The sequence below is a fragment of the Pholcus phalangioides genome, unplaced genomic scaffold (genome assembly GCF_987345545.1).
Source record: "Pholcus phalangioides strain wild (caught in Gottingen) unplaced genomic scaffold, Ppha-v1.0 ptg000008l_1, whole genome shotgun sequence".
NCBI classification, from domain to species: Eukaryota; Metazoa; Arthropoda; class Arachnida; order Araneae; family Pholcidae; genus Pholcus; species Pholcus phalangioides.
In genome coordinates this window covers 16,391,142-16,679,499 of record NW_028301601.1, presented here as the reverse complement: position 1 = coordinate 16,679,499, position 288,358 = coordinate 16,391,142, and the positions used below count along the sequence as shown (strand labels likewise).

General features: G+C 37.7%; 4 protein-coding genes across 4 annotated transcripts; all 4 read right to left on the bottom strand.

The window, feature by feature from the left end:
• Positions 1-62,527: 62,527 nt before the first annotated feature.
• LOC149083910 (uncharacterized) lies at positions 62,528-65,271 on the bottom strand. Its single transcript, XM_089234281.1, has one exon. The coding sequence runs from the start codon at positions 65,032-65,034 to the stop codon at positions 64,186-64,188; it is 849 nt and encodes a 282-aa protein (XP_089090407.1). The 5' UTR covers positions 65,035-65,271; the 3' UTR covers positions 62,528-64,185.
• Positions 65,272-150,655: 85,384 nt separating this feature from the next.
• Positions 150,656-186,387, bottom strand: eIF2A (eukaryotic translation initiation factor 2A). The gene is made up of 18 exons (XM_089234280.1): positions 186,277-186,387; positions 181,750-181,819; positions 179,473-179,547; positions 179,026-179,144; positions 176,488-176,584; positions 173,234-173,316; positions 171,813-171,913; positions 170,627-170,744; positions 170,253-170,369; positions 164,525-164,593; positions 161,303-161,404; positions 160,950-161,124; positions 160,563-160,726; positions 160,285-160,380; positions 158,545-158,621; positions 154,658-154,792; positions 152,951-153,016; positions 150,656-150,808 (listed from the first exon to the last, which is right to left on the bottom strand). The coding sequence occupies exons 1-18, from the start codon at positions 186,302-186,304 to the stop codon at positions 150,749-150,751; spliced, it is 1,752 nt and encodes a 583-aa protein (XP_089090406.1). The 5' UTR covers positions 186,305-186,387; the 3' UTR covers positions 150,656-150,748.
• Positions 186,388-194,270: 7,883 nt separating this feature from the next.
• Positions 194,271-255,572, bottom strand: LOC149083907 (monocarboxylate transporter 12-like). The gene is made up of 6 exons (XM_089234279.1): positions 255,269-255,572; positions 218,665-219,322; positions 207,446-207,589; positions 206,093-207,343; positions 204,865-204,990; positions 194,271-198,638 (listed from the first exon to the last, which is right to left on the bottom strand). Exons 2-6 carry the CDS (start codon positions 219,002-219,004, stop codon positions 198,454-198,456), a joined length of 2,046 nt encoding a protein of 681 aa, XP_089090405.1. The 5' UTR covers positions 219,005-219,322; positions 255,269-255,572; the 3' UTR covers positions 194,271-198,453.
• LOC149083908 (uncharacterized) lies at positions 228,667-229,488 on the bottom strand. The gene has a single exon (XM_089235229.1). It carries the CDS (start codon positions 229,486-229,488, stop codon positions 228,667-228,669), a length of 822 nt encoding a protein of 273 aa, XP_089091355.1.
• Positions 255,573-288,358: the final 32,786 nt, after the last annotated feature.

Below are 288,358 nucleotides of genomic sequence, written 5' to 3'. Positions count from 1 at the left end.
CGAATTTATTTAAGTTTTTGATGTATTTGCGCTGTTTCTTTAATGAATCAGTTATTTTCCTACTTTTTATTCTTTTATTAGTCTCTCATTAAATTCTGATGTGTTTGCCACCGATTCCTTGTGTGTACAGTACTTCGCAGAAAATGAGAACGTCTGTTAAGACCACTCGAGACTTGCAATTCATTCTTCTTGCGTTTTGTCTACACCCTTAAAATTTTACTTAATTTAAGCATCATTTAAAACTTCATATTTTGTGTTCATTTCTTTAAGCGATTTTCTAAATCGGCAATTGCTGCTTAAAATTTGAGCTATTATCCTTTATAAGTATTTCGTTAAAAATCTAAATTTTTTTCAGAGTGGAGCACCTTGAGTTTGAAACTAAAAAAAATCTGATGCATGTTTTGATGTTTTCAGTGTTTAAGCTAAAATAATCTGCGGATATCAGAGCATTAATATCTGGCATTTTTAAAGAAATTTTCTCAAATTCAAATCTATTCCGCTTTTGTATAGGCAAGCCTCAGCTATGGCATGTTGAAGAAAAGTCACTGGGGTCAGCGGAGTAGCAGATATTAGCAGCTAATTTCACCTTTTCCATAAACTAAACATGTTAAAGTATACAAGATTCATCGAAAGACTGGTTATTTGTGGAGATGAAGGAAGAAAATTCATCAGTGCCCCCCCCCCCCCCCGGGGACTCGAACTCCGGTCTCTCGCTTGCCGGACGAGTGCTCTACCATCTAAGCTATAGAATGTTTCAACCTTGGAGCGCATATATATGTTGAAAGGCACCGTACATGGACGGCGTCAATCTTCATCTCCACAAATAACCAGTCTTTTTTCCGATGAATCTTGTATTGACAAGTGGAGAGGACGTTTCTATATGTTAAAGTATATTGAGAAATAAATTTCAGGAGGTCACATCAGGTCATTTTTTCTACCGCCACTCACAAAAATGAACTTTTTTAAGAAATGACTTGGTATTAATGATAATTTATTTTTTAATAAAAATACCAAAAACGAAATTCAAAATGTATTTCTAAATTGCTAACACACTTGAAAGAAAAGAAATAGCTGCCTAAAATTCCCTGGAGGGCTACGAAATTTCTGAACGAGAGCGGCTTTGCAAAAGGTTTACATTGATGTGCGGTATACTGCTACTTGAATCACCGCATTGGAGCTCCTTCTGGGCGAAAACTAAGAGGTGATCAACAACAAAAAAAATCAGGGTCGAACGACAAAACTTTTTTTTGGGGGGTTTTGGCCCCCACGATTTTCGCAAAATCCACCACCGTGCGTCGCCGAGATCTCTTCCAGCTCAGCTTCGTGGCGGAGTCTGTCCTGTACTACTACATACAGACGTCCAGAACCTTCGGGATGTTCTCGTAAACCTCTTGGTATCGTCGGAAAAAGAAAAATAAATCCTAGTACAGAGTAATTGTAATGAGTTCCATTCTATCATCGATGGAGTTGATCAATTTTTAAACGTTACTGTTTCCAATAATTCAGGAATTCGGCTTGTATAATGGCAGTACATATTATCGCTGTGCCGGCAAAACTCCAGAATCTCTGGACGTTTTTTTTTCCACGGGACCGATTTCCATTGTGCATCATACCAGAATCAAAAAAGAAACGCACCGGTTCGTTCTGATTTATCTCGCATAATATATGCTCCATTTTTCCCACAATTCACGAGAGGACATACAAAAATATACCATGTGTGATGTTCTTTATCAGAGAGAAGAGAGTCGTATTCTTCTCAGGAGTTCTTTGTTAGTGCGATTCCGTTTTTGGCACAGCTGCCGCAACCTGATATGGATAGGCAGCAACAACAAAAAAAAAGTATATCACTGTAACTGTTACAGCCTTATATAACAAGTCGGCAGGTTTGAATGAGAAAAAATAGCGGGGAATGAGAAGAATAGACCACATCCACATCAAAAACAGCGAATCAACGGTCCACTTCTCTTCTAGTTTTCGACTGCGAGTGGATTATATACAGAGAGGAGCAAATATAATGATAAGTCTATGGGAAGGAGAGGAAGCGGGGGATATGGAAAATAGTATATCTTGACGAAGTTGCTTCCATGGCCGGGCTATTCTACGATATAACCACCTGAGCACGGATCAAGTACAATCACACAATTGGCATCTCCATCAGAATGACCAATTTACGTCACGGTGGAGTCATTCCTTTATTTTTATTTTTTTTTGTACATTGTATATATGCTATTCTCTCTCTTTTATATACAATGTCTTTCCCCCCCCCCCCCAAGTTTGCCTGGAAAGACTGGTCCAATCTGTTACTTGATTTGCGATCGCTGGAATAGGCTGGGGGTTGGATATTAGATGATTGATTACTTACTTCACTCAGGTTGATATGAATCACCGAAAGTACGTTTTTTCGAGGACAAAAGTATATTATAAGGTGCTTTACGCGAGCTTCTTATATCATTAAAAGGTTATGTAGAACGTTCATATAGCAAAGCCTTTTAAACATTATAAAAGGGTTCACGATTATTGTTTGGAAAATCGCTCTTGCCTACCAATGTCTAAAGGCATTGTTGAAATTTGTGTACTCGAGAAGGGGAGAGAGAGGAAAAAAAATTGATAAAATTTGTATAGTCTGCTCGAGAGAGAGACATTGATAAAATTTACGTGTTCGAGAAAGGTATTGTTGGTGTTTTGCGTATTTGAGAAAGAGATTGTTGATGTTTGAAAAGTTATTTGGTGCGCTAAGTGGTATGGCTGATGTTTGCGCGTTTGCAACTTTGGTGTTTGAGAAAATATTGTTGATGTTTGCAAATGTATTTGATCATTTTTGTAGCACCATGGTCCTTTTCTGCACACGAGGGATAATTAGACCGGGACCTACAATTTATTGCCGATTCCGAACGACAGGTTTGGTTTTTATACTCGCCGAGAGGTTGGTGCGCTAACCCCTCGATGGGGGACTGCCTGCGGTAGTAATTTTTTCTGTGGTCACGTCGCCGTTTCTGTTGTACCCCTTTGTCAGGAAAATTTCCTGACAAGGATGAACCGGGTATCGAACTCGCGACACCTCTAAACATCCTTTGGTACTTTAGGCGAGTATCTTATCGACCTGGGCTACCGCGCCCGCTGACGTGTTTGTGTGTTTGTAAAAGTAGTGTTGATGTGTTGTTTGTTTAAAGTACTGTTGATGTGTTTGTTTAAAGTACTGTTGATGTGTTTGAAAAAGTACTGTTGATGTGTTTGAAAAAGTAGTGTTGATGTGTTTGAAAAAGTAGTGTTGATGTGTTTGAAAAAGTACTGTTGATGTGTTTGAAAAAGTAGTGTTGATGTGTTTGAAAAAGTAGTGTTGATGTGTTTGAAAAAGTAGTGTTGATGTGTTTGAAAAAGTAGTGTTGATGTGTTTGAAAAAGTAGTGTTGATGTGTTTGTTTGTTTAAAGTACTGTTGATGTGTTTGTTGGTTTAAAGTACTGTTGTTGTGTTTGTTGGTTTAAAGTACTGTTGATGTGTTTGTTGGTTTAAAGTACTGTTGATGTGTTTGTTTGTTTAAAGTACTGTAGATGTGTTTGAAAAAGTGCGGAGGTCGTTGATGTGTTTGCGTGTTTGAAAAAGTACTGTTGATGTGCGTGTGTGTTTGTGTATTTTAATAAAAACATTATTCAAGTTTGCGTGCATGAAGTAGTTGTATTTTTTTATTTTTGTGTACTTTTGATTTTTGTGCATTTGAAAAACTTATTGTTAATGTCTGCGTTGTCAAAAAAGCTTTTGTTGATGGTAGTGTTTTGATAATATTACATCATATTATATTTGATGATAAATATTAGCTGTATTCAAGACGCACTGTCGACAGTCACTGAAGAAAATGCCCCATGCATTCAACTACAATTTGATAAACCACGTCGACCGGCATGTGATGATACTGAACCCAATTTCAGAAATACATAAAATACAATTTTCTTTGATCCGTAATTGTTAAGATACTACACGATAACCACCACTGCGGTCAATGGGATCGAAGCCTGGCCTTTTGGCGCAAAGAGCCACACGGGCCACAATATGTGTCAATTTAAGTAACATGAGTCATATACAGACAGTCCCGTCAAAAGAATATTTGCTTATTTGGCGAGGAGTTAAAAGAGATAAACGACTTCCTGTGCGTGTGTGTGTATAAGCCCTACCGTAATCTTGTTTTTGAATGAGTTTCGAGATAATATTATCTCTCTCTCTCTCTATACAAGTTCTTTTTTTCTCAGAAGATAATTTGAAGAGCGGGAAATTTAGTTGTAAAAGAGCCTAAGCGATACATCAAAAAGATAAACAAAAAATACGTTAAAAGACACCTCCAAACTTGAGACGATATCTCTATCTTTGAATTGTTCCTTAGTTTTTCCGATACTAGGACTACTATATATGCCCCGTATTTTCGGGGGGTAATTTTATCCATCTGACGGTATTATGAAAATGTCCCGTTTTTCTCATATTTTCAGCGAAGCCAGCGCTGTACAAATACAAAAGCAAAGGCCACAACAGGCAAGCTGCCCAACACAGTGGCTGAAAATGATAACAAACGTCCATAGAAATAATGGTTGCCAAATGTATTTAAAAGTTTAGCAACATAAAATAAGAGAAAGTTTCTTGAAAAAAAACAAACAAAATAATAATATGACTATAAACATATGGATTATATATACAGGGTGATTCAGAAAAGATGGGGGAAAAAACTTTAAGAGGTGATAGTACACACCAATACAAACGATTGTCATCGAAGAATGCATGGTCTAACATCAAACGCGCTAGCGTGTTTCGAAACGGCATTTCTGTTGAAATTTATCGGGAGGAAAAAAGAACGCAACGCATGCAAATGTAACCTGGGGAAGAAAAAGAAGAAACCGTATACAAATCTGCGTCACGGTGAACAAAGTGCGCAGGACGCTAGCCCTTTGAAGTTATACATTTCAAGTGCGCCATTTTCCCGCCCGTTACACCTGTTAGAACGGTTGCACGCAGGAATAACTTCACAGGGCTGGCGTCCGCGCCTCTTATTCACTGTAACGCAGATTTGCATACGGTTCCTTCTTCTTCCCCAGGTTACATTTGCATGCATGTTGTTCTTTTCCTCCCGATAAATTTCAACTGAAATGACGTTTCAAAAACGCGTTGGCACGTTCTCGTTTCATGTTAGACCATGCATTCTTTGATGAAAATTGTTTGTGTTGGTGTGTAGTGTCGCCTCTTAAAGTTTTTCTCATCTTTTCTGAATCACCCTGTATACAGTAGCCTATACTCAACATCATACTATGAATTTGTTACTTTTGATGTTTGGGCATTCCGAAGCTCCTTTTTTTAATGTGAGCGTATTTCGAAGCTATTTTTGATGTTTGCGTATTTTTCGAAGCCATTTTGTTGAAGCTTTTTGTACATCGAAGCTGCATTTGATGTTCGCTTTTTCAATGAAGCTATTTTTTTATGTTTCGTTTTTGAAGCGAGTTTTGCTTTTTTCTCAAAGCTTGTTTTTTGATAATATTGTATTCTAAGTCTATTTTTTTATGTCTGCGTATTCTAATGCTATTTTTTATATTTGCGTATTCTAAAGATGTTTTTTACGTTTGCGTATTCCAAAGCTTTTTTTTATGTTTGCGTATTCCAAAGCTTTTTTATGTCTGCGTATTCTGAAGCTTTTTTTTTTATGTTTGCGTGTTCTAAAGATGTTTTTTATGGCTGCGTATTCCAAAGCTATTTTTCATGTTTGAGTATTCTAAAGCTTTTTATGTTTGCGTATCCTAAAGCTTTTTTATGTTTGTGTATTCCGAAGCTATTTTTTTATGTTTGCGTGTTCTAAAGATGTTTTTTATGGCTGCGTATTCCAAAGCTATTTTTCATGTTTGAGTATTCTAAAGCTTTTTATGTTTGCGTATTCCAAAGCTATTTTTTATGTTTGTGTATTCTAAAGCTTTTTATTGTTTGCGTATCCTAAAGCTTTCTTGTGTTTGCGTATTCTAAAGTTTTTCTATGTTTGTGTATTCCGAAGCTATTTTTTTTATGTTTGCGTGTTCTAAAGATGTTTTTTATGTCTGCGTATTCCAAAACTTTTTTATGTCTGCGTATCCTAAAGCTACTTTGCTTGCTGCTTTATTTATAAGCTTTTTCAATACTTGCTACTTATTTCGAATCTATTTCCGATGTTTGCATATTTCGAAACATCGTTCAAGTTTTTGTACGTACGTCGAATCCATTACTGACGATAGATATTTGAGAACCCAATTTTTGGACATTTGCTTAGGTCAATTTGAAAAAAAAGGGTATTGCTGTGCTTGCGAATGTTTAGAAGCTATCAGTTTTACGTTTCTGCATTCGGGAAAAAAAGGACGTCGTTAATTTTAGCAACTCTCAAAGAATCATCAGTGATACTTGTACTTTAAAAAAAAAAAAGCCATTGTTAAATAGCAAAACAGCGCTCGAAATCTAGGGGTAAAAATACGAACAAAATCACGGTGAATATTTAGGGCACGAGTCAAGTGCCCCGTCAGAACCACCTATGACATTCTAATCATTTAATTTGTATACGCCCCAAACAAATTCCCGAACCGCGGCTCCGAAAATATTATACACGAGGAAAAGCTTTTTAATGAAATAAAATATGTTTCCAAAACCCCCGTAAAGAGAGAGGAGAAGGAAATAATCAGTCAAGTGCAAACAGTTTATACACAAGGCACAAAATCGCTCCGAAAACTAATTGTCGAAAGTCACAATTAACGAAAGAGTGATTCCAAACATGCTGGAGCGAAGGGGGTGGGTGGGTAAATGTTAAGGTGAAATGGTGAGTTGGGAGAGGTGTTTAGTAAGCCGTGAATTTCCAGACATTACCCACCCTACATCACACTATCAATAGCACCACTTTTGACTTTACACTATTTTCTTGAAAAGCCTCCGCAACACCGACGTCGACGATTATAATGAGGCGGAGAGGGGGGAGGGGGCGTTATTGCAAAACTCGATTGTTTGAATAGAGTGTAACAAATATACATGCATACCATATACATACGGGACTTTAATAACAACGACGACGACGACGACTAAGGAAACGTCGTCAAGTCCCATTGTCGAGAATATTCGGGAATTCTGGATGGCTTCGGATTTTGCGACCTCCGACAGGGTGTTGGTAAAGTCGCTGTATACAATACAATAGGATGTCCGGGAAGAGGGTGTCTAAGGGGGGGAGCGGTGTATCCGAGTGAGAGGAACGTGTAATACAACGCAGGATACCCTCTAAAATATCCATGATGTAAACACGCAATTATTTTCGCAAGTGTATTTGCGGTTCTAAATGGACGGCCTTTAGGGTTTTAAAGGCTTCGAATGAATTATTCGGTGGGTATTATATTGTTGTCGGTACATCTTGGACGCGACGCGTCGCATCAGAGCGTTGCACCTAAACGTCTATTTATTGTTGTTATTGTTGTTATTATCGTTATTATGAAACGAGAGCGTGTTTATGGGGGGGGGGGGGGAAAGATGAAAATGTAACGTTTTAGTGTTAAAGGGAAGGCGTATTCTTATTCGGATTTCGGTAGATGAGTTTTGTGTTGCTGATGATGACGATGACGTCCTCTAAGATGGCTGTGGTGAGGAATGCGTAATCTTTTCAAAAATTTACATTTCACAATGATGAATTTCCAGTGGAAGAGTTCTCCCGGAACTTTTCGAGTTTGTACGGATGTGAAAGTATATGGGAGAGGGAGATGGCTCTAGTTGAGTGTTATATAATTTGCACTTGATGAGTTAAAACTTTGGATATTTCCGTTGGTACTAACATATTTGCGGGAGATAATTCCTATTCTCATTACTATCCATGAATGACTTGAAGTTGGTTCAGTTAAAATGTAATTTTTCATCAGAACCTAGAATATACTGTATATTTGTTAGTTTTCTTACTTGAATGCGAGATGATGTCCCGTTCGGTTGAGGTTTAATGATCGTGTCAAAATAAATTGCAGTCGAGTCGATTGTTTTCATATGTTACAGCCAGAGACAGAAATTGGCCACTTCGCGAACTGGCCAGTCCAGTTGACGTGGCCAATATCCGAATTTCGGACGTTCGCCTGGCCACAGCCTTTACCTTTCGATATATATCCTGTATATTTTTATATTTCTGTACATTCCCCCATATATCAATCCCTGAGATATAGTTATTTCGATTGCTTTCACCGTTATGGCTGCCGTAGCTAGCCATAATCATAAATGGCCGTAATTATCACAAAAAATACGCCAACGTGGCGATGACACCGAATCACAGGGATAGATATATAAAGGCCACCAAAGCCCGGCGAAAGTCCGAAATTCAGACATTGGCTTGGTCAACTGAGCCGGCCAATTCGCGGAGTGGCTAATTGCGGGCTTTGACATTACTTGATTTTCAAAAATGTAATCATTATATACGTTGTGTTTGCCCGGATTCCAGTCTGCCTATAACACGCCATGCCATGGATTCCGGTAAATCACGTTGTTGAGACATCCTCAAGTCACCTTGTCTTAAAAAAAAAATACTGCGCAATAGAATTTCACAGTTACGGCAGTAAAACAGACGTTTCTGCAACATCCCGATTTCTGCCCTTATCTCCTTTTTCTGGTTTTTGACGTCATGAACTTTGATTTGCATATGAAGTTTTCTTCTTCCGTTTCCTGCTAGGCTTTAAATTATGGATGATTCATTTTATGTTACTTATCGGTATACATCTTTGCGTAATTTTGTTAAAACCATGTGCTCCCCTAATTGTTTTGAGCAGTGTACATTCCGGCATGTGCCGATTTGTTAGAAATTCCGCAGAGAAATATGTACGATTAGCATATACGGTAGAGGGGTTGTTAAAATATTTTGGCTTTTCCCAGGCTTTCCTATGAGAAAAATTCCCTGCGTTTAAGAAACATTTAAAGGTTTTCTAATCACTTTAGATGCCCAATTTTTTTTCTCACAAATTTCATGTTTATGCAAGTTAACGAGAGTTTTTAGGATTTTAGTTGCTCGTTATATTTTTTCACAAATCACCAAAATTCACCCGTATTTTGCATCATAATTATTTTACACTAATTTTAATGAGAAATTCTCCCTTTAAATCACGTAACACCTCAGTGCTGAGAAATGCACAAAGTTTCAAGACATTTGAACAAGTGGGTTTTTGTAAAAAGAATTCTCATTTGGGGGAAAAAAAAATTTGAAAAAGAGCATTTTTTTATATAATGGAAAACATTAGCCTACATAACGCCTGTCAGCAGTTTGTACAAAAATATTTTGAAAAAAATTCTAATGCGTGTAGAACAAAAACTCTCGAACGCATTTAGACGCACAAAATTTTATAGAACTAAAAAATTGAAAAATCGGAAAATGCGGTTTTTTTTTTGGCAAATTTGCATACAAGTAGTGGTAGTAATCCATTTTTTTCAAAAGTCACATAGAGTGAAATCGTAGGAATAAGCTGGTTGTGAAATTATCGGAATGTAATGTTTTTTGACAATTAATCTGACACCAGAAGGAACCTGTGATTCCTTGAAGTCGGCATGATTCGGTGAGACGTAAGCGATCAGATCTTTGGAAGACCAAATCGTGGGTGCTCCGTCACGATAATGCACCGGCTCACGTGTCCCTCCTGGTGTTAGGTTAGCAGTCAAAAAACATTACATCCCGATACCTCTACAACTAGCTTATTCTCCGATCTTGCCCTATGCGTGACTTTTTCCCATAGGCGGAGATAGATTTGGAAGTCTGGGGGGGGGGGGCACGTTCATTATTGCTGGGGGCACGATGATGATGATGTCAGTTCATATATACATACGTATGTATGTATATGAACCATACATAAATACATTAGATCAGTCGACTCCACCTTTGACACTGGGGGAAGTGGGGGGGGGGAGAAGGCTTTGCACCCCCCCCCCCGTATTTCCGCCCATGCTTTTCCCTCGGATAAATAATTTGCTTGAGGGCAAGGATTCTCAGGTCCCGAAGAGGTGCAGCTAGCAGCGAAGGCACTATTTTACCGCACATCAACTCCGTTCATATATCGCCATACGGAAATTTTCAAAGCAGTGGAGTTGCGGGGAAATTAAGTGCGCCATTTATCGGTGGTCACCCCAGGCTTGGTAGGTAAAACACTTGTTTCTGATGTTCTTGGCCGGATTCGAATCCGTGGATCTCGGCGGTAATCTTCATAGTGGAAGGTGAGCATCATATCACTGCTCTACTCGGGCGCAAACGAAGGCACTGGAGGATGTAAGAAAAAAAAAAAGGTTGCAATCCGCATTTACATCTTTGTATGAACAATTTCAAACATGCATAATTACACAGGGTAGTTAGTTCGAAAGAAACACCAAATAAACACGTCCTATCTGTATTCATTTTTCCGTAATGAAACCGGTCTCGGAACTTACTGAACGTAGTAGAGAATAGACAGAAACACGATAAGTTCAATATTTATTCTATTTTAAGCCCCTTGTGTACGCAGAGTCATCTTAAAAGCTGCATGGGCCCCATGCAGAAATTGTATTTTTTGTGGCCTCTCTCTGGATATAGAGAGGTGCTGCCTAAAAATTCACATACTTACTCTTGGAAATCATAGTTCTAGATCTAATTAGCAAGTCCCACGGGGTGGGTCCGGTTTTACTCCAAGAGTTAAGATGGCCCTGGGTATGTAGAAAAATTCTTCGTATCCATGCCTAACTTTGAAGAGGTAGAAATTATAATAAACTTTCTGTTTTAATCAAAAATATTCCGTGACTCAAAATTTGTCACCTTGTGAGTTTGATGTCCAGGACGCAAAATTGGCAATCCTTTCATTCAAAATATTGGTGAGCTCAAAAATAGATTTTCATGGGTAATTGACATACAACGTTGTATTTCAAAGAATGATGGAATCTTATCGCACTAGTTGATGGCATAGAATTCCACCATTCCTTGAAATACGTCAATTACCCATGAAAATCTATTTATGTGCTTCCCCATAAAAATAGATTTTCATGGGTAATATATACATTTTTTTGTTTCTAAATATATTTTTGTTTCTAGTTGTGGGCTGAAATAATCCAGAGTCCCAAATCAGACAGGATTGGGACCCCATTTTTTTACAGCTTTTGCCGATTCTTAAATTATTTCTTTCATTAATTCCGAATTTTCATGAATACTAGAGTTGGTTTTTTTTTTCTCATTAATTCTGGATTTTCACAATTACGGAATTATTTCTTTTATTAGTTTCGAATTTTAGCATGCGCTGGAATTATTTCTGTCATTGATTTTGGATTTTAATCACTGTGAAATCATTTCTTTCATTAATTCTGAATTTTCAACAATTGTATAATCTTTCTATTCATTAATTCTGAATTTTAATTAATTCTGAAAATTTTTCTTTCATTAATTCTGAAAATTTTTCTTTCATTAATTCTGGAATTATTTCTTTCATTAGGTACTAATTTTAATTTCTTCGGTATTTTTCTTCATTTAATACAAAATTTTATTTGGTTCTGAATTTCCATTAATTTTTGTGTAATAACTTACATTAAATTGTATGCTTATATTTTTGTGATATAACATTCTTTTCAGCATTCCCATTTTTCTGCAATAATTTTGAATTTTGGACTTTCAAACAAAATTATAAAATCCAGGCTAAAGTATTCCATATTTAAATAGCCATATTCCCCCCGATATTATCAAAATGCCACTATAATTTTGCACGAGAAATCATGCCTAGCGAAGGTGTAATTAATTTAATGTAAACGCCACGTACCTTAAACATAGAGCTTATAAAAATCTTAACACACCATGGTGCTTCTTTCAAAAATTACATTACTGTTGAACACAATTGAATAATTTTCATTTAATAAGAATAGAATTTTCAGATCTACCACAGATTGAGGAAACGCTATGTTATTGTAAACTCAATACAAACCGAATTATACTTTTCCCATCGTTTTTATTGAATAAATCCTAAAAAAAAAAAAATCTATATTAATTCCATGTATGTACGATTGCACCCCCCTCCCCTGCTCAATGCAGAATACAAACAATATTTCCAGGCCGGGTAAAAACTGGAATAATGATTGAAAAAAAAAAGAAACTCCCGAGAAATCCAGGCGATGTCTTCGGAGAAATCCGCTCCAGTGTCGCCAAAATCTTTTTATTTGTCTCCTTTGGAAAAGAGAAGTGTCCTTCTCCCGTCCGAAAACTCAATGTCTGTTATACAGTACTGAAGAGATGGGGGGTGGAAGCACTGAAGCCAGGCCAGGGCCGCCACGTTTTCCATTTATAATTCACAACCTCTTAGAAGAATAGATTCTACTGAGAGAAAGAGAAACTCACCAGTATATATAAACGGTATAAAGGCTCCCGTATACAGTATACGTATGTATATACCCTATGGGTAAGGTGTATGGAGGTTGATACCTCCCTCCGACGCCCCTTCCCCCCCCCCAGAAACTCTCGAACTTTTCACCACCACGAAGTAGTAAGGAGAGATGTTACCCCAGTATTGTAATGGAGGCGTAGTACTGAGAAGTATACAGTAAAGCGAGAAGAGGCTCGGGCTATTGAAAAGCTCCAAGAGAGAGAGAGAGAGAGAGAGAGCCAGCCCGGGCGTAATACACGTAGTTTTGGGCACATATGGAAACCATGCAAAGAAGAGAAAAGATTTTCTCCAGGAGATGGGGCGAGGGGCCCCCAGAAGGAGTGTCCAACCCTCCCAACCTTCATTCAACCCCATACGTCTATCTATGAATGGGAATAAACGGGGAGTGTGTACAGCTTTCCCATTGCCCCCCCCCCCCTTTCAGAAACGGGCGCCGAAACGAAAAAGGAATAGGGCTAGAAGGAGCCGGGGGGAGGGCAGAGAAAGGTGCCCCCCTCTTCCATTGTGCCAGACATAATGGAAAGACACGGGACAAATACGAGGCCATTCAGCGGGGAATCGCGGGTTATTATTGCACCGTGTAACGAGATCAATTCAGCAGGCCATTCACTTTGATTTGGCGCTATTGTCTGACGCAAAATTGAAAACCATTCAGCTCCATACTGCCGCTGCTGCTAAGGTGCTCCTTGCTTCAAAAGCATTACAGCACCTCCTATTGAAAAGGGAACCATTCAAAGCTGTGAATAGAAGGTAAATAACCGTCTCAACTTCCCCGCTATCCCCCCACCGAATTTTAAGCTTTACCCCCGCCATCTACCACTCTGGTAGAGATACAGAGTGAGTAAGCAAGCAAGCAAGCTCCGCTTTAGTAGAAATGTGTGTGTATACGCGTATGTGTCTATCTTTCCCACCTTACCCGTCGTCTTACCTGTGAACAGTGCTTTCCAGACATGCATGTACTACTGTAGCATGTGTAGCTCCTTGGAGGAAGAGTGTTGGTAGTGTCGGTTGGGGTCTGTCTCCCTCTGGCGGGAGGATTCGGTAACAATGGGTGAGAAAAGAAACCCCCTTTTACCCGGGTTTTTAAAAGGGTTTGTCGAGGTGGCATGGGTCCTCGCCTCTTGTAATTGAAAGGCTACGTTTCTTTTGCCTGAGACGGGAGCAAATTTCTTGGAAGTAAAAGCGATGTTTCTTATACTTTCTTATACTCACGCGAGATTTTACTTTACTTTTTTGCTTGAATAATAATAATAATAATAATATTATTATTATTCCTTATTCAAAAGTGTCTCGGGATTCTATTTTTTCTCTTCCTATCTTTATTCAAGGCTATTGAATTTTTGTAATTTTTTTTTACTTTTTTGTATTCAATAAGGATATAAAAAAAATTAAATCTGGTTGGAATGTAATCCTATTGTCACGGTTATTTCGGATCATTTGTGATCTTGAGTGAAAGATTTGCGAATAAAAGTAATTTATTATCATTCGATTTCTTTTTGGTTTCGTGAATAATTAATATCGATTGATGAAAAGTGATTTTGCAGATTCGGAGATTTTTCCTAAACGTTCCCCCTCCCCCAACCTTCAAGTCATTTTTCATCTGATGATGGCTGCGAAAACCTCATCAGTTACATGCAATTAATTGATTGTTTATTTGGGACTGACACAATTTTCTTTTTGGGAAAGTATGAGTCTGGAATGTAATCCCAATAGGTCAGGCCCTATTGGGTAGACCTATTGATATAGGTCAATCACGATAGACCAAAATAACGATAAGGCCAGAGTGCAGGCGAGCAAAAATATCGACAGGCTGAAATTTCAGTAGGGTCAGAATCCCGACATGGCCCGAATCCCGATAGACTTAAATACAGAGAAGCCATTAATACGACAGGTCAAAATTCCGATAAGGCCATTATTACGAAAGGTCAAAATTCCGATGATGCCATTATTACGGCAGGTCAAAATTCTGATAAGGCCATTATTACGAAAGGTCAAAATTCCGATGATGCCATTATTACGAAAGGTCAAAATTCCGATGATGCCATTATTACGAAAGGTCAAAATTCCGATAAGGCCATAATTCCGACAGACTGAAATACGGAAATATAAGAAATACGACAGACCAAACTTCCAATAAGGTCAGAATTTCGACAAGCCAAAACCCTGACAGACCGAAATCCCGATAAGCTAGAATAACTATGGACACAAATTCCGGTAATTCCGGTAAGGTGAGAATCCCGACGGAGCCCGAAATCCCAACAAAGCAGAATTCATGCAGACGAAAATTTCGATAGATCAGAATTTCCGTAAATCTCAGATAAAATCCCTGCGGAACAAAATCCCGATAAGACAGAATACTGTCAGATCGAAATTCCAAATGAGGCCAGAATTCAGACAGACCAATATCCAGAGAAACCGTAATTCCGATAAAACCAGAATCACAACGGATTAAAATCCTGTAAGTCATAATATCTACAGGCAAAAATCTGATAAGGTCAGAATCCAGACATGCAAAAATCCCGATAGGCCAAATCCCCGCAGACCAAAATGTCGATTAGCTGAAATCCTTTCAGAGGAAAACCTAGGTCGTGGCAGAACAGAATCCCGACATTAGAGATCATGTATCTCAGAGAAATTTCATTAAAATAAAATATTTCACTAACCGACTGAAACCAATAAACTAATATTAAAATTAAATTACAAATTACTAACTTACAAATTACTAACTAAAACACTAATTTCCAATAGATAGACACCTCTCACTTTTGTCTGGAAAACCTCGGAATATAACTGCATGCAATACATTAATCTTTAATAAATTAAGATAAAAATTAGAGTTATCTGTTGAAAATGCTGTAATTTTTCTAAATCGTAATTTATCAATTTATTCTTCACCGCTACATGTCATTAACAAGTTCGTGAAGCTGAAAACCAGTTGAGTTTATTTATTTTAATTTATGAAATTATTTATATGTTACGTATATACAGTATATATATCGGGATTTTTGCTTATCAAGGTTTTCACTGACGGGATTATATCTGGAATCGGGATACGACACACGCTATATTGGAAGAAATCTGTGTCCGTTTTGGAGTTTAGACTTTTTCTCGGATTTCTAAAAAAATACTGGGCAAATCCTCCTGAAATTTCGGTCACGTATACCCCCTATGGGTGACCTCGAAATCGAAATAACAATTTGCGGAAAATCCCTTATCATCCAGGTACTCTCAGCCAGTAACTTAGATTACAGCTCACGATATCACGCGTATATTTTTCTGAATTTCACTTGGTCATTTTCACTCATACAGTCAATCGCACACTCACACGGTTGCTCATACAGTCACTCAGCCAAACCAGGGCCATAACTAGGATTTTTGCCACCTCCAAACCTTTAAAATTATATAATTTTGTAACGGTGTTCTTCGTTCCCACCTAAAAAACTGCCGCCTCTTAAGTTTTTCCCGCCCGGAGCAGTTGCCCCCTGCCGCCCTCTAGTTACGGCCCTGATCTACACATATGGTCACTCACACAGTCAGTTTACATGACATAAACTGAATTTTTACATTAATTGCACTATAATCTGGCAACCACAAATTATGAAAAGTAAATTAGATATTTCCTGCGCATGCGCAATTAAAAATTATTTAATAAAAATACTCATATTTCACTGAATAAGGGACTATCAAATTCTAAATTTCTACACATGGTATCTCAGTATAGTGCCAAATTTTCTGTGAATTTCATAAAAATTGTTGTAAACTCCGCGTGTTATAAGCAAAAAAGCATGCGACGAAGATTGGAATTTTTATAGAAAACATTTATATCTTCGTGAATGTGCGTGCTATTCTTACGTAAATGTACACAAATATTGCACTCATAATACAATATTTTTTGGAAGTTATGAATCATTTTCTATCATACAAGGGTTGATCACAAAACTTTTACCCATAAATGCACTCTTGAATAAATTTTCATCAGAAATTATGACTACAAGCACAAGGATCTCACGTTGCCCAAAATTTTAGAACGATTTGTTCCCAGTATTTTTCTAGAAATCCGAGAAAATCTAAACTCCAAGGGCACTTTCGGAAATATAGCATATATTGGTAAGGAGAAAGAGAGAGACTCCATGGTTTCAAAAAATGCCGCGGCACACCAGTTGGGAATCACTCTGCTGTAAATCCTACTTTCTCTAAATTTTGTGACCAAAATTTATGCGTTATTACCTGAAGGACCACGCTGCACTTTGCTTAATATAAAATTTTTGTTACAATTAGAATTAATTTTGTGAAGTTGTTTTCGCTGTAGAATGGACTATAGTGCAGTGAAGTCACACTTTTTCGATTCACCGAGCACCTTCCCTTGATCTTTTTTTGCCGCGATCTAAAATCAACGAATTAATTTACTTTGTGACGACTCATGGGGTCGTTCAAAAGGAGAGCACCTTTTTTTAACAACTAAAATTGCTTGCACGAATTGCTCTCAAGTTCCCAAATGATTATACTGGAGCAGGAATTTCCAAACGCGTTCGCGGCACCCTCAGGAGTTCTGAAATATCTCACGGTAGAAGCACCGCGAGATATTTTCAGAAGTCAGGATCAGGAGAGATCTATCAGGATTTTGGTGTGTGCAATTTCTGGCTTGTTGCATTTCGATCTATCGGAAACCTAGCCCAATCGGGATTTTTTCTGTAGGTAATTGGTATTTTGTTTTGGAGGAGTTTTGTCTGTCGGGATTTTTCTGAATAGGAATTCCGGTCTCTATCAGGAATTTTTATCGGGATTTCTTTCTGTGGGGATTTCGGTCTGTCGGGAGCCTGGCTTCATAGTGATTGTGGTCCGTCAGAAATTCGTTCCTTATCGGAATTTCGGTCAGTAAGTATTACAAATACAACGCCACAACAGGCAAATTGCCCAACGAGGTGGCTGACTTAAGAACATCATGGATCCCCGAGTCATTTTTTGAGGCACTACCTACTACTGGTACACCACAAATGCACCACCCCCCCCCCCAACGAATTGGTACATGCGGGAATGTGCGTGTACGTGTAGTGAAACCTGACGTGAAGTTTTTTTTTGTTTCTCTGTAATGCTTGTTATGTGTAGTGCTGCCATCTGCCACCAGTTTTTTTCTAACTATGAGTGAAGTGTTATGATTGAATTATTTATCGTTGTAGGACTGTTGCTCTCTGTGGTGAGACTTTTTAACGGGGAGATCGGCTCGCATTTGCGCCTTGAAGTTGGGAACCACTGAAAACCAACTTCAGCCGACTACCACTGTGGGGTTCGAACCCGGATCCTCGCATCGCGAGTCCGTCACAATAACCACTCGACCACCACAGCGGCAAATACTGATAAGCCATATTGTGGCTTATCAGTATTTTGTTCAGAGGATATTTTGTGGTATTGGAAATCTGGCCATATCAAGTTTTTTTTTTGTCTGTTGGTATTATTACTGACGCAAAATTGATTTTTTCATAAGGATTTTTATGTATCAGGAATTTTTTCGTATGGGAATTCAGGTCTATTAGGATTTTGATTTTATCGGAATTTCATTCTGTGGGGATTTCGGACTGTCAGGAGTCTGGCTAAATCTCGATTCCGATCTGTCAGAATTCTAGCCTCATCGATTTTGGCTTTGTGGGGGGGCTTATCGGTATTTTGTTCGGAGGGAATTTCGGTCTATCGGAAATCTGGAAATCGGAAATATTTAAAAAAATGAAAAAAAAAAAAATATTTTAAAAAATGAAAAAAAAAAATATTTAAAAAAATGAAAAAAAAAATATTTAAAAAAATGAAAAAAAAAATATTTAAAAAAATGAAAAAAAAACTTTAAAAAATGAAAAAAAAAATATTTAAAACAATGGAAAAAAAAATATTTAAAAAAGTGAAAAAAAAATTTTTTTAATGAAAAAAAAAATTTTTAAAATGAAAAAAAAAATATTTTAAAAAATGAAAAAAAAAATATTTAAAAAAATTAAAAAAAATATATTTAAAAAAATTAAAAAAAAATATTTAAAAAAATGAAAAAAAAAATGAAAAAAAATTTTAAAAAAATGGAAAAAATTGTTTCCGAATTATCGTGTCATAACTAATGAAACAATAAGATTTTAAATTAGAAATTACAGAATTAACGATCGAAAGTATTCTAGAATAATAATAAGTGCCCCTAGAATAAATTAGTGCCCTTTCTGATTCAGGGCCTTGGGACCCCATTGAGTACCAATTGAACGAGAGAGTCAACTTTTTATTCTGTAATATATTTGTACAGAATATACTATTTTCTACACAAATCGGCACTTTTCTAGATACCTTAAATGACCCGCGTTGCAGTTCCGCATCACTTGAACGGCCCGTGGAACATTCCCAGATCATTTGAGAGAGTGACCCACATCATATTTACAGTTCACTTGAGTGACCTTCTGCAGAACATGTAAACGAATCGCGGAAAATTCCAGATCACTTAAGCTTCCCGCAGTATATTTACAGATCACCACGACATAGCTTCAGAGCACTTAAGTGACCCGCATGAATGAATGAACGCCAGGGTCTCCGCCACCGGACTTATCCCGTTGTCGAGATCTCTTCCAGCCCAGCTTCATGGCAGAGTCTGGAACAAAGTGAGTGCACCTAACAGTCTGAGTGTGTAGCTAGTGTTGTGTCTGATATTTCAGTGCTGCCATCTATACTTCAAATTGTGAGTGAAGTGTATTGATTGAATATTTATAACGTTGTAGGCCTGTTGCTCTCTGTGGCGAGACTTTCGAACGGGAAGATCGGCTCGCATTCGCTCCTTGAAGTTGGGAACCACCGGAAACCAACTTCAGCCGACCACCACTGTGGAGCCGATGGTGTTCCCGGCGGATCCTCGCGATGCGAGTCCGTCACTATGACCACTCGACCACCACAGCGGCTTAAGTGATCCGCGGAAAATTTATAGATCACTTTAGTAATATGTGGCACTGTTCCAGACCTCTTAATTAAGTGGCCCGTGGCAAATCTTCAAATCAAGGAAATGGCCCGCCCTTTCCTAAAAATTGAACACCCTTGATATAACGGGTCCGCTAAAACTGTTGCATGGGTGCAGAACAGAAAAAAAAAACTCCAGGCCTGGGAGAGTGGTCGGTCAAGAAGGACACACACACGGGCATGTTGAATACTTACATTCTGCCATTCAAAATACTTAAAATTAGGGCTAATCCGTTTAATCGATTAATTTTGACGCTTAATCGATCAATTGTTAATCGCAATCAAAAATGTTAGTTGAGTTAATCGACTCGATCAATCCGATTAGAGTTCGATTAAAATTGATTCATTTGCACCCTCATGTGTAAAAAATCTTTTATGAAACTTTTATAGTGTAATCCCTACATTGAATGTTCAAATTTTCATCATATTTTGGGTTTAACAGCTGGTTGGATCACTTATTTTGCCAATTTTTCCCAGAAACGCGCAAATATGTATCCCCTATTGAAACACATTTTACAAAACACTTTAGAACAACTTCTATAGAGTAACATGGGTAGAGTAAACATTGAAAAGTCATTTTCAACGTTCTAGAAATTTGCACATTCATGTTTCGGGGGGGGGGGGCGATATTAAATAGCTTCGAACGGGTGCGGCCTTCATTTCTTAATCTATTTCTGTATTTTTTTCACATTTATTCTGTGGATAGATACGTGAAATTAATGTATAATATATATTTTTACAGTATCAATTGATATTATATAAACTGAAGAGCAAAAAAAAACTGGTATAGGCATGCGTATGCAAATAAAGAGATATGGAACCAATCAGAGTACGGCGCTGCGGTCGGCAACGCCTATATAACACAACAAGTATCTGGCATAGTTGTTGGATCGGTTACTGCTGCTACAATGGCAGGTTATAGAGATTTAAGTGAGTTTGAACGTGGTGTTATGGTCGGCGCACGAGAGATGGGAACGACATAGCATCTCCGAGGTAGCGATGAAATTTGGATTTTCACGTACGACCATTTCACGAGTGTACCGTGAATATCGGGAATCCGGTAAAAAATTAAATCTACGACATCGGTGCGGCCGGAAAAATATAGAATCATTAAACGTGACAGACGTGCAACCCTTCCGCAAATTGCTGCAGATTTCATTGCTGGGCCATCAGCAAGTGTCAGCGTGCGAACCATTCAACGAAACATCATCGATATGGGCTTTCGGAGCCGAAGACCCACTCGTGTACCCTTGATGACTGCACGACACAAAGCTTTACGCCTCGCCTGGGCCCAACAACATCGACATTGGATTGTTGAGGACTGGAAACACGTTGCCTGGTCTGACGAGTCTCGGTTCCAATTGCTTCGAGCTGTACGGGTATGGAGACAACCTCATGAATCCATGGACCCTACATGTCAACAGGGGACTGTTCAAGCTGGTGGAGGCTCTGTGATGGTACGGGGCGTGTGCAGTTGGCGTGATATGGGACCCCTGATACGTCTAGATACGACTCTGACAGGTGACAGGTACGTAAGCATCCTGTCTGATCACCTGCACCCATTCATGTCCATTGTGTATTCCGACGGACTTGGACAATTTCAGCAGGACAATGCGACACCCCCCACACGTCCAGAATTGCTACAAAGTGGCTCCAGGAACACTCTTCTGACTTTAGACACTTCCGCTGGCCACCTAAATCCCCAGACATGAACATTATTGAACATATCTGGGATGCCTTGCAAAGTGCTGTTCAGAAGAGATCTCCACCCCCTCTTACTCCTACGGATTTATGGACAGCCCTGCAGGATTCATGGTGTCAACTACCTCCAGCACTACTTCAGACATTAGTCTAGTCCATGCCACGTCGTGTTGCGGCACTTCTGCGTGCTCGCGGGGGCCCTACACGATATTAGGCAGGTGACAAGTTTTTTTGGCTCTTCAGTGTAGTTACTAACACTACGTTTGCTATGAATGAAAATATTCGATTAAAATTCGATTAATCGATTAAAATATTTTGATTAACCAGTAAAAAGGTTTAATCGATTCCCAGCGTGTAATTAAAATAAATTATTAATCACTAAAGGCCGGAAGTTGAGGCAAAATGCTATAAATGCCCTTTTTTGCCTATTTTCAAACTTTTTTGGTAAAAATGCCTTTTTCCGCCACAAATGCCTATTTTAAAATTTTTTTTAGTGAATTTCATAGGCCATAATCTACTGGCTCCGCGTCTGGTAATTGTAGCCCTGGAATTGACCTAATAATGAGGGTCTTCTCACATTTCATTTTGAGCTTGAAATTAGCTCAAAATGAAATTATCTGCATTATAACTTGCATTATAATGCAGTTATTTTAGTGCCTATTATGAACCGTAATTAAAGCGGTAGTGGAACTAAATGCAACCAATTTTTCAGTTTTAGTTTTTGGGTCCTTAATGCCTAAGTTTTAGTTGTTTTTTTTCTCCATAAATTACAAATGCCTTTTTTACTGCCTATTTTGGTATTTTTAGTGCCTTTTTGCCTGCCTATTTTGGTATTTTTAGTGCCTTTTTGCCTGCCTATTTCTACTATTTTTAGTGCCTAAACTTCCGGGCTCTATTGATCAATCTCAGATCGACATTTAGTTAACAGTAATAATACAATTTAGTTGGAAATAATAGGGACCTTTTCCCCTATATAAAAATCGGGTAAGAAAATAAATGGCATGCATGCGTTCCGAATCGGAACAAAGAAATGCGAATCGGAACGTTTTCGTTTGGAATTCTTAAAAGAATAATATCCAATATACACAAAAATAATAATAGAAGCGAAAAGTGTACTAACAAATGGATGGATGACACACAGAGATCCCACAGTACAGGAAGTGAGGAAGCGGAAGAGAGCATCCGAGTCCCGGAAAGACGGGAACACAAGGAAGAATAGCCCGGAGTTAAGCGATGGACAAAAGCTGCATTTCCGTTCCATCTTCTCCTTTCCAGGACATTGCAAAGATACAATGTTACCCTCGGAGAGGATCTTACAAATAAACTCTTATGTCTCCTTTTTTTTTCGTTCCCGGACATCCCTCTTTTGCCCAGTTCTCATAAATTCGGAGGCCTTTTCAATTGCAAATGAACTTTTCTTGCCATCATGTCTCTCTCTCTCTCTCTCCCTTTCCGATTTTTTTTTCCTTTTTCTACCCGGACATTTTCCTCAAAAATACGAACATTTTTGGTTACGAATTCATTCATGTATTTCGGTAAGTTCTTGAAATAATTTTGGGTTTCCATGGAATGGTCCGCAGCAGTTCTGGACGAATATCTAAAAATCCAAAAACTTACATTTTCGGCCGGGCATGTAACTTAGGGGGGGGGGGGGGTGTCACGACCCCTGAAATCAATTTCTAAGAAATGATTTTGAAATATATTTCATTCAATTGCAAATCAAATGCCAAAAATTTCGTTTCCATCATTTAATTAGTTTTTTTTTTTGAAAATAAGAGAAAGACTTAATGAGTTACAGTGTAAATGTATATGTTACGGTATATGTGATAAATCCTGTACATAATAACCGGTTATTATGCATACTTAACAATCGTCTTGGTAAGTTTGATAAATGTGTCACTTTTACCGTTAAATATGCATATTACCAACCGTCGTTGGTAAATTTGATAAGCAGCCTACTTGAAATTTATCGCCTTTATCTGTGTTATGCATAATACCCTGAAGAAATTGATGAATTTGGTAAGCATGAAAAAAAAAAGTGATGAACATAGTCGCCTCGATATAATAATAACAAATTTTACGATCGTACCCCGTGTAATGATATAATATACATGTATGAATTATCATGTATCATATATAGTACGATTTATCACGTTTACCAACTACGAGACGATTGGGTATTATGCATAATCACCAGTAAGATTGATAATTTTTTGTGCCCCTTAAAACTTATCATCGACGCTTGGGTACTATGCATAATCACCGGTAAAACTGATTAATTTAGAGAAACATTTATCAAACTTACCAATATTCTTGGTAAGTACGCATAATTGCCAGTCATTGAAGGTGAAATACCCGTATTTATCACATTTACCTTAACATATGCAAGAAAAACACTTTGAACGAGAATTTCCCAGATTGTAGTTTTTAAGCTCATCCGAAAGATTAAAAAAGAAAATTTTACACATGTCGTTATTCGACACGTGTAAAGGAAACTCACACTTGGATATCTGACAATTTATTAGAATTTTAGTAATTTTTACGTTTGAAAAACAGTATTTAAATTTCAAAAATTTAGAACCCTTCCCGAATCGCCTGCTACGGCTCCACTTTTACTAAATTTTCACCTGTGCTCCCCAATAACCTGCTACGTGGCTCCCTCCCCCTTTACTTTATTTTTTCCCTGCGCCACCCTTCCCAAATCACCTGCTACGGCTCCACTCTTTCACTAGATTTTCCACCTGTGCCTCCCCAATCACCCGCTACGGCTCCCTTTTAACTTTATCCCCCTTCCACTGCTCCCCCGTTTACATTATTTTTATATGTGGCCCCATCCCTCTTAACCCAACGCTCCCTTTTTTACTCATTTTTTGCCTGTGCCCTCCCTTAATCACCTGCAACTACTCCTCCTTTACTTGATTTTCACCTGTGCCTTCCTAATTACCTGCTATGCCCACCCCCTCTACTTCATTTTTACCTGCCTCCCCCTACGGCTCCACTTTTACTGTATTTTCACCTGTGCCCCACCCGCTAATTACCCGTTACGGTTTTATTTTCACTTGATTCCAACCACGACCGTTCCTCCTTTAACTTTATTTTTACCTGCGCCCCCCCCCCTAATCACTTGCTACAGCTCCACGTTTTCTTCATTTTAATCTATGGTCCCTTAATCACCTGAAACGGCTCTTGTTTTACTTGATTTCTACTTGCGACTCGCAAATCACCTATTACGGTCATACCCCACATGTTGGAGCACAGGGGCCTCAGGCTGGGATCTTTTGCAGGTCCCCCGTCAGGTTTTTCACGGGCCCTTCCATGCTAAATTTATATCGTGAGAAAAAGCAATAAATTATAAAAATTGCTCTGGGCCGCAAGGCTAGGGCCGTGTCAGCCCAGTCCTTGGAGGGGACATGGTTACGGCTCCCCTATTATTTGATTTCCACCTACTTTCTCTTAATGACTTTTACGGCTCCTGTTTTACGTGATTTTCACCTATAATACCCTCATAATTTCCCAGGACAGCAGGGGGGGGGGGGTATATAGGCCCTGTTGGAAAATCACTGGTCCCCGATGTCGACAAGTTAGAAAGAATTTTCTCTGAAAGCCAGTTTGGCGTTCTCCTAGGGCCTGATGGGGCTTCTTTTTTTTCCTCCTGAATTTCTGAGCCTTCTTTCCCCCCTATGTACCTACACGCGGGACGATTTATAAGCCGCCGACACCTATATTGTACAGACACAATGGAGGTTCATACTTTATGGGTCGTAGTTTCCGAGCACGAGTCAATAAAAACGTGAATGACAACAGCGATAAGCCGAATTCTCTTCTCGAAAAGCTTGTATGTAAGTGACTGGAAACCTGATAAACCCCGAAAAAACTCCACTTGACATACCATAAAGACCAAAATAAAAAAAAAAAAAGAATGCCTTTACAAAACGGTAAGGATAAGAAATATTGCTTTGATGTATTTCGCATGAGCACTTGTGAGTCATCGTCGAGAATTCTTCAATGAAATTCTTACCGGGAATCACGCGCCTTCTTTACGAGATATCACAAGATGGCGGGCGATCCATGCGCCCCTCCTTTCACATTCATTATCTGTCTGTTGATTTTCAAGTTACTAACTGATAGTTTTATGGAGATAATGATGTTCGTTCTTTTCTGAAATGTTAAGTAATGGCGGGAAACACAGGTTGCATAGCAAACAGGGGGTGGGGGGGGGGGAGAAGGCATGACATTTTACTGGTAAACCGTTTATCTTAGAGACATACTTCCTATTAGAAAAAGTTTCAAAATAACGAGTGATACTCGGACATGTCATTCATGTTGCAAGGGGTTGTAAATTTACTAAAATAAAGAAATTAACTTTTTTTACAGTCCCCCCCCCCCCCGAAAACCCAGTTAGAAAGTTGTTGGCCTGTCTCTCCTGATGCCAACAAAAACAAATTCAATGTTTCTAAGTGAAATATTCACTGAGATATTCGAATTTTAAAAGCGAAGGAAATTGGGAAAAAACAACGTTAAATGCGGGAAAAACTGTTTTTTTCTGCCTTTATAGCGGTGCTTTTTCCCCAATATTAGTCTTCCTCGTATTAGTAAAAATGTAGAGAAAAACCAATAAATTACTTAAATTAACCGGACATTTTGCTTAAACTTTGCCAAGGATGATGGGGTTTGATCGGTTACGTTGATTACGTTTAAAAATGGTGATAAATGTGAAGAAAGCTAACATTACATGACTGATAACAAGTTATACGTTTTTAAGCTTATAACACTTATTGTAATTTAATTTTTATGGAAAAATATGTGTAGTGTACCAATCACATACGGGAGAAACTTATAAGTAGTTAAATTTAAGGCAACTGATTACGGGCGGGGCACTTTTTTTCTTTTGAAAACACTGTGATTTTCACAAAACAAGTGAGGTTTAAATCAAAATATTGTATGAAATAAGGAAATCCAGTGAAATTTCTGAAATATCTCTGAAACTTTTTGAGATATTATTCTAAATTATGTCCTCAAAATTGGATCATTTTCGGTACTTACGCCAAACATTGTACACTGAAAACCACGAAATTTATTTGAATAGTTTTAATAACATACTGTATGTTTTTATGACTGTTATCAGTGCAATGAACCAAAATATTTAAGATATATAAAATATATTCTCTGAGATATGGCAGTTTTTGTGAAGTAATACGTGAATTTTCACAAAAAAATTAAAAATTTTTCATTCAAACTGCTGTAAAATATTAAATTTTAAACATATAGCTAAGAGAGAGAGAGAGAGATTCTAGTTCATTGCACAGCTAACGTTATATCTGGAAAGCTGTTCAATAGCTTCATGAGAATATCTTGCATAGTGTAGTAGAGAAATAAGGTTTATAGCGTGAAATAAAGTAACGAAAAAATGAATCTTCAAGAAAACCGCGTTTGAAAATTGTTTGTTGCCTTCGAAACCATTTTTGCAGATGATTTAAATCAGCCACAACTTTGTTGTTACTTATTGCATGTACAAGAACAGAATAGTTTTGGATTCTGTGTAAAGCATTCCTCCAAATGACTATAAAATCACTAGCTATAATACCCGGCGCTGCCCGGGTTTTCTTCAACGGGGCTTTTTGGATCACGTGATATCTCCCTCTTTCGGGCATTTGCCCTGCTCTGACTAACTTTTAAAGTAGCCTATCGTTCAAGTCTGGTCCCATTTGGTATATATGCAAAATTTGGTGACGATCGATCGAAAATTGTAGATTTGTATAGAGAACACGCAGACATACAGAAAATCAATTTTATGTATATATATTTTCGACAAATTTTCGAGAAAATCTTCATTTGAACGTAATATAGTCAGTTGCCTTAAGTGATATTTCCGTCCCATTTCTTCTATACTTATGAATCTTACCAACTACATTCGAGAATTATGCATAATCACCTGTAAAAGTAGAAAATTCAAACTTACCGAGACGATCGGTGATTATGCACAATAACCAGCTATTCTGTATAATCACCGATTTATCACATTTACCGTAACACACTTGTATATACCTTATCACAAACGATTCTGGCTTACCCAGAATGATGACTATGAAAACACTTATATTCGAAAATTTCACTGAGAATTTTTGATAAAAATCAAATTCAAGGAAAATATAGGACATAGAAAATATTTCTTATAACACTAACACATGTGTTACACACTCATTAGACTTTTTATAAAGCCAAATGAAAACCCATGCTCAAAATTACAACCATTAAGTAAAAGATCACGAGTCACAACTTCGACGATGGGATTCGTCATAGAAGTTGTGACTCATGATCTTTGACTTAATGGTCAGTTACACCTACTCTTTTCGGCCATTTGCAGATCGTTCCATTTTTCCAGCTTTCATCGCGCCATCTTCAAGAGAATTATCATAATTATCATACACCCGATCTCCATCTAAAACTGTCCATTGAAAAGCGCAATTTCACAAACATCCATAAACGCAAAGTTTTACAGCGAATAGTCCCGGTCTTTGATCACGTCTCTCCTTCGGAATAATGAACTCTATATGAAACTTTGACATTAACTTTTAGACCTTCATGGATATAATTCCAGAAAGAATCCCTGTTCTTGACGCTTACGGATACCTCGTAACAATGGTCATATTCGGCCGCCATCGGACGACTCTCATTCTTCGTGCTCGGTTGATGATTGCCCAACACGAAAATGGACAGCAGCTGTTGTCCTGAATGTAATTCGTACAAAAGCATTCCCCCCCCCCCCCTCCTCTAATAAATGATTTCTCTCGGCAAAGAGATACGTCGTGAATATTTCGGGATTCACGGGACAAACAACTCTTTTCTATGTTTGCCCAAAACTTTCTCTCGATACCTTTGTGATGATCCAAAAGGGATGGAACAAAGCATTTTGTGAATTTCATGTCCCCATACTCTTGACCGATTCTGTTTTCCCCAGAGAGTGAGAACAAACTTTCTGTCTAGTCGTGAATTTTGAGTATATTGGTATTGTATTTGTGTATTGCGCTGCTGACCACTTCATACCACGGATAGGTCCAAGCGAGTCTTTCCTCCATCTTTTGAACAAAAGCGGGAAGATTAACAAATGAAAACTAGTGTTGCTGAACGAATTTGCGTAGAGGGAGAGAGTTTTAGAATCGTTTTGGAGAAGGGGGGGGGGGGTTTAAGCCTCGTTGTCCAAAGCGGAGACACATTACACTCATTCTCTGGAGAACATTAATCTGAGAATTTTCTGGGGGGGTTCCTCTGGATTTGAGAGATCATTTAGTTTCAGGACTTCAAAGGAAAATCCTTTTGAATGGTTATGCGTTTTGCCGTGGGACAAAAGAACTCTCCCGTGTCATTGCAATGGCCACGCGCGTGTGCATCGGCATCATTGAAGAATGACCTCTGAAACTTTTCAGAATTATTTGCTGTTTTTTACCTCAACAAAATATCGAGCGAAACGGTTGGAGCCACGACAAAAATTCGTAAACTTTCAACAGTCCATGAACTCGTATATTTCCTGGACATTACTGAGGATGACGAAAAATAAATGTCTCTAATATTGCACTCATAGAAACACACAATGCATTTCAAATTATTAAATCAGAAGTTCTAATTTTCTTATGGATGCAGAATGTGGTTCGAACGTTTTTAGAATAACCTTGTTTTTTTTAAATCGTGGTTCGGGTAATATCAATAATATACAAATAGATTTTGCCACTAGTGGTGGGCTAGAGAGATTTAGTCGTCCTCTCTTCTTATTCTAGTTTAATTCTTTTTTAGACACATTCCTCAAATTTTCCGCCAATACGAACTTCACGACGTGCGCAATAGCCTGCTTAACAACACTCCCTTTTTCATTGCCTCTGAAACTTGGGCTACAAGCATCTCTTCCCTAAGCTTAGCTTTGATGACTTTCCTGAACATTCTTTAACTAAGCTTTGCTTTCGCGGATTCCCAAAGCTACTAATGGCCGTGAGCATCCTTCTTTTCCTTCAGTATTGCTTGAGCGCGGTGGTTCTCAATCTTTTGTCACCCGTGGTTCGTTTATACAATTCATTGTTGATTTGCGGCTCCCCCCAGAATAGTTTAGTAAATATTCCAACTTTTTGAAGAACAACTTCAAAGCATAAAAAAGGTTGGCTACGACCCTAGATGCCGCGACGCACACTTTGAGAAATATTACTTTAGAAGCTTCCATGAGCTTTCAAAGTTTTTAGCGGCTTTCCTGAGCTCTGAGTTCATAAGCGGCTTCCCAGAGATTTAAAAGTCTGCAAAAGCCTTCACAGAGTCTTGCTTCAGTGGATTGTGTAAACTTTTGAAGTCTCTGCACGTACCTTATCCTGAGCTTTGCTTTGGAAGCTTCCCTGCGATTCAAAAGTCTACAAGCTTCTTCTCTGAACTTCAAGTGTTTTCTCCATATTGGAATTCTACAAGAGAATTTGTCTGAGCTTTGCCTTAGCAGTTTTCTTTGAAGCTGAGCTTCGAAAATCTACAAGTGGCTTCTTTAAGCTCTAATAGGTCAACAAGAGTTTATTCTGGAAAAGCTATCCTTTCAAAGCCTGCACCTTTGCTTTAGTGGCTTTCCTGAGCTTTTTTTTTTGTTTTTTGGGCGGGGTGGGGGAGGGGAGGGAGGAGCTTCAACTTCTGAAGTCCAGCAGGGACTTTTCCCGTACTAAAACAGCTTCCATGACCTTTCCAAGTCCAAACGCGCCTTCCTAGAACATTGCTTTGTCCTGACTCTCGAAAGCTTCCCACACAACCAGTGGCAATAAGATATGACAAATAATTTACAAATGATATTTTTTTGTTCAATTTATGCTATGATTCGCATAATACGATCCGCATATGCACAGGATGTTTCTCTGCATTTGGCAAGATTGCACTTTATTGCATTTTTTTTTTTTACGCTGCGTTTGAGTTTGCGATCCCTGCTCTCGCAGCTTCCTTGAACTTCCAAAATACGCAACTGCCAAATCATGTTACTATTCCAATCAGAATAGTCCTAAAAGAAATGTTTAATGCCGAATTACTATAAAAAAGACGAAGTTCTTGCGCATGCCCGAGGGAACAATTCTTATGATTTAAATAACGCTATGCGAGAGATTATTGGACAACAACTTTTATACTCACGGTAACACAATATAAATGTGCGTGTAGCTATTACGTACACTCCATGTTGAGGAAAGGAAACCAAATAAAAGTAAAATTCGATGAAAGAAAACAGCATAGCAGAAAACAAGTGCGAAACCGTGGAAAACGTAGGTCTTATAGCATCGCTGCTAATGTTTTTTAAGAGCAAAAATATACATCGAAGTTAAAATACACAAGCACTCGGCCTTCTCTTTCCTTTTGTGCATTTATTCTCCATTCATCTTCTACAGCAGGAGGGGGAAAAAAAAAGATTTCAGTGGCGTATTGTATCCGAGTAGTAGCGAAATCTGCGAAATCTGAACAATAGGCCGGTTGCCATTGTGCGGCAGTCAACCGGAGGAGTGAGTGTCCCGTATTGTGATTCGGCGTTGACGCTAAAAACGCCACCAAACAAAACTCTGGCCTCTGGGAAAAAAAAAAAAAAAGGAATTAAGTAAATAAATAAAATAAACGGTCCTGGAAAGGAGAGGAAAAATTGGAAATAGTGGGAGAACGTCTCTCTCTCTCTTTCCTGGATTTCCTAAGCCTTGCTCCCGTTCCTTTTTTTCCCCCCTGTATATATGTATTCAGACAAAAGGGACTCGACAAATCATCTGCATACAAGCTGTTTCCTTGATACTTCCTTTGCCTTTTTTTTTATGATAATAATATTATTATTCCATGGCCTTTCTTCAGTTTGTTTGTTTCGTTTTGGTATTCACTCGATACCGTGTTTTTCGGCGAGAATTTTTCTATCAGGGGCCTAGCACTGAGCCTTGGGAAAGTCCTTTTGTGAGCGTGTGTTTTACTTCGCGGGAAGAGAGAGAAAACATCACAGAATCTGCTTTTCTCCGCTTCTTTTGAAAAATAAAAATAAATTTTATTTTCCTTCAATGAAATTCGTTGAAATAACTTTCGAATTCCGCCACTTAAACATTGAATACAAATGCAAATGTCACGAGATAAAAAATAGATTTTTTTTCAAAGCGCGCGCGTGCTTTTTGGTCCCGTTCTTTTGAAAAAGAAGGCTTTCTTCGAAGAATAAGAAGAAAAGACTTATTCTTATCCTCGAGAAAAGGAAGAGATGGTATTCAATACTGTGACACGTCCGTCAATGTTAGTACGTGACGTTTATTTTTTTTGCCGCACATTGTACTTGGATGAATTTGTCGGGTCTTATATATGAAGAGCTTTCATATTGGCTGCTAAATGCTAAAATGATGTTGATGGTACATGGAAATGGTATTCACGTAGCCAAATTATAAGTTGGTAGAAAAGCTATCAGCAGGGCCCCCCCCCCCAGGGTTGCTAAGAATCCACTGGGTGTGTTTCAGGTACAATCTTACAATCTGGGTCCACTGGGTGTGTTCCAGGTACAATCTTACAATCTGGGTCCACTGGGTGTGTTCCAGATACAATCTTACAATCTGGGTCCACTGGGTGTGTTCCAGATACAATCTTACAATCTGGGTCCACTGGGTGTGTTCCAGATACAATCTTACAATCTGGGTCCACTGGGTGTGTTCCAGATACAATCTTGCAATCTGGGTCCACTGGGTGTGTTCCAGATACAATCTTACAATCTGGGTCCACTGGGTGTGTTCCAGATACAATCTTACAATCTGGGTCCACTGGGGCACTCCTGTTGGCAAGATAAAAATGTGAAACCATAACAATAGTTTGAATTAAACGTATAAGGGATTGTGCAGGCAACAGTAGATTTTGAAGGGGAAAAAATGAAATAACAATGAATTTGAAAATATATGTACATTGAGTATTTGTTTTAACGACTTTCCTGAGCTTGACAAATTTGTGTAAGCTTTCCCTGAACTTCGAAAGCCCGCGAAATCCTTCCCCGAGTGGTTGCTCTGAACTTTTGGAGTTTTTGCGTTTTCCGAGTTTTCTTTTAGCCGCTTGACCGAGCTCCAAAAATCTACACGAGTCCTTTTCCTGGGTTTTATTTTAGCGGTTTCTATACTTTTAAAATCTCTGCGCATACCTTTCTCTAAGTTTTGTTTCAGTGGCTTCCCTGAGCTTCAAAAGCCTGGACGAGTCCTTTTCCTAACCTTTCTTGTAGCTGCTTTCCTTAGCTTCAGAAGTCTAAAATAAATTTTTCACGTTCCTTGCTCTAGCACACAGTTTCTCTAAACATTTAAAGTCTTCGCATATACCTTTTCTCGAGCTTTCTTTTAGCGTCTTACCTGAGCTTTAAAAGTATGCCCGTACCTTTTCTTAAGCCTTGTCTTACCAGCTTCCCTGAATTGCAAAATCCTACGAAAGCATTCCGTGCTTTCTTTTGCCCCAGCGGTTTCTCTAAAGTTTTGAGGTCAGCTCATACTTTTCTCTGAGCTTTGTTTTAGGTGCTTCTCTGAGCTTCAGAAGTCTACAAAAGGCCTTCCCCGAACATTGCTTTAGCAGTTTCTCTAAACTTTTAGTGTCTGTGCATATATATATATATATATATATATATATATATTTAGCTTTGTTTTAGCAACTTCTTAAGCTTCAAAAGTCCGCCGGTACCTTTTAATAAGCTGCTATGCCGAGCTTCAAAATATCTCACTTTTCCCGAGGTTTGCTTCAGAAGTTTCTTCAAACTTACAAAATTTCTGTACGGATCATTTCTAAACTTTCTTTTATCTGCTTCTCTGAGCTTCAAAAGCCTGAAAAAATTTTCCTTGAACTTCAAGTTAACTTCTCGAGTTTGTCGTAACGGCTTCCATGAGCTCTTCAAGTCTAAAAGAGCCTTCCTTGAGATTTGCTTTTTGGCAGGGAGGTCAGAAACAGGGGGTGGCCCTCATAAGCTTGCTTTCAGCCCGCGCGAGGTAAAATGATTGTACTTATATTTTTAATATATACTTATATATTTATTCATTTCTAAACGTTATATTTTTAAGAAACGTTAATCGAACGTTAATTAAATTTACGAATTACTATTTTAGGCAACGATAAATTAAATAAACACAGTACTTAGTTTAGATAATTGTATTACAAGATATACGGAAGACTGGATGTTGTGAAGATATTTATTATTTCAGATGTTTATTTTTTAAGGAAGGAAAAAACTCATCTCTGCCTCTACCGGGAGTCGAACCCGGGTCCCTCGATATTTTTTTAATTGTATTAAAAAAAAATTCTTATTTCCCTCAACAATAAGATAGATTTGGAAAAAAAATATTTTAGACAACAATGAACTGGGAAGATACAAGTTTTGGCCAGCAATAGACTTGAATAATACATATTTTAGGCTACAGTGAATCTGAATAATACATACGCAGAATTGAATAACACGTATCGTATTTTCCCCCGTATAATCCGCGGATTATCTGTTAAAAAAGTGTTTAAACATTAAAAAATGCGGATAATCTGCAGAAAATCATGTTATCAGCCGATAAAAGATGACTCTCCTAGTTATGGATTCCCTGAAAACTCATAATGAAGAAAACATAAGAGACGCCTGCCAAAATTGTGCGGTGCCTGTCTTTCAGTCATATCTGACGGTTTGACTAAGAAGTTGCAGAATTTAGATTCAGGGAATAAACAAGTAGTTTGAAAGCAAAGTCAGAGCCTATTGGGAAAAGTGAATGACTGAAGGGATCCATTCCTATACAAAGGGCGGAAATTTGCACCGTGTTTCCCATGCCGAAGTATGCTAATGGGTTAGTGACGCCCGGAAAGATTGACTATATAAACTATAAAGAGTTCATTTTTTCCCCCAAAATGTGGACTCCAGTGATTCTGACTCTGAAAATCCTCTTGATGATTACACTGACTCTTCCGAATTAGATGAAGAATGGTTGCGCTTGCATGTGATTTTGATTCCAATGAGTCTCAATTTGAAGGTTTTTGATTGAACTGTAAATTTTGCTGTGTGTGTGTAAATAATGCAATTGTTCTGTAAATAAATTTCATTAAATAGCGTACCAATGGATTGATTATTGAAGCACAAGTAAGTTTGATAATAAGCCGCCGCGGATTATGCGGTTTTTTTTTTTCCTTTCTTCAAATTTCGCATGCGGATTATGCACCACCGCGGATTATACGCAGGAAGGTTCATTAGGCAGCAGTAGATTGGGAAAAAAATACGCATTTTAATCAACAATAAATAAAATAAAATAAATGTTCTAAATATAACTAATAAATGTTCCTATGAATAATAAAAGAATACAGTGCCACATATTAACACTGAGACAGAATTAAATGCACAGAAATTTATAAATTTATCATCAAAAATGAAAAATGGTTAGTAAGAAATGAAAATAGACCATGGAATATATATAGGTATAGAAATATTTATCAAGTGCCTAAAAGTAACAAAACATCATTTCGAAAAAGTTTTTGTCACGCTGCACCAAAAATAATGAACTTCATCTACTCTAGTAGTTACACAAATAGTAATAAAAATGCAGATTACAATATATACATATGTAATCTGCATCTAATGAAGAAAAGAGCTGTTGCTGAAGAAGAAAATCATGTAATAAAACTCATACAGGCCTGCTGGAAGGACCATAAAGGTCCCTTGGGGCTACATAGTGCATGCAATATATGTGTATGTGTTTTGTGTCGTTGTCTTTGTGTAACTTATGTTTGTATTTGTATATTATATATTTATATAGCGTACATTTGTATCTTGTAATTTGTTGTTCGTTCGTTAAAATAATAAAAAAAACACGCTTTAATGCAGAAATAGTCTTGGAAAATACGCACCTAAGGCAACAGTAAATTAGGAAAACATGCACTTCTAAGGTAACGGTAAATTTGGAAAATACGCAGATTTGAATGATACGTATTTTAGGCTATAATAGGTCAGGACAACAATAGACTTGGAATATGCATTTTAGGCAACAGTAAATTTAGACAACAATGAATTTGGAAAATACCTATTTGGGCAACGGTAGGTTTCGAAAATACGCATTTAAGGTCACAATAGGTTTGGAAAATACGTATTTTAGGCAACAATTGATGCAGAAGACGCATATTTTAAGCAATAGTAGGTCTAAAAACGATGCATTTTAGATAGCGAAATGCATCTTTTGGCGAAAAATGCGTATTTTTTGAACAACCATAAAATCAGCCAGTTCCAGCCAACGACAAAACCAATCAATTGTCTTTTACGATAAATATTTGAAAATCACGTGACTCTCAAAAGTGTCAGATTCCAATTTCCGGCGGGAATCTTAGAGAGGCTCTAATGTACAAAAACATGATAAGATATTTCTTGTGACACCTCCTCTTAGTATCTGTATATTCGGTAAACGACAATAGATAAAACTTGGAATCGGCATCTATTTGACTTGATGGCGGCATATCCTTCATCACTACCAATAACAATGACGAAAGATACAAAAAAAGGCATTTTTTCCGGCTGACTACAAAATGCTATCCTGTGCCGAAAAGACAAAAAAACAAACACAATCTTTTTTTTCCATTTCTTATAAGAAACACTTTGAAAAAGTAATTTTTTTCTCTCTCTCTTTCTTGTCACCGATAGTCTTGTCAGAGCTGTCTTATAAGATATGAATGTGCCACAAAAGAGAGCCCCGAAGAATCGTCTTTTATCTGGCGGAAACAACATCATCGATTGTCGAGTGATTTTTCTTTGCCTTTCAAGATGTCGGTGTTGTGTGAAGATGCATATTGTTGTGACGTCATCATTATCCCGATTATAATGGAACTTGGAGTTTTTCAGTCACCACTTCCTTGACACGTTTGCCGGGGAGATCGGTGTTTCTCAACCTGGAGTCATATGGCTCTCCTTGTGGTACTCGTATATTCTAAGAAAAAAAAATCAAGTGGAAGGAGAGCCATGACATGCAGTTAAAGAGCCATAGAGGGCTGAAAAAAAATACAGATGTGAGGGTAAAGAGGCTCAAGTACGGAGGCCCAAGAACGTAAACCTAGTCCAGGGCTAGCACCGTCTTAGCGAATGGGTTCCACCCGGGTACGGCCGGAGGCTTCATGGCTATGAGAATGGTTAAAATTGCCTACATGAAGCATCTAAATTGGTAGGCAAGCACGTTCAGCACTAAGGCCTCAGAAAAATCACTTTGCCGCAGGGGCATGACGTTCTTAAGACCTCCTGCCCTATGATTTTTAAACACCCTGCATAGAACTCATACCAAGAGCAACTCACTGGATTCTAGGTTAGGGGCTCTGGAGATCGAACTTATTTATAAAAATGTTCACAAGAATTTACTCAAAAATTTGATTAACCAAGTGGAGAGAATCTCGTTCCTGGGGGGAGGGGGCACGAGAAGAAAATATGGTCCAAAAGGGGCCATAAAACTTTAAGAAATACCGGATTAGATCATCATACAAACTCAACTGAAGTGACCCACGGCATACTTACACAGCACTTGGGTGACCTGCGGCCCAGTCCCAGGTCACTCAAACCATCCCCGGCTCATTTAAACCTCCTCAGAAAGGACTCTGCGACCTTGTCAGCCTGTACGGTCACAAACTTCATAAGGGTGGCTCTATGGGAATTCTCAACTTTCATCGTACCGGACAGCATTGGAAATAAGACTAGAATGTTGAATGCATCTCCCGGCATATCCCCCCCCCCCGTTTAATCTTGAAGGACTTCTTTGCGGCACTTCTTTGAAATGCCGTGATACATTGTTTTAGAGAATCATGACAGCTACCATGGCGTTCAATATAGTTTACAATCCTGCATATCTCGAGCAAATCGGGCCGGTCTCACGACTACCTAAAACAACGTCTTTTATTAGCAGTTGGTCACTTGGACTGATCACCCGAGGATCCTTCTGGTCAAACAGTAAAGGAAGCAAGGAGCGAGCACTATGCTATAATAGTTGCTGCTCATTCTTGTCGCCAAGTGGTTCCTAACTTTGCGGCAAGTACCACCCTGAAAGCACAGAAGCGTTATGAGTACTCCTGAAAATTCGTAAAAGAACTATGTAACACTAGAAATGGGCGAAAAAGACGAACGTACATATAAATATTCGTGAAAGGTGCGTGGTTTTATAAAAATTTTTGGAGGCATTCGTATATTTAGATATGCGTAAGAAAAGCACACGCCTTAGAAATGCATGGGAAAAATGTATATCCCTAGATATGCGTGGGAGACATGCGTACTTTTAATTATGCGTAGGAATCATGTGTACTCCTAGAAATGCGTAGAAAAATTGCTTTCCCGTTTCTTGTATTAATGCTTTGCGCATTTATATTACGCCAAGCAACCTGAACAGCAATTTGCAATTGCTATTCATGTTTGCGTACTTCTTAAATGGCCTATCAGGTACCCCCGGCGGGGTAGTTAGACAATGTGCGGTTGTTGCTTTCAAGAATTAATCATATTCATTGTTGGAAATAAGTCAAATGAATCCGATTATTGCTAGTAATTTGATCAAATTCTACTAATACTACTCAAATTCATTATGTGAACGATGGAGTTCAAATACATTGTTGACTCAAGTTTAATAAAATTGTCAAATTCACTGCTTGCTTGACGGGCATTCGAATACATTTTGCATAATAAATAAATAAATAAATAAACTTCTTAAGATATTGTTGCCGACAACCATAATAAATAAATTAATACGCTTTGTTAATATAAAATGTGAAATCTCAATATAAAGATGCTGTTTATCAATGCATTGTTAAGTTTAAAAAAAAATGTGTTTCACAAACAAGTAATTAGTGCTTTTCATACACATTGGATTTTTCTACTGTGTATTTTTGATAATTGCCAATTCCGTATAAAGCAACACTATAGAAAGTGAATAGCATCAGATACATTTCCCAACAGTAATAATAGTTTTTTTACCCCTTAATAAATCCCTTGAACAAACATGGCTCCTTTTGTTAGATCAGCTTTTTCGATAATTAAGATAACAATAAAAATAGTGCGAAGAGTAATATACAAAGATTTCTGAATAAATTTGCATACTCAAAGAATTATCCAACATATAAATATTGCAACAATAAAAATGCTCGAGATAATGTTCTTAACATCCCATCCTTTTCCATTGTTATGAAAAAAGATCGATCCTTCTCCTGTTTTTCCTCCGGGAATCAATCGATTGTAAGGAGGTAGTTTTCATGTCTCCTATGTAAACAATGTTTTTAATGATAATGAATAGATCATTTTAATCAATATCGTAGATTAAAAGTGCGATAAATTTGTTTGAGTTGAGAGAAATACTGTAATATCGTACAGTAGAATCCGGACTATCTTGCCTGATGTGGCGGAAGGTCGGGCTGGGTAACAGAGAAGCCGGAGTTTTTTAATGCTCACTTCCTACCCCCCCCCCCCCCCCCATACCATCAAAAACGTCATTTTAATACCAAAAACCGCTCCTATTCATATTTTGTGACCCCCCTCCCCCCGTCGCAGGTCAGTACATTATACATAAACGTAATATACTTAAAACAAAAATGTATATGTTACACCCAAAGCCCGAAATTGGCCCCTTCGCGAATTGACCTGGCCAAGGTCCGAATTTCGGACTTTGGCCAGCTAGTTCACGAAGTGGCCAGAGATCCCTGGCCAAATGCAATGGTCCGATAACAAAAAGGCATGATTCCGGGTTCAAAAGACATTTTGCCTATTGTAGCCTTGTATATTATCATTTACTGTGTCATTTTTCGCCTGTAAACAGCCATTATGTAAAAATGAAAATTACCGCATTTCGTCTGTGAATATCGCCAATATGAACGAACTTAGAGAAGTTTGGCGACAGCTTCAATGATTTGGTGACGTCACGGCGCCAAGAGACTGGGCCGGATAGTACAGAATCCACGTAGTCAAGATTAAACTGCAAATTTTGTTACAAAAATCTTTTTGCATGTTGAATTATATGATGTATGTTATCTTTAATTATTTTTTATTTATACGGTGCTCCATAAGTTCGCAAATAAATTAAAAATTTATAAAAATTAAAGAAGTTGTTATATTTGCACACAGTTTGCGAAAAAGTTATTCCCACGAAGGAGGATTTGTTTTTCGATACAAAAAAAAAATCAGTTTGAACTTTCGTCGATAGAGAGCACTGTATCAAAGAAATATATGGAAATATGCAAATCAGAGTCCCACATAAAATGCAGGGGGAACGTTTAACAGCTCATTTCTGAATTTAAAGCTGGGTTTTCCTAGGAATAGGTGTTTTGCGAACCGAACAGTATAATTTCGCGTCGGCAGCAACGTGTTACATAATCACGCTACACATTTGTGTTTTCCTGGCGGAGCGCATCAGATCAGAGCGGCTATGGTATAGTACAGTGGTTCTCAACCTGGGGCCATATGGCCCCCTTGTGGTCCTGGGATATTCTGGGGGGGGGGGCCACGGAAGAAAATCAGAAGAAAGGTGATCCATGACAGGTGGTGAAGGGAGTCAGAGAACTGTGAAGAGAAAAAAGCTTTAAAAGTGAAACATGGTTGAAAAATATTACTACTTTCAGAATTCCTCAGATCCGTCCATAGAAATAGGGTCATCTTAACCCTTGGGTCTATGTGGGCATGACCCGGGTCTTCGTGTCTATAATGGAGGGAGGGTACCATGTAGGAGGGTAATCTGATACCATGATTTTCATATGTAAGCTGTTACTTCCAGCTAAGTATTTAGGGCAGCCAGAGCAACAGTTGTTGTGTTATGAGGGGCGATTTATCATGCATGTTCGTTGGATCGTACCGTATTTTACGCAGACCGTTTTTTAACATATAATTTGACTTCTGGGAGAGATGATAATCCGCCATTTGAGTCCGTGCCTAGCCAGGATTCCAGAGATTGATCCGATTTATTAAAATTTCATTCATAATAAAAATATAGAAAGTATCTCAATCTTGGGTGGGGGGGGGGGGCCCTGGATAGGACAGGGGCGCCACGAGAAAAAATGTGATCCATAGGGAGCCATGAGCTGAAAAAGGTTAAGAAACACTGGTATAGTATATGGCCTTGGCATCAACCACTCTGTCGTCTGCATGCTCCGGTTTGAAGAGAAAGAAAACACACAAGACATCGACAAAACACGCGGCGCACAACGCATTCGACTCCTCCAGAAGCAGTCGACCAATCACGCCCGACGTAAAGCGCTGTCGTGAGGCGTATTGCGCTCTGTAGGAAAACAGTCATGCTGCTTTTTTTTATTGGTGAGTGGACGGCGTGTCGCGCTGGGCGAATCACGTTGCACGTGGCACAGGTAACCTGCTCCTAGGAAAATCCGGCTTTACTGTTACTGGCGCTTACATAAGGCTTTCATTGTGATATTGACATTGGTGGATTAAGCACTGTTGGCAAAGTTGTTTTTAACCTCTGCCACGAATAGCCGGCTGAAGCTTCACGAACGTTCCGCACACAAGCAATTGGAAAAAGTTTCATGTCCAATCACCTTTTGTTTTGATTTCGTGCAATGCTCTCTATCGACAAAAGTTTGTGCTATTTTTTTCTTTTTTTACCAAAAAATATCCACCCTTTGTGAGAGTAACGGGAGCGGTAAGGTCGATTATTATACTCGCTTTCTTAAAGTACCAAAGGATTTTTAGAGGTATCGCCAGTTTGATACCCGATTCGCCGTTGTCAGAAACTTTCCTGACGCTGTGTACAACACAAACGGCGACAACATGAGCACAGAAAAAGCTATAGCGGGAGAGTCCCATACCCAGGGGTTAGAGCCTTAAATTCTCCATTCTCTATGAGTACAAGAAAAAAGTCTGCCGTTCAGAATCCGCAATAAATTCCAGGTCACGGTGTAATCGGGTGCAGAAAATGACCGTCGTGCGACAAAAAAACAATCAATCCGAGAATAACTTTTTCGCAAACCGAATTGAGTTTCGAAATCAATATTCCTTCGATTTTACCAATTGAATATTATATATATACTAGCTATAGCACCCGGCGTCGCCGGGTTTTCTTCAATGAGGCTTTTTTTGGATCACGTGATATCTCCCTCTTTCTTTAAGGGACATGCAAACCGCGTCTAAGTTCAACAATATGGCGACTTCCTGCGCGACTCATGAAAGAAACAAATCTAGATTTAAAGAAACGTAAAAATAAATATATATATTTTCTTTTTTTAAAGGGTGCTAGGTATTTCGATCCCCCTCCCCCTGAACTTCAAGTTATCCATCTCCGCCTGCTTCTGCTTCACAAAATGCTTAATTAAAGCTGTGGAATTTATTCGATGTACTTTTTACGGGCCCGTAATTAATTTTGAAACATCCTAAACTATATGAATTTATGCAGTTGAATATCAAAAGACAATATAATTGTCTATATTAGTTTATATAGGGATATTAATTTTCATGCTTGAGAAGATGTACTGTAGAGAGATGCCTGAGAGATGTACTGTAAATAAAAAGTTGAAATCAACGTTATTGCACGAATGTCCAACTCAAAAGAAGGGGTCAGGCTAATTACTGTCAGGCTAAGCGAACTCAATATTTCAAAAATCGAGAATTCTATACAATTTTTAAAATTATTGATGGGACAGAAACTCCCACCAAATTTCTGCATTTCTACATTAAAATCGGCAATTTTAACACTGATTTCTATTAGGATCACCTTTTTCCTGACCCTCAAAGCGATGCTGATGATGATTACGACGTCATTCAAAAAACCTCATTACTGGGAGTATTGAAAATGTGGCAAACCATTATAAAGGCATAAATATTATACATTTACAGCGTTGAAGAAATGACAAATCATTGTAAAGGCATATACACGTGTTTAACGCATTGCTAGGGAACCACGGTAACCAAAGTAAATGTTCCGAAAGTGATTGTTGAGACCCAAAAAACCATTGTTGCCAGATAGTTTTTTTGCCCTGCTCTGACTAACTTTTAAAGTTGCCTATCGTTCAAGTCTGGTCCCATTTGGTATATATGCAAAATTTGACGACGATAGATCTAAAATTGTAGATTTGTTTAAAGAACATACAGACAGACACACACACACAGAGACAGAAAATCAATTTTATATATATAGATTCATGTGTAGGCTATACACCAATTCCATCAATTTTTATGAATTTTCAAACTATTTACGAATTTTTGGGACACCCTGTATACAGATGCCACGAATTTTCAGAACAGAAAATTCGATTTAATGCGATGCAAAACACTGAGACAGATTTGCTGCATGAATTTGAATATATAAAAGCATAAATAAAAGTATATAATATATATATATATATATAGCAGTTTATTTATCACAATTATTTTTCCTCCCCTCAAGAAACATGAATTGTTCCCTATTCTCTACGACAGCGGTTCTCAACCGGTGCTCCGCGGAGCCCTTGGGGCTCCATGTGCACTTCACAGGGACACCGCGGCCACTCGAGGATAATAAAATAAATCAATAAATTTTATAAACAAACAAAAAAAAGAGGCCTAAAGGGTGTACCGCCATATAAATAATATACTAAACAGGGCGCTCCTCGAGTTAAACAGGGCTCCACCATAGAAATTATACACTGAAAAGGGCTCCGCGAGTCAGAAAAGGTTTAGAACCGCTGCTCTACGACATCCATACTCCAGTCAAATTCTGTTTGATGATAGAATACAAATTTGGACACACACACACTGTTGAAATTGGTCAGCATCATGGCCGATAGCAACACACATCGTGCAAGCAAACGCATACAGGGTGAACCAGAGGCACCGACATGAAGAAAAAATTGAGGGGGCTGAAAATCTCCATTCGGCCCGTATATACGGGGCTCAAGCCCATAAGCACTAGGCGGAACAGTGCGTTCCGTTGCATATTCGTGAATTTTTAGGGAGGCTCAGCCCTCTCACAAAATTTAATGGGGGGGGGGGTTCAAATGACCTCAGCCGCCCAGGTTCCGGCACCTATGGGGGGAACATAACCTGGTGAAGTAGCCTTCGAAATAGTTTAGCCTTCTGTTATACATCACTGAAATCGGCTTTTGTCAAAGTAGATGTTCGAAAAAATTCCGGAATTGGCAGTTACAGATTTTGGTGACAATTTGATTTTGCAGAAAAAATTCTATCAGGTGACACCCTGTCTATATCAGGATATCTAGATTAAATAGCCAGCTACAAAGGCTGACATATTGGCTAAGTGCGAAATCGAACTTTCGCCAAAATCTACTAAAATGTCTACTTTGACGAACGCAGATTTCAGTGACGTATTGCAAACAAAAAGATAAATTTCTCTTGAATTTTTATGGTAAAAATTTGACCGATTATAGCTAGAAGAGTGTTTGCAGAATTGGCTGTTTAAAAATTGAGTGTGACAATTCGATTTCGAACTTTGCCAATCTTTCAATCGCGCTTGTAGCTTGCAATTAAATCCATCTATTCTGATAAAAACGACGTCACCTTATAAGATTTTTTTCTGCTCTTTCTAGATAAGTGCTTAGTTTGCGCACAGGTCCTGCAGAAACTTCATAAACTTCGGTTTTTTCAGACAAGACGCATTTTTTTCCCATAATCCATTATCCCACATAACTTGAATGCGGTTCGAGATGACAGGGTTAGTAGGGCATTTGATGTTCTACTCTTGGGCTCGTCCATCACTCCCTTTCGTTTGGTAGAACAGGTCACGTTCACACCCTGTATATGACATAACATGTCTTCTATCTGAAGTGTTTCAACCATGTTCTGGAGAAAAAAGGAGTCAAGTGAGTGTTTGTCACACATGGGCCAACGTGAACTACATAAATTCTGTCTCAACAAGAAACCCAATGCCTATAATCAGATATTAGTCCTTTGGAGGAAACGGATTCAAACTGAAGTCGTTATTTTTGGACACCGACATGAAGGCTAAAATACTTTTTTGAAACAGAAAACGTGTGTGTGTCAAAAAACGGAAGAAGAATGAGGAATAATTTAGCTTTTTTTTTTCAAATACGATATGAATCCGAAAGAAAAGCTTGAATTTGATGTATAAATATCGAATTTCTAGCACGTGAGAAGAAATCGAATTCAGTTCTGAATTTCAAGGATCATATTATACAATGACTGTACACGTGTTTGACGAAGAGACTCCTCTACTCAGTAGAATATATGGAACTCCTCTATTCTACTGAATATATGGAATCTTCCATTCAGTAGAATAGAGGAGACAAGCAATTGAAAATTTAAAAGCTTCAGTTAAAAAAACGCGTATTTTATTATTATTATTCTTGCTGAATACGTTTGTTATGAAATTCATACGTGCGAAAATAAAATTTGGCGAAACATAGGAAAAATTTGAATTCAATTTCAACGATCTTTCATGAAATTGCATGGATTATGATATGTAAATTGTATAACATGTTTTTAATAGCTCCTTGTTAATAAATTTTTTAAACTAAATTGGTAATTGGCAACGACACTGGCAAGATCTTAACAAATTTAAATCGTGCAAAAACATCCTTTGCGCACCAAAAGCTGAAAAAAGTGAAATCACACTTCACTGTTTTACGATTGACGCGCATACAAAAAAATATGCAAATTTAATTAACTTTAAGTCGTTCTGTAGAAACCTGCTCCTAGGAAAACCTGGCTTATTATCCTGGAAGTGTGCTCCATGCCTTTTTCACTTTTTTATCGATAAACTCGATCAGGGTATTGGTGGGATTGTTAGCAAATTCGCAGGTGACGTGAAGCTACTGGGGAGGGTAATCGGGAATCAAAACGATAGGGAGTTGCTCCAGAGGATTGCAGCATGGGCAAATGAATGGAGCATGACGTTTAGCGTTGACAAGTTGCGTGGTCGCTCATTTTGGTTCGAATAACCCACAGTTCTCTTGCGAGTTGCATGGTGTCGCAATCCCGGATGCAAGTAGGGTCACCGATTTGGGAATTCTCATTGACGAGCGGCTTAGTTTTTCTGAAAATTGTTCAGCGGTGGTCAAAAAAGCGAATAGAATGCTTGGTTTCATTTTCAAAAAGGGCTCTTCGCGTTCTCCTAAAGTCATTCTTCCGCTTTTTCGAGGCTTAGTTCGTCCTGGACTGGAGTATGCTGTAAGGTTTTGGAGACCATACCTACAGAGGGACATAGACTTGGTTGAAGGGATGCAGAGAAGAGCTACGCGTGTTCTTATTGGCACACGGGGATTGAGGTATGAAGAGAGACTTCATTTTTTAAATATGTTTACATTGGATGAACGCAGGTGTCGAAGAGATATGATCGAAGTGTTCAAAATTTTCAACAGGATGGATAAGATGGACTATGAACTTTTAGTACACCGCCAATCGACCCCTTTTACAAGGGGACACCAGTATCGATTGGTGAGGGACAATGCAAGGTTATGGTGTCGCAGGGAATTTTTCTCTAATAGGGTTGTTAATAAATGGAATAGCTTACCCCCGGAGGTAGTAAATTGTAACACAATTAACACGTTTAAAAAAATACGATAAACATGTTGTGGTAAATCGAGAAGCTCTATCCATACTTAGAATAATACAACCATAAGTATTCATTATGGGCATTGTATAATATTTCATCATGTATATATATTGTTTGTAATTGCATTTTTAATTGGTTTGCTGAATTTTTGAGATATATGACATCCATATCTGTTATGGAAATCTTTTTCTTAGCTACCTCGTTGGGCATTTTGCTTATTGTGGCGTTGTATTTATTATTTTTCAAACTTTCTTCTCTAATCTACTTCTAATTGACCGACTTCTAACTGATAATTACCGAAATAAAGATAATTAACTCATAATTACCGAAACAGAAATTGTATTGAAATGTACCCTTGTTTCATCTGCATTCATAAAAAAAATGACTGTTGTACTGGTTTCTTGCTTCAGTTGCAATCGTTCTGGTGATATGAAAAACCATCGATAAACGTTTGTGCATTTTCCCTGTGTGTGTGTGGTCGTTTTGAAAAGAACTCTACTCTCAACAACTGAAAGTTATTTTTCACCGGTGGAATAGAGATCTATATCGAATTTTATTACATTGTTTAATGGCTTAAGGTTCATGAAGACGGAAGAAAAAAATCGTATTAACCGACATCTCAGTGCATACTGTTGTATTGTAAGTGGGCTCAGCTTGTTTTTAACATTTTGAAATAATAGGTTTTAGTGTAAATTTTGAAAAAAGAAATTGTTTTTTCAAAAGAAAATGGAAAGGAAAAAAAATTCCTTCAAATACAATATTGAAATCAGAAAGATTACCTATTGGTTACAATAGATGTGCCTAGTGCAGGGGGTCTTCAATCTTTCAAACACGGCGGGCCAAACTGAAACTTCCCACGAAGTCCGCGGGCCACCAGCCCATGCCATTTAGAGACATCTTAACAGAATTGTCCAACGAGGGTCCCGGAATTGAATATGGACAGAAAAATAATTGGATACATCTATTCATTCTAAAATTATTTCTTGTTTAATTATCAATTATGATAATAATTAAACAAGTACTGGAATTCCTTTTTCCACCAATCATGAAAAAGTTTTTGATTGATTACTGATAGAAAAAACTAATTAATTGTAGGATTAATTTGGATCTGAAATCATTTTAAATTATTTTGTAATTATCATTTCGGTAATTCTGAAAAATTATTTTCCTTCTCAATATATATATCTTGAAATTATTTCTTAATATTGATATTTATCGTAAATATGCAGTTACTATTTTATTGATTGTGAAGTAATTTCTATTCGAAATAACAGAATAATTTTTCTAATTGAGTTATAAGTGTTTGTTTGCCTTTTTTTTCATTAATCCCGAAATTCAAAAAATTAAAATTAATTTCTTTCCATGATTCTGAATTTTTTAAAAAAATCTCAATTTTTTCTGGAATTACTGCTTCCAGAACTAATAAATTACTATAGAATTAATAGTGTTTCAATGCCTTTAACCACTTTCTGAAAATCCACCGCGTGCCAGATGTGGCCCGCGGGCTATACATTGAGGTACTAATTCATCTTACTAAAGCTATATATAGTTTTTGCATTATGATTAATATTTATTGAAAAATTATTCCAACCGATATGAGACTGTAACAAATTTCATTATAATGTGGAGCTCAACATCAACGAATTTTACCAAATAAAAACATGACTTAAAGCATGAACTTTTATAAGAAAAGAAAAAAAAAGATAAAATGTTGCTAAAATATCAATTCAGAAATTAGTGTTTCAAATCAACAGCAGATGACGCTAGTGAAAACTTTTATTTTACTTATTTTTTGAGTAGGGAGTCTCACAGTCCTTTGGGTATTTGAAGCCCTTGTTAAGGCAGGGATAGTGATGTTGGAGCCGGGAGTGCTGTGAGCAGGGCCGCAACTAGATACTTCGTCACCAGGAGTAAGTGCGCATTTTGGAGCCCCCTTGTAATGTTGAAGAAGAGGTTTGAGAATAAAATTTGCGCCCCCCCCCCGGTCCAGCGCCCGGGGCACGAGACCCGCATGCTCCCCCCTAGTTGCGGCCCTGGCTGTGAGTGCTCGAACACCTCGCAGTATGTTGTAGCACGGGCCCGAGCAAACCCTAGAACTAATTTTGAAAAATCAAACTTTTCTACATAAAACTCAACTCGAGCACCCACAGGTCTAAAAAGCTTCAGAGGCCGCTCGGCAGGGGTAGGCCACAGTAGAAAAAAAATGTCATTCAAAGGAGAGGACATATCTGAAAAAAGAATACGAAACACTGCTCTGCTCGAAAATTCAGGTCCAAAGAGACTTCCCAATTTTATTGCACAAATCGGTGAATTATTCAATAAATTTTCTATTACAGGCCTATACATCCGTGTTTACTGCGTGTAAATTACAAAAATGTACCGTAAACCATTGTTAGTGAATGAATAACCGTGAGAACATCCGGCTTTATGGAACGAAGACAAACGAAAACCATATTATCTGATGTTTATGAGACATATATCAAGTGAGAACATAGATCCAGTCTAGTCTCTATGCGTTTAAATAATTGTTATTTATTTTAGCGGGGTTTAAGACAATGTACATACAATAAATAATTTTAATGCCATTCACAGATAATCTAACAGGTAAAAACGACTCTGGAAATCTGAATATCCGTGAGAAAATCGTAAAAATTTAAGATGCCGTCGGTATTCGTGAAAAATTCTACTGTGAATTTCTTATGGTATAGCTTCGCTTCAAGATACACTATACAGCAGTGGTTCTCAACATTTTCGAGCCCGCGGCCCGGTTTCATTAATTTTTGTGAGTCGAAGGCTCGGTCAAATACATGACTAATGGAAAATGAATAAGGGAAAATGAAATGCTAATCACACTCGCGGCCTGGTATGAATGTGGTCAGGGCCCGGCGGATGAGAAACACAGCTATGCATGGCGATTCCATAATTCCCTTTGCCGCATTTTTTACTGGTGAAACGTTGATCCTCCTAGAGCAGTGGTTTCTCAACCGCCGGGCCGCGGCCCGGTACTTGGACGTGACATCATTCATACCGGGCCGCGACTGATCTGCCGTTTCCTTTTCCCCATTCATGTTCCGTTAATCATGTGTTTGACCGGGCCTTCCACTTACAAAAATAAATGAAACCGGGCCGCGGGCTTCCAAAGGTTGAGAACCACTGTTATAGAGGCATACTTCCAACTAGAAAAAGTATTATAACGTGTAGAACTTAGTTACGTTATTCATGTTGCAAGAGGGGTTGTATGGTTATCAAAATAAAAAAATTCACTGTTTATACGGACACCCTGTCCTCAAAAACCCAAATATAAAGTTGCCTTCTCTCTTAAGGCCAACAAAGAAACTTCCATGTTTCTAAGTGTAATATTCGCAGGGATATTTGAATTCAAAAAAATTGGAGAAGAGTTGAAAAAGAACGGTATAAATTAACGGACGACGCGTCTTTCCCTCGTCGTTTCCCCTCCCCTGATATTTTTCGATTTTTGAATCCAAGTATCCCAGCGAACTCTTTAGTTAGACACGGGGAGAAAGGCGAAAACTTTCTGATTAGGTTTTGGAGGAATGGGTGTCCGTATATAAAAAGTTGGTTTTTATATTTTAATAACTATACAACCCCTTGCAACATGAATGACGGGTCTGAGTTTTACATGCTATTTGGATACTTTTTCCTAATTGGGAGTAGGCCTCTCACAGATCAACGGTTCACCAGTAAAATGCGGTAGCCGCTGTGGTGGTCGAGTGGCCATAGTGACGAACCCCACCGTCGCCGCGGTGGTGGTCGGCTGAAGTTGGTTTTCCTGTGGTTCCCAAATTCGCGGCACAAATGCGAGCCGATCTCCCCATTAAAATGTCTCGCCACACACACAGGGGACTGTATTAAAAAGTATTTCTTCTATTTTAATAACTAAACAACCCCTTGTAACATAAATGACATATCTGAGTACTGCATGTTATTTGGATACTTTTTCTAACAGGAAGTATGCCTCCAGGATCAACGATTTGCCAGTACAATGCCATCCCCCTCCCCCCCCCCCCCTGTTTGCTATGCACCCTGTATATACTCGGAAGATATCAATTTTATTTTTCAAAATTTGATTTTCAGCTGTATGAAACAACTTTTATAAGAATTACAGTTGAATGTCACGAAAAAACAGAAAGTTATATATGTGATACAGTGAGCTGTATTCAAGTTACTTCCTGAAAGGCTATGGATGATGAGGGATTTTCCACTGCAATTGTTTTCTCTGTCATGCCTGATTATTTCTCTGTAAGTTTCGAAGAATTGGGTTGAAAATCCTACCTGTGTTATAAGCAAAAAATATGCAATGAAAATTAGAATTTTTAGAAGAAACATTTATATTTTCGTGAAAATACGCGAAAGTTTTACAAAAGTGCATACAATGATTGGAAATAGCTGGCAGAATATTTTATAAAAGTCACAAATCATTTGCAACTTTTTTCTGATACACGGTTGATCAAACAAACTTTCTTGTTATTTATATTTCGTTCTCCTGAAGTCATTCTTCCGCTTTTTCGAGGCTTAGTTCGTCCTGGACCGGAGTACGCTGTAAGGTTTTGGAGACCATACCTACAGAGGGACATAGACTTGGTTGAAGGGGTGCAGAGAAGAGCTACGCGTGTCCTTATTGGCACACGGTGCTTGAGTTATGAAGAGAGACTTCATTTTTTGAATGTGTATACATTGGATGAACGCAGGTGTCGAGGAGATATGATCGAAGTGTTCAAAATTTTCAATGGGATGGATAGGATGGACCATGAACTTTTAGTACACCGCCAATCGACTGCTTTTACAATGGGACACCAGTACCGATTGGTGAGGGACAATGCAAGGCTATGGTGTCGCAGGGAATTTTTCTCTAATAGGGTTGTTACACGTGTATATACCGATTATAATTTTTGTTAATTGCATTTTTAATTGGGTTGCTATACTTTTGAAATATATGACATCCATATTTTTATGGGCATCTTTTTCTCAGCCATCTCGTTGGGCATTTTGCCTGTTGCGGCGTTGTATTTGTATTTGTATTTAATTTTCATCTGTCCCCTGACTAAATTTTCACTTGAAAATATGAGTACAAATACAGGGTTAACATAGCCAAAATTTCAGAATAATTCATCAAGTATTTTTCTAGAAATTCAAAAATATCTCTGAACTCCAAAGTGTCAACTGCCATAGTTGCGAAATTTCCGAATCTACGGAAATTTCGCAAGAATGGCAGATTTGTACGGCAAATTTCTCTTATTTCTTTTATTTGAATGGCAAATTTCTACGGAATTCTAACATAAAATGCGGAAATCGTGAAAAAACTACGGAAATTTGTTTATTTCGAAACTTCTTTTCGTTCAAGGATTTCTTTGAATTCCATTACCCTACCGAGTACAAAATGATGTCACGCAAAGGCCATTCCAAAGAACAAATATCAAGCCAAGAATAAATATCAAATTAACAACTAGAGCTGAGAATCGATTAAAGTTTTTAACTGGATGTTCAAAAAACTTGATCGATTAATCGAATTTTAATCGAATATTTTCAAATGCTATTCATTTATAGCAGTGGTTCTCAGCCGGGGGCCATATGGGCCCCCTTGTGGTACTGGGATACTTCAAGGGGGCCACGGAAGAAAATGGAGAAAGGGGCCATGACAGGTGGTTTGGGGAGCTGAGAAGAAAAATTAACGTGTGAAGAAATAAAGATTTTATATTAGTGACTAACACTTACAGTGAGAGAGAGAATCCAACAAAACCAACCATAAAACCAGGGCCTTCTTTAGGGCATGGACCCACCCAGGCCTCACCGCCTACATTTTGCTACAAGTTCCCTAGGATGGGGTTTTTCTCAAGTCCCCGGCTAAATTTTTCTGACCCCCTTCCCTTTATGAAATTTATTGTATGAAAAAAAAAAATGATGAAAAACATATTAGGTCCCGGGCTGTAGCTCTGTCAGTCCCACTCTTGTGAGGGGTTTCATGCCCATAAGTGACCCCACCTTATGATATTTTGTATAGTACAATTAATTTTGAAAATAAATAGAGGAAATATGTAGGCTGTTTATTTCCAACTAAATTATGGGACTACCATAGCATCACTTTGCCTGAAGAGGGGGGGGGGGGCATGATATTGAGGTGGTCCTGATAGAACTCGGACTAGCGGGGAGATCAATAAATTCTAGGCTACTGGTCTGGAGGCCAATTTTCTTTGCAAAATTTTCGTTCAGTATAAATTCCCTGAAAAAAATCATTTCAATACGTATAAAGTGTCTTGCTTCTAGATGAGAGTTGAAAACTCTCTACAGTAAGACAGGGCAAGGGCGTAGCGGGGGGGGGGGGGGACTTAGGGGTCTGGTCCCCCCCCCCCCCCCCCCGAAATGTGAGAAAATGTCCGAAAAAAGGGAAAAAGATGGCCAAATCCATTGCTCTGTCACTTTGGTCCCCCCCCAAAATGAAAGTGGTCCCCCCCCCCGAACGAAATTTCTGGCTACGCCCCTGAGACAGGGTAAAACAGGTAAGACGGGAGCCACGAGAAAAAAATATGGTTCAAAGGGGGCCACGGGCAAAAAAAGGTTAAGAAACACTGATTTATAGTAGCAAACGTAATGTTGGTAACTATGTAATATTAATTGATGCTATAAAAACATATTCTATTCATTTCACGCGTCTACCCACTAAATGGGTGTAAATAAATATAAAAATAGATCAACAAATAAAAGGGCTTTTGAAGCTATTTAATATCGTCCGTCTTTGCCAGAATGTGCACATGAATGTGTAAATTTATAGAACGTGGGAAACGACTTTTGAATGTTTATTCTATAACCATGTATTCTATGGAAGTTGTTCTCCTAAAATGTGTTTCAATAGTAGGTACATATTTGCGCGTTTCTGGCAAAATAAGTGATCCAACCAGCTGATAAGCCCAAAATAATGAAAATTTGCACGTTCGTGTCTCTGGTATGAAAGGGACGATACATGCTGAACATGTTTGGAATCACATATCCTGGAATTTCTTAATTTGGATCTTGTTTTTTTTTAATCAGTAATTTCAGAAGTCATCACTAGTTTTTGTTGAATCGACTTGTGTTTCCTCATGTCAAAATATTTTTAAATGCGATCACTTATCTGGAATGTTTTGTATAGGAACATAGTTTTAGGCTGGGATTACACTATAAAAGTTTTCTTAAAATTCTTTTACAAAATTTGAAAAATTCAACTAGCAAGGTTATGGGTTGCATTTGCTCGAATGAAACATGAGCATTATTGGCTGAATTTTTCAAGTTTTATAAAAAGGATTTTATCAAACTTTTATAATATAATCCCGGCCTAAGACATTTAATCGGTTTGGTCAAATAAATCAAGTTAAATTGTAAACTATTAATAAAAATTTTTTAATCCAATTTTGATCGGATTGATCGACTCGATTAACTAAAATTTTTAACTGCGATTAACAAATCGAATAACTGTGACCCGATTAAACGAGTAATCGAACCAGCCCTATTAACAAATCAACCAATTGACATGAAAAGCTGCAGTCTGCGTTAAAATAACTTATGGTTTACAGCAGTGATTCCCAACGTGGGCGTTAATGCCCCCCTGGGGGGGGCGATGGAATGTTCCAAGGAGTGGTAGAAGCTACGGGTATAACATAGGATCCTATGGGTTAGATTGCGTTGGGGGCGATGGGAGAAAAAATTTCTGAAGAAGGGTGCGCTGGGACAATAAAGATTGGGAAACACTGAAACACTGGTGTAGAGTATGGTTTCCCAACCTTTTTTGTCCCATCGCCCGTTGTTCGAAATATTTTTCTCCCATCGCTCCCCAACGCAACCTAACCTGTAGAATTCAATGTTATACCTGTAGCTTCTACCGTCCCCTGGAACATTCCATCGCACCCCAGGGGGCGTAAACGCCTACGTTGGGAATCACTGGTGTAGAGCATAGGCGTACGCAGAATTTTCTCGAAGGGGTTTCAGATTTTTTTTCTTTCTAAAGGGAGCGGTTGCGTTTTTTCATGCAAAATAACACTATATAATCTTGGCTCAGAACCCCCCCCCCCGTCCCCCATTGAGTACGCCAATGGTGTAGAGTTAATTTTGATGAATAAAAGAAAGTTTAAATTTCACTCACAGATGGCGATTGATTTTCTGTGTGTGTGTGTGTTCTCCACACAAATCTACAATTTAATGCCAATCTTTGCTAAATTTTGTATGTACCAAACAGGCCCCAACTTAAACGATAGGCTGCTTTAAAAGTTTGTCAGTGTTGGGCAAGTGCGGGATAGGCTAAGAAAAGTGTCAAGCAACAATGACTTTTGGAATGTCTACTATGGTTACCGTAGTTCCCAAATAATGATTTGTCGGTTTTTAATGCTCCCATTATATGAAGAAAACCCGGGCAATGCCAGCTATTACCAGGGCCGTCTCTTAAGAGCATTATTTTCTCCCGGACCAAGTGATTTTTCTGAGGCAAATTTTCGAAAATTTCAACCAGATCTCAGTTTTGTGGAACCCCTTCTCCCTACTTTTGAGGCCCCCGGGCCATGCGTTAAGGCGACACTGGATATACAGAAAATGTCAGATTCACAATTTTTTTCGAAAGGTGAAGGAAATTGATTTGAATTAAAAAGAAAACTCACGAGAAAATTTTTTTATGGTGGAACTGCGCCCTCCAAAAAAAAATTTGCGATGAACACACATTGCCACTACGGAGAGGCTATGGTTCCAAGATTGGTATGTATATGGCTTATTACAGTGTATCTCCGAACACTCGATTCATTTCAATCGGGGCAAACAGGGTCTCGATAAGGTCCCAAAACATCAATGGCCACTATTTACGGGAATGCTAAGAACGCAAAAATGTGTTTTCATCGTATATAACAGTGTAAACACTGATAACATTTCTAGAAAAATTTCCTCTCTCCTTTGTGGACACTTGCTTCTGCATACATCTGAATAGACCTCATAAGAATGTCTCGACCCTGGGAATATGTAATAAGTAAACACGAGGAACACTAATTCTTATCTCGGATCGGGACTCGGCCCAGGTGCGTACCTGATAAGGACTTTCGGTCCTCCTTAATAGAACTGAGCGGTAGGAGAACGGGAAAAATATTCAAAAGACAAGTAATAGACCGCCCGCCATCTTTGCATACATGAGTGGAATGGGGGGAGGGGGGACGAAATCGCAATCATTCATGATTACACACACGCACTTATACAAAACAGATTTCTTGACCTTTGTCCTGTGTTATCTCAGAAGAAAAAGAAAACAGGGCGGTCCATGTTTTAATGTCGTTCTTCACCAATGACACTTCAATGACTTCCATTCATCGGATGTTGAAATCTCTTTTAGACATCAATCTGACAGCATGTGCACGAATGCAAATTATAAATGTACGAATGTAATCTGATCGGGGAGGGGTGAGCTCTAATTTTTTTGACGTTCGCTGCACACTTAGACGATCAGAATATTGAATAGCTCGTAGAGCACTTCGGCACGAATTAGGAATCACTTCGCTGCTATAGATAATGTATCGTCAACATGGGCGGATCTAGAACTCGCCGTTGGGAGGGGGTAATTTTACAAATAGCTCACTACGTATTAGTCACTACGTCGGGTGACCATATGTCCCACATGATGTCCCGTATTTTCGATTTTTTTCTCGAAACCCCGTCTTTTTTTTGAAAAAATGTCAAATGCCCCGGTAGAGAGTGAACGATGTTTGGTCGAAATTTTGTGCTTGCAAAAGGTCTTGATTGAATGTAGCGGTTCGACTTCAAAGCTCAATAAAACTACCATACCAAAGTTGCTTTTATGTACGCTATTTAAGAAGATTTGAGTTCAAATATACATTATTATTAGAGGTGGTCTTCTTGTGATGTTTGTGCACAAATTGTGCTCGGTGCTCAAAAATAAATAAATAAACAAAATTAAAGCGTTGAAGACACCTTCTGTAGATGAAGAAACGAGGAACGTTCGGCGCCCAAAGACAATGGGAAACGTTATTGCTGTTTGCTTTTGATCTTTTTCAGAAATAGAAAAAGTATTCAGTAAAATGCTTCATGTAAGTGATCTCCGTGCAGCATTTTTTGCCAACGTGACAGCAGCTACACAATGCCCTAGAGTAGGGGGATCACAATCAGGGGTCCTTGGAGGGATTCCAGGGGATGCCCGAGCTTGGATGAGAATCAGAGCCATCTTAACGCATAGGCCTTCACAGGCATGTCACAGAGTCATCAAATGCATTATTGAACCACCATGATGATGACATCTAGCACTACGATTTTTGAGATAATGCTGGTAACTTTATGTGAAGTACTTTCGACCAGGTAAGGGGACCTAAGTGACATGTGACGCAGTTTTAGAGCACTTAAGTGGCCCCCACAGTGAGGTTCTACATCACTCAAGTTACCCGCGGAATATTCCCAGATAATTAAGTTATCCGTGGCATAATTACGGATCACTTGAGTGACGCGTGGCACAGTTCCAGAGCACTTAAGCGGTCCGGACACATTTCCAGAGCACTTGAAGGATTCGTGAAACATTTTGAGACAATTAAAGTGGCTTTGTGTAGGGGACTTATTAATAGGTAGAATGTTATTTCAGGTGCTCAATAACTATCGAAAGGTTTTCTGTTTTTGGCGCACAGAATAAGATGCCATTGATAATATTTAATCTCTTCATAAAGGGTGGTTGATGACGTAAGCATCATCCAAACCCCCCTCCTCCCTTGTCATAAAAAGTCAGCAAATCGGAAACCCGCCCCCCCTCCATCGATGCGTAATACTTGAATGACCCCTTATGTCCACATCTTTTTTTTTTTTTTTTGAAATTATAATTACGGTTGTTGATTGTGCCTACTTCTGACGATGTTTGTGATGGCAATTGGCAATGTCCCGTTTTTTACGGATTCTTATTTACGATCCCAGTTTACCATATTTACCTTAATGAAATATGGCCATCAGATCATTTAAATATGTTTTCGTGAAATAAATTTCTACTTACCGCGATTTGTGGCGGCCTTTTATTTCCACACCCTTCAGCAATTTTAGCAGTAATTAACAAATTTCATTTAAAATAATAAATTGCAATATTTTTGCAAAATTTAGTGATATTACGCATCTAGGATCGAAATTGCCTGCATTTTCTTCGATGATGTATGGCTGACCTAAGTATTGAAGGTATACTTTTATTAGAACCCATATGGATATTACTAATATCAGTTACAATCGGATGATTAATTTCATCAAGTCTGTCTGCGGACCACCTATGCCACCGGCGCGGACCACAGGTTGAGAAACGCTATACTTCCCTACTTCTGACGACCACGGCAAGGAACTTTATGGTTCATGAGACACAGCCACACCTACTTGATTGTTTGCAGTGGAGGGTACCTGATTGCCCATTGGCGCAGATTGTTCATATTTTAGTTATCTGTTACATGATTCCAGATTTACGATTTCTGATGTTTTAAGATGTTTTCATCTATTTGTATATCTTTATTTTATTATATATATTTTTTTTTGTTTCTGTTGACTTCGTCTGAGGTGTGATCATGTTTCTTTGATTTTGATAAAACTTTCCGAATACACCCATCCTTCGGGAACGCTTCGATATCTCTCCGAGATGGGAAGCAGGTTGTGTCCGGTCTTCAAAGGTCAAAGTGGAGAGTACCGATTTTGTGTGCTATGACCAATACAGTTCAGAGCAGTGGTTCTCAACCGTTTTTGACCCCATGGAGCCCTTTCTGGTATATAATTTCTATGGCGGACCCCCATATTATAGTCCTATTTTTATTTATTCATCAAAAGCTACTGATTTATTTTTATTATTCAAAAAATATTGATTTTTTTTTTTCAACTTTACTGTTTTTTTTTTATTTTTCAGTCATATCTGAGCGACCGCGGAACCCCTGGGAGTTCACACGGAGCCCTCGCGGAGCACCTGTTGAGAACCACTGGTTTAGAGTTAATCAAGATCAGTTGAACGAAACTGGAATTCCAATCCGCACCTGTTGAAGAAGTGATGGCTAAAACTAGGGCCGATCCGATTAATCGATCAATTTATTGTCAATCGCAGTTAAAAATTTCAGCTGAGTCAATCAACTTCGATCAATTCGACTAAAATTTTTAGTGAAAGTTTAAAATTTCATTTTGTTCGACGAAGCAGATTATGTGTCTTAAATCAAATGTTTCTGTGCATAACATTTTAGATAAGTGACTTTCTTTCAACCGCGAGCGCGACTCCGGTCTATCTCCACGGGCAATTAACTACCGAGTGAGTTGTGCCGGAATTGTGAGCGTGTGTACCTAACAGACTGAGTGCGTATCTAGTGTTGCGTCTGATTTCTCAGTGCTGCCATCTATACTTCAGAAGTAGATAAGTGATTATTTAAATGATTATTTAATTGATTATTTAAATTAATTATTTAAATGATTATTTAATTAATTATTTAATTGATTATTTAAATGATCATTTAATTGATTATTTAAAAATATTTGAATCGATATTTTTATCAAATTTTTCGTTATGGGGGATTCAAGTGGATAATGCAAGTGCATGTGGATTCAGCGGATAACAGGTGATGATTGCAGTTTCAAATTTATTTCGAAAGAGTTGCGCGCGGAAGACGTGAAATTTACTGTCTCAAACTATGAACTGTCTCAACAGAATGGCATCAAACAGCATGAAGATCAAAAGTGATTCCAAAACCAGAAGAAATTCCAAGATTCGACAGTGATTTTTTCAACATACGCATTAAACCCCCTCCCCTCCCCCGTCAGCAAAAGTCAGCAAAACACTGGACCCCCCCCCCCTCCCCCTTGTCATCAAAAGTCGGCAAATCCGAAACCCTCTCTCCCCTCCCCTTGATGCCGACGTAACACTTGAATGACCCCCCTAAGTAACAGGGCCTATGACATTTTACTGACAAACCGTTGATCCTAGAGTCATGCTTGCAATTCGAAAAAAGTACCCCAAATAACGTGTAGTACTCAGATATGCCATTTATATTCGAGGGGGTTGTATAGGGCATGTTCCAGTGATTCCCAACGCGGGCGTTAACACCCCCCTGGGAGGCGATGGAATGTTCTCGGGGGGGGGGGCGGTAGAAGTTGCGGGTATAACATGGGATCCTATGGGTTATATTGCGTTGGGGAGCGATGGGAGAAAAAAATTTCTGAAGAAGGGGCGATGGGACGCGAAAAAGGTTTTGGGAAACCAAACACCTATGGGAGCCGGAGCTGGCGGATGATTTGAGGTTGCGGTTTCCTAACCCCAGTGATCGGATCTATGTCGATCGGGCGTCCACGCTAAGCTCGATGTCGATATGGCTGCAACGGGGAGGAGGGGGGGGGGAGCCAGCAGGTCGAATACTAAGGACGAACGAACCGGCCCAGGGCGGCCATGGTGTTGTAGAGACAATATCTCATTATCATTAAGGCTGCCAGGCAGTGCTCGTCGTGTGAGACCTATGTCAGCCCGATGAGATTTTAATTCTGTCACTCGCAGAGCAAGCACGAACTTTTTGCACATCCTCACTGAAATTTCGAACTAGCGTTCAAAGTAAAGCAAACGCGGAAGAAAGGGGGGGAACTCACCCCTTCCCCCCCCCCTTCCGTTGATGCTCGTGAGCACCGCGCTGCTCGCTGGAGCATCCAATGGGGCGTGACGCTTCGGTTTGGATTTATAATCGCGAGGCAAATACATATACAGATCGTAATCACATCAAAGATGCTGATTTGAGTTTGAGCCCACGCCTTATATGCTCAACCCATGATTCGCGGGCCAAATACGGCCCTCGGAGTCGTGTGAGTCTCACCCCATGCACATTTCCAAATCATTTGAGAGACCCGCGGCACACCTCCAGTTCACTCGAGTTTCTCATGGTACCTTTACATAATTGACTCCAGGTCACTCGAGTGGCTCGCAGCACACTTAAAGCTCGCTTAAGCGGTCCGTGGCATTTTTGTACATCAATTAAGTAACTCTTGGCACATTTCCAGATTACTCGAGGCGCGTTTCCAGATCTTACAAGCGGCGCACTGCATACTTTCAGATTACACGAGTGACTCGCGGCGCATTCCGAGATAACTTAAGTGGCCCGTTATACATTCCTAGATATTTTAAGTGGCCCGTTATACATTCCTAGATAACTCAAGTGGCCCACATTCTGTCTAAAAGGTTGAGCACCCTGGGCCTACATCATAATCGACATAAGGGTGCTCTTTCCATAAAACACCCTTAGTGATGGGGCATGGAGGGGGTGACTCGAAAAGGGTAGAAGAACCCCCTCACCCTTGTTATAAGCGATTCAGCTTATAGAATGGCATCGTCCAAACTACACGTGACTCGTGATAACGCTATTTCTCTTAGAATGATTTTAGCGAGGGTGCAACTTTGACTTGTGGTAGTCCCCGGATCAAATTTAGACGAGGGCACGAAGGGTATCGGGGGGGGGGGGACAAGGAATCAGTTTCACAGAAATTTTGATTATCTAACCTCCAAAAAGCATTTTAATATTGGAATTTGATTAAGATACTTTTTATTTCGATATTTTAATTCATGAATATTTTAAATTTTTGATCTTGAGGGGGGCATGGGGCCCCTATGCCCCATATGTAAGATTCTGGGGGATTTGGGTAAAGCTTCGGGGGGGGGGGCTTCCCAAGACTATAAAAAAAATTACAAGTTAGATTGAAAATTAGTCTTAAAATATATAGCTTTGAAATTTGGTGGTCCCTAAATTATTGGGGGCCCCGGGCACTTGACCGGAATTTTTGCCGTCTGTAGTAAATACTTTGAATTACCATTTCAACAGTTCACATGACCGTAAACGTCACGGAAAGGGCACATGGTGCGTTTAGCATCAACACAGCGAAATTTTCAACTATGATTTGAAACAATTGGACTCCCAACACGTTCACTTTAAAATAAATCATATAGCAATAGTTATTGTTGTTTGCTTTACAACAATAGCATTGTTGTCTTCACTGCTCAATATGCACCGTATTGAAAGACCTATATTTTTCATTGTTATTTTGATCATTCCTAGGAAAAAAATATCATTGTTGAATTTGTTATTGATTACGTATATCAATACTTCAAGACTGATATTTTTTTTTATTGTTATATCAATATTATTGGTCACACTCTTGGATAGAAAAATATCTTTGTTGATACCACTACATAGTGATTACGGGAGATTGTTGAAAGATCTAAATATTTTCATTGATATATTGATATTATTGACAAAAAAATGCCATTTTTGACTTGACAATTAATTACGGAACGTTATTAAAAGTCCAATATTATTCACTATTATTGGTCATTCATCAATGGAAAAATTACCATTGCTTTCTTCATTATTGATTACAGAGCATTGTTGCAAGCCAAATATTTTCTGTTGTTTTACTCATTTTGTTACTCATTCTTGGATAAAAAATACTATTGTTGTCTTCATTGTACATTACGGAGCATAGCTACAGAAACATTATTATTTCATTGTTACACTGATATTACTGCTCTTTCCTGAATAGAAAAACTCCATTATTTCCTTCAATAGTGGTTACAGCAGATTATTGAAGGACCACATTTCATTATTATATTTATATTATTACTTACTCCCGGAGAGAAAAATACCATTGTTGACTTAACTAGTGTTTACGGAGCATTGCCAAGAGACCAATATTATTATTCACTGTCTCACTGATATTGTTCATCAATGAATAGAAAAAGTGTCATTGTGTGTGTGTGTTGCTCACTATTGATTACAGAGCACTGCTGCAATACAAATATTTTCAATTGCTTTGCTGATTTTATTGCTTATTCCTGGATAGAAAAATACTATTGTTGTCTTCATTGTTGATTACGGAGCATTACTACAGAACCATTACTACGTGGATAAAACTGCTCTTTCCTGAATAGAAAAAACTACCATTGTTTTCCTCATTAATAATTGCGGCAGATTATTGAAAGATCTGCATATATATTTTCATTATTATATTGATATTATTTCTCACTCCCGGACAGAAAAATGTCATTGTTAACTTAACTATTGATTACAGAACATTAACAAGAGAACAATATTATTCATTGTTGCACTGATATTGTTGTCCATTCCTGAATAGAGAAACTACCATTGTTTATCTCACTATTTTTTACGGAGCACTGTTGCAAGACAAATATTTTTAATTGTTATACCGATTTTATTGCTCATTCCTGGATAGAGAAAGTATGATTGTTGTCTTTACTGTTGATTATGGAACATTATTGAAAAATAAATTGTTGTTTAGTTCGAATAGTAATTAGTGGATAATTTGGAAGATGATTGTTTATTGCTCATTCTTGTCTGGACAGAAAAAAATACCATTTCTCATTATTATATTGGTATTACTGCTCATTCCCGGACAGAAAAGAACCATTGTTGTCTTTGAGATATTTTTGTTATTGCTATATCGATGTAGATGTTCATTCCTGAATAAAGAAAAATATTTTTGTTGTCATTAATTCATTGTTAAGCCTTGCTACAAGACCAATTTCCTTTTTTGACTGTTATGTCGACATTCTTTTTAGTTCCCGGACACAAAAATACCATTGTTGGCTTTACTATTGATTATAGAACATTATTGAAGGACCGATATTTTTCATTGTTATATTAATGTCATCATACATTAAAAAAAATTATTCTTATTACTATTAACCATTAAACATTGTTGCAAGTCCGATATTTTTTGGATTGTTGCGTAAACAATTCTTTTAAAGTCCCTCTCATCTTTACTAATTCAATATCATTGTTGCGAAAATTTCAATAATTAGTAAGTGTTCGTAACTAAACAATAATAATAATTAGTATGACAATAAAATTATTAAAAAATAACTTCTCGTCAACAATCATATCTGAAACCATTATAAATAATCATTATGTATAAGTTTAATTAATTCAACGATTCAAAATAAAGTTGTAACAATTAATAGAATCAACGAAAAAAAAACGAAACTTAAAACCATTGTTAAGGAGAATTTTTGTTTTTCTTTTTAATAATAATAATATAACATTCAATAAAAACTAAAACAATCGGTTCTTCCTGAAATAATTGAAATATAAAATAATTGAATAGGAAAGAATTCTATTGCCTACCATTGCAGGAACACACAACGGAATATAATTATCATTGTTATAATTGTCATTTCGGTAAAAACATTTTTTTTTCACGGGAATGAAGTCAATGTTCTCTGAGTCTTTGTAGCAACAATCGAAACAATTAGAACTGAGTTCCATATAGAGTGAGTCTTTACTGGTATTTTTCCAACAATCATAACGTTCTAGGGAGGAAGAAACACTTGTTGTGAAGAGAAGTTTGATGAAATTTTTGGAACACGGGGATGGTAACACTGTTGAAAAAAAATAAATGCATTGTTGCGAGAGAGAAACAAAAAGAAATGCTAACAATAAACAATACGTCCGTTTGACTAGATCTCTTTTGCCGTTTCGATGAAAGACTGTCACAATAATCTTTGTTCAGAACTCCGTTTAACAGCCAAAATCCATTGTTGATTCCCCCACATTTGTCTTTACCTGTTGATCGCGAAATCTACAGTTTAAGTGGTTTTTTTTTTTTGCCATTGTTTAAGGGACTGCGTGATGCACTCGAGAAAGAAAGGTCATTTCAGCATTGTTGTGACCATCATGGATAATACAATATCCTTTGATTAGATGTCGATTTGATAGCCAAAATCCATTGTTGATCCTGGACATTCATCTTTACCTGTTGATCCTAAAACTGACATTGTTGAAGGGGTTAAGTAGTGCTCTCGGGAAGGAAATGCCATTTAGCATTGTTATGATCACTCATGGATGACACAATATTTGTTCAGAGCTCGAGTTGATAGCCAAAACCCATTGTTAATCCTCAGCATTCGGCTTACCTGTTGACCACGCTATCGCCAGTTGAATTGGTAATTGTTTGCCATTGTTAAAGGGGGTTCCCATGATGCACTCGGAAAAGAGTGCATCATGAGTGCTCATTCTGAAAATTCTGCAAAAGAGTGCTCATTCTCAGCACTGTTGTGATCGTCTATGGATAACAGAATATTCTTTGTTCAGGAATTTGGCCAAAATTCATTGTTGATTCTCCACATTCGTGTTTAGCTGTTGATCTCATAACATAAAGGTTAAGTGATCTTTTTTTTTGTCATTGTTGAAGGGTTGTTCTGTTTTACACTCAGGAAATAAAGGTCATTCAGCATTGTTGTGATCGTCCATGGCTATACCATTGTTGAATTGTGTTACAGTAATGGACTAGATGTCATCGGCGGCGAACTGGGATGTTGATAGAACCTGTCTTCAGACTTGAAGACAGTTTTTTTTTGTTTTGCCATTGTTGATGGAGGTTCCGTGGTACTCTCGGAAAAGAAAGGTCATTCAGCATTATTGTGATCGCCTATGGGAAACACAATATAATTTATTCAGAGCTCCATTTATTAGTTAAAATCCATTGTTGATCCTCCGCGTTCGTCTTAACCTGTTGATCCTAAAATCGACCGGTCAAGTGACAGTTTGTTTGCTTTTTTGGGGTTTTTTGTCATTGTTGAAGGGTGTTCCGTGGTACACTCGGGAAAAGAGAGGTCATTCAGCACTGTTGTCATCGTCCATGGCTATACCATTGTTGAATTCGGTTACATCAACGGACTAGGCGTCAGCGACGGCGAACTGGAATGTCGATGGAACCTATCCTCGGGCTTGACGAAGAAATAAGCGAAAGGAGATCTCAGTTCCTGGTGAGGGGGCGGTAAAGGCGCCGCCGACATACTGGTCGGGAAGTACGTCGGGGGCCCGCAACCACACAGGCTGTACGGCGTGGCGAAGGTGGCCGCCGCGGCCGCAGCGTGGGACTGGGACAGGGACGACAACAAGGAACTAGCTGTACTGTACAGGGACGACGTCGGTGGCACCGGCGGAGGTGGAGGCACCAGGGAAGAAGAACCGGAATCGGACGTTTTCAACAGGCCACCGATTTCGGGCCTGAGCTTCGAGGCCAGACCACTACTGTCCAGCGGGTTGTAGATATACGGCAACGGTGCCAGCGGGAAAGTCCTCGCGGTCACGGCCTTCTCACTCTCCAGCGACGAATGGTGGTGGTGGTGGGCCACGTGCGGGAATCTCGCCAGCGGCTCCAGGGGCGGCGGGTAGTGGTGGTGGTGGTGGTGCCCGACGGGTATGTAAGACGTCTCCTTCTTCATCATGGGCTTCGGTTTCCGTCTCGGCCGGTACTTGTAATCCGGGTGCTCCTTCATGTGCAGGGCCCTCAACCTTTTCGCCTCGTCGATGAACGGTCTCTTCTCGGCCTCCGACAGCAGCTTCCACTCGGCACCGAGCCTCTTGGATATCTCCGAGTTGTGCATCTTGGGGTTCTCCTGGGCTAGTTTTCGTCTCTGACCTCTTGACCACACCATGAAGGCGTTCATGGGACGCTTGACGTGGTCGTTGCCACCAGCACCACTCTTGCAGATGACCAATTCCGACATCGATATCGTCGAATATTACTTGGAATTCGAGAATCAGTTTATATCCATTGTTGACAGGAATTAGACACTTTTTTTTTTCCAAGTCGAGAATCTCACGTGAAGAAATTTACAACAATCACGTAAGTCTAATATGTCTATCGGGAAAAAATTAACTGTTTTTTTTTTCGAGACGACAACAACAATCACGCGGCTGAGATCTAACAGTGCAGACACGAGGACCGTGGTCTAAGTCCTTCTACGGCTGAAACTGTGAGTAAAAATCCTTTTTACAAGTTTTTCCTCCTCCTCTCAATTTTTCTGACGCGGTTCCCCGTCGGCGCAGATCCCAGCGATCTGATTGGTCCTCTGTTCCGTCTCCGCGGATCCTGATTGGCTGCGCGCCATCGATGGGGGCCGGCGACATCTGTGCAGCGTTGGATGTGCCTATTTTGAATGACAAAAGCCCCCCCCCCCGAAAAATAGTTTTTCTCCCCCTATCTTTTAATACGAAAAGTCGCTCCTAATCTGGTGTCTACACACAAAAGACACCCAAAAGAAATTTTTTTTCCTCTTTTTTTTCCCTCCCGTTTTCCTGAAATCGCTATTTTTTTCCCCCATTGTTCGCGGCTCTCTCTCTGGTCGGAGGAAATATTAGCACAAAAAAAATATATCTACAATAGGAGAGGTGGCAATAATAATAATAATAGTGAAAACGTTACGTACATGATAATGGAGGTGAAGAAAGAGCTTGTTGCGAGATTGCGGTCACCTGTGGTTGGGAAATTATTTTGGCCCGCCTTTTTAGTGGAATTTTTCCCCGATGCGAGAGGTGTGGTGACTGTACTTGTACCGCATCCAGCAGCCAATGGCGCATCTACTTTCTTACTAATCGGCTTTTGTTTTAAGTTGCCACCCGGCCACTGGGATAGACCAATCGCTGGCGGTGATTCAACTTTGGGCTCAAGAAAAATAAATGCCCGCTGTTTTCTTTTATTTGTACATGCAAACTTGGTAATGTCGGGATTTACATTGATTGAAGATATTTATAGGAAGATCGGGTAATATGTAAAATTCATTTTTTGCCTTGGGGGAGCGGGGGCGTTCAAGTATTTCGTGAGCAAATTTTTCGCCATTTTTGACCCCTCCCTTGTCATCAAAAGTCAGCAAAACCATGCCCCCCCCCCCCGTCAGAAAAATTCCGTCCTCTGAATCCTAACGCATATTGGTGGGATCAGGGACGTACACGGTGGGCGCATAGGGGGGCTCGTGCCTCCTCTCGCGACCAAAAATTTATTTTTTTTAATTAAAAATTTAAAGCGCCACATTTATACATATTGCTTAAGTGACCCGTGGCACAATTCCAAACCATTTAAGCGGCCCGTGGCAAATTTTCAGATCACTTAAATGACCCGGGACACAGTTCCAGAACACTTAAGAGACTCGGGACACATTTAGAGACTCCCTTGAGTGACATGTGGCATAGTTTTAGAGCACTTAAGTGGCCCGCCAGTGCTGTTCTGCATCACTCAATTACCCGCGGCACATTCTCACATTATTTAAGTGATCCGCGGCGTATACTTACGGATCACTTGAGTGATGCGTGGCACAGTTCCAGATTTCTAGATCACTTGGATCCGCGAAACATTTAGAGATCACTAAAGTGGCTCGATAGGACACTTATCAATAGGGGGGGGGGGGATGTTACTTCAAGTGCCCACAAATTATCTAAAGGTTTTTCTCGTTTTTGGAGCACCGGATAAGATGCCATTAAAAATATTTAATATTTTCATAAAGGGTGATGACGCAAGCATTATCCCACCCCCCCCCCTTGTCACCAAAAGTCAGCGAATCGGAAACCCCTCATCGATGCTGACGTAATACTTGAATGGCCCCTTAGAAGGTATATAAGATCATGTTACTGTAGAAATTTTATTAATATCATTGATAGTATTATTAGAGATACGTAAATTTCGCAAAAAAAAAAAAAATTTTAAATCAGAAATTTCGCATTTATTTGCAAAAAAACATTCAGATCAGAAATTTGGCATTTATTCGCAGTAACGAATTCCAAATGACAAATTTCACATTCGTTCACAAAAAAAAAAAAAAAACCTCTCGAATACATAAAACATAGCTGGAATAAAAAATTTCGCATTTAAAAAAAAAACCCCGTCGTATTACAGTCGAATCCCGTTATAACGAACTCCAAGAAACTGGATAAATCACTTCGACAACAGCCAAATTTCATTATAAAGGAATTCCAGATTATATTATTTCGTTTTTATGTAAACTTATTTGGGGAGATTACAAAAGTTTTCGTTAAAATGAGATTTTCGTTATAACGGTGTCCGTTTAAACGGGAATCGATTGAACTTGAGTTGAAATCTAACACACACATTGCGAGCCACGGGTTGAAGATGCCTGACCTAGGGGGCTATGTTATAACCGAACTCGACTGTATTCACATCTATAACACAATGTCAGAGGGGAAAGAAGTGATGCTTGCGGTTTCCCTTTCAAGCACGCTCACAAGTAGACCAAAATTACGACTTTCCCGCTTGAAAAAGTGTAAATTATATACCTAGATTTCGCTAAAAAGGAATAAAAAAAATCAAATTTTAGCATTTATATTATCAAAATTGGCAAATTTCGTATTTACCGTGATTATTTCGCAAATACGAAATTTACGTATCTTTAAGTGTTATGCAAATTATGGAGTAGGGAAATTATTATTGTAGCGCTTAGAAATTCTGATGATCTTGACATTACCAGCCACTCAGAGTCAAGCAACTGTGACGTCATAGAAACGTCACAGTAGCCCGCGAGGCTACCGTAGCTTTTGATCCATTTGGCGCCACCATATTCCCTAGAGACATTTAATAATGGATATTCTAAATTTAACTACAGTTCGGCAACCAGGGTTGATGCAGTGGGAAGTTCACGGGACGCTCACGACGAAGGTTATGAGTTCGAGTCCCTTCGGATTCATCCAATTTTTTTTTCTAACATCTTCGTTTGAAAAGTTTAATTTCTTATTACATTTAATTTTTTCTTTTAACCGTTGCACGGGATAAATATGATTTATTATATTATAATTCACCACATATTGTCAGATGCACGGGAATGAGTGGGAGGGGGGGGGGTGTTCCCAAACAGCGAACTTATCGATACAATGGGGGGGGCACCCCCGTATAATAAGTTATCGTTTATTGAATCACTAAAAAATGTTTTCATTTTTTTTCTGATTTAATCCAAATGTGGTTCAGTTGCATCAAGTTGACAATAGTAACGGCTCGCGAATCGAGCGCCCAGCGAAGCTGGGCCCTGCTATCATTTATTGATTCATAATGCTGATAGATTCATTAGAAAACCAAACATAGAAATTGTGTTTCGGCAAGCCACTGTATTTATTGCATGTCAATATAATTATTATTATATAATATATATCATTATTATTATGATCGTTATAGTATTAGAGTTAAATTATATTATTGTAATTTATTATCGTGTGAGCAAACGAGACGTAATGACAAAATAAAAGCGAAATCGTTAATAGACGCTGGTGTTTGGCGATACGTTGCCAAACGTAACAGCAGGAGGTACACTTTACACATACGGTGATGTTTCTATAACGTCACATTAGCCTGATTCTGATTGGCTGATAATGTCAAAAATATAAAAACTTAGAATTTCTAAGCGTTAGTAATTATTATCCCACCGCCCGTTTAGTGGAACGTGCTACATCTAGTGAGCGATGGGATAATGTTTTCCCACTTTACATCTGTATAGAATAATCAAGTAAATGAAACAATATTTTATTTAAAATCGAAGTGATACATGAAGTTACCTTATTGTTTGGCATAAAACACGAAAAGAAAATTAATGCACAAAGAATTGATGAATCTCGGACTTAGGAGCTTTAAAAAGAGCAAAACAAACTTCACATAAAACCACATCATATTTCTTACAAATCATATTGCTCTTTTTTTTGTTTGGCATTTGCGCTGCAGAATGCACGGCGTCTGTATTTATTAATATGAATGATCCTGCATCTGAAAGATGCATTATACATATTTCCGATCACAGGCCGCCCATCAAGATTGTTTCTCTCTTCTTACAAATTCCATGTAAGGGTACGTAACCAGGGTGTTTTTAGCTGCAAAAATGTGCTTATCAATTCATTTGCTAAAATTGGAAATGACTGTAACTGTAATGGTGTATGAATGGAACGAATGAATGGAACTTTAAACGGCTTAAGGGTTTCTAATGGTTATGAATGTAATTGTCTTCTGTGTTTGATCTTCTGATCTTAATTTCCCTATTACCAGCAGGCCTCATGCCTAAGGCAGATGTCTATCGAGGAACTGGAATTTATGCATGCAATGATAAAGAAATTAGGTACTGCCTATAGCATCTTTGCCATAACATTTAAACAAAATAGAAAGCGCTATTTGTAAGGGTTACACATTCAATAATTCGAAAACAACACAAAAATTCATAAATTATGACACATTGCTGACAAAAAAAAGCACAATTAAGGAATTTGTAATTAAAACTGTTACTATTATTTTGAAGCTCTCTTGTGAGCGAGATTTTTGACATGATCGAGAAATTTTTAATACCAAATTATACATTGAATTACAATGAAATTAGTTACATGCCTTTCAAATGAGTCACTGCTATTTTAATAAGGAAAATTCGACCGCGACAGAATAATTAGATATCCAGCTTCTTACAGTAACGAGTGATCCAGTGGGGTATATACTTCCCACTTCCATGAAAAAACTTCCATTATAGGCGGGAAATGCATCTGATAAAATGCTTCCATCTATGAACAAAATCTCCCAACTTCATACAACTTCACAAGAAAAAATAATAAATTTCAATAATCACTTCAATTTTTAATTAAGGGGGAAATTATTATCCCAGAGACCCACAAAGGGCTAAAGAGCTTCTTAATGCAGCTTTGGCCGTCCCTCGGTATTTGCGGCGGTTACTTCCCGGGGTAACCGTAAATACGGAAAATCCGCGAATAACACAATGAACTTTTGTTGATTAGAAAATATTTACAAAGTTGGAATATGATTTAATAGTAACTTCCTACACATTCTCGCCCCCACGAATGGGGCAATGACTAAAATCGGCTGAAGTCGACAGAGCCCTGACAGTGTTCAGTTTGAAAGAAAGAGGTAACAAGGCTTCTTCTTCGTACTATTTTTCTACATGTGAAAACGTACCATATATGGGTCCATGTCATGGAAACAATCCATTACCGATTTAAACATACGAAGCCCTAGGGCTGTGTTGCTCATGTTGGCTGTGTTGCTAATGAACTTGGCGACCGCTTCTTGATCTTGATCATCATGCCGTATCCCTCCCCTTGTCGATTTATAAAAATTGCTGTTATAATTAATTCTCCAATTTGTTCTATGTCTACTTCATTGAACTCTCCGCCATCTAGCTGTTTCACTACTTTCATAATCTTTCGGCCGGTTCCGTAGAAATGGACGTGGTGTGTCCTCGGGCACACATTGTGGCCAAAAGTTCTTCAAATACGAGGATTCCCTATTTTTATAGGTTTTTCCCCATTTTTAGCTTCCACAGCTCTAACAATGACGCTAATGGCATCGGAGAAATTCATCCAGGATTTTAAGACGTTTCTTGCACTTGCATCATCATCTTGGAATGCCTGCACAATCATCAATGAGTGGTGTGTATAGCGAGCCGTAAATGTTGGCAAGCCTGAACAAGCCTCTAAAGGCTAGACGTGGAGTTAGAAGGCATACAGGGGACTTGAGCACTAGCAAAAACTTCAGGAGGGTTTTTTTAAAAACGCTTATTTTTAACACGTAGAACCCATATTTTGTTCTGATACGAGAATTAGCGCAGCAACGGTGTTTTCGCAGAAAACTAGGAAGGAGACCGCGAGTGTGAAATCTGTGAATACCGAGGACCCACTGTATTCCAATTTAAAACATGATAGAAACCTGAAACATTTATATAAAATTTGGATTCTTGTCTTTGCATTAACAAGTGTACCGTACGTAAAAATGAATATCTGTCTTAGAGAAAAGGCATTAAAAAAATAATTTTCGTCGGTTAAAATGGAATAGGGCATTCAAAATGAAGAAAACTAATTCGAATTGATCGAAAACAACATTTAATGAGATTATGGCTATGGAGAATGAAAATACCATCGTTCGTTTTTGTAGTTCATGATACGGTGTTGTCATAGACTATTTACAAAGGCCACAAATCAAATCTTTCCACTCTTCCCCAGAACAGTCAAAAGGTGGGACCACAGAGAACAGGTCACACAATATGTCTAGCAGTGTCACCTTTACCAAACCCGGCGTCCTGTGCGAAAATAATAGTGGGGTCCCTTAGCCCCGATTTTATATTTTATATTCTGTGGGAAAGAGGGAATCGGCACATCCGTATGGAAAATTTCCATACAAAAAATACAGGTACGATTATATTTGAATAAACAAAAAAGATTTGAAAATTTCTTACAGGAAAAAAAAATTTGCATTGATGAAAAAAATAATTTCATAAACCAATTGTGTGAAATTGAGACCTAATGAAAGAAATTGTCTGAAAACTAATGTAAATTTAGAATCGATGAAGAAAAATTATTAACAGAGATAATCCCAGAACCCATGAAAGAAATAACTTCAGAATTGGTGAAAATTCTGAATAAATTTAAGAATTATTTCTACAGTTGATGAAAGTTATTATTTCTACAATAAATGAAAAAAAAAAACCTTCTGGAATTGATGAAAATTATCTCTGCATAAATGAGAAATAGTTCCAGACCGCAAGAAAATTCAGAATAAACAGAATAAGTCAAAGAAGTACTTCCACGATTGATAAAATTTCCGAATTCCATAACTGATGAAAACTCGGAATTTAATAATTGACGAAAATTCAGAATTTACGAAAGAAATTATCATTACCGTGAGTGCGGGGCTCCAAAAAACGCGGGCCCCAGTGCGACCGCGCTTGTTGCACACCCCCAAGGGTGGCTCTGGTTTTTAGACCCTTCCTCTTCTATCTAACTAAACTTTTCATCTTGAAGAGATATACTAGACAATAGTTTTCCAAACTTTTTCATTCCATCGCCCCCTTCTCCAGAATTTTTTTTTCTCTCATCTCCCCCCAACTCAAGTGAATCCACAGGATCCTATGTTAAATCCGTAGCTTCTATCGCGATGAATGGGGGCGATATTGCCCACTTTGGGAAACACTATTCTAGACCAACTAGGATAATACTTTTGTATTCCATATTACCGACATCTGTGAAAAAATAACGTTGCATTTGAACGTTGAGAATCACTGGTTAACCAAATTAGCACAGCACAATAAAATGCAACACCAGTGATGTACATTGTGCTTAGTTTCAAATTACTGAGAGCATTTCTGATAAGTAATAAACACTTTTGAAATCCTGTCTGAGTAAATATCTGGAAGTAGAAAATAATCTGCTATAGCAGCCGTAATGACGGTGACAACCGAGCGGCACTGACTCTATATATAACAATGGGCTCCCAACCTTTTTCTTCCTGCACCCCCAGAACAATGCGACTTACCTTCCTTCGCAACCCCCCCCCCCCTCTTGATAACACGTTTTTTCATCTGTTGGAAAATTCAGGTTTTTTAATGTATAATTGATTACATTAAAATTATTCAATAATTAACTTCTACCAATTCCTTCACTTTTTTTTAATGCATTTTCGGCTATGGCTAGTATTTAATTTTGTGGCTTCATATCTTTGATAATTAATTCAAAAACGAAACTAAAAAGAATTTACTATTAACACATTACTTTTTGAAATTTGGAAAAAAAATTCATTGAAAAGTTCTTCACTTATTGATTCCAGCCGCAACAACTATAGATTAATGTTTCTTTGACACGTGACTAAATTTTTGAAGTTTTTCCTGAGTCATGTGTGTTCATGACAATATCAAACCTAAGCACATGGTAATAACACGAGGCAAACAAACCGCGAAATAGTTTAGGTAAATAATGGCATTAAGGGATCCCTCGCTTTACGCGGTTTCACTGTAATGTGGATTTCAGGAATTTCTACCTGCAAAAGTCGGTTTCGAGTTTAGCTTTAATCCTGGAAATGGGGTTGCAGATTGAAGATATACATATATGTAACTGCCAAAGCCCGAAATTGGGCGCTTTGCGAAATGTCTAGATCAGTTGACCCGGGCAATGTCCGAAATTCGGACTTTCGCTGGCCCCTATATGCCGTTTACTATGCATCCCTACATGTGTACACTAAGACATCGATACTCAGATTTCTTTGACCGTTAGGGTTGACAGAGCTAACCATAATTATTATGGTTAGCAATGGTTAATTATAAATGGCCATAATTTTCACCAAAACATGCACCAACGCGGCGATGACCCCGAATCATAGGGATTGATATAGGGATGTATAGGAATCGATATATGGAGGCCGGCGAAAGCCCGAATTTTCGGACATTGACCAGGTGAACTGGGCCTGCCGCTTCGTGGAGGGTTTACGGAAAATTCACCGCCGGAAAATTCACCGACAACAATTCACCGCCATGCAATTCACCGCCGGAAAATTCACCGACGACAGTTCTATGCGAGTCAGTTAGCGAGGGAATGAGCGATTGAGTTACTGAGTGAGTGACCCAGTGAGTAAGTGATTCAGTGAGCGAGTGAGTTACTGATTCAATAAGCGAGTAAGTCAGTCCGTAAGTGAGTGAGCGATCTAGTGAGTGAGTGATCTATTGAGTGAGTAAGTGCCATATCCTAAAGATATGGCGGAAAGTTTAAATAATGACTTTATGAGAAGAAATTCAGATGATACGGATTCGGGTTGCTGTATTTTTGAAATATATGACATCCATATTTATTGTGGGCATCTTTTTCTCAGCCACCTCGCTGGGCGTTTTGCCTGTTGTGGCCTTGTATTTGTATAAATTACAAATTGCTGTTGCCCAATACAAGATAGTATATTCAACAAAGTTCCATTAACTCTGTTTTACTCAGAAACTTCTAATGAAATGTTAAAAGGAATAATAACAGAATTAACAGATAATAAAGTAAGTGGATACGCGATAAATCAACCCCCTAGAAATGCTTAGAATCATCTTCTGTTATCACTTTGATGTTATAAAAAACATCGCTGATCACCAGTAACCAATGGGTTTTTTTTATGCTGAACCAGCTGTTACCCGCGATTTCACGTGATGAACTTCCAGAAATCCCGCCTTAGTGTGTATCTATATGTACTCTATATTTACTATATACGTATATATATACTTCCGGTGCAACGGAAATTAGTGACGATTTTTTTATTACGGGAGTCGGTAACGTTTTTTGAGTGATGGAAATCTGTTACGTTTTTGTGTTACGGAAGTCGGTTACGATTTTGGGATCAAGTTTTTATTTAACTCTTGCATATATCGGGACCAAGTTATGTGCATGTACCCAGAGGTTCCCACATCCTACAGCAGGTCCCCTAAGCTGAAATAGATGGCGGGCCCCCAAACCAGCGTTTTCACTGGCCCCCTCTGTGCTTAATTTATAGTGTGAAAATATCACAAAGGATAAGAAACGTTCCGGCCCCTGTCAGCCCTGCCATCGTGGGGGTCATGCCGAGAGGTATGTATACGTAAAATATCCATATATCACCAGTGCTCCCAACATACAGGGTCGGGGTACCCGGGAGATTGCACATACACCTTCATGGGGAAGTTAAAAGGTTTCATTTCCAGGGGTCCTTGATGGAACTCATTGTTTTCTTGCTGGTTTAACATTGACAAATTTGCGATAGCGGAAGCCCAATGTATATCCAGTCTCAGGTCCCATAAAATTTGCGAATTCGGTGACGGGTAATTGCGTGGGGGGGGGGGGGCCTGGATTTTATTCGTTGGTAAAATGAATATTTGCAGTGGCCTTCACAGGGGATGCCCGATTAGCTTCCGAGTCAGGGGTCCCGTTCCATTTTGGGGGCACTGGATGAATCTCATTCTTTTCTGTTGTTTAACATTGTAGAATTTTCAACAGCACAAGCCCGAGATAAATCCAGTGTCTGTGTGCCCCACTAAAAATCTGCGTATGGGGTCCCCGTTACTGGATGTGGGCCCTGGATTTTATTCGTTTTAAAATTGATAAAAATTAAAAATTTTCGTGGCCACTCACAGGGGGTATGTCCGACAAGCCTTCAGGTCGGGGCCCCATGGAAAAGTTGATAGGTTTCATTTCGGGTGTCCCTGGATGAATCTCATTGGTTTTTGTTGTTTAACATTGTAAAATTTGCAACACATCGGTAGCCCGAGATAAATCCAGTCAGGGCTACCCCCCCCCCCTAAAATTCAACGAATTGGAGTTTGGGGACCCCCATGGGGAAGTTTTCTGGGGTTACTTGATAAATCACATTTGTTTTTTGTTGCTTTATTATTATAAAATCCGCTTCTTCAGTAAGTTGGTGCTTTCACGTGTCCCTTTCCATAGCACGCTGATGAAGTGGGACGAAATAAATAAGATATGTTGTGAATAGAAAAGGGGGGGGGAGGGGTTTGACAGATGGCAGGGGGGGGGAAGAGCCCCCCTAGTACTGTATATAAAATAACATGTCATGACTGATTCATCATCGCCGAGCCAAAACCGCTGAAGCTGTAAATATATCAAATTTTGTGAATAGTTTTTTTCACGACGTAAAGACTCACTACTCACTAAGAAATGGTTTTTCCATATTCGACAACACCTAAGGGCGTCATAAGAGTGGGGAGTCAACGTTGAAATCATGCCGAGCCGAAACAGCTGAAGCTATAAATATGACATTAGATCAATATTGTAATATAGACTCATTGAGAAGGGATATGTTTTCGGAACAATCGGATTTTTTAATCATTTGTGACACTACTACGTTAAAAAAATTAACTAACTAACCAATTCACTCACTCCCTCACTCACTTACTGAACATTCACTCACTCACTCCCTCCCTCACTCACTAACCAATTTACTCGCTCGCTCAATCACTGACTCGATTACTCGCTCAATCACTCACTCGGTCACTACTGGGTCACTCACTCACCCGCTGAATCACTTACTCACTCGGTCACTCAGTCACTACTGGGTCACTCACTCACCCGCTCAATCACTTACTCACTGGGTCACTCACTCAATCACTGACTCGGTCACTCAATCACTGACTCGGTCACTCGCTCAATTACTTACTCATTTGGTCACTCAATCACTGACTCGGTCACTCGCTCAATCACTTACTCACTCGGTCACTTGCTCAATTACTTACTCACTTGGTCACTCAATCACTGACTCGGTCACTCGCTCAATCACTTACTCACTCGATCACTCGCTCAATCACTTAATCACTCTGTCACTCGCTCAATCACTTACTCACTCGGTCACTCAATCACTGACTCGGTCACTCGCTCAATCACTGAATCGGTAAATCGCTCAATTACTTACTCACTTGGTCACTCAATCACTGACTCAGTCACTCAATCACTGACTCGGTCACTCGTTCAATCACTGACTCAGTCACTCAATCACTGACTCGGTCACTCGCTCAATCACTTACTCACTCGATCAATCACTTACTCACTCGGTCACTCGCTCAATCACTTACTCACTCGATCACTCAGTCACTCACTGGGTCACTCACTCACTCAGTAACTCAATCGCTCACTCCCTCGCTAACTGACTCGCACTAAAACTGTTGTCGGTGAATTGTGGGTCTATGAACTTTTCTAGCGGTGAATTTTCCTAGTGGTGAATTGCATGGCGGTGAATTGTCGGTCGGTGAATTTTCCTAGCGGTGAATTGCATGGCGGTGAATTATTGGTCGGTGAATTGTTGGTCGGTGAATTTTCCTAGCGGTGAATTTTCCGGCGGTGAATTGTTGTCGGTGAATTGCTGGCGGTGAATTTTCCGGACACGTTCGTGGAGTGGCCGACTTCGGGCTTTGTCAGTAACATACATAACATACGCTGTAGTCAAATCCTTTGACGACGAAATATATATACGTTGAATTTGATGATATAGTGATAGTGATAGGAACCGAGAGACACCCAGGCTCTGTCACACTCAGTGATATAAGCACATTGTCCCTGGGGACTCGGGTGCCTCCGGGGAAACCTAACCATTTATTGATCTTGAGAAAGATATATTACATACATGGGCAGGTGCCATTACGCACCTCGCCAGTAAACAAGTATAAAATTTGTAATCGAAAAATGGTGATTCTGTAAATAAATCACAATTGTAAATCACAGGTTAGAAATCTCATAATAATCGTCATAATCGGGAATAGTTCTTGATAAAATTTGATCTGCTTCTCTTCAGGGATTTTCATTGGATCAGTAACTATCACATCAATGAAAGCTGTCAATCTACTGCTGGGTTGATCTAATCGCTGCACCGTGTAGTTTGATTTAGTCCAAAGACATTCGTCAGTAATTGCTGCCTGTATCCAGCTTTTCGATAAGCCAGCGTGGATCAAACTATTCGCGACTACTCAGGCTCCTCTTCTTCTTCCTCTTCTCTAAACAGATGTACGAGATCGCTGTCTGGGTGTAGTTGACGTCGTAGTCTAGTGGATCTCCTAACTGGCATAGGTGGCTCTCTATCTGGTTCTGGCTCCGGGACTGTAGTTCTGATATCCTCAGGGTGCTGTTCTAGAAAGCGGACCAGTTTACGTATTTTACTTTTCGAATCTTCCCGCTTCAGGATGCACTCAAGCCAAGGTATTCGCAGATGTTCAGCTGGCTCTCTGAAGTGGAAAGCCGTTGTCTTGGGGCATAGAGTTGCGTAGTGAAGAGGCGTGCCTATGGCCAAACATGAGCATTTATCACTGGGGATTGATTTGAACCTATGAAGGTTAGCCGGAAATGGACCATGACCCGTTACGAACATAATCATCTCACGTGACCATTTATGGTTCCGAGGCATTACATGTCGCAGGATCCTATGAGTTGATCGACCGGGCTCTACGTTGTCATCCCACCTCTGTTGCCATTTATTCATTAGATCCTTCCATAGGATTGCTTTGGCGTGTGATGCGGGAAGCAGCAGATCACCTGTAATGATTTCGCATTCGGTAGCTTCCTTCGCCGTGGTATCCGCCAATTCATTACCCCATTGGCCTATATGTGCTTTTACCCAAGAGAGGCTTATTCTGGTGTGATTGCAGAGAAGCTGTCTTATTGTCCTAGCCATTTCATAACTAGACTGAGGATTAGAGACCGCTAGTATGCTAGAGCGACTGTCAGATCTAATTAGGGCAGCTTTTCGATGTAAAGAAGCATCTAAGACTGCGTTGTAGATGGCGAAAAGCTCAGCCTGAAACACTGAGTTATCATCCTTTAGCTTGACCGACCATCGGGCTATTACTTGTTTACCTTTAGTCTTAACGTATGCTGCTCCAGTCCCTTTTTCCGACTTTGATCCATCCGTGTAGTATATAAGTGTGGATGACTGAAGCAGCTCACCTTCGTTTTCTGGTTCGTCAAAACGTATTTGGCTGTTCCGCAGCCCGACTGACGGGTGGGATGACCAACCCTTTATTTTTCGTTCATATGCCTGAGGATCCAATGTATTTTCCGTCGTTGAGACTGTCTTGCGGAGCTGGAGTAGGCGAGCCGACTTAGCTAGAAACTCCATTTTCAGGCTCAACGGAGGGAGGCCCAAGATAGTCTGGAGAGCATTTGTCGGGGTTGTACTATAAGCTCCTGAGGTGTACAACAGGTATCCTCTCTGAATTGTGTTCAGTCTGTTTGAAAGCTGTACCTGAGGCGATGCACACCAGATTGACGCACCGTAAGCCATAGTTCGCTCTGCCACCGTCAAATAGAGGATTCTGCGCATTTCTTGATTAATGCCCCACTTTGCTCCGGCCATAAGTCGCATCTTCTGCAGGGTAGCAGCAACTTTATCCTTCATTTTCTGGATATGGGACTCCCATTTGAGATCTTGGCTAATGGAAACTCCTAGATACTGCAATACCGTAGTTCTTTTTATTGTCTTTCCCATCATCCAAATCGATGGGGGGCGCTTCTTTGAGATCCAGAGAAATCTCGTTTTGCTCGCCGACAGGGAAAGGCTATGGGATAATAACCAATTTGTGATGGATTGGAGCGCCTTTTCCGCTAGCTCTGCAGTTCCTTTGATCGTCTGGTGAGACGCAATAACAAGTATATCATCGGCAAAGGCCTGGACACGGATATTGGCTGGCCACTCCATTTTCAACAGCTCGTCGAGAACTAGATTCCATAAAAGAGGACCCGAGCACGACCCTTGTGGTGCTCCCTTTTGCAGATATTTGGTAGTCGATCCCGCGTCAGTCACAATCGCAGCTTGTCGATCGTGAAGAATGTCACACAAAATTGCCTTCAGCTGTGGAGGGACAGGCATTTCCACGATTCGGCGAAGGATAGATTCGTACCTTATGTTATCAAAGGCACTTTCAATGTCTAAAGATATGACGGCTACATCGTTTCCTTTGTCTCGCTGAGACTTAATTTCTACCATCATATCTTCCAAAGCCATCTCAGCTGATTTGCCTTGTCGGAACCCATACTGATGAATGTGCCACCAGTCAACCCTTTCCGTGTAATACATGATGCGCTGAACTATAATTCGCTCCAATATTTTACCAACAAAGGAGAGTAAAGATATTGGCCTATATGACCTCAAGTCATTGGGGTTACGGCCTCTTTTAAGAAATAAGAGGAGCTTTCCGATTTTAAAATGACTTGGGAAACATTCGATCGAGTAGCACTTGTTGAATAAGGTGTGTAGTAGATCTGGAAAGGATCTGTTGATTGCCTTGGTCATTCGATTATTCACTCTATCCAATCCAGGCGCCTTGTTATTGTCTAAATTGTCTATAATCCTTCTTATCTCTGATTTGGAAATTGGTCTATCACGATATCTAGGAGAGTCAGGATGTGCTGCTACCTTATGAGAATCTTGTGTGGATTGGGTTGAAGAGACTGGGACATCTGGATATATTGTTTGAAGTTGTCGGGTGGCCGCTTCTAGGATTGTCTCGTTACCTGTCTTCCCCATCATGACTTGGGGAAAAGATTTACTTTTCATTGTTGCTCGATAGTTGGTGCCGTAAACCACCGTTGCATCTTCACATGACTTTCTCCAAGACGCAATCTTAGTTTTACGTACCATTTTTGTATACATCGCCCGGTGTTTACAAAACATCGCCCGCAACCTGGGTTTGTCCTCTTCTGATGCCTTCTGGAAACGCCTCTTCAAGGCTCTTGAATGTTTCCTTTCGATTTCTAACTCTCTGTTCCACCACTTCGACTGATTCTTTTTGTCATTGGTCTCGGCTGCAAGAAGTGTCCGGTCACTCGCCGTCGTCAGTACTTGGAACAAGGATTTCGTCGCTTTCTCCAGGTCTTGTGAAGTATAACACCTCTTAATATTAGCTATTTGGTCTGGAATGCAATTTTTAAGATATCCTGTAAAGTTTTGGAGCCTTCTTTGTGTGGTGCGATAGCTTCTTCTTGTCGTAGTCATGGTAGTCGTTTTTATAGACATATGGATATAAGAATGACTACTCTGTGTCGTCTCCTCCCCTACGTACCACTCTATATTTTGTGCCAGCACTGGAGAGTTGGTCAGGGTTAAGTCGGGCCATCCATAGCTTCCTGTGTGGCCATATGTGGGTGTCTTATTATCGGCGTTCAACAAAATTAAATGTTTCGCCAGAATGAGATCTAGTATCATTTGACCTCTTTCATTATTATCATCATAACCCCATAGACTATTATGGCCGTTCCAATCAGAAGATATAATGATTCTATGTTTTGAGTTCTTCGTGATCATTTCCTCCATTTCTTGTATGACCTCGTATAAGTTCTTGTAAGGGGACGAGTAAGAACTTATTAGGACAAGTTCTTCTCCATCCACATGTAATTGAATTGCCACTGAATTTTCCTTGGTTTCCAAAGAAACCCCATGGATACAGGTATTTCTAATGACAATTGCAGCCTTACCGTTTTGCGATAACCACCGCGGCCAGCTTGTCGGAAGACCCTTTAGCTCATAGCCATGCTCCGTGCGCCAAACCCATGGTTCTTGTATCATCATAATATCGATATTTTGACCATTTGCTGTTACTTCGAGTAAGTAGTTGGCGCCTTGGCTCGATCAAGATTTATTTGAATGATATTGATGTCCATTAGAAGCATCAAAAGTGTTTCACTTGGTATTATAAGTCTTGTGAGAGACACTGTTTTTCACATTTAGCAACTCCGACTCCCGGCCACTAGGCCACGCCGGCCACACACTAACAGGTGTGAGGAGCATTTTAGGCCCATTACCTTATGATTGATGTCCATTGCCGTCTGATGTGCCATGTTCATCATCCAACAGTTGATACACCGCCGTGCCTTGCATCCCGTCTGCCCATATTCAGTGGAAATATATGGGTTGGAATGACGCCACTGGTTTTCTTGGCACCGCCAGTGCGCCTCTCTCTGAATGCGGCTGAATCCAGTCTGCACCGACCTACGATCCGGCATTACATTGGTAGACCCACAAAAATTATAATAACGGTATCGATGATTCTTTGATGGCTTTGTTTTTGCCATAGTCCTATTAGCATGGTGACTCTCACTTCGAAGTTTGGTGGATAATGACCTTCTACTACTGGTGAGAGTATCATTCAACCTAGTGAATGATTTGTCGTTGTACACTACTTTGTCGTTAAATGTTACTTGTTTGCGGCGCCATTCTTCTACGATAGAATATTCATCACCATGACTAGGGAACCAAGTTTTACTTTGTTCACTGCAAGGACTTGGGTTCTGTTGTTCCTCCTCGCTATACATTACTTTGTCACTAGGTGTTGCTTGCTTGCGGCGCCATTCTTCCACGATAATGTATTGATCATGCAGTCCAGGGAACCAGAAGTTTGTTTGTTTATTGCTTGAACTTGAGTCCCACTGTTCCCGTTCGTGAGCCGTAGTTTCCAGAGGTTCGTGTGATTGGGGAAGAACAGTTTCTGCTCGCTGCTTTGGAGAGGTGCTCTGAGAATAATCATCGATGCCCATACCAGTGACCTCAGCAGTTGTACAAGCTGTTCTCACATTTCCGTCTCTCTGTAGGGAGCAATGAAAATATGTGTTATTTTTTGATGTCCCAGGTAGTACTGGCCATGGCTCAGCTGTTACATTGTCATTCCGCACTGGCGGATCCTCGTCGCATTTCTCAGTACTGCTGTCCCGTATTTTCTTTGCATGACTGTCGTCTTTCCTCAGGACAACAGGTGTTTCTTTTCGCGGCCTGGAGTCATCTGTTATATACGGTACATCATTCGTCTTTCGGGAGGAAGAGTGATCATCTTGACATATGGTATTCAAGTCTAATATCACTCTCTTACCCAAGAGCACTATTGGATTCAGTGCTATTTGCTTATTACGAGTCGTCGGTGTAAGATGCTTTGGTGTTTCTGTCTGTGTGGTTAGTGACGAAGCTTTATCCTCACAATTAACCGTAGTGGTAGCTGAAAAGTCGCTGGCACCGTCACTCACTTGCACTATCTCTGCTGTGACGTCCTCATTGGTTTTCTGCGGAAGGCTGGTATAGCTCCTTGTTTTGTAATCATCTTTGGCGATTTCGCTCACAAGAGCAGACAAAAGTTTCTGTAACTTCTTCTGCACACCCAATGGCACACGGTTACGAATCTTGCCATTACCATTCTCTACCGACTTAACGATCGTGGACCAGAGATCTCCAGTGGCATCTATGAAAGAAACTAATTGGTCTTGCAGGGTTTTTTTGTTCATTCTGCGGTATTCGTGGTCGATCTTTTCCATTCCTGTCCGTACAGAGGTCAGTAAGTGTCGTCCATATTTCCTTGGCAGCATCAAAGGCATAATTACCGTGTTGCGGTTCTTCCACAGAATGTGTAGCGGAATCATTTTTTTCTTCGATAGTGACTATCGCCTTCTTTTCTTGAAGGTTTGCTGCCATTTTCCTGATGTTTTCGCCCGTTGTGCTATTAATAGCTTTTTTCAGCAAACGAAATTTCATCCTGTTCCCATTTATCTTCAGATGCGGAGAGTTCGAGTTCGTTAAGTGCGGAAAATTTAGGCTTAAGTAGTAGCCTTGAAAACAAGGCAATTCCGAGTATAAAAAGTATAATAATTCATTAAAATCTACGATTGAACATAAGTAAATACATTTTTCCCATCATTTTTTTCCGCAGCGACCAATTGCGAATCAGTCTAGGTATCGACCAGGCTTGACTTTCGATTTAGGCTCTCGCCTCTCCGCGAAACACGTTGAAAGAAACATGGCGGCGTAAGAACTCATCATCATCACACAACGCATCGTTCACCAGCTAGCACCATAATAGTTTTCTTTGTACCCACTGGGGTTAGCTGGCCAAAATTGATGTCGTTCGAATCAGGGATTGAAGATCTACATCGATATTACATAATCTTAAATAAACAACACGACAGATATTTAAAATTCCATTTCTTTCAGGAGCTTGAAGAATTCACATCCGATGACCTTGGCATCAGCTTGTTATCCAATTTGATGATATGGCAGAGACACAAATATGAGAGAAATTCTCAGATACAATAAACCAGATTTTTACTGATGAACAACGTTTAATTACAAATTGACAATCCCATGAGAAATTTGATCGAAAAAAGCGGTTCTCCAGTGAAACTAGAATTTTTAAATTGGCGAGAAATATGCGGAATTCCCTTTCTTTGCTATTTTTACAAAGAAACGAAAATCTCGGCTGTTTCGTTAAAAAGGAATAATCAGCCTATCATAGCAGGCTTTGCAGGAAAGAAAACATCCACACTCAGTAGAATCAATGAGAAGTAGTCAAGACAGAAGAACTATTAATTTAATTAATTCATATATTGCTTAACTTCACGGGATTTATTCATGAGTTTCAATAATTAATTCATTAAAAAGGGTTTTCTCTGCGCTATGTATGTTTTTTGTTGGGTTCAATTTTTAATCCTTCTGATGAAAACCAACCCTTACCTGTATCTTCCCCATGTTGAATTCGACTCACTTTACGCTATTTCGTCTCATTGCGAGAATTTCGCGAAACCAATTAGTCGCGTAAAGCAAGGAAAGCCTTTATTCCATATCACTTAGTCTCTCCCTTGATCACTCATATGCTCAATCACTCAGTCACCCACTTGGAAACTGACACAAGCATTTAATCGGTCACTCACTCTTGGTCACTCATTCACTCAAACGTTTCATCGCTCAGTAAATCCCTTGGTCACTCACACGGTCAATCCCTCGATCACTCACATGATCACTCATACAGTTAGTCACTCGGTCGCTCATGCGGTCATTCATTTAGTCACTCATACGGCCATAACGGTCAGTCACGGGGTCACTCATTAAGTCAATTGCGCACTAGTTGATACGGTCACTCGCGTGCTGAGTCATTCTGCCACTCACTTAGTCATTTGTATGGTCACTAACGCACTCCTACAGTCCATTTCACACTCACTCGATCACTCACACGGTCACTCGATCACTCACATGGTCATTCATACAGTCAATCACGCATACAGTCAATTACTCACACGGTCACTCGATCACTCACACGGTCACTAATACAGTCAATCACTCACACGGTCACTAATACAGTCAATCACTCATACTGTCACTCATACGTTCAGGGCAGGTGAAATGTCAGGTGTGAATTTTTCGGTGGCCAAACGCACCAGGGGCCACATGTACCGGAGAGAAATGTCAGGGGCGAAATTTCCGTGGGCCAAATGTAACGGGGACGAAACGTTCCAGGGGCGAGATGTCGGGGGCGAAAGTTCCGGATCCCTCCCGTAAAATACCCGCTCTTTCCATGTGTCTTCCAATTAATTAGTGACTAGTAAAACGAAAAATTCTGAATTGAGTCACAACCTCCGAGTCTTCGAAATATCGATGTTTTTCTTCAGAAATTACTGAAAAATTTAGTAATCAATCAAATTTTTTTTCTTCTAAAATCGAAGAGAAAAGAAATGAATTTCAATGTAAATTGTATGCAAGAAAAAACAATTTGAACGCGCTTTTCTCAAATGGCAGTTTTCGTGAGCTTGTTTAGTAAGGGATCATTCAAGTATTACGTCAGCATCGATGAGGGGTTCCGATTTGCCGACTTTTGATGACAAGGGGGGACGGGGGTTTGGATGATGCTTACGTCATCCACCACCCTTTATGAAAATATGAAATATTCTTAATGGCATCTTACTCGGTGCGCCAAGAACGAGAAAAATCTTTAGATAGTTTGTGGGCACTTGATCCCCCCACCCCTATTGATAGATGCTCCTAGAGAGCCACTTTAGTGATCTCTAAATATTTCGCGGTTCCTTCAAGTGCTCTGGAAATGTGCCACGCATCACTCAAGTGATCCGTAATTACATGCCGCGGATCACTTAAATAATCTGAGAATGTGCCGCGGGTAACTTGAGTTATGTAGAGCCGCGCTGGGGGGGCCGTCTAAGCTCTAAAACTATGCCACATGTCACTCAAGGGATCTCCAAATGTGTCACGGATCGCTTAAGTGTTCTGGAACTGTGTCCCGAGTCATTTAAGTGATCTGCAAATGTGTCGCTTAATTCATTTTTACAAAATTAGGTTCGAGGAGGGCAGGCCGCATCAGATAACACCCAGGGCCATACTTGGGCCAAGGGCCTTTATACGATTTATCACATAATGATAATAATATACGGGGTGATTATAAAAAAACTATCCCGACATATGGGCCCCTAACTATCATACCATTCACAGAAACTGAATGAAATTTTGGCATAAGGTATTTTGAGGTATGCGCTCAAGAATGATATGGAAAACAACAGTGTCACTCTAACAGTTACGGTTACAGTGAGAAAATTTCGAAAATATCAAATGGCAACACCAAGTTTTTTGTATTGGAATGCGATCTCCATACTGAAAAAAACACTAAATAGCGTTGGAATGGCACCTGTAGCACGAAAATCCCCGGAGCTAGGCAAGGAAAAAGGACTTTGCCGTGCACCAGAGCATTAATGTTGGTTTCATTCGTCACACCGTTTCTTCGATCCCACAAGGCCTGATTAGTCCTCCACAAGGTCATGTGGAAAACACAATAAAATGCTTTATTTCATGCTGCTTCTCTGTCTTTATTGGTTGTCCTCACATTTAGCCTATCTACCGCCGGTGATTTTCATGCTACAGTTGCCGTTCGAACGCTATTTAGGGGTTTTCACAATGGAGATCACATTCCAATACAAAAACCTGGTGTTGCCATTTGATATTTTCGAAATTTTCTCACTGTAACCGTAACTGTTAGAGTGACACTGTTGTTTTCCATATCATTCTTGAGCGCATACATCAAAATACCTTATGCCAAAATTCCATTCAGTTTCTGTGAATGGTATGATAGTTAGGGGCCCATATGTCGGGATAGTTTTTTATAATCACCCCGTATATATGGCGTATATAGAGGGTGGGTCGCAAATGATGAATTTATTAAAGATAAATTTTGAGTTCATAGTCTTCAAATGGCATTAAAATTTAACAGAAATTGTGATTATGATAACATATAAAGGTAGTTTTTTCCGAAATTTCAATTAAAAAAAAATATATTATTTTGCATTAAAAAAAAAACTAATTTTTGATCGTCGTAAACGTCTCTGATCCCACCACAGAGTAAGAATAATATTTTATTGTATTATTGTATCTTTAGTCTATGGATCCCACCAATATGCATTAATATTCATAGGGAAGGAGCTGATGACGGAATTTTGCTGAAAGTGGGGGTCAGAGTTTTGCGGACAAGGGGAGAGGGCGTCAAAAATGGGTGAAAAATTTGCTGACGTAATACTTGAACGGCCTAAGACAAAACAAAACTGCAAAAAAAAAATTTCTGAATTTCGTTCCAACATTTATAAATCATGCGCATAGGCGGAGATAGACTGGGGGGGGGCAAAGTCATTATTTCTGGGGGGGGCATGATGATGATGATGTCAATTCTTATACATACACATACATTAGATCTTCCCACTCTACCTTTGATGCTGGGGGGGGGGGTGGCGTGGGGGCAATGCCCCCCCCCCCCGTATCTCCGCCCATGATCACGCATTACTCAAATGAACCTCGAACTTAGACTGACGATTCGTTAGAAGTTTGTGAGTTTTATAAAAGAAACAAAAATATGAATTACAAAAAATCTTAATCCAAAAAACTTTTTTAAGCATTGTCCAGTTGCTAAATCGGATGTTCACATTGCGCTACATGTTGAATGAACATTCCTATATATACTATTAACAACTATCTGCTACTATTCTTAGATTTCAAAAGTGTTTTTGTGCAGTAAGTTTAGTTTTTATCTTGCGGACTGGCAGCAAAATCTTCAGAAATTCGATCTGAGAGAGAAAAACACTCTTTCTAAGCTTGTTTCTTGAATACGTTTTTACGCTGTCATATCCACGCATTATAGCAATTTCTTTTATTTTGTGAGGAACCAATTTACCGATTGTCACGAAATTTATCGCATTGATTTGCAATTTAATTAAATATTTTTTTAAAGTCATTTTTGAAATAATCGACATTTTCGAAGCCTCACAGACAACCTCTAATACAGGGTGGGCAAAAAGTCCATAGAAACTTTGAAAATGAATAAAATAACCGAAATAAAAAACGATTTGCAGGATTAACCGCTGTGGTGGTCGTGTGGTCATAGTGACGGGCTCGCATCGCGAGGATCCGGGTGCGAACCCCACCGTCGCCACAGTGGTGGTCGGCTGAAGGTGGTTCCCAACTTCGAGGCGCGAATGCGAGCCAATCTCCCCGTTAAAAAAGTCTCCCCACAGAAAGCAACAGGCTCGCAACGATTAGTTATTCAATCAATACACTTCACTCATAGTTAGAAAAACTGGTGGGAGATGGCAGCACTACACAGAAACAAACTTCACGTCAGGTTCCACTACACGTACACACACATTCCAACATGTACCAATTCGTTAGAGGTTCCGCATTGGAATATGGACGAGGTGCATGCGTGTGCTTTCGCCGTAGTAGGGTTAGCGTCGCTAGGTCATGGGAATTTTTTTAAGACAGGAAAAAAAAAAAACAACCGATGAGGGGTGTTGACGTACACAAGTCAAAGAAAAGGTACGCAAATAACGAACAGAATGCCTTCAAATCATTTATTACAGCAGTATGAGTTCCATACGACCACCACCACAGGGGATAACACATTGCAGGCCAGTCACAAATCCAGCAACGGCAGAGCGCAGCAGGTCCACAGACACTGTTTACAATGGTGAGCTGATTGTGGATTAGGAGCGCAAGTTCTTATACCGTCTCATTTGCATATTTCCACTGGAGTCGCTCGTACCAGTGCCATCTATCGGCTTTTTTAAGTTTTTTTCCTGTCTTAAAAAAATTCTTGTTACCTAGCGATGCTAACCCTGCAAACCGTTTTTTTATTTGGGTTATTTTTCCGGTTTTTATGATTTTTTTTTAAATTTTCTACGGACTTTTTGCCCACCCTGTATTTAGAAGCAATCATTCGTTAATTTAACAACTTATTCATTATTGAAATTTTTCTTCCAAAATTACACAAATAAAATTGTTATGGTAGGGCCTGTTTCTTTTAAATTCGGACCCTTCCCCCTTTACCTATACAGCGTTCTTTGAGGTGCAATTACATTGCATTATTAAGTAGTAATTACGTACGACAGCTATTAAAATAAACGCGGAAGTATGTTACGGTATTTGCTTACTTCAAATCAAAAGGTATTCAATTTTTCATTGAAAAATTCGAGGAAATTAGAAAGCGAATGTGCAGAACAAACTCTTAAATTTAGAAATTTTTTCTGCTCCTTAAAATTTGTGGGCACTGCTCACATATCCTTAAAGCCGGGTTTTCCAGGAGCAGGTTTCCTGTGCCTCGCGCAACGTGATTCGCCCAGCGCGGCACGCCGTTCACTCACCAATAAGAAAAGCAATACGACTGTTTTCCTACAGAGCGTTATACGCCTCACGACAGTGCTTTACGTCGGGCGCGATTGGCCGAGTGCTTCTGGAGGAGTCAAATGCGCCGCGCGTTTTGCCGATGTTCTCTTCACTTTTGTGTGTTTTCGTTCGCTTACCACCAAACCGGGGCATGAAGACGACAGAGTAGCTGATGTCAACGCCATATACTATAACAGTGTTTCTTAACCTTTTTTGCCCGTGGCCCCCTTTGAACCATATTTTTTTCTCGTGGCCCCCTTCTTACCCAGAATTTACGACCCTCATCTAGAAGCAAGAACCTTTATACGTATTGAATTTTTTCAGTGAATTAATACTGAACGAAAATTTTGCAAATAAGATTGGCCTCCAGACCACTGGCCTAGAATTTATCAAGCTCCCGCTAGTCCAAGTTCTATTCAGGGCCGTCTCAACAGCATAGACACCCTGGGCAAAGTGATGCTATGGTAGTCCCATACTTAGCTGGAAATAAACAGCCTATATATTTCCTATTTATTTTCAAAATTTATTGTACTATTACAAAATATCATAAGGTGGAGTGGGGTTACTTATGAACCTGAGACCCCCCAAGCATGACCCTTCACAAGAGTGGGACTGACAGAGCTTCAGCCCGGGGCCTGATATGATTTTCATCATTTTTTTTTAATGTAAAGGAGGGGGTCTGTGAAAAACGTAGCCGGGGGGACTTCAAAAAACCCCATCCTAGGCAGGGCCGTAACTAGGGGGGAGCAGGCGGGTCTCGTGTCCCGGGTACTGGACCCGAGGGACCACAAATTGCATTCTGAAACCTGCCCTTCAACATTACAAGGGGCGTCAAAATGCGCGCTTGACCTGGATGACCAAGCATCAAGTTTTTGCCCTGATCCTAATGAACCTGCTGCAAAATGTAGGTGGTGAGGCCCGCGTGGGTCCATGCCCTAAGACGGCCCTGGTATAATGGGTGGTTTTGTTGGATTCTGTAAGTGTATAGTCACTAACTTGAAAGCTTTATTTCTTCACACCTTAATTTTTCTCCTCAGCTCTCTGCAGCCCTCCAAACCATCTGTCATGGGCCCTTTCCCCATTTTCTTCTGTGGCCCCCCCGAAATATCCCAGTACCACTAGGGGGCCATATCGCCCCCGGTTGAGAACCACTGTGCTATAATATAGCCGCCGCGATCTTATGCGCCACGCTAGGAAAACACAAACGCGTAGCGTGATTATGTAACACGTTTCTGCCGGCGCAAAACTGTCTAATTCGGTTCACGCGGCGCAAAAAACCTATTCCTAGGAAAACCCGGCTTTACCCACGTGAGAAAACGGCCACTGGGTTAGGTCATGAAACGGAGAAAACGGAACAAAAATCCCAGGATGAATTGCTTGAAAAATCGAACACATGGAAAACTTTTATTAGGCTGCTCGCAGCTTAATTGGACGCACGGCATAACTACTCATTTTACCATTAAAAAAATTATGATACTTATTATTAATAATGAATTTTATTGCAAATTGATTACTTAATTTTCTTTTCATAATACACTGTATAAAAAATGCTTTTCCTGCATAGCCCTAAAGTTTTAAACATATTTTATACTGAAAATCAAATTGGCAATAGAGAAAACATAAATCATATAGTATTTGACTTCGTTATATTTATTTTTATATTGATTATGAAATGATTTTAACATATTACTTTGTGATCAGATATAACAATAGTTTTGCAATATGTGCAAAAATGGAGAAAAAAATTTCAAAATGATAAAGGAATGTATATGGTTTTGATTGTGCATGTAAGTGTAGATAGGTCCACGTATTGTATATATATGTATGGTTATGACTCTCAAAATGAGTAATCTAACATTTTAACATACTGTATATCGCAATCGTAAATATATAAACAAAAATACAATATAACATGTCTAATCATTATAATAAGCTGCTGTCTGAACCATATGTGTTTATAACTCCCTTTAGAACTGCTGGAAGGACTTAACTTTAGTCCCTTGAGGTCACAAAGTGTATGTATTTATGTTTGTACTTATGTGTATGTTTGTATTTGCATATATGTCTGTGTTTTTGTGGTTTGTTCATGAAATAAAAAAAATATATACTGTATATGTGTTGAGATTGAAAATTTTAGGGCTCTAATATATACCAGGCTTGCCTTCTATTATATCTATACTACACAACTCCTACCTACCTTCCTACTGTCCAGTTTAGCGTACAAGCCTATATCTTTTGTTTCCTTTGGCCTCTAAATCATCCACCTCTGCTCTACTCATGGGGAAAGTCACTGCATTTAGATTCCTCTTCCAAACCCATGGTAAGCATTCTGATCTTTGGATTTGGTTTACCTATTATGGAATGCATGAAAGATAATTTCAGTGGCACAATCTCATGTGGATACAGCCCCCTCGGTTCATTTATGGTAGAGAAGGAAAGAGAAAAGAAGGAAGAGAGAGAGAGACATACACACACAAGAAGAAAACTGAAAAAGAAAGACAAAATGGGCCTTTGTTTTTTCGCAAGTGCGGGAATAGACTGTGCGGGATTGTCCCGGAATTCCCCCGTGTGAGGAACTGTCTACCTCCCATTTCCCGACTTGCCCGGGGCATTGCAGAAATTTCGACCGGACATGTGTTAAGAAACAAAAATTTAAAGACTTCCGTTTTTTCTAATTTTTTCATCGACGATGATGCAAATTTTTCTACACACGTATGAGAAATTCCACGGAAAAATGGTTCATTTTTGGTTCATTCAATGGTTCATTTGTATTCCTCACATCAGTTGAAAACCAAAAACCATTTTGTTTGGGGAATAATAACAGGTAGTTTTGATTTTATTCAATAGGTGGCAGCAGAGGGCCCTGATGCCCGAGTGGCGCAGTAGTAAGATGCTTGCCTTGCACTATGTATTACCGTCAAAGTCCACGGGTTCGAATCCGGCAACGAACATCAGAAACAAGTTATTTACATACTGAGTATGGGGCCATCACCGATACAGATGGCGACTTCATTTTCCACCCAACTCCATTGGTTGGAAATTGACGAATGGCGATTTATAACCGGAGTTGCTGCGCGGTAAAGTAGCAGAGGTCCTAGCTTAAAGCAGTTTCTCGTATTAGTAAAGTATGAAATATGATCACAGTCAGAAGGTCAGGAAATTTTCCTCCTGATAATTTTTTTTCACCGGTTGGCAAACTATTTCTCCCATTTATGCTAGTTCTCTTAATTTCAATCGTCTGCAATGAGAAAAAGGTCGAAGAACACTGAACTAAACTGTACAAGTGCCAAGGATTTTAGGGCCGATGGGTAATTTTATCCCCTTCCCCCCATTACCTTACACAATCCGAAACACTATAATGCCCTTTGAAAAAAAATTTTCGGGTTGTCCCGGTATTTATCAGGATTCGACCCGGTTTCTTAGTCTCATTATCTGGCCACCCTATTCTAGTCCCACCCCTGCAACAGTCCAGTCCTGTGTATCGGATAGTATTCTGCATGAGAGATGAATCGTTACTTGGCGACTTCTTTTCCGACGCCAACAGCGCGGAAATTATAATTAGCGGTTTGTGCATTTTTAATTGATGACCAAATTCCTTTTGAATTTTTGAATTTCCTTCAAAATTTCGATTAAAAAACTGTATAGTTCTTGATATTTTTCATGCAAATATTATCTATATATATTTTTCCTATTTTTAGTCGTTTTGGGACATTGAGAGAGGACCTGGTCGAATGCTTTAGTGAAGTATGCGTAAATACCATTAACTTATTAGCGATTGAATTCACATGTAAGAGTTTTACATGCTTGGTAGTGACATTTACTATAGAATGCTGGTGTGATAATAATAATAATAATAACACGGTTTATCCTACTTATGATTTTTTCCTCGTATATATTTAAAAAAAGAATGAATTTCGGTGGATTAAGATCTTGGTGAAATCCCATGTTTCACGTAAAACTTCAACACAACTTCTTCAGCGTCATACATAACTTCTGTTGAAGACATCCGGAACATGAACATGACGGAAATACGTGGTAGAAAGAGGGAGAGAGATTATTATCATCCGATCAACTTGAGCCAGAGAGTGGGCTTCCCGCCCGCCTGAACACAATATGCATCGTTTATACAATATTTATGCACTCCCATTCACAAGTACTTACATCTTGCAGGGGCCTCCCCAGCTAACCTATAGACGTTTTATTAGCCGTGTACTCTGGAGTACTTTTTTTTTCTTCTTTACAGTGAATGAGCCCGCACGTCAATTCTTCCATCGCCCCGCCATTCAATGTCAAATCAATGGAGTTCGGAGAGAATAAAGGCAATACACTCTCTATTGTACACATGTGGCACATGGATACATGAAAAAAAAACGCCCAGTAGCACCAATTCGTATATTAAAAAAAATAATGCTATTGAATCGGATGACAGAATGTTAAACCTATATATTTTGAAAGGCGTTTGAAGGGTTCCTTTAATACCTAAATATTCAAGGTTCTCTGAGTTGTTGTGAGACGGCAGAGTACGTTAAATATATTAAAATCAAAATACAGTCAGACTTGATTACACCGATTATACTGCCATTGAAGTTTGTCGTTATAACCGAGGTGTCGTCACAACCGAGGTTGACGTTTTTAAGGCCTTTCATTGTGAGCAATCTAATCAGATGCAATGAAATACTGTACGTGAAGTTTTTATTTCATTATGATTATGGCGACCGTAGTTGATCGAGAAAAATACGGGAAATCGAGATAATTAACACGGGACAACGCCGATTCTCCCCAAACATGTTGGCAATTGTCGGCGAAATCACCAAATATTGCTTATAAATATCCTTTGGCGCAAAATACAGCGCTACACCAAGTCTGCTAAAATGTATTTCAAGGGGGAAAAAAATTGAGCGTGCCAAATATGTGAGAGGAATATTTATAGCCACATTCATAAAATGGCGTGATTTATAAACTATGCAAACTACTTTCATTCCCGATTCTAGTACGAATTAGGAATTAAAGTAAGCTTCACTGAAAAAACGGGAGAAGGATTCTATTAGGAAATAGTCCGCGGAAGAGGAAAATATATAATCTACACTGCTGGCCACCCAAATTGCAACACCAAGAAAGACAAGAGATATCGCAACAATATTTATTTTGTAGATAACATGTTGACCAAGCATCAAATGATTAAATTTATAGACTTCTGTGAAGTGTGGTTCCTGCCAAAATCAGTAGCCAGAGTAGCCACCATTGTTGGAGATCACCGCTGCCACACGCCTCGGCATTGATTCAAAGAGAGTTTGGATGTGTTCTTGGGGTACAGCAGACCAAGCAGCTTCCACGCGTTGCCAAAGTTGATCTGGTGTGGCAGCTGGGGATGTAATCTGGGTCAATCGTTGAGCAACCATGGACCACATGTTTTCTATCGGCGAAAGATCCGGAGAGCGAGTTGGCCAGGGAAGCAATTCAATCTGGCGATTGACGAAGAACCTTTGGACAATGCGTGCCACGTGTGGTCGCGCATTATCCTGTTGAAATATGGCTGTGGGCAAGCCCTGAAGGTAAGGAAGGACAACTGGCTTCAACACCTCGGAGATGTAGCGCTGGCTTTTTAAAGTACCGGCAATGCGTACTAGAGGAGTGTGAGAGTGATATCCAATACCGCCCCATACCATAATACCCGGTGCAGGACCAGTGTGGCGGTGCATAACGCAGCTGTTCAGCATCCTCTCTCCACGGTGTCTCCAGACTCGAATCCGACCATCGTGGTGTTGCAGACAGAAGCGTGACTCGTCAGTAAAGACAATTTCATTCCATTGTGCCGTCCACATCCTTCTTTCATCGCACCATTGGCGGCGGAGACGTCTGTGGTTCTGCGTCAAGGGTAGACGAAGCAATGGACGTCTTGCGGACAGATCACTCTGCTGTAAACGGCGTCGAATGGTACGCGCAGACACTGGATGATGCGGTACAGACTGAATGTGCTGTGCTATGGTTCGTGATGTGGCTGAGCGATCCGTCACTGCAATACGCACAATACGCCTGTCATCACGTGAAGTGGTGCACTGAGGTGGATGCGATCGAACACGTCGGTCCGTCGTACCCTCCTGCATCCAACGATCACATATCCGCATTACAGTTGTTTGGTTTCGTCCAACACGACTACCGATTTCCCTGAAAGATAATCTCGGTAGGCCACTATCCTTCCTCTGTCGAACTCGGATACTTGATCAAAAGATGATCGCTGTTTTCTACGAGGCATAATTGATCGTTTTTTTGAAAAAACCACAAGAAAAACACAATTACCGTACTTCAAATCGTCGAAATCTCCAAGCCTTAAATAGCGCTTTGAAGTGGCGCCGCAGGCGCGCGTGATGTGCGTCTGCGCTGAAATTCTAATCATTTGCATATCTCACCTCCGCTAATGCATGTTGTAAATTTCATATTATTTGCATGCTTCCTTCAGGGTGTTGCATTTACGGTGGCCAGCAGTGTATATACAGTCAAACCTAGTTAGTACGTCACCCGGTTAACACGTCACTCCTCTTACCGGATCACTTTCTGGAAGTCCCAATTGTCCTCAGGCAGGAATTGGCAAGCTATGGCTAACTCCGTTTAACGAGTCACTCCGCTTACTAAGTCATATTTTTGCTCTCCCAAGAGTGACTCATTAAGGTTTGACTGTATATGCAGTGAGGGCCACATAAGTAATCTGTAAATGTACCGCATTGTTCATTTTTACGAAATTAGGTTTGAGATGGCGGGCCACATTGAATGACCCGAAGGGCCACATTTGGCCCGCGGGAAATAGGTTGAGTATATACATTAGGAAACATTTACATTAAATTTTTTTGTATTCAATTTTCATGTTTAATTGGCATTAATTTTTTACTAACATTAACATACTAAAACTTTTACTAGCATTTCTTTGGCATGGTCAGGCTTACAACAATACAATTATTCAAATCATTACACTTCACTCATAGTTAGAAAACTTGATGGCAGATAGAAGCACTACAAACAACAAGCATTGCACAGAAACAAACTTCACGTCAGGTAGGTTCACTCTACGCATACACACACATTCCAACATGTACCAATTCGTTAAAAGTTCCGCAGAGGAATATGGACAAGGAGCATGTCTGGTTCAGTAGTGGCATGGTTAGAATACCGAGCCAATGAAAATCATTGATTTGCAGATATCGCGAAAATATGACATAGAACAAACACGTGTGCAATTTTTGTCGAGTTTATGAAATGAAAATTGATTCAAAAATTGAAACTACAATAGCAAATTCCTTACAAAACTTGGGAACATTCATTGAAAATATTAATAGGTACCAAGAGGTAACTCTTGCGGTGCCTTAAGAGTGACGTGGGTCCCCCGTTCAAAGTGATTTATTTTATGCCTCTACTTGGCTGCACGTGCCTGTCTACCAATCTAAATGCTTAATTTCGAAAATTTTATCCAGATCTCATTATTCTCTTCCCCCCCCCCCAGACCGTGCCCGGGTGAACCCATACGTTAAGACAGCATTGCCCAAGGACGAATTAATTTAAAAAGTAACCTGAATGAAACCAAGAGAACATAGTTGTTGCTGTATTGAAAGCATAAATTTTATTTCATTAAGCTCTTGCAATATAAAGCAAAAATTGCTGCTTCAATTTCTTCGGCAAAAAAAATCAGTCAAACTCGAAGTAACGACCTCGGTTGTAGCGACACCTCAGCTATAACGTCCGTCATTGGTGGTCCGGGCTGATTCCCATAAGAATAATGTTAATTTTACCTGGCTTATAGAGTCGATGAAAACAACACAAACTCGGATATAACGACTCTTTTTCGACGTTTCACTAAAGTTTTATGGCGTTTTCCCAAGAAATTCACAAAATTACAGTTCATCATATCAAGAGAATGTTCATCTAATGTGTTGAAAAAGGGTTTATTACATGTTCGCGCACGCGAAACTTCGACTTTAGTCTCATTGACGCGACCCGTATACGGGACATTACCTTGTATATTTTCGCGTTATTTCTGACTTTTTCTTTTATAAAAAAAATTCACCTTTTTCCAAGTTTTTTTTAACAAAGCAATATATATTTGGCACTTTCATCGACAATTGGCAATATTTATGACAAAAATTAGAGGCATCTGGTATTTATAAACCCCCTCCCCTCCAATTTCTCGCATTTTCTACGATCAAACATGGTCACCGCAATAATAAACAAATAACAACTTCATAACTTCATACATAGTATACGATTGCATCCGATTAAATTTTTCTTCAAAAAGCGTCTTAAAAACTTCAACCTCCAGTTACTACGACAATTCGGTTATAACGACAAAAATTCACGAATCTTTGCCGTAATAACCGACTGTATCTAACTCTATCACTGAGCTATTTTACATACTAAAATTTAATATTTGAAATTACGTATAGTGTGTTCAGAAAGTATTCGATGGCAGATTGCAGCGAATAAAATTTTGGTCTGGAAAAACGAAACGTTGCCGTGATTTCTTTAAAAAAACAGGAAAGGCAATAAAACTTTTTTTGCAAAAGGGGGGTTGGTTGACCAATAAAATTCTTACAAAAAAAAGGGGGAATCGTCGATAAAATTCTGGTCAAAGATGGAGGGAATTGCCGATAAAATCCTTACACAAAAAGTTTATCTTGGCACCGATAAAAGTCTTACGTAAAACGGGGTTGCCAAGAAAATTGAAAGGGGGATGATGATAAAATTCTTACAAAAAAAAATGGGGATTGCCGATAAAATTCCAATCAGAAAAAGTCAAAAAATGGTGGGAGGGTGCCAATAAAATTTTCGTCAAAAAAAAAAAAAAAGCAAGGGATTTCCGATAAAATTCTTACAAAAAGTTTGGCTTGTCGATACAAAAATAGGCCAATAAAATTCTCGTAATAGTGAGAGTCACCGATAAAATTCTCATCGGAAAAGGTCACCGTTCAAAAAATTTTATTAAACACCGTTTAAGAGTATTTACTTCCGAGAAAATAGATAAAAATCACATTGGTGGATGTATCTTATACCAATATTATAGCAGAGGTTTCACAAAATTATCCTGTGAACCCCTGGGGGTATGTAAGAGGTTGTTACAGAGATATTCTCCTCCTAACCAGATCATGGCCCACCGTTCTGTCTCTATGAAGAGATTTTAGCAGGTGGCCGAAGACGACCTGGGACATGCTGGAAGCCGTGCATGTATGTGTTGTGAACGAACCTACCTTCAAGTTTCCTTCTGTGTAATGCACGCTTTGTATAGTGCTGCCATCTTCCGTCAATTTTTCTAACTATGAGTGAAATGTAATGATTGATTAATTGTATCGTTGTAGGTCTGTTGCTCTCTCTCTGTGGCGAGACTTTTCAACGGGGAGATTTCATCTCGCATTTGCACCAATCGTGCCTCGAAGTTGGGAACTACTCAAAACCAACAACTTCAGCCGACCGCCACTGTGACAACGGTGGTGGAACGAACCCGAGTCCTCGCGATGCGAGTCCGTCTCTATGTCCACTCGAACCACCACGGCGGCTGTTACAGAGAACGCGGTATGTATTTCAAAACAAAGGCGTCAAAAGAAATTTATGCACCCTTTTAATGACTTGGCAATAGCTTAGACACCTTCCGTGACTTGACATGAAGAGCCGTCTTTAGGTCTTGACATCGAGATGCTGCTAAGACATTTCCAGAGAGATCCAGATCGTTTTTATTTCGTTATCATCACCAAAAAAATCTCAAAGGAAACTGACAGTAACCACATTTCTCATTACGAACAAGCACATGCTGTACACCTCAACGGTTATTCATCCTCCAAATTTTTTATGTCTCTCCATTTTAGGTGCATCTTGGACTGTGGCCAGTTTCTTGCCACCAGTACAAGATGGCGGGGGGGGGGGGGGCCCTCGTGTCTCCCTCGCACAAGTCAATTGCGCCCCATTTTTCTTCTGGCCCTCATGCATTCATACACTATCCGTCTTGAAGAAGAGCGGTTTTTGCTGGCTGCCCGCGACCTCGTCCTTTCTCCAACTTGAGTTTTCCCGACCATCCTTTTATATAATACATCTATCTGTTTCTATTTTTTTTTTTTTTTTTTTTTTGTTCATCCTTGTCCTGTATGTAGCCTCTTCGTTCTCTATCGAATTGTTCGATTCCGACAACAGGAATTTCTGCCTTTCACTGCCTATGTTAGGGGCCCTTTGTTGTACTTTTGTTGTCCTGAAAAGCGTGGTCAATAGATTTGGCTATTTTTTATCCCGAGTCCAGACATTTTTCTTTTGACGGTATCTCTACTCTTCGTTGTTTTTTTTTCACTTTTGGTGCTATTGTGATATTTTTCCCACCCACTATAACTGAAGTTTTCGCCATTCATTGTACGTTTCTGCCCTTGGTTCTTTGAATATAAGCACCCCAAAAAGATGTCCATCTTCCTCACCTCCTGCATTTATTTTATTTTATTTTTATTTTATTCAATCATATATGAATAGAGCATGCGTGATGCATTCTCAATGTTGGGCGTCGGCGGCAGAGACTGTGGCGCGATGAACAGTGATGGCGGCCATGCTACACGACACTGCTACTACTACTACTACTACTACAAACGGTAAAACTACAGTCGAACTTTTGCGTTGTAACGAAACTTTTTCGTTGTAACCGAGGTTGGTGATCTCAAGACCTTTCAAGAAAAGAAACTGTAATCACAGATGTTAGCAAGTTCAGTCAGAATCGGTTAAAACGACATCAAAGATTCTACAATTCTGTAAAAATTTTCAGAATAACTGAAAGAAAAGGTATTTAAAAACTAACTATATGAAAAAGGAAAAAATACAAGAACTAATTGAAAACAAAAATTCAAGAGTTAAACTAAAATTAAAAATCAACTGAAAGAAAAACTTGAGGGTATAAATACATTTAATTTAAATAAATTAGAGTTAATTTTAAATACATTGAGCTTTCAACTTAAATAAATTAAGCTTTTAATTTGAATAAATTGGAGTCAGTTGTAAATAAATTAAGGTTTAATTTGAATAGATTTATTTTAATAAATTTAAGAGATTAAAAAAAACGAGGCATCCAAAAGAAAAAATTAAAGACTAAACTAAGAAAATAAAATTAAGTAGAAACCACGAGAAAAAATTTAAGAGTCAACTAAAAGAAAAATTTAAGAGTCAACTAAAAGAAAAATTTAAGTCAACTATGTAAATGAAAAAATTTAGGAATAAATTAAAAGAAAAAATTTAAGAATAAACTAAAAGAAAAAATTTAAGAACAAACTAACTGAAAAAATTTAGGAATAAACTAAAAGAAAAAATTTAAGAATAAACTAAAAGAAAAAATTTAACAATAAACTAAATGAAAAAACTTAAGAACAAACTAAAAGAAAAAATTTAAGAATAAGCTAAAAGAAAAAATTTAAGAATAAACTAAATGAAAAAAATTAAGAATAAACTAAAAGAAAAAATTTAAGAATAAACTAAAAGAAAAAATTTAAGAATAAACTAAAAGAAAAAATTTAAGAATAAACTAAATGAAAAAATTTAAGAATAAACTAAAAGAAAAAATTTAAGAATAAACTAAAAGAAAAAATTTAAGAATAAACTAAAAGAAAAAATTTAAGAACAAACTAAAAGAAAAAACTTAAGAATAAACTAAAAGAAAAAACTTAAGAATAAACTAAATGAAAAAATTTAAGAATTAACTAAAAGAAAAAATTTAAGAATAAACTAAAAGAAAAAATTTAAGAACAAACTAAAAGAAAAAACTTCAGAATAAACTAAATGAAAAAATTTAAGAATTAACTAAAAGAAAAAATTTAAGAATAAACTAAAATAAAAAACTTAAGAATAAACTAAAAGAAAAAATTTAAGAATAAACTAAAAGAAAAAATTTAAGAATAAACTAAAAGAAAAAATTTAAGAACAAACTAAAAGAAAAAACTTAAGAATAAACTAAAAGAAAAAACTTCAGAATAAACTAAATGAAAAAATTTAAGAATTAACTAAAAGAAAAAATTTAAGAATAAACTAAAATAAAAAACTTAAGAATAAACTAAATGAAAAAAATTAAGAAAAAACTAAAAGAAAAAATTTAAGAACAAACTAAAAGAAAAAATTTAAGAATTAACTAAATGAAAAAATTTAAGAATAAACTAAATGAAAAAATTAAGAACAAACTAAATGAAAAAAATTAAGAATAAACTAAATGAAAAAATTAAGAACAAACTAAAAGAAAAAATTTAAGAATAAGCTAAAAGAAAAAATTTAAGAGTGATCTAAAAGGAAAAATTTAAGAATAAACTAAATGAAAAAACTTAAAAACAAACTAAAAGAAAAAATTTAAGAATAAACTAAATGAAAAAAATTAAGAACAAACTAAAAGAAAAAATTTAAGAATAAGCTAAAAGAAAAAATTTAAGAATAATCTAAAAGGAAAAATTTAAGAATAAACTAAATGAAAAAACTTAAGAACAAACTGAAAGAAAAAATTTAAGAATAAACTAAATGAAAAAAATTAAGAATAAACTAAATGAAAAAAATTAAGAACAAACTAAATGAAAAAAATTAAGAATAAACTAAATGAAAAAATTAAGAACAAACTAAAAGAAAAAATTTAAGAATAAACTAAATGAAAAAATTAAGAACAAACTAAAAGAAAAAATTTAAGAATAAGCTAAAAGAAAAAATTTAAGAGTGATCTAAAAGGAAAAATTTAAGAATAAGCTAAAAGAAAAAATTTAAGAATAATCTAAAAGGAAAAATTTAAGAACAAACTAAATGAAAAAAATTAAGAACAAACTAAAAGATAAAATTTAAGAACAAACTAAAAGATAAAATTGATTAATATGAAAGGAATGGGAAATAAAAGAAACCAGTGAAAAAAATCAAAAAGAAAAAAGGCATAAATGATAGAGAAGGAAATATTTATTTTACCACTTTGCAATCAAGGACGTAATATTGAGTAGAAAACGCCAGTGGAATAAATTCAATAAATGAATAAGTTCTGTCTACTTTCCTTCCTCTCTTCTCATCATCGCGAAGCTTTGTTGTAACACTATAATTTTTTCCCCCTCCGTTTTTTCTATACCCTGAAAGTGTTCCCCCCCCCCCGCATATGATGTATCTTTCTACTCTATGCATATAAGAGTGAAATAGAACAGGTAGGATGTGAGTGAAAAGAGATATCCACGTTATACCTACTCTCTTATCTATTACGCTATCTATTTATCGCCGATTCATCAAATAGAGATCATTCGAATTTCTTGCCAAACGCTTGTAAGCGAAGGAGTTAATGGTATTACATGGAAAAGTAATTTCTTCTTTTTTATTCGGATATATATGGCAGCGTATAACGTGAAAGAGGTACTATTTGATCGTTATTTTGCTTTTAGATTGTTCCTGTGCGTCTTCAAGCTTTCGGAATCAGTGACGAAAATCGGGTGATTTAGCGGAAAACTGTTCAAATTTTTATTATAAGACGGGATCGTGATCAAATATACTGTACTAAAAATCAAGTAACTGTAAACGTCAGTTATAACGACATCGAGGATTCAGTGAAATTTTGTCGTTATAACCAAGGTCTATTAACAGATGAAGTTAATGTCTTCAAGATCTTTCAGTTGTGAAAAATACAATCAGATGCGATCGAATATATCATTATAGATTCGAAATTTCATTATGATTAGGGTGACCATAATTCGCCAAGAAAAATGCGGGAAATCGGGATTAAAAACATGGAAAATCGCCAATTGTTACCATAATTGCTCGTTATCGAGATGACTACCAATGTCTGCTTAACAATTTGCACCAAGGGTGCTCAACATTTAGCAGCGGGTCACTTCATCGCTTTTAAAGCGTGTTGCGGGCCACGAATCAAGTGATTCGGAACAGCACCGCAGGTCATTTAAGTAGTCTGTAAATCTGCTGCGGGTGATCACAAGTCATTTAAGTGATGCGAATCTGCACACAGATCATACTAGTGACCGGAAAATGCATCGAGTGCCCTTTAGGTGCTCTGGGACCGTGCCGTACAATACTCAAATGATATGAAAATGTGCCGTTTGTCATTTAACTGATCTAGGAATATTCCACGGTGTTTTTTGATCATTGATGTGTTTTTGTACCACTTAGTTCATTTTTACAAAGTTAGGTGTGAGATCGGGGGCCCCATTTGATCCGTGGGTTATGGTTTGAGCAAATTAGAGTGTATGACTGCACTGGAGCGTCGATACAACCAAATGCTAGATTTTTCTCGTATTTATCGATTATGCAGCTTTGAGTGACACTCAACGGGAGGTCATGGGATACTCTAGGGGGGCCACGGGTGAAAATCGATGAACGGGTGAAGTGATGGACGTGACATTTAAAGCCCCCCCCCCCCCCACCTCCTCTGAAATGGGGGGAATAATGAAAGAATATGCAGATCTCAAGAAATAAATTGCGTTCAAATATGGGTGATAAAAAGTGCGATGTGGCGGGTTATCCTTAATAAGTCAGATTTTATTTTCAGTAAATTGGTAGTTTTGAATTACTGAACAAACAGTGATTGAATTTATTATTTGTCAAACAAAAATTAATAAATTTCAATCACCGGAGACATTATTAATTTGCCAAAGAAAAGTAAATAAATTTCAGTCATTATAGCCAAACGGTGATTGGAATTTATTAACTTGCCAAAGAAAAATTAATAAATTTCAATCACTAGACAAAAGATGATTGGAATTTCTTAATTTGTTAAAGAAAAATCAATAAATTTCAATCACTGGATAAACGGGAATTGAAATTTATTAATTTGCTTACAAAAAATAATAAATTTTAATCGCTAAACAAACGGTGATTGGAATTTATTAATTTGCTACAGAAAAATGAATAAATCAGTAAATTTCAATCACCTGACCAATGGAAAGCAATAAAATGCAACGAATTTTAGCGGGAATATTTAGTAAACATTTGTCACTAACTTTCCTGTCATGCTGCCATCTGTTGACAGAAATGTTCCCCAAAAAAGTTCTCAAATTAGGATCTATTTTTTTTTTAAATACTTTTTTTTATCTGGGGATAACCTGAACTTTTAATGGTCGAAACCCGTTCTTCCATTGCATACCTCAACCCTCAGGGGCCGCTCTGGGCCACGTAACCCATCCCGCCGCATGGGGTGTCTCTCTAGGAGGGCACTTGATTGGGTGTTGAAAGGGCCTAAAAATAGGTATAAATACTGTAGTATAATTTAAGAATTAATGAAAATGCATTAAATTCAAGAGACTTCAGAATCTATATATATAAAATTGATTTTCTGTCTGTCTGTCTGTGTGTGTGTATGTTCTCTATACAAATCTACAATTTTAGATCGATCGTCACCAAATTTCGCATATATACCAAATGGGACCCGACTTGAACGATAGGCTACTTTAAATTTTCGTCAGACCAGGGAAAATGCCCCAAATGGGCAAAAAACTGTCCGGCAACAATGGTTTTTGGGCCTCAACAATCACTCAGCAATGCGTTTCAGACGTGTATATGCCTTTACAACGGTTTGTCACTTCTTTAATCCTGTTAGTATATGTATAATAGTTTATGCCTTTATAATGGTTTGCCACATTTTCAATATACTCTCAGTAATGAGGCTTTTTGAATAGACGTCATAATCATCATCAGCATCGCTTTGAGAGTCAGGAAAAGGGTGATCCTCATAGAAATCAGTGCTAAAATGGTCGATTTTACTGTAGAAATGCGGAAATTCGTGGGATTTTCCACCCCATCAATAATTTTAAAAATTGTATTGAATTCTCGATTTTTGAAATATTCAGTTCGCTTAGAGATATACGAAGCCCAGGAGATTAAATACGAAGTAATTAGCCAAACCTATACTTTTCAGTTGGATATTCGAGTAATATCATTGATTTCATTTATATCTTCTCAAGTATGAAAATTAATGTCTCCATATTGTCTCTTTTGATATTTATTTGCATAAATTCATGTGGGTTAGGATATTTTAAAATTAGTTATGAGCCCGTGAAAAGTGCATCGAAAAAATTCCACAGCTTTAACTAAGGATTTTTGGAAGCTGGAACAGACAGATGGATAACTTGAAGTTCGTGGGGGGGGGGGATCGAAATACCTAGCGCCCCTTAAAAAAAGAAAAATATATATTCATTTCTACGTTTCTGTGTAAATCTAGATTTGTTTATTTCATGAATCGCGCAGGTCGCCATATTGGTAAACTTGGACACGGTTTGTATGTCCCTCAAGAAAAAGAGAGGGAGATATCACGTGATCCAAAAAAGCCTCATTGAAGAAAGCCCGGGCAGCGCCGGGTATTATAGCTAGTTATCTATAAAAATAATTTCAAAATTAACGAAAGAAGTAATTTTAGAATTAATGACAATTCATTATGATATTTATTAGTGAGAGAAATGATTTCCTAATTGATAAAAATTTATGATTTATGATATTTTTATGATGTTAGCATTGAAAATGATATTAACTTCACAAATTTTATGTTAGGATGTTTTTTTTACATTTGCATCCCATGTTTTTATGTTGCAGTTGTATTGGTAATAACGAGAAGTCCAAATCTTTTTAAAAGTTCCACCTAATTCAAATGAAAACAAAAACATGATCAAAAATATTAGAAAGTTCAAAAGAAAATTGAAATTTGGTGTCTGTCTCTAATTGGCTTTCATTCAACCCAGTTCAAATTAAGTAATGTACGTAATTCAACTGAAATGGATCCGAAAAAAATATTCTCAGTGGAAGTTATCTCATAAAAAATATACCGAAATTTCTCTCGCTTTAAGTGCTTAAAATGTTGGGGGAAAAAAAAACCAATGCCCATACATATGCTAATGACTAGAGCCGGATTATATGCACTAAAAAGTGGCAAAACGTGCTCTAAAAATATGTAAATATGCACTTAAAAATGCAAAAATATGCACTTATAAATGCAAAAATAAACACTTAAAATACAAAATGTGCACTGAAAATCCCAAAATATGCATTAAACACCCCAGAATAAGCATTAGAAATCTTGAAAAAGTCAAAAATTCCGAAATATGTATAAAAAATGAGAAAAAAATGCATTAAAAGCAATCGTGCAAAAAAAAAAGGAGACGTGTTTTTAAAAAATGTATGTTTTCTATTTCTCAGTGCATATGTATTCTTTTACAAAATATATCCCCTCATATATATATATATATTTATTTATTTATTTATACCGCATATACAAATATCTCCTACATATTTTTATTCAGCCATTTTTAAATTTCCAATTTGTTGTAGCTGCTCAATAACGAAAATAGCATTAACAAAAGAATTTCGACACTATTTCTAAAAAAAAATTTAATACTTTAACACATCTCTAAAAATAGCCTTACAATAAAACGGTTAATATTCGTAAAATGCGTTCATAAATATGTATTAATTCACTAAATTTCATCTGCGGGGAAAAAAACCGATGTTATGAAAATAATGTGAACAGTATTTATTTGAAAAATTATAAAAAAAAAAAATTGAGTGAGCTTAAATAAACCTTCAAAAATATGCACTTATACTAAAAATTCTTTGATTTTATGCATTTATAAGCATTAATGCTAAAAAAAAGCCGAAATATACATTTGCATATAATCCGGGCTCTACTAATGACAGTAATCGGAAAGATAATTTTGGAAATAAGTCAGTGAAACTGGCAGTACAGCGATTGCAAACTATCGTAATTGACAGGTTTAGCAAAGCGGGCGCACTCGGTTCTGTTTGAGCAATGACGTCAGCTGGTACCGACTCCGGCGAGAGACATGAAATACCCCCCTTTATCATATAGCCCTGGTCTTTAGTACCCTCTGTAACAGACCAAATACAAATACAACGCCGCAACAGGCAAAATGCCCAACGAGGTGGCTGATAAAAAGATGCCCATAAAAATATGGTTGTCATATATTTCAAAAATACAGCAACCCAATTAAAAATGCAATTACAAACAATATATATACATGATAAAATATTATACAACGCCCATAAAGAATACTTATGGTTGTCTTATTCTAAGTATGGATAGGTTCTCGATTTACCCCCAACATGTTTACCGTATTTCTTTTTAAACGTGTCAATTGTGCTACAATTTACTACCTCCGGAAGTAAGCTATTCCATTTATTAACAACCCTATTAGAGAAAAACTCCCTGCGACACCATAGCCCTGCATTGTCCCTCACCAATCGATACTGGTGTCCCCTTGTAAAAGCAGTCGATTGGCGGTGTACTAAAAGTTCATGGTCCATCCTATCCATCCCTTTGAAAATTCTGAACACTTCGATCATATCTCCTCGACACCTGCGTTCATCCAATGTAAACATCTTCAAAAAATGAAGTCTCTCTTCATAACTCAAGCCCTGTGTGCCAATAAGGACACGCGTAGCTCTTCTCTGCACCCCTTCAACCAAGTATATGTCCCTCTGTAGGTACGGTCTCCAAAACCTTACAGCATACTCCAGTCCAGGACGAACTAAGCCTCGGAAAAGCGGAAGAATGACTTTAGGAGAACGCGAAGAGACCTTTCTGAAAATGAGACCAAGCATTCTATTCGATTTTTTGACCACCGCTGAACAATGTTCAGAAAACCTAAGCCGCTCGTCAATGAGAATTCCCAAATCGAGGACCCTAGTTGCATCCGGGATAGTGACACCATTCAACTCGTAAAAGAACCGTGGGTTGTTCGAACCAAAATGAGCGACCATGCACTTATCAACGCTAAACGTCATACTCCATTCATTTGCCCATGCTGCAATCCTGTTTAAGTTGGTCTGGAGCAACTCCCTATCGCTTTCATTCCCGATAACCCCCATTAGCTTCACATCATCTTCGAATTTGCTAGTAATCCCATCGATACCCTGATCGAGTTTATCGATAAAAAGTGAACCAAGGAGCCTTATGTGAGTGGCAATTGAAAAACACTCTTGTAGACATGCTTTTATACATTGTTCATCCTCAGTACAATATACGAACTATGTTTCTTAAACGGAGATAATACAGTAATACCATAAATACTTCCGATCTCATCAGAACATAGTGGTTTTGTAACCACACAAAAAGGAAAGAATCGTTGAGAGGAATCCCAATTACTCGACATAATAACGGGGGATATAGATATTCCACAAATATTTCTTGCTCCCATCACCCATTGACGACCATGGATACAAAGTAATGCAATACTCCCCCGTACAACTTGAGCCAACCACTCGAAATCCTGCCCTTGGATACTGACAAGTATTGAACCTTCTCAGAGACATCGCATCAAAAAAAAGAAAAAACAATTGGTATTCCAATGATAACAATATTCAATTATTTCCCACATACAAAAATAGGAAATGTATTAATATATTTAGGACCGAGTAAAAATGATCATTGTTTTATTGACTCTTATTTGTAATCGAATATGTGACTTTTCTTAACATTCTTATTGCCGGTGCTTATGAAGAACACTCCTTGAGAACGAACGAATTAGGCTTAGAGGTCCGAAACATAAATGCAAAAGAAGCTTATTGGATGACTAGGGGGGGGGGGCTCTGCCAACCCCCCACTGCCACTTCTCTTCACAATATATCTTGTTTATTTCGTCCCACTTCATCAGCATGCTATGGAAAGGGACGTGTGAAAGCAACAGCTTACTGAAGAAGCGAATTTTACAATAATAAAGCAACCAAAAACAAATGAGATTCATCAAGTACCCCCAGAAAACTTCCTCCATGGGGTTCCCCAGATTCAATTCGCTGAGTTTTAGTGGGGGCCCCAGACTGGATATATCTCGGGCTACCGATGTGTTGCTAATTTTACAATGTTAAACAACAAAAATCAATGAGATAAATCCAGGGACCCCGAATTAGAACCTGTCAACATTTCCATGTGGGCCCTGACCTGGAAGCTTGTCGGACACCCCCCCCCTGTGAGGGGGCCACGAAAATTTTCATTTTTATCAATTTTACAACGGATGAAATCCAGGGCCCCACAATAGTGGGGACAAAGTACGCAGATTTTTAGTGGGGAATCCAGACTGGATATTTCTGTCTTCCGCTGTTGAAAATTCTACTATGTTAAACAACAACAACAAAAAAATGAAATTCATCTAGTGCCCCAAAATGAAACTTGTAAACATGGGGCCCCGACTTGGAAGCTTGGAGAATTTTGTGAAGGAACCTAGATCGTTTAGATACCTAGAATTCTGTGAAGGAACCTAGATCGTTTAGATACCTAGAATTCTGTGAAAGACCCGTTTTGAGATCTGGAATACTTTTACTGGTCCGTTCTGAAATGCAAAAATTTGTGAAGGACCCATTTTGGGATATAAAATTTTGTCAACGGTCCGTTTCAAAATTTTGTGGAAAGCCCGTCTGTGAGATCTAGAATTTGGTGAAGAGTCCGTTTTGAGATATAAAACTTTCTGAACGTCCGTCTTTGAGATCTAGAATTTTGTGAATGGTCCATTTTGGAGGTCTAGAATTTTGTGAATGGTCCGTTGGAAAGAGATAGATGGCTTTTTCTCAGCTCGAGATATCAAGGAAACAGTTATTTTCCGGATATTATGCTGAGGTGAACTCGGAAAGAATAGTCATCCCGGTGGAGACGTGAAGACTTTTCTTTCCGGGTTCACCTCAGCATAATATCCGGAAAATAACTGTTTCCTCGAGTCCATTGGAAATCCAGATATTTGTGAATAGTCCGTTTTGAGACCCAGAAAATTGTGGAGGGTCGGTTTTGAGATCTATAATTTTGTAAAAAGTTTCTTCTGAAACATAGAATTTGGTGAATTGCTTTGAGAACTAAAATTTTATCAACTGTACACACACACACGCGCGCGCGCGTTTTTGAGATGATCAGCACTGATTTCGAAACGACTTTTGATCGTATTGTTGCTTTTTTCCTTCAAACTCTTACCTAAATGGTGCGTGTGTGAGGAGAGGAACTGATACTTCTAAGAACACGAACAACTACTTCTCATAGTAGAAATGAAAAAAATTTGTCTTGCCTTCTAAAACTCCCATCAAACTCAATTTGATTCTCAATTCCCCAAAACTCAATTTGATTCTCAATTCCCCAAAACTCAATTTGATTCTCAATTCCCCAAAACTCAATTTGATTCTCAATTCCCCAAAACTCAATTTGATTCTCAATTCCCCAAAACTCAATTTGATTCTCAATTCCCCAAAACTCAATTCTCTTCTTCAATTTGAAACTGAAATTATCACAATTTTTCGTTGAATGGACTTGTACCTCCCAATGCCGAAAAATTTGATCAAAATATTGTTTTAAATGTTTTTAAATATGACCAATTATTGAAAACGTTATATATTGGTACAATAATTTAGAACATTTAATCGGTTTCATTTAATAAATCAAGTCAAATTACTAACTTTTTACGCAAATTTTAATCGAACTTTAATAAATATTAATTGAGTCGATTAATTCAACTAAATTTTTTAACTGCGATTAACAATTGATCTATTAACCGAACCGATTAATCGATTAATCAGACCAGCCATGTATAAAATATGTATATAAAATGATAAATAAAATATATATACAAAATAATATACAACTATTATATTCAAAGAAAAAGAGGGTCATAATTTTTGTTATTTAAAACTTATATTTTAATATTTACTTAAATTCCTCTCCAACCAAAAAAATATATATAATACTTGAAATAAAAATAATAAAAAAAATTACAAATCGCACAAAAAAATACGATGATATCGTAACTAAACGCATAAAAGCTCGTAAAAAAAATATTTATATACGATTATATCGGTAACTACGGATAATGGGCGGAAAATATCTCCACGATGAAAAATCATTACAAACGATCTGAACTGACATCTTAACGACGCGAAATAATTATTCTTGTTCTATACTCTGATGATTTTTAATGAACAAAAATTATTAATACGGCGAAGGAGGGGGGAAAGATCGTAAATTTACACTGCCGCATATACCGTAGAAAATCGGATGGGGAGGGTGAAATTTCAGGGTTGGGGCGGGGGGGGGGCGATGAGAAAAACGCGTTTAGATAAAGCTTTTCGTTAATGATCGACCTACCTTTTATCTATAATATTCACATAGTGAGTGAGAGAGAGGAATTTTAGTCTTTCCTTTTTTTGGAAAACCCTGGTCTCTTCTTCTGTTCATTTCCCTAATGGCCTGTGAACAGGAAGTTAAGAGTATAACTTTGTCGTCGTTTAGTTTGTCGCGGCGTTACGAAAATGTGATGATATGGAAACGACACGTCCATGTGTTAACACGTGTGTGTGTGTGAGCTTCTCTTTCGCTCTCACTCACGGAATCGTTCGTCACTTGACAAAAGAACAAAGTTGGGTCTCCTATCGCCATTCATAATTCCCTTATTCCCATTCCTGTTGCAAAAACATGCGGGGGGGATGTCCATGTATTGAATGGTGTTTTTGTTTTCCGATCCGTTTCGGATCATTCAGAGTGATATGCTTACGTGGCCCGGATGTAGTGATTACTTTGTTCGGAAGTGGGAAGTTACTTCCGTCTGATCTGATCCCTGTCCGTGTCAATGAATCAGAGAAACATGATCCAAGTATTTTTTTGGGATGCTTGGAAAACTTGGATATGCTTGAAAACCAGATTTTATGCTGCTGTTTTTTTTTTGGGTAGGAAATCGGCATCCGAAAAGATGTAGGGAATTACGGAATGTAAAATTTTTTCTGAAATGTGGAATGTACAGAATTGATGATACAAATAGTTTCAGAATCAACAAAATTTTCGAATTGATTTGAAAATATTAATTTCGGAATTCATGAAAATTTCAGATTTATGGATTTCAGAATCGATATGATACAGAATTAATGAAAAAATATTCAAGACTCAATGGTAATTGAAAATTTATGCATTTCAGAATCAATGAGAATGCAGAATTTCGAACTTCAATGAAAATACAAATTTCGAACTTCAATGAAAATACAAATTTCGAACTTCAATGAAAATACAAATTTCGAACTTCAATGAAAATACAAATTTCGAACTTCAATGAAAATACAAATTTCGAACTTCAATGAAAATACAAATTTCGAACTTCAATGAAAATACAAATTTCAGAATCAACAAAAATTTTGGAATTTCAGAATTAATGAATTTCAAAATTGGTGAAATTCAAAATAATCAATTTCAAAATTGATGAAGTAGAAAATTAGTGAATTTCAAAATTGACGAAGTTCAAAATTAATGAATTTCAAAATTAATTCATTTGAGAATAAATTAAAATTTAGAATTGATGGAATTCCAGAACCGATGAAAATTCAGAACTTATGAATTTCATAATCGATGAAAATTCAGAATTGATAAAAGAAATAATTTCCATCATCGATAAAAATTCAGAATTGTTGGAAGAAACAATTTCATAATGAATGAAAACTCAGAAATGGTGGCAGAAACAATTTCATAATATCAAAATAACTATCGATGATGGAGGACATGATAAACTACGCATGATAGAAAATGGGTGGAGGTTGTCATATACCAGAAAACGTTTAGGAATTACAGCTTTTCCTGCATTTGATTTAATGAATTTACGAGGAGGGTGACAGTTTGGTCGCTACAAAAATTCAATCAATAGCGGATTTGATGAAATCTGATAAAACTGGTGAAGATTCGAAATGAAATTCTACCGAAATTCCAAAAATGAAATTGCTATCAAGTTATAAAAATGGTAAAACTTGTTGAAAAAGTACTTCAAAGCTAACGAATAAAATAAAAAGACAAAGATGTGATAGAATAATAAGAATAATAAGGAAAATATGATAATAAGAAAAATAGGTTAATAAGAAAAATAAGAAAAACAAATATAGAATACAGTAAGAAAACTAAGAAAAATTGAAAAATGAGAAAGATAGAATATTTACACAAACATAATTGCATCAATTTACGAAAGTTATCGTATCTAAAAAATTTCTTTTCCCGTATAATATAAAAAATTTAAATCTGAAAATACAGTGAATCTCAGAAGATTTTAAAGCCAAATGTTATTTAATTTTTTTAAATTAGCTATATATTATTTTAAAAATTAATAATTTTCATAATTTTTCCATTCAAATTTTTTTTCCCGACTTTTAAATATTTACATTTAATAATTTTGAACTCAATCGGTCACCTACACATACTATAAAATTGGCTTTTACATGAATTTTTATTCTTTAACCTCCGATTTACATTTTCCTACTTAGTATAGTATTTTTCAAGCGTTAAATTCGGGTCTCCACTGAATCGAATTGATATTAACAAAATAATAAATTTCCATTTCATTCCAAAAATTCCAAACGAGATTATTAACCGGTCCCCCTCAAACACACACAGAATGATATAGGAAATGAATCCTAACAAAAGACGTAAAAATAAAAATGCATATATCTCTGTAAATGATTCACAGCATGTTTTATTTCACCATTTACAGAGAAAGACATCCCGAAACAGAAGCGTTACAAAAAAAAAACTGTTCTTTTCTGTCGTATTTTCCCATCCCTACGAATACGAAATTATTGGGAATGTGATTAGAATAAATATAGAGATATAAAACTCATTTCCTTCCTCACCTGAAAAATATTTCTAATGAAAATTACAATAACCGGGTATAAAAATAAGTAACTTGGAGGTCCCTTTTGTGTTATCCGGGATTAGTTTACACCTTTGGAAACAAAAGGTAATCATGCTCTCATTTATACCTAACACAAAGAACTTTGGTTTTTTAGCTTATTATTTTCAGCATTATTATTATCATTTTTAATTTATTATCTTTTTTTTTATAACATTTTTCCGCCAATGATTCTGGGAAAATAAAGGAGAGAAGAGGACTCGTTAATGAACAGGAGCGCCTTTTGTTTAGGCTCATTTAGTTCCGAGCGAGTGGCAACAGCTTACGAGTCGGATCAAAACACAAAAGTATAAATTGTCTTTTTGACGCTTATTATGATTGTTTTATTCTATATTATTTTTTTCAAAGATAATTATTGTTTTAAATGCTCTCACGTGATTGGTTATCCCTTGAGCACGTGTTTAAAGTTTTTTTGTTTTTTGTTTTATTATTGGAGTACCTGGAAATTAATTTTTTTTAATTGTTTTTCGGCTAATAATAATCTCAGGAAAAAGCTGTTTAAAATGGAGTTGTTTCTGGCCCATTGTTTTAACAAGCGTATTGGGTTTTAGTGGTTTTTGTGTGGTTTTCCCCCCCTTCTTTTTGGCTTTTGTGAAACCATCAACTTCATTTAGGATTGTTTTTCATTTTAACAATGTTTTGTTTTCGGAAAACAAATAAAACTTTTCGGAGTGTTTTCGAGCACTTTTGTAATCAGTTTTTTTTTGTAAAATAATAATGACATGTTTGAAGTTTGTTCTGTTGACGTTGTTTGTTCAAAGTGGTAAAATGTTTGGTGAATAGGAGAAGGAAAATAATTTGCTACAATCTAATGTGCTGTTGATTGTTGGAAGTTTTTAATGGGATTCTATCTTTATTCTTATCAGTATTATTGTTATTAAAATGATTGTATTTCAAGGGAGCAATGTCTGAGTATTTGTTAATACTTATTTGTATCAGATATTTTGCTTCTCGTGAAATTACATGAGATGTGTGTTGTTTATTGTGTTTTGGAAATGTTTCAAAAAAGTTATGTTCAGAAGTTACCACCAAAATAACAAAAAATTTTAAATTTGAAGCTATAATCTATTATATAAATATATTTTTTATGGATTTATATATGAATGACGTCAAATATGAGCGTGTGTATAAAGATTTTTCAACGAAGCTAATTGTACTTTTGGCTATTTTTAAACATATGAACTCCACGTAGGAGCTAATTGGGAAAAGAAAGCGTTGTTTAGAAGCTATTGTGACTAAAGATCCATTTATGAAATATTGTTAAGAAATTAGAAAAAAAAAGTACTATTTGAGAATCACTTCGTAAAATATTACTTGCCATTTTTTTAAATGCATTGTTATTTCCACATTATTTTAAAACACATTGTTACTTGAGCATTTTTTAAATTAATTGTTAATTGAGGACCATTTATAAAACGTTGCTACTTGATAATTGCAAAAGATTGTTACTTGAAGGATCTTTCAAAAAGCTTTGTTACCTCAGCGTGGTTTTGGAAACGTCCTAATTCAAGTATTCTTTAGGAAATATCGAAATGAAAAACATTGTTCATTTCAATGTAAATCTTGGTCATTGTTTGAAAAACATTGTTACTTGGTCATTGTTTGAAAAATATTGTCACTTGGTCATTGTTTGAAAAATATTGTTACTTGGTCATTGTTTGAAAAATATTGTTACTTGGTCATTGTTTGAAAAATATTGTTACTTGGTCATTGTTTGAAAAATATTGTTACTTGGTCATTGTTTGAAAAATATTGTTACTTGGTCATTGTTTGAAAAATATTGTTACTTGATCATTGTTTGAAAAATATTGTTACTTGATTTGATTGTTCGAAAATTATTATTATTATTATTATTATTTTTTTTTTTAGGTCTAGTAATAATCTCAGGAAAAAGCTGTCTAAAATGGAGTTGTTTCTGACTATTGCTTTAACAAACATATAGTGGGTTTTTTGCGGTTTTCCCTTCAATTTTTGGCTTTTGTGATACCATCAATTTCATTTAGGGTTGTTTTTCATTTTAACAATGCTTTTATTTCCCCAAATACTTTTTGGGGAAAATAACAATAATATAGTTTAATACAAGATATACGGAAGACTGGATGTTGTGAAGATATTTATTATTTGAGATGTTAATTTTTTAAGGAAGGAAAAAACTCATTTCTGCCTCTACCTGGAGTCGAACCCGGGTCCCTCGATTGCCGGACGAGTGCTGTGACCACTAAGCTACAGAGGAGATAGAGATTTTCCTTCGCTGGAGCGTATATATGCCGAACGGAACCGTGCAATGGACGGTGAAACCGATCAGCTAATAGCTCATGGACGACGAGCCACCAGAGGGCTATATATATGACGTGAATGTCGCTCTCCACTTAGCTTAGTGGTCAGAGCACTCGTCCGGCAATCGAGGGACCCGGGTTAGACTCCCGGTAGAGGCAGAAATGAGTTTTTTCCTTCCTTAAAAAATTAACATCTCAAATAATAAATATCTTCACAACATCCAGTCTTCCGTATATCTTGTATTAACAAGTGGAGAGCGACATTCATGTCAAATATTTTTTAAGTTTGTTCTGTTTGATGTTGTTTGTTCAAAGCTGTGCAAATGTTTGTTGAATAGGCAAGAAAATAATTTACAACAATTTAATGTGGTGTTGATTGTTGGGAGTTTTTAATGGGATTTTACCTTTGTTCTTATCAGTGTTATTATTACACAAAATGATTGTACAGTATTTCAAGGAATGAATATCAATGAACTGTTTAACTGAATTTTATTATTTCTTCCAATTATGTTTCTAATTATAAATTAATTTCAATTCTCAATTAGCAATATAGTTCTTAGATTATTTCTTTCATTAAGTCATAATTTTCATTTGTTATAGAATTACCTTCTTTAATCAGTTCAAAATTTTCTTGAATTATTCATGAATCCAAAATTTTCGTTAATTTTTTGTTGAGTATGTATGAAATTGTTTTTTGATATTTTTATATATGGACGTTTTAAAATAAACTTAAATACTGTAAAGAGAGAGATAGACGGCTTTTTTCCGAAAAATCAAGGAAACGTATTTTCCGGATATTATCTAGGTGAATTCGAAAAGAAAAGTCATCTGGTCTCCACCCGGACCCGAATTCAAGCCCTTTTACAAGATGGTAGCATGCTTGCCCGGTTTGATAGAGGGTCTGCGTTTGAGTCCCGGCTAAAACCAGGGGAATTTTCTTTACGAGTTTACCTTGGCATAATATCCAAAAAAATTGTCTCCATAAATACCGTATATTAAAAAAAACAATTCAATGTTCCTGTCCCTCACAAAATATTAAAAATTAGGACTATATTGGTTGCTTGAAAATCAAAATTTTGGGGCTCCGACATTGTTAAGGAGCCCTATGGCTATACTATAATTTTTTGCACTAGGCCCGCGTTTAGTAAGGATGACCTGACTCTGCATTATCATTATATGCAGCAGTTGTAGAAATTTTATACAGTAATGTAAACCGACAGTTTAACAGATAAAGCTTATCATTTCAGAAACAACAGGTTTTCTCAGGTCCTTGATGACAAACCTTAAATAGCCCCAACAAGAAAAATCCAAATATTAAGGGGGTAAAAAATCTAATTCAATCACCATCGCGCAATATTATTTCCCGTAATACGCAACAGAGTAACAATAGTTGCTGCTGATCACGTCGTTAACGAACACCATGCAAAATGGGCTCTGTTATCGACTCTGCACGAAGCCCTTTTAAAAGATTTTCCACGGAGAAGATTTCGTAAAGATTTCCACGTAAGATTACGAAAATTATTACGAACGGGAATGCGACAAGGATGCATTCTATCACCAAATATTTTTAATATCCTCTCTCATAGTGAGATCTTCTTTAGGGAAGCACTCGAAAACATTACTGGTATTAAAGCAGGAGGGGAAAATATAAATAACATAAAAGATATGCAGATAATACACAGCAATATTAACTACAAAAATGTCAGTAATGAGTAGAGCAATAGAATCCATTAACAAAGTAGGAAAAGATTTTGACATCAAAATAAATATAAAGAAAACAAAAATTATGATTTTTTTTATGAGAAAGAAGGAAACAACGATTTACTTTAGAGAAAATGAAAACATTGAAATAGTGGGACAAATATTCAATTACCTAGGAAGTCACATAACAAATAATGGAAGATGCGCTATAGAAATAAGAAGGACAATTCAGCTTGCTAGGGAATCCTTTTGGAAATGTAAGAAATTCTAAAAGGAGGAATTTAAACGCGAAACTGAAAACGATGCTCCTTAGATGCTGTGTATAGCCGGTCCTACTGCATACACGCCAAACCTGGACATGAAACAAGTAAATCAAAAGAAAGGTAAACTCAGTTATTGTTCGGTGCAACAGAAGAATGCAAAAAAATGAAGTGGACAAACAAAATCACCAAATAAAGGAATTAGGAGAAGAACTAGAACTCGTGGCACTCTTATAAGAAATGCTGCGATGAGGAAGTGGAATTATGCTCCGGACACATCCTGAGGTCAGAGGGTCTGCAGGAGAGAACACGACACTGATATTGGGATGCATTAGAGAATACAAGAAGAGAGGAAGACCAACAACAATGTGAGCAGAGAACCTGAAGGAGTGAAGTGAACAACAGTACCGTTTGTTAAAAAGACAAGATCAAGATCGAGTAGGACGAAGATCCATTATTGCCAACTTTCGAATCGGATACGGCACCTTATGATGATGATGATGAAGTTACAAACCACGAGAAATCTCGTCGTGTATTACACAACTTCGTTCCCTAATGCACACGCGTCACAGACACACATACACTAATGTGTAACAAAAATGATCAGCCATATAGGAAAAATACATGCCAATGGAAAAAGGGGGCGGGACGAAAAAATAGAAGTGAAAATCAGAACAGAATATAAGCAGTATTTAAAAAAAAAAGTCTTGAAAAGAGTACCTAATTATCCCTCACACACACCGCCATGCTGCTTTTGTCGCAGCATCACGCGTATTTCTTAGTACCCTATAATAGATTTAATTCGGCTCTGAATTTTCATGAATACGCAATTTCGATTAATTTTTGTGGCAATTTATATTTAAATTGTTTGTTTGCATTTTTTTTATGGATATTTTTCAGCTTTACCGTCATTCCGTAATAACTAATGAATTTTTGGATTCTTCTCCCTCACAAAATATTCAAAATCGGGTCTGAAAGGACCCGAGATTGTTGAGAAGCCACGACCCTCTATTACAGTATTATTTCCGCACCCTTTTCCCGCATCTGGTAAAGGCGCCGTACAGTTCAAAATCTTAAGAGCGTCTCTGCATTTTCATTATATTGCAGAATGTTTGTGCACAAGAATGTAGACCACAAGTCTGAAGAACAGGACAGGGCTGGACAAATCGCAAAAAAAAAAACTAGGCACCAAAAAAAAATTTTAGGTTCCAAAAACAAAATTTTTATCAGAAGAAAAAGGTCTAAAATAATGATTTTTTGACATTTTCAGAATATAGTGACCCTCTTTTATGTTGGCAGATATGCTTGTATAAATTCCAAACATTTTGTACTGCTCTAAGCTTGCAATTTAGTTAACTACACAAATAAAATTTTAGTCGTCAATACCAATTTTTTAGCCACCATGGCGACCTGGCACCTGGGGATTTTTCCAGCCCAGCTCAAGAACCAGGTTTCCATCCTTTATGCAATTTCGAATCTTAAACAGGAACGTCTGAGACAAAGAAAGGCGCCTGTCATTTCAGAAACAACTGTCCCAGATCCTTGAGGACGAGTCCCAACAAAAAACTCCAGACATTTTAGGGGGTGAAATCTAATTCAATCACCATCGCAAAATATTATTTCCCGCAACACACAACAGAGGAACAATAGAATGTTGCCGATCAGGTCGTTAACGAACACCATGCGAATGGGCTGTTATCGTTATCTCTATCGACTGCACCTGCCCGCCTTTTAAAAGATTTTCCACGGGTGAGGTTACGAACCACGGGAACCCTCGTGTTTTGCACAACTTTGTTCTCTAATGGACGCGCGTGTCACACTCACTAACGCGTAACAAAATTATCAGCCATATAGAATAAATACATGCCAATGGGAAAAAGGGGACGGGACGGGAAAATAGCAGTTAAAATCAGAATATTGAAAGTCTTTAAAAGTATCTAATATTCCCACACTAGCCTCCATGTTGCTTTTATCACAGAACCACGCGTATTTCTTATCAGTACCCAGTAATTGATGTAATTCGGGGGCAAACTGAAATACATTAACAAAAATACCGGCTCGTGCCGTACATTTCCCCCGTCTCCTACACACACAATACCCATCCTTTTCTGTAACCACACAATGATTTTTCAATCCAGCGTCATTTTTAATTGTCGCATGCCATCAGTCATTAACTGGAAGGAGGAGAATGGGAGAAAGTTGACACATTACCACGGGAGAGAGTGTGCGAGTCCTGGACAACTGCCGTATACCTGTCAAAAAGACAAGCTGTATATTCTGTTGTACAGATAAGAACGAGCTACCTCAGCCGGAAATGACGCAACGGGAAACTGCTCAATCATAGTCACTGCTGCCACACCGAATGCAATGTCATCATCATACATACTCCCCCCCCCCCCACAACCACCAACTACGCCATCGAAAAATATTTTGCTCGTTTTTACCTAGCCAACCTCCCATAAAAGGAGATGCTTTTATCGAAACAGATTACCCAATTCCCACCGAAGAACCCACCCACCCGCCATCCACCTCAAACTTAGGCAATGGTTCGGTAGCGGCACCCCTTTTAATGTTCTCTCTTAGGAGTTTTTCGGGGCGAAAAAATGGCCGCTAATTTTAAGTACCGGGTGGGAAAACGGGACATCACCGTGCCATTTTTACCTGAAACGACCAGCGATATCTATGAAAATGTATTTTGCTCTCTCTCTCTCTCTCTCTTGCGAACTGAGGGGTGGCGAGACTCGCATCTACACACACACACACACACACAAAATGGCAGTCTATTACAGATAAACCATACCTCTTTAATAATACTAGGCCGAATGAAAGAAAGCTGCAGTTATGACAGCGATTTAGATAGGCACCTAGTGGAAAGCGATTATTTGTTTTCGCCCCTCACCCGGCGCCCATATCGATTCTCGGACTCTTTTGAAACGATTACGTTTCGAAGGAGTTAAAAGAGAGCATTTATAACCAAAAAATATAACATGCAAACAAATATATAAATAAAAGCCGTTTTACGTTTAACAAGTTCCATCAAAACTATACTTACATTCTCAATTTTTCCTAGTCATTTTTGGTTCGGAAGTTGAAATGGCATTTTTAAGGTGTCTATTAGATGCAAAAATTGGAGATGGAAAATATCATCTCTGATTTCGGGAGTGGGTGAAATTAATTTTTATTTGGTTTTCAGTGGCGTAAAAAGTGTAGTTTTCAAGAAATTTTATGTTTTCAATGTTTTTGCGACTGTGGAATTTTCCGGAATCACCTAAATATTTTTTTTATGGATTTTCTGGAGTTCTGGAAATTTCAGTAATAATATTTTTGGATTATTTAAGTTTCACTGGTCGTATAAGGTCTGGATGGGAAAGTGATGTTCAAGAGAAATTAAAATTTTTTGAAGTTGTGAACGTTAATACTTAATTCGTGTTTTAAGGATTTTTAAAAAATTTAAAAATGATTTTAAATATTCAATTTGTATATTTGACGGAACTCTGGTATATCTTGTAGGTTTTCGTTATTATTTCTGTGTTTAAAAATATTTATTAGCATCAGTAAAATTAATTAACTAATGAAAATAATGATGTAATTAGATACAAAACTGGGAAAATATTATCTGTGATTTGAGAGTGGGTAAAATTAATTTTTGTTTGCTTTAAGTGGCGTAAAAAGTCTTGTTTCCGAGGGGAAAATTTTGTGTTTTAACCATTAAATGCATATCTTAGACGTATAATTCTCTACTTTTGCCCGTACATATATATATTTTTAATGGAAGGAACAAGAAATTAGTGCATAACACTTACTTTATTGCATAACATTTATGTTTGTTAATATTACAAAAAAGTTATAACTGTTTTTACCTAAATTGATAGAGTAATTAAGATTAAATGAAAACTTAAACATCTATGGATGTTCAATTTTCCAAGTTTTCTTAAATAAATATATTTTTATTGAAAAAATTCTGGATTTTCTAGAAAATCAAGAACACCCGAAATGGGAGCCTATTACAGATAAACCATGCCTCTTTACTAGGCCGATTGAAGAAAGTTGCAATTATGATAGTTAATCTAAATTTTTCGCAGTCATTTTTGGTTAGAAATACAATTTTTCAGGTGTCTATTTTTGTTTTTTTGAAGATGGTAAAAGTATCATCTGTGATATTTAAGAGTGGGGGAAATTAATTTTTATTTGGTTTCAGTGGTGTGAAAAGTATAATTTTTTCAATAAATTTTGTGTTTTAGACTTTTTTCCTCTACTTGGACATTTTTAGTACCTCTGAAATATATTTTTATGCAATTTTTAGAGCTCTGGAAGTTTTAGTGATTATTTAAATACTTTTGGAAAATTAAAATTGGGATAATTTAAGTTTTACCTACCGTATAACGTCTGGATAGGTGAACTCTGATGTTTAGTGGGAACCAAAAATTTGTCAAATTATGATTAATACGTTATTGGTGTTTTATAGATTTTCAAAAGTTTTAAAAATTTTTGAATATTTTTGTTTAATTTGAATTTTTTCTATGGTTTAAGCCATTAAATATGAATTTTCATCAATTCCGAAATTTTATTTCATTAAATACAAATCTTCATTGAAAAGCATTAAATACTATCCTTGACTAATTATGAAAATATTTTTTCATTAACTATAAATCTTCATTAATTCTGAAAACATTTTTATCCAAAATTCTTCGAATATTTTTCATTAATGCTGAAATTAACTTTGCATTGAATAAGAATCCTCATTAATTCGGAGATTATTTTACATTGAAAACGAATCTTTATTGATTTTAAAACTTTTTCATTGAATGAGAATCCTTATTAATTCTAAAAATATTTGGAATATGTGGAAATATTTTTCATTAGTTATGTACAAATCATTAAAGTTTCAGTTTCTATGTCCCGTGGACATGCGTTGAAGATTCCCACTCTTTTATGTCCCTTCAATATTTAAGTTAAAAGATTCTGAAATTATTTTTTCATGAAATAAGAATCCACATTATTTTGAAACTATAGTATCTCTTTCTATATAATTCTAAGAATATCTTCCATTTATTCTGAAAAACATTGCATCAAATATGAAATTCTTCATTATTTCTGAAAATATTTATTTCCTCAAGTCTGGGAAATCCAATTGTGAAAAACCATCTTGTATATATAATATATATGTATATAATTTCTGTATTTCAAAATATTCATTAGTACCTGCGAGAGTATTATTAAATTAACTACAATAATGATGTAATTAGATATGAAGTACGAGATTGAAAATATCTATGATTTGGGAGTGGGGGGAAAATTGATTTCTATTGGGTTTCGGGTTGTGTAAAAGCAGGTTTCCAAAGAAATTTAATATTCTACACGTTTTTTCCTACTTAGACCTGGGTATATTTTTTATCAACAAAATTATGGAATTTCTGAAGTTTGGAAACTTCCGTAATATTATTGTACATTATTTAGTAATATTATTAAGTAATACAGACAGACGAACAATGATTAGATGAAACCGACATCTTTATTCGTCCAATCGAAGAAAATCGTTGTATCGGGATTAACAGAAATTCACGCATACAGATTTGAATTTTACTGCTTTTACAGGGTCTTAAAGAGGCCGGATAGAGCCTCAAAAATCGCCCATAAAATAAATTTATCGAAGTAATATTGCATTCCAAATATGTTGCTACCTTTTTTGTGATTCGAACTATAGTAAGAAAAAAAAATCCGGTTGCAAACTTCAAGCTAAAAAAAATGGTGTTGTCCCGTTTCGTCTTTTCCCGATTCATCCTTAGGTCAAAATAGTCCCGTTTCATCCGATTTCTTCTTTCCCCTCCCACTTTCCCGGATTACTGTCAATCAAGATAAAACATCCCGTGATTTCATACTGAGAAGAAAGGCGAGTGATTGACGTGCCAGCAAAATGTCTGAAACAATTCATATTTGACCATATTACACAAGAATGTCCCGTATTTTTAGTGATATTCCCGTGTTTTCGGTCGTTTTCACTTTTTTTATACAGGTTTTTTTTTTAGCAAAGCATATTTGAATTGTCAATCTCTACTGAAATTATGGATGAAGATAATTTTCATCACTTGTAAATTATATTATGATACATAATTACGTATAAATGTAAATATTCATCTAAACATATTTGTTGTGTTCTAAGTATTTTCCCCCCGTGTACTACATTGCGATTTCCAGTAAATTCTTCATTAGCCTCTAATTAATAATTTATGAGCAATAACTGGTAATTTTACCGTCTTTCGACCAAGTTTTTGTGTCAAAAAATTGCCGATATTCCGTATTCTGCTTATACTTAATCTCAAAAATTCCCTGTATTTTCTGAATGAAATATGTTGGGTGCATATTAAAATATACACCCACAAGTCATGTAGCATAATTTTCATTGAAATAATGCATAAACATCAGGGCTTTACAAATTGAAAAACAAAGTTTAGGCACAAGATGAATTCCTCTCTACACAGGGGTAGTTAGGGAAAAATTATAAAGTTTGCCTTAATTTCAAACCTATGACACAGGGGGTTCACAGGCAGATATGGTAATTTAACTCTAACGGACAGAAAAACTAAAATTGTTGTAATTGATATAAGTACAGTAATGTCCGCTTATGATTTAAAATGGGAAATTAGACATTTTCGTTCTAAGGGTAAGCATACCTTAACGAGAAAAATGCGGGAAATTGCGATCTGTAATACGAGACGTAATTGTAAGAACAAAACTGCAATTCGCGACGAATTCCCTAATTATTGTTGAAATTCCCGAAGGGCAGAGAAGTACAGAGCTGCTACAAATCGCAATTAAAAAAAATAATAATTTTTTATAATTGCATATTTTATAATTATATATTGTATATTTTATAATTATATATTTCAATAGAATATATTTCAACATGACTTATGTGTACATTTTATTAAACATCCAACATATTTCATTCAGAATACAGGAAATTTGGGGAGAACACAACAAAAATATGTTTACATGAATATTTATATTTTTACACGTAATTATGTATCATAATATAATATAATCAGGAAGGTAGCATTGGATTTGCCTTAACGAAATTTACCAGCATCTACCCTCATTACATCAAAAGCACTGATATGTACTGAATACTTTTTGAGATATCAGCGTTTAAATTACTTCGTTACACAACTTTTTTGCGAATGCACCCATTATCGTCAGATGGTTTAAAAGACGTATTCTCGTCGAAAAGAAGAAGAAAGAAATACGAATAAAACATTTTAACTAATTAGAGAAATCCCAGACATACACGCTCTGCTCTGCAACAAACAAAAACTTGTCGTTAATTGTGGCATGTAACAGCTAATTCAAGATACAAAATGGAAAGAAAATGACCTCAGCTTATGTAAAAAGTCGATTCTGAATTTTTATCTTCAAACTGGCCGCAGTAATGAACGTCTAAAGGTCCCTTTGCATGTATGCAAAGTTACGCATTTAACCCTGGTACTTTAAAGCAGTGTTTCTTAACCTTTTTAAGCTCATGGCCCCCTATGCATCACATTTTTTTCTCGTGGCACCCCTGTCCTATCCAGGGCCCCCTCTACCCTCATCCAAGAGTGAGATACTTTCTATTTTTTTATTATGAATATGGAACTTTAATAAATCAAAGCAATCTCTGGAATTCTGGATAAGCACGGATTGAAATGGTGGATTATCATCTCTCCCAGGAGTCAAATTATAAGGCAAAAAATGGTAAGTGTAAAATACGGTACGATCCAACGAACATGCAGGATAATCCGACCTACACATCAACCGTTGCTCTGGCGGCCCTCCATACTTAGCTGGAAGTAACATCTTACATATGAAAATCATAGTACCAGATCCCATATAGTGCGGTCCCCCTCCCTCCACTATAGACATGAAGACCCGGGTCATGCCCACATAGACCCAAGGGTTAAGATGCCCCTGGTTCTATGGACGGATCTGATGATTTCTGAAAGTAGTAATATTTTTCAACCATGTTTCACTTTTAAAGCTTTTTCTCTTCACAGCTCTCTATGACTCCCTTCACCACCTGTCGTGGATCAACTTTCTTCTGATTTCCTCCTGTGGCCCCCCTAGAATATCCCAGGACCACAAGGGGGTCATATGGCCCCAGGTTGAGAACCACTGCTTTAAAGTACCAAGTTAGATAATTTGTTTTGAAATAACTAATTATTTCAAAAACATTCTTTTTTTTGTCTTTAATTAGAACCAAAATGACCTACCAAATTATTTACATGATAACTAATTATAATTATCATTAAATTTTTGTACTTTTATTTTAATTTTATTATAGGCTTAATAAAAATTTATTTAAGTATTTAAAAATTATTCTACTTTACCTCTTATTCTACTTTCTTACAATGTCGGATATAAAGGGTTGAAGGTTAAAAAACGATATTTACATCCATGGAATTCACGTGATTTTTCTACGCAGTGAAAACGCGCTTCTGAAACTGTTATTCTTGCATATTATCACTGCAAAAAGTCATAAATTTCAAGGTTATTTTTGACCTGTAGAGAAATAGCCATTGAGCTGGCAGATAGTCATTAAATGATTTGTTTATTGCTTCTGAGATTATGCAGACGCGACGAGAAGTAAAGTAACTGATAATTGTTTGAAGGATTATCATATGTCCTATGAGAATTTCAGAATCCCACTGTTCTCAGCGTCATCCCCAGAGGGTGAGAAAGTCAACTGTAACCATTTGGAGGGTACAAGTCCACTAGTGAAAATAAGAATGGTACAGAAAATTTCCAATTCGGAATTAGCTCATAATCAAATAGTATACAATGGCGGTAAAAGAAAAGCTGAGGAAAATCTTTCTGAATAATCTTCATCCGAGTAGAAAAATTAGGGCTCCTTGTCATTCCAGAAATTTCCAGATCTTAAGGCGCATCAGCATAATAAAAAATGTATGAATGCCCTGTCAAAATTTTTACATGTCACGGGCTCTGGTTCCTATATTCAAAACATAATAGATAATCACAAAGAAATTCATTACATAAGGCGAATCTCAACTTTTCAAACGTTATTTTTTAATGGTTCAGGCTCACGAAAGCAGAAGAAACGTCGTATTAACCGATATTTCACTGTATCCGATTATTTTATAACAACTCATCAAAGTAATGAAGTGTACTATAAATTGTTGCGAAATTAATTTCGCGGAAAAGAAAATCGATAGAAAGTGAAAAAAAATTGCGACAAAAATTCATACGTGTGAAATTGGCAAGTAGTATTGAAAGTCGAAGGTAGATGCCGCTGAAATACAAAACTAATTTATTTTGGCACGCACAAATATCGAAACCAAAACTGAGCAGAATATGTCCATCAAGACAAAAAATTACGTTAACTGATATTACAGTGCCCCAAATTTCTTGATAATTGAGCTCAACTGTAATAAACGTTATCGGAATAATTACATACATCATGAATTTATCCAAAAAGAATAAATGTTTCCCTAATATGCATCAATTCAAAAATTAGTGTTTTGATTCAACCGCAGATGACGGTATAATTTTCAAAATGCGCATTCATTGATACTGCAATAGTTGAAACTTGGGAAAGTCCATTGTGTAAAATGGACCCACAGTACCCTAAAAATGGGCATTTGAAGGGTACAGGAAGTTTTAACAGCGCCGTGGGTTTCGGGAAAAGTTATATTCTGAGATCCCTAATTAACTGAAAATACCTGCTTATAAATTTGTATGCTTTCTTTTGATAATCATGGTTCCAAATCTCATTACCACGAGGCTTATGCACTTGGAGCCCTCGTTCAGTACCCGGGTGGACCCCATGCATTGAGATGGCACTGGGTACAGGTCATACTGGGTAAAAGACATACAGAGAAGCGTACACCACATACATAATTTTTTTTCTTTTTTCCAGAGGAATGTTCTTTCGTTGTGGTGCTTTACTTGCTGGACGCGATTTTAAATGCAATTTCAAAATTCAATTTCTTTTTAATCGAGTTATATGCTTGAAATGATTTTTTTATAACAGAATTGGAGATACAATAAAACACATTGAATTTTATATTTAGTATATCTGTTTTTTTTTTTTCGTTTCGTTGTGCGACTTCCGCATTTATACGACGTTTATTCTCGGCCTCAGTGTACGCCAATGTGCATCTAGATGCGTGATTCAAGCATCAGAATTAAAATTTACCCCTCCGAATTTCATTGAGGGGTGAAAATACTCCAAATTTTAAGTATTTTTTTTTTTAAATTAAGTAATTTATTTTTGTTTTTCATAAAAAAAATATACCTCTTAAAATTTTGGGGAGAAGTGAAATTACTCTCCAGAATTATTGATAATTTTGAATAATACTGCTCGGAACTCTTGAAAGTCGTTCAAATGGGGGTTCCACTGTAGCAGTGTGCAATGGATTTTTTTGTGGTATTAATATGTTGCTGGGCAAATAAAATATTATCTCACAGTGCCATCTAGGCGTTGAATTCTGAACAATTTTCGAAAAAAAAAATTAAATTTTTCATTTTTACTATTTTATTTCAGACCATACGCAAATAAAACGCAAATTGGTGGATTCTTTTCTAGTTTCCATCTTGTATATTATGTAATACACGGCGAACGCTAAAAACAGATGAACACTGAAAATTCTGTATAAAATGAATATTACCTATTACAGGGTAAACCAAAATGATTGTCCAGATTATAATAATCGAAAATTATTTTTTATACAAATGCAACGCCACAACAGGCAAAATGCCCAACGAGGTGGCATTTGTAACCAGGGATTTTTTGACACAATCCCTGTACATAAATATTTTTTACATGGGTAATTACATAATGACTTCATGGTATGTATGCAAATTTAAATTTCTTCCATTTTCCTCCTACGTATTGAATTAAGTTGCAATGTTGATTTTTTTTGCAATATATCAGTATTATTGCTAAGAAAACTTATCTAAGGTGTACTCACACCTCAAGTTTTCATTTAAGGGGTCATTCAAGTATTACGTCATCATCGATTGGGGAGGAGGGGGTTTCCGATTTGTTGACTTTTGATGACAAGGGGGAAGGGGGGGGGGTTTGAAGGTTGTTTACGTCATCAACCACCCCTTTTTGAAGATATGAAACATTCTAAGCTGCTGACGAAATTTTGCTGACAGGTGGGAGGGGGTCAGTGTTTTGCTGACTTTTGATGACGGGGGGGGGGGGTAAAAAATGGCTAAAAATCTGCTTACGTAATACTTGAATGACCCCCCTAACAGGGGAGGGTCCTTGACATTTTTTTCCCGCCACGACCCATCGGTCTATTTTTAATTTTCAAACTCTTATTAAGTATTCCCGATTACCAAAAAGGTTCAGTTTTCGAGTCCAGGATCTCAAATCAAAGGGAACTCTTAAATTATTGAGAACTTACACTAATTTTCAACAATTTTCAATTTTTTCGATTAATCTTTTACTGGCCGAATTCAGATATATAATGGAACCTCGTTTATACGACGTTCAAGATGCCGAGTCAAAATGTCGTATAAATGAGTAAGTCGAATAACTGAGACTTTTTCAAAAAAATCATCACTTCCCTCCCCCCGCCCCCCCCTCACAGACATATACAAAATATAATAAAATTCAATGTGTTTGATTCTATCTCCAATTCTGTTATAAAAAAATATCATTTCAATCATACATACTTGAGGGAAAAAATTAAATCGCATTTCTCAAATCACTTGAAGAAAAAAAATTTAGTGGAACGTTATTTTTTGTTTTTGGGATACGACATTGGGTAAAAAATTGCAACAAAATCTTCTCGGATTGGGAAAATTTCTCATTTTGGACTCATATTTTTAGCAGTAGATGATTTGCAACTACAAGCTTGGTCTTTGATTCTGTTCCTCTGGTCTATAATCGTTTTCAAAATTGGCACAGGATATTCAACTGTTTTGCAAGATCAACTTTTTTGCCACTTAATTTAAAACTCTTGTCGGATTTTTCCAAAATTTCCAGTTTGTTTTAGAGAAAGTGCTTTTCGTCCTCTCGCACATTACGAACGGCGGATTTGACAGAGCCAGCAAGCAAAGCACCACAACGAAAGAAAGTTCTACCGGAAATGATCGAAAGAACTTACTGTATGCGTACTGTATGCCTCTTATCAGCAGACCCGTGCCCTCCAAAAGCTTACAATGTGTGGACTTTTTTATCCTACGGGAATGACGCTGAAAACATTGGGAGAAAAAAGTTCTGAAAGGACATATGGCCGTCAAAATAATTGAAACCAGTTTCCTTGCGCCGTGTATTCTCAGAAACAAGCAATGAAGAAATCGTTGCATTGTCCACGCTAAATGGTCATCAGCTCACGCTGGCTATTTTCGTATACGTCAGTAATCGCCCTAATATTTATGGCTTTTGCGATGACAATATGCAAGAGAAACTGTTGCAGCAACGTGTTTTCACTGCAAACAAAAACTTGGCGCATTTGATGGATATAAATGACGTTTTGTTCAAAAGATTCGGAGTTTGAGTCGAATAATTGAGGTTTTACGTGAAATAAATGACTTATTTTAACATCAAAATGTAGGAACCAATTGAGGCCGATTCACGTTTATACGAACCAAACGTCGTATAACTGAATGACATATAAACGAGTTTGCACTGTGTGTAGATGGGTTTATTTATATATATTTTTCTTTTTTTTATTTTCCCCTTCTGATCATCATTAAGTTCAGAAATATCAATCGAAAAATTCATGAAAAATAATTTCCCTGTATGTTTTCTGGACCTGTCCATGTCCACAGAAACAACATTAAAATTTAAAACACAAAAAAAATTCGTTCTAAAAATTACGTCCTTAAAAATAGGGCATTTAAAAAATTAAATTGATAACATGGGAGTGTGTGTTGAAATGATTGAAATTTTTGTTTTATGGCTTAAGTTTGGTACTTTCTAGGACAAGAAAATGTTTTTCTGATTAATAAAACCGATGTTTTCGCAATTAGGAATATCGTTAAAATGTTGATTTCAGAATTATGTCGAGATACTTCCTTCATTCATTTCAAATTTTCATCAACTCTGAATTTTCATTAATTTTTGTTTAGTAAATTCACTTTTCTGTAAAGATATTTTTCAGCATTCCTGTGCATTCAGTAATAATGTTGTCCTTTTGAGAGAGACTTCTTCCCAAACATTACTGTCTATAAAATCATGGCTCAGAAGGGTCCCAAAAAATGTATGGGTGACAGCCAAAACGACCGAAATATTTAAGACACTCGTAACCACAGTAAGAGAATGAATGGATTTATAATCAGGATTGTGAGGGGATTTGTACGAACCCAGAAGTATGAGTCCCAGAAAGGGCATCCTAGGCAAGAGACCATTCAGGGATTACGTCAGCATCGATGTGGGGAGGGGGATTTCCGATTTGCTGACTTTTGATCACAAGGGGGAGGGAGGGTTTGGTTAATGCTTACGTCATCAACCACCCTTTATAAAAATATGGAATATTCTTAATGCCATCTTACTCGATGAGCCAAGAGCGAAAAAAAAAGGGGGGGGGGAGTTACGTTCCTGCAAAATAACAATATAATCTTGGCTCAAGGGGGGAGGTTAGAACTTCACACCTCCCCCCCCCCTTTGCGTATGCCAATGCAGTATACTATAATTTTTTCAACACAAGTCGCACGTTCTCCAAGTGACAAGACTCCAGTTTACCAAATATTTTTCCCATACCAAAAAAAAAAGGAAAAATGAATCCCAATCCTAAATCTGCCACTTTTATACAAACTTCTAATAACACGGGGAAAAAATATATAGTTCTTGAAATGTTGTCTGGTGGTAAACAAACATATCTCTAGATCAGGCATCTTCAACCCGTTGCTCGCGAGTACCATGGTGCTCCCTGAAGTGCTCGCATGGTGCTCGCGAGCACTTGATCAACGTTCCAATTGAAACACCTTGTAAAACTCTCATTCATATGCTAAACTTGCCGTAAGGGTGCTCTTCTTTCGATGACGGGTACAGGCAGTGCTCGTGACTGGGAAAAAGGTTGAATACCTCTGCTCTAGATGCTTGACATAAATTTTTTGATGTTCCAACAGTAAGTAGAGTCGCATATAATCCCCTCCACATTAATTTCAAGTTCAGCAGTTCCCGAAAGTAAGTACCAATTAACTACTTTTAAAACTAATATACCGGACATTATACAAATACAAGGCCACAAGAGGAAAAATGCCCAACGAGGTGGCCGAGGAAAAAAAGATACCCGTAACATTACTATATGATACTTAATATTAAATCCAATTTTTAACATTCAACACAACGGCAAAATTCTTAAGAACAGCAATATGATGAAATTTAATTTATATTTTGAAAAGAAATCACAATAAAAAATAACGCTTCACAATTGACTTTAACTCTTCTTTCAGTCATTGTTAAACATTGTGATATTGCATTTTTTTTTTTTATGTGTGTACATTTCAGTCACACGTGTCGAGTTCCATTCTCCAAGTGACAAGACTCCAGTTTACCAAAGGAATTCACCATATTTAAAAAAAAAAAAAAAACAGAATCCCAATCCCAAATCCGCCACTTTTATACAGACTTCTCACAACACAGAGGAAAAAATTGGAATTTTTCGCCCAGTTTTTGGAATGCTGTTTGGTGGTTAACAAACATATAGTATACCGCTATACTCTATTCCTTTGTAATGCTAAATAAGGTGTGAAAGATTTTTTTTTCCCGCTTCTGTTATATTGTTAGAATCAAAAATATCCATATCAAACCGAAATTTTTGAATCGGCGCTTAAAAAAAAAAAAAAAGTCAAAGCCGTCATGACGTCAATTTTTTTTTCTTTTTTTTTCGTGCTGGCATGTCACTCTCAAGGAAGAAATCGTGAAGAATGGGGGAAGTAAAAGGGGTTTTGAACAGGAAAAATTCTTGGAAGAGATAGAGGGTAAGTGAGATAGAGAAGATAGAAAGGAGATAGTGTAGAGAGCCTCATTTTTTATTCCTTATTTCTCTCTCTCTATCTCCTCCATATGTAGGAGTGACAATTCCTGGAAACGGATTTTTGTGTATTTGTGTGTTGTGGCTATCCAAACAGGCACCAAGACGCAAAACATCATCTTCTTTGACTTCCAGATTCTATTGTCAAGTTACTCTACTGCTTTTTTTTTCTTTTCAAAAGATCCCGCAGGGTTCCATCCTCCCGGATGAGAAGCAAGTCTTGTTATATAATGTTAGACACTGTCAAGAAAAGAACGGGGCATCCACACTCTTCACAAAAGCCTCCTGTTCCCTATTTTTTTGTATTTTCCTGAATGCGCGCGTGTGTGTATTGTAACCCACGCAGGCATTTTGGGACTGCTTGAATTGCTTTGAGTGTTAAGAAGAAGTTTCCGTGTTTTGCATCAGACATCTTCAATTCCAGTATTGTATTGAAGGGGGGGGGGGGGAAGAAAAATTTGGGAAAAAGGGATTATGGAACTCGGTTTGTGACTCGATTTTTCTTGGGGAAATGTCACTGTCAATGGACGATTTTTATTAATGCGCATGCGCTCTGAAAAGAAAAAAAAATCGTGTTTATTAAATGCGAGTATGTGACAGTCCTAGATTTATTCTTCTAGATCGGTATGGGGGAGGGGAGTAGGGTTCTGCAAGCCATGGCTCCCACGGGCCCCATGTGGCACTCGGAGATTTTTTTTTTCGTGCCTCAGGCATAAGGGATTATATAATTATGAATATAATAGAAACATTTCGATAAAGGGAATGATTTCAGAATAAATGAAAGAGAAGGAAAAATAATTTTTCGAGGAATAAGAATAAATAATTAACATTAAGATAAGAAAATTAAGATAAGAAGAGAAGATTAAGATAAGAAAAGAAAATTAAGATAAGAAAAGAAAATTAAGATAAGAAGAGAAGATTAAGATAAGAAAAGAAAATTAAGATAAGAAAAGAAAATTAAGATAAGAAAATTAAGATAAGATAAGAAAATTAAGATAAGAAAAGAAAATTAAGATAAGAAAAGAAAATTAAGATAAGAAAATTAAGATAAGAAAATTAAGATAAGAAAAGAAAATTAAGATAAGAAAATTAAGATAAGAAAATTAAGATAAGAAAAGAAAATTAAGATAAGAAAATTAAGATAAGAAAAGAAAATTAAGATAAGAAAATAAAATTAAGATAAGAAAAGAAAATTAAGATAAGAAAATAAAATTAAGATAAGAAAAGAAAATTAAGATAAGAAAATAAAATTAAGAAATAATTAATTCGAAGAAATAATTTTACGAAAAAGTGAAAGAAATAATTTTACGAAAAAGTGAAAAATAATAATTTTACAATCTCAAGAAACAATTTCATAAGAAAGAAAGTAAAAGAAACAATTTCATAAGAAAGAAAGTAAAAGAAACAATTTCATAAGAAAGAAAGTAAAAGAAACAATTTCATAAGAAAGAAAGTAAAAGAAACAATTTCATAATTGACGAAAAATCCTACATCTTGAGAGAAATTATTGTAGAATTAAAGAGAAAGATATAATTTCACAACTAAGGAGAGAAAAAATTTCGGAATTTCAGAAATTAAGAGGAAATAATATCGGAATTTCAGAAATTAAGAGAGAGATAATTCCAGAAGTAAAGAGGAAAGTAACTTCTCAGTAATAATAAAGATAAATAAATAATTCCAGAATCCACGAGAGAGAAATAATTTCAGAATCGATGAAAACTGATAATCAATGAAAAAAAAAATATTTCCAGAATTATTTATTGCAGAAAGAATTTAAGAATCGATGAAAATTCATGTTCAATTAAAGAAATGGTTCCAAAATTAAATGATGAATTTTATTTTCAGCAAAAAAAACGACAATTTCCGAACATAAAGGAAATATTCCTTCATTAATTTCAGGAGGCCTGTTTGACTCCGAGTCCTGAACACGGAACGCTATCTCAAGTCCCTTCTAAATATAAATACCTTGTTGGCCCGCAGACTACACGGAAGTTTCGAATTTGGCCCCCAATGCCTGAAACGTTGCGGACTCCTGTTCTAGAGTATTCTTTCAAAGCAGTCACTAAGAAGTTATGTTTCTCTTTAAGTTAGAGATAAGAAGTTATATCTCTTTCGTTAATTGTAATTTCTTATCAATTATGAATTTGCATTGATTCCGGACACATTTGTTTCATAAATTGTGAAAATATTTTTCATTAATTCCGAAAAATATATCTCATTAATTCTGAAAAATATATCTCATTAATTTTGAAATTATCCCTCCCATCAAGTCTTCGTTTTCATCAATTTTAGTACTATTCCTTTCATTAATTTTGTAAGCATTCCTTTCATTAATTTTGAAAGCATTCCTTTCATTAATTTTGTAAGCATTCCTTTCATTAATTTTGTAAGCATTCGTTTCATTAATTTTGTAAGCATTCGTTTCATTAATTTTGTAAGCATTCCTTTCATTAATTTTGTAAGCATTCCTCATTTTGTAAGCTTGATCAATTCTGGAATTATTCTCTTCATCTGATTTGGAACTATTCTTTTCATCTATTCTGAAATTATTTCTTTCATAAATTTAGAATTTTGATTTATTATGGAAATATTTCTTTCATTCATTCTGAGTTTTTTTCACTCAATATTCTGAAATTATTCCTTTCATTGATTCTGAGTTTTTACCAATATTCTGAAATTATTCCTTTTATTAATTACGGAATTGTTCTTTTCATCTATTCTGGAATTATATTTTTCATCAATTCTAGAATTACTCTTTTCATAAATTCTGGAATTATTTTTTTCTTCAATTCTGGAATTATTTGACTGCATTTTTCAATTGGGGGAGGGGGGGGAGTCAGAGTGGTTTAAGTCAATTAATCAATTAATCCTCATTATGAGGAAAAGAAGGTGTTTTACTAGAATTTTTTTCATTAGATTTCGTGATTTCACAATTTAGTGGGGAACTATTGAAGCTGAGACTTAGTTCATTTTTTTCCTTTCAGAACTTCCAAATTTCATTTCTGGACTGAATTTTAAAAAATGTGACTCTCATCACTCTGACTTTAAAACCATCAATTATTTATTTCATCAATTCTGTGTGGAATTATGTTTTCTTCCCCCTTACGTTTTGGATTTTTCAATATTTGTCCCCCGTTCCTATTTTTGTATAGATGAAAAAACGTTTCCTGTATTCCAGTCTATATAACGCATGCTTATTTTTTGAACTTCAAATCCCCACCTTCAAAAAGATATACAAAATCAGGGCTCAAAGAGGCTCGAAAAATGTTCGACACCAGGCCCTCAAAATCATCAAGACATCCCTGACAAAAACAATGTCGAAGTTGGACTTCCTGAACCAAAACTTCTATAGAAAGTATTTTGTAATTTCATTCAAATTTTTCAACGAAAAGGCCGCAAAATATTCATCCAATAACTTCTGCACATTCTTACACATACAATCATAGCCGTAACTACGTAGGACTTTTGTCCATCCGGGGCAAACATGATTTTGCTGCCCCCCCCCCAAACTTTAAAATTCGAACATTTTGTAACGGTGTTCTTTGTTCCCATATGAAACTGCCGTACGCCTTAAATTTTGCTGCCCGGGGCACTTTCCCTCCCGATCCCGCCCCCCCCCCCAGTTCGAGCCCTGAATGCAATTATTGATTCATAGAATTCGAAATTCATGAATGATATGAAAATTTCATCGTATACCAGTCACCAAGACATCGGCAAAAATCCATCCTCCAAACGGAAGTCACCCGCCGATCGGCCCCAAAACTCGCCAAAAAGCAATATTAACAAAGATAACGGGATCATTCAGCATAATTATCAGACAATCGCTGATCAAAGCATTCGGTTCGAAAACCGCACCGATCACTACTAATAAGATAATATACATCGAATTGGAGGCCCCCTCACTACCATTTGAGGTTCGATCACATCGAAAATTATTCGTGATAATTCCTCTTTCAACCGTGATAATTAGGGATGAGGGAAGAGAGAGAGAGAGAGAGAAACAAAAAAATGGCACCTCATCCATCATCGAAAACAATCAATTGTTTCAAGCTTCGAATTACGTCTATTGGGATGTATCGCGTCCCCCCCGATGCCAACAGGTACAAATTACAAATCGTTCCCTACATTTGCTAAGGTCATGAGGATCGAGCAGGCACCAAAGCGACGACACGAGGGGACCAAACCCCGCCATTTCTCTGCCTTGCATTATCTCAATTCAATTTGTATATACACTATATCCGGGGGGAGTAAGGTTTGGCGAGTTTGTATGGAGTCAACTAATTACCGCTTGGTGGTTGGTGCTCTTCCTCCCATTGTGAAAGCGTGCCGTGTTTAATGTCACTTCGAACAAAAGGAGGAGGTTTGTTGTCGACCAGCAGGGATAGTCCAGTCGTTAGTATATATAATAATAACTATTTCTCACCTCATTTCCAGCGATTGGGAATTTCGATAAGACGCGTTCGTACTGCAGGGAGCACAATAGCATCTGATACCTGCCCGATGGTGTATTCCAAAGCCTTTCCCAATCCCCCCCGGATAAACCGAATATTGGACTTTGGTGGCGGTGAAGAGTATGTGTGTGTCGCACGATTGTACAATCTACACTAGATGACGGTTTCAGTAGGAAGTCTCCCTCTAATGATGGAGGCTTTTGTACCCGGCACCGATCAAGAACCGGAATCATTGCAAAAGCGGCTTCGGTCATTAATTACGAACTACCACCACCACCACCACCCCCACCCCCGAATCTCAATTAGTGAAACTGTTCGGGGTTGGGTTAACTGGTCCTGAATAGTGGAAGTTAGTTCTTTAGCTCCTATTGTCCGTATGAAAAGTGGATGATCATGGTGGATGATCTAGCTAGATGTGTTTCGGGGAACTAGCTCTCCATCGTTTCTGACGTCGGTAGTTCAAGATGTTCATGATGATGACGATGAGAGTGATAGCCTTACTGTGTGTGTGTGTGTATGTGAGGACATATTCCTCAGGAAATGTCCTCTCTGTGCTCAAAGTCTATACCAGTGTTTTTCTTTCGTCCATGGCTTCCTTTCGACTATGTATTTATTTTTTTTTCATCTCTGGAGTCCTGTCTTAACCAGGGCCTTCCCAATATCTATGAATATGAAACTCCTTCTATTTATTCAGTTCATTTTTGCAAATTCATGGCACACAAAATATAGATATAAATAATGTAAATATCTATACCCTTGTGTTAGGTACCCATCAACCACCCTCTTGTGGGATTGACCTTATAGCGGCAATCCAGGGTGTTTCAAAAAGAATCATCCGATTTGAAAGAAAATCATAACTATTCAGCTTTTAATCCATTTTGATTGAATAATGAAAGTAAGTTCTTGGTAGAAAGAAGGAAATCTCGAGTTTCACGCAGTTGCCGACAGGTAGCGCTAACGCTTTTCCTTCGGCCGCCACTTCAGTGTTTGTCAAGATTGGCTATTCCCACAGTTAGAAACAAATTCGGATGACTTTATTTTCCAGCAGGACGGGGCAACACCACACTGCAGCTTGGACGTTCGAGAATTTTTGAACAATCGCATTCCTATACGATGGATCGGCCGTACGGGACCTGACGATTCAGTTAAACATCTTTCTAAGATCGCCCGACCTCACAGTGTGCTATTTCTTCTTGCGGGGGTTTATAAAAGATTACGTTTATGTGCCTCCCCTTCCAGCTAAGACGCCTTCATATACATTGTATTAAGGAGTTCTACTTCCAGCTACATTAGCCGAACTGAAGATACACATAACAGCCGCCCCCAAGGGTGGGGCGGACAAGGCTCCAGCCCGAGACGATTCTTATAAAAAAAACCACTACAAATAAGTATAAAGAGGCCTGTAAAAAGTCTGGCTGGTGGGTGGGGGGGGGGGGGGAAGTTGCCGCTGGATGTGGGGTCATGCCCATGTCTGTGTTTTTCACATGTCTCTGTGCCCCCCCCCCCTGCAGTGGCTCCTCTTTCACTTGATTTTCATCTGTGACTCCCGCAAAATGTATTGACCTCGAAAGAGTGCGCGTGGTCTCGTGAATCCGAAGGGGGTACACGCCAGCGGTGGAGGCCTCCCAAGAGCCAGATAACAATAGGAAAAATTGGTTTGTTCTATAAAAACACGAGACGACCTCGCAAAACCTACGTAATTTGTCACCCTTCCCAACATATTACACTGGATCCTTGTCTATCCCATCTCAAGCCAGCTCTCGACGCTTTACTTATTTTAGCGTTTCCTCAACCTTTCTACACCTAAGGACCAGTAAAATTTCCGAAAGAATTCGACGGACCACTAATTTTACAGCATTACCAGTGTGACCACATGTCCAGTGTTTTACGGGATATTCTTGCATTTTTACATATTTTTGGACTTTCTGGAATCCTTATGCAATTAAAACGAAGAGTGTTTGAATTTGTAAACTTTACTAAAATTGTTAATGAAGATAGTTTTCATAACTTGTGAATTATTTTATGTGATTTTTATGGCTATAATATATTTATAAATTTCCATCTCGCATGTTTTTAATATTATTTTCGGCATTTTTTTCCCGTTGACTACATTTCCATTCGCTTCGATTTCCAGAAGTCCCCCCCCCCCCCTCATTTCAGACTTATTAATAATTTTTTCGGGACTTTAGCAACAGTTGGTAATTTTACCGATTTATGGCAACGCTTTTGGCAACAATTGGTGATTTGCCGTGTTTTGCCTTTAAAAATATCATAATTTCCCGTATTTTTCTTAGGGCGTTATTCACATACATGGTTTAAGCTATAGTCACAATTTTTTGATAAGAGATCGACACGGATTGGTTAAATTCAAGGTTTTAACCAATCTATGTTGATCTCTTATCCAAAAATTGTAACTACAGGTTTAAACCATGTCGGTGAATACGGCCCTTAATGAAAAATGGTTACTTGGCCATGATGAAGGCTTTTTTTTTCTTCTTGGAATACATTTTTGTGTACTGCGATTAGTGTAGCAGCCCTTCATTTTTTTCGCAATTCAACAACTTTGGCAAATTTGTCTATAATTTATTTTTAGTCTACTGTAATCTGAAGTAATCACTTTAGTACCGTAAACTAACTATATCCTGCAATTTTTTCGATAAAATACCCAGTGACCAGAAAATTAGGAACACCCTTCACTCAAACTTCGACTCGTTCATGCAGCACGTGCACTGACGTAATAAACCGGATCCGTTGATAAAAAGCTTTCTCCTGATCAGAAGTACCAGTTAACGTTGCAATTTGCCTGTTTATGTGGGGGGGGGGGGGGAAACAAGATATTTGCGTGACTTTGAACGTGGCATGTTGTGGGTGGCAGAAGGGGCGGTTCCAGTATATCCAAAGCCGCTGATCTTCTTGGTCTTTCTCGTATAGTAACCACAGTATCTCGAGTTCTTCAGGCAGCTAAGCCAAAAAACTTCGAGCGGAAATCGCTTGAGAACGAAAGAGGTGCCAGGCAGGCGACTGACACGCATTGTGTGCAGCAACAGAAGAGCTACAACGCAACAAATTGCAGCGCAACACAATTCAGGATCATTACGAAGCATATTTGTATGCTCTACAAGACGGATATTAAGACGAATTGGTTTTAATAGCTCTGATTTCGCTGCAAAACCGAAGAAAACACCTTTTGTGGGCTAGAGAAAGCCGAAATCGGACACTTGATGAATGGAAGAAGGTTGTCTGGTCCGACGAGTCGAAATTTCTTCTCCATGTCGTTGATAGCAGGATCCGCGTGTGGCGCAAGCAGCACGAAGCCACGGATCCGACACGACACCTGACAATTGTTCAAACGGGTGGCGACCGAATCACGGTCTGAGGAGCATTTTCTCATGGTATACTCTTGGTCCCTTAGTTCCATTGGAAGCATCCACCAACGCCAGCGCCTACCTCCATATCTTCCCTGGTCATGTGTACCATGGCCATAATGTTTCCTGATGATGGCTATATTTCCATCAGGACAATGCACCCTCCCACGGGGATGGAATTATACCAGATTGGTTTGAGGAACATGATTCAGAGTTTCAATTGCTTCAATGCTTCCCCCCCCCCCTCCCCACTCACCCGATCTCAACCCAATTGAGCATTTGTGGGACGAAGTTGAAAGGTCTATTAAATGCTTCGAAACACCACCTTCTAATCTGAGGGAATTAAGAGCTACCATTTCGTTAGCATGGGCTAATATTTCTCAACGGTTTCAGCAACTTGTAGAGTCCATGCCTAGAAGAATATCTGCTGTCATCAAAGCCAGGAGGTCCCACACGATATTACTGGTGACTAGTAGGGTGTTACTAATTTAGGTAGGTACTGAAGTTACCCTAAGTTTGAATTTTACATTTGAATCCATAAGGACATGACTTATATGGATCATAACAATTGAATCACGCTTTATTTAATTAGTGTTTAGTTCTCAAGACTACCTGCAAACCACCTGCGCCATCGTCGCGAACCAGAGGGGGTTCTCAGACCATAGGTTGAGAAACGTTGCCTCATTTCATTAACTATACACAGTTAATGTCCTAAATTAGGATCTGGTCACAACAATGTGATTCGACTGTGTATGTTGGGGTAGTTTTGAACCGCATGTGATAACGAATGCAACACCGAAGGTTGGTCTGAAATATTTTTGGGTTGCAACAACAAAAATTATTGGTTTTTATTCTACATTAAATTCTCACGATGTGAACTTTCCCATCGCGTTCATTCGGTGGTATCGATACCCGCCTCGACCAAATACTCACGAGCCATTTCTAGAAAACTCGTCATGTCATTTTTGATGTCATAATCCAGCTTGTGATTCCTCAGCTCGAATTCCCTGGTCACTTCCTCGGAAGTGACGTTCGGTTCCGTGATGCCGTGATCGAGTTTCTTGACGATCCGCAGGATGTACCGGTTCTCTTCGTCGTGGGGCACGATGATGCTCAGGGGCTTCATCTCCCACACGTCTCCGTAGATCAGCTCAAGCAGCAGCAGCATGCAATCGGCCAACTGGGCGCTGTCCCTCAGGAACAGGTTCGAGTACACGTCCGTGGCGAGCTGGTCAATGATGCTCCTGCTCACCAGGTTCTTGCACAGGCACTTCATCGTCAGGACGTGCGCAAACTTCACCCTCTGCTGCAGGTACTCTTGTATGAGTTTCGAGTAATGCTCGGCGTTCCCCTCGCAGTAAGTCGACAGCACGGTCCGGGTGATGGCCAATCGCAGGCCGCTGGCCAGCTTGCACAACGTATAACTCAAGAACTTCATGTACATCTTCCGTTTGATCAGATCTTCCTTGAGATGCTGAATCAAGGTCACGAATTGGGTCCGGGCGACCGTCGTGATCGATTCCTGGTAATCGATCAAGCATTGTTGGTCGGGGACACGATCGCTGTACGACTTGATGGCGTGTTCGGCGAAATCTTCCAGGTAAGTCCAGACCTCGTCCTGGAAGTCTTCGAACTCGCACGGCTGGGAACCCTCTTTGGACAGAATCTGCAAGTACCGCGAATAGCAGAGGAACGAAGCTTTCGTGAGCTGGACGATCAGCTGACCGCACTCTGCTACGAATGCCGCGGACTTGAAGTCCTTGTCGACGGCTTCCTTAATCCTACGTTCTTTTTCCGCGGTGGACATTGGGCCATCGAGTTCTAGAAGACTTAAATTCCTATTTTTCAAATCGGGTCGGTGGCGCTCCGGTCTCAACACAATATTGACGAGGATGTGGCACGGTGTCTTCACGTCCAGTCCGAGTTCACGAATGGTCGTTCCAGTCACTTTCTGCACCCTCCCGGGTTCCTCTCGACTCGTCGCCACCCCCGCCGGTCCAGACAACACACTCGAACGGAACTTCTTGATCCATGACACGGCCCTAAGGAATTCAGAGTTCGACATGACGCTGCCGTACTTCAACTCGAGTGGTTCAGTTATCCCGGTGACATGGTACTTACTGTAACCTTCGGAATCGATCTCTTGGGGAGCGGATACGTTCAGGAACACCCTCATCAGGTACTTGATCGCCAACTTCTGCATTTCGCTCACGTTGCTGTAATCATCCTCGGTGTAGTATTTCAAGGCGTTGATGGCGCTGTTCTGGATCTCGCAGAGCTCGGGCAGGAACGGACGTCTCCTGCTCTTCTCTTCCCTGATGGACTTCAGCAGCACGCTGCGCAGGGGTGGGTTTGTCCTTCGCCAACTCTCTTCCATAGGGCTGTACAGGGCCACGCTGCAGGCTTGGAGGGATTCTTTCGGGACGGAATGGAACTTCGGCAGCGCGGGGTTGCCCAGGACCGTCCAGATGGTCAATTGGTTGCTGCTGACGCTGCTTCCAACGGGGTGATCCCTTCTGCGTCGTTTTAGTAATCGCATCGTGTTGATATATGCTACTAATATTTCAAGAGTTGTAGTGATAGACTACTGGTTACCCTCGAGACTTCGTTTATCGTTGAACTGCGTTCATTTATTCATCCGCCATTGCAACTGAAATCCCATAAGTAATTGATCGCTTGAAGTTCAGCAGGAATTATTAGTTCTTTCTTCACGAGCACTTTTCGTCAATTATATCGATGTTCCGGATAATCAGGACTTCACGTGAATGACTTTAGCGCCTTTTCAATGGCACACGGCATCTGTGAATTCAGTCGAATCCCGTTTTAACGAACTCCAAGAGACCGGAGAAATATCTTCAATGTAATGAAGTTTCGTTATAAAGGAACTCCAGGTTTTTGCATTGTTCGGATGTAAACTTATCCGTGGGATTGCAAAAATTTTCGTTAAAACGAGATTTCCACTATAACGGTATTCGACTGCATAACGATAGTCTCGAAAAAACAATATTTTCTGAATATTATGCCGAGGTGAACTCGGAAAGAAAATTCATCTGGTCTCCACCGGGAATCGAACCCACGGGCCCAACTTGCAAACCGGGCAAGAATGCTTGGAAAGCAATACAAGAGGGTCTGGGTCGGAGACCAGATGAATTTTCTTTCCGAGTTGAACTCGGCATAATATCAAGAAAATATCTGTTCCTTTGATATCTTAGGCTGAGGAAAAAGGCTATCTTAGGCTCTTTATAACGACGGGCTGTTTGTTTTGATTGCCTTATCTTTGAAGACAAATGACATCTTCAAAGACTACTGATAAGTCACTGAGCAGGACGCAAAACACGTGCTCTGGACACTATACAAGGATTTCCAGATTCAGAATCTAAAAAAGGAGGACAACTGCACGCCCATTCGTGGTATAACATCCTTTTTTCCAATTATCCCAACAGATAGCGCTATTTATACTGACAAAAAATCGCCACCGTAATAGTTTTTCCTTAACTAAAACGGAACCACCAAAAAAAGCAAAAAAGAAAAAAGAACAAAAGAACAAATAGCGATTTGCCTCCCTTTCCCCGATAATGGATTGTTCCTAGCCTCTGGTCAGTTTTATTGCTTTGCCTTTAGCATGTAATGAGGTTTCTTTTGGCTAACCTCGTCTTTTTTTTTACATACATTGACATTTCTGAAAGCTTTCGTAGCCTTGCTTAGCTCTACCCTCAGTAGCATGGCCCCCCACATCCTGGAGCGGGACCCCCAGACCAGACTTTTCATGGGCCCCTTTATAATGAATTTATGGCGTGAAAAAACGAAAAAATGATGAAAATCGTCCCGGACCATAATGCGTTGTCCTTGTGGGCGGCCATGCTCAGTTGGTTTGTATACTTTCCGAAGTGTTGCTTCGTTATCATTGAGTGTGGTTTTTTTTTTTGCATCACATTTTCCTTATTTCTCAATGGAAGAGGCAAACAGGTATAACACCTCCCTCCCCATCCCTGATTTTATTACGCGGCCTTAGCTGTAGATGAACAAACAACTACAGTGTATTCTCAAAATGGATGTTGATGTTTTCTTCTTCCCCCCCCCCCCGAGGTGTTTTTCTGACTTTCTGTATTATCCTGGAGTATGCTGGGCTATGATAGTAATAGGAACCGAGAGACACCCAGGCTCTGTCACACTCGGTGATATAAGCACATTGTCCCTGGGGACTTGGATGCCTCCGAGGAACCTAACCATTTATTGAGCTTGAGAAAGATATACAACTATTACATACATGGGGCAGGTGCCATTACGCACCTCGCCAGTAAATAAGTATAAAATTTATGATCGATTTTGAATGAAATCAATCATGAAATGGTGATTCATGTAAATAAATCACAATTATAAATCACGAAATCGTCATAATCGAGGATAGTTCTTGATAAAATATGATTTGATTCTCTTCAGGGATTTTCATTGTGAATCAATAGCTATCACATCAATGAAAGCTGTCAGTCTGCTGCTGGGTTGGTTTCCTGCGGTTCCCAACTTCGAGGCGCAAATGCGAGCCGATCTCCCCATTAAGAAATCTCGCCACAGAGAGCAACAGGCCTACAACGATTAATTATTAAATCATTACACTTCACTCATAGTTAGAAAAACTGGTGGCAGATGGCAGCACACTACACATAACAAGCATCACACAGAAGCAAACTTCACGTAAGGTTTCACTACACGTACACACACATTCCCGCATGTACCAATTCGTTAGAGGTTCCGCAGAGGAATATGTGGTTTAGTAGTAGTAGTAGTAGTCTGCTGCTGGGTTGGTATAGATGGCAGCACTGAAATATCAAGTACAACACTAGCTACACACTCAGATGTTAGGTGCATTCACTTTGTTCCAGACTCTGCCACGAAGCTGGACTGGAAGAGATCTCGGCAACGGGATAAGTCCGGTGGCAGAGCCCCTGGCGTTCATTCATTCATTCATTGTTGCTGGATTGATCTAATCGCTGCACCGTGTGGTTTGATTTGGTCCAAAGATATTCGTGAGTAATTGCTGCCTGCATACAGCTTTTCGATAAGCCCGCGTGGATCAAACTATTCTCGACTCTACTCAGGCTCCTCTTCTCTAAACAGATGTACGAGATCACTGTCTGGGTGTGGTTCACGTCGGATTCTAGTGGATCTCCTAACTGGCATAGGTGGCTATCAATCTGTTTCTGGCTACGGGACTGTGGCTCTGATATCCTCAGGGGGTGCTTCTCTAGAAAGCGGACCAGTTTATGCTGTGGCCTGGGCTATAGCTAGGAGATCCCACTTGTAGGTAACTTGGGTTCTCGTATTCTCGGAATTTCGACGGCGATTCGTCAAAGCATTTAAACATGAGAACGAAGAAAAATACTTATATCAATGAAGAGATATACGTTTGAAAGGGAAAAGAGAAAGGGAATAATAAAAATTATCCCCAGTGACAAAAAAAGAAAAATAATTCCGGAAACCCGAAAAGAAGCGAGTTTTCCGAAATGTAGGGGGGGGGGGACCGGGGGACGCTTGAAATGACATCAAAAAGGAGGACGTCTGGTAACGAAACACTATAGGGGTCATTCAAGTATTACGTCATCATCGATGGGGGGAGGGGGTTTCCGATTTGCTGACTTTTGATGGGGGGGGGGGGGGGTTTGGATAATGCTTACGTCATCGACCACCCTTTATGAGTTAGGATTCGGAGGGCAGAGCTGATGACGAAATTTTGCTGACAAGAGGGGGGAGGGGGTAATAGCGTAATACTTGAACGGCCCCATACCTAGTAGACCGTATGATGGATTACCCCAGTAGCACAACGAGATAGTGCAATATTTGGACCATATCGTTATATATCGAAATGTCAGAGGAATATCAGATGTCATAACAATGATATAGAACGATCTCGTCTTATATGGTGCAAATTATTTATGTTAATCGATCAAGTCTTTAATTTTTCAGCCGAATATGTATTTGATTCCATGTGAGTAATCTCTACTTTGAAGGACAACAACTTGGGACAATAAATTATTTTAATATAGTTTGAAAAACATAGATCTATATCGTGCACCTGACAAAGATATATATATCAGATTCTCGATATAGATCTATCAAAGAAGACACACTCCGACGCCTACGCAGGTCCATCAAGAACAAAAGACCGGGGCTGCTCACGAAGGGTGTGGTTCTGCTCCATGATAACGCGCATCCACACGTCTCCAAAGTCACACACATGGAACTGGCCAAGTTCAAGTGGGAGCCGTTGGACCATCCGCCCTACAGTCCGGACATGTCGCCCTGCGATTTCCATGTGTTTGGTCCACTGAAGAAACACCTGAAAGGGAAGTGCTTCAACTCGGACGACGTACTCAAGAACGCTGTGAAGGACTGGGTCTCGTTACGGCCACAGGAATTCTGGGAACAAGGAATCCTGCGGCTTGTTCATCAGTGGGATCGTTGTGCTCAGGCCTATGGTGTATATTTTGAATAAAGTCTACATTTGTACCCACCGTGTCGTTTCGTACCTTTTCATTTGATCACCCCTTATATATTGGAAACTGAAATTTTACGATATAGATCTATATCGCTTCAAGTGATCATCAATTTTCCAAATTATCCGGCATGCCGTGAAACTCGAGGGGCATCACTTTTTTAAGTGTTGGGGTCTGGTCCATTTCCCACATGTCGGAAAAATCGAGGTCTAACAAGGGCAATATTATGCATTTGGATTCCAACTCAATGGATCTTTAGAACAGAGATTTTTAAGAATTTCCCGGCTTGCTGGTCTCCCTCGTTGTTTCCCGGCATGCTGAGGAATGCGGCATCTCGTGTATATTACCTACGTATGAAAACTTTAAAAAAAAATCAATCAATTCATTTAAAGATTATCTGAGAGTCCATGAAAACAGTCTAATGAATCCCGAATGATCAAATAACATTTTTAACTTGGCGCGTTTATTTCCTAATCAAAAGTATGAACTTGTGCTGCCATCTACCTAGTGGTAAGAAGTTGGGTAACTGTAGTGCTCAGATTTGCAACTAGATGACACCAACGTTTTATCGCTCGATTTCCTGGAAGGCTGAAGTGACCATACATCCCGTATTTCCCGAAAAAAAACACGGTTTTTTTTTTGCCAGAAATCGTTTTGCAACAATGTCCCGGTTTTTCACGTATTTCCAACGAAAGCCAACTTGATATTTTATTCTTCAAACCTAACGTTCGAAATACTCTTTACAACTCACAAATTATATTAAAGTAAGTACGACTACAAAGAATATTCTCACACATTTGTAGTTTTTTTTTTTTCTAATTCACTGCAATTTGAAGTGGAGCTTAATTTCAGCACGATTATGCGACTTTGCTTAATTTTGGCATCATTTTTAACGAAAATCGGCGATGTCCCGTATTCTTCTCGAGTAAATATGGTTAGCCCATAGAATACTATTTACCTGATCACAAAGACCTGACTTCCCCGAAAAAATAATATATAACAAAATCAATTCATCGGTAATTCACGCCAAAAAAGCGGCCAAAGGTGAGCAAAGTCTCCAAGTACAGTTGAAATCGCTGCAGAATCAGTATTAGCGGGAAATCGCAGTGGAATTAAAATTTACATATACAACGCCACAACAGGCAAAATGTCCAACGAGGTGGCTGATAAAAAGATGCCCATAACAAAAATATAGATGTCTTATATTTCAAAAATACAGCAACCCAATTAAAAATGCAGTTACATATACAGGGTGATTATAAAAAAACTATCCCGACATATGGGTCCCTAACTATCATACCATTCACAGAAACCGAATGAAATTTTGGCATAACGTATTTTGAGGTATGCGCTCAAAAATGATATGGAAAACAACAGTGTCACTCTAACAGTTACGGTTACAGTGAGAAAATTTCGAAAATATCAAATGGCAACACCAAGTTTTTTGTATTGGAATGCGATCTCCATACTGAAAAGCACTAAATAGCGTTCGAACGGCAACTGTAGCATGAAAATCACCGGCGGTAGATAGGCTAAAAGTGAGGACAACCAATAAGGACAGAGAAGCAGCATAAAATAAAGCATTTTATTGTGTTTTCCACATGACCTTGTGGAGGACTAATCAGGCCTTGTGGGATCGAAGAAACGGTGTGACGAATGAAACCAACATTAATGCTCTGGTGCACGGCAAAGTCCTTTTTCCTTGCCTAGCTCCAGGGATTTTCATGCTACAGGTGCCATTCCAACGCTATTTAGTGTTTTTTTCAGTATGGAGATCGCATTCCAATACAAAAAACTTGGTGTTGCCATTTGATATTTTCGAAATTTTCTCACTGTAACCGTAACTGTTAGAGTAACACTGTTGTTTTCCATATCATTCTTGAGCGCATACCTCAAAATACCTTATGCCAAAATTTCATTCAGTTTCTGTGAATGGTATGATAGTTAGGGGCCCATATGTCGGGATAGTATTTTTATAATCGCCCCGTATATTACATGATGAAATACTATACACAATGCCCATAATGAATACTTATGGTTGCCTTATTCTATAAGTATGGATAGCTTCTCGATTTACCCCAACATATTTATCGTATTTCTTTTTAAACGTGCCAATTGTGTTAGAATTTACTACCCCCGGGGGTAAGCTATTCCATTTATCTCACAGAACAAAAAAAAACTTGGCATCACAAATATGAGATGAATATATAGTCATGATCATCGCAAAATGATCTGTAAGCGAGTTTTTTTTCTTTTATCTCAGGAAAGGAAAAAAATATTCATGTAAGTTTTTCGAATCAAATTCAGGAAATTTTTATGATAAAAATGTTGGCATGGCTAAAATTGCGAGGAAATACGGGGATGGATCATAAAATTCTGATCTTAATTGTTACCCCAGAGATGAAATTTACTGTACTCCCCACAAAATCCAACATGCTGAAAAATTTTGAGTGAAAGATTCCTACTATATATAAATCTTAAATATCTACACATTATAGTGCGAGAAAACTTAAAGTATCTATACACTAAGAATCTAATTTTGGGAGAAGTCAGCTAACTTTTCTTCCCAATCTTGATTGATATGCAAGAGAAACTGGGTGCGATTCTCCCCAGAGAAGATAGCTAACTTTTCTTGTCCAGTATGCAAGAGGACCAGGGCTCAATTCCCAGAGCAGACAGCTAACTTTTCTTCTCAAGGTTTGTATGGACATAACAACCAGAAAAATACAGGGTGGGCAAAAAATCTGTAGAAACTTTAAAAATTCATAAAAACAGAAAAATAACCGAAATAAAAAACAGTTTGCAGGGTTAGCAACGATAGGTCACAGGAATTTTTTCAAGACGGAAAAAATAGCAAAAAAACAGCCGACAAGTGATGCTGACGTAAACAAGTCACAGAAAGATACATTTGCGCATGTAGAACAGAATACCTCCAAATCATTTATTACAGCAGTATGTGTTCCACATGCCCACCACCACAGGGATAACACACTGCAGGCGAGTCACAAATCCAGCAACAGCAGAGTGCAGCAGGTCCAGATGTATATATGATACCTCTCAGCGGATTGCATCTTTCAGTTCCAACAGATTGGATAGACCGGATTGATCCACTCAGCACCGTATCACTACCAGCGCCACTTATCGGTTGTTTTTTGACCTAGCGATGCTAACTCTGCAAACCGTTTATTTCGATTCTTCAGTTTTTATGAATTTTTAAAGTTTCTACAGACTTTTCGCCTACCCTGTATTTTTCCCAATGTATTATAGACAGAGAAAATAGCATCTCTCTACATTCAGATAGTTGTAGCTTTATGTTTTCTTGCACTACCATAAATCTTGTGATACATTAAAAACATAGAACAGCAAGTGCATTCCTTTGTGTAGATTATATTTTTTTCAACTGCTGTGTAAATATGTAATGTATTTCCATGTAAGAAAAATATGCCATCATTCATAGAATAAAGCATTCATTTAATGACGTGAACAGATGCCTTGTTATCATGAATACATAACCCAATCGTCCTAGATACTAGACTACAGATGTCATAGCTTCAACCGCCGCAACTCTTCCAGTATTTCTGGTTCTTTATCAATTTTGTCAAGCTGCAAAAAAACAATTACCACCTACATCAGAACAGCATTTTTAAAACACAAAATAGTTTTTTTTTTTCAATTGAAAATGCAGAGGTGCTTTGCAATTTCAACACTAATCCATCGCTGAACTAATGTAAAATAATCCATCGCTGAACCAATGTAAAATCGTTGAATTGCAGGAAAACGTTATACATATAACTAACTACTACTTCACCACATGCAAACTCCAGTCGTATCACTATACTGCAAATTACTGCCATTAACGCGTTGGGTTGTTGTTTCATTTATCTTGATAGTGATATCTTACTATTACTTATATAGTTCATTTATCTATGAAGGCACTATCTCTCGATGGTTGCCTCAAGCTCATTAGGGAAAATATCTATAATTCTTTCCCCACTTCAAACCTGGGACCTGACGGAAATATTCATGATGGTAGACAAGCATCCTACCACCACCCACTCAGGATGCCTTATACAGGGTAATTCAAAACTCAACGTACTAACTTTTAGGGGAGGTAGAAAAACACAAAAATGAAACAGAATCCCATAGGAATGTATGACCACTACTACTGAACCAGACATGCCCCTCATCCATATTCCTCGCCGGAACTTCCAATGAATTGGTTCATGTTGGAATGTGTGTGTGTATGTGTAGTGAACCTGACGTGAAGTTTTTTTCTGGGTAATGCTTGTTGCATGTAGTGCTTCCATTTGTCATCTATTTTTCTAACTGAGTGAAGTGTAATGATTGAATAATTGTATTGTTGTAGGCCTGTTGCTCTCTGTGGCAAATGGGGAGATCAGCTCACATTCGCACCTTGAAGTTGGGAACCATAGAAAACCAACTTCAGTCAACCACCACTATGGAGACAGTGGGGTTTGAACCTGGGTTCTCAAGATGCGAGTCTGTCACTATGACCACTCGACCACCATAGTGGCAGGTGGTTTCAGAAATCTAAAAATATTGTTATAACGAGCATCATTGTAGCCAGGTTTCACTGCATTTAAAATAAAAATTTCATATCTTTTTTTAAAAAAACACATATCTGTATCTCATATATATAAAAATTTTGCTTTTTTTTACGCCTCTATGAATTCCATTTTTGTGTTCAAATTTAATATGTGTTGCTTGTTGCTGGTGGCCATCTCTACACTGAATGAAAATCTCTACAATAGCCAAACACAGTCTTCCCCGTGCAGAGCCGTCTTAAGAGTATCATGGGTCCCCGGGCCAAGTGGTTTATCGGAGGCCCTACCTGGTAAATCCTGGAAAATTTCAACCGGATCTCATTTTTGTGAGGCCCCTCTTGTCTTGAGGTGCCCGGGTGGGCCCATGCGTTAAGAGGGCACTGCCCCCGTGTATTACTCTGCTGAAATTATCAAACTTTTCCCAAGAAATAGGAGTGTTTTCTAATAAAAAAAGTCACCATTTCCATCATAAATGAAATGCTAAACAAGCTTTTACTAAATCTTGAATAGTAAATCCGCTTCCTCTCAAGCCACACCCAGAATCAGTTCAGATAGATAATAAGCATTCATCATTTTTCCAAGAAGTGAAAGAGTTTGCCTAACAAAAGGAGAAATCAGAACGACTCCCATAACTTTACTTACATTTAACTTTCTTCCCATCCAAACGACAAAATTTGTACTTGGCCGAAAATTCTTTCCATTTTAGCAAGTTTTATTTGTATCTACAAATAAGACTGAATATGCCTTCCGTTTCTGCATTAGATAAGATAGTTTCCATCTTAAAGAGGTTTCCTATGACTGAAAAGCATTAATTATTCACAAGACTATATTTGTTAAGTTTAAAACAGGTTTCTGTCTCATACAGTGTCCATCTTAGACAGGTTTCACTGTAGATATAATGCAGGTCACAAACTTTTTTTCTGGCTACATCCTTCAATGCTCTGTCACATCTTATGGCATTTTTTGAGAATTTGAGAAGTATTGTCCCTCAAGCAAAGGGCTGAACTCCAATTCTAGCTCATTAAATTTTTTTTTAACTGTACCTGCAAACATCTCCATCTCAAATTCTTTATTATTCCTTCCCGGCTAGATTCAAGATAGCCAGCTCATAAGTATGTACTTAAAATTTACATGTAAACAAAATCAATAATAATCACAAGCATTACTCTCATAACTTTACCTGATTTTTCTCCATTTTTTTTCCAGATTCCTTGTCTTTCTTCAGCTTTTCAATCTGTTCAACTTTCTAATGTCAAGTAAAAAAAGAAATTTATTAAAAGAAGGTAATGTCGAAATAATATTTTGACGCATATGTAAAAAAATAAATTAAAATGAATGGTACTATAACCTACAAGATAACATTTTCCTTGTTAATGAAAGTTACTTGTATTGTGAAAAAAACATTTTGTCATCTTGAATAACATTATTATTAAAAATCTATCTGCTACTTTTTTTTTAAACGGAGCACAACTCAGGTCTATCACCATTTATGGGCTATTTACTACCTAGTGAGTTGTGCCAGAGGTGTAACTGTATATTTTCAACCCACACGGGTAAAAGGCTTATATCCCGGAAGAGACAGAGCTTGGGTCGTGTCCGGTTTGTCTGAGGTGTAACTGTGTGTGTACCTAACAGTCTGAGTTCACATGTAGTGTTGTGTGTGATTTATCAGCTACTTTTAATTCTATTAAAGAATTTATTGTATAGCTAAGCTTTTGTGCTGCACTCTAGACATTGCTCCCATTGAGACAAATCATGATCATGATAACTGGCCAAGGTATACCTGAGACAGAATTTTAAACCAGACTCGCATAATCAGAGGCCATTACATTAACATCAGTTCACTGCTTGGGTGATAGAGGTTTTCCAATGATCCAGCTACCTAAAAGGCAGATGAACAATTAACCCCCCCCCCCCTTCCCATCCTCAGGTTTGAATCTTTGTAAGTGACATGGAAGATTTTGCCATTTAGCTCTAAACAGCTTATATCAGTCTGATTTTTCTTTGAGCATAAAAAAATGACTAGTGCAACAAAAATTACAAAATCAAGTTATACTCAAAGGTATTGAAAAATATCAGCTATTAACCCCTCAAACCCAGAGGAGATTTAAACGAAATCGCCAGTTTTTGTAGATGTTTAGTAAAAAAATTAAAACTTTTAAAATAATCATTTAATTAATTTGAAATATTTTATGTTTATGAAATATTTATAAAATTATTATATTATTATTATATAGTATCCCTTTTATTACTAAAAAATTAATAAGAGATATTCTTTGTAGTAAAATTATTTTCTTCCCTTCTACTGCTGCCAAAAATCGGATTCATAACTCAGTCTTGAGGGCTGTAACAAATAACTACTAACTTAATTATACAGGGCATTCTAGCTCAAATGGGACTAAAACATGCTCTTTACAACAGTAATTATATAGGGCGTTTTAGTTCAATGGACTATAACATGCTCTTTGTAATAACATTTTGGATCGCCCCATGTGTTAAGCAGTAAACATTTATCACTCACAATAAAATATGATAAATGAAAATAATATAATAGTCATTGAGAGAGAGATTATACAAAGCCCCATCATTCCTCTCTTGAATGATGCCAAACATGCGTAGATCAGGAAATAATATAATGGATTAAAAAATTAAGATATGCAGTTGGTTGCTGCAATGTACTGAGCACATATGACAGTGGCATACAGTGATTTAATCATTCTGGATATGTACAACGCTGCTGAGGAGTTAAGTGTCAATAAAGTCTTATAAATTCTACTTTTCTGGAGATCAAAATAAAATTTATATTGAGCTGCATATAACACTCTTTTCCAAACTGTGAATGCAAGTTATACCCATCCTATTTGTTAATAAGTAGCAAAATACCAACCTTTAAAAGATTTCTTATCCTCCTGTCTTTCTCCGGGTCTCCAGTCAATTCAGATATCACATAAGATTTGTCATCACCTGACATCTCCTTTTCATGAATAACTTCTGGCTTCTGAACATCTGAATTTGGCTCACCCTGAAGTAAGATTAATGATATAAAATGCAATTGAAAGAGATGAAATAAGCTTATAACTTGTGAATACCTGTTATAATGTAACACTGAGAGAGATAGGTTCTTCTAACCCAATATATCCATAAACTAGACTTTTTCTGGATATTATCCATAAAAAGTAATATATTGCGCCAAGGAAGTACTCTTTACTGTTGCCACCTGGGGGCCATTCACTGAAGTTAAGGGCAAGAAGACAAGGGTGTGGTTTGTGGCAGAGACTAGGAGACTTTTCTTTCTGAGTTCATTTCAGGATTAATATACATCCAGAAGAAAAAAACACTTTCCTTAACTCTTTAACTAGCATGGTGGGGGGGGGGGGCATTTCTACCTCACACACTACTTATTTTGTCACCCCTTGGACTATCTGGACCATCTTGTTTACAGTACCTTTCAAAACGGTTGTTTACACATATTTACAAATTTATAATGTTGTTCTACTTTTCCCTCCCTTTATATCATTGAACGAAGTTTCGAAATGACTCCATCACACCACTTGCATAAGGCATTCTTTTGTCTGACGGCCGGAGTGTTCAGATTGGAATAACATCTCCAAAGAGCATCATTTTTCTCGATAACGATTTCAAATTAATTGTTCAATATTGGATATCTGGCTGAGAATGAGGATAGTGAATCATACGCAAGATATGTGTGCTCAACATGTTTTTGTAAAGTTCATTTTCTGAGTATATTTTAAACATATCTGTTCATTTTTCAATCATGAAAATTGTGATCGAAAATGTAATATGTAATTTCAAAATGGTTACAAAAAATTCATGTATCCCTCCATTTCTTTTGAATGTGTGTCTTAGTAAGGGACCATTTCAAGAAAATAAAGAAATTTGAAAAATCATTCAGTATACCTAACAGTTGTGTGTACCTAACAGTCTGAGTGTGTATATGGTGTTGTGCGTGAATTAATGCCACCATCTATATTGCAAATTGTGAGTGAAGTGTAATGATTGAACATCTGTAGCATTGTGGGGCTTTTGCTCTCTGTGGCGAGACATTTTAACGGGGAGACATAGGCTCACATTCGTGCCTTGAAGTTGGGAACCACAATGAATGAATGAATGTCAGAACTTTGCCACTGGACTTATCCCGTTGCCGAGATCTCTTCCAGCCCAGCTTCGTGGCAGAGTCTGGAACACAGAAAACCAATTTCAGCTGACCACCAATGTGGCGAGTGACTTGATTGATAGATGAATGAAGTCGTGTAAAAATCCATTGCTTTTATGAAAACTATTTTTGTTGATATTTTAAATACATTAATTCAGGTTTTGGTCAAAATAGCACCACGACGCCAGTTATGCACAGAATTTTCACAATACCAGATAAGGGTAAATGCACCATATTAGTATATCTCATTATTACTTTCGCATTATATTCTTGAAAACACAATTTCAGGGCTTGCATCAGATAATTCATTCATACAACACTTTCATTAGGCATTAAAAAACACACACACAATTTAAAAGCTAAGAAAATTTATAATAAACATTATCTAATTGCTTCAAGAAAGAACAGTTTTTACGAGGGACATTTCAAAAGTAAGTTTCACACAGAGATACCTGAAAAATAGAATGACCATAATGGGCCAAAAACAAAGGGTATATATACATTTTGAAACCCTCTGGGAAGCAAGAGAGGTGATCGAGGATAGAGGTGAAGGGGTCACAGGCACTGAGTGTTAGCAAAGAGAGGTAAGTAACGAACAAGTTGATCAGACAATATGACAAATGCATTATGTTTTGGCCTTGCATTTCTCTGTTTGTGATAAAACTTATCTTTGAAAAACAATGACAAAACTCACTTTTGGAATGCCCATCCTAGAATTGTATTAAAACTATTTATAATTAATCAAGTTATTTAGAAAGTATTTTTAATAAATATTTGTTTTTGAAATGCAAAGAAACATATATGAATATGAAGTATATATAACAATTTCAGACCCGATCAGTCATTTTTTGGAATTTTCAAGATGTTTTTGCACTTTGGATCTTCAAAAAATAGGCAAATTTCATTCTTCACATAGGCAAATTTTTATTTTTGTCAAATTTCTTTTTTTGCGAATATAATTCACTTGGTTTAAATTTTTTCAGCTAAAAGATGATGCAGCGTATATACAATTTTTGCTAGAATTTTATTGCTAAACTTTATGTAATAAATCCCGCTTTTCCCGGAGGCACTTTCTCCTGAAGTTCATCTTTAAGTGCTTTCCTCTGATGTAAGCCCGCCCTCTCACAAAGTTCATATTTGTCATATTTCTAACTAAAAACTTTCACAATCCTTTAGGTCAGAGCTCAACTTTTCGGAAGTCAAAAGAAAAAATTCTACAGTATAATGGTTGAGTGGTCATAGTGACGGACTCGAATTACGAGGACCCAGGTTCGAGCCCATTAGTGGTGGCTGGCTGACGTTGGTTTTCTGTGGTTCCCAACTTTGAGGTAAAAATGTGAGCCAATCTTCCCATTAAAACGTCTTGCCACAGACCTACAACAGTACAATTATTCAATCATTGCACTTAGTTAGAAAAATTGATGGCAGCACTACACATAACAATCATTACACAGAAACAAGCTTCAGGTTAGGTTCACTACACGTATTGTACATACACACCAGTGGCGGCTCATGGTCAGATATTCTGGGGGGGGGGAGGCACAGATTTCTTAATATTTACTGCCATCTACCAGTGAAAATATGTAGTTAAGTACAATGTTGAAAATCATCATTTAGGTTCATCAAGTTAGTTCTAAAAGCCTATGACACAGCTCCCAGGGGTATCACCGAACATTGTCAAGGGTGTTGTGCAGAGACAAGAACATTAATGTGGGCTTACTCAGTTATTAGAAGGAGCCAAATTCCACCCATTTCATAAAATTTTCATTTTCTTCAGGAAGCTTCTGGCATATCATCAGTGAGCAAGGAAGTCATGGGTGACAAAAATTTGAGTACCACTGTTCTATGGGGGGGGGGGGGGGAAGCTGCCGCATATCATCATGGGAGTCATTAGTGACAAAATTTTTAGCGCCACATTTTTATGGGGGGGGGCTGCTGCCATATCGCTGAGCAAGGGAGTCATATGAAACAACAATTTGAGCACCACTGTTCTATGGGAGGTTGGGGAAGCAGTTGTCACCATATCATCAATGAGAAAGGAGTCATCCACAATTTTTAATATTTTATCATTAAAATAGACAGAAGCAATTTTGCGAGACAGTGCGACTCAAGCAGGGAGAAGGTGTGAGAAGTAGCCTTTTACCTACCGTTACGTAATTCTTGAAAATGTTCGCCACTCATGCGAACAAAACGTCAAAAGACAGAAACTACTTCACGTCGACCAAAAACCCAAAAAATTTTTAATTTAATTCTAATTTACACGATGGCCACGAAAGCCTTTTTTGTTTCAAGAAGCAATTTTATTCCTTGTGAAACACCTCATATGAAATCAATTCAGACAAAAGACACAAAGGTGTTCTTTACAATTCCATAAATATACTGGTACCAATTATACACAAATACAGAAGCCCTATTGAACTTCACCATCTGTATTTCTAATCACACCTTGCATATGGCAGCAGCTGTTCTATTACTGATCAAAATTACAAAAAACATATGCTTCTTTTTATGTATAATTTTTCAGCACCAAATGTACCTATCATTTGTTTCATTTGTACAAACATTGCAAAGAAAGAGGCGAGTAATAGAAAATTCAATACATTTTTCTCTTGTTCTTTTTTCATTTTTCTAGCTAGATTCCTCTTCTGGTTCCTTGACATGGGTTGTGCTGCAGCATCTGAAAAATTGTTGAAATGAAGGATGAATACAATGAATGATATACATTTACAAAAATATGAATAAAATATGAATAAAATATTTATTTAAAGCTAGAGCAAACATACTGTGTGGTTTAGCACACACATGTGTTTCATTCGTAAGACATTTGCATATGATATTGTGTCGTTTCTGGAGGGGAAAATTTCCCATCTTTTTTTCCCTTTGGGATTCAGATGTGTGACAAATATATTAAATTTCAATGTGAACCACACTGATAATTGAAATAAGTGCAATCCTCTTTGGCTGAAGAAATATATCTTTCCATAAGTGCAAGGAAAAAAATTCCCCCTTTCTCTTACTATTGCGAACCACTCAAAAAGTGATTTATATAAATCATAAAAAAAAAACTCATCACCTATGTAGGATGGGAGCAGTTTAAGTTTTACGTTATTACATAAAATAAACCAACGCAAAAATAAAAGTTTTCAGCAGGTAACAGAAGAAATCCTTGAAAGTTGATAATAAGAGAAAGTTGATAAACACTGATAAGAGAAACTGCTGAAAGGAAACGTTTGATGGGATAATTCACATAAAGATAATATCATGAGATTACACAAGATATCTTAGAGCTTTAACAATCATGCTTTGGGAGGCTTTAAAATGTTGTGCTCAGTCACATGCTGGATTCAGGCAAAATCTTGTTCAGGTATGTTATGCCAATAACTACTACATTTTGTGGTTTACTTGTGCTCTGAAAACTTCAGTAAAAACATGATGTGTGGAAAAAAAAGCTGAATGAGATATTCTCAGCAATTGCGCCAACACATTATGCCACCCAATCATGTGCAAGATATATACAGTAGAGTCTCGCAAATCCAAGTCCAGAAAATGAGGTTTCCGTATAATCTGAGGCACTGAGAACCTTTGAATTTCCTTCTTGAGACACTATTTTTCTCTATTTTGTCCTTCCAAGAACTCAGCTTCTTTATTCTTTCCAGAATAATACATAGCACATACATATTGTAGAGTAAATTTCAGTTTGAAAGGGACTAGAAAGGCCCAAGCCCTATAATGGATAACTGGCGTGATAAAATTTTTGACTTCCTTGAACGAAAGTTGCTCGTTTAAATTTTTTTTGGAGGGGATTGCTGAGAAAAAGGAGCAAGTTTGGCCATTTTCTTCATAATGGTGGGCAATGGCACTGTCCTCTAATTGCATATGTAAAATCATTGGAAAGGCAGTTGAAAGCTACGAGTGCCTCAGCATCGTTCACTATCAATCCCATCCCCAACTCTTCTCAATCACTCTTTCATCTTCGGTCCTTTTCACATTCATCATATTTTTAAACATTGTAGGGCACCAATATCTTATTCAAGAATTAAAAATAAAGTAAATATGCTAGTACTGCTTTTTCTTGTCTTCTTTTTTTTCCCAAGTAAAACCAACATTTAAAGCATTTTTTATAGTTTTTCAATAATCTGAGGTGGCCTCAGTCCCATCTACCTTGGATTATCAAGACTCTACTGTACATTAAGCTTTTATGAAACTTACCAAAAAGAAATAAGGATGAGATTAAATTTGTAAACCACAGATAGGCTTATTAATAAATATCAGAGATAAAAAACCTAGAAAATACCATTAGTAATATGATACATAAAAAATGGACAGGAAAACTGTGATACCTTTTTTAACAGCATTTTGTGGTGGTTCATGGTCATGTAATTTGAACTTGGAAGGTTGCCCCTTGGCACTTGGTGGACGATAAACTTGTTTGGAAGCTAAAACAAAAAAATTGATACTTCACAAAAATATATATGCCTATTTTAATTATGAACAGTAAAAATACAGTAAATTGTGCGCTGCAAGTCAAATCATTGAAGAATGGTATCTGGTATCTCATAGTTGGTTCCAAATTTGGTTAATTCATTGAAGTAAAACAAAAACATTTTTACATCATTACCTTCTGCTACAGCTGACTGTATCCCCGGAACAGGGTTGAATATAGTCGGCTTGATTTTAAACTTTTCTTTTGGTATCGGTAACCATCTTATATCAAATATTTCTTCATCCTTATGTGCAAATACTTCTCTTAATAGACTGCCAGTGTAATGCCAAAGTCTATACCTAAAAAAAAAAGAGAGAAGATTTTATATAAATCAATAAAGGAATAATTTTTTTCTCTGTATCTTTTCATAATACATTCCAGTTGCTTGCAATAGTTTTTAATGCCAAGCCCCTCCCATGAGAATTTTCATATTCTATGAAATTTTCAATTATTATTCACAGCTTTGGCAAATTATAATTGTTGGGGAGGGGAACCAGTAGCACTTTATAAAAATATAGTTACCCATTTCCTATTCTTATACGTGGTGAAGTGGTGGCAGTCAAAATATATTCACCGTCAGGACTCCACTGGAGGCAAGTAGAATCTTGTGCAATGAAATTACTAATTTTCTTCAAATCCTTCATATCCCAAACTTCAATATGTCCTCGTAAATTTCCAAAACCACAAAGAATCATTCCTTAACATACATCAAGGATAAAACATTATAACTTGAATGATATGTGTGTATCAGCTGGAAGATCCACTGACACCAAGCAGTCTGCCATGCAATTCGTTATTTTGGGCAAATAAAAAAAATTGAAGGATTATACAATTTTATTAAAACTTCACACTATCATAAAAAAAATGAAGGATACGGTCTCCAGTCTGTGTGTAATGCACTTCATTACGAGGTCCAGTGCCAAAATCAAATGTTGACTCACATTTTAAATTGTATATAGTGGCTTTAGCAGGCATAACTACATTTCTTGGGTTAAGGGGAAAAAATTATAATGACACATAACAAATGATTGTACTACATAATTATAGAAAACATGCTTTGCCAAGTATTCATGAGTGTGTAATATGTGATTACTGTGTAATACTGTGAAAGAAAAGAAAATCTTTTATGATTATTATTTACAGTGGATATCACTTGTAACATTCTCTCTTAGAACATTTTACAGCTTAATACGACTTATTTTCATAGTTCCCACAACCTTAGCAATACTCAAAGAGATTTCCCATTTAAAACGTTTTCTTGCTTACATTTTTCATGACGGTTTTTTTCATGACAGATAAAAGACCATAGATTTTAAAATCTATATTTTTAAAATCTATATCTACCCCTTCAAAGCAATACTTAATGTTTTAAGTATTGCTAAGGTTGTTTTAATAATAATAATTTTTTTCTCTGTATCTGGGTGTATATTTCTCTGTATCTCTATAAGCAGGATTTACTGTATAATGCAAATAAATTTCAGAACAGCTTAGAGAAGTGTATCTTCAAATTTTATAGTTTACATGTGATACACTAAAGTCTAAAAAATATATATCTTGAATTCAGGTAATATGTGGTTCATGAGGACTTGGCAGATCCGGTCCATGATGAACTAATACAACAGAGAAGAACCAAAGATAAAGGAATTTCTATGATTTTTCCCTTTATTATAGGTTTTTTATTGTGTTGTTAGTATAAGGCAAATGATTTTGATTTTTCTATATGTTATGAATTATAAAGTATAATTGTGAAAGTGAGCCTGATTAAATTAACACTAGAAGTGGAGTGGGTCAATTTGACCCTAATCAAACTTCGTTTTCATTTATCTCGAAAACTTACAGGCAGATGTTAAACAAATTTCTTGACTTTTCATGATATCATATGAATATTAATTCATGAAAATTTTATTATCTTCCCATTTCGTGTTTCAGAGCTAAAAGCACTTATACCTAGAACCGCGGTTTGGGTCATTTTGACCCAACGTACTATTCTATAGGAAAAAAGGGGTGTAGAATTTTCTTGGAAGTGATTACCCTTTCTAAAAATTATTTGTAAATGAAGATAGTGAAAGATAAAGGTCTTTCAAGGTCAAAGCCAATCCATTGTCAGAGCAGATTACCTTTTTTCAATGGAGGAATGGCAAGTGGAGCTAAATATTTTTTTTCCTTTGTAAACTTGAATACCTGGAATTATGACGGGACTCAGTAAAGATTTTGGGGGAGTAAAAGTTTAACTCTAGAAAAAACGTGTAGTTGAAATTTGTGTAGGCAAACGATGTCACATTAAAAGAATAAAATTCTGGCCTGCACCAAGTAGGTTTTGAATGGATTTCCAAATCTTGGGAAGTATCAGCGTCCAACGAATCTCTCTCTTTCAGAGCACGTAGTAATGCAACTGATCAAGTCATTTGAGAACAAGGGCAGAAATTCCTCAACCGACTCTTTTTTTCACTACATTGAAGCTGGCTCAAATGCTAAAAGCAAAAAAATGCGAGCTTAGTAGAGACTGAGACGAAATCGAAGAGCAATATTATCTGATGCAATAAATATAGTAAATGCAGTTATATAGAACTATGATGCCACAATTACAATTTATCAAGGAAAGAATGATATAAGTTTTTCATTACTCAGCACGCTTCATCTGGCAGTTGATATTGGCAGTAGTAGCCCCAAAAAGTTTCCACACACACAGAAACTATTTCACACTACAATTCAGCAAAGTGTAACGATCGTAGTTGTAGCGATCAAATGCCCAGAAAATATTCGGTCAAGGTGGTATCAGAGACGTTTTCTACAACATACTCGATCCCAATATAAAAATATTCCTTTATTTTGTATTGAGCAGTACAGAAGGCCAGAATTAGTTTTTGGAAAGCAATTCCTCTAAAATCTTATTGAAGAACTGCGTTCATCATACGTGTTGCCCTTGCGCAAAAGGAAACGTTCGTGTGCTCTTGATCATGTAACTGTTCGTGAGTGATCAAAATAATAATAGTAATAAATAAAAATAAACGATCTGATGTGTCAGGTAACATAAAAATGTGGAAACAAAACTGTTAATTTTTGCATGGGTTGTGCAACTTCAACATGCGATGCATGTGCAAGAATAATAATAACAAAAAGTTGCTCAACTGTTCATCATAAATTCCACTTATCAGTAAGAAATCAATACTTATTTGACAGAATCATATTATAGACTTTCTCATATGCAATTTGACACGCTTATTTTACATCTTTGTCATATTATAAGATTACTGATAAATGTTTTGGATTGAATATAGTCAATAATGTATATTAAATCTTATTTTTACTGAATTACATCATTTTTTAGCTAATTTTGAAGCCCATTATATATTCATAAACAAATATAATTTTCCAATATGAATACGCAATTAAACAACATTGACTAAGAGTAAGGAAAAACCCAGGAACCAAAAATAACTTCCTGTTTTTTCGCTATGAAATACCGTTTTTTCACAGTTTGGGTCAATTTGACCCAGTCCGCGGTTCCAGTGTTAAGTATAAAGGTCTACTGAAAAGACCTTCGAACAATTATTTAATCAAATAAAAATATGCTGTTTTTTTATCACAATTTGATCATTTCCTGCACACAAGGGCTCATTAGTCTGGAACTAACCATTTACTGCCCAACTGAATGATCGTATCAAACACTATATATTTTTTCATAAATCTCATTGAGAGGTTTGTGTGCTAACCCCTCAAGGAGCATTTAAATTCTCTTAATGTAGGTACTGGTGAGTTCAAAGATCTTGTTGCTGCCATTTCTACTGTATGTTCATGACAGCAGAGATTCTGAAAATAAATAATCAGACATCAAACTCACATATCTGAACAGCCTTTGGTACAGTGGGCAAGTTAAATTATCAACCTGGGCTACAGCACCCTCATAAACTTCATGAAATTGGCCCATAGTCTCCATGTATGTAATTTCAACAATGTGATCTAAACTTTTAAGTAAAAAAAAAAAAATTAAGATTCTATAAACCCTTTATTTACAAACACACACATTTTTTGTGTTCACTGCTTGTGATGCTCAAGTTCAACCATATGAGACACTCATATTAACAATAAAAGGATACAGCCATATACAACACAGAATTTGCTACCACTTGGATCCCACTGTATAGCATAAACAGGCCCATCTTTGCCTGAAATTGAAAAATTATTAAAAGTTATTTATACACAGCATAAAAGTTTGATTAGCAAAACATCCAAAAAATTTGATGCAGACAAGGTGCACGTCATTAGAGATAAAAGTAATAACTAATAAAAACTTTATTTTTGTATTACTTATGCACGCAGTAGCAAAAGGACCTTTTTTCTTAACCCCTTCTGTAATCAGACTTTGAACAGCAGTTGCTGTTCAAGTTCTTGCAGTTGATTGACAGGACGGGGGAGGGGGCATGTTATCAGGAGAAGAAAACTTACAATGATATACAGGCTCAGGGTTGCCGTTTTTAGAGTTTTAAGAACCCAAGATATTTCAGGGTTGCCGTTTTGAGAGTTTTAAGAACCCAAGATATTTCAGGGTTGCCGTTTTGAGAGTTTTAAGAACCCAAGATATTTCAGGGTTGCCATTTTTGAGAGAGTTTTAAGAACCCAAGATATTTCAGGGTTGCCATTTTTGAGAGAGTTTTAAGAACCCAAGATATTTCGGGATTTAATGGAAAATATATATATATATATTTTTTTTATTATATATAAATCAAATTTATTGTTATCATATAACAGTACAAAAAGAAAAAATTTACCAAGGAGTCAATCAAAAAATGACCCATTCTGGTAAATGCTAGTAAAGATTAGTATGGAAAACAGAATAGTCAACTAAAAAAAAATCAAAATTATTCAAATTAAAATAAAAATTAATGGCAACAGAGTGGTGCAATTTAGAAACAGTTCTACATACTGCAACTAAAAATATAATTTTTTTAGATGTTGGAATGAAAGCAAAAACGACTAGATGCAGCATGTAGTTAAATTAAACTGTTACGTTATTTAAGGATTATATGAACAAGTGAAAAAAAACATTAAAAAAAATTTTCTATACTATCTAGTGAGAATATGTATTGCTTGACACACTTTTTAAAGGATGATAAATTAGTATTGTGAGTGATTTCTGGTGGTAATGTATTGTAGAATTTTGGGATAAGGTAAGTAAAATGTTTCTTCAACAGTGTTTTATGAGGCAGCGGAAGTGAATACATATTATTTAATCTATTTGAAGATCGAGATGTATTTTCGAGATCGGGATTGCCAATATGTTAGGGTTTTAAGAACCCTGAAATATCTCAGTATTGCCACGGTAAGAGTTAATCGTACATGAAAATAACAAAATTTTTAAATACAGTGGATCCACATTAAGGTGATAAGCAACTTGAAACAGTAGTACAAAAGAGATGAAATTTAAAATCTAAGGTTTCATAAGTTTGTATTTTGTGATGGGTCCCTTTTTCAGATTTGGAATTTTGTGAGAGGTCTGGAAAATGGACCTCAATTTCAACTGCACAAACCCCTGATAACCATTCCCCCCCCCCCCCTGAAAGAGAACTTTCAGTTTCTTCTCTGTCTCTCACAAAACCCTTTAAATATACCCAGACCCTCTAAATGAGAAGTCTACAGTTGATCTGTAGATTAACAAATTTAAGTTGGTTCCAGGGCTCCCACTCAAAAAATCAGAAAAAGTAGGAAAACGCAGGACTAAAAAGTAGGATGGGGGAGGGTAACCCCCTTAGACAAAATAATCATAGCATAATAGAAAAAAATTCCTTAAAAAAATTTAATTTTGAATTAACTTTTTTTTCCCCTAGCACTATTTCAGTCAAGCCAAAACAAAATGACAAATGACTTGGTTACAAAACCAACTTTTGGCCAAAACAGTGCACTAGCAACCACAGATAATTTTTTGCTGTCTCTCCTCATATATATTACATTCTTTTTTGGAGTCTTCCAAAGTGAAGAGCTTGCCAACTCTCTTCGACAAGGCACAGCAAATTTCGAAGATGTAAGTTTTTTAAGAATGAGGCACCTTCGAGACCACTTTCGAAAGCACAATGCAAAATGTGTAAATTACAAGATCCAATGTAAATAAGGCAAGGTGAACCAGATAGTTTTACTGCGTTGTTCATCATTTTTAAATTTTACTGTTTTATTCACATTTTACTATTCAATGCCAGTGTAATCATTTTTGACAAATGAAGCATTTCCATTTCTACCTCTTTGCTGAGCATTGTAAATATTGTTTATGCCTCTTCATGCCTTAAAAATACAGAAGACAACTGAATGCTATTGGGTAGCATCAGAATCACCAAACCTAGAATACGCCTATGTATCCAACTGCTTTGAAATGCAAACTGTTGTTTCACCTATTTGCACCATAATTTTGAATGATGAAAGTTACTGTCCAAGACCATGAAGTAATAAATACAAAATCATTTTTCCATCCAGACAGAACTTTTAATGACTACTATACTTGTTGAACCCTCAAACTAAGCAAATGAAAAATTAATCAATCAAATGGTCCACATACACTCCCCCCCCTCCTCCAAATTACCTTAAAAATGATACAATTTCTGCTTTGGCAGAATCATTAATTGCATTCTCCAACATTTGTAATATTTGGCAATATATAAATAGTTTCCTGCTCAATTAAAATCAATTACACAAATTCTGTCCATAGGATTTGGTAAAAAAGTAGGAAAAGTAAGACAAAACCGAGAAAGTAGGACATTTTACCGAAAAGTAGGATGAGTGGGAACCCTGTGGTTCTCACTAAATATGCACTGCATTTTTCCTTCTTCACAAGCAGTGGAGGTATGAAATTTTGTCTGAATTTGATATTTAGATGTACCACCAACAGCAGATCCTCATTAGTGACACCCTCATTGCTTGTTTTATAATTTAATATTTAATCCATATTAAACTAAGAGCTTAGCAAATCACTCATGCACAAGTCCATGTGAATCAACTTTTAAACACAAAAATGGATGTGTGTGACTTTTTTCCTTCACAAATACAAATACGTAATACACAAATTGAAACATATTTTACACAAATACAAACATATAATTCTCAAATGTAAGCATATAAGACACAAATACCAATATGCAATACACATAATACAAACACTTTGTAGCCTCAAGGGACTGAAAAGTTTTAAAAAGAACTAAAAGTCCTTCCAGCAGGCCTAAAGGAATTAGTTAGTGAATATTTTTTTTAGCAACAGCATTATTATATTTAGTTGATATAAACTGAAGAACCAAAAAAAACTGGTACAGGCATGCGTATGCAAATAAAGAGATATGGAACCAATCAGAGTACGGCGCTGCGGTCGACAACACCTATATAACACAACAAGTGTCTGGCATAGTTGTTAGATTGGTTACTGCTGCTACAATGGCAGTTTATCGAGATTTAAGTGAGTTTGAACGTGGTGTTATAGTTGGCGAATGAGAGATGGGACATAGCATCTCCAAGGTAGCGATGAAATTTGGATTTTCATGTACGACCATTTCACGAGTGTACCGTGAATATCGGGAATCCGGTAAAAAATTAAATCTACGACATCACTGCGGACGGAAAAAGATCATGCAAGAACTGGACCAACGACAACTGACGAGAATCATTAAACGTGACAGACGTGCAACTCTTCTGCAAATTGCTGCAGATTTCAATGCTGGGCCATCAACAAGTGTTAGCATGCGAACCATTCAACAAAACATCATCGATATGGGCTTTCAGAGCCGAAGGCCCACTCGTGTACCCTTGATGACTGCACGACACAAAGCTTTACGCCTCGCCTGGGCCCAACAACATCGACATTGGATTGTTGAGGACCGGAAACACGTTGCCTGGTCTGACGAGTCTCGGTTCCAATTGCTTCGAGGTGTACGGGTATGGAGACAACCTCATGAATCCATGGACCCTACATGTCAACAGGGGACTGTTCAAGCTGGTGGAGGCTCTATGATGGTGTGGGGCGTGTGCAGTTGGCGTGATGTGGAACCCCTGATACGTCTAGATACGACTCTGAGAGGTGACAGGTACGTAAGCATCCTGTCTGATCACCTGCACCCATTCAAGTCCATTGTGCATTCCGACGGACTTGGACAATTTCAGCAGGACAATGCAACACCCCGCAGGTCCAGAATTGCTACAAAGTGGCTCCAGGAACACTTTTCTGACTTTAGACACTTCCGCTGGCCACCAAAATCCTCAGACATGAACATTATTGAACATATCTGGGATGCCTTGCAACGTGCTGTTCAGAAGAGATCTCCACTCCCTCTTACTCCTACGGATTTATGGACAGCCCTGCGGGATTCATGGTGTCAATTACCTCCAACACTACTTCAGACATTAGTCGAGTCCATGCCACATTGTGTTGCGGCACTTCTGAGTGCTCGCGGGGGGCCCTACACAATATTAGGCAGGTGTACCAGTTTTTTTTGGCTCTTCAGTGTATGTTCAAATACATTTTTGTTTGTGCATATTCTTGAATAAAGCTCAGAATTAAGTTACTTATTGTGAAGCTCAATATAATTATCATGCATCATTTCTTTTTTTTATTATTGTACTCTTTACTTGTACTCTGTACAATATTATTTTTACATATTCTTAAAATACAGTCATCAAAATGGTTTCATAATCTCTGCTTCTAACGAAGTAAAATAAGCTTTTATTATTATTATAACTTTATTTTCAATGTGAAAAACTTTTTTAATATCTTAGAGAAATTTAGAAAAAACTCTTTTTATATGCAATGTGTTATTAGGTTTTTGCAGTTGATAAACTTGATTATATCTATTTATAGTTCTATTTTGATTTTTTTTAAGTATTTGTCATTTAATTGTGAAAATTTGATAACTTATATACAAAAAGTTTTGCCTTAAAGAAAAGTATGGCATTGTATTTTGGAACTATCTATTAATATTTGAGATCTCATTCTATTATATATATTATCTAATTTTCAAATATCCTCACAATATGCTCCTCCCCAAGCATTGATTGCATAATTAATAATTGAATATATCCATGCATTAAAATAAATCCTTTTAAAAATGTTCATCGATCAAGTTTTTCACTTTGAAAATAATCACTGAATATTTTCTAATATTTTTTATTAAAATATCACTGAGCAAGTTCTAATTAAGATCATTCTATATTATGATACCCCAATAATTGTACTCACAAAAAAAAAATTATTTCTTGGCAATGTCACTGACAATGATTATGTATTCTTAGATGTATGTTTGTGTATTAATAATCTATGTTTCTTGTCTTCATATAGATAAATTTTGCTTTTTGAGTGTTAAGTTATAATTTATGTCTAATTAACAAGACATTAATTTTTGTTACATCATCTTCTACTTTTTTAAATTAAATTTGCTGCATCAGTATCTTCTACATAAAGCACTGTATTATCTGCATAGGTTATCCTTTGCATGCTCCAACTGAATACAGACTAATTTGTTATGGTAAGCTCATCTTTGACTGTTCACCTAATCACCTGCCATCAATGTTTGGCAAATGAGAAACCCCTTTCCTTTTGTTTCCCCATTGACAATGTGTTACAATTTTTTCTTGTTAAAAAGTCAATCTACAATATGCGTGTATGGTACACTTGTGCTTATAAGCTACTTAGAAGCTTATGAATGTTTTCAAAAACCAGACAAAGACATCAATGCCAGATTTGTAATTATGTCTGTTACTGAATTGAGGGTGATATAATAATCATTTTCCACGCTGGAGATGTTTGAGTTCAGACTATTTTCATGTAAAATTCAATCCATTAGAAATTCTCAAACTTACCAAGAATAACTCTTGACGTTTCCCCTTTTGTAGATAAATAATAAAGGTTTTGCTCCCCATAGTATGATGCACCAGATTTATCCACATCTACAACGGCTTGAACAATCAAATCTGTACCTAAATATGAAGAAAAAAAATTTCCCATATTAATAATAATGAATAATTATAAAACTGAGCAGCACAAACAAAGAGAAATTTATATCCTTGTAAAGGTGGATTTTGCATCAAGTCTTGCCATTGGTTAGAAGCTTTCAATTAGAACATAAACTACAATAATTCATCAATTGGATGCTGATCAGCCCCAAGATTAATAAACTGTGTGTCCAGAATCACTAAATTCATTCAAAAGAAGAAACTCAGGACCAAATACAAACCTTTTGAATTCCAAAAGAACTCTGATCGATCTGCTTTATAGAAGCTCTTCTGGGCAATGACCGCACTGGAACCTTCAAAATGTGGGAACTTGAACAATCTCACAAATGATGGTTGACCCTGCAATAAATTATAGAAATAAGCCATGTGATTTACATATACTCTGCACAAGATATTTGAAATATGATCTGCCATAAGATTATGAGAATATTATGTCATTATTTGTTACATTAATTAAAGTTTAGTAGCAATCAATTGATGAGTTATATTCAGTCTTTATTTGTTTCATCATTTTGTTGAAAAAAAAAATTAGTTTTCTCTAAATTCAGAGCACATTAAAAACTCATACGATGGTCATGTAAAATAGTGTTTCCCGAAGTGGGTGATGGAATGATCCCGGGGGGGTCTGCAATGGAAGCTACAGGTATATCATAGGATCTTATGGGTTCGCTTGAGTTGAGGGGCGATGAGGGAAAAAATCTCTGAAGGGAAACGATGGAACAAAAAATTTGGAAAACTAATGATGTAAAAAGAAAGGATGCAGTAAAACCGTTCTCAACCATCAAACATGAGTCAAATCATGTCCTCACAACAAATTTATCAAGAAATCACTAACACTTTCAATGAACAAAACTTAAAATCAAATATATATATTGCCAAAAGTGATATAATATGATTGCTCTATTCGTGAAATAGAAGTTGCAAATATTTTTCCATTTACTGTAAAAACTTCTTGCTCTTCATCTAAGTTCATCAATTCAAGGGGGATTCTGAGGATTTTCTATGAACTTTATGAAGTGCAGAAAGAATTTCTTTCAGAAATGAAAGTAAAACTAAATTTTTCCATACAACATTAAAATTAAATTTTCCCAGATTTACAACTAAGGCTGGGATTATACTATGAAAATTTCATAAAAGTGCACTTATAAAACTTGACAAATTCAACGAATAAGTTATCTGTTATATTCAAGCAAATGCAACCAATGCCCTTATTAGTTGCATTTTTCAAGTTTTATAAATTAACGTTTATGAAACTTTTATAGTGTAATCCGGCCTAAGTTTATTGTTTCTAAACTAATTTATCAACAACTTGTTCATCAACCACAGCAGGGTATTTTAAAGAACTTGGCACGCAAGTGCACACACACACATAATTGGAAACAAACTGCGAAAGCAAAATCGAAATACCTTGACACCAGGTACATAGCAAGCAATGTGATAACTGGGATTACCAGGAGCAAGACTGAATGCGAGAACTTTCTGTATGTAAATCTTCTTCTCTATATTTTCTGAAAGTACAATATGCATTCAAAAGAATTATAAAACACATAATTGTCACAGTAAGGGAAAAAACATCTGTGAAAACTATAATTTCTAGCTCTGATCAATTTATGAAGTGGTTAGCCAAATCCTGAAGTAATCTGGAACTCCTGCATGTTAGACTGTGGCCATCCTTAATATGCATAAAAAAGTCCTGTTATGTATTCAAAATGACAATTGAACTCTCTTAATCTGATTTGATGCTAATAGTTTTTCCTTGAAAATTAATATGTATGCCAGTTTATGACTGCCCCTCTTATTATACAGCAGAATCTTTCTATTCCAAAAACTTCCATATCTACCGTAATTTCCCCATGTATAATCCGCAGCTACTTTGAAATGGGATTTAGCTACTTTGAAAAAAAAAAAAACCCCTGTTAGTTAAAACATTATTTTTTACAAACTTTTAAGTTATTCATTTCTATATTCCAACCTCTTGGAAAGAAAAAAAAAACTTCAGGTAGTATGCATTGGTATATAATTCGCATCAAGAAATTCTTGTTTTTTTTAATTATATAATCTGCAAGAAAATACGGTGGGAGAAAAGAAAAATTTAATTGCATTTGCTATAATAAATCAATGTCGCTTCATTCTTTCGTCTTGAAACATCTTCTTTGGAATCCTATTTTGAAGACATGAAGCTCAAATTTCTGTGCCAGAACGCTTTGGAAGCGATTAAGTGCAGCGTGTCTATAATTAAAGTTGTCATGTTTGGAGCTGTCTACATCCTTAAATATCCATCACAAAGACATGAAACTGCAAGAATGTTTTGATAAATAAACAGGAAAGAAATTGAAAGCAAAGAAAATCAATTCTGACATTCATCACTAGAAGGTATTTTTTTAATATAAGAATGTCCTATGGCAGGGGTTCTCAAACTCCTTCCCATAATCAACACTTATTCGCAGCTTACCAGAGCAGTTTAAGAATGGGTCTCTTCCAGAAATCTTTGACAAGGACTCCGCTCTGTGGCACTCAGTTTGAGAACCCCTGTCCAATGGGTTTAAAAAATTTCCTTCATTATAAGCCAGGTTGAACTGTATTTCAATTCTCTAAACTGAAATTTGTTATTCCAGTCTTTTATTTATTTTTTAATTTGAAAGCTATTTTTTTAAAATAGCTTTTTACATCCATCAACTTCAAGATGAAGAGATTCTATCGCATGCCATTTGAATAATCGCTATTTCATTGGGCAATAATATAATAAAAAAATTATTAACTTCAACAAAAATTTTCACAATAAGAGAAACAACATTGAAATAAAAATGTCTGAATAAATATGCACTGACCAAAATTTCCTGCTTCATAAAAATGGACTTCATTGCTAACCGATCTAGCACACAGGTGCTCATCATCTGACCATCCTGGAGACCTAGAAACAATACGGATGGTTAACAATACTTATCATGGATCATGCATGGACTAGTACAGCTTTTCTCAACTTTTCCGAAATCAAGGACCACTAAAATTTTAGAAATAATTAGAAGAACCACTAGTTTACATTGTGGGCCTTTAAAACAAGTGATGGGAACTTGGGTGCTTCTAGTTCTTTAGTTTCAGTTACGTGGACCAAATTTGTTACTCAAACCTACAGTATGTAAACATCGAGCCACTGTGGTGGTCGAGTAGTCATAGTGATGGATTGGAATTGCAAGGACAGGGGTTCGAACCTCATTGTGGCCGCAGTGGCGGTCAGCTGAAGTTGGTTTTCTATGGTTCCCTGAGGAGCGGATGCGAGCCCATTTTCCATTAAAAAGTCTCACCACAGAGAGCAACAGGCCTACAACAATAAAATCTCCAATCATTACAATTCACTCATAGCTAAAAAAATTGATGGCAGATGGCAGCACTACATAAGTTACACAACAAGCATTACACAGAAACAAACTTCACATTAGGTTCACAACACGTACACATACATTCCGGGATGTACCAATCCATTAGAAATACTGTAGAGGAATGTGTACAAAGTGAATGTACGGTTAAGTAATAGTGTGTAAACATTGTACTTGTATATATATAAATTATAATTACATACAACTGAATGCTTTGTATTTAGCTGGAATAAACTTTTCAAGTCTGCCTGTGGACTATCTATTCCATCCACATGGGTGGATTCAGATACAGTTTATGCTATATAAACGATTGATAAGCAAACAGACACATGAACAGGAGCAGATTTAGCTGCCATCTTTTTTTTTTTGGTCTGACAAATTCATCTTAATCCTATGGGTGTGCCTTAATGAGAGGAAAGAGTGCATCTTCTTCACAACAAAAAAGTTCTTATCACGGTTTTGCATGGCATCTTGCAAGCTATCATCAATTAGCACCAAGTTGCCAATAATCGCTAACCAATAGGTTAAATTACATGTCATAACTACTACTACTAAGCCACACATGTACCTCGTTCATGTTCCTTAGCAGCTTAGCGGAACTTCTAATGAAATGGCACATGTTGGAATGTGTGTGTCCATGTTGCGAACCTAACATGAAGCTTGTTTCTGTGTAATGCTTGTTATAATGCTGCCATCTACCACATTTTTTGAACTATGAGTGAAGTGTAATGTTTGAAGATTTTACCGTTGTAGGCCTGTTGCTCTCTGCGGCGAGACTTTTTAATGGAGAGACTGGCTTGCATTCGCACCTCGAAGTTGGGAACTGCAGAAAACCAACTTCAGCCGACCATCACTGCGGTGACGGTGGGGTTTGAACCCGGGACCTCGCGATGCGAGTCCGTCACTATGACTACTTTACCACTACAGCGGCTGTCATAACTACTCTCAAGTCAAATCATGCCAACAAAAAAAATTGGCATCAGGACCCAAAACGGGACATATGGTCAAGTCTTCTTGCCAATTTCAGATGGCGAAAGCTGATAATGAAATAGTCAACCCTGCTCAGCACCACAAATTTTCAGCGAAAAAATTTTTCATGTAGGGATTATAATGTAAAATACGAGTTTTAGTGCCCACTCATTATAATGCCAACTATTCTTTTGATTGTATATAAAGTTAGTGTGTCATTTCCCACGAATTTCCTCATTTCCTCTATCATTTTGCTCTTTTTTTTCTGAAACAAGTTGAGGATTTATCCTTCTCATTCCACTGTTGTCAGCATAACAACAGTTTACAACATAACAACAGTTAGACTTAAAGAATAAAGAAATGATATGGTCGGGGGGTCTTAGAAAACACATTGAATATTTGAATGTGTGTAAAGACCTTAGAGCTAAACAGCCAACATATTCAAAGAAACAGATTTATTAGCAAAGGAAGTATATAGTAAGCATAATGCACAAATTTGTTCAAGGTTACCAAGAAAAGTCATGTTTTAATGTTCATGTTCAATCATGTGGAAAGGAGTTGTTCTTTTCAATATCTGAAAAACAGGAAATTCAGGATTATCAAACCAATATGAATTAAAAGCAATGCTGAAACTATATCCCTTTGTTTATTTAGTTTTTGGGCTTATATGTGTGTGTGTGCATGCGTGCATCTCGCTAAAAATTTATACAAAATTAAAATGCTTTCAAAGTGTATGTTTTTTTCTGTCAAGTTTTATATCAATAAATATTTAAGTAATTAGTGTGTGTGTACAGTGTTTACAATTTTACAAATTTTATCAACCTAAAATTAAATGCATATAAAAAAATAGGTTATTTTATTTATTATGGAGTAAGACACTGAGATACGGTAGTTCATAAAAAATGTGCAAATTTATATAATGGGGCTTCTCTGAAACGCTATTCTGACCATGAACCAATGTAACACCAAACTCGTTATAGTGCTAAAATTATTTGGGATGGATGGTGGTGTTACAGAGTAGAGTTTAACTGAATCTTTTTGTGATTTGACACAATGGAATCAATTTACATTATGCTTGTGACGTAATTTTGGGGATTAAAAATAAAAACAATGATTTTTTTTTTCTCAATAAATTATTTGGGAATCATTTTTTCCCCCAAAAGTAGGGATTTTTTACAGTTACAGTCAAATTCAGAAAATTAAAAAAAGTTAATTTTTTTTTTGGGAGTCCAGGAGACAGAAATTTTGGGACTCGACAGCTATGATATGGAAGCAGGTGCACCTCTAACAAGCCCCCTTGATTGAAAGCTGTGTCCTGGTAGCCTTGCCTCCCGGTCGAGTGGGCATAGTGATGGAGTTTCATTGCGGACCCAGGTTCGAAACCTACCATCATCACAGTGGTGGTCAGCTGAAGTTGGTTTTCTGAGGTTCCTAACTTTGAGACGCAAATGCAAGTCAATAAGTCAAATCCCAGTCAAAAAGTCTCCCCACAGAAAACAACAGTACAATTATTCAATTATAGTTAGAGAAATCAATTTCAGATGACAGCACGACACATAACGGTCATTACAAAGTAACAAACTTCAAGGTAGGTTCACAACAAGGACATGCACATTCCAACATGTACCAATTTGTTGGAAGTTCTGAAGAGGAATATGGACAAGGTGCATGTGTAGTTTAGTAGCCTATACTCTTTCAGGCAAGCGAATTTTACAGGATATGACAAAAATTTAACTCACCAGTTCGACTGTTTTTTTTGAATGAAAGATTTGACACATTCTCCGGTTGAAGTTTTCCATATGTGAAGATTACAACTCAACTGATGAGTTTCTTGAGCTGTGATTGAAAAAATATATAAATTTATCGTAGAACACATGGAAAACATTTGCTTAGAAAGATTTTATCTTTTCAATCAAATTAAAAACTCCTTTTCTCCCATTTATGGCATCACATGAACTCAGTCATCTAAAAGAAAGTACTGTTTGTTCACCACACATACAGTCAATTGTGATAATACAAACTCAGATAACTCAAATATCTGTTTAAGTCAAAGTTTTCACTCAGCTCCAGAGCTTTTTCCCTTAACACTCGAAGTTTTCCTTTGAGTCAGAGCTTTCAGGCATCAGAAAAATTATAAAAATATCACTCAGCAGTAGAATTTAACATTTGGCAAATATAAATAAGCATTTAGAAATAGAATTTAGTATTTAGAAGATTCATTTAGCGCAGTATTTCCCAAAGTGGGCAATATCGCCTCTTGGTGTGCAATGGAATGGTCCAAAGGGATAGAAGATAGGAGTATAACATAGGATCCTATGGGTTAGCTTGAATCTGTGGAGGTGGGGGGGGGGGGATGCAATAGGAGAAAAAATTCTCCTGAAGAAGGGGGCGATGGAACAAAATGTTTGGGAAACCATGATTTAGCAGATTTTCATTTTTCTGCTGGCATAAAAAGTGAATGACTTTCTCATGAAAGGACAAAAAAAAAAGCTCCAAAACCACTGCATATTTGACAGAAAATAATCTTGTATGATGCATAATATGCACACTATGTATGTATAATTAATTTCTAAATATTCTCAATAATTAAATAAAATTAAATTAGAATTTCTTTCTAGTAGTTTGACATGTTTTACTAATATGATATTCGTAAATCTATTTTTTATAAAATAGATCATTCTTTTTCTCTCTCTGAAATCAGAATTTCCGATAAGTCAAACTGACGATAAAACAAAGTTTTTGTCACCCCTACACATCTGACTTATTAAGATCTGACTATACAGTAGATTCTCTAAAAACTTGCCATGCGCAAGTCTGGCCCATCCAATAATTTGATGTTTTAAAGCTAGCTGTATATGCACATGGAAGAGGAAAACATGTCACTGCCTGTTAGGGGACCAACTTTGATAGAAAGGGGCTTACAATTTAGGATGAAGATATATCATTAGTCAATGCATATATGTTGTTAAATTTTGAGACCCCCTTAAAGTCAATACAAATGTCCTACTGGTTATGTGGAATTTGAGCTCTATGCATGTCTATGCACAGAAATTCATATTATATTATTTAAGTAGGTTTTTCAGCTGCCTTACAGAATTTTGGTGATTTCTGTGATCTGACATAACTCCAACCTGACATGTGCCAGATTAGTGAGAGTCTACTGTATTCCATTAATTTTACAGGTAGACATGAACCAAATAGCTGAAAAAAAAATCTCGAAAATCATTTAGTTTTCGTGAAAGAATTCACAATTGGACATCACTTGTAACCTTTAGGAATATTAGAATTTCAAATGTCTTGTGGCATCCTAGCACTTATCTCTAAACACTTCATTTACATCCTGTTATGAACGCTGTTATGCACCAGTTAGGAATAGAAGTCTTTCCAATGCAGTTTTATGACTAAAATAGTTTGTGTCACTCTGATTTCATTATTTGCAATGAGTTTGGTTTTTGTACAGTGATCAGACACTGACATTTGATGCTGGCCCCCCCAAAACAGAATGTTTTGCATTGTTCTACAACAAACCCTCAGCTGACTAGAAATGCTCTGTGGTAAAAATCCCCATAATAGTGTTTTCTGCACCTTTTCTTAAAATTCTTCCAGATTGTTCTGTGACGTATGTTGCAGATTTTGGCACATTATGCTTTGGGGATGATGGCACTTGTAGACAGAGACTAGAGCAACTTTTGTTTCAATGATGTACCCATTTTGGGATTTGAGAATGCGGTAACCCTATGATTGATGATGTAAAAACCTTCCCAAAGCAGAATGTACAAAGACTGTAATTTACACCAAAGAACAATCAATGCTTCTGCAGAACAATCTAGGGAAGAATCTTCAATGAAATGAACAATTTCAGTCAGCTGAGGCCTTGTAGTCAAAAAATGTGAAATATTCTGCTTTAGCACGAAAGACATTGGTTCAATATGCAGAAAAGTACAAATCTTAAATTAAAAAAAAACACAATGCAGTGTTCCCCTCACATTAGTCGACACATCTGGAAATATTGAGGGAGACCAGCATGCTGCGAATACCCATATTTCATACCATGCCGGGAAATTTAAATCACACATTCTGGGAAATGCTTAAATATCTTTATTGTAAAAATCCATTGAATTGGCTAAGTGCATACTGTGATTCTTATCAAACCTCACTTTCCATGACATGCCAGGAATGGACCAGACACCCCAACATTAAAAAATCTGGTGTTGCTCAAGTTTGGGAGCATTCCAGCAAGGGCAGAAGAGGGAGAGAATACGGTGAGAAAAACATACCAACATAAGGTTCCCATGTAGACAGATAAGTTCCCTTTGGTGAAAACTGCAGACACATTGTTTTGGGCCGGTTGATTTCATGCAGAAGCTTCCGAGGAGAAGTAGAAGCAATATTCACACTGTATTAAGAAAAAGAAAATGAAGAGCTACACACATTTAGATCAAACTTTTGTGACTACGCAAATATAAAATTTGTTTTATTAAAGTTCAATTTTAGTATAATTTGAGTGTGAATTTTATAACAATCGATAAAAATATTAGAATAGGAATATTAGAATATGGTTACCAGCAACAGTTTTTATTTGGCAACAAATTACAACATTTTATAGAACAGATTTTGGTGTTGCCACTTATTTATGCCAATGGTCTGTGTAACTAATGCAAATAATGATAACAGGATAATGTTATGGATAGAGATAGCAGAGCACGTTAGAATAAATTACATACGTTTTACAGTTACACCAAGCAACGAGTGATCCATCAGTCGAGAACACCATCTCACGGCAAAGCGGGCTGGTTTCACTGTCGAAAAAGGAATAAACAACCAAGTTGATTCAACAACCACAGGCTTTCATAAAATATATTCACAATATATCAGAAACAAAAAGAAATATAAATCTTTCTCTTGCTTATTGCCCTTAATCTTTCAAACCTGCTAACCTTGAAAACTCAAAAGTCCTGTAATTTTCTCACAAAAATCCTGAAATTTTCTGCAGAAATCCTGCAAGCATATCATAATTTCCTGTGCATAATCCGGAGAGTAGAAGTCAGATAAAGAAGAATTAAATGTTAAATTTGTATGTTCATGTATTTTTATAAGGTAATAGACTGTGCACGGATGCAACATTTAGAAGCAGCAACATTTTCTCTGAAAATCACAAACACTTTCCTCAAATTTCTCAAGATCTCATTACAGAGGGAATAAATTTTATTCATGTAGATTACAGGACATTTCTTGTTCTCAAGGTAGTGAAATGCCAATGTGAAATTTATTGCAGTAAAATATGCACTTTTGCATGTTTGAAATATTTATGGGTATAAAATATTTATTCTAGAACTCTATTACCTTAAATATGATCAGATGTACCAACTTTTGAAATCCAGAAATTCGCCCGGGACAGGATGGCTTTGACGCAAACCCGATAAACGAAATTTTAGTTTCTTTTAATCAATTGAGAAAAAGTGCCCCCTTCTTCCCTAAGCAGGTCTTGCGTAGTCCCTGAGCAGAATATAATCATCTTGGATGCTATTAGTGATGGATAATCTTGACGAAGTCATTGATCTCATGACATCCTGAAAGCTTAGGGAAAATATAAAAAAAATTCTGATCTAAATGAAATTGAAAAAAATTATCTTTCAAATCTGATTTTCTGCTAAAATCCGGGGAAATTTCTAACAAATCTGGAGAGCCGGACGAAGGGCAAAATATCTGGAGAGTTGGCAGGTCTGATCTTTTCTATAAACGTAGACAGTAGGCCTTATACTCATTCATGACACCATGCACTAATTTATAATAAAAAAACTGCTACGGGCCTGTCCAGACCTTTTTTATGGGGGGTGGGGGTTCTGTTTTATGCTTCCCTATTAAAAAAAGTTTTATTTTGTATTTCGTACAAAAGAAATTAAAATTTCAAATATATATATATATATATATATATATATATATATATTATTAAAAAAAGTTTTATTTTGTATTTCGTACAAAAGAAATTAAAATTTCAAATATATATATATATATATAATATATATATATATATATATTTATAAATATATATAATTATAAAATATATATAATAAAAAAAGTTTTATTTTGTATTTCGTACAAAAGAAATTAAAATTTCAAATATATATATATATATATATATATATTTGAAATTTTAATTTCTTTTGTACGAAATACAAAATAAAACTTTTTTTAATAGGGAAGTATGTGTGTGTATATATATATATATATATATATATATATACACACATAAGGTGGTTTTCTTTAATTTTTATTTTAAGAAAAGGGTCCAATTTTCAAATTTTGTGAAAGGTCCAGAAAATGGACCAAAATTTGGCTGGACAGACCCCTGGCTACCGTAATGTCCAATAGTAAAATTGGTAATGGCACGTAAAAATTATCTTCCTGCAGCTGTTAAATTGCAGACTTAGAGCAATACAAAATGTCTGGAATTTATAGCAGCATATCTGCCAACATGAAAGAAGGGTAACTATGCTCTGAAAAAGTCAAAAGAAGCATTACAGTCAATGCTTGATACTTTGTCTCTTCCGAAAACAGACTTTACATTGGAAGGGTTGTTATATCGAAAGTAAAACATATACGATAGTTGTTCTATGAAAACGTTTGGGACTTATCCTACCAGTCGTTGTATTGGAATGGGATTGCTATAATGCAGGGTCGTTATAACAAGGGTAGACTGTATTTCAGTTTTTTTCTTGGGTAATTTTGGGAAATTTTTTGGCGCCTAAAATTTTGCTTGGGCACCTAATTTTTTTTTTTTTTTTTTGCAATTTGTTTAGCCCTGGTTATGACTTAATTGAGAAAATAACTCTGCAATATACTTAGTTAAGGAAAAAACCATGCATATCCCCAGCTGTGAAATATGTGCAACAAATTCCAGGATATCAGCGATGAGTTAAAGCATATGAAGTTATTGAAATTTTTTTAAACTAGGAACGTTATGGGAAATTTTTGCTATGCAAGAGACACAGTGTACATACTTTGGGAAATCTATGAAAGAGTCATCTCCAGGTGGCCCCTTGATGAACTTTACACCAGCGGATCCTCTACCTGCGGGTGAAATAATAAAACTTACAAAGAAAGAAAAATTTATAAGAGCATCACTCATGCATCCAAATACAAAGCAAAGCTGATTTAGAAACGAGGTTGGAAGGTTATTGACGCATGGCAGTTTTTGACAGTTTAAACTGTGGATAAGGATAGCACGTTGGCTTGGAAAACATAGTCGGCAAAAAAAAATCTTGAAAGAGCCAATCATATTCATATTTCATTTCAGTCATAATCAGTTGGTGACAAAAAAAATGTCAAATTTGACACAACCCTGCTTATGGTATGTTAGCAGAAGGACAGCAAAATCTGTGTAACAGGAGACTCAAGTGAAACGCTGTAGATATATGTATATGGAGGAAGATGTTTATTCTATCATATGGCAGAACAAGAAGTGACGTCACTTCTGTGTGCCCAATTTGATAGCTCGAGTACATTTTTAATGACTGATATTCAGTACGAAGAGCCATGATGTGCATGGGGTGGCGGGTCAGTGAATGAAGCCAACACCATCAATAGTAGATGGTCTATATCTATCTCGTAGTCTAGATCTACAGTAGTCCACTATAGCTGGTGTCGGCAAAGCATGCACAGTGCCCCCCCCCCCCAATCTCACGTGAGCCATCATGACAAAACAAAAGCAAAATCCCATTGTGTTAATCATAGGCGGAAATAGACTTGGAAATCTGGGGGCACGATGATGATGTCAATTCATATATGCATATATACATTAGATCAGTCGACTTCACTTTTGACGCTGGGGTGCGATGTCCCCCCCCCCCATCTTTGGTCATAGTGTTAATTATAATGTAGATGTGATAATTAAGTGTTTTATTACTGTCAAAAGCTACAGTAAGCCTGCGTACACTAAGCCTGGAATTACACTATAAAAGTTTGATGAAAGATCTTTTACAAAAGTTGAAAAGAAAAACAACCGATGGTTGGTTACATTTTTTACGTTACATAAAAGAACTGTCGAACGCCACAGTGATGATTGGCTGAAGTTGGTTTGCCGTGGTTCCCAACTTCGAGGCATGAATGCGAGCCGATCTCCTCGTTAAAAAGTCTAGATACAAAGAGCAACAGCCCTACAATGCTACAAATGTTCAATCATTACACCTCACTCACAATTTGAAACATAGATGGCAACACTAATTCACCCACACCACCATAAATACAGGGTGTTCCATTAATGGACCGACAAACTCTGAGGGTTGTTAGTAGGCATCAAGAGGAACAAAAATTGCAATGGAACATGGTATCAGAAACCATGTTGACAGAATGAAAATCGCAAGAAATTCATGCAGGTTTCGATGTCACGCTGGAAAGACAAAAAGTACAATAATAACTATAAAACAATTTATTTGAGTAATTACTACAAGAGTTGTTGGAAGCGGCAGCCGCTGACGTCATTGCACAGTCTACAACGACGTAAAAAACAATTCTCAGACATGCTTGAAGATACCAGGTATGTTTTTATACAGACGATACTTATTGAAACGGACAACTATCGGCTAAACTGGTATTGGCTGTATAAAAGCATACCTGGCATCTTCAAGCGCATCCGCCACTCCCAACAACTCTTGAATTAATCAAATCAATCTTTTTGTAGTTATTGTTGTATTTTTGCCGTTTCAGTATGATGTTGAAACCTGCATGTGCTTTTCATGATTTTCACCCCCTCAATGTGGTTTGTGACACCATGTTCCATTGCAATTTTTGTGTCCAATTTTAGAACACCCTGTATATACACACACTTACACTTCCGGCACAACTCAATTGTTAGTAAAATTGCCCATGGCAATAGAGTTACGCTTGGATTGAAAGAATAAATGTCAGACATCACATGCCTCTAAAATATCCTGCAAGGAGCATGACGTCACTGTAAGTCTTCTGCCGTACACCGAATAAATATACGGCTGCATATACATATACCCTGCCTAAATGAAATGTCACGTGAGTCACCAAGGTGATCTATAAATATGCAGCGGGCTGCTCAAGTGATCTGGAAATGTGCCGCCAGTCACTTAATTGAATTGAGAATATGCCACAGGCCACTCAAGTGGCTTGGAACTGTACCATGGGTCATTCAAGATCCACAGGTCACACAGTAGTCTGGAAATATGCAGTGGGTAACCTGGGAATGCGTCGCAAGCTATTTAAGTTACAGATGCAAAATTATCGAGAATAATCTTTCGGAGAATATTCTCTGCTAGGACTGCTATTATAAATAACTTCAGAATATTCTTATAAGTTATTGATGAGAATATTCTCCTCTTATTTATAATATATGCGGTTACATATAATATCCTTTAGATATTCTCTGGAAGGACAACTTTCATAAATTACTGGGGAATATTCTTATAGCAAATAATAAAAATTGTTCTGAAGTTATTAATAATAGTCCTTATAGAGAATGAATATTCTCCTCGATGAGAATATCCTTTAGTTACCGAAATCTTTCCAGAGAGTATTATCAAGAATATATGTAATAACATGTATTATAATAAATAATCTCCATAAATAACTTGAGAATAATTATTATTTTTGTATAATAGTTATTATTTTTGATAAGAATAATCTCTAGTAATTCATAATAGTCCTTTGAGAGAATATTCTCCGGAGAATGTCCGTTTCTCTGCCAATCAAGAAGATGGGTATATTGAAGTTTGTAGACCACAATATTAAAGTTTGAAAGCAAGAAAATTCAACCAACAGGGCTGAATTGCACAACTTTTAAAGAAATATGAGTGATACAGAATTTAAGTGTATGTACATTGAAGAAAACGACATTTCTGTATCTTCTTAGAATGAAGGTGATTGTATAAGAATAGCTTCCTTTATCAATCAACTTTGGTTTAATTTCTTTTGTTTTGAACTTATTGCTGAAAATTTATCTAATTTTAAAATAATTTTTTAATGTTTTAATTTAAAGGTTTCTAAAAAAATCTTTATAACCACGCTTTTAAAACCCCTCATCATGACCTGGAGAATATGACCTCGAAATAAAGTTGTCATTGGGGGTGATTACACCAAAAATTATTTTGTTGTAAATGCTTCGGGCAATGAAAACTGATTTATATTTCACAATATAAATAAAATTAGTAAAACAATTTAAATTATTCAACAGAAAAAATGAATATTCTTGATTATTCTCCAATTTTTACATCCAGGAGAATATTCTCACCTCACATCTCTAATTTAAGTGATGTGGAAATGTACCGCGGATCACTTAAGGTATCCGACCACCTTTCTTTAAAATGGTTCTGGAGTGAACTTTAAATACATTTTTTGATAGAAAGTGTCTCGAAATGGTGAAAACAGTGACAAATTTTGGTATATCTATTATATTTTCCATGAAAAAGTCATTTTTACGTCAAATTTTAGGCAAAATTCATGTGATATTTGAAACACGATTACAAACTATTTTATTAATGAAATGCTTTGTGATTTTCACAGTGCATTTAGCTAGTAATGTTGCAGGTTATGAACCATAATTTAAAGGATTGCATGATATGTTCATAAGTTACACCAAAATATGTTTAAGTACGTGTGAATTTTTTTGAAATTTCATCCTACATTTTGTCTATAAAACACAGTAATTCAAAAAATATATGTGATAGACCTTATGTTTTGGTTCATAACCTCAACAATATATAGCAAAATATCACATTAAAATTTCGTAAGGATGCAATGAATCAATTTTTAAAAATCATGTCACAAACTCAAGTAAAATGTCAAAAATAGCATTCTTCGTAAAACATGTTTCAAGTCTTTATTCGCCTATTACTTGTATGTAAAAATGCAACACCAAAGTGAACGTAATTTTGATTCTAAGCATCATATAAACAAAACACTTATTGTGTTTTGGAATCACAACAAATAGGGCTTTTATAAAAAATAAAAAAATTAAAATCCATATTTTTTCTTCCAAAATGACGTTTTCAACATAGTCGGATACCTTAAGTGATTAGGAATAGTGTCTCAGGTCCTTTAAAGTTATACACAAATGTGCCAAAGATCACTTAAGTGATCTGGAAATGTGTCGCTTGGTCCATTTTAATAAAATTAGGTCAAGGGCCCATGGATTGAGCATGTATGACATTGTGCATGCTCTATGGGTAGAGGCCTCATGTCAAATTCGGGTTTCTTTCATTTCTTCTTGAGCAAAGCAGGAATCGGTGAGGGGTGGAACTGGGGACAAAGTTTTTTAGTTGATGAATATCTTGCTCCAGTTTCAGAGCCCTCAAAATCATGGGGGATGGGGGGGGGAACCAACTTTCCCATTAGTAACTCAGAAGCTGGATATACTCCTAATATTCATTTAATAACACAAGACTAATTTTTTTATCAATACAATAAATATAATCAAGAAATTAAAAAAAAAAGAAAAAATTGGGAATGGCTTTAAGTACATGAATTTCCTAAAAATTCGAGGAAAGAAAAAATTTTTTTCTCACATGCAATTAATAATGTTGGTTGAGCCATGTTTACACGAATCTCTAAAACCAAAACAACTTCGTTCAGATCCGTAAACACATGGTCAATAGAAACGCGGCTCAATTTACCTGTACTGTACGCTTGATTTGGCCTTTTCACCTGCTTAATAAAAAATAAAAATCTCTTCCCTGGGCAGGTGGTGATCCATAAACCCAATAGCTCTGTATAATTTTATTAAAACCGTTTCCCTCGGCTAAAGTCGGGTTTTCCTAGGAATAGGTTTGTTGCGCAGCGTGAACCGAATTAGACTATTTCGCGCCGACAGAAATGAGTTACATAATCACGCTACGCGTTTGTGTTTTCCTACCAAGGCTCATCAGATCAGGGCGGCTATATAAAGTATATGGCTGCATGCTCCGGTTTGAAGGGAAGGGAAATAAAACACACAAGAGTGAAGAGAATATCGGCAAAACCGCAAAACACAACGCATTTGACTCCTCCAGAAGCAGTCGGCCAATCACGCCCGACTTAAAGCGCTGTCGTCAGGCGTATTGCGCTCTGTAGGAAAACAGTCATGCTGCTTTTCTTATTGGTGAGTGGACGGCGTGTCGTGCTGGACGATTCACGTTGCTCGCGGCACAGAGGAAACCGGCTCCTAGGAAAACCCGGCTTCACTTGCTCAACTGGAACTTGCGCTCATCTAGTTTAATAATCGTCCAGCACGACACGCCGTCTACTCACCAATAAGAAAAGCAGCATGACTGTTTTCCTACAGAGCGCAATACGGCTCACGGCAGCGCTTTACGTCGAGCGTGATTGGCCGACTGCTTCTGGAGGAATCAAATGCGTCGTGCGCTGCGGGATTTTCCCGATTTTCTCTTCACTATCTTGTGTGTTTTCTTTCCCTTCCCCTCAAACCGGAGCATGCAGACGACAGAGTTGCTGATGCCAGGACCATATAGTCATATAGCCACCCTGAGCTGATGCGCCACGCTAGGAAAACATAAACGCATAGCGTGATTAGGTAACTCGTTTCTGTCGGCGCGAAATAGTCTAATTCGGTTCACGATGCGCAACAAACCTATTCCTAGGAAATCCCGGCTTTAAGCTGGGAGATTTACTAAGAGCACATTTTCTGTGCCACGTGCAACGTGAAACGTCCAGTGCGACATGCCGTCTACTCACTCACCAATGAGAAAAGCAGTTTGACTTTTTTCCTACAAAACTCAACGGCTCACGACAGCGTTTTACGTCGGGAGTTATCAGATGACTACTTCTGGAGGAGTCAAATGCGTCATGCGCCACGCGTTTCACCGATCTTCCCTTCATTTTTGTTTTATTTCCCTTCCCTTCAAATCGGAGCATGCAGACGACAGGGTAGCTGATGCCAGGGCCATATATTATATAGCCGCCCTGAGCTGATGCGCCACGCCAGGAAGACACAAACGCGTTTCTGCCAACGCGGAAAGGTCCAATGCGGTTCACGTGGCACATAAATGCTAATCCTAGGAAAACCCAGCTTTATCCATAGTCAGCACCTCCTATGATAGAAGGAGATAGAGAGAAGGCCTCCGCACGCTGCTTGTGACGTCAGTAAGTAGTCCATTTTCCTTTAGAATATTCAGGGAAAAATTCTCTGCTCCTGCTAGTATCGTCGTTCTACGGAAAAGAAATGATCGGGCTAAGGATTGGCTATTTCTATGCCCCCCAAATCCAATCACAATGCGGTATTTGTGAGTCAATCAGGAAGATTCTTCGCAAAAATAAGATGAAACGAAATAGGTGGCTGTGTTTCGAAATGTGGCAAACTTGCTAAGTAATCTGAATGACGTTTATGGCAACCCGTGCAGAGGCCTTCTATCTCTAGGAGGTGCTGCCATAGTCCGCAACATCATTCGTCGGAAGATCACTTGACTCGATGAAAACAAACACAATCCACAATCCCCCATTATTTTCTTATAGCATAAATAGGAATTTAAAACAATACATGAAAAAAATAATTCCAAAATTAATGAGATAATTCCAAAATTAATGAGATAATTCCAAAATTAATGAGATAATTCCAAAATTAATGAGATAATTCCAAAATTAATGAGATAATTTCAGCATTAATGAAAGATTATTCTTGAATTAAGGAAAGATAATTCCAGAATTAAAGAAGGAGATAATTCCAAAAGTAAGGAAGAGATAATTCCAAGATTAATTAAAGGGATAGTTTCAGCATTAACGAAAGGTAATTCCAGTCTTAATGAAAGAGATAATTTCAGCATTGTCGAAAATGTTATAATTCCAAAATTAATGAAAGTGATAATTCCAAAGTTAATGAAAAATATAATTTCAGAATTGATGAAAAGTAATTCCAGCATTAGTGAAAGTAAATTCCTGAATCAATGAAAGAAAATTCCAGAATTAATGAAAGAAATTATTCCATCATTAATGAGAGAAATAATTTAATCTTTTTTCACCTTTAGAAGAGTTATCCATCCTTTTTTTAATTTTTAAAACGCAATATTTGGAGACCGAACTATACATTTCTATGGCGAAATTGCCAAGAACAAACTTTGATGGTTTCCACTGATTAATTTATAGTATTTGTGCTGCCATCTATTATTCTAAATTATAATTACCACACATGGGATTATTATTAATTTTGGGCTGGGGAGCAGAAACTTCTATTCCGTTTAGCTCCCTATTAACAAAAACCTCATAAACTGAGCTGGATGTTTGAGCTAAAAGTTCAGTTGTTTCGTGAATACTCAAGAAAACGTTCAAAACAAGTGGCTTTTGAAAACGCAGAGGACAAGTGAATTTTTACTCATTAATTTTTATTATTGGTGCTGCCATCTATTCAGAATTATAATGACCACTCATGGGGTTATTATTAATTTTTGGCCAGGGAGCAGAAACTTCTATTCCGTTTAGCTCCCTATAAACAAAAAACCTCATAAACTGAGCTGGATGTTTGAACTAAAAGTTCAGCTGTTTCTTGAATACACAAGGAAACGTTCAAAACAAGTAACCTTAAAAAACACAGACCACAAGTAGTTTCTACTGATTAATTTTTACTATTGGTGCTGCCATCTTCTCTAAAATATAAAGGTTACTCATTGGGTGATTATTAATTTTGATCAAGGGAACTTTCTATTCAGTTTAACTCCCTATTAACAAAAACCTCATAAACTGAGCTGGATGTTTGAACTAAAAGTTCAGTAGTTTCTTGAATACACAAGGAAGCGTTCAAAAAAAGTGACCAAAACAGGAAAGATCTAATAGGAAAAGCGGTACGACTGTTTTCCTACAGAGCGCAATACGTCTCACGTCAGCGCTTTGCGTCGGGCGTGATTGGCCGACTGCTTCTGGAGGAATCAAACGCGTCGTGCATTTCACGGATCTTCTTTTCACTTTTGTTGTGTTTTCTTTCATTTTCTTTCTGGCTCCTTCTTTTAAGTTGGATTTTCCCAGGAGCAGGTTTTCGGTGCCGTGCGCAACGTGAATCGCCCAGCGCAAAACGCCATGCACTTATTATAGCGTGGCGCTTCAGCTCAGGACAGCGTGTCACGCTGGGTGATTTACATTGTACGCGGTACGGAAAACCTGCTGCTATGAAAACCCCGCGGCAGAAACGTGTTACATAATCACGCTACGCGTTTGTGTTTTCCTAGCGTGACGCATCAGCTCAGGGTGGTTAAGCCGGGTATTCCTAGGATCAGGGCCGCCACCAGGCGGGCTGGGGAGCAGAGGGGGCACAAGTTTCATTCTCATACCTCTCCTTCAACATTACAAGCGGGCACCAAAATTCACACTTGCCTCGGGTGACCAAGCATCTAGTTGCACCCCTGCGTGGGATTAGGATTTTTGCTGGATTATTTCGCGTCGGCAGAAACGTGTTACATAGAATCATGCTACACGTTTCTGTTTTCCTAACAAGGTGCATCAGATCATGGTGGCTATATTATAATATATGGGCCTAGCATCAGCTACTCTGTCGTCTGCATGCTATGGTTTGAAAAGAAGGGAAAGAAAACTCACAAGAGTGAAGAGAACGACGGCAAAACACGCGGCGCACGACGCACTTGACTCCTCCAGAAGTAGTCGGCCAATCACGCCCGACGCAAAGCGCTGTCGTGAGCCGTCTTGCGCTCTGTAGGGGAACAGTCATACTTTCTTTCTTTCAAACCGAGCGTAACTCAGGTCTATCACCATGCATGGTCGATTTATTTACTACCTTGTGGGTTGTGATGGAAGTGCAACTGTGTTTATACCTAATAGTCTGAGTGGGGATGTAGTAATGTGTTTGATTTTTCAGTGCCGCCATCTGTATTTCAGAAGTGAAGTGAGTGATGTGTAATGATTGAATTACATTTGTGCTGTTTGTAGCTCTGTTGCTAAAGTGGAGATCAGTTCGCATTCGCGCCTTGAAGTTGGGAACGAACAGGACGATTCACGTTGCACGCGACACAGAAAACCTGCTCCTAGGAAAGCCCGGCTGAATTACAGTAATATAACCTCGATGAACGCAAGTTCCAGTTTGCTGAGGGAGCTATATTGGGTTTATGGATCACCACCTGCCCATGAAAAAGATTTTGTTTTTGAGCTTATATTACTGTAATTAGTAATATAAGCTCGATGCTTGCGCTGCCATCTAATGACTGGTTGGTTAGAGTGTTAGACCCTCTAAAACCTAAACTATAGTGTTTTGACTTATCACTAGATCGCAGAAGTAACTCCATACTCAGATTTACTAGATTTGCCCCTGGAGTTTGATTGATCAGATACGGTGACCATATAATACGTATTTTACGGGACATGCGTGTATTTTTTTTGTTTTTTTTCTAGTCGCAACTTTTTTACGGAAAGGTGTGTGTGTGTGTCCTAGTGTATTTTTTCAATTAATTCCTTACCTGAAGCATTTGTTTCCGAAAAATGCAATTAATCACACCCCCCCCTTCCCACTGTTTATTAGATTCATTAGAAAAAGTTTTATATTTTGTGGAAGAATAACAAAATTTAAATTAAAAATCACTATAAATTTGTTAAATAATTAATTACAAAAACTAGTTTTTTACATGGACCGCATGTATCCCTATGTAAAATATTCATTAAATACATTAACGCGAAGGTGATGTTTTTATTATTTTTCTATCAAATATGTAATGTGTTGTAAACTGAAGAGCCAAAAAAACTGGTACAGGCATGCGTATGCAAATAAAGAGATGTGGAACTAATCAGAGTACGGCGCCGCGGTCGGCAACGCCTATATAACACAACAAGTGTCTGGCATAGTTGTTGGATCGGATCGGTTACTGCTGCTACAATGGCAGCTTATCGAGAATTAAGTGAGTTTGAACGTGGTGTTAGAGTCGGCGCACGAGAGATGGGACATAGCATCTCCGAGGTAGCGATGAAATTTGGATTTTCACGTACGACCATTTCACGAGTGTACCGTGAATATCGGGAATCCGGTAAAAAATTAAATCTACGACATCGCTGCGGCCGGAAAAAGATCATGCAAGAACGGGACTGACGAGAATCATTAAACGTGACAGACGTGCAACCCTTCCACAAATTGCTGCAGATTTCAATGCTGGGCCATCAACAAATGTCAGCGTGCGAACCATTCAACGAAACATCATCGATATGGGCTTTCGGAGCCGAACTCGTGTACCTTTGATGACTGCACGACACAAAGCTTTACGCCTCGCCTGGGCATGCTTGTGCCGACTTAGCAATCAACCTGTTAACATCAGATGGTGCCACTTTTTCTATAAAATAAATTAATAGTTTTCCGATCAAAACGAAGAATTGCCAGTATATACAAAGAGTTCGCGTTCTGGTATTTCTCCCGCAAATACCAGAACGGCTGCCGGATATCATTGAATCGTTGTTGTACCACTGAGCCTATAGCTATGTTGCTCGCATCTGTCATGAGCGCAAGCGTAGAATAGAGCCTCGGATGCGTCAGAAGAATAAGCTTCTCTAACAACAAGTTTTACGTGTTTTGTCGTGACAATTTCGAAGTACTAGATGCAGTGATAATTGTGTCGTCACCGCTTTCGGTAAAAATTAACCATGCGGAGTAATCGGCGAATCTTTCCGCTGACGATCTTGTCAGCCATCTTCAGGACAGGTTCTGGATATTTTTCAAAGTGTAAGTGAATATTTTGGTGATAAAAAAAATCGACCCCGTTCAGTTGGCACTTTCTGCGGCCGCAGGATTCACTGCCCCCCCCCCCTCATAAATAACTTTTCCAAAGTTTTTAAACTTGTATCGAAGATTGCTTGAACTTAATATGGTAATCGTTGTATCCAGAGGCTTCGAAGTAGTTCGTTGCCGAGATTCCGTATTTCTCGGAGTAACGGGGTCATTCAAGTATTATGTCAGCATCGAGGGGGGAAGGGGGTTTCGGATTTGCTGACTTTTGATGACAAGGGGGTGGGGGTTTTTGAAGGTTGCTTACGTCATCAACCACCCCTTTTTGAAGATATGAAATATTCTAAGCTGCTGACGAAATTTTGCTGACCGGGGGGGGGGGATCAAAAATGGCTGAAAATCTGCTTACGTAATACTTGAATGCCCCAACGCAGAAGGTCAGCGATCGTCCGGATGGAATTCATACATCAAACGTTGCAAGCGTCGTTCATCTGGTTCAGCGAATTCAGCTTGGAGTCTTCTGTTTAGTGCATCGTACATGTTTTGTGCCGACGGATTCACGATGAGGTCAGTCGCATGAGCCAAAACACTTTCTTCTATAGCTGCAACGGCTGTGTGCTATTTAGTGGCGTCAGCAGTGATTCCACTCGCTAAGAACTGAGAATCCAATTGTTTGAACCATAGATGTGTTTGTTTAGCCCAAAACGGAGGGGCTTTGATAGTTTGACAGCAACCGGAAACATTTCCGTTGGTTACTCGATTGGATTGGACATCGTTAGTTACCCACATTCACCAGCTTAAGTTTTGCAGAATAACATGAAAATACACAAACAGAAACTTATTCATACGAATAGCGAAAGATGAGAATTCGTTGAGTGCGGAAGCAGAATGATCTTCTTCAATTGTACAGGGCTTTATGGACAGAATGATTAACTGACTGATTTTTTTCTTTTCCCCGGAAGCGCGTTTTCGTTCACTACTGGCAGCGCCAAAATACTTTCTTTTTTTCCGGCATTTTACTTAGGGTTACCAGGTTCCTAAACTGCAATGAGGACATATGCTCTCTATGACTGTGGAGTAGATCGTTTAGTAAAAGTAAGAGTGATCAAATAGCTCACCAGGTGAAATTTGATATCCCCAGGGCCGCAACTAGGGGGGGGGGGAGCAGGCGGGTCTCGTGCCCCGGGCGCTAGACAAGAAGGGGAGCAAATTTTATCCTCAAACCTGTCCTTCAACATTACAGGGGGCGCCAAAATGCGCACTTGCTCCAGGTGACCAAACATCTAGTTGCTGGTCTGGGTATCCCAACCCCCTATTGTGAGATTTCAGGAGAAAATTTCATTCTTATAACGGACTGTTATTCTATACAAGATATACAGAAGACTGGATGTTGTGAAGATATTTATTATAAGAGATGTTAATTTTTTAAGGAAGGAAAAAACTCATCTCTGCCTCTACCGGGAGTCGAACCCGGGTCCCTCGATTGCCGGACGAGTGCTCTGACCACTAAGCTACAGAGGAGATAGAGATTTTCCTTCGCTAGAGCGTATATATGCCGAACGGAACCGTGCAATGGACGGTGAAACCGATCAGCTAATAGCTCGTGGACGACGAGCCACCAGATGGCTATATATATGACATGAATGTCGCTCTCCACTTGTTAATACAAGATATACAGAAGACTGGATGTTGTGATCCACGACTTAAAAAATTAACATCTCTAATAATAAATATCTTCACAACATCCAGTCTTCTGTATATCTTGTATTAACAAGTGGAGAGCGACATTCATGTCATATGTTACTCTATATTTATATCATGCACATATTCACAAAAAATAAAAACTCTTACACAATTCGCATGTATATGAGCCACAATCTTTTTATTGTGATGTGAAATATGAATAAAATATCTTCACTGAAGACAGCAGTAATACATTTTTTTCTGTTTGTTTTCATCATCATGACCTCGAGTCCGGTACAAGTTCGAGTGGTTTTTATAATGGCATAAAATACGAGGATACTATATAATAATCATAATAATAATTTAAGCTCATAATAGGGTTCAGCATCTGAACAAATTTACACACACAAAGGTATAACATATCATACATTTTCTAACTAAAAAAAAAGAAAGAAAATTCGAAGACGTTTATTTTTGGACACGTTTTGATGACAAATACGAATTTTCTTTTCAGTGGTTTACGGGGTTTCGACCTTCTAATGGAGAGAAGAAAACCGTGTTCTCAAACAACAGAACTAAGCGAAGTTTCTTTTCGTATCCGCAAAAGAAAATGATCACTCACAAATCCATACACCGACTGTGAAAACAATATTCTCTCGCATATAACTGAGAGAGGAACCACTTGAAACTAGAAACGACTATTATAAGGAGAGAATTTATCAAACGTACACTAAAGGGATTAAATGCATTCATCTTTCGAGAAAAATGATGAGTTCAAAATGAAATCCTAAATGTACTGGATGGATGAAAATATGCAACATCACTCATACGCAAATACTTGCACTGAATCGTTCGGAAATGCATGTACGGTTTCGAAGTTGATATGTATACCAACGTTTCTGAATCCTTCCAACCTTTCTGAATCCAAGGGCCAGTAAAATGTATGAAACAATTCGGCGGACCTATTGTGTCCCGTATTACGGGACGTTCGTGTATTTTTGGTTTTTCCGGATTTTTCTATACATTTGTCTATGCTGACCATATTTACTCGAAAAAATACGTGAAATTGTGTTTCAAAATATGGGACATTGCAAATAATCTTCAAAACGGTACCAAAAGTAAGAAAAATCGCCAATTCGTGCTAAAATTTTTGAAAAGTAGCCAATCGAGAGGAAAATGAAGCGCCACTTAAAATTACAGAGAATTAAAAGAAAACATGATAAATATGTGAAATAAATATCTTTATTTGCAGTCGTAACTATCGTAATGTAATTTCTGAGTTGGGAAGATAGTTTAATCGTTGATTTGAAGAATAAACGTCGTGAAAAATCGGGACATTTTTGCAAAAAAGTCGGGACAGCTAGAAAGCAGGAAAAAACTGGGACGATCCCTATGGGATTTATGGTCACCCTGACTTTTGTCTCATTTTTCAAAATACTCATCTCACACATTAGTCGGGTTAAATTTTTTTTTCCTGAATTTTTCAGTGATTTTAACTACAATTGGGTATTTTCAAGACATACGACAACGTTTTTTATGGCAATATAGGCGACATTCCATATTTCACCTAATTTAAGTAAGTTCTATTCAGTTCCCGTAATTTTTCTCAATGAAATGCCATCCATTTGAGTGTTTTTTTTGTCAAATACATTAGCAATAAATAGCAGCCCTTTATTTCCTACCTTCGCCCATTTTAGCAGTAATCAGCGCATTTGTAGTTCACATTTTTCGGCTACAATTAGTGATATCCCGTATTTAGGATCGAAATTTTCCGCGTTTTCCCTGGTGATGTATGATGTATTGTATGAATATACAATTTTTCTTAAACCCACATGGATGTCATTAATATCAGTTAAAACAATTGAATAATTTTTCATTCAGTTAGAATTGAATTGTGGAGCCTGCCTGCGGACCACCTGTAAAATGGTTGCGGACCTCCTCGGTCCGCCGACCATATTGAGAGACACTGATTCATACGATAACTGAGATATCAAAAGTAAACACAAGGACTGCATCATCACAAGGAACTTTCTGGTATTTGTCCCCTAACCAATTGATATTGTTCTCTTCTTCATCGAAACGGAGGATTCAAGGTGTACTGATTATTCATGGACATCCATTACATTGAAAATCTTAAATAGTCCCCCAACATCGATGCTCTTTTCAGGAAAGCCTATTCGAAGAATCATCTCTCTTCTCTGCTCAAGTCCACACACCTACAACACCTACAAATGCTCTAATAACCTTCACCTGCACCCCTTTCGACTAGCTCTATATCATTCTGTAAGCATAGTCTCCAAAAAACTGAACGACCCTCTCAAGGTCTAGATCTAAGTCTAAGAAGCAGAAATGCGGAAGGAATGAAATGGACAACACTATCAGACCGGTTATTTTTAAAAATTAAGTTAATTATGGAGTCGAACAGAGCATTTTAATTCTTTTTAACGACCAAACAACAACGTGCAGAAAATTCAAGTAGATCATCAATAAACTGACCATATTTTCTCGAGAAAAATACGGGAAATTGGAATCCCAAATACGGGAAATCGCCAGTTGATGCCAAAGGAAAGCAAAATTGTCATTTATAACTGAAAGGACTGATTGGTACCGATTGTCAGAGTGTACTAAAAGAAAAGTTGCATTATGAGATATATTAACCCAATCAACTCGTATGATGTGACGTTCACATCCTTTTGTGTTAGCCATCTTGGAAGTTACATGAAGATATACAACTTTATACAGGGTGCGTAACGTTCACGTCAACGGAATTAAGGCTCAGTTACGAAATGACGATGAACGTCACGTCATACGAGTTGATTGGGTAAAATCTGAGTGCAGTGTTTAGAGATAGGGTATTTAAATCAGAGAGTTGAGAGGTTACTGAGAATCCTACCTTTGCCCCATCGACTATATTGGATACCAAAATCCCTGGAAGACGAAGACCTCACTCGTTGGTCATAGATTTTCGTGCGTGCTGGGATTGGCATTTCCCTGAAAATTGGATTTAACGCGAAGATAAAGGGGGGCATTAAAGCTCTTCAGGCCTTGAAACTCGGGGTCTCTGGCTACGAGACAGAATTGCCAAAAAATACTGATGCTGTACATCGCATAAGAATGAAAATTAGGAGAGCTGATGTGCCCAAGTTTTCTAGAAAGCTCCAGGGCACCTCTCTACCCAAAGCCGCTTGAAAGTTACTCTCAATGCAGCTTTGCTCTTTACATGAGTGCCCACGATGCTGTTGAGACAGCTGTGAATAGAATGATCCTACTCTGTTCACCAGATGCAACACCCCGGGATTATTCTGCTCGGATAAAAAAAAATTTCATTACAGCAGTGTTTCTCAAAGTGTGCGTCACGGCTGCTAGGGGCGTCATGACGAGCTGGAGATATTGATTCATGCGCCAATTTATGCTCTGATGTGGTTCTTTTACATGAGAAAATATCTCCACAAAATAATTCTAAGCAGCCGAAGGTGACCCATGAATTGGGCAAGGGAGCAGCTGATGAAAGAAGTTTTATAAACGTTCTTTTATAAAACGTAAAAAATTCGACTAATAAGCATTTCGTTTACATTCGAGCGAATTTAATCAATAGGCTTATTGGTTGTTTTTTTTTCCCCAAGATTTTTTAAAACAACTTTTATCAAACTTTTATAATATAATCCTGGCCTTAGAAACATTGCCTATTGGGCAGAAGTCATTTCTATCAGGAACCTGGCAATTTTTCCCAATGAATCACCCCAGACAATCAGAACGGTACTAGCACCATTTAAGCAGTTTTGCACCACCTACCAGGGAAAAAATGAAATTTTAAGACTTGTTCAAACTTGGGCAAGTAAAAATAAAAAGTCGCTATTGCAAATACCGTTTTGTTTGAATCAACTTCGAAACCGTATAAATAATTTCCGACCACCCTATATCTACCAAGTATAACATTCGATATTCATTTTTGAGTGGAATTGATAAACCCCCCTCACGATCACCGATAGTCATCAGTCATGACTATTGAATTTGTTTGGTACAGAACCAATGCTGCTGTAACTGTTTCTCGGATCCAAGGATCCACGCGTGTGTTATGAGATTCTTCGTCTCGAACAACTCACGAGAACAAAAAAGAAAAACAACGTGATTTTCAATTCGGATATAAATTGAGTCCATGCTAACAAACGACAAATCACAAGATGTCACATGCAACACGTTTCGAGCTGAAATCAGCAAAATCCTAACTTTGATGAAACACCGAAAGGGTGATTAAGATGATGATTCTCTACGCCTGACCTAAACTTAAAAGGGAAAAAGAAAAGAGTAAAAATTACATGCATATATATGTATGCATTTTTTTTTTCCGATCAACAATGTGGTTTTAGACATCGGACACGTTGTTCATGAGCGAAGCCTTGTTGCCACTCTGTAGTTGCTTCTGTCTTTTGGCATCGGTCAGTTTTTGGACACAAGGCACGAAGAACAGCATGAAACCGCTGGCGGCGATCATCGCCCCGGACACGTAGAATCCCGGATCGTATGAACCGAGTCCATCGTATAGCCAACCTGTTTGAGGGGGAGAAAAAAGATCTATTTCACAATTTGTTTTGTTGCCGTAATGACATTTTTCAAAATTATTTTTAAAATATATACATACAGGGGTGGGCAAAAAGTCCGTAGAAATTTAAGAAATGAATAAAAACAGGAAAAATAACCGAAATAAGAAACGGTTTGCAGGGTTAGCATCGCTAGGTAGCGGGAATTTTTTTAAGAAAGGGAAAAAAGCTGAAAAACAATCGATAGGTGGCGCTGGTACGAGCGACTTCGATGGAATTATGCAAATGAGACGGTTATAAGAACTTGCACTATTAATCCACAACAAGTTCACCGTTGTAAACCGCGTATGTGGACCTGCTGCACTCTGCCGTTGCTGGATTTGTGCCTCACCTGCAATGTTATCCCCTGTGATGGTGGTCATGTGGAACATACTGCTGTAATAAACGATTTGGAGAGACATTCTGTTCATTATTTGCGTCTTTTCTTCGACTTGTGTACGCCAGCGCCACCTATCGCCTGTTTCTGAGGTTTTTTTTTTTTCCCTGTCTTAGAAAAATTCCCGTGCTAACCCTGCAAACTGTTTTTTATTTCGGTAATTTTTCCGGTTTTTATGAAATTTTAAAGTTTCTATGTGTGAACATTTTTCCCACCCTGTATGTGTGTATACTTGTGTGTGTTGGAGAAATAATTGTTCCGAAAGTCATTGTCGAGTAATTATTGTTACGAGAAAATTTTTTTAGGTGTGCATTTTTCTCGAAACTTTATTGAGAGTTAGACTTTTCGTAATACATTTTTGAGATAACTGCATGTCGTAAGATATCATTGGGGCGTATTCCGTATGACAATACTGAGGAATATGTAATGGAGCATACTGCGGAGTGGAGCATGTATTCCGAAAGACTTTTTTGGTGAATCTGCGTTCTGTTAAATATTGGTGAGTCGTGTGCATTCTGTGGAATATTGTTATGTTAAGTGCATTCTGTAGAGTCGTGTGCATTTTGTGATACATTGTTTGAGGGATGTGCATTTCGTAACACATTGTTGAGGATCAGTGCTATGTAAAACATTAACGTTGAGTGAGTAAGACATTGTTGAAGAATCGTTAGGCTGAGAACATTACTAGAGAAACATTATTATGAACGACATTATTGGGGGACTTTATACAAATACAAATACAACGCCACAACAGGCAAAATGCCCAACGAGGTGGCTGAGAAAAAGATGCCCATAAAAATATGGATGTCATATATTTCAAAAATACAGCAACCCAATTAAAAATGCAATTAACACAAATTATAAACTTACATGTGTTATAACACAAATTATATACACATGATAAAATATTATAGAACGCCCATAAAGAATACTTATGGTTGTCTTATTCCAAGAATGGATAGCTTCTCAATTTACCCCAACATGTTTATCGTATTTCTTTTTAAACGTGTCAATTGTGTTACAATTTACTACCTCCGGAAGTAAGCTATTCCATTTATTAACAACCCTATTAGAGAAAAATTCCCTGCGACACCATAACCTTGCATTGTCCCTCACCAATCGATACTGGTGTCCCCTTGTAAAAGCAGTCGATTGGCTGTGTACTAAAAGTTCATGGTCCATCCTATCCATCCCATTGAAAATTTTGAACACTTCGATCATATCTCCTCGACACCTGCGTTCATCCAATGTAAACATCTTCAAAAAATGAAGTCTCTCTTCATAACTCAAGCCCTGTGTGCCAATAAGGACACGCGTAGCTCTTCTCTGCACCCCTTCAACCAAGTCTATGTCCCTCTGTAGGTATGGTCTCCAAAACCTTACAGCATACTCCAGTCCAGGACGAACTAAGCCTCGGAAAAGCGGAAGAATGACTTTAGGAGAACGCGAAGAGACCTTTCTGAAAATGAGACCAAACATTCTATTCGATTTTTTGACCACCGCTGAACAATGTTCAGAAAAACTAAGCCGCTCGTCAATGAGAATTCCCAAATCGGTGACCCTAGTTGCATCCGGGATAGTGACACCATTCAACTCGTAAAAGAACCGTGGGTTGTTCGAACCAAAATGAGCGACCATGCACTTAACGCTAAACGTCATACTCCATTCATTTGCCCATGCTGCAATCCTGTTTAAGTTGGTCTGGAGCAACTCCCTACCGTTTTGATTCCCGATTACCCCCATTAGCTTCACATCATCTGCGAATTTGCTAGTAATCCCATCGATACCCTGATCGAGTTTATCGATAAAAAGTGAAAAAAGTATGGGGGCAAGGATACTTCCCTGAGGAACCCCACTTGTGACGTCTGTCCAACCAGAGAATTCCCCGTTCACCATAACTCGTTGCGACCTACCTCTTAACCACGATTCTATCCAATTCAGCAAGTTTATGGCATGATGTAAGAAATTCTATGGTATTAAGTGACACTCGTTGAAGAATGCCTTTCGTGATTGTAATTCATCAACGATATTGTTAATTTAGGCATTTAATAAGCATTCTTCAACGATGTTAATTATATTTAACGATAGGCATTCTTCAATAATTATTAGGGCCCGTATTTTTCGATGTATTGGCTTTTTTTTTCCTTATTTCGCTATTTTTACTTGATAGAGCATATTTTTACAATTTTAAAGCATAATTTTGCATATTTCATAGTAAAATTTTTCCTCGCCATTCCAATCCCGCTTCAGACCGGTTTTTGCGGTTCCTGCCTCTGACGAGAGCTGCTAGGGCTAGGATTTTTATGCACTAAAAATGGAACGTCGTTGCTGATTGGTAAAAAATCCTGAAGTTCAGGTTTTTTCAACCAATCAGCAGTGAAATACTAGCCCTTCAACGACACTGGCGTGTGGTTGTAAATAGATTAATCATCTGAATCGGTGTCGGTGATGGCAACGTGGGGGAAAAATTTGCCGAAATTGTTAAATGGGGGAATTTTTCAACGTCTGTGGGGAAATTTTGAGTTTTTATCAAAAAAGAATAATTTATTTATTTAAATTTTTTGTGATGCTTTTCTAAAGCTAAATACCGTACTTGGCTAGGTATTTCTACCTATAGACGGCAGCACATTGATGTCTGAATTTGAAGGGGAAAAACTTGCTCAACAGGGAAATTTCGGATGGATGAGATTAGTTAGTGAAACGAAGAATTTTTTCTTTCTAACAATAAGTAATGGTTCAAAATAATTTAGATTGCATCTACACTTCTGATTATCATATAATTTTGCTAAAACTAATGTTATTTGAAATAGGAACGAAAAAAATTTTAGGACATATTTTTCGTTTTATTGGGCGTATTTACAGTTTTTTAAGAGCACAAATGCATTTTTTTTATAGAACATATTTCAGAAGTTTTTAGAGTATAAAAATAGTAGCTCTAAAATAATTATTGTTGAAGGAAAATTTGTATGGGAACTGTTGTTTCTGAAAACATTCAGAGAAATAGGGCAGCACCTTGGACTGTATGAGCTTCTGGGCTGTTTGTCATCCAGAAAATAGATATTTTAGGTTGCTTACCTTCGTCAAAAACAGATGCCCTTAAATCAAAGACCTACACACATCTGTTGTTTGTGTTTTTCGGGAGTCATTTCAAGAATTACGAAACGAATCTCTTAAAGGTCAACTTCAATATTTGGTATGTGTATTTACATGGAATATATTTATACCCTTTTTTCGAGGGTGGGGGGGGGGTATGTATATATTTGCGGCAATCTTGCAGAAGAACGACTGGAAGTTTGCCCGATTGCGACTCTAAATCTGCCCACTTAAGAGAACGCGTCAGCTGTTGCGTTTGATGTGAATCTTTTCCATCTTTCAAAAAAAGCTATAGTATCGCTTTCCGCAATTTTTCTTTTTTCTTTTGAGCATTTATATGTATTGCTTTGGCAACATCCCTGTTACCAACGTAATGCATCCAAGACGGGACGACGAATCAAAAGCCATGATATGGTCGCCAAATTTTGATTAGTTTTGTTTTCAGCATTGCGTCAGCGCAACAATAACATGACTTCACTGCAGCAGTTCTATTTAAAGATTTTTTTTTTTTTGTAGTTAAGGACACGTGGAAAAATGTGCACATTATTCGCAATTTTTATTTTAATCTCTCATTATATTCTGATTCGTCTTCCTGTCACTCTTTTAATATTCCTTTGCGAAATTGATTGTGAATTTAGTGGTCCACGGGATTCCGAGTTGTGAGTTCAAAAGCCCATTGGATTTCGAATTAACATTCATTCAATGGCCGGTGAAATTCTCAATTGTGCGTTCAATAGTCCATGGCAGTTTCTCAAAGTGTGCGTCGCTAACATTTTTCGGGGGCCGTTGTGGCGAGCTAGTCTTAATTGTATGTGCATCTAATTTATGCTTTGAAGTGATTCTTTTATCAGGGAAAATGTCTACCAAACTGTTCTGGGGAGCCATGAATTGAGCAAGAGAGCCACGGGTAAAAAAATATTGAGAACCACTGGTCCATGGGATTCCAAATTAGAGTTCAGGGATAAGTTGGATTCCGAATTGCGAGTTCAGGGATAAGTGGGATTCCGAATTGCGAGTTCAGTGGTCCAATGGGATTCCGAATTGCGAGCTTAATGTTCCATGGGATTCCAAATTATGAGTCCAATCATCCGTGGGATTCCGAGTTGTGAGTTCAGTGACCCATCGGATACCGAGTTGTAAGTTCAATGACCCATTGGATTCCGAATTGTGAGTTTAGTGGTCCGTGGGATTCCGAATTGTGAGTTCGATGACCCATTGGGTTCTAAAGTGTGAGTCCAATCGTCTGTAAGTTTCCGAACCGTTGGCCAGCGGGATTTCAGTTGTGTCTTCACTGATCCGCCGTATTCAGGGCCATCTCAAGGGCATTATGAGCCCCCCCCCCCGGGCTAAGTGAATTTTCTGAGGCCATACCTGGCTAAAAGTTTTCCAACAAAAATACATTTCAATCGTCCTCTTCCCCCTTCTTCTCTTGAGGTCCCCGGGCCGTGCTCGGGTGATCCCATGCGTTAAGACGGCACTGACTGTGTGTTGCGAAATGTGAGTTTAGTGGTATTCACCGTATTCTGAATTGTGAGTTTGAGGTCCTTGAGATTTCGAAGTGTGAGTTCAATGGTCTGCAGGATTCGGAATCGTAGTTTTAATGATCCGTTGAATTCCCAATTTCGAGTTCAATACCCGCCGTATTATGAAATGGGATTCGGTGGTTCGTGGGAATCCGAATCGTGAGTTCAGTGTCGGTGGATTGAAAAGTGTAAGTGGTCTGGGTCATTCATAATTGGGAGTTTTGTTGTCCGTGAGTTTCGAAAGGTTTGCGACCGTTTGGCTGAGCCGCCCTTACCAGACGCGGATCCCGGTGCGAAAATACTCTAGTCCCGCTTTTTATCTTCTATGAGAAAGGGGAATCGAAAATTCAGGAAATGAAAATCATGAAAATTCGGCATAAATGTAAGAAATAATCTCAGAATTGTTGAAAACGCAAAGAATCTCAGAATTGATGAAAATGCACAATTCCAGAATTGTTGAAAATACAGAATTCCAGAATTGATGAAAATGCAGAATTTCAGAATTGAAGAAAATTTGGAATAAATTAAAGATATAGTTTCAGAATTGATGAATATATTCTGAATTGCAGATATCGTGGAAATTCAGAAAGAAATAATTCCAGAATTATATTTCTTTCTAGGGGGTCATTCAAGTATTACGTCATCATCGATGGTGGAGGGGGGTTTCCGATTTGCTGACTTTTGATGACAAGGGGGGAGGGGGGGGGGGCTTGGATAATGCTTACGTCATCAACCAACTTTATGAAAATATGAGTTAGGATTCAGATGGGCAGAGCTGATGACGAAATTTTGCTGACAAGATGGGGACGCTGACCCCCCCCCCCCCATCTTTAGGCGGCTCTGCAGGTTGGTCTATTGAAATTTCTTTTTTCTCTTTAAAGTGTGGTCCATAAGAACTTGCCACGGGGTCTTCGAGCTGATGTAGGGGCTCCGAGCCCCTTACATCAGTCACTATGGCATAGCAAATGAATGGTTCTAACCAATTGTTTAACCGAAGTGGTCCTCGGGTAAGTGATAAATAAAAAATACTAGAGAGCCTAAGGTTTTCTTTTAGAAAAAAATTTCAAAATTCCATGATTGGGTCATGGATGTTTGGGGCCATTACAACAACAAACTGTCGTAAGTTGGTAGTTAGTGCTTAACTTAAAACACGCATAAAACGTCTATAATAAACAAGAACTCACCGGTTATTGGAGGACCTAATAAGCAGGACACGCCTTGAAATACGAGCAACAGCCCAAAAGCATTCGTCAACTTGTCTAGTCCGAGTAAATCGACGAGAATCACTGATGTCAGGCTGACGTAAGCACCTGAAAATACGCCAAAATGAAATAATAAAAGGACCATGACGCGCAATCGTTCAATTCCGAATAAATTGCGGGATGATTAATAACTAGAGCCCGGATCATACGCAAATGCATAAGGGCATATGCGATTGCATATTCTAGCACTTTTTTATTGTGAGCGCATATGAATGCATAAAAGCACCGGGAATTTAGAATAAGAGCATTTTTTTTACCATTTTTTTTCTATTAATCGCATTGTATTAATGTTTCCAAGATTATTTTGATCTTTCTATTCGTCGAATTTAATCAAATTTATTTCATTTTTTCAAGAATAAATTTAAGAATTCATTTCATGCCACATTTTTAGGTATTTTCAATGCATATTTTTGCACTTTTCAATGCATATTTTTGCACTTTTAAATGCATGTTTTTTCCCCTCTTTCTTCTTCAAATATAAATGTGTATTCATTTCTTTTAGCATATTTTTTAAATTTAATTCACATTTTTGTGCATATATATATATATGTATATATGATCGTGTTTCCACATTTGTCAAATGCACGTTTTTTTTCTTTCATTTTTTGTGCAACCCTTTTCAGGGAAACTTCAGCATTTTTTTGAATGCATATTTTTTTTTTTATTTTACATATTTTTTTCGAGATTCCTATGTATGACCTTTAGGACATATTGAAGAATTTTTATGGAATATTTTCATTTTATGCATATTTGAACCATATTTCAGCATTTTTAAAAATGCATATTTTCACAATTTTTATGATTTTTTTTTTGGTACTTCAATGCATATTTTTTCATTTTTTCATATATTTTAAATTTTAGTTCCTTCCGGCCTATACGTGGATTTGTTTTCGTTTTTGGCACATATTTTTGATTTCATGTCATATATGGGCATTTTCAAGTGGAGATTCATCTTTATTATTTGTGGATATTCAGGGTTTTTTACTGCATAATTAGTGTTTTCAGTGCTTTTTAGAGCATAATCAGTGTTTCTAGGGCATACTTCAGCGTTTTTAATGCATATTTTGAAACTTTTTTCAGCGCATATAATCCGTTCTCTATTGATAACAAATGACAGCAAGACGATCGTTATTTCCAGTCACGTCCTTACCTGTCGTAACTCCAAATGTTGCGCAGTACATGGCCATCATGGTGTAGTTTGCAGCGTAGCAGCTCAGGGCTGTAGCTAGGCCGCTAACAACCAGGCTAGTGTTGTAGACCCACAGGCGATTCACGCAGGACCTGTCGGACAGATAACCGAGAGTAACTCTGCCGACGGTGTTGGATATGCCGATGATAGCCAATAGGAAGCTGGCGTCTTCACTCGTGGCGATTCCCAAGTCTTCGACTCGGTCTTTCGTGTAGACGTAAGGTACGTTGAAACCGATACTGGTCAAGAAATTCGAGATCCCGAACATCAAAAATATAGGGTCCTTAAGCAGAGAGAAATGGGTGACTTCCATGAAGGCGTCCCTGACTTCTCGAGGGCAGCACCCGCATACCTTCTTTTTCTTATTCGAAGGGTTATTGCTGCTGTTGTTGACGGTGGTGTAGGATATATTCGGATGAGATCTGTACTTGGAAAGGTTTTGCATGCTCCCGCTGTGGAATATGTCCTGCCTGTAGAGTATCCCCCCGCTCAGAGGTTGAGAGTACGTCTCCAGCTGCAGGAGCTCTTTGTTTGTCTGCGCCAATGAAGCCGAGGAGCATACGAAGCTGGACAGCGACGTCCCTTCGACTTTCCTCCTCAGGAAATCGGAAGGTATGGTCAGCGTGCTGCGCAGTGGCGATATCTCATCGGTGCTGGACTTCGGCAGAAGACACCCGTTGACCCTGTTCTTGCCGTTGGCCAGATACCCGTTGCATTCGTTTGCTGGAAATTCCGGGTCCAGGTCTGTGGTGAAGGTGAACACCACGGCCGAGTTATCTTTAGCAAGATCCATGGTTTGCAACGAAGCTCTTTGGCCAAGGTCTTTCCGAGGTATGGAGCCGTTTGTCGCATTGGCGGTCTTTTGGCGGTTGCCGCTCGACGGTTTATGCATGAGAGGAGCCGTTGAACTACCATCTGGATCTTGTCCTTTTTTGGGTAAGCTGGACGCGGTCTGTTCGATCTTCTCCGGGGATACTTCCAGTGGCCTGAAGAGTGCCCCGAAGACGGCGCAGTTGAGTACTAACCCAGCTATTACGAGCATGGCGCCTTTCCATCCGTAATATTCGACTAGGCACTGTGTAAGTGGGGCTAAGGCGAAGGTGCCCATTCCGGAGCCGCACACGGCCATGCCGGTAGCAAAGGCACGTTTTTTCTCGAAGTAAGATGTGACGCTTACTATTGAAGGTAAGTACATCAGTCCGAACCCGGCACCTGAAAATTAAATGGCGAAATTGGTAAATAATGGTACGCACTGCACACTGTTATTTAAAAGATTGCATTACACTTACAATGACAATGCAGTTCTATACTCACCGCTGCAGAGTCCGATGGTGAAGAAGAGGCAAACGACGTCCGGTGCGAAAGTACTCAGTATCAGTCCACTGGCGGCCAAAGCAGCTCCACCTACAGTGACTGCACGGCAGCCATATTTGTTGGTCAAGCCACTAGCCATTGGCCCTGGTGATAATTCGAGGGAAGAACAAGTTATCATTCAGATAATTTCAAAAAAATAAAAAATCATTGTAGTTATAATTAATATTGTTGGTATATAGTTTTTCAGAATTTCGATATCTGTGCGAAAAATGACAAAATAACATGCTACCCTATACAATATAATTTTTTCCTCTGCTTAGCAAGCGCTTACTATTGAAAAAACTCTGCGTATAGACAGCATGCGCTCAGTCATTCTCAGACTCCAAACGTTTAAAAACTTACGTAACAACTCTTTACTGTAAACTTATTCACCATGAAAAAATTAACCCTTTCTATGTTACTTCCCATAACCAATAAACGGGTAAAAATAAAATTTTGTCAGCAAAAATGTGCCTTCTTGAAAAATATTGAAAGTAAGTGTATAATACAGTATGTGTGTGAGAAACATTAGAGAACTGGAACTCTTCTTCTGCCACCTATAAAATAAAACTGTTATGATTCTCCGATTGAGATTGATAACCGGTTTTGATTCATGTGCCGTGTGAAAAAAAGTCTGTATAGTACAATAATAAATATTTAATAAATAATAATATTTATTAAATTACTAATTTTGCTTCAAAATTTCAACAGTTGTTTTTTGTGTAAGGTAAATTAACGTTAATATGATGCACAAAAAAAAACCCTATATCCTTGGCTTTCTGTAATTATAACTGAAAAGGACAAGGGTGGAACTGGCTCTGCCTTATATCCTTTTGGATTATAATTACCAGGAAACCAAGGACGTTCAGAAAAATCAACTGTTAAAACTTTGAAGCAAATTTAACAATTTAATTAATATTATTGCTCAAAAAAATATTTATTATTATTGTAATGTATTAAATATTTTTATATAATACATTTATCAAAAATCAACTACCTATTTCAATTGAAGTGTCATAACAATTTTATTTGATAGATGGCAGAAGGGCTTCCAGTTCATTGATGTTTCTCACGTGTAATATAATACTGTTTATTTTCAATATTTCCTAGAAGACACATTTTTAACTGATGAAATTTTATTTTACCCGTTTACTTTTTACGGGCAAAAGTAACAAAGAAAGGCACATGTTTTTCCATGGTGAATAAATTTACAAAACATGATGGACGTTTGGAGTCAGAAAATGAGAATGTGCTTCCGTGCACAGAGACTTTTTTTTTTTTCTGCGTAGAAAAAAAATTCCCTTTCTTTTGCATAAGGAAGCATGTTATTTTGTCATTACGCATAGATATCGAGGTATCAAAATTCTGTGCGCAGAGGAAATAATAGGTCTGCGCAGGTGAAATAAAAGAGAATGTGCCCCTGTCTGGAAAAAGAGTTAGAATGCAAAAGTTATATAGAGGTAAAACTTTAGGGCACATTTCGTTCAAATAAAATTTTTCTTTTCCCCCACAAGAAGTTCGCTTCCATGCGTTAAAAAAAGTGCTGAGAGTCTTCGCTTCTCAACAAAATATTGGAAATCCTCATTTTCAAAGACAAAGGAAGAATTAGAATCTTAGAATATATATATGTGTATTTTTGCCAGGCTGTCCGCGGGTCCTTCTATGATGAATTTATAACATGAAAAAAAAAAAAAATGATGAGAATCATCGCGGGGTCCCAGGATCGAGCCTTGTCACCCCCCCTCCCCCGTGCGGGCAGGGGAACCTCAGTTGCATCTTCCACGATAAGACATGATACAATGACTTATGACGATAAATATGTTTATCAATTGGTGGTGCATAAGCCCTCTTTCATTTCGCCCTGGAGCTATGATGTCGCTGAGACCAGTAGCAGGGACGCTAAAATTAACGCCTGTGTGTGTAGTGGTTGATGTGTGATATACGATTGAGCGGGGAACTTTAACATTGTCTCTACGGGAGAAATTAATCATTTTTACCGGCGATTATGCATAGTTACTCAAGCGTCGCGTTGTTGGTAAACATGATAAATCGTATTATATGATAATATACTATACATGATAATATCATGCATGCATTGCATCATCATCATATCGGGGGTCCAACTATATATATTCATCATACATACTACTACACCACCAACTCTGGCCATATCGCTATAATGCAACTTATTGTCATTAATGAGATTGGTTGGAAATGAAAGCGCTGTCTATAGGTGGTCGCCTCATACTCGTTGGGGGAAATATATCTTATCTATATCCTCCATCGGGTTTGAACGTGTGACCGTGACAGCAACCTTTACGGTGGTAGACGAGCGTCTCTTACCACCACACACGCCAATCGGGCGTTACATCAAACATACTAGACTCATTTGGATTTTTTTTTCATATTTATCGAATTCACCAATTACAGTAGCGTATTATGCATAATCAGATAAAGGTGATAAAAATTTCAAGTATTTATCAAATTTACCAACGACACTAAGTTATTATGCATAAATGCGCCCGAGTGGCGTGGTGGTAAGGTGCTCGTCTACCACCGTGAAGGTTGCTATCACGGTCCCAGGCTCAAACCCGGAGGAGACTATAGATAAGGTATTTTCCCTAACGAGCTTGAGGCGACCACCGATATACAGCGCCTTCAATTCCATCTCATTAATGGCAGTAAATTTCAATATACGTTATTATGCATAATCGTCGGTGAAGGCGATAATGTTTTCAGTATTTATCAAATTTACCAGTGACGCTTCGTTGACGACGGTTGGTGGCCTAACCACCGGTAAAGTGATTAATTTACCAAGACAATTGGTAAGTAGGCGTAATAACCGAAAATAGTTTTTTGGAAAACATTCCTTGGTTCTTGGATTGTGATGTAATGCACTCTTCTATACGTTACGGTGAATGTGTTATTATGTATAATAATACATAATAATACATTCACCGTAACGTTGAATACGGCGCTGTATATCGGTGGTCGCCTCAAGCTCGTTAGGGAAAATACCTTATCTACAGTCTCCTCCGGGTTTGAGCCTGGGACCGTGATAGCAACCTTCACGGTGGTATTATGTATAATTATGAATGTGTTATTATGTATAATAATACATAATAACACATTCACCGTAACGTATAGAAGAGTGCATTACATCACAATCCAAGAACCAAGGAATGTTTTCCAAAAAACTATTTTTGGGGCAGAAAACATTGGAGTTCCAATGACGACCGTCATCGTGCCTGTTTGTGTGTGTGTGTGACATGTAAACACAAAAATTTCTTCATCTCGGGAAAATGACGTCAACTTTGTGTTTCCCACCCTTTATATGTTTCAAGGTTGTAAAAATAAACTACACGACGTGACATTTTATTCACAGGAAATTGCCCCCTTTTTGTTGCTGCTGTTAATCTCGTGGAAACGAGGAGAACTAAACTCGTAGAATTGGATGTGTTCAGTGGTTGTGGGCGATTCCCTGGAGAAGCAGGAGACGGCTATTTATAGCCTAGAAGAATCTTGTTGTTTTTGAATGGTGTAGGAAAGTTGTCCCATGTATAATCCAGAACGGGCTGAAGGGCATCGCCGTGAAATTTTTTGCGGGTTATTTCTGGAATACGGTTTATAATGGTTAAAATAAGTCGAGTATAAGTTTTTTTGAACTTATCAATCCTATGTACCACCTTCTCTTTCACAAAGGGAAAAAAATATTAATTCTCAACGTTCTCTTTATAAACAAGCTCATACGACAGGGGGTCATCAATCGGCAAACTGTTCTCCTCCTTTCACATCGGAGCTCTTTGCAGTTATGAGTTATACTCATTTGAGATTTGAGTGAAGCGGGAGAAAGTCTAAAAAAACTAAGTCATTGAGAAGTCTTTTGTATCTTTGGATATATCTAACGTCACCAAAGGGGTGTACCATTTCCTCGTCCTTAAGCAGAATCCAGTCCTTAACGTTTTCTTACTCCTCAGCTGAAAAAGTAATCCAGTCTTTTAATTTTATTTTTTTTACTTCTTAGCTTAATGAAGTATACCAGTCCTTTTTCACGCTTTAGTTAAAACAAATAATCCGGCTCATTTTCTACTCTTTAGCTAAGGACATAATCTAGTTCTTAATTCCCCCATTTTAATCCTTAGCTAAAGATATAATCCAGTCCTTAATTCCCCCGTTTTAACCCTTAGCTAAAACAGTCCTCTGCACAGGAAAAAATTCTCTTTTTACTTCTTCACGTAATCCAGTCCTTTTTTTTCCTACTCCATAGCTAAAGAGTCCTTTCGGTTTTTTTTTTTACTTCTTAGCTAAAGAAGTAATACAGTCTCTTCTACTCTTTAGCTGGAGAACTAATCCAGTCCGCTGTTTTACTCCTCGGGCAAAGAAGTAATCCAGTCCCCTTTAATCCTTTTACTCCTTAGCTAAGGGGATATAGTATTGTTCTCAATTTATTTTCTTTCATTTCTTAGCTAAAGAAGTAATCCAATCCCCTTTACACTACTTAGCCACAGAAGAAACTGAGAGTTCTTAAGTCCTTTTTTACTCCTTAACCCTATCGACGGCTCAGGGTCGAACACAAAACCTCTTCAAAAAAAGCTACTTATTTTCACAAAATCTTTTCAAAATGACCACAGGGTCACGTGATTCTAGAATGCTTTCCCCCCCAGTATGTGACAATGGGTAATTGGCATGCATCATAAGCCGTCGAGAGGGGGCTGAACCGAAGTGACAGGCTGGTAACGCCCGGTGATTGACCCTTTCTTCCCAGAAATGTACTTTCTCCTTTCATTCTCCAAAGTTTTTCTATTTTCCGAACTAAATAAAAAACACATAAAGGCGGTATATACCCAAAATTTTGAACGAAATGATTGTAGTGTGTTTATAGATGCTCAGCATTCTATGGTAAATAACTCTATCAATATAGATTAGCTTTAACAGGCAATAAAATTTACTTGCTTTCGCTTGTGAAATATTGATATGATTAACTTAGTAACGAAATGTCACAGCGTACTAAAAAATTACTAATCCATCCACTAGGTATTTGAAAATGTCCCAATATTTTCACGTTGAACACTATAAATATTCTGAATCTCGAGAAGCATTCTATATATATGCCCCTTAATATTTTAATTGTATTTTTTAAATTTGCAAGTGTTGAAGTATGTTCTCGCGATTTTGAGGTTCACCTAAAATGTGAATTATTTTTGAAAATCGAAAAGCTTTTTCGTAAATAATGTGCGTTGATTAAATCAGTGTTGTTGGAATTACTACTATTCGAGGCAAGGCATTGTAACAACTGATATTTGTCAGTTGATACAAATCTATTCGAGCAAAACTACAGCTACTTCCCAACCTTGGAACATCATTAAATAATTAATTTATCAAAACTTTCGGGTATAAAACTGCTTCTCAATGCTTTACTCACATTCTTTTTGAATATTCATTTCTTTTTTTCCATGATATCTTATGATCATTTTTGAAATTAATTCAATTTCAAAAATGAGCGTAGGTTTAGTGAGATTGAATACGCATATTAGATATACAGTCATTTGCATCGGAATATAATAAAAGAATTCTCTCTGAAATATATAAATTTTGTGCATTAAATCATCTTACAAAAAAAAATACATGAAAACACACAGTGACATACTGAGAAAAAGTTTAAATACACAAATACTCGAAGTAAATAAAGTCTCTGGAATTCAAAACGTGAAAGAAAGTTGTAACTAGAGCCCGAATGAAACATGCACTAAAAATAAAGTTGAATCTGCATTTTTAAAAATGTCGAATTATACCATGAAATAAAAATACCCGATCTTTTTCAAAAAATTAGAACACCCTATAAATTTACGAGAGCAGTTCATAAACAGCTCAAGTTGGAAAGCTCAAATTAAGGGTATGGTTGTAATTTACATTTTCATCTTTCCACCTATGTGACTTGCTGCAGCAATTAAGTAATAGCTTAGAAAGAGTCAAAATCATGATCTTTCTCCATACCATACGTCTTCAACTGGAATCAAAAGGTAGAGAGCCTAACGTTCACACCTCCATCCAGAGATGCCTTCTAATCCATTGGCCTCTATTTTTTGTTTCCACTGAGACTTCAGTTGAAGATGAAAAACGCAGATAGTATCAAGAATTCGCCAATGTGTATCAAACCTCATCGATATTTCGATGGTTTCGTGATATCTGATGATTGTACCTGATACTAATCTTATCAAGAGATTGCGGACTCGGGATAAAATAAATAAATTAATAAAAACTGATCAATTGCAAACCGCTATCGGGGAGCCGATAGCGAAGATGGGATTTATAGCTGAGGCCCGATTCGGGTCTGTGCCGGACACTCATAAATTGAATGTCTTGATGCATAAAATCCATGGCCAAGACCAAAGATGGCCACAGTACAAATACAATGTATTCGTACGATATCAGCACGCCCCCCCCCCACACAGTCCTAGCAAATACATGCGTAATTATGCGTTTTTCAGAAATTTCCCGTTTTTCTACCCGTATTGTGAACATTGAATGATTGTAGGTTTGCATACATAATGAGGAAAGATATGAAACACTTATTCGATCAAGTTGATGTAAATTTGCATGAAAATATTCATGTAATACAGTAATAGGTTTTAAGCCAAATGTTCTAATTTTCTCAAACAGCTTTCGGAGTGTTCGAATTTTTTGAAACAAAGAGGAAAAAATTAATTTGGTATTTTACGACGCATTTAATCTACTTTATGAATTTTTTTTTGCCACCGATATGCTCAAGATATGAAAGCTCATATAATATGATCATGATAGAAAAGGAAACTCGTAAATTTCTGGGTGTTCTAATTTTTTTGGAAAGGATGTATATATGCGAAAAATTGAAACCATCGTCGAATAATGCCGAATTATGGCATCAAAAATGAAAAATGCACGCAAAATTGAAAAAAAAATTATATATGCATTTGAAAGAGATAAAAAATGAATTGGAATGTTCCAACAAATCAAAAAAAGAAGCAAAAACACTCATATTATAATGCCGAAATATAAAAATATGTGCCTTAAAAATGCGTTAATATGCCCTAAAGGCTCAGAATATGTGGGGGGGGGGGGGTTATTGAAAAATATACGTATAATTAAAAAATATATATATATTTATTTATATATGTATTTAAAGTGCGGAAATTTCCCTAAGAGAAAATACACCCAGGAAAAAAAAAGAAAAAATCGTCCATTTCGGAATTCAGAAATAAGTCAGAAATGAAAAATATGCTAAAAAAAGAAAACGCATTTATAGTGCAAAAATATGCATTTAAAGAAACATGCCTCAAAATGAACAATAGTCAATGTAAAATACTTTATTTAAAAAAAAAAAAATCATTGAGTTATCTGATTATATCGAGCGAAACACTGAATGAGGGGAAGTCATTTTACTCGAGAATCGAGTAATAGTTTGGTATTTTTTATTTTTGTGAAAAATGGCATAGAATCCAAGGAAATGACTGAATTCGAATTTAAAAAATAGCAGATCACATGGGCGGAGATACGGGGAGGTGGCATGGGGAGCACTGCGCCCCCCCCCCCCAACGTCAAAAGTTAAATCGACTAGTCTAATGTATATGTGTATAGATATCATCATCACCTTGCTCCCACAGCAATACTGACCGCGCCCCCCAGACTTCCAAGGTTATCTCCGCCTAAGGCAGATAATCTTATCACAAGAGAGATTTCTGCACATTTCCCAGGAAGTTTACATTCCTCAACTTTTTTTGGGGATCGCGAATCTTTACAAAGAAAACTATTAGTGACATCACAAAGGAGAAAAAACAGGACATTCCATCTTTGCATCAACCATTTTGTCAAAAAAAAAAGGGGTTTGCCAACTTGGCTCGGCATTTATTTGATACAATACAAGTTCCTTTTCTGAGAAAAAGCGTTCGCTAGTTCTCTCCCTCTTTCATTTTGGATTTATTTTTGTTGTACCATGGTCATTTTGTGCACACTTATCTGTTGTACCTACTGTGGGTACTAGAAGAATAGCCAGTTTTAAGAAGTCCGATGAAACAGCTGTTGTATTGGCACACAATAGACAATTGAAAGTACAACAGAGATGAGATTTTTTTAAACTCAAGCACCTGTTATTTTGCTGTATTTACGAGTCTGAATTTACTGGTTCGCAAGTAAAATGGCATGCACCCTGTATAAGAATATACTTAAGAGTAAGAAGAGTAATAAGAATATACTTAATACTAGGGGGGCTCTGCCCCCTAGTATTAAGATATAGCAGAGTATATTAAGATATAGCAGCTATATTAAGATATAGCAGAGCGGCAAGGGGGGCTCTGCCCCCCCCCTTCCCTTCCCAACATATCTTGTTTATGTCGTCCCACTTCATCAGCGTGCTATGGAAAGGGACACGTGAAAGCATCAGCTTACTGAATTTTAAGATAATAAAGCAACAAAAAACAAATGTGATTCATCAAGTAACCCAGAAAAACTTCTCCACGAGGGTCCCCAGACTCCAATTCGCTGAATTTTAGTGAGGGACCCAGACTGGATTCATCTCGGGCTTCCGCTGTTGCAAAATTCCACGGAAAATAATTATATTCATCCATGGCCCCCAAAATTAATCCTGTCAATTTCCACATGGGGCCCCCGACCTGGAAGCTTGTCGGTCATCCCCCGCTGCGAGTGCTATGAAATATTTTCATTTGTACTCATTTTACCAACGAATAAAACCCATCGCTCCCAACAAAATACGTTTACAAAATACATTTATCTCAAGCTTCAGCTGTTGCAAGTTCCACAATGTTAAACAAAAGACAACAATGAGATTCATTCAGGGCCCCCAAAATGAAACCTATCAATTTCCACATCGGCCCCCGACAGGCTCGACATTGGGGGGTATATATATACATATATTCAGTACATGTCCTTTGCCCCCCCCCCCCCCGGAAAAAGTTGAAATGACGGCCCTGGTCACCGACCTCGAAGCTTTTCCGACGTCCACAGCTGCGAGTGCCACGACAAATTTTCATTTGTATTAATTTTACCAACGAATAAAACCCATCGCCCCCAACAAAATACGTCGGACCCAGAAGAGAATAAGATTCATCCTGGGCCCCCAAAATGAAACGGGGTCCCCGACTCGGAAGGTTATCGGGTATACCCCTGTGAGGGCCATGGAAAATATTCATTTGTATTCATTTTACTAACGAATAAAATGCAGCGCCCCACGCAATCACTCCGGACCGAATTCCGGACTGGAAATATCTTCAGCTTCTGCTATCGGAAATTTTTCAGTTTTAAAGCAGCAAGAAAACAATGAGGTCCATCAAGGGCCTCTGGAAATTAAACCTTTTAACTTCCCCATGAAGGTACATGTGCAATGTACCAAGGTACCAAGACCCCGTATGTTGGGAGCACCGGTGATTTATGTATATTATACAATGCCGGCATGACCCCCACAAGGGCAGGGCTGACAGGGGCTGGAACGATTCTTCTCACTTTTTGATTTTTCACGCTATAAATTAACCACAGAGGGGCCCGTGAAAAAGCTGGTTTGGGGCCCGCTATCTCTCCCATCCTAGGGGTCCCTACTGTAGGAAGTGGGAGCCTCTCGGTACATACACATAAATTAGTCCCGATGGGGGGCATGCAAGAGTTGGTCCCAATATGCAAGAGGTAAATGAAAACTTGAACCAAAATTGTAACCGACTTCCGTAACCCAAAAACGTAACAGATTTTCGTTACATAAAATCATCACTAATTTCTGTTGCTTAGAAACAGGCCCTTTTCGAGTTTGGGATTTTATATTATAGAGTAGATAATAATAATTCAAAGCAAAAAATATCGAAAACCCTTTAGAACGTTGTTCAACGGACGGCTTTTGAAACGACGCAGGGCAAAGCATATGCACTCAATGTGTGTATATATATATATATACCATTTTTAGTGTATTTTCAAAAGCCGGGAGGGGCAACGCCCCCCCCCCAACCCCCCCAAATGACGGTCCTGCTCAAGAGGTTAACGAAGCCACGCTGGAGATTTTTTTTTCCATGAGATGCTTCAATAATTTGGTGACAATTTCAGTAGAACATTAAATTGCCCAAGAATCATAGTACATAAAACAAATGATATATAGAACATTCGTTAAAAAATATACACGAACATACCCTAACCCAGCGGTTCTTAATTTTTTTTTCACTCACGGAGTTTCGTGGGCCTTTCATTTTAATTGATTTATCATATTTTGTTTATTCATTTCATTTTCCTCGACCGGTCGCAGAGCCCTGGAAAATGCATACGGAGCACCAGTTGAGAACCGCTGCCCTAACCAAGCTACTAACGAGTGAATTAGCACAAATATAATTAGTAATAACTGGAGGAAGAACTAATAATTTGTTCTCTTAGCACAAGCTGTAGTTTTCTGCGTGGATGATGAATGAATTATAGGATTCGGAATAAACCTCAGAACAGTGGTTAAATTTCATAGGTTTGAATATATATTCATAGATACGAATAATAAATATTTTTGTCAAATCAATTAACAATCTCTAATTTACAGGTAAAAACTTTCCTTTTCTTTCTTTCTTTTTTTCAACTATAACGTGGGTATTTGCGCCCTTTTCAAACCAAGTAATCCTTCTTTTCTCAATAAGCTATTCTTCTTTTCAAACATTGGTAAGTTTGGGGAGGAGAGGACTGTATTGTTGCAGGAAGGGGCAGTTTGACGACACTGTGTACCTGTCACTAACCGTACAATGAGATGGGGGAAGGAACTGGTTCCTGGCGAACGCATTTATGAGTTCGAGCCGAAATGACGGTAGTTGTCTTCGGACTCATATATGAGTCTTCACCGTTTAGAAGGTTAACTAAAGATTAATCCAATCTTTATTCTCCTTTTTTTCTCCTTCTGTAGGTCCTTTTTTCACTCATAAGTTTAATAAATATTTCGCCCGCAAGTCCCTTTTCTACTCCCTAGCTGAAGATGCAATATAGTTTTCACAAATCCTTTTCTTTTAATCCTCAGCCGAAGACAATAAATATCAACTGCTTTACAATTACAAAGGCAACCGATTCTGATTTTGGACATAATCCTCCCCTCAGGATGAGGAGATGGTTAGTATTGTAACGATAATCGCGAGGATAACAGATCAATGATTGAAATTTTCAAATTTATGGCGAACACGTACCTATGCAATACGTCGTCCCGGTCATGATGGACGCTATCCACGCAGTCTTGCCCTTGCCTTCACCGTAATACTTGAGGAATTCATTGTAGAATATCCCGAAGGTGTAAGTCACTCCGTCGGCAATGACATGGATCATGAACGAAGCGAACACCACGACCCAGCCCCAGCCGCCATCCGGTGGTGGTACCATCTCCTTGGAAGGTCCTCCATTGCCGTAGCCGGTACCGGCATCGCCGTAGGGGCCACCGTTCTGATGAACCATGGCGGCGGCGGTGCTAGATTCGGGAGTCTCGTCTGGATGACACCTACGGTCACCGGGATCGACACAACTTCCGGTCATTTCGTATGACCATGAAAGTCAAGTTTTTCTCTGGGGTTCTTTGTAAAGTTTCGTTATTGTCTTCTACGAGAAGTAATTGTAATATCTGTAATAACGGCAACAGTCGTTGTTGTTTTTGTTGTTTGTACTCCGTTGACGATGGCTGTCCCCTGGTTTTGGTGTTGGTGGCGCTGTTACTGCCACCGCTGCCTCCTCCACTGCGACCGAATTTGTGGATGTACCGCCAACTGGTCGGTGGTCTTGCTGTTTCGGTAGCCAGTGTATCTGCGCCTGTTTTCGTGAAATGCGTCGAAAATATTTTCCGGTGGAGTTTCCTACCTATTTATTAAGAACGAAAAAAAAAAAGGTTGGTGTCCATTTTTAAATTGTTCAAGAAAACACAAGAAATCACAGTTATGCAAAATTTTTCCGAAAACTAACTCGAAATTTCAGTCGTAAAAGTGACGTCATAGCGGGTGGGAGAATCGAGTCAACACAGAGGCCTCGAAATAAAAACTAATTTCAAGACTTTAATATTACTTCTGAAAAATTGTATCTTTCATTAGTTCTGAGATTTTTCCATTTATTTATGGTGGATTTTCAACAATTCTGAAATTATTTATTTCACTAATTCCCAATTTCCAATAACTCTGAAATAAATTAATAATAGCAAAATAATATTTATAAAAATGTTACGTATATACTAATTGTATCTTTCATTAATTCTGAAATTGTTTCTCTTATGAATCATGAAACTGTTTCTCTTATAAATCATGAAATTGTTTCTCTTATAAATCATGAAATTGTTTCTCTTATAAATCATGAAATTGTTTCTCTTATAAATCATGAAATTGTTTCTCTTATAAATCATGAAATTGTTTCTCTTATAAATCATGAAATTGTTTCTCTTATAAATCATGAAATTGTTTCTCTTATAAATCATGAAATTGTTTCTCTTATAAATCATGAAATTGTTTCTCTTATAAATCATGAAATTGTTTCTCTTATAAATCATGAAATTGTTTCTCTTATAAATCATGAAATTGTTTCTCTTATAAATCATGAAATTGTTTCTTTCCTGAAATTCTTAAATTTCCTGAAATTCTGAAATTGTTTCTCTTATAAATCATGAAATTGTTTCTTTCCTGAAATTCTTAAATTTCCTGAAATTCTGAAATTGTTTCTCTTATAAATCATGAAATTGTTTCTCTTATAAATCATGAAATTGTTTCTTTCCTGAAATTCTTAAATTTCCTGAAATTCTGAAATTGTTTCTTTCCTGAAATTCTTAAATTTCCTGAGTTTTTCTTATAAATCATGAAATTGTTTCCTCTTATAAATCATGAAATTGTTTCTCTTATAAATCATGAAATTGTTACTCTTATAAATCATGAAATTGCTTCTCTTATAAATCATGAAATTGTTTCTTTTATAAATCCTGAATCCTTTGATTAATGCTGGATTTTTAGTAATTCTGAATTTATTAATTTCACTGATTCTAACTCTCTTTCAATATTTCTGATTTTTATCCCCTTCACCAATTCTGAATTTCACTAATTCACAAATTATTTATTTCACTAATTCACAAATTATTTATTTCACTAATTTTGAAATTATTTCTTTCATTGATCGGTAATTTGAATTCAGTGCTGAATTACGAATGATTCAGAATTTGTGAACTATTTCCATTTTAAATTAATATGAATTACCATCAATTCCGAATAATTCGGAATTTTCTTCAGTTTAGAATTTTCATTTATTCTAGAATTTCATCAATTCTGAAGTTATTTGCTTCGTCTATTCCAAATTTTCTTTAGCTTTCTGAATTTGAATTTTTTTTTCTGTCTAATATTTTTGTTTTGGTTTTTTTTTTTCAGCATTTCTGCAAGTACAAATTTTTTCCGAAGCTGCCCCCCCCTCCCCACCATTTTATTCTCACACTTGGGTACAAGAGATCCTGAAAACATTCGTTAAACTACCCCCCGATTGTGTACTGAGTGCTCGAAAACGTCCACAAAAAACACCAGAAAGGTCAAAGACGATCAAAACGGAGTCCCTGGCACGCCCCATCATTTCAGCACAATACGTATATTTGAGATCATGTCGTCGCCCTTGGAGAAGAGAGCCAAGAGCGGAATGCACTTGACCTTGCCAAAATGCACAGAAATCAACAATTTTGCCAAGGGGAGTCTTTGTACTTCGAATGCGAAACCCCAAAAAAAACTGTTATTAGCCCTCCCCTTGCCATTATACGCGAACGAATTCGTTGATGACAGTCCAATAGCAGAGGATGAAGCTATTTTTAAAACCACGAATGATATTACCTCGTGTTTATGATGTCTAGCCAAAAAAAAAACAAAAAAAACGAGATGTTATTAAAGCACGATGATAACAGCTAAAAATCATTGGCTTGCTATGTATAATATCTCATGTGCATCAGAGCTGACTTGTAAATAAACATGAAATCGGCATTAGAGAATCATTACTGTCCGTACAGAGTCCCATAGATTGGAGAATAATCGAGTACAAGTTCATGGGAAGATGCCTCGGAGCCGTGAAGGGTTCATTCCGTTACAAAGAACCTAAATATTTAGCGTATCTTTAGGAGAATAATCAGCTTAATTATTATTTGAAATTTGGTTTTTAGTGTCGTTATATGACGATTATTCAATTTGTTATGGGGAGAACCCTTGCCAATAGCGATGCCAAAAGAAAAAGTGCTATAGCAGAGTCTCCTAAACGTAGAGATGTGAGAAGGAAGCTATTGTTATATAATCACCTTCATTCTAAGATACAGAACTGTTGTTTTCTTCAATGCACATACACTTAAATTCTGTATCACTCATATTTCTTTAAAAGTTGTGCAATTCAGCCCTGTTGGTTCAATTTTCTTGCTTTCAAACTTTAATATTGCGGTCTACAAACTTCAATGTTCCCATCTTCTTGACGGGAAGAGAGACGGAAACAGAGAATATTCCTGCGAATATATTCTCTCAAAGGACTACCATTATAAATTACTAGAGAATATTCTTATCGAAAATAATTATTCTCAAGTCATTTATCGAGATTATTTATTATGATACATGTTATTACATATATTCTTGATAATAACTCTCTGGGAAGATTTCAGTAACTGAAGAATATTCTCATCGAGAAGAATATTCGAGAATATTCTCTGGAAGGACTATTATTAATAACTTCAGAATAATTATTATTTTCTATAGGAATATTCCCTGGTAATTTATATAAGTAGTCCTTCCAGTGAATATTCTCGAGGATGTTACATGTAACTATATTATAAATAACAGGAGAATATTCTCATCAAGAACTTATAATATTCCCAAGTTATTTATAATAGTAGTCCTACCAGAGAATATTCTCCTTGAGGAAAATGAATACTCTCCAAAAGATTATATATTCACGAGAATTTTACATCTCTACCTAAACGTATTTGTCTCATCGCCTTCCTTTACGGAAAAAAGTATTCCCCATCACACCACATGTTGTTCACATTTTTGTTCTTTCTTTTTTTCTTTTAAACCGAGCACAACTCGGGATTACCGCCACGGGGAATTTACTATCTAGTGAGTTGTGCCGGAAATTGTAAGTGTGTGCACCCAACAGTCCGAGTGCGTATCTAGTGTTGTGTCTGATTTCTCAGTGGTGCCGTCTATATTTCAGAAGTGAAGTGAGTGAAGTGTAGTGATTGAATATTCGCACTGTTTGTAGGCCTGTTGCTCTCTGTGGCGAGACTTTTATTAACGGGGAGATCATTTTTGCTCTGCACATCGATTTAAAACAACCATTTGACTTTAGTAATTATAACACAGGTAGTTTTTATTTAATTCAATAGGTGAAGCCGGTTCAAGGAAAATTTTAACTTAATTTCAACGGTCTGCTACGAGGAAAAGGTTGAAGAACACTGAACTATAATGCGATGAACACTGAACAAACACTATTATGCATTCCGCAAAGAACCTTTCAAGATGTCCCAGTCTTTATCAGGGAATATGCGTTATGTCCGGCTTTTTTTTTTTTTAAATCAGGGTTTGTTCCGGTTTCTCAGTCGTATGATCTGGCTACCCTATCCAAGTTTCGTGCCGGTCCAAGTCCGGTCCCGTATCGTAAATCGGATATGATTCTACAAGCGGTTCCGATCAATAAGTGATCTTCAGACGTACATTGCATGTCAAATGTGCCGATATGAAGAAAATACTGTATTGGGGGAGTCTTGGAGTTGGTAGATGTCCCGTATATACGGGATTTAAGAGCATACGTAAACGAATGAGGCACGAGATGGATTTAATATTCATGAATTATTGACCTTGAGGCTCTCAGGTTCCGGAACCTATGCTGCATGTGTGTGTGTGTGTGTCACGTCCATGTTTTACGATTTAGTCAGCAAAAACGTGACAATATATTATTATTGAAATCGCTCCAATAAATGCCCATTTTTTTCTGAATTTTTGCCCCTTCTGCCCCCTTTTCAAAATTTCTGCCTCCTTCTTGGCTATTTCTGAATTTGCTGTTTCCTTTCTTTCTTTTTTTCTGAATTTCTGCCCACCCTCCTTATTTCCGAACTTTCTCCCTCCTTACCCGTATCTTAATTTTCTCTCTTTTCTTGCGTTTTCCGAATTTCTGTCTTTTTCTGAATTCCTTCTTTCAAATTACTGTCCCCTCTTTCCCTGCCTTTTTTTTTCTTCTTCATATATTTTTTCTTCTCATATTTTTCCTTTCACCGGTTCGCAAATTATTTCTCCCATTTATGCCGGTTCAAGAGTGTGTTCACTTAATTTCAGCGGTCTGCAATAAGGGGGGTCATTCAAGTATTACGTCAGCATCGATGGGGGGGGGGGTCTCCGATTTACTAACTTCTGATGACAAGGGGGGTAGGGGTTTGGATGATGCTTACGTTATCGACCATCCTTTATGAAGATATGAAATATTCTTAATGGCATCTTATTCCGTGTGCCAAAAACGGAAAAACCTTTCGATAGTTATTGGGCACCTGAACTAACATTATCCCTATTGATAAGTCCCCTACAGAGCCACTTTAGTGATCTATAAATGTTTCGCGGATCCTTCAAGAGCACTGGAAATGTGTCCGAGCCGCTTAAGTTCTCTGGAAGTGTGTCCGGGCAGCTTAAGTGCTCTGGAACTGTGCCACGGATCACTTAAGTAATCTGGGAATGTTCCGCGGGTAACTTGAGTGATGTAGAACAGCACTGTGGGGACCGCTTAAATGCTCTAAAACTGTGCCCCGTGTCACTTAAGGGATCTTTAAATGTGCCACGGATCCTTTAAGTGTTCTGTAACTGTGTCGCGGGGGACTTAGGTGATTTTTGAATGTGAAAGTGATCTTTGAGCCCTACTTCAGTGATCTGAAAATGTGCCACGGGCTACTTAAATGCTCTGGAATTGTGCCACGCGTCATTTAAGCGATTTGTAAATGTGCCGCTTACTTCATTTTTACAAAATTAGGTTGGGGGGGGGGGGCAAGCCACATCAGATAACCTTCAGGGCCACATCTGGTCTGCGGGTTTACCATATATATGGCTTAAAGGGTGGGTCGCAATGAATTTCTTAAAGAGAAATTTTGAGTTCTTACCCTTCAAATAGCATTGAAATTAAGAGAAATTGATTATAATAACATATATAGGTATTTCATTCCGAAGTTTTAATTTTTTTATAATTTTTGCATTAAAAAATAATTTTTTTTTCTCGTCTGGGGGGGATGCGCATGAGCCCCCCCCGTGCCCCCCCCTTCCCCGCGTACGTTTTTAATCCCACCAATATGCGTTAGGAGGTTGGGGCAATGCTTTAGCTCTGATTTCCGTGATGAACCAAGTTGCGTTCTCCAATTCGTATTATTGTTAACTGAGTTATCTACAGACCTAAACATAGTGACTGCATGGTTCAGAACCAGTGAGGTCATTTCCTGATGAGAGATTTCCAACCAGAGCTGGACAAATCTATAGCCCGATGTGACCAGGGCATGTAAAAATTCCGCTTGGGCATGTATTTTATTTATTTGTTGTTATTATTAATATTATTTGACTACCTTTCCGAAGCCGGCATGAAAAAAAAAAAACCGAAAAAATAGGGGAAATTTTTTTAGGGTTTATGGGAAATTTTGGGAGTTCTCAAACAAATGAGAATTCAAAAATATATATATATATACAGGGTGCATATGAAACGGGGGTATGGAACTTTACTGGCAAACCGTTGATCCTAGAGGCATATTTCCAATTAGGAAAAAGTTTCCAAATGGCATGTAGTACTCAAATATGTCACTCATGTTGCAAGGGGTTATACAGTTAAAGGCGACGGCAATGAGAAGATGTAAATTTCATTCTTAAAGACATGAACATTTATTTACACACACACGGACAAGTTATACGCGACATCCATTCTCTACGACGAAATACAATCAACTGGTTAAAACGTTCGAAAAACTCTCTGGCGATCCGTTGCTAGGTTACCATCCATCGCAAGGCGAAAAACGCTACAACGAGAAAACGTGACATCGTGACGTCACAGAGCATCGTTTATGATCGGTCACTACACACTCCCCCCCCTAGTGTCAACGAAATTTGTGGTCGAATATCTGTCGGGGAAGTGGACGTGACGACCGGAGCGAGTCACAGTTGTTGGTACTGCTTGTGCTGGCAATGCTGTACTGGATGGCTGAATGGGCACTTCTGAAGGTACCTTAAAGCTATCTCCAAGGAAAGCTGGAATCAAACGATCAATGGAGATCCTCTTGCTTGCCCCATTGATGCCAATGTCGAAAAAATTTTCTCTGCGATCTTTGACAGGAAACGGGCTTTGATATGTTGGTTGTAAGGCAGGATGTGGTGCGTAGTTGCGTACGAAGACATGCGACAAGGATTGCAGATCACTAGGAATATACGTCGGCGTGTATCCGTGAGTTGTTGTAGGCACCGGCTTCATTGAACGCATTAGCTTTTGGATTTGATGGACGAAATCGGATTGTATAATGTCTGGTGTTTTCGAAAAATACTCGCCGGGCAACTGCAATTTTGTTCCGTAGAGGATTTCTGCGGAAGAGCATCCCAGGTCTTCTTTCACTGCTGCTCTTAGACCCAGTAGGGTGAATGGAAGAGCATCAACCCAAGCAGGATTCGATTGAATACGGCATCTCAGGGCAGTTTTCAGCGATCGGTGTTGTCTCTCGATCAGCCCATTTGCTTATGGATGATAAGCAGTCGTTTTATGATGTTGGAATCCTAGATATCTGCTCAAGCTTTGGAAAAGCTGGCTCTCGAACTGTCTGCCCTGGTCGGTGGTGATCCTGTGCGGTATGCCGAATCTTGAAAACCAAGTGGCAATTAATGTTTTGGCGACTGTTTCGGCAGTTTGGTCTGGCATTCGAGAGGCTTCGATCCACCTGGAGAATCTGTCTATCATCGTTAGGAGGTACCGAGAACCTTGGCATAATGGTAATGGACCAACTATGTCAAGATTGATATGCTGAAATCGGTTGTTAGGTACCTTGAATTCAGCCAGCGCGGATCGAGTGTGTCGGTGAACTTTAGAGCGTTGGCATGGAATACATGCTCTAGTCCACTCACGACAGTCAGATCTAATTGAAGGCCAAACAAATCTGTCGCTCAGCAGTTTTGATGTTGCTCGGATGCCAGGATGTGATAAGCAATGCAATGATTCAAACGCTCGTCGTCGTTGAGAAATTGGTACAAAAGGCCTTATTTTGCCGTTTGACACATCACACCAAATTTCGGCTGTTGCGTCAGGAAGGCTGAGTTTTTTCAGTTGTAAAGATGACACACTAGAATTTAAGATGGTTTTGAGATCCTTGTCATTCTCTTGGTCAGCTGCGAGTTGCACATAATCTAAAGGTGTGGGTACAGAAATGGTCGATATTCTAGAAAGAGTATCAGCTGGGATATTTTCGACACCTTTTATATGAAGAATTTCTGTTGTGAATTAGCTGATAAAGTTCAACTGTCGTAGCTGGCGTGGTGAGCACTTTTCTGGTTTCTGCCTGAACGCATATACCAACGGCTTATGGTCACTACAAATACAGAATTGTCTTGCCTCTAGCATATACCTGAAGTGCTTGACAGCAGAATAAGCTGCAAGTAATTCTCTATCGTATGCAGAATAACTTCTTTGTGCGCTTGAAAGCTTCTTTGAGAAGAATGCAAGGGGCTGTAGCTGATTATCGTTAGATACTTGATGCAAGGCGGCACCTATAGCAAAATCACTGGCGTCCACATGTAAAACTAATGGTGATGATGCTGAAGGATGGTGCAAAAGAGTGGCATTAGCGAGCTGCGTTTTGCATTTTTCGAATGCTTGTCTGGTCTCAAGAGTCCAAGGAATTGATGTCTTGTCATTCTTCTTGGTGCTGGACAAGAAGGAATGAAGTGGTGCTTGCACAGCTGCTGTAGATGGTAGAAATCGCCTGTAAAAGTTCAAAGTTCCTAGAAATCTTCGAAGCTGCTTGATGTTTTCTGGAAGAGGAAATTCTTGGATTGCACGAACTCTGTCCGGGAGAGGCTTCGAGCCGTGTTCATTGACCAAATAGCCCAGGAAGGAAATTTCCGGTACATTGAACACGCATTTAGATGTGTTGATTGTCAGTCCGTACTTATCGAGTCTTTCAAACACTTCTCTAAGGTGCTTGTGATGTTGCTCTGCGTCATGGCTGGCGATGAGCACGTCATCAAGATACGAGAAACAGAAGTCGAGATTACGTAGCACCTCGTGGATGAAGCGTTGGAACGTTTGTGCAGCGTTTGAGAGTCCGAACGGCATGACTACGAATTCAAACAAACCAAAGGGAGTTATGATTGCTGTCTTGGGAATGTCGTCGGGATTTACAGGAATATGATGAAATGCTTTGACCAGATCTATTTTAGAGAAAACTTTACATCCATGCAGATTCTGCGCGAAGTCCTGTATATGTGGCACTGGGTAGTTATCCGGCACAGTAATTCGATTCAGATTTCGATAATCACCAGTTGGTCTCCACTCATTCGGTCCTTTTGAAACCATGTGCAACGGGGAAGCCCAGTTTGATTTGGATGGACGACATATACCTTGGTCCAACATCATCTGGAATTCGGTCTTGGCAATCTTGAGTTGAGCTGGGTGCAATCTGCGTGGCTTTGCGAAAACTGGAGGACCTTTAGTTTCTATGTAGTGCAAGGTATTATGGGAAGCTTTCCTCGAAAACGGACGAGGTCTCGTTAATTCGGGAAATTCCTTCAAAATTTCAGTTATAGCACTGTTTCCTGAGATTGTTTTAATCGTTGTCGAAGGTCCATTGTAAGTAAAACCTTTACACGTGAGAGAAGTGAGCGGATCTATTAGGCGCTTGTTCTTGATATCGATGATGAGTCCGTAGTGAGCAAGGAAATCCGATCCGATAATTGGTCTCTCAACGTCAGCGAGGGTGAAATGCCATTTGTAATTCCGCCGTAAGTTCAAGTCCAATTCCAGGAGTTTCAAACCATAGGTAGATATACGGGAACTATTTGCAGCGAAAAGCTCAAAAGTTGTCGGTTTGCCGTTGCCTTTGTAAGGTAAAATGGATATATCAGCTCCAGAGTCAATTAAAAACTTCATGCCGCTTTTCCTTTCCATAATGAACAAACGGCTATGGTGAAGACTGCTATCGCCGCCACCGCATGCCGTTACTGCGGGGGGCTTGGACCGTTTCCCTGAATATTCTGAGCGTTGTAAGCGCAGGGGGACTTGCATCTGAAAGCTTTATTTCCGAACCTGCTATGATAATAACACACGTCAGTGTTTTCATCGGAGTCTTGATATCGCGAGCGATTCCTTGAACCAGAATAACGTCGGTCTCGACTGGAGTTTCGATAGCGGTTCCGGCTATTCCTCGGATATTTGCCCAACTGCTCAACTCTTTTAGTCAGCTCCGAGATTTGCAGTTTAAGGTTTCTTATTTCCGAGCAAGACGAGGATTCTGCTACATGACCGTAATTGGGTTCGGTAAGCTCAGCTACTCGATCAGCTAACTCGGCTAGCTTGTCCAGTTCTTCACTGCTAGCTGCTAACACCGTTTGTATACTCTTTGGTAGCCGTTGAAGCCACAAATTTTTGAGGAAAGTCTCATCGCTAATTCGCCCTGTCGAAAGCTCGCGCATTTTACGTAGCAACGTACTAGGTTTCTGATCACCTAGGGATAGGTCTTCTAACAATATCTTGACCTCTTTCGCGGCTGAATGTTTATATACAGCGAGAAGTCTCTCCTTGAGTTTCGAGAACGGATCCGATGCGGGAGGATCGTAAACAATGTCACTTACCGTTGACAAGATCTCCACATCTAGGCAGTTGACTAGGTAGTTATACTTGGTTCCTTCGGCAGTAACATGGTTGATCTTGAAGCCAGCGTCGAGCTGGACGAAAAAAAATTTGATATTGTCCTTCGAGAATGTCGGCAGTTTCGCGTGGACAGCTTGAACTCGAAGATTGCTCTCTTGCTGTTCAGCCATGGCGATAAGTTCTTGGCAGGTTCGGGATCACGTCCGGGTCACCAGTAAAGGCGACGGCAATGAGAAGATGTAAATTTCATTCTTAAAGACATGAACATTTATTTACACACACACGGACAAGTTATACGCGACATCCATTCTCTACGACGAAATACAATCAACTGGTTAAAACGTTCGAAAACTCTCTGGCGATCCGTTGCTAGGTTACCATCCATCGCAAGGCGAAAAACGCTACAACGAGAAAACGTGACATCGTGACGTCACAGAGCATCGTTTATGATCGGTCACTACACAGTTATTAAAATAGGAAAAAAAAAACTTTTTACACAGTCCCTTCTGTGCCCTAAAGACCAATTAGAAAGTTGTTGCCCCGTCTCTCCTGCTGCCAACGAAAAAAAAAATTCCGTGTTTCTAAGTGCAATATTCACTGAGATATATTCGAATTCGAAAAACTTAGGAAAATCGGGGTTAAAACAGTTTTCCCGCATTTAATGTTTTTTTTTTCTGTTGAACATTTGACTTTTCCAAGTGCTAAGCCGGGAATACATTATAACGGTTTCATGACAGTTCATTTATAAAACTTGTAAATGCAGCCAATAAGGTTGCATTTGCTCGAATATGACCGATAACTTAATTGGTTGAATTTTTCAAGTTTTATAAATGAACTTTTATGAAACTTTTATAGTGCAATCCAGGCCTTAGACACTTTTTTTTGGAATGCGTGGATGACATTTCTGTGAATGCGTTTCTTTCTTTTATTATTATATTATTACGAAAAAAGGGGGAAAAAAATAAAGGAAAAATGATTTTTAGGAAAAGAAAAATCTGGAATTTCCTATGAGTCTGAAAATTCCCCCCCCCCTCCCCCGTAAATGATCGATTAGGAACGTGGAACTTTCGAGAACGAATTTCTAAGTAGAAGACGAGTCAGTTCATTTGCCTTCTTCCCAGACAGTGAAGAAGACGAATCGGTCAAAGGCACTTGGAATTAAGTTTCTTGATCCTTCGCAAAAATATATAAAGAAATCTCCAATATTTTCCCCAATTCGGAAGGATTTCCCCTTTTTCTTTTTTTCCTGTCGGGAGAATCCACTTTCTCGACAGAGGGAGGGGGGATGTTTCGACATTCTCCCGAGTTTTCAACGGAACTTAATTAACCCCCTTTACGATCACGGACGTAATACTGCGTCCACAAACTCCACTGAAATAAATTCAAACAAGAGAGAGAGAGTTCCCTGCGTTTTCTTTTCCTCTCTCTTCACCATCTCAAAGCTTTATATTCAATCCTATCAACTGAGGTAGCTTTTACTTTCCCTTCCTTTCTTTCTATACGCTCCTGTTAGTGATTTTTTTCCCCACACATATATCTATCCACTATATGCATGTACGAGTGAAAGAGAAAACGTAGAAAGAGGGTGAAAATACACTAAAAAAAAAACTCTCTTGTCTCCCTTATCTATTATACTTTTTACTTTTATACATATTTTTTCCCTCTCCTCCTTCCTTTTTCTAACGGGTATTTAGGTTACGACGAGGTTACCAGATTTATCGCCGATTCGTCGAATAGAGATAATCTAAATTTGTTGCCAAAATCTTGTACGTTAAGTGGTCAAATTATTATTATTCACCGAAGAATAATAAGAATTAAGTTTAACTAATTAATTTAATAAGAAAATTAAAATTATTTTCACCATACTTTAATATGGTAATTATTATGGAAAATATGATTATGCATCTCAAATATCGGTCGTATTAAATGTTTTTTTTTTCCCGTATAGTTCATTTTAACTACTTTATGATGAAAGACGTAATATTGCGTCCAAACGATAGTGGAATAAATCAAAACAAGTTCTCTCTGTTTTCTTTCCTCTGTCCTCATCATTGCAAAGATTTACTGCAACCCTCTGAAACAAAGTTGTTTTATTTTCGCCTCCGTTTGTTTCTATATCTTTGGTGATTTAATCCCACATATGATGTATCTTTCTACTACATACATGTAAGTGTGAAAGTGAACAGGTAGGGTGAGGGTGAAAAGAGAAATCTGCTTTGTATCTGCTCTCTCATCCACTTATCGATTATACTATTTTACTGTTCGATTTTTTTTTCTTCCTTTTCTCTTCTACTTTTTTTCTCCTTCTTTTCCTTTCTCTAACGTGCGATTAGGTTAGGACAAGGGTACCACATTCATCGCCAATTCATCAAATAGAGATCATCCGATTTGTTGCCAGTAGCTTGTAAGCGAAGGGGGAGGGGGTTAATCTATTTCGAATTGCAGTAGCACTTCATTTCCCGCCGTTGGCGATTTTCGGTGATTTTAGCCATTATTGGCAACTTTGCTTACTTCTGGCGTAAGTTTTGGCGACAACGCGCATTTCCGTATTTTTTTTCACGGAAATATGGTCAGCTTCGGCATGAGGGAGACTCTCGACTGCAATTTAATCAATGCGACGCAAAAAATTTTCGAACGGTCCCGGAAGAACTTGGTAATTCGGCGCGGATTCAGAGCGCATGTGTCAGGTCAATACCTCGTATAGGCAGTGACTTCGGAACGAGGGATGCTGTGGGAGCTCGAGCACCCACGGAAACCTGTGGAGTTGGTCCGACTACACCCAGAATTTATTAAAAAATCAAAACTTCCCACATTAAATTGAAGACGAGCAGCCACTGGTTCGAAACACTTCCGATGCCCCTGCCTAATGGGCGGTAATATCTATAAGAGGTATTGGTCCGCGGTCGGGTGAAGGGGGGTGAATATGTAGGTTCGTAGGATGATCATGCATTACGGGACAAATCAATTTTCCCATTTATCCGGCTCGCCATCCCCCCTCCCACCCCGGATCCACGTCTGTGCTACTGGGACCTTGAGACAGGCGCGTATTCAGAGTCATGTGTTGAAAGAGACGACTCGTAATGCAGGTTCGTAGGATCATCCCGTATTTTATTTACGAAACAGACCAATTTTCCCCATATTGTCCGGCTCTGGGTGGTGGGCGATATCCCTCCCCCCCCCCCTTCCACTTTTATACGCTCCTATGCTGTCGAAGCTCTTCAGATAGATGCAGATATAGGCAACACGACCTATCTTTTACTGGTGGTGTTGATTCGGGACACCCCAACTCCGATCCGTGTCGGTTTCGGTAGATAATATTTAGCGTGAATCAGTTGAATGTACTGACAGCGAAATTAACCCGAGTTCAGAGGTTCTTGAACTTTTGTGTTGCACGAAACCTTAAGGGCTACGGACTCTCTTTGTCAACAGGGAGGGGCCTTTGCCTACATGATGAAGGCCATGGATAACCACTTTTACCTTATAATATTCAGCACATAACACAATGCAAGAAGAACAAATTAATTATTTTCTCACGGACCTCTCGAAACCTCTCCATATAATCCTGGTTAAGAGCCCCTGCCCTAGTTGAAAATGTTTGGATAGGCAGCGAACCTAGAATTATTGGGCCACGGCCAAATGCTCCAGACTTATTTTAATAGGGTACAGACATGAAAACATCAGCAATGTTAGGGAACAAAACCTTCGTTGTACTTGCAAATCAAAATAATTATATAATTGGACACGTGTTAAAATGAAAATCAATTGCCAAGCCCCTTTCTGGTAATTCAATATCAAGTGCTCATCAACAAACGTTCATCTGGAAGACGTCAGTAATGTCAGTAGACATCGTCGACTGCGACGGGGATTACAGCATCTGTGTGTTTATCGCCGGAGGCTTTCGAGAACATTCGTGTATAGGCAAATGGCTAGACGTCGACGGTGTTTATTTACCTCGTCAATCGGATTAAAGGAAAGCTTTAAAGGAGGCCCTTTTGGCCCTTGTCTGGGTTAAATCCCACCCTCTGGCATCGTGACATCTTAATAACGCTACTTAAAGGAAAACGTTCGCCTTTCAGAAGTGTCTTGCTTAGACACTAAAGAGACACGGTCACTTCAAATCAGTCTAGAATGTTTTCTTGTCAAAAAGTGAACTTCAGATGTTATTTATGCCACGTCGTTCAGAATATTCCGACTTGCTGAATATTACCAGACTTTTTATGGGCATTGCGTAACAGAATTATATCCGTTGCACACATCTCTTGTGTTAATCAAAGAATCCAGCCTAGGTGACCGTGCGTGATTGGACCTATCGGCGTCTTTTGAAGGGGGGCCCCCGCGGATTGTTCAGTTGGAGTCCAGCACCATCTAAACGCATGGGTTGACCAGGGCTTTCTTTCTTTGAACAACTATCGCCATGGGCAATTTACTACCAATTGAGTTGTGCCGGAAGTGTGAGTGTGTACCTAACAAGTATGAGTGCATATAAAGTGCTGTGTGTAAATTTTTGAGCTGCCATCTGTATTTCAAATTGTGAATGAAGTGTAATAATGGGCGAACATATCTCAAAGAATGTGTGGCGCTACTTGTCTTGTACAATTTTTATATTTTTATTATATTTTTTATGCCATTTACTAGCTAGGCATTATCTAGTGTGTTCTTGTATTGGAGTTCAGTCTGGCTCCAACTGTCGACCGAACATGTCCTAAAAGTCTCTCTCTCTTCTATTAAATAACTAAAAAAAGAAAGGAGTCATGACTGTATGTTTCCGAAATAACAACCAGACACATCCACCAGCACTAGCGTCACCACAGAACGTAAATGCTGGAATCAATCTTATATATAAATGTGAAAGTATGTCTGTCTGTATGTATGTATGTCTGTTCTTTATACAAATCTACAGTTTTAGGCCGATCGTCGCCAGATTTTGCATATATACCAAACAGGACCGGGATTTAACCGTAGGCTACTTTAGAAGTTCGTCAGAGCTGGGCAAATGCCCGAAAAACTGTCGGGCAACAATGGTTTTGGGGCCTCAACAATCACTTTCGGAACGTTTACTTTGGTTACCGTGGTTTCCAACAATGCGTTTCAGACGTGTATATATACCTTTACAATGGTTTGTCACACCTTTAATTCTGTTATTATAAAAGTTTATTCCTTTATAACGGTTTGTAACTTTTCCAATCCTCCCAGTAATTGAAGAAAAGCCGGGAGGAGCGCCGTTTATTTCTGCTAGCCTATATACAGGGTACCCTGTAAGTGCTAATGCGGCCTTTATCTCATCAACAGCCCATCGTAGAAGTATAGTTTCAATTTAAAAAATGCTTAAAAGGCGTTTGAATAATATTCGTTGCACAAGCTGGACATATGACGTCACTAACAACAACTACGACGACAAAAAACTGGGAATAAAAATGTTTAACGCCAGCTGATGAACTGAATGCTAGCCTCAAATTATCAACACTCTGGCACGAAGTTAGAAAATTATCATTATCCACTAACATGCGAGTTCAACTGAAAAATGACTCAGCACTCTTATCATTTTCACGTCAGTTGATCAAACTTGGCAATGGAAGAATTCCAGTAGAGACCCAAGCACTGGACTCATTACGTTCCCAAATGGATTTTGCCAGTTGTGAAACTCAGTTCAAGAACTTGCAGACAAAGTCTTCCCAAACATTGAACAAAATCACTGAAACCATGAGTGGCTTTGTGAGAGAGTGATTCTGGCACCGAAAAATGACAGTGTGAATAAGATCAACGAAAAAATCCTAAAAATTATTCCGGGAGACTCCACATCTTACAAATCGGTTGACACTGTCACAGACACAGAGCCGACAGTTCCCTATTCTGCCGAATTTCTGAACTCTTTGGATATTCCGAGTGTGCCACCACACAATTTGACCCTCAAAGTCGGATCACCTATAATGCTTTTAAGAAATTTGGAGACACCGAGACTCTGCAATGGTAGCAGACTCTGCGTGAAGAAATTGCACAATTACATCATCGAAGCACGGATTCTAACTGGATGTGCCAAAGGAGAAGACATCTTCATTCCACGTATGGGGTCATTCAAGTAATACGTCAGCATCGGGAGGGGGGGGGGGGGAGTTTGAATTTGCTGACTTTTGATGACAAGGAAGGGGATAAAAAATGGCTGAAAATCTGCTTACGTAATACTTAAATGGCCCCTATCCCAATTATCACTGAAGAAGTGCCATTCACTTTCAAGCGATTACAGTTCCCGATTCGTTTAATTTTTGCCATGATAATCAACAAAGCGCAAGGCCAGTCGTTAGCAGTGGCAGGTATCAACCTACTTGAGCCCTGTTTTTCACACGGACAGCTTTTCGTCGCCTGTTCGCGTGTTGGTAATCCCAAAAATTTGTACATCTACACAACAGATGGAAAAACAAAAAATATTGTGTATCCACAAGCGATTGCTTCAAGTTTTCAATTAAAATATTTAAAAATAAAAGTAATTTTTTCTTACTTGATGCAGAAATTTTTTTGATTAAGAAATAATTAATAAGCTATACGTATATACATTTTTTACGGGACGGGCAACGTCAGCGGGTATCAGCTAGTATTCTATATACCCAAAAATTATTACTGCTGGATTTACTTGCTTTAAATTAAAAAAAAAAATTATTTAATTACTATATAAAAAATATTAATACTGATATAATCGCTTTTAAATCGAAATTTTGAAAGATAAACGTATATTTAAAAAAAATGGTTACCAATTAAAACTCTAAAATCATTAAAATCGTTAATTATAATTTTCCACGCCGTTGGCCTCAAAGAAGAATTCATAAAGCGCTTATAGAATCATAGCACTTTTATACGTAGTAGCCTATGGGACTGGACAGCATCTGTGGGCATAGGACAGGGTGGCCAGATCATGCGACTGAGAAACCACGAATATCATGATAAAAATTACTGTTTAGTTCAATGTTCTTCAACTTTCTTCTTAGGGGCCGTTCAAGTATTACGTCAGCAAATTTTTTTGCCATTTTTGATCACTCCCCCCCCCCACCCCCACTTCCTTGTCAGCAAAATTTCGATCTGCAAGTTCGTCAGCAAGTTTTCTGATGAGCTAGCTCGGTGTTCACGGGCGTGTTTGAAGATTCGTGTTTCACCCTATGAGGGTGGGGGTTATTGAAAGATATCACGGAGTAAAAAGTCTGATGAAGATCGGAAAGATCGAGATCACATGAAAGCAAAGGGGGGAACCAATTATGAAAACAGACGAAAAATTCTGAACAGACAGGCATTCCTTGTTCTCACCAACACTTCATGTCGTAACATCTGATGAAAGAATGGTTCCGTGGCGACATGCCATTTTCGAAATCCTCCCGCTGACACGTGCCAAGAGTTTATCGGGAACCTAACCGGAGGCGTTTAATGAACCAACGCGAATCACAAATGCGCTCGCGATGCCAGAACGAACAACACCACATCCAACAATTAACACTGGCAGTTCCATTCGGACAACTAGGTAAACTAAAAAGGTGGGCCACAAAAGAAAAACAACGAAGGGAGAACACCCCGTGGCGGATAAGTGAACTCTCCTCCTGTGACTTCCAACCACGACCGAATCACGTGTGAAGCGCGGTTTATACTATTGTCCTTTTTCTTTCTTTTCTGACTACTCACCCATCGAGCACGTGTTCCCGGAACATACTTGACTTTTTGATAGCGTTGCGCTGGTTGTATAATTTATTCCGTTTTTTTATTTTTAGGACGGGCTGGGAGGATGTGGTGGCTGGTTCTGTTACACACCTCTCCATTGCAGAGAAACGAGTTATTTTGCATTAAACGCATGCAAAACACGTGCGTGCAGGATCTTCAGCAAAGGAAACACAGACAGACAGCTTGACGACTCGCCATCTTAACGGCTGTGAAATCAGTTTTCTTTTTCCTTTGATCAGATGCAAAACCAAGTTTCCTTCAACAAGGCAAAAGGGCAATCAACTCCTAATTAATATTTTAAATCCGTGTCAGAGACGCAATTAGGGGTGTGTGTGCGGCAGGTGCCGTCGCACTGGTGATCATAAATTGGGAAAATTCTGCAAATCTGCAGTTTCATCTCGAAACAAATAATTTTGGAATTTTGTATTTTAATCTATAAAGGGATAATTTTTTCTGGAATTCTGCATGTTAATCTAGAAAAGGCAAATTTTTTTTTCGGAATTCTGCATTTTTATCCAGAAAAGAATAATTCTGGAATTCCGCATTTTAATCTAGGAAGAAATAATTCTGGAATTCTGCATTTTAATGTAGGAAGGATAATTCTGGAATTCTGCATTTTTATCCAGAAAAGAATAATTCTGGAATTCCGCATTTTAATCTAGGAAGAAATAATTCTGGAATTCTGCATTTTAATGTAGGAAGGATAATTCTGGAATTCTGCATTTTAATCTAGAAAGGGATAATTTTTTCTAGAATTCTGCATTTTAATCTAGAAAGGGATAATTTTTCTAGAATTCTGCATTTTAATCTAGAAAGGGATAATTTTTTCTAGAATTCTGCATTTTAATCTAGAAAGGGATAATTTTGATACTCTGCATTTTAATCTAGAAAGGAATGATTCTGGAATTCTGCATTTTAATCTAGAAAGGAATAATTCTGAAATTCTGCATTTTAATCTAGAGAGGCATAATTTTCTGGAATTATGTAGAAAAGAATAATTCTGGGGAATTATTTCTTTCATAAATTCTGAAATTCGACTATGTCTGAAATTATTGTTCTTTTATTACATTCTGAACTTTCATCAATTTCGCGAAACTTGGTTTTTTCCCGTGAGTTATCGTTATCAGACTGCAAGAGTATGTAGGAGGCTAGAAGGTGTTCTCTTCTCCCGGCTTCCCAGTTGACAAACATTTCGGTATTTAATGTCGTAATCAGTCCATAGTATTTGCTGTGATCCATATACGGGTGGAGCTGCTTTTTGCAATGGCCTTCCTATAGTAAAGGCAAATGTACGGCGAAAAAAAAAAGCGCTTTCCTTTCAGTTTATGAAGCTTTCCTTGATCAGTTTATTTTACACAGTTGACCAGATTCAAATTACTTGTCCCGAGAGACTTTCACAACGGATCTATGAAACGTATTCTGTTCATTAAAACTTTAAGCGGTTTTTAAAATTTTTCCTGATCGCATTGTTACTGGCACATTGGAAATAAAAGCGTTTTATGAACCTCGAGATGCTTCGGCGTGACCGAAGTAAAGCAGATCAAGTTTGACGAGATAACTCGTTATTACCACTGTAAGGGTTAAAAATATTGTAATTTCTGATCATTAGACAGTATTCTTCATTCTAACTCCTCACAATGACTTAATAACAAAAATGCAGAATTTTAGCTTACAGGGGGAAAAAAAACGGTCACGTTTTAGAATAGAATAAAAAAAAAAATGGAAACGATTCAACATTTTGCAACAAATTTTATTGGAAAGGAACCAACCTTTTTACCAATACTCGTTTCACCAACACATCGTTTTTCCAATAGCAGTTTACCATACGTCTTGTTCGACCAAACGGGATGTATTGTCACCGTACTTACAAACGGGACTTTTTCGGGTATAGCTATCATTCGGTTATTGCTATCGGAAACCCAGAGTCCCGATGTGATCACATTAAGTGGCATGGATTGTGCTATACTTTTTTTCATCGCTTTCCAACCTTTATCCTCGACAGGTTATTACTTCTCCTTCTAAATCGGAATTTTTTCCTTATTTTTCCGTGTGAGAGAAAACAAGAGAGAGGAACCAAAAAAAACCAAAAAAACCGATATCAAGTTTCTGCAGTGGCCAAGAGAAAAAAACGTCATTTTCTGCAAACACCGAAATCAGTGGATCAAATCCATTAGGACAAATACACACACACACACAGTAAATTTCCTTTATCCTTTTACGTCGGAAGAGAACGTCCTTTTATCTTATTTTTTCCGGATATCGTCTTTTCTAAAACATTTAAAAAAAAATCTAAAATGTTCCATTTCCTGTTTCCTTAAAAGTTTCACTTAAAAAAAATCAATTTGTTTTTGAGTGACGAGGACAGAATATTTCCGATAATAACAAATCGATCGTTGGGATCGAGCACTTCGATACACGAAGCCTTACCGGCCCGCATAGCGCCAAGCGAACGTAATTAGAGCCGTTATTGATTATTTTCATGACTTGTAAACGCTGCAAACCTTGGTCATTTAGGTGAAATCCCAATGGATGTTATTTCTATTAACTGTAATTATTTTTCTGGAGGGAAACAGGACTAGTGTTGCGGGATTCTACAGATGTTCAGTTTAGCGGACAGGTCGTTAAAGTAACCACTTGCAATCACGATTCTCTATTAGATGGGAGCCCAGTCACCCACTCAACAATGGTGTTTTCTGGTAAAACCAATTTAACAACTGGTTCACAGTGAACCGGCAACTAATAAGACTTTCCCTTCGAGATATTCAACAAGAACTAAAATATTCCTGAACAATAATTCTTGCGGTCCATTGACCTTCCTGAGGTCCATCTGGACTGAATTCTTCTGTCCAGAATTCATGTCCGACAACTAAGGCTGGACTTTTGAGGTCCTCGACAATATGTACTGTATATGATTGCACTCCTTCCCCCTCCCCTTTTCCCCCACAAGAGGGAGACTAGTGGTTCCCAAACTTGTGCCACACGTGGCTGCCATATAAAAGCTCCCTACAATATAATAATACTGTATAAAGATCCCCGAAAATTCGTATTGGCTCTGTGGGACCGAACTTATGAGAAGGACTTAGCTGTCAGGGCTGGACATACGCAAGTGCAGAGGGTCAGGGCCAGACTTAGCAGGTGTGGCGGATCAGGGCTAGACATATGCAGGTGCAGAGGGTCATTTGACATCAGGGCCGTTTTTTACGCTGGTTCAAAGCGTTCTTCACTGTCAAGACCAGACTTACTCAGGTCAGAGTTTCAGAGGGTCCTTTGCTATCAATTCAGAGCCTGACTTGCACTAAGGCAAAGGGTCCTTGATGTCAATCAAAAGCCAGATTTACACTGATGCAAAGGGCTAGACTGACGCAAATGCAGAGGCGTCGGTGCTAGACTAACGTAGGTGGAAAGGGTCTTTTGCCGTCAAGGATGGACTTGCGCAGCTGCAAACGGATCAGTGTCACACCAGGCTTAAGCTGTTGCAAAGGGCCATTCCCGTCAGGGCCGGACCTGACGATCTCAAGCAGGTGCAGAGGACGCATTGCACCTGCAAGTCTAGCCCTGACTGCAATGGCTGTATGAAGGTAGTTCGTGCAAGATGATAAGCCATTGGACAGAAATAAACCCATGCACGCGATGTGGGAACGTTCCAAGTTATTATCTCAGAAACAGCATAGGAATTTACCAGAAAAAAAAAAGGAAAAGGAAAAGTTTCATGGACCTAAGACCAGAGAGAGAGAGAGAGAGAGACAAACACCCATTTTCATTAATATATGCAGACACATCAGAATCATTCGAAGGCTTAAGTGAGTGGTAGTGGCGAGACGTTACACCGTTCGTTACCAACTGATACCGACAACGAAAACATCGTCGTCTAGGCGAAAAAAAAAAAAAGAAGATATAAAGGTGAGGCCAAGCGAGACTCTCAGAAACAACTAAAAAAGAAAAAGTAATAATGATGAAAAAGTAACACAGAGAGCGCGCACACACACACAGCAGCAACTTGGCAAGTTTCTGAGGCCGTGTTGCGTCAGAGGTCGGATTATTATAACGGGAGGGTGATACGCTACGTCTCCCAACAACGTTATTTTAGCGTCAACTCCGCTTGGCTGTATGGTTTTTTTTTTTTAATGAGAAATTTCAGCTGACTCCTGGCATCGAACCAATACCCCCAGTCCGTTTCATCATGTACACACTCACTCACTCACGAGCAGAAAGACACGATCGTTCCAGAGCTTTCTTGAAGAGTCAGCATATAGTAGGAATTATCCATTCCGAAATATACGGATTCCCGATAGATATATACGGTCACTAGCTGCGTTACCCGCGGTTTCGCTGGATGTGATCTGAAAATTTCTCGGCGATGATTCCTCAGTATAACATTTGAACGCCTCATGACAACCCTTGGGGTTGAATTTTCAGAAATCTCGCGTCTTAGTAGCCCCGTTTACATGCGCAATATTGCGGTAGCATTGGGTTTCCGGTCTTCAAAGGTAGCATTGGGAGTTCTAGCACCTGCTTTTGATGACTTTATAGCTTCAGCGTGGTTTCGGCTCAGCCACGATTGCTATGGGAGTTGAATTTTGAAAGATCTCTTCTTAGTGAGTCTCTACATTACGAAATAAAAATACTGACGAAATTTCATGTTTGTAGCTTCAGTTATTTATGCTCGGTATATCTCTATGCAACCCTCGGAACCCCCCCCCTCCCCCCATATGTACCTCGCATTTTGTGCCCGGAAAGTGTGAGGTTGGTGGTTCGATTCCCCACAGAGGAGAGTGATTTTTCTTCCCAATTATCTTCGTTTGGTATCCAGTCATCTGTATTTCGTATGTGTCAGTCAGGACATTTTATACATACAGATTAACGCTCGTACTACTTATGAAATTATTATGAAAATATGCGTTTTCTCTCTATGATCACATGATAATTGCATTCAATTATTTGAGCACGCGATGGTTATCGAGAAATTTCATTTGTTATCGCAAACTCATACGAGAAAGAAAAAGGGGAATATGAATCACTAGGTGCTATATTATTATCATGTTGAATATTTATTCTAAGCTTGCACGGCATCATGTATATCTTTACATGAATTGATAAAAAAAAATTCTGGTTATATATACGTTCTGGTTTCTTCTTTTTTTTTCTTAAGAGCATGCGTTTTCTCATTGCATGCCGGGTCTGTTTTTTCTTGAGAAAAATCACGTGATTAATACGTGTTCACGAGATAATGGTGAACATGGGGAAGTTTTTGAAGATTATGGTTTGAACTTCAATATTGAACTTTCACGGTTATTTGAGCTTACATAAGAGAATATTTACATATAATATAGTTCCTATAGAATGATTTTATAATGTTCAAGAGTCGATTTCACACACATACACACACAATCACGACTTCCTAAATCATACCTAAGTTGTCTAGAACATGGGTGCTCAACCGTTTGGGCAGTGCGGGGTCACTTGATTGGTTTGGAGACGTGTCACGGGTCGCTTGAGTTATTGAAAAATGGGCCGCGTTCCACTTGAGTCATTTGGAAATATGCCTCGAGTCACTCGGGTGATCTGAAAGTTTGCCGTGAGTATTTTAGGTGATCTTAGAGTGTTCGCAAGCCACTTCAGTTGCCTCGAAATGTACACCGAGGCCCCCCTGACACGATCTGAAAATGTGCTTCAAGCCTCTCAGGTAATATGAAAATGTTCCGCGGTTCACTTGAGTTATCTATGAGTCATCGGGAAATGTGCCGCGAGTCACTCATGTGATCTGAAAGTGTGCCGTTGGCCGCTTTAGCGATCTAAAAATGCATCGCAGGCAATTTAAGTTATCTGGAAATGTGATAAGAGCCACTCGAATACTTTATAAAAATGCAGCGGGCCGCTTAAGTGAACTGTAAGTGTGCTGCGAGTCACTCAAGTGATTTCGAAGCGTGCTGCGAGATACTCAAGTAATCTCGAAGCGTGCCGCGGGCCACTAAAGAGGTGCACCGCAGGTCGCTTAAATGATCTGGATATGTGCCGCGAATCACTGAAGTTATCTGGAAATGTGCCACGGGACATTTATTTGTCGCGGGTCACATCAGTTGAATCCGATGACCAAATTTTTTGGCTGTGGGTTTAACATATACGATCTCAGTTACGGAAGCTTCTCAAGATTCTGGCTTATATTCAGTTCGGTGATTTTAATAAGACTATATAGATAACTTTCCGACAATTCTGGGATTGCCGATGCTATTTCGTCAACTTTAAATCTTTAGATATCTTTTCAGAGATTACCGATGCCTCAGATGCCTTCCAAAGACTGCCGATGTCCTTTAATCGGAATGCTGTTGGCACTTTTCACATGATCGGCTAATGCCATTTAATCGGTTTTATAATAAGGCTTCATCTAGGGATTTTTAATTTATTCGGTAAATGAATTCATTAATCGTTTATTTGAGGCTTCACATTTTTAACGATTTATCGGCCATTTCTTACCTTTCAAAGAATTGCTGATGCCATTTAGTATCGGTTTTCCAATAATGTTCCAGATATCTTTCCAGAGACTGTGGACTTCATTTAACCGGCTCTAATAAGGCTTTAGATATTTTTCCAGTGATTGCCGACTTTATTGGATCGGTTTTGATAGGGCTTTAGATACCTTTCCAAGGATTTTCGATGTCGATAAATCAGTTATAATTTTTCAGATACTATTCCAAGGATTACTGATGCCATTAAATCGGCTCCGCCAAGCCTTCGGATATCTTTCCAGGGATTGCGGATGCCATTTGACCGGTTTCAATAAGGCTTCAGATACCTTGTCGAAAATTGCCGATGTAATTTAATCATTTTTAATGTTTCAGATACCAATCCAAAGATTACCAGTCATCTAACTGGTTTTAAGAAGACTTCAGATATCTTTCCAGAGGTTGCTGATTATTCCTAGGATTGCAGTATTTTATTTTTATGGGATCCCTGTGCATCGATACTGGGATTGAAGGAAGACTAGTCAGCTAACCGATTTTAATAAGGCTTCAGACACTTTCCCAGGGATTACAAATTACAGTTAGTCTATTTTAATAAGACTACAGCTGTCTTTCCTGGTATTCTAGGTCAGGAAACCGATGCGTTACCCACTAATGAAGTATTATCTCACAAATATACGACATTGGTAAAACATTAAAAATCTAGCATCACCTGCCTGAGAAATTTTCTCAGTTATGAAAGCATTAGTAAAAGAAGACAATTAGAGAAAATTCTCAAGAATTTCTATGGATTTTACGAATGTGTCTGTTGATGATGATCACGTGTATGCATCTGACACATCACTAATAACATCTATCGCCTCTGCAATACGTACGATTTTCTTTATATAATATCCGAGCATATTTTGTCTTTCAAAAATCATCACAAAGACTTAAAATAACTTCTTTTTTCCCGTGTGAAAAATAACTTTTACATATTATTATATAATCTAGATTATAAATCTGGTCTCATTGAAAAAATAACTGCTGTTCAACTCGATCATTTTATTATCCAAATTTCATGGTCTATCTCAGAATAAAGAAGAAAACGGTTCACAAGCCAATGAAATGAAGTACATTATTATCCCTAGTATAAATATCCCTTATATATATAATATATAATAATTATGTATATTAAGGATATTGTTATCCCTTAAGTATTTTTATCCCTTGTTTAAAATTTTCCACTAAAATGTTTTTCATAGCTCTGGGCGATGTTCCCAGTAAACACAGCTCTTATAATCGTTATAAAGTCGGTAAAATTTAAAATCTCGGCAGATTTTTCAAACGACCTTCTGTTAGTTACCAGGCCAAATATAAAGAAGAAAAAAACCATGGAAGATACAAGGGGAATAAGTCAAAAAAACCACGTAAAAAAAGTTTTCATTTAATCTGATTATTACTTCAGACAACTTCCTGAGGATTGCCGATGTAGTTTATTTGATTTTAATAGAGCTTCAGATACACCTTTCCACGGATTTCGATTTCATTCAATCGGTTTTAATAAGGCTCCAGATACCTTCCCAAAGATTACCAATGACATTTGTTTGGCTTCAATACTTCAGATATCTTTCCAGGGATCGCCGATATCATTTAATCGGTTTTAGTAAAGTTTAAGATACCTTCCCAAACACATTGTCGATATTATTTAATCGGTTTCAATAAGGCTTTAGGTACCTTTCCGAAAACTTCCGATGCAATTTTACAATTTTTAGTGCTTCAGATACATTCATTTCAAAGATTGCCAAAGTCATCTAATTGGTATTTTATAAGTAGGCTGACCATATTTCCTTGAAAGAAATACGGGAAATTGGGATTCCAAATACGGGACATCGCCAGTTATCGAAAAAAATGACGATAAAAGTAAACAAAGTTGCCAAATATTGGAGAAAATGACGTAAAAATAAAAATGGCAGGAAATAAAGCATTACTGGAAATTGCAATGGATTTAAATGAATTCCACGAAATAAAACGCTCACCAAGACAAGAGTAAGAGAGAGATTAATATATTCTTATTTATAATTGTAATTATCATAATATAATTTATTAGTGAGAAAATAATTTCATTCTTTGACTTCAATAAAGAATGAAAATTCAAGTAAGCTTCGTGTAAAAAACGGGAAAAACAGTAAGTGTCCCGGGAAATACGGGACGTATGGTCACCCTATTTATAAGAGCATATTTTTTGTCTTTTAAAAATCAACCTTTTAATAAATAAGTTCTCATCCCAACTTTAAATCAGTTCTTTTTTTCCATGTTAAAAACAACTTTTGCAAAGTATATAATCCTGATTATAAATCTGGTATCATTGAAAAAAAATTGTTTTTCAGCTCAATCGTTTTATTATTCAAATTTTGTGGTCTATACAAGAATAAAAAGATGAAATTGGTTACGCCACTGAAGTGAAAGTATATCATTACCCCTGGTGTACAATTTTCCTATAAAGTGTCTCTCGAAGAGCTGGGCGGTGTTCATAGTGAAAAAAACACAGCTCATGGTATAATGGTTATAAAGTCGGTGAAATTTAAAACCTCGGCAGATTTTTCATTTCACTTTTTCTCTTAACGACCTTCTGTCGAAATTAAGTCTGTTAGTTACTGGGTCAAATACGAAAAAAATAACCATGGAAGATACAAGAGAAATGGGTCAGAGAAGCCATTTAAAAAAAAAAAGGTAAAAAAAGCGTATTTGTGGCCTTGCTACTGCTTAAAAGCGAAGAAAAGTAAATAAATAAATAACACTTTTTTTTTACTGCGCTGTCTCAATAACTGTTACGGAAAGTTTCTGGCATAAGAATTTTGCATAAACGTACGTACGCATTTTTGTATTCCTATAAAAATGAAGGTCAAAAGCATTGCGCACTGAATATTTCATGTTCATGGCATCATTGAAATTAGGGCTATATAGCCTATGCGGATGTCGAAATTAATTATTTCTTAAGATTAATAATCCTTAATTCAACTCTTTCCATTGCCGATATCAATCACCCAAAAATTTGCCATTCATCGCCACATCACTGCCAGAGGTGTACCGTATTCCTCCGCATTAACCGGCGCAGTGGCGTCGGAGCCGGGGGTGCTCGAGCACCCACGGAAGTTTCTAGAACGGGTCCGAGCACCCACAGTATTGATTCAAAAATCGAAATTTCCTACATGAATCTCAAGACGGGCACCCACAGATTCGAAACACTTCCGACGCACCTGAACCGGCGTGCTCGGGAACATCGAGGAAGGCCAGCATGCCAGGAATACCCGTATTTCCAGATTCTTGGAAAATTCTTAAATATCTTTATTATACAAATCTATTGAATTGCCTGAATGCATACCGTAATCTGTTCGACGGGCTCTAGCCCAAGGCGGAGTGCTCGGAGGGGCGCCAAATTTGAGGAATCAGTGCTCAAGAAAATGAGCTGAATGGGAGAAAAAGGGGGTGGGGCAAAATTCTTTTTTTGCCCACAAGTGGTAAAAACAAAACCGCCTCTGCATACAGAACAAGGGACTAGGTAAGTGAGTGACCAACGAGTGACCTAGAGGGTTTGCAGTAATGTGAGTGACCAACGAGTGACCTAGAGGGTTTGCAGTAATGTGAGTGACCAACGAGTGACCTAGAGGGTTTGCAGTAATGTGAGTGACCAAAAGAAGAACATAGAAAGCAAGGAACCAAGTCAGTGAGCGAACAAAAGAAAGACATAGAGAGTTTGCATCATATGGGTGACATAGATAGTGAAGGATCAGGTCAGTGAACGTCTAAAAGAGTGACCAAGGAATAGCGCAACCATGTGAGTGACCAAAAGAAAAACCCAGAGGATGTTTGAGCATGGGAGTGGCCTAAAAAGTGAGGAACCGGATCAGAGAGCGCCAAAAGTTTAAACTAGAGAGCAAAGGACCAGGCTAGAGAGGGAGGGGACTAGGTCGGTGAGTGACCATAACAGTGATTTGAGGTATGTATGCACGCGAATGAACAAAGCAGCGTGCAAGCATGTGAATGATCAAAAGAGTGACAGACACAGAAGTGTATTTACAGGGAGCGGAGGCAACACCTTCTAGAGCAAGCTTGTCTGCTTTAGAAGGTATTGGCAGAGGGCTAAGGGGGCTATTTCCAAGAATGGCGAATCTGAAGATTGAGTGGTCAAGAAAAACTAGACTAGAATAGAAGAAGGGTTGCAAAATTTGTGTATCCCGCAGGTGGCAACACCATAAATCCGCCTGTTGGCATTACTGACGCTTGGCGATATTTTTTAGAAACAGGTGAATGATCTGAATCACAAAAGGAAAAGAAGCTAGAAGTGCCCTCTCTTGCTTAAAAATCGCATTGGAATTTTAGGAATTTTTCTGAATAAGTGCAACGAAAATTCTGGAAATAATTACTTTTTAGAATCACTCCATTTACTAACTTCACGGAAGGGATTAGGAGTATCTCAAGTTTTGTATAATGAGTTTCTGAAATCCACGTCAGTGAGAAATACGAACTTGAAACTTCAATACTGTACATTCCAGAATTTTCCGCATCTTATAATTAGACATAAAACTCATGAATAATGAAAGTGAAAACCCAGTCTTTCTCTTGCATTCCATACGTTCCCTAACTCCATGGATATCATCGATTTATTATCTACAGTAGGAGTATTTCGCCCCCCCTCCCCCCCACAAAGAGCTGATTCAGCCTCATTGATTGCATCAAGTGTGATACCGGGAGAAATATCCACAGCCAGTATCGATTACGCGATAGCATTTGGCAACGGTATTGGCGCGTTCTTCCCAGCGCCGGCGTCGTTAATTTCCAAGAGTTCATTCAGTTCACCTTATATTAGGATTCCGACCAAAACAGAGTAGTATAATTTGTCAGATTCGGAATCACACTCATGATTTGATCAAACATTTGTTTTTGTGTGCATTATATTCGACCCTCTTTTGTGCACATCATTTGCTCCTTTCTGGTACCCACCTTAGTTATAGTATCCGAGATTGATTTTACCCATCTTTAGTTACTGTAACCCTGATTCAACTCTCTCTCTCTCCCCCCCCCCCCCCCAGTTTTTGTTTAAATGATTAGATTTCCTGGCATTTTTATGATTTGAACCCTTCTATTTTCATGACTTGATCCTTTTTTATTTCCATGATTTGACCATTTTTTAAATCTAATTTTTGACCATTTTGTATCCATGATTAAGTCCATCTTGATTTTTGAATAAATCATCTGACCCCCATTTGTATACATTATTTGATCCTTTTATATCCATGGTTTGGTCAACTTTACTTTTTGAATCCACAGTTTGAACACCTTAGTTTTTGTATCCATGATTTCATCTTTCTTTGTATATACTATTTGACCCTTTTGTATATGACATTTTTCCCCCCATCAGGGGTTGTTCAAGTATTACGTAAGCAAATTTTTAGCATTTTTGACCCCCCCCCTAGTCAGCAAAATGCTGACACCCCCCCCCTTGTCAGCAAAATTTCGTCATCAGCTCTGCCCCCCCCCCCTGAATCCAACTCATATTTTCATAAAGGGTGGTTGATGACGTAAGCATTATCAAACCCCCCCCCCTCCCCTCTTGTCATCAAAAGTCAGCAAATCGGAAACCCCCCCCCCCCCGCAATCGATGATGACGTAATACTTGAACGGCCCCTCATTTGAAAAATCCTATCCATTTTTATCAATGGTTTGATCTACTTTGTTTTTTGTATCCATAGTTTGACCCACACCTTAATTTTTGTCTCCATAATTACATTTTTTGTATCGATGATTACACTTTTTGGATCCTTGATTACACCTTTTGGATCCTTAATTACACCTTTTGTATATATCCTTGATTTGACTTAATTTCTTTTGTATCCACAATTCGCGAACCACCTTAGTTTTTGTATACACGAATTCACAATTTTGTATACGTGATTTCACTCTTTTTGTATGCATTATTTAACCTGCCCTGGTTCCAATATCCATATTTGATTCTTTTGTATCCCATATTTTACCCGTTTGGTCCCATAATAGATAAAAAATTTACTGCATTTAAAGTTTTACTAAAACTGGAGCTAATATTTCCTAATCTATATCATCGATTTTCTGAAACATGCAATCACAAAAAACGTTTCCCTCAAATCTGCTGAATAGAAAGAAACGTGAAATAAAAATCGAAAATTTTTTGCAGATGTGACCAAAATAAATAAGTAATCAAGGGATAAGATATATTGCCCGCTCTCCAAAGTGGTAAGCAAACATTGAACACAGTCCAAATCCCAAATCATAGCAATGATAAATCGATCTCGCTCGCATGTTGTGATGCCGCTCCAATACGAACTTCTCTACACAGAGGATATCCCGAAATTATCTTGAACTCGATCCAAGAGAGAGAAAATTCCACAGATTCATCATCTCTCTCTCTCATAAACCTTTATTAGTTAGGAGCGAGCGTAATATTCATACGCTTGCCGTAGAGACACACACCAGAGGAAAATATAATAATATGAATATATAAATCAATCTTCCTCTTTCCATATCTTCCATAATTAGAATGCCCCGTACGAGTTTCTTACAGACTTCGTATCTAATTGGACAATACCTTAAGATTCGCATGTTTCCTCAAGACTCATAACATGACGTTGGAGTGACAGCAAAAGCTTTCGAGCAAACATGTTGTCATCTAACGGATGTTTCGACATCCGCCAAGTAGGATAAACATCGGCATTAAATACTCTGAGACCGAGAATAAATGTCCATCAATTTCAAGGTCATCTCATTCCGGCTCCCGTTATAATCTCCTTTTGGGAGATTATCTCTGACTTTAACCTTTAATATTATTCGTGGGAAATTTTAAATCAAAAAATCTCGAATTTTTAACATGCATTGCGGCCAGGCACGTTAAGAATTTCAATGAAACCCCTGGGCCGCCCTTTCGTCTTAGCTAAAGCCGTCTTGGTAATTTCGGGGCCACCGTTAGTCCTCAATTTTACATATTCTGTGGCAGATGGAAACTGAAAATTCAGAAAATGGAAATTGAAAATTCAGAAAATGGAAATTGAAAATTCAGAAAATGGAAATTGAAAATTCAGAAAATGGAAATTGAAAATTCAGAAAATGGAAATTGAAAATTCAGAAAATGGAAATTGAAAATTCAGAAAATGGAAATTGAAAATTCAGAAAATGGAAATCACAAAAATTCAGAATAAATGCAAGAATATATTCCAGCATCCAAGAAAATTCAGAATAAATGCACAAAATAATTCCAGAATTGATGAAAATTCATAATTCCAAAAATGATGAAAGTTCAGATAATTCCAGAATTATTTTTTTCCAGATGAAAATGCAGAGTTCCAGAATTTGTGAAAGGAATTATTCTTTCCGTAAGTGCGGGGCCTTCTAGAACGCGGGGACCATTGTGACCGCACCTGTCACATACCCCCATAAGGGCGGCTCTGCCTGTGGGCCACCATAATCATGACACATACTTACTATGGTACTGAGAAATCATGCGAGCCGATCTCCACGGTAGAAAGTCTCCCCACAGACAGCAACAGGTCTACAACAGTACACATATTCAAACATCACATTTCACTCAGAATTTCTAATATAGATGACACCACTAAAAAATTCACACACAACACTATACGAGCACCCGGACTGTTAGGTACACATACTCGCGCTTTTCCGACACAACTCAATCGGTAGTTAATTGCCCATGGCGATAGACCGTAGTTGTACTCGGTTTGAAAGAAAGAAAGGTACTGGGAAATCGTGGGATGACATCCAAGTGCACGAAGGTTTGGTAATCGAATGCACAGCGTTGCTCGTAAATCTGGAGAGCATCTTAAAATGGCAAAGCATTTCAAACTTGCAGAAATTCAATTTAAAGTAACTTACAGAAATGCATAAAAATGTATTTTCCTTCTAATAACTTTTTTTGTGACAAAAATGTATGGCTAGTGTAGCTCAGTGAATTTTATTATACATATCTTCTTTTTTGCAAAGTGATCAGTGGGTCAAATGTGGCCAACGGGCCATGCGTTGAAGACAACCTGGTGTAAGATGTAAAAAAAAATGTTTATATGTGATTTATATATGGGATGGACTCCTCTCTCTCTCTCTCTATGGGACCCTTAACACATCTGTGTAAAATCTGTGCATTTTTTTAACGAGTAAAAACTTTATAATATAATCCTTAGATTTGACCCAAATTATTTGCACCCATGATTTCACTCTTTTTATATCCATGAATAAATCCAGCTTTGTTTTTGCAAATTCCAGTCATGATTTGAATTACCTTAGTTGTTGTATCCAAGATCTGACTCCCCATCGTTTTTAGTTACGTCCACTTTTGTTTTCGTACCCATGCTTTTAACCATCTTAGTTTTTCACCCATGATTTGAGCCATAGTAGTTTTCTATTCATGATTTGACAACCTTGGTTTTTTTTCAATGATTTGCCCCACCTTGTTCTTTTTTTAACGATTCGCGACTTAGCTTTACCCATAATTCTCATACCCGGGATTAAACCCTGAATTAATTTTGGTAATTGACCCACCTTAGCTCTTTTCTATCCATCATTTAATTCACCTTAGTTTTCACACATTGATGATTTATCTTTAGTTTATGTACCCATTTATTCAAAAAAAAAAAAAAAAAAAAAAACTATGGTGTACTCCCCCCTCCCCGAAATATTTAGTTCCGTGATTCTTGGTAGAAACGCTGTGGCAACAAAATTCTATTTAAAGACATGCGCCTTTATGTGCCGAGTTGTATCATTTTATCCATCTGTTATGAATTTGCATTTTTTTCTGTAATCAATTGCATTAATTTCCTATTAACTAATTTCTTAAAACTCTGTTTTACTTATTACTAGCTATAATACACCACGTTTTCTTCTATTACTGGGAGGATTGAAAAAGTGACAAACCATTATAGAGGAATAAATTATCATACTGGCAACATTAAAGAAGTGACAAACCATTGTAAATACATACGCATGTCTGAAATGCATTGTTAGGGAACCACGGTAACTAAAGTAAACATTCAAAAGTGATTGTTGGGGCCCAAGTACCATTGTGGCCAGACGGTTTTTAGCCCATTTCGGGCATATATTTGCCCTGCTCTGACAAACTTTTAAAGTAGCCTATGGTTCAATCACAGTCTTGTTTGGTATATATGCAAAATTTGACAACGATCGGTCTAAAATTGTAGATTTGTATAAATAACAAACAAACATACATACTTTCGCATTTATATATAAGATATTCCCTTTCCCATTTTATAGTTAAGAATTAAATTTTCGGTTCTTTTTAAAAAAAATAAATTCAAGAACCTAACTTAAAAATAAAAGTAAAAATTTTTTAGTATTTTTCGAAGTATGGAAAGAAAAAAAAGAATCAATGAATAGCTTTCCATTTATTGATTCCAGTCGGAATAACAACAACGTATAAATTTTTGTTTCGCACTCGAATAAATTCCTTCACGTTTTTCCTGAGTCATGCTCACGGCAGAATCAAACCTAAGCACAAACACTAGGTTCCATATGTAAGCAAACCACGAAATATTTTAAATATTAAATGGTATTTTTTTTCTCAGTTGAAATGTTAAGTAAACAAGTAAGATTGCTGACCCAAAACAAAAACTTTTGCAACTCGTATTTCGTGTGACACATTTGTGTAAGTGAAAGGCAAAAGATGAGATGTCAAAATATCGGTAAGATTCATATTTTTTGTAAGGATTAGTGAAATTCCACATTGTGTTTGAATGAAACAGCAAGAAATTTTTTTTCTTCACATACATAGAGTGCACATGTATACACGCGAACAAAATTTGTAGACATTTTTCCGGTTATTTTATAAAAGTAATTCTTTTTTGTTTTTCTCATGTATCGTTTTCTCCTTGTTCATCACTGACTGCTCTCACGTTATATGGGGGAAAAAATCAAAACGGATTTTCGGAGTCATTCAATATCTGCACAGAGCAGGTCTTGAATAAGATGGTGGTAATTATGCTCTTGTGGTTAGCTAAAAACCCCTTCATTGCAGATGTGAATGATTTCAATGCAGCGAGTTCTGTGTGAAAATAAATAGTTAGTAAACAGTTGATATTTTCCTTGTTTGAGGACCTACGAATACTCCTCCTTTTAGTTTTGTCTCTATGTAATTTCGGAAAAATTTCCTTTAGGTGCGAGAAACCTGGGCAGGATTTGTCCATAGCCTTCATAATGTTTTCCATGAGCCATAAGGGACCACGCAGGATCGATTTCGGAGGGGGTCAGAGAAGGTTTAGGGGGGTTCACAAGGATTTTCTTCAAGATAAATTTTTTTCTATTAACCATCAAAAAATATTTAAGTGCAACAGAAATTGATTAAAATTAGCTGTGGTAAAGGTATTAATACTTTGTATTTAGTCTTTCGACATTTTATTTTTTTACACAAATATTAAATTGATTGTCTTTTGTGGTGGAAAGGGCATAAACCCCCAATTCCTCCCTTTCCCTGCGAACTCTTATGATCAGACCCGATTTAATGCGTTAATGTGAAGCGGTGGCAGCAAAATGTATATAACAAAACTTATTCGGAACATTAATGACACTGACTAAACTCTGACTGACTCTCTCTAAAATTTTTTGACTAAAAGGGTTTGTACATAAATATGAAGCCTGTGTTTCTCTTTGAATTAGAAAAAAAAAAACACCTGAGAATCCGGTTGCAATTAGAGATTAAGTCAGTATTGCCATTCCTCAAGTTTTAGATGGCAAAAAAATATAGATATATGATTTCTCTGGTATCATTTCTCATGAATAGCCTAAATATGCAAATTTTGATCGGTATTCAAACTAGACCTGATGGCCATTTTAAAAAGTCAGACCTAGAATCGGCACCCAAAAATTAGGAACAGATAATTTTTTCCTTTTAATTGGAAGGACCTTGTAGAGGCAGAGGTTTTCAATCTTTTTTCTAGTCGCGAGCACTCTGCCTGTACCTATCATCAAAAGAAGAGCACCCTTACGGCACGTTTGACATACGAATGCATGAAACCAAATTGGCCGCAAGGATTGAGCACTCTGGTGCTCGCGAGCAACGGGGTGAAGATGCCTGTCATAGAGTAATGTAATGTTTCAGGAATGTCTCAGCGCATGAGCCCACCGGGCATATACCCAGGGCCGTCTTAAGTGTATCCTCAATCCCCCGGACCAAAAGGTTTTTTGGAAGCCCTACCTGATAAATCCTAGAAAATTTCAACCGTATCCCATTTTTGTGAGGCCCCCTTCTCTTGAGGACCCCCTGGCCGTGCCCGGGTGGGCCCATGCATTAAGATGGCACTGCCCATACCTCAAGTACATACGGGCCACCCTCTACAACGATGGGATCAGCTAATAGTCAGATTTTCGAGGGAAAGCACGTAAATCATCAGAGGCTCGCACTTCCCATCCAGGTAGAGGGTTTCGGAAACTCTATCCTGGGACCTCTTGGTGATATATGATTAATTAATACGAACATAAATTTAGAAGAATCATTTTAAAAGAATCATATCAACATTAATACGTACGTTCGCAGCTTAATAAATAGTTTTTTTTCAAATCCCACAACAACATAATGCAAGTGATCAAATTTCATTTACGGAATTGAGAGATCGTTTCATCAATAAATCTCGATAGATCTTTTTTTGTTATCGGCGTCTATCACAACTCTGTTGCTATGCACCAGCAGCAACGATCAAATAATGGGGGGAGGGGGGCCCACTCCAACGTGGGACCCTTCCGATTAGGAAAAAAAAAATCCTCGGCTTACCTTGTTGTGTGCGCTCCAGTAGAGGCTGGCGAGCGATTCTCCAGGTTCTTGAGGGAACCTTCGAGAACTGGAGGAGATTCTAGGAGTACGTAACAGTATTAAAGTGTTGGTTGGAAATGTGTCTGCGTCTTTGTATCAGTGTCTTTCCTATCAAAATAAGTGAGTCTTTTTTTGAGATGAAGGAAAGAAGTCCACAGCTTCCCTCTCTCTTCTTCAAACAGCTGATGCTGACACAACACGCACGGAGAGAGAGAGAGAGAGAGAGAAAAACGCCAAGCGACCATAGAACCGCTGATCTTAATACCACCGCTACCCCCCTCCGTCCCCTCATCGCTGCATCCCATCTTTGTGACGTCATCGTGTTACGTCACAGCGCATGCGTGATGGCTTCTTTTTTTTTCCTTCTGTTATGATGGTTTTGTTATAAATCGCCTTCTCTACTACCTAAATGTTATTCTTTTTGAAACGGTTTTTTCGGGCAGGTGCGAAGGGTGCGGTTGCAGCGGGCCGGAAAAGAAAAATATAAGGGCGGCAATGTACATACAGTGTACTTTTTTTTTTCTTACTATTACAACGAATGCGTAGAAAACTTTTCGGATTTGGATTTATCCCCCCCCCTCTTATGTAGCATCCTGTGACGTACGTACAGGGTCTGTCCCGTAAAAAATGATTTTTTAAAAATGAATAAAAATTGAAGGAATTTTTGGTTTTTTTTTTAATGCGATTTGCGAGAAAGTTACTCTCGGGAAAAGGGATTTTTTTAGTATGGGGGGAAAAATTAGATTTTTTTTTTGTCGGTAGAGGACGCTGCATTTGCCCCTCATTGGCCTGATGGAACGTGAGCCTTTCTTCAATCTCTTCTGTGTCTTAACCGTTCGCAAAGCCTTCATTAGATGATTTGTGGCTGAGATATAGCAACTTCTCACTTATCCCACTGATGTCGACATCACAATAAAAACCTTATGTAAGAGCCATTAATAAAACAATTCAGAAATGAGTGGTTAATCGTACATCCTGCATTTTAGGACTCTGGTTTGCATCTTTCCGGGAAAAGCCCTCTCCCCCTCGTGAGAATAACTAAATCGCATTCAAATGTGCCAATTTCTTAGATTTTTTATTAATTTTAAACTATTTACGAATTTATTAGACACCCTGCCTACCTATCTACTCTGGGTCGAATTTTTTCATAGGGAAAGTTTTGGGCCCCCTCCACATTTGTTTAATCCAGGTAATAAAACTTTGACTTAAATGGATGCTCTGTACCAGAAACGGTTCCATACCCTAATGCGCTTAGGGCGAAAAGGTATTTTGTGCGTCCCTCCTACCTAACTGACTGGAAGTACCAGAGCCATTTAACATAAAGTAGCAACTTTTTAACTACCTGGGTACAGAACCTGACTTTGATTCTTTAAAGGCTGCCCTGTGCCAGAGCATCCTCGCCACCTTGATGGGAGTCCCACGGCAAAGTGTTTATTTTGGGTATCTCCTACCAAACTGCTAGTACCAGTTGTTTGCATATTTACTCTCGAAAATCATAGCAACAGATCTTACTATTAGGGGGAACCCCCATGCATTCAGGCCGCGACTAGGGCAGGGGGATCTGTAGCCCTGGGTGCTTGACCAGGAAAGGCACCGAGTTTAATCTTTTATTCTTTTTCAGCACAAACCAACAAAGTAAGGAAGGGGTGACAGAGTAAATTTTTCATTTATAAGTGAGGCCCTGCATGCACCTGATGCCCCGAGCCATGCCATTACCTTCTGATAGATGTGTGTAGGAGGTAAACTTATTGTTTTGAAAATAGTAATGATAGATTGATAAATCTATTTCTTTTAAGACTCCGGAGCTGAGACCTTGTCAACTTTCCCCATGGGCGGGAGGGTTCATGGATATTATTTAATAGAAATTCCCATTATGCATTGATTCATTTAGCTTAACTAGCCAATGGTTTTCATTAGCTGCCGGACACTCGATAAGTCTCGCCTTTCACATCCGTTCATGGATTTTTCTCTCTGAATGCGGTAGCATTAAGAAAACATGAGGCGTGATTCATTTCCTTCTGTTTACATCGATTACATAACGGCAGGAAAAAATAAATACCACAGAAAAACACGATTTCTATGTGCTTTGAGCATCCGATCAATCGCCGAATCAAGATTTTTTCCCCTAAATTTGTAGACTATGGTTCGGTGACATGTGGCCCTCGGAGCTTTTTACCGCGGCCAAATAATTTTTTTTTAAAAATTGGTAAAGCTTGAAAGCCTTTGAGAGCTACACTGTGGTATTATGGAACTGTGCTTTTTCCGGATTCGCTGATAATGCTATGCATTTGATACCTTACGAAACCTGTTAACGAGTTTGGGAGCCCGATGGCCCAAAATGTTTTTAGAGAGATCCCTGTTTTGATATACTTTGGGAAGGAAAAAGTTTGTATGAAAAAAAAGAATAATTACAGAATTCACAGGAATGTCGAGAATAATTGCTAAATGAGAGTAATTTCAGACTTGATGAGGGAAATAATTTCGAAATTACTGATAGCAATTGTTTCAGAATTACTTTTATTTTAAGCAACAATTTTTAGAACTCCTGAAAGAACTAATTTCTAATGAAATGATAGAAAATGATTCCGTAATTAGAGAGAAAATAATATTACCGTCTTTGAAAGGAATAATTTCATTAATATGGAAAAGAATAGTTTTATTAATATGGAAAAGAATAGTTTCATTAATATGGAAAAGAATAGTTTCATCATTATTGAAAGAATCATTTCATCATTATTGGAAGTATTGAAAGAATCATTTCATCATTATTGGAAGTATTGAAAGAATCATTTCATCATTATTGAAAGAAATAATGCCAAGATCAATAAGAGAAATAGTCCCATAACTGTTGAAAGAAGCTATTTCATAATTATTGAAAAATTTGAAAATTATTGAAAGAAATGCTTTCAGATGAAATGTAAGAAATAAATTTCATGTTTATTGAATAACAGTTTCAGAATACACATGGAGAAACGTAATTTCAAGAATTTGTGAAAGAAACAATTTAAGGTTTAGTGAGCGAAATATTTTCAAAGTTATTGAGAAGGTTTCAGAGTTATTGTAATAAATAACTTCCAAAATTAGTGAAAAAATTAATTTCAGACAAAATGCAGAAATAATTTCATAATTACAGAAAGAAATATAATATTTCAATTACTTTAAAAACAATTTATTGAAAGAAATAATTTCGTAATTTTACTTTTAAAAATAATTGCAGAATTATTGAAAGAAAGTTTCAAAATTATTGGAAAAAAATAATTTCAAGAAAGAGTGAAATAAATAAATTCAAGAATCAGTGAGAGAAAAATTTCAAGCACTGCTGAAAAAATAATTGAAAAAATTAATGTGTAATAATTGAAAAAATTAATGTATAATAATTGAAAAAAATTAATGTGTAATAATTTAAAATTAATTAATGAAACCGTGATTGAGAAAATTTAATAATTATTAAATTATTGAAAGAAATTAATTTTTCAAACTTAATGAGAAAAATAACTTCACAATCACTGTGCACAAAAATTATAGGATTGTCGAATACTTTTATTTTTCAGAATAAATGAAATTTCATTTGAAAATAACAAAACTTTTAAGAATTGGTGAAAAGAATAATCAAAAAATTAATGAAAGTTCATATTTAATGAAATAAATGTTTTCAAAGTACATAATTTCTTAAAATTCTAATTTATTCCAAAAAATATGTAATTCCTTAAAATTCAAAATTCATTTATCCAAAATAAATAAATATATTTTTTAATTCTAATTTATTTCTATATGAATAATTTTTTTCAATGCTAATTTATTGTCGAATAGTTAAATTCAAATAAATCATTTTTAAAAATTCTAGTTTATTTCATAACAAATAATTGCTTCAAGTTCTAATTTATTTCTAATTACTCCAAATTCTAATTTATTTTTAATTACTCCAAATTCTAATTTATTTGTAATTTCTCAAAATTCTAATTTACTCGAAAATAAACAAGTACGGTATTCAATGACATTTGAGCTTGTTTTAATTGGTTCATCCTATTAAAACACCAATGTACGTAACGTTAATTCCATTCACCATATTACAATTGCATACCGCAATAAATTTTCCAGGACCGCGGACTGAACGGAAAATTTTATTTTGGCCCACAACACTTGAAAAAGTGCTCTATTTAACCGTGAAATAGTGAATTTGTGATTATTGCGGATCATGAGTGTGTGCTAAATACTGATAGTTAGAGAATGAAAATACGTACATATATAAAAGAGAATCACGAATTGATTTTCTAGCGTCTGGTCATCGTTTAGTTTAGGGTTAACGACGAAAGCAAACAGTAGCGTAGTCATCGTTGTTGAAATAGGTTGAGTGACCGCTTTCTACAGTTTATTGTGGCCATTTGCCAATTTTCCAAACACCTGACAAATATCGTTTTTTCGGTTTTTCCAGCTGCAGTTTGTTGTTTTTTCGCATAACTGTGTCGACTAAATTCGTGCGCACAATGTTACACCATTAAATATTTTATTTCATTTTGTTTTATTCCCATGTTGAGAGGATTAAATGAAATCTCATACAGAGTCACGGAAATTATTTTATTAGGGGGCAACGTACTATTGATTCCTCAATTAATTCTTTGAGTTTTATTGCATTTTTATATCTTTTTTTTTTTTAATGTACGTTATATATTTAAAATTTGCATTTGCTGTGCTTATCAAATTGCTTATAAATTTTTTTCGTATGTGTAATTGTTGGATTCTCATCTGTTTAGTTCTATTAATTTGTTTTGGTTTTGTATTTTTCAAAATTTCTTGGCTTTTCAATGATTTTTTCCTCTTGTTTCGGGTTGTTTTAAACATCTTTAATTGTTTATTATTTCTTTAATTTTTAACTTCTCATAATTTCCTTAATTTCTAATTTCTTATATAATTTCTTTAATTTTTAATTTCTTATAATTTCTTTAATTTTTAATTTCTTATATAATTTCTTTAATTTTTAATTTATTATAATTTCTTTAATTTTTAATTTATTATAATTTCCTTAATTTTTAATTTCTTATAATTTCTTTAGTTTTTAATTTCTTATAATTTCTATAATTTTTAATTTCTTATAATTTCTTATAATTTTTTTTAATTTTTAATTTCTTATAACTTCTTATAATTTCTTTAATTTTTAATTTTTCTGTGTTGTTTTTTAATGTCTTTAATTACGTTTCTATAATTTTGAATTTTTTTTTCCAATTTTTTACAATTTCTTTAACTTTTAATGTTTTCAAAATTTTTGAGTATTTTTTTTATTTTTCAGATTTTTTTAAATAAATACTTTTTGTTTAATTTTTTTCATTTTGTTCTCAATTTTTTTTTCTTTTTAAAATTCACAATATCTTTAGGGTTTGCTCATCTTTTTAAACCAGAAAGAAAGGTTTTGGAGTAACTTTTGTAATTTTTATGTCCACAAAAAATTTCCCCTCAATTTTTTTAAAAAGATATTTTTTTTTATAATTTTGGAATTTTTATACAATGTATTCGTACAATATTTGATTATTATATCTTTCTTTTCAAATGTAATTATTTCAATTACTTTTCGTTACTTTTTTTATCTTTCTCATTTCGATATTTTTCATCAATTTTATTATTATTTTTTAATTGTTTCCTTTAATTTTATTTTCAAGTAAAAATTTCCTCATTTTCCTGTCGAGTTTCTTTTTTTTCTAAAATCAATCGATCAAAAAAATGTTTCAAATAACTTCATATTTTTAGATTAATTTTCTCTCCTTTGATCAATTTTTTCTCAGAGAATTTGGGACTTTTTCATAGTTTTCTTACAATGTATGAATATTATATTCCAGTTTTTAGTATTATTTAATACTCTAATTATATACATTACAATAAAATCACTTACATAACTACAGCTTCTAATGTAAATGTAATTATTAAAAATAAGTAATAATTACACACAAATGAATTACTCACTAATAATTAGGTAGTAATTATCCGATTTAAAAACATTTCTTTTGTAATATTTGTTTCTTATAATTCCCATTTTCACGTTATCATATATTTTCTCGATTCATGCACGTTTATATCTTTAAGGAATAGGTCGATAGTGATATATACATGTATAGTAATTATTCTGCAATATGAATTTTCATATTCCCAGGACTGCCCTTACCGGAAGGGGGACCCTGTGCGAAAATAATTGCGAGGCCAGTAAGTCTCAATTTCAGGGCACCAAAAACGTTTTGAACCCCCTTTGTCCTAATTTTGTGGGGGAGGGAGGGGGGGGAAGGAATGGGCATCCATTATTTCAGAATATACAGGAATGCTAAGAAATATCCATACAAAAAATTTGAAACACAATTAAATTGTGTGTTCAAAATTAAATTTGCACAATGAATTGAATGTTATTAAATTGACGCAAAAATTGATGAAAATTCACCATCGAAAGTAATTTCAAACTAATGAGGAAACAATACAGAAATAATGAAAACTTTAGAATTTATGAATAGAAAGAAATAATTCGAGCACCCCACAATGAAAATTCAGAATTTATGAAAAAATAATTCCAGACTCGATTAAAATTTGGAAGTAATGGAAAATTATTCTAGAATTAATGAAAATTCAGAACTAATGAAAAAATATTTTAGAATTAATGAAAATTCAGAACTAATGGAAAAATATTCTAGAATAAATGAAAATTCAGAACTAATAAAAAATTATTCTAGAATTAATGAGAACTCAGAACCAAGAAAATAATTCCAGAATTAATGAAAATTCAGAACCAAAGAAAGAAATAATTCCAGAATTAATGAAAATTCAGAACCAAAGAAAGAAATAATTCCAGAATTAATGAAAAATAGTGATAATTAATGAAAAATGCAAGTGATAATTCCGGAGTGGATAAAAATTAATGCAAAAAAAAAATAATGTAAGTATTGGTGAAAATCTCCAATAATTTACTGTGAGTGCGGGGCCACGGGGCAACCGCACCTGTCGCACACCCGTAAAGCTGGCTCTGATACTCATAATAAGTAGTACTTACAAACAAATAACAAATATTGATTTATTTTTTTCGCCTCTTAACGTGGTTCAAATTCACAGAACAACGCAATTGTTGGAGAAATAAATAATCGATAGAGAAAATCGTTCTGCTTCCTAGAAAACAAAACGTTTCCCGATTCGCTGTTTTTAATCGATTGTAAATCAATAATCATCGGTAATCAGATGGAAATACTTCGTTGTGACGTTGATACTCGAACTTTATATAAGCTCAAAAAAATATTATTTTTTTTCCCTGTGAAAATGCTCAATGGATGGGACCCAGGAATAGAACCTGGCTGTGTTCTTTGTCTTTCACAGTATCTGTCTCGTTAACGTGATTTTTAGCTCACCCATTTTCCGTGTTGACATGTGTCCCACAATTCGTAAAATCCGTGCCACACTAATGTAGTTTCCGGGCTGCTTGGAAATAACAAATAGTGTTGTAACATGCGCAGCTTAACAAAATGACATTCCCCCCCCCCCACTCCTTTCCGTGAACTCTATTGTTCTGGTAATCCTCATACCTTTTATCAGAATAAAGTACTCGTACATGAAAACTATAGCTGAATATCATTCCTCTCTTGAATTGTAGATGTCAAAATTTAGGGAAGACGCGTGCGTGCGTGCGTAGACTTGGGAAACGTAAAGCGCTGATGCAAATGCTACATCGGAAAAAAAACAAAAACCGAGGATAAGTTTTCTTATTTTGTCAAAAAACAAAAGGAATTTAGTCTAGTATGGTAATTTAGATGGAGCTTCACCAGGGACGGCCGGGCAGAAATGGGCGAAAATAGGAGAGTGAGGAAGAGACAAGGGCAAAAGGGTCAGAAATCCAAAAAAAAAAAAGGGCAAGAAAGGATAGAAATTTGAAAAAGTGCGGGGAGGGGGGAAAAATTCAGAAAAAGTCAGAAATTCGCTAAAAACGAGGAAGGGGGCCGTTTAAGTATTACGTCATCATCGATGGAGGAGGGGTTTCCGATTTGCTGACTTTTGATGAAAGGGGGGGGGGGTTTGGATAATGCTTACGTCATCAACCGCCCTTTATGAAAATATGAGTTAGGATTCAGAGGGGCAGAGCTGATGACGAAATTTTGCTGACTTTTGCTGACGGGGGGGGGGGGGGGAATCAAAAATGGCTAAAAATTTAAAAATTTGCTTAACGTAATACTTGAACGGCCCCAAGGACAAAAATCTGAAGAAAAAAAAGCAAAAAAAGGGAAAGAAATTTGAGAAAAAGGACAAAGAAAAAACGGAGCAAGAATTCAGAAAAAGACAGAAATTCGGAAAACACGAGAAAATATGGAAAATTAAGAAATAGGCAAGGAAGGAGGAAGTTCGAAAATGAGCAGGGTGGGCAGAAATTCGGGAAAGGGGGCCGAGGAAAAAGGCAGAAATTCGGAAAAAAAGAAAGAAAGAAAGGAAACAGAAAATTCAGGAATGAGCAATGAAGGAGGGAGAAAGTTCAAAAATTGATAGGGAATGCAAAAATTGGAGAAAGAAAATAACAGGTTGGGCGGGAGTTTTAAACAAGATGTAGGGTGGCAAAAATTCAGAAAAGGGAGTTTATTAAATGACTTCAACATATTTTCTCGTTTTTGCTGACCAAGTCCTGAAACATGGACGTGAAACATGCAAAATAGGTGAAGGAAAGGGGGGGGGGGGGCCTCAAGGTCAGTATTGGTCAATTTACCTCAAGGTCAATATTGGTCAATATCCCTCAAGGTCAAGGATTGAATATTCATACGTGTATATGATTTAAGATCGATACAGTGATAATTTTTATAAGTGATAATAAATAAATTATCACTTAATAATTAATATCCTTTTTGTATCGAAATTTTCGAAGGAAAACAAAAAATTCAAAAGGATTGTGGTCAATAATTAAAAATCTCAAATCAGTCAAACTTAGGCTGACCATATTTCCTCGAGCGAAATACGGGAAATTGCGATTCGAAATACGGGGAAATACGGGACATCGCCAATTATCGCCAAAAATGACGCCAAAACCGAACAAAGATGCCAAATATTTCAAAGTTACGGAAAATCACAAAGGCGGGAAATGAAGCATTACTGCAAATTGTAGTGGATTAAAATGAATTCCACAATAAAAACGTTCACCAAGACAAATGTGGGAGATTAATATTTTCATTTATAGTTGTAATTATAACAATATAATTTTTGAGTTGAAAAATAATTTGAATCTTTGACTTCAATAAAGAATAAAGATTCAAGTAGGCTTCGTGTAAAATACGGGAAAACCCGGGACACTTTTGCTAAAAAGTCGGGACAGCAAAAAAAAAATAGAAAATACCGGGACTGTCCCGGGAAATACGGGAAAAAATAAATGGTCACCCTAGTCAAACTGCTAATTATAATTTTCCCCACTGTTGGCATCGGAAAAGAAGTGACTAAGGGGTCATTCAAGTATTACGTCAGCATCGATGGGGAGGAAGAGGGTTTCCGATATACTGACTTTTGATGACAAGGGGGAGGAAAGGAGGTTTGGATGATGCTTACGTCATCAACCACCCTTTATGAAGATGTGAAATATTCTTAATGGCATCTTATTCGGTGCGCCAAAAACGCCAAAAACCTTTCGATAGGCATTCTACCTACTGATAAGTCCCCTACAAAGCCACTTTAATTATCTCTAAATGTTTCACGGATCCTTCAAGTGCTCTGAAAATGTTTCCAGGACGATTAAGTGCTCTGGAACTGTGCCACGCATCACTCAAGTGATCCGTAATTATGCCACGGATCACTTAAGTAATCTGGGAATGTTCCGCGGGTAACTTGAGTGATGTAGAACAGCACTGTGGGGACCGCTTAAATGCTCTAAAACTGTGCCCCGTGTCACTCAGGGGATCTTTAAATGTGCCACGGATCCTTTAAGTGTTCTGTAACTGTGTCGTGGGGGACTTAGATGATTTTTGAATATGAAAGTGATCTTTGAGGCCTACTTCAGTGATCTGAAAATGTGCCACGGGCCACTTAAATGCTCTGGAATTGTGCCACGGGTCATTTAAGCGAACTGTAAATGTACCGCTTACTTCATTTTTACAAAATTAGGTTGGGGGGGGGGGGCAAGCCACATCAGATAACCTTCAGGGCCACATTTAGACTGCGGGTCAAGGGTTTACCATATATATGGCTTAAAGGGTGGGTCGCAATGAATTTCTTAAAGATAAATTTTGAGTTGTTACCCTTCAAATAGCATTGAAATTAACAGAAATCGATTATAATAACATACAAAGGTATTTTCTTTCGAAATTTTAATTTTTTTAAAATATTTTTGCATTTAAAAAATATTTTTTTTTCGTCTGGAGGGGGGGGGGAGGCGCACGAGCCCCCATGCCCCCTCCCTCCCACGTATGTTTCTGATCCCACCATTATGCGTTAGGAGGTAGGGGGCAGTGATGACGAAATTTTGCTGTCGGGGGGGGGGGGGGTTCTCGCCCAGCGCGACCCAACCTGATTGGGTAAAAGGCTTATATCCCGAGAATCCCGAGAGGGACAGAGCCTGGGTCGTGTCGGGTTTGTCGGGGGGGGGGGGGGGGTTAGAGTTTTGCCGACTTTTTCTGACAAGGGGGGGGGTTGTCAAAAATGGCTAAAAATTTGCTTACGTAATACTTGAACGGCCCTAAGTTATAATTCACCTCGCTCATAGAATCATTACCGATTTACGATACAAGGTGGCCAGATCATATGACTGAGAAACCGGGACGAATCCGGATAAAACCGAGACATCTGGAAAAAAATGGCATTGCTCGGATGGCATTATAACATTGATTATAAGGAAATATTGGCTCAAGAAGCCTTGGGCCGCCTTGTACGGTTTAATTCAGTGTTCTCCAAGCCTTTTCTGATTGTAGACTGTTGGATCAACTCTGGCAACAGCTAGGCGAGTGGGTGTGTACGGTTGAGGCTCTCTCTGAAAATTATTGTTTGCTTGCTAATTTTTTTTTTTCTCATCGTAACTCATTTCAAATTTAATATAACATATACAATTTTTCGTAATCACATAATTTTACGGATGTGTACTATATGTTAAATATTTTTTTATTCATATAATACAAATAATAAGAGCTCTGATCTTATTCGGTATGGCAGAGAAAGTGTGTTCCAGGTGTGTGGAGACAATCATAACTCCAGACGATTCAATTAGTTGCACTAAATGCAAAATCTTCCATTATGGTTGTGGAGGTTTCAGCGAACTGGTATTCCGCAGGCTGAGGCGTGATCGGGTTCTGAGTTGGATATGCTTTAAATGTAAAGAAACAACAAGCAAGTCATCGAAGAAAGGTCCACGTAGACAAGATGATCCAGGGGATACTTCTACGAGGGATCCGGATCCCGAACCATTAATGGATATGCAGTTACTCTCTCTTGATACTGAAAAAATGCCGAGTGATATAAGAGAGATCGTGAACGGAATAAGTGAAGCATTCTATGCTAACATACAATCACTGAAATCATACATGTGCTGCCAATTCAAAGAACTGAGTGACCAAAACAAGCACTATCAATCCCAATTACTTGAGCTACAAACAAAGCAACAAGAACTGTCATCGGAAAATTCTGAGCTAAAAACTGAAGTCAAGAAACTTCAGATTGAAATTGGTGAACTACAACAATATTCCCGTCGCTGTAACATTGAGATCCAAGGCCTTCCAGAGACTGAAAATGAGGATGTGATTGAATTGAAGGCAAGAATAACTGATCAGGTGCAAAGTGATCTGGTGGGCAATATTACAGTTATACATCGAGTGCCTACGAAGATGAAAGATAAAATAAAGCCGATCATAATTCAGTTCGATAAAAAATCTAATCGTGACAATTTTCTCAAGTTGGCAAAATCTAAGAAACTGAAAGCGTCTTCGATCGACAGCAGACTACGACCCACACCAGTTTATTTTAATGAACATTTGAGCCCATACATGAAAAATGTGTTTTATCATTCTAAACAACATAAGCAACAACACAACTTCGCGTATTGTTGGATTCGTGACGGTAAAGTTTTTATGCGTAAAACAGATGACTCCGGGGTGTTCAAAATCAGTCATGTAGATGACTTATCTCATGTCAATTAATAGTAACGAAAATTTAAATCTCAAAATGAGCACCTTGGAGGATCTAGAAAGGTTTCTTTCCGTTATTCACGATATTCAACGTAACAATATTAGTAATAAAGCAAATTTTAAGGTTTTTCACTTGAATATAAGAAGCGTTAGGGCCAATTTTGACCATTTTATGTCATTTATAAGTAGTTGTGTTGATCATATAGATATTATAATTCTCTCGGAGGTGTGGATTTTTGATGTAGAGTCTGACCTTTATAAAATATCAGGTTTTGATTTATTCCCATGCTGTAGAAATTACAATAATTCAGGAGGCATATTGGTGTACACAAATAAATCTTTAAATTATAATAACATTACGTCAATCGCAATGGAAACAGCTGAGGTGATTGGCATTAACCAGCCATCACTCAAATTAACTATTCTTTGTTTATATCGATCACACTCATTTTCAAAATCAGAATTTGTTGAAGAACTTGACTCTATATTAATGAATACAAAATCCAAAAATGTCCTATTGGTAGGTGACATCAATATAAACATACTAAAACCCAATAATGACGATCTAGATTACATGAATATGTTGTCAGGACATGGTTTCCTCCCCTTAATTACTGATCAAACTAGGCCTCTTTCTGATAGTTGTATTGATCATATTTATCTACGTCACTCAACTAATATTACCAAATACTATTCATCAATAGTTGACACAGACATAACTGACCATTTTCCGATCGTTTGTAAACTTCACTTTGCCACCCCAATATTAGATAAAATAAGTCAAACTATACATAGGAAAATGAAAATTATTCGGTATGCTGATATGTCAAATTTTCTCCAAAATTATGAATTTCGATTCGATCACACTCATCCCGAAAAAGATTTTGATAATTTTTTATCCACCATGAATGTCATTGTCCAAAATCATTCCAGTGACCGAATAATTGTTTCAAGGAAGAAGATCGGTAAACCATGGGTTACAGGCGAAATTTGCAATTTGATTAAGACAAAACAACAACTTTACATAAAAACAAGAAAATATCCGTATGACCTCTCTATGGAAACTGCATATAGAAATATAAAATCAAGAATCAAATCTAAAATAAAGCAATCTAAAAAACAGTACTACTCTTTCAAGTTCTCGGAATGTCGTAACAATACTGAGCGTTGGAAGTTTGTTAACAGAATATTAGGCACTGAGAATAAAGAGAATGTACTTCCAGAAAATGTTGAACCTCTGATTCTTGCCAATCAATTTAACTTGTATTTCAATAGTATTGGAGGAAATACTGTAGTTTCCATGGATGACTATAAAAACTACGTACGTGGTTTTCAAAATTCAATTTTTCTTTCTTCAACTAATATTTTTGAAATAAAGAAAATTATTAACAAACTAAAAAACTCTGTATCTTCCATCGATGCAATGCACTCAAAAGTTTGGAAGCGATTTCCTGACAGCGTCATTCAGGTATTCTCTGATCTAGTTAATAATTGTTTTCAAAGTGGTGTTTTCCCAGAATCACTCAAAAAAGCAATCATTACCCCTATCTATAAAACCGGTGACAAGAATGACCTCAGCAATTATAGACCAGTCTCAGTTCTCAGTACGACAACCAAAATATTGGAATCTATCTTAAAATGTAGATTATACTCGTTTTTAAATGCTAATAATTTTTTCTCAGAAAATCAACATGGTTTCCTGCCAAACAAAAGCACTGAAACTGCACTAATTGAATTTAGCAAATTTGTGGTTGATAGCTTAGATAACTCAAAACAAACAATAGCAATTTTTCTTGATATACGAAAATGTTTTGACAGCATCAATCACAATATATTGCTTGCTAAATTGCACACATATGGTATTAGAGGTACTGCTTATAAATTATTTGAATCCTATCTTAATAATAGATCTCAATCTGTTAAGTGTGGTAAGCATATTAGTAGTCCAGTAAACATGCACAGAGGAATTCCACAAGGAACTACTTTGGGACCGTTGCTTTTTACTATCTATATTAATGATTTCTGTAACCTTGAACTAAATGCCAAAATAATCACATTTGCGGATGACACTGTACTTCTTTATTCTGAGAATGATCATCAATCATTGGATCATATTATTAACAACGATTTAATCAAAGTCCGAAATTGGTTTCGATCAAATGATCTCGAAATAAACATTCTAAAAACAAAATACATTAGTTTCTCAAACCTCACTAATTTCGATAACTGTAACCTCATTTTTCATAATAAAAACTGCCCTACTGATCTTTTATGTACCTGTACTCCATTAGAACAAGTAAGCTCCATTAAATACCTAGGTATTGTTATAGATCGAAATTTTAAATGGAAGTCCCATGTAAAACATATCCAATCAAAACTTTGTTTTATAGTTTATAAATTTTATTATCTAAAACATTATCTAAATACTCATTTTTTGCTGTCATATTATTATTCCCTTTTTCATTCTCATCTATTATATGGACTATCTGTTTGGGGCAGTGACTACATCAATACGTTGCGACCCATCATCCAGACCCAAAAGAAAATAATCCGATCACTAACTGGCAATTACTCAACTCCGTCATTTGATCTCTACCGGCAACTTAACATACTCCCTTTGCGGTATTTATATTTTTATAAATCGATTATCCTACTTAATAAAAAACAACTTTGTCTCCCTCTTAATTTATCAAGGACATCAAATAGATACAATAACATTCTTAATATTCCCTTGATACATAAAACAGTGAAGAAAAACCATTTTACATATCTTATTCCGAAATTTTATAACAAACTGCCGCATGATATTCTTTTTCCCCCTTCAATACCGTTACTGAAAAAACGTTTAAAAAATTACCTTTTTTCAATAGCTAACATCAACGATCATTTTTAAAAAACAACAAAAACAGAGCTCTATCGATTAGTGCTAAATCGAATTTTCTAAATGTCTAAGTACACTTCCTGCTGTTTGCCTCCACATGTCGAAGTCGCAAAACAATTCTCGCATCAATCTAGCATTCCATAATCTTCATTTATAATGTATATGAAAACATACTGTATATCTGAAATGTTGTATTGTATTCTAATTGTACTATCTAATTGTATTCTATTGTATCTATAATTGCTCACAGATGCAGAATTACTTCGATATAATTATCAACATTTTTCCCTCCCCCTCTTTTTTTTTTTTTTTTTTTTGTGTTCGTTCTGTCCTTGAAATTGTATTGTAATTACTTATCGATACTTCGTGTTCATCAGTACAGATCCACGGGATCTCTTGGTGAATTTGTTTTATTATTTTGTGCTATTTCATCGTGTTAAATAAAGTTCAAAAAAAAAAAAAAAAAAAGAAAAAAAGAAAAAAAAGACCGTAGAAATTAAGTGGAAGTTATAGTGAACCTGCATAATTGTGGGGGCAAATAATTTGAAAACCGGTGAAAAAAAAGAAATATCAGGAGTTAAAGTATCAAAATTTCCTACTTATTGACATTACATTTCATACTTACATTTCATATAGTTTGCTATTAATTATACGAGAAACCGCTTTAAGCTAGGATATCTGCCTGCCATCTATTGAATAAAATAAAAACTATCCGTTATGAGATTCTCAAAATAAAATGGTCGCATCATTTTAAAATTGATGTCCAAAACAAAAATGAGCGGTACGTGGTATGAAACTGCAATTTATTTTATTTTCATTCTGCATACCAGTGAAAATTTTATGCTGGAAGTGAGGTTCTTCCGTGTTTTCAGTTGTAGAACATAATTCTCCTTTTTAAGCCTAGTTAAAGTGTATGAGAGGCCATGATCCCACCCTGCTGCTAAATGTCAGGACCATGAAAATAGTCTCTAATAATGATGCTTAGTCTCAACGCATTTCCAAATGCGTTGAGACTAAGCATCGTGGCTGCCAAGGAAAGCATTTCTGTGAAAAATCAAGTTTATACAGGCAGGCACACTTGCATCATCCTCGAGGAAGGAAGTAAATAAAAGAGTTAGAATGGCATATTCTCTCCCCATTTCAAACTTTTCTCGTATGTAAAATTTAATTCTCGTTCTTTTTTCTACTCTCCTACAGAACTGCCATTTTGTTTCAGGCACTTGTGGTGTCTTTTGGCAAGAGTCTTCCTATGTCTTTCTTGATTAAAACTGCCGCCAATGTTAATACAGAACAAGAACTGTACTGAACAGAAACTGAAAAAATAAAAATTGTTGTCCTTCCCTACTTCCATAGCCGGAGATAGACTCGGAAGTCTGGGGGGGGGGGGGCACGATGATGATGATGTCAATTCATATATGCATATATACATTAGATCAGTCAACTTCACCTTTGACGCAGGGGGGGGGGGCAATGCCCCCACGCCCCTGCCTACCGCCCATGCCTACTTCTACTATGTTGTTTCTTCCGCTGATTTTTAACATCTTCAGACAAATCAAGCTAATGTTGAAAGGCCAAGTTTCACAATAAGTGGGAGGGGGGGGGGCTGGAAACCGAAGTAAATGAAGGTGGTCCAGTGACTAACTACAGCAGGGATTCTTAACCTATGGGACGCGGCACAAACTTGGATCACCGGGGCTTCCAAGGTGGGTCGCTTAGATCAACTAACGGCCGGGGACTCGTGAGTTATCGGTCCAGATTCAAACTTCAAACTTGATTCACAGGGCTTCCAAGATAGCTCGTACAATAATGCATTTACAGCCAGCGATTCTTGAGCTATGGGTCACGAGCCAAACTTGATTCCCAGAGCTTCCGAGAAGGGTCGTACGAATCGACTCACATTGCAGTCGCAGTATCTTCTCCTCACGCTGCTTGTGACGTCAGTAAGTAGTCCATTTTCCCTCAGAATATTCAGGGGAAAAAATTCCCTGCTCGTGATCATCGCTGTGCGGAAAAGAAATGATCAGGCTCAGAATTGGCGATTTCTGTGCCCCACATCCAATCACCATGCGGTATTTGTGAGCCAATCAGAAAGATTCTACGACAAAATAAGAAGAAACGAAACAGGATGTTGCGTTTCAAAATGTGGCAAACGTGCTAGGTAGTCTGTATGACGTTTATGGCAACCCGTACGGAGGCCTTCTATCTGTAGGAGGTGATGCTTAAACAGCCAGAGACCCTTGAGCTTTGGGTCACGACCCAAACTTGGTTCGCCAGGCTTCCGAGACGGGCCGTACAAATCCACTACCAGCCAAGCGTTCCAGCTGCTTCTATTTGATATTTCTGAAGATTTCAAGTGTTTGCACTGCTGAGAGTGAGGGAACGGAACGACAAAATTCAGCTTTTATTGTTCTGTATTTACGTTGCAGGCAGCTTTTTTGAGGATGGAACGGGAAAACTCGAGTCAAGTTGCCGCAAGTGCTTTAATAAAAATGCAGAAAAGAGTAGTGTCTATATATTTTTTGTACACAAATTTAAAGTTTGTAAGTATTCCTTTTTTATGATAATCAATCATATACTAGTTTTTAATTCAGCCCTATCATTTCTAGTTCTTTGTTGCTGTCGGATCTTATGTTTTGATTGCATTCACACGTTTTCCAATTTTGGTTTATATTAGTCTCGTTTATTTCCCATGTTTGAGTAGTTGCACGATGACATCACGCGGATGAATGATTCAGAAAACTCTGAATATTCATACATATCTGTCATAGCAGTTGAAGATGATCATCATCACATGGTTGTGTGTTGCGTTTTACTCACGTGTTTACAAAGCTGATTCTACACTAATTTCGCACTAAAATGGAGGAAAAACACGGAATTACCAATTATAAACTGATTATAAAAAAACAATTGTTTATGTATAAAATGCTGGTTTTCTCAGTGCTCACGTTCAAAACATTCGATTATCACTGAATCACTGTATTATGGGTGCCTACCTACACACAGGGCCATCATCGTCTCCTTTCACCCCATCTTTTCATCCTTTAAGGCAGATCTTAACCTGAAAGAATGATCATTCCAGGGGAGGGGATCATCTCTCCTTTCACTTGACTTTCACATTTGTCTCTCCCCCTTCCAGAATATCCCAGGACCACAAGGGGGCCATATGGCCCGCAGGTTGACTCTACTTTAACCTGATTTTCACTTGCGCCCAAGGCCGTCTTAAGAGGATCATGGGCCCCCGGGCCAAGTGGTTTTTCTGAGGCCCTACCAGGTAAATTCTAGAAAATTTCAACCGAATCTCATGTTTTTGTTGGGCCCCTCTTTTCTTGGGCCCGGCCGTGTCCGGATGGGCCCATGCATTAAGACGGCACTGCTTATGCGCCTTCCCCAAAATATGTCAGGGCAATGTGGCCCGCAGGTTGACTCTCTTTTAACCTGATTTTCACTTGTGCCCGTCTTAAGAGGATCATGGGCCCCCGGGCGAAGGGGTTTTTCTGAGGCCCTACCAGGTAAATCCTAGAAAATTTCAACCGAATCTCATTTTTGTTGGGGCCCCTCTTCTCTTGAGGCCCCGGGCCATGTCTGGATGGGCCCATGCGTTAAGACGGCACTGCTTATGCCCCCCCTCCAAATATCTCAGGGCCATATGGCCCGCAGGTTGAGAACAACTAGTCTAGCGCATTCGCTCGGAATGCAAGAGGATGGTTGTTCAATTTCCTACAAACACCTACGAATATATATATATATATTTTTTTTTTGGGGAAATCATCTCCGCATCGCATCTAGTCTTCTGTACTTCTGCATCTTAATATGCATTCAGTAACCCCCCATATTCAGCTGTATAAAGACTTATAAAAGGGGGAAGACCGATTTTCACAGTCATTCCTCAGATGTTTTGGAAAAAAACAAAATCTTCTTCGTATACTTCCACGAAACTTTTGGAGAAATGCCTGAAATATTTAGTTCCAGAGAAATCCAATTGAGCAAAAGATTCCCGATTCCGGATCTTCTCCTCGTACAAACCGAATGGAACTGGAATACGATTTGACGTCTTTTACTACATAATGCATATTCACGAATTCTAGATTTTCAAGGGTTGAGAAATGCTTGAAAGAAAAATATATTCGAGAATCGAACAGCGTCTGGGGAAAAGTTTTTCCCCCTACCGAATGGTATTGACGGTTAAACTCTCTCTTCTCGAGAAGAGTTTTCTTCTTTTGGCGGTCTTTCGAAATATTTCTCCATGAATATAATAAAAATAAAGACTCCATAACTCTTCTTAGGAGTTCAAAGAGTTGTTTTCAACAAACGGGCATGAAGTTGACGTGTTTGGCACGAAATTCAACTTGTCAGCAACAGCCGCCACGACAACACCCGTCTTCAAGCCCTTTTTATACATGTAATTTTTTTTAACACGTCTTGATTTTGATGTAAGCTCGCACAAGTGGGTGTCTCCAAATCCCATCATATATATTTCAACTACTTATGCTTTCTCCTCTCCTGGCATCATAATCTGTGCCTGTGTTCTTGGAGGTGTGATGAAACGGTGTCCCGGATTTGGAGCAACAGCTTGGGAACAGATGCACGTGTCTCCCGCGAGGGGGGGGGGGGGAAATAAGTTACACCAAGTTCTAGTCTCTGGAGATTCCGATCAGGATGGAGATAAAATCTATCCCATCTCTCAACGCTTTGATCTAGAGCACGACACTCGTAAATATGTGGATGAATGAGACTTAATTCATTTTAATAGTCACGTCATGAGAAAGGAGGACGATCCATTTATGGGTCTCTAAAAAGATCATTTATTAAACCTATTCAAATGTTTAACCCCCTTTATTATCAGGGACGTGATATTGCGTCCAAAAGCAGTAGAATAAATTCAATCCAGCTGCCTGTTTTTTCAACCTCTTTTTTTCTCTCCGCGAAGCTTTATTGTAGCCCGATGGAAACGAAGTTGTGTGTGTTTCCCTCTCCTTCTTTTTCAGCTTTTCTCCCTCACCTCGTTCTCCATAGCATTCCCCATCCCCCCCCCCCACACACACACATATATATATATATATATATATATAATGTATCTTTCTCTCAGAACTAATCCTTCTATTATATACTGCACACGCAAGTGAGAAAGACAACACGAAGGTGAGGGCGAAAAGCAGGGTACTGTACATCTCTTATCTCTCTGTAATTCTCGTATCTAATTATCTACTGTTCCTCCACCCCCCCTTTTTTTTCATTTCTTTCTTTCCCCCTTTCTTCTTTTTTTTGTAATGTGCGAACAAGGCTGTTATATAATTATCGCCTATTCGTCTAATACTGATCATTCAAATTTATCGCGCAACAGTTTGTACGCGAAGAGGGGGGGGATGAAGCTCGAAAATTTCTATTTTAGTAGGGTGGTACTCGTGAACTCATAACATTGAAAGGTGTGGTCGGCTGAAGTTGGTTTCCTGTGGTTCCCAACTTCAAGGCGCAAGTGCGAGCCGATCTCGCCGTTAAAATGTCTCGCCACAGAGAGAAACAGTCATACAAACAGTACAAATATTCAGTCATTAAACTTCACTCACTTCACTTCTGAGATATAGATGGCAGCACTAAAAAATCATACACAACACACTAGATGCGCACTCAGACTGTAAGGTACACATACTTACACTTCCGGCACAACTCACTAGGTAGTAAATTGCCCATGGCGATATACCTCAGTTGTGCTCGGCTTGAAAAAAAAAACATTGAAAGGTTAGGAACCGGTTTTTTTTTGTTTTGTTTTTGGTGATCTCCCGAACGACAGCCGACAGGTGTAACGCAAATTTTGACAGATGCAATGTCGGGAAATACTATCAAAACCTTGTGCGGATAGTGAGTATATCGAGAGACGAAACACATTGTCACGGGCTGAGTTATTGTCTAGTCGCAACACCGACAAGAGCAATGTATTGACAGTCGAAACACCACTACTACTACTAAACCCCACACACATGTACCTCGTCCATATTCCTCTGCGGAATCTCTAACGAATTGGTACATGTTGGAATGTGCGTGTAGTGAAACCTGGCATGAAGTCTGTCCCTGTGTAATGCTTGTAATGCCATCTGCCACCAGTTTTTCTAACTATGAGTGAAGTGTAATGATTTTATAATTAATCGTTCTAGGCCTGTTGCTCTCTGCGGCGAGACTTTTTATGGAGAGATCCTCGAAGTTGGGAACCACAGGAAACCAACTTCAGCCGATCACCACTATGGTGACGGTGTGGTTCGAACCCGGATCCTCGTGATGTGGGTCCGTCATTATGACCACTCGGCCACCACAGCGGTACTAAAGAAAGACCGTGGACGTATCTAAAGTCGAAAGAGAAGTAATGATAAGGGGCCATTCAAGTATTACGTAAGCAGATTTTCGGCCATTTTTTTACCCCCTACCCCCTTGTCAGCAAAATTTCGTCAGCAGCTCAGAATATTTCATATCTTCAAAAAGGGGTGGTTGATGACATAAGCAACCTTCAAGCCCCCCCTCCCCCCCTTGTCATCAAAAGTCAGCAAATCCGAAACCCCTCCCCCTCGATGCTGACGTAACAACACAATGGCAATGTGTGGGAATTTATCAGCAACCGGAACTCAAGACAAAAAGGTAAATGCGTCGACAGCTGAAACATTGACACTGTATGGCAATGCATAGAAAGTCGGAACGCTGACAAGGACAATGTACCGATAGAGTCAAAAACACTGATAAGGGAATTGTATCGAAAGTCGATGATGAAAATTTCATGTCGGTGATCTGAAAACTCAGCACACACACACACAAGCTCTCTGACACCGAAAAAAAAGGGGGTATTGAAACAGCAATGGCGCTGATGAGGAAATGTCTCAATTCGCCAAACACAGTCACGTGCAGTGCATCGACATCCGAAATACGCAAAAGAAAAGCATATCAATAGGAAAACGTTGACAAGAACAATGTATCGACTACCGAAACACTGGCAATGTATCGGCAATCGAAAAACTGGCAGTGCACCGATAACAAACTCTTACGAAAAAAAAACAATGCATCGACAATCGGAAAGATAATGCATATTAAGATAATTCATCGACAGTTCAAACGCCTACAAACACATTTGCATCTAAAACCAAAACACTAATAAAGACAATGCGTTCACAGCTGGAACACATATAAAGACAATGCATCGAATAACCGGAACAGGGATAAGAAAAACCAAATATCGACTCAGCGGAAACACATTGGCAAGGAGAACCTACCAACCTGCTGAAACACGGCCACGTGCAGAGGTATCGACAGCCAAAACCCGGACGCGAACGCTCTTGATAGAGGAAACACTGATAAAGGACATTGAACGGCACATCCGATAATTTCATCGTTCCCATTGCGAATCAATACGCAAGAAAGGAAATGAATGCGAAAATTTTATTCCATTCTTTTTTTTTTAATACCGTATATAAGGCCGAGAGTGTATAAGGCATATCTTTTCGGAAAATAGATTTAGCCCTTCTTAACGGTCAGAGACGAGATATCTTGGTCCTGTTTAAGTGGAAGAAATACATTCGAGTGCGCTATCTCTTCGTTTGGGACTCTTCATTCGTAACCTGAATAGAAGAGGGTCTAGGTCAATTCGTCGCGCTCAACTTGTAGCAGACTCATTTCGTCGTGGTACAAATTTGTCGCAGACTCATTTCGATGCGGTACAAATTTTTCGCAGACTCATTTCGTCGCGGTACAAATTTTTCGCAGGCTCATTTCGTCGTGGTACAAATTTGTCGCAGACTCATTTCGATGCGGTACAAATTTTTCGCAGACTCATTTCGTCGCGGTACAAATTTTTCGCAGGCTCATTTCGTCGTGGTACAAATGTTTCGCAGGCTCATTTCGACGCGGTAAAAATTTGTCGCAGACTCATTTCGTCGTGGTACAAATTTGTCGCAGACTCATTTCGTCGTGGTACAAATTTGTCGCAGACTCATTTCGTCGTGGTACAAATGTTTCGCAGGCTCATTTCGACGCGGTAAAAATTTGTCGCAGACTCATTTCGACGCGGTAAAAATTTGTCGCAGACTCATTTCGTCGTGGTACAAATTTGTCGCAGACTCATTTCGTCGTGGTACAAATTTGTCGCAGACTCATTTCGTCGTGGTACAAATTTGTCGCAGACTCATTTCGACGCGGTACAAATTTTTTGCGAAGTCATTTCGTCGCGATAAATTTGAATTGCTTTGAAATTCCTATGTTTGTTGTGATCTTATAAATAGGGTAGTTGCTTTATGCGTAAAAAATGGAATTAATTTGTTTTCTCATTTATTGAAAATGTTCCCCCTTTTGCCATCTCTGTTTTAATTTTTAACAAATGAAGGAAAGTCTGACTATTCAAATGTTTAACCCCCTTTATTATCAGGGACGTGATATTGCGTCCAAAAGCAGTAGAATAAATTCAATCCAGCTGCCTGTTTTTTCAACCTCTTTTTTTCTCTCCGCGAAGCTTTATTGTAGCCCGATGGAAACGAAGTTGTGTGTGTTTCCCTCTCCTTCTTTTTCAGCTTTTCTCCCTCACCTCGTTCTCCATAGCATTCCCCATCCCCCCCCCCCACACACACACACATATATATATATATATATATATAATGTATCTTTCTCTCAGAACTAATCCTTCTATTATATACTGCACACGCAAGTGAGAAAGACAACACGAAGGTGAGGGCGAAAAGCAGGGTACTGTACATCTCTTATCTCTCTGTAATTCTCGTATCTAATTATCTACTGTTCCTCCACCCCCCCTTTTTTTTCATTTCTTTCTTTCCCCCTTTCTTCTTTTTTTTGTAATGTGCGAACAAGGCTGTTATATAATTATCGCCTATTCGTCTAATACTGATCATTCAAATTTATCGCGCAACAGTTTGTACGCGAAGAGGGGGGGGATGAAGCTCGAAAATTTCTATTTTAGTAGGGTGGTACTCGTGAACTCATAACATTGAAAGGTGTGGTCGGCTGAAGTTGGTTTCCTGTGGTTCCCAACTTCAAGGCGCAAGTGCGAGCCGATCTCGCCGTTAAAATGTCTCGCCACAGAGAGAAACAGTCATACAAACAGTACAAATATTCAGTCATTAAACTTCACTCACTTCACTTCTGAGATATAGATGGCAGCACTAAAAAATCATACACAACACACTAGATGCGCACTCAGACTGTAAGGTACACATACTTACACTTCCGGCACAACTCACTAGGTAGTAAATTGCCCATGGCGATATACCTCAGTTGTGCTCGGCTTGAAAAAAAAAACATTGAAAGGTTAGGAACCGGTTTTTTTTTGTTTTGTTTTTGGTGATCTCCCGAACGACAGCCGACAGGTGTAACGCAAATTTTGACAGATGCAATGTCGGGAAATACTATCAAAACCTTGTGCGGATAGTGAGTATATCGAGAGACGAAACACATTGTCACGGGCTGAGTTATTGTCTAGTCGCAACACCGACAAGAGCAATGTATTGACAGTCGAAACACCACTACTACTACTAAACCCCACACACATGTACCTCGTCCATATTCCTCTGCGGAATCTCTAACGAATTGGTACATGTTGGAATGTGCGTGTAGTGAAACCTGGCATGAAGTCTGTCCCTGTGTAATGCTTGTAATGCCATCTGCCACCAGTTTTTCTAACTATGAGTGAAGTGTAATGATTTTATAATTAATCGTTCTAGGCCTGTTGCTCTCTGCGGCGAGACTTTTTATGGAGAGATCCTCGAAGTTGGGAACCACAGGAAACCAACTTCAGCCGATCACCACTATGGTGACGGTGTGGTTCGAACCCGGATCCTCGTGATGTGGGTCCGTCATTATGACCACTCGGCCACCACAGCGGTACTAAAGAAAGACCGTGGACGTATCTAAAGTCGAAAGAGAAGTAATGATAAGGGGCCATTCAAGTATTACGTAAGCAGATTTTCGGCCATTTTTTTACCCCCTACCCCCTTGTCAGCAAAATTTCGTCAGCAGCTCAGAATATTTCATATCTTCAAAAAGGGGTGGTTGATGACATAAGCAACCTTCAAGCCCCCCCTCCCCCCCTTGTCATCAAAAGTCAGCAAATCCGAAACCCCTCCCCCTCGATGCTGACGTAACAACACAATGGCAATGTGTGGGAATTTATCAGCAACCGGAACTCAAGACAAAAAGGTAAATGCGTCGACAGCTGAAACATTGACACTGTATGGCAATGCATAGAAAGTCGGAACGCTGACAAGGACAATGTACCGATAGAGTCAAAAACACTGATAAGGGAATTGTATCGAAAGTCGATGATGAAAATTTCATGTCGGTGATCTGAAAACTCAGCACACACACACACAAGCTCTCTGACACCGAAAAAAAAGGGGGTATTGAAACAGCAATGGCGCTGATGAGGAAATGTCTCAATTCGCCAAACACAGTCACGTGCAGTGCATCGACATCCGAAATACGCAAAAGAAAAGCATATCAATAGGAAAACGTTGACAAGAACAATGTATCGACTACCGAAACACTGGCAATGTATCGGCAATCGAAAAACTGGCAGTGCACCGATAACAAACTCTTACGAAAAAAAAACAATGCATCGACAATCGGAAAGATAATGCATATTAAGATAATTCATCGACAGTTCAAACGCCTACAAACACATTTGCATCTAAAACCAAAACACTAATAAAGACAATGCGTTCACAGCTGGAACACATATAAAGACAATGCATCGAATAACCGGAACAGGGATAAGAAAAACCAAATATCGACTCAGCGGAAACACATTGGCAAGGAGAACCTACCAACCTGCTGAAACACGGCCACGTGCAGAGGTATCGACAGCCAAAACCCGGACGCGAACGCTCTTGATAGAGGAAACACTGATAAAGGACATTGAACGGCACATCCGATAATTTCATCGTTCCCATTGCGAATCAATACGCAAGAAAGGAAATGAATGCGAAAATTTTATTCCATTCTTTTTTTTTTAATACCGTATATAAGGCCGAGAGTGTATAAGGCATATCTTTTCGGAAAATAGATTTAGCCCTTCTTAACGGTCAGAGACGAGATATCTTGGTCCTGTTTAAGTGGAAGAAATACATTCGAGTGCGCTATCTCTTCGTTTGGGACTCTTCATTCGTAACCTGAATAGAAGAGGGTCTAGGTCAATTCGTCGCGCTCAACTTGTAGCAGACTCATTTCGTCGTGGTACAAATTTGTCGCAGACTCATTTCGATGCGGTACAAATTTTTCGCAGACTCATTTCGTCGCGGTACAAATTTTTCGCAGGCTCATTTCGTCGTGGTACAAATTTGTCGCAGACTCATTTCGATGCGGTACAAATTTTTCGCAGACTCATTTCGTCGCGGTACAAATTTTTCGCAGGCTCATTTCGTCGTGGTACAAATGTTTCGCAGGCTCATTTCGACGCGGTAAAAATTTGTCGCAGACTCATTTCGTCGTGGTACAAATTTGTCGCAGACTCATTTCGTCGTGGTACAAATTTGTCGCAGACTCATTTCGTCGTGGTACAAATGTTTCGCAGGCTCATTTCGACGCGGTAAAAATTTGTCGCAGACTCATTTCGACGCGGTAAAAATTTGTCGCAGACTCATTTCGTCGTGGTACAAATTTGTCGCAGACTCATTTCGTCGTGGTACAAATTTGTCGCAGACTCATTTCGTCGTGGTACAAATTTGTCGCAGACTCATTTCGACGCGGTACAAATTTTTTGCGAAGTCATTTCGTCGCGATAAATTTGAATTGCTTTGAAATTCCTATGTTTGTTGTGATCTTATAAATAGGGTAGTTGCTTTATGCGTAAAAAATGGAATTAATTTGTTTTCTCATTTATTGAAAATGTTCCCCCTTTTGCCATCTCTGTTTTAATTTTTAACAAATGAAGGAAAGTCTTCATTGAAGTCATCGAGGGACATCGGAGCGTACACCAAGATAATAAATTGAGATCAAATAAATTTTGAAAATTTAGTTTCCATCGTATAGGCCGCGCTTCCCGCTTTCTGTAGAGGGATTTCCATTTCTCCCAGCGAAGGGCGTTGGGGGTGCACATCGAGATAATAAATTGCGATCACGTACCCCCCCCCCCCCCCCCCGCACGATTTCCGTAATTCACTATTTTAAATATATCCATGCATAGAATATATCTTTAAGGAATTTTTATCGACAAATTATGTAAGTTTTATGTGTAACAGCTGCGAAAAGCATTATTTTCAAATTATTTTTTTGCAATGTATATTTCAAATCACTTTGTAGTATAGTATAGAACCGATCACACCCAGGCTCTGTCGCTTTTGCGATATAAGCTCATTGATCGTGAGATCGTGGGCGTGCCGGAAAAAAACTCAAACCGGCAAGCTGGCCGGGACCAACATCCCGCCAACCCCCAAGCAGCACAACCACACCCCCACACCCAAACCCCCAATCATAGGGCACATCACCGCTCGACATGCCAGGACAGCACCGCGGGCGCAATCCCCCCTCAGCCCCACCGACGCGGCCCACAACGCCCCAACAAAAATCGCTTTTTTTTTCTTTCTTTTTTTAATAATAACGTGATCCTCACGTATTCCCAAGGGATCAGCATGATTCGTCCAGGGAATTTGTTAGTGTTAGTAAACATCCATGCCCGAACCGGGATTCGAACTCAGACCTGCACAGTCAGAAGCTAGTTCCCTAACCACTCGACTGCCAGGCGGCGGCTTCGTATTATCACATCGAAATAATATTCAAACACTCCGACCATAGGCGGCAAATTTGTACCGCGACGAATTGGAGCTGCGACAAATCTGTGCCGCGACGAATTGGAGCTGCGACAAATCTGTGCCGCGACGAATTGAAGCTACGACAAATTTGTACCCCGCGATGAACTGAAGCTGCGACACATCTGTACCGCGACGAATTGAAGCTGCGACAAATTTGTACCCCGCGGCGAATTGAAGCTGCGACAAATTTGTACCCCGCGACAAATTGAAGCTGTGACAAATTTGTACCGCGACGAATTGAAGCTGCGAAAAATTTGTACCGCGACGAATTGAAACTGCGACAAATTTGTACCCCGCGACAAATTTGTACCGCGATGAATTGAAGCTGCGACAAATTTGTACCGCGACGAATTGAAGCTGCGACAAATTTGTACCGCGACGAATTGAAGCTGCGACAAATTGAAGCTGTGGCAAATTTGTACCGTGACGAGTTGAAGCTGCGACAAATTTGTACCCCGCGACGAATTGAAGCTGCGGCAAATTTGTACCGCGACGAATTGAAGCTGCGACAAATTGAAGCTGCGGCAAATTTGTACCGCGACGAGTTGAAGCTGCGACAAATTTGTACCCCGCGACGAATTGAAGCTGCAACAAATTTGTACCGCGACGAATTGAAGCTGCGGCAAATTTGTACCGCGACGAGTTGAAGCTGCGACAAATTTGTACCCCGCGACGAATTTGTACCGCGACGAATTGAAGCTGCGACAAATTTGTACCCCGCGACGAATTGAAGCTGCGACGAATTTGTACCGCGACGAATTGAAGCTGCGACAAATTTGTACCCCGCGACGAATTGAAGCTGCGACAAATTTGTACCGCGACGAATTGAAGCTGCGGCAAATTTGTACCGCGACGAGTTGAAGCTGCGACAAATTTGTACCCCGCGACGAATTTGTACCGCGACGAATTTGTACCGCGACGAATTGAAGCTGCGACAAATTTGTACCCCACGACGAATCTGTATCGCGAGAAATTGAGGCGCGACGCGTTGAGCGCGACAAGCTGAGTGCGACAAATTGACCGGCTACGAATAAAAGACTGTCTTTCTTTTGTTTTTTTTTCCTTTACCTTATCTTTTTCTATTTTTTCTCTCTCGCGGTTCACCGTACGCGCACCTCGTACACATTCCTCTACGGAATTTCTATCGAATTTGTGCATGCCGGAATGTGCGTTCTGAGTTTATGTGTGGCCCTTGTTTATTCGTGTTGTCAGAGTTATGATTGCTTCGTGTTCTTGCTGGTGTTGCCATCTTTTTTCCATGACGAAGAGAAGTGAAGACAGTAAATGGTTGAATTTTTTCATGCTATGTCAGTATCGTGTTGGATAGAAACTGCCTACTCTCTGCGGAGAGACTTTTTTTTTTTTTTTAAATAGGGAACCGGTACTCATCCGCGTCTTGAAGTTGGAAAACTGCAGAAAACCAACTTCAGCTGCCCACCACTGCGCACCAACGGGGTTCGAACCTGTATATTCACGTTGTCACACGATCGTACAGCGTGCTAGTTCAATTGCACGACGTCCATATTTGTTGCCAAAGGCCTGAAGGAATTTAAATAAATTAATGCTATAAAAAAATCGATTTGACTGAAGCCGGTAATTCACTATAAAAGTTTTATGAATTTTCTTCTTATTGAACTCGACGAATACAGCAGCCAACAAGGTTATAAGTGGCATTTGCTCGAATTTAACCGATTACCTTATTGGTTGCAATTTATAAAAGCAAGTTTTGTAAAAGAACTTTTATAAAACTTTTAAAGTATGATCCCAGCCTGAGAGTACAGAACTTAGGCTGGTATTACACTATAAAACTTTGATAAAAGTTTTCTTATAAAACTTGAAAAACGTAACCAATAAGCACATCTGTTACATTCGAGCGAACTTAACTGATCCGCCTATTGGTTGCATTTTTCAAGTTTTATAAAACTTTTTTAGTGTAGTCCCGGTCTTACAAAAGGAAAACCCCCATATGGTGCCTCTTTATATGCCGATTTATTCACCCTTATTCCACCCATAGATATTCCATTGCTATCAGTGCATCACCACATTCAGTGTCGCAATTTGGCATCCAATTTGTTTCAGGCTCCACTACTCGCATTGGTTCTCTCAGTGAATATGATATAGCTGATAAAATTTCACTCATACCAAATTGATGGCGGGGTGAAGAACCCTTGAGAAAAGAAATTGATGAAGGGAGGAATGATCGAAAAATTGAAAATATTGATCACTGTATGAAAGTTTTTTTCCCAGGCACATAAATCATCAGTTCGTCCACTGAACCGTACTCAAGGAAAACGACCTGCGAAAAATACACACGAACGACCATCGCGAGATTCAACTTGCGGTGGATAACAAACAATTTTACGCGCCATTACATATGGAAAAAATTTATCGCTTCTTCATGGAAATTCTATGAGCTTTTCGAAATTTCTCGTGTTTTTCAAGCTCTCAATCCTGAATACACGGCATGATATTATCCACAGTCTCCAATATTGCACTTATCCCGATGTTATTTTCTGGCGTGTCCTCCAATCACGCAGAAGATACACAAAAGAAAGTACAGATCAACCCAGCTGTCGACAACCCATCGATCGCGATCGACCAGTAGATTGTCATAGAGGGGGACCTCATTTCTCCCAATGGACAAGTAGGACATTTTTGCCCACGACTCCTATAATTTAGGGGCTTCAAAATTTTGATGACATGTATTTTTACGGTAAAAGCCCAAAGACTGGTAAGTGATTGGTAAAAGCTCGAAATACACTTAATATTTAATAATTGTAGTTCAATAATTATCTGAACTCAATTACAAATACAACGCCACAACAGGCAAATTGCCCAACGAGGTGGCTGACTTAAGAACATCATGGATCCCCCTAGCCATTTTTTGGAGGCCCTACCTACTACTGCTACACCACACATGCACCGCCCGCGGAACCCCCAACGAATCGGTACATGCGGGAATGTGCGTGTACGTGTAGTGAAACCTGGCGTGAAGTTTTTTGTTTCTCTGTAATGCTTGTTATGTGTAGTGCTGCCATCTGCCACCAGTTTTTCTAACTATGAGTGAAGTGTTACGATTGAATGATTTATCGTTGTAGGACTGTTGCTCTCTGTGGCGAGACTTTTTAACGGGGAGATCGGCTCGCATTTGCGCCTTGAAGTTGGGAACCACAGAAAACCAACTTCAGCCGACCACCGCTGTGGGGTTCGAACCCGGATCCTCGCATCGTGAGTCCGTCACTATAACCACTCGACCACCACAGCGGCAATTATTTTACAGCAAAAAAGGGGCGGGGCAATTCTTCCTGAAGCTAACAAAATAATGACCAATTGCCATTAATTAACTTATTTAACCTTCCTACTGTTCGGAGAAAATTAATCAATTTGAACAGTTAAAAACCCGTTTTCAATAAACCAATTGACTATTGATGGTCATGATGATTATTGATGGTCAGAGTAGATTAGTTAGGCAATTAATAATAATTAGTAATTGCTTAATCAGCGTTAAGGGTAAATAATTTTAACAGTTCTTTAATTAGTGTCAGGAACCAATAAGTTCATGGCAGTTAATTAATTTATTTGTTTATTATTTTAATTAGTTATAGTTATTAGAGCCCGCAAGTTTAGGCACTAAAAAAGGTCAAAATAGGCCCAAAAAAAGACATAATTTATGAAAAATAAAAAATTTGTAAAAAATGGAAAAATAAAAAATTATTTGTCGTATTATTTGGAACGATCAGTATCATTTCAACGTATAGTTGATACATAGCTACCTTGTTCTATGTAATGTAGTAGAAAAATTAACTTTTTTTCATATTACCACGCATGCGCGACTCCTTCAAGTGCAGGGCCCTGTGTGGTAGCATCTGTCGCACACCCCCTGAGGGTGACTGGTAAATTTAATCGAATACTAAACATGTATGTATAAAATAAATAGCCTCGATTATTAGCAGTGCATTTATGGTGCAAAAGACAAAATCAGCAGAATAGCGTGGAACCCAAAGCCCTGTCTTCTCCTTCGCCACCTTGTGTAAGCCATGGCGTGCGTCAATTGATGACCTCTTGGGACAGTCATTGATCAGCTGTATACACACATACACGTATATATATGTTACGGTAAAAGCCCGAAGAGTCGAGTTGGTAAAAGCCTGAAATACGCTTGAAAACGTATACATTTCGGGCTTTTACCAAGCTCTTTGGGTAAAAGCTGACATTTAGTCTCTTTCATAAAAATTAGTAAAAATGCGAATTTTCTAATTTTCATAAATTTGAAAGCTTGCCATTTATCAATCACAATGATCCTGACGTTAATTAAGACCATAATTAATTAACTAATTAGCCATCACGTTTTAATGAGGCTGGAAGGGGCTTTCTGATGATAATAATTAGTACCGAGAGAGTTGGAGAAAACTAAAAAAAGAACAGCAATTCTTAAGTTCTCAATGCTCCAAATATTCAAGTTTTATAGATTATGGCCATTGAAATTCACTAATAAACTTAAAAATGTGTTAAAATAGGCATTTATGGCAGGAAAACTTCAAAAAAGGCATTTTTACCAAAAACAGTTTGAAAATAGGCCAAAAAAAAGGCATTTATATATGACATTTCGCCTGAACTTCCCGGGCTCTAATAATTATTAAATAATAATAAATTAATAAGGAACTAATGAGTTCACGAAGGTTGATTTATTATTCATTAAAAACGTTCTCCGACTTGGTAAATGTCTTTCATTCAAGAAATGCTTTCATTTGGCAGCCACAATGTAAATATGTGTTGTTAACGTATTTCGGCATATTTTCACGGTCGTAATAGTTAGCAGCCCGGTACGGTTATTGGTTCACATATACTGCAACTGGGCTAAAAATACAGAAACACGCACTGCAACTAAGAATTTCTGAAAAACCTCAAAAACCTAATTTCCAGCAAAATATTGTATCTTAATGGTATTCACGGAAGAAGAAGAGAAAATACATCTTAGTTTGCATAAAAACGTGTAAACATATTTTTCCCAAAAAATCTATACAAGCGGATCCCACTTGAAAAAAACCGTCATGAAAAATGTTGTAAGCGGGAAAAACACTCTAAACAGGAAATCTTAATGAGCATTACTTAAGAGTTGTTGGGACCACGAAAATAAGTCGTACTAAGCAGAAAAACGTTCAAAGTGGGATTGGCTGTGTATTACACGGCCCAGTTATAAAGTACATGAAGTGTACGAGAGGGATAAAAATTCTGAGATTGATTCTCTAAGAAAAATTGTAGCAAATATTCATGCAACATTCAC

Coding starts and splice junctions, on each gene's coding strand:
- LOC149083907 (XM_089234279.1), bottom strand. CDS start 219,004: ATGACCGGAAGTTGTGTCGATCCCGGTGACCGTAGGTGTCATCCAGAC. Junction 207,590..218,664: donor CGGGACGACGTATTGCATAG/GTACGTGTTCGC, acceptor AATTATCACCAG/GGCCAATGGCTAGTGGCTTG. Junction 204,991..206,092: donor AACATTTGGAGTTACGACAG/GTAAGGACGTGA, acceptor GCGTATTTTCAG/GTGCTTACGTCAGCCTGACA.
- LOC149083908 (XM_089235229.1), bottom strand. CDS start 229,488: ATGGCTGAACAGCAAGAGAGCAATCTTCGAGTTCAAGCTGTCCACGCG.
- LOC149083910 (XM_089234281.1), bottom strand. CDS start 65,034: ATGTCGGAATTGGTCATCTGCAAGAGTGGTGCTGGTGGCAACGACCAC.
- eIF2A (XM_089234280.1), bottom strand. CDS start 186,304: ATGGCTCAACCAACATTATTAATTGCAT. Junction 176,585..179,025: donor TACATGGGAACCTTATGTTG/GTATGTTTTTCT, acceptor TTTCAATCACAG/CTCAAGAAACTCATCAGTTG. Junction 153,017..154,657: donor GGATAAGAAATCTTTTAAAG/GTTGGTATTTTG, acceptor ACTTGACATTAG/AAAGTTGAACAGATTGAAAA.